General features: G+C 41.2%; 10 protein-coding genes across 27 annotated transcripts; 4 read left to right on the top strand and 6 right to left on the bottom strand.

The window, feature by feature from the left end:
• Positions 1-2406: 2406 nt before the first annotated feature.
• LOC147798131 (histamine H2 receptor-like) lies at positions 2407-8173 on the top strand. The gene has a single exon (XM_087141230.1). The coding sequence runs from the start codon at positions 2409-2411 to the stop codon at positions 3345-3347; it is 939 nt and encodes a 312-aa protein (XP_086997356.1). The 5' UTR covers positions 2407-2408; the 3' UTR covers positions 3348-8173.
• A 1067-nt stretch (positions 8174-9240) lies between these two features.
• On the bottom strand, positions 9241-40388 carry LOC110981995 (uncharacterized). 4 transcript variants are annotated; one of them, XM_087141227.1, is made up of 19 exons: positions 40283-40388; positions 39715-39934; positions 36680-36760; positions 31897-31978; positions 31171-31368; positions 30429-30569; positions 29509-29641; positions 28587-28678; positions 23720-23870; positions 22426-22544; positions 21510-21614; positions 20703-20983; positions 19828-20028; positions 18282-18555; positions 15903-16183; positions 15084-15343; positions 13172-13432; positions 12587-12730; positions 9241-11914 (listed from the first exon to the last, which is right to left on the bottom strand). In XM_087141227.1, exons 2-19 carry the CDS (start codon positions 39915-39917, stop codon positions 11775-11777), a joined length of 3147 nt encoding a protein of 1048 aa, XP_086997353.1. In that variant the 5' UTR covers positions 39918-39934; positions 40283-40388; the 3' UTR covers positions 9241-11774. The 4 variants fall into 4 exon arrangements, with proteins under 4 accessions (XP_086997353.1, XP_086997354.1, XP_086997352.1 ...); XM_087141228.1 differs by having other exon boundaries at positions 19828-20025; positions 39715-40384; XM_087141226.1 differs by having other exon boundaries at positions 39715-40383.
• A 4817-nt stretch (positions 40389-45205) lies between these two features.
• Positions 45206-51400, top strand: LOC110982015 (histamine N-methyltransferase-like). 3 transcript variants are annotated; one of them, XM_087141432.1, is made up of 5 exons: positions 45206-45768; positions 47897-48216; positions 48916-49088; positions 49483-49633; positions 50398-51400. In XM_087141432.1, the coding sequence occupies exons 1-5, from the start codon at positions 45650-45652 to the stop codon at positions 50775-50777; spliced, it is 1143 nt and encodes a 380-aa protein (XP_086997558.1). In that variant the 5' UTR covers positions 45206-45649; the 3' UTR covers positions 50778-51400. The 3 variants fall into 3 exon arrangements, with proteins under 3 accessions (XP_086997558.1, XP_022095823.2, XP_022095822.2); XM_022240131.2 differs by having other exon boundaries at positions 47837-48216; XM_022240130.2 differs by having other exon boundaries at positions 45210-45281; positions 47837-48216.
• On the bottom strand, positions 51162-61473 carry LOC110982016 (coiled-coil domain-containing protein 74A-like). The gene is made up of 9 exons (XM_022240132.2): positions 61314-61473; positions 58483-59056; positions 57314-57361; positions 56710-56772; positions 56245-56374; positions 55054-55246; positions 54569-54678; positions 54132-54179; positions 51162-53053 (listed from the first exon to the last, which is right to left on the bottom strand). Exons 2-9 carry the CDS (start codon positions 58814-58816, stop codon positions 52915-52917), a joined length of 1065 nt encoding a protein of 354 aa, XP_022095824.1. The 5' UTR covers positions 58817-59056; positions 61314-61473; the 3' UTR covers positions 51162-52914.
• A 3314-nt stretch (positions 61474-64787) lies between these two features.
• On the top strand, positions 64788-70783 carry pxmp2 (peroxisomal membrane protein 2). The gene is made up of 5 exons (XM_022240107.2): positions 64788-65021; positions 67064-67165; positions 68695-68857; positions 69106-69225; positions 69583-70783. The coding sequence occupies exons 1-5, from the start codon at positions 64918-64920 to the stop codon at positions 69652-69654; spliced, it is 561 nt and encodes a 186-aa protein (XP_022095799.2). The 5' UTR covers positions 64788-64917; the 3' UTR covers positions 69655-70783.
• Positions 70784-70872: 89 nt separating this feature from the next.
• LOC110981997 (uncharacterized) lies at positions 70873-135999 on the bottom strand. 9 transcript variants are annotated; one of them, XM_022240105.2, is made up of 16 exons: positions 135919-135999; positions 130891-131016; positions 128277-128634; positions 120930-121031; positions 103027-103188; positions 94200-94274; positions 92202-92231; positions 90496-90561; positions 83154-83180; positions 81633-81680; positions 81038-81145; positions 79876-80058; positions 79316-79384; positions 78326-78505; positions 77142-77297; positions 73115-73255 (listed from the first exon to the last, which is right to left on the bottom strand). In XM_022240105.2, exons 3-15 carry the CDS (start codon positions 128513-128515, stop codon positions 77180-77182), a joined length of 1407 nt encoding a protein of 468 aa, XP_022095797.1. In that variant the 5' UTR covers positions 128516-128634; positions 130891-131016; positions 135919-135999; the 3' UTR covers positions 73115-73255; positions 77142-77179. The 9 variants fall into 9 exon arrangements, with proteins under 9 accessions (XP_022095791.1, XP_022095793.1, XP_022095794.1 ...); XM_022240099.2 differs by lacking the exon at positions 77142-77297 and having other exon boundaries at positions 70873-73255; XM_022240101.2 differs by lacking the exon at positions 77142-77297 and having other exon boundaries at positions 70873-73255; positions 135845-135981.
• A 2759-nt stretch (positions 136000-138758) lies between these two features.
• Positions 138759-144258, top strand: LOC110982029 (uncharacterized protein CXorf65 homolog). Its single transcript, XM_022240162.2, has 5 exons — positions 138759-139369; positions 141443-141532; positions 141786-141902; positions 142387-142464; positions 143548-144258. The coding sequence occupies exons 1-5, from the start codon at positions 139342-139344 to the stop codon at positions 143673-143675; spliced, it is 441 nt and encodes a 146-aa protein (XP_022095854.1). The 5' UTR covers positions 138759-139341; the 3' UTR covers positions 143676-144258.
• A 441-nt stretch (positions 144259-144699) lies between these two features.
• On the bottom strand, positions 144700-172916 carry LOC110982012 (mitochondrial sodium/calcium exchanger protein-like). 3 transcript variants are annotated; one of them, XM_087141146.1, is made up of 17 exons: positions 172440-172916; positions 170232-170384; positions 169315-169367; positions 162507-162564; positions 161322-161433; positions 159699-159866; positions 159190-159306; positions 157007-157120; positions 155249-155410; positions 153987-154171; positions 153646-153778; positions 152946-153067; positions 152350-152427; positions 151566-151641; positions 150832-150912; positions 150264-150328; positions 144700-148819 (listed from the first exon to the last, which is right to left on the bottom strand). In XM_087141146.1, the coding sequence occupies exons 1-17, from the start codon at positions 172635-172637 to the stop codon at positions 148634-148636; spliced, it is 2061 nt and encodes a 686-aa protein (XP_086997272.1). In that variant the 5' UTR covers positions 172638-172916; the 3' UTR covers positions 144700-148633. The 3 variants fall into 3 exon arrangements, with proteins under 3 accessions (XP_086997272.1, XP_022095818.2, XP_022095819.2); XM_022240126.2 differs by having other exon boundaries at positions 157007-157129; positions 172440-172915; XM_022240127.2 differs by having other exon boundaries at positions 157007-157093; positions 172440-172915.
• Positions 172917-175523: 2607 nt separating this feature from the next.
• Positions 175524-193131, bottom strand: LOC110982024 (uncharacterized). 3 transcript variants are annotated; one of them, XM_022240147.2, is made up of 17 exons: positions 192492-193131; positions 191663-191785; positions 190574-190684; positions 188207-188332; positions 187696-187815; positions 186519-186650; positions 185153-185272; positions 184435-184551; positions 183848-183961; positions 183314-183445; positions 182688-182795; positions 182329-182439; positions 180978-181094; positions 180143-180259; positions 179457-179612; positions 178367-178466; positions 175524-177973 (listed from the first exon to the last, which is right to left on the bottom strand). In XM_022240147.2, exons 1-17 carry the CDS (start codon positions 192607-192609, stop codon positions 177583-177585), a joined length of 2313 nt encoding a protein of 770 aa, XP_022095839.2. In that variant the 5' UTR covers positions 192610-193131; the 3' UTR covers positions 175524-177582. The 3 variants fall into 3 exon arrangements, with proteins under 3 accessions (XP_022095839.2, XP_022095841.2, XP_022095843.2); XM_022240149.2 differs by lacking the exon at positions 185153-185272; XM_022240151.2 differs by lacking the exons at positions 190574-190684; positions 191663-191785; positions 192492-193131 and adding an exon at positions 189169-190516.
• Positions 193132-194987: 1856 nt separating this feature from the next.
• On the bottom strand, positions 194988-232466 carry LOC110982022 (uncharacterized). Its single transcript, XM_087140783.1, has 31 exons — positions 231956-232466; positions 230539-230676; positions 225476-225610; positions 224872-224988; positions 223178-223294; positions 222052-222174; positions 220897-221028; positions 220067-220192; positions 219002-219118; positions 216913-217032; positions 216401-216517; positions 216059-216172; positions 215379-215507; positions 213413-213532; positions 212720-212839; positions 211651-211770; positions 210426-210542; positions 209794-209904; positions 207733-207849; positions 207106-207231; positions 206548-206655; positions 204563-204682; positions 203491-203610; positions 202985-203098; positions 202048-202161; positions 200891-201004; positions 200284-200397; positions 199343-199459; positions 198548-198571; positions 198064-198181; positions 194988-197675 (listed from the first exon to the last, which is right to left on the bottom strand). The coding sequence occupies exons 1-31, from the start codon at positions 232074-232076 to the stop codon at positions 197324-197326; spliced, it is 3852 nt and encodes a 1283-aa protein (XP_086996909.1). The 5' UTR covers positions 232077-232466; the 3' UTR covers positions 194988-197323.
• Positions 232467-233017: the final 551 nt, after the last annotated feature.

Below are 233017 nucleotides of genomic sequence, written 5' to 3'. Positions count from 1 at the left end.
GCGCGTAATTCAAACTAAAGATTGCATAGCGCTGCGCTATATCCGCCCCAAGCTGAAGTGCAACCCGATCGGTGAAAAGACAGACAGGTGGTTACAAGTTGTACGTGTGTGCAAACACCATACATGCCGGAATAAATTAGTTGCGCGTACTCAGCGTGCTCTGCGTCAAACGCACATAACTTGCGCGCCTCATGGCGCGCCTATCCGGTTGGTAAATGACTTCTTCACAAAGGCGGACGCAACATGATTTGCATGCTCCCATTGGACTATCGATGAAGTTGAGCTTTAACTTCCGGTTCCATGGCTCCATGTAAACGGTGATCATTGAATGTAACTTTATGTGCGATGCATGTGTAGTGGGTGTGGCTTAAACTGAAGTAACGTCACACTTACGAACCGGATGCTGTGAATACAAAAAACCACGCCTTCTTTTGTTCCGCTCGGAGCGGATACAATCTTTGATTCAAATAGTCTGGTTCCCTGCCCAAAGATTCCCTGACGACCCTTGATAAAGAATCTTAGGTTAGGCATCACCCACGGATATGAATAGATATGACGCAATTAAGGGTCAGAGGTCACAAGTTGAAAGCCCGGATGTTTTTGATTTCGTTCCCTTACGTGGTGGGTTCCAATTCACCTGAGTGTTCCCTATAGCAATGAGGCGCACTTGAAAAAATCTCAGAAAATTCAAAATCACACGTAAGCATTTTGAAATTCTTTTAGTTGATCAATTCTTGTACAGCAACATTCCTTCCACGCACACACCCATCAACAAGTAAGTTTTTTGTAACTTTGTTGTTACATGTATATGCCAATGCATGATTATTGACGGTTTACGTTGAACAAGCCCACCTACCCGACCGGGAATAACCGTATATCAACGGTACCATCCGAACATGCAGAGTGTAGACGGGACGACTTCGGAATATTTCGGCTATTTCCGGAAAACTGGAGGAATTCCTCCTGTCCTGGTCACGTGACATTGAGTGACACCAGACCCTTGATTCGTCGAGTAGTCAGAATCATCGGGTGTGGTATCCAGACTTTGATTCAAACTGCCAAACCCTCACCGATGAAAAGTGTGCGTGCACAAGATGGAGGGTGCGCATTCACCCAATCATCGAGCGTTTATTCGTGGCAAAAACATCTAAATTGGTTTCAAAATGTTAGGGAGGGAGAAAGGGTGCAATTATTAGTGTGGTGCATCGTTTATTCTCAAAAATTAATGTCGGCACATGAATGTGATGGTGTCGCTTGTAATAACGCCTTACACCTTCCACTGACAATAAGAACATCTGTAGTAAGCCTCCACGTACAAAGAATTGACTCCATTTATTCAGTTTGACGGATATGTAAGGTTTGGAGGAAGTGTTGACGCGCATATGAAAAGGCACCTTACAACAAACGTTTGCAATAACTGCACGTCGTTGGTCTGTGTACGTTTCGTTCACTTGCTTTCCGGGTTCAAAATGGAAACGAAAATTGAAAAACAAGTTTTCGGGGTTTTTTTTTCAATTTGAAAAAGAAAGCCTAAAATAAAGAAGGCGTATAAAAAATACTTCTGCATTTGAAAACGAGAAACTAGGGTTGAAAAAAAATCACTTCTCATTTTTTTTAAACAGTAAGCGAAAAACGAATGTAATTTCTGCGACTTCCATTTTAATCCGAATTTCGAAACGTTGTTCGAAGTAGTGGGGTCCCTTACTGTATCTATGGTTGTCACCCAGTGCTAACACAGGGCACTGGAAAGGGCCTATCATGACTATATTTGTCGAGCTGTCCTTGAACAACAACAGGGGTCAAACCTTTCCATGTGTGCAGACACGTGCGCACTTGTAAATAAATGCGTTAATTACAACCATGGATATCAGAAAAATAAACGTGGTGGGTAAAACGTACTCTTAATTGAAAGCCCATTGCAAGCGTAGACCGGTTACAAGCACACCTTCAGTTTGCAGAATGTCTGGTTCAACCTTGATCTATCTGTCATGCCCATATGCAGGTGATTAGTTAATATTTCCATTCAATTACGACAGATTTACCACCATTTTCTGATGTGATTAGGCTGTCTCCACTCATTATTAAAAACTGTCATCCATTGTACCCCTTAGCGACCGCAAATTGAGGGTAAGGCGTTGCCATGGAGGCGGTGATGCTGTGCGTGCTTTCAGGTAAATGGTTTGACAATGCCTGGATAGTGCCGGAAATTCGATGAGGGCGGGCTTCCTGAGATATTTTACGGCTTCATGGAACATCAGAACTATAACAACTAAGAACACAAGCGATCATATTTGTACAGAGAGAGGACATCGGTCGTTATCAGTTAGAGAAATAATCAATGGACGTTGGTCGGATCTGTGGTGTCTCAGCTTCGTCCTTCACGTTTGGCCAAAGAAAGTCTGCATGCAATGGATGTGAACGCGTCCAATATCCATTACAAGGATCCGTCAGTGGAGCTCCGAGACACTGTCATCATATTCGGAATCGCTTTACAATCTGTAACTATTCTGCTCATTATCGTGCTTAACGTTCTGAGCCTTCTCGTTCTTCGCTGCACCAGAGGCATTCAAGACACTACCAAAATCTTTCTGATGTCTCTTACCGCATCAGATTTGTGTAATGGAATGTTCAGTGCAACTCCTAACCTACTTACTCGCATTTACAAACGATGGGTACTTGGAAATCTTTTGTGTGTTTTGTGGAAAGTTGTGGCGCCAATGCTGTATTCGACGAGCATTTTGTCCCTTCTTCTTCTAACCACAGATCGTTTTCTTGCTATCGCCTACTCACTTCGCTACCCAAATCTAATGACGCCACTAAGATCAAAGATCATCACTACTGTATTGTGGACACTTTTGTTTGTCATCTTCCTAATTTTGTTTGGACTGCTGTTTCCAGCCACGATTTCCAGCGATGGTACTTGTGAATACGGAGCTCCAGCAGTGTATCGATATGGAACCATTTGTTCCATCACAATTCCTCTGGGAACTATTCTAATTCTATACATTTACATTCTGAAAGTGGCGAGACGGCAGGCTCGACGCATAGCAGCGCTAAATCACATTGGCAACCCTCCCGGCAGAAATGACGCCCCACGGATGAGTACAAAATCTGCCACGACAGTACTTATCATAACTGGAGCTTTATGTCTAAGCTGGACCCCTCAGCTCATTATCCATTTGCTGAAATCGAGAAATATTTCCATCTCAAGTGGCCTGGATATGATTGCTTACTCGATATTCATCAGTAACTGTTGGCTAAATGGTATCATTTACTACTGGAGAAACAGGGAGTTTCGTCAAGCATTTCGGAGCTTAGTATACCGAAGTAGAGATATACATTCTTAGTCACCTGCACTTAATTAATCAACAACATTTTCAAATTGTCAGCGTGGAATTCCATTGGACAACTGTGCAGATGTGGCCATCATTGCAGCCGAGTAGACAAGGTGACCAAAACTATGTGCAACAACCCGTCATCCGGAATAACCGAGTTGTCGCAGTCTTCAAAATGCACCACAATATTCCTAAACCATCAGAAATATTCAGAATGCAGTGCAAGGTCATATCCTCTTGATATCGAAACACTAAAGTGGAACATATGGCATCCGTCAGAACAGCACACTGAGTGATATAACCTCACTTTAAAAGTTTTTTAATGGGATTCTATTTCAAAACACAGAACAAAAACTTGTATGCAGACATTATGTTCGATGTCCTCCACATTAATGGTGTATTCGCATGCCAACCGAGTTAGGCTCGTTTTTCATATGATTTTCACTCCCAATGTTTGATTTGAATTGCTGAACTAAAAGAAAAGAGTTCCGTATATGGAGAACACTTGATGCCCTGTGCATAATTGCTAAGCACATATGGCGATCAACTTTGTATAGAGATAAGACGTCGACAATTTCATTTGGAAAAATAATCAATAGAAGTCAGTCAGACCTGTGGTGTCGCAGCTTTGTCCTTCATACATGTTTTGGCCAATGCAAGTCTGAATGTAATGGATGTAAACAAGTCCAACAGAGGGATTTCACATTACCGCCGTCTGCGCATATCCTCATCGAAACCGAGGCTCTCTAGGTTGAACTTAGTCGCGCTTGCCCGCATAGTCGACACAGTCCATGCAGTATCTGGTTCGTAAGTGTGACGCCGCTTCAGTTTAAACCACGCCCACTGCACAAGCCACGCCCATTACACATGCGGACACACAACCATCGCAGGTACCGGTACGTTAGATCGCGGTAAATTACCGTTATTTTTTTCTTTTGATTCACTTGTTGAGTCATCCTGAAAGACTTTTCCAAAACGTTTGCAGCCTGAACAGTCCGAATTTAATATACCTTTATGTATTTGGTGTCTTGACTCCTTACTTTCAATCGTCTGATTGTATTAGGAATTGAAGCTGACACATAAAGCCTCGTTTTCAAACGCGGAAGTGCGCAGGTTGATGCTAAAAGCGTCGTAATGGGATCCCTCTATATCCATTACAAGGATCCATCAGTGAAGCTCCGAGACACTGTCATCATATTCGGAATCGCTTTACAACCTGTAACTATTCTGCTCATTATCGTGCTTAACGTCTTGAGCCTTCTAGTTCTTCGCTGCACCAGAGGCATTCAAGACACTACCAAAATCTTTCTGATGTCTCTTACCACATCAGATTTGTGTAATAGAATGTTCAGTGCAACTCCTAACCTACTTACTCGCATTTATAAACGATGGGTACTTGGAAATCTTTTGTGTGTTTTGTGGAAAATTGTGGCGCCAACGCTGTATTCGACGAGCATTTTGTCCCTTCTTCTTCTAACCACAGATCGTTTTCTTGCTATCGCCTACTCACTTCGCTACCCAAATCTAATGACGCCACTAAGATCAAAGATCATCACTACTGTATTGTGGACACTTTTGTTTGTCATCTTCCTAATTTTGTTTGGACTGCTATTTCCAGCCACGATTTCCAGCGATGGTACTTGTGAATACGGAGCTCTAGCAGTGTATCGATATGGAACCATTTGTTCCATCACAATTCCTCTGGGAACTATTTTGATTCTATACGTTTACATTCTGAAAGTGGCGAGACGGCAGGCTCGACGCATTACAGCGCTAAATCACATTGGCAACCCCCCCCCGGCAGAAATGACGCCCCACGGATGAGTACAAAACCTGCCACGACAGTACTTATCATAACTGGAGTTTTATGTCTAAGCTGGCTCCTCAGCTCATTATCCATTTGCTGAAATCGAGACACATTTCCATCTCAAGTGGTCTGGATATGATTGCTTACTCGATATTCATCAGTAACTGTTGGCTCAATGGTATCATTTATTACTGGAGAAACAGGGAGTTTCTTCAAGCATTTCGGAGCTTAGTATACCGAAGTAGAGGTGTACATTCTTAGTCACCTGCAGTTAATTAATCAACAGCATTTTTCAAATTGTCAGCGTTGAATTCCATTGGACAACTGTGCGGATGTGGCCATCATTGCAGCCGAGTAGACAAGGTGACCAGAACTAAGTGCAATAACCCGTCATCCGGGATAACCGAATTGTTGCAGTCTTCAAAATGCACCACAATTTTCCAAAACCATCAGAAATATTCAGAATGCGGTGCAAGGTCCTATCCTCTTGATATCGAGATACTGAAGTAGAACATATGGCATCCGTCAGAACAGCACACTGAGTGATATAACCTCATTTTAAAGTGTTTTATAGGATTCTATTTCAAAATAAAGAACAATTAGTGTATGCAGTAATTGTGTTAGATGTCCACACAGCACAGTGCATATTACCAGTGTATTCACATGCAAACGGTTATATGCTCCTTTTTCATAACTTTCACTCCCTAATCTTGATCTAAATTGCTGACCTAAAAGAAAAGAGCTCTGTTATGGACAACTCTTGATGCCCTGTGCATAAACCTACGAGACGTGTCTCAAAAAACTTAAGTGTATTTTAAGTAAGCCCTTCAGAATTTTCTTACCTAAATTGTACTTTTTAGGATATGTTATCACTCTCTGACGGCTGTTGCAACATTTTAATGGGAAATTAGTGTTGTCCGTATATGGAACTCTTTCCCAAGTTTATTTAACCTCATTTTATTCCATTTACTTTATGGTTTGTATTTAGTTTATTTTATTTCATCATAATTTATTTTATATAATTTGCAATATTTTATTTTATTTATGTTACCTTATTTATTTGACTTCATTTTAGCGATTATTTGCCCATTTCTACTTACGCCAGTAAAATTCTCCTAAGGAAATGTTGGATTAATCGTTACACAAAGTTGACTTTGTACATGTACATGTACATGCGCATGTTTTTACTGACTCACCCAACCAAAAGAGAACGTCGCCATGTTCTTGAACTCAGAATTTCGCCGCACTTCTACTTGAACTACATCAACATCAGAAGTCACTTTCGCCTAACCTATCAGAGTCACAACAAATTAGTTTCATAAGGTAGACTTACTCAGTGGGCTGTCGAGACGACGTGGACGTGAGAAATATACATTTTAGCCCCACCATTCGCCTGCGAATTTATGAATGCCCGTTACACCACGAGTTCCTTAGCAGGCAGACAGGTTCCCGTCCCTCAATTTGTCCAACTGACTTGAAAGAATTCGGGAAACACGGCATTGGCAGCTTCGAACTGACGCTTCTTTGGGCGTTGAGTATTACGTAACCCTGGCACAGATCGCAGCTACCTTCAGCTTGGCTGTAGGCAAATCAAATAAAAAGTCTGGAATGGCAACGTTTTTGTACGGTATCAAATGAAACCACCGGCGGCCATTACAAAAAGGTGATCGCTGTCTCACGACTTGTGTTGTCACGAATGATTTGTTTGGCAATTGCGAGTAAGCCTTCGTATTGCTTTTGTTTTTGGCACGGTAAGATGGCCGCCGGTGACTTCAAGAACTCATGTTAACTTAATAAAAAGGACACTGCGAGACGCACGGACGTATGTAAAAAAAGAAATCTGGACTTGCAACGCCTTTGTATGAAATAGAAGCCAACCAGCGGCCATTTTACCGACGCCAGGGAGAACAAAGGCGAGCCGCCGGGCAAGCTTTGTATTCGGCTCGGTTAAATGGCTGCAAGTGGATTCAGTGATCTGTACAAGCTGATTAAGGGCATTGCGCAGAGTGCAGATTTTTTTTAAATATGTGTCAGTGGCGAGACGTCGTGCTTGGCTGCAGTTTCTTTATTGGCGCAAAGAGCGACTGTAGCCCAAGACATGGTTTTGGACACGGCCTTACTCAAACAGCCTTCTGCAGAGCGATTTGCAGAGCATCATACATAATATTAACCGTCTTTTCCTTATTCAAAAGTCAGGGAGTGATACTTGTTATTTGCCTTATTATTACGTTATCGGTGCGGAAGACGGTTTTGTTTTTGTTTTCTCTGCCAGATCTTTTTCCCCCTGCTACGTAATTTGCCTCAATTCAATCAGCCCCGCTCAACCGAACGAAATTACCTTTTTCCCTGTTACGGGGAGGGAGTATAAATGGCCAGAGTGGGAAGTCTTTCCCGACGGTGCGTGCATGGTGAAGACGAAACTCACACACCGAAACTCGAGGCTTTCCTCCTGAGATTCTTGCGCACCAATTAGTAATTTCCGCAAACGAATGAGTGATTCGTTCAAACAAACTAAGTATAAATCGTGGGAACAAACAGTAATTTGATAGATGAAAAAGACATGAATTAAATTTTCCACCATACATGTATCTCTCCAAGGCCTTCGTACAAACTCATTCGATGTTGATACACTCTCTCAAAAATGTTCAGATTTCTTAAACTCCTCTCTGATGTACAAGAACAAGACTTAATTAATTAATTACTCCTTGCATTTGAAATAACTAGATTGTGTTTTTTACTACAGGAAATACGATGGAGTTCTCTTTCTTAATTTTCTTGTTTAGTTCCTGCAGTAACAACTGTATAATAAAATATGATTGTTTTTATAGTATGACATAAGCCCGCTGCTCTAGACTTACTGGTTCACGTCCTAGATAGAGTGCTTTTTCATAATTATCATTAAAATTAGCCTTTGTTGTTAACGGAGCAAAGCACAGAAACAATCAAACATGAAGGAAAGCATTGGCTATCCCAAGTGGTGTTGCAATTATTTTGTTTCGATAAAAACTTCCAAACCTCTATGTCTCAGTTAACCATATTTTCAACTTTCATTTCACTATTTCAAAAGGTATTTTACGTCCTTGTTGCTAATTAGTATTTTCATATTCGGCGTGGCTAAACTGTGATGTCATCCCAAGAAGAAAGCCTAAATGTCGCGGGTGACTCTGCACAAGAAGAGTCCTGCATTTTTGTACTTTTTGCCCGAATAAATTTTCTCTTCTTTGCCGATTTATTGTTGTTTATGTGCTGAGCTATCCGCCCTACATGTAAGTTGAAGCGCCTTCTTAACGGCGAAAGAAAGACGCTGGTGAGAAGTTTTCCAATCGGGCACCTGCAAGCGTTCAGCGCACACGCGAAGACCAAACAGTCCAGCGTAAATTTGTACTAATTTGTACTGAGCGTGTCACGCGCCAAACGCGCATAAATTTGCACGCCTACGCGATGAGTTCGACCAAAGGACCGTCATTTGTCATTTAAAAACGCGTCCTCTTTTGTTCCCCTCAGAGCGGATAAGCACTAATCCTTTTCTCAAAACCTTTTCAGTTAGTAAATTCCGAAAGTGAATTTCAGTTGTAACAGAAAAACTATGTCTTCCCTGGAATGACATCATAGCAACAGCAGTCTCAGTTTTCCAAGAAAGCGTGAATAATTTTGTGTCGGGAAAAGTGCATTTTTCAGTGCATTTAACCAAATACGAGTGTAAAAGATTTTTGTACCATGAGGAGTATATAATAAGAAAATTCGTTGCGGCTACATTACGTCACATTACTGAGCTACGTCTGCACAATGTCTCGACATTTGTGACTCCACCAGCAGGGTTTATATACCAGTAGAACTTTAGAAGTCAAAAGCATGGAACTAAATCACAGTAACCACCGAGTTTCACTTTACCAGTGTCTCTATGCGCGGTACAAATAACGCTTGAGAAAAGACTAGCGCATGACTCCAGCCACAATGTGAAAGGCACTGAGGTATGGCCGACGTGATCGCCATGACCGAGGGTGAAGTAAAGAATTTAAATTCCGTTCATTACTGGTGGAATGGACTATGAGAACGAGACAGCAGACTGAAAAAAGAACAAAAACAACACTCAAATAATGAAATACAAAACACACCTTGTCACATTTATTGGCTCGCTTTTTAATAAGTGTTCCTTACCAGCACATATGAAACATGGCTTTTCTGTGTTTCAAAATCCCAGCTTTGTTGTTCCAGCTTCCTTGGGTTTTAGTCCAATGGCATGAAACTCATTTGAGTTGAGATTCTACCACTAGTTTGACATGATACCCCCCCCCCACTACTGACAAATGAAACTGAGTTAACCTGAAGGAACCAGGCTTTTTTCTGGACCATCTCACAGCAGGGGAGAAGGGGTCGGGATATGACCCCCCCCCACAGATATCCACTCTCCAATGCTAATATCTTTGCGAAACCTTGCATGCTTGTAAAGATTCTCTTTGTGACTACATCTGTGAAATTTGGTTGTGTTGTCGCCCCTGTGTGCGCAGTGAGGACGTCAGCATCCGATCATGGTTATTTGCAAGAACTATAAATCCCACGATTACAAGGCATTACTTGAAAAACTCTGCAGAAAAATGCATCGCGACGAGAACGTGTCGAGGGGGGAGCTTCCGTCCCTAGCTTTTTTTTTTGGAGTTACTGTGACTCAAAGCTAGTATTAACAGTGAACATTTGAAGGTGAATGTGAAGCATGGGGTGAAGTCAACATTTGAAACAAAGCCGAGATTTTGATGTAAACAAACCAAAAATTCACCTCTTCCCCAAGGTAGGCACATTCAGTTTGGTCTTTTGCTTTAGGTAGGGGAACGTCACAGACTTGGTATAATCAAACAGAAAAGGAAGATAGTAAACCTTGGCAAAGTTTACAACTTCTGCCATTGGCAAAGGTGCAAAAGAAAAGCGAAATAAACATTTCAAAAGTATTTATTACACTGTACAGTTTGAAATCTATTCACAAACATTTAAACATAAAATGGTATTATGGCGTATGTACATATATACACATGGGCAGAGCAAGAATCCAGGTATACACCCTAAATACATCATTTCAAGATGCACGTGTCTCATACATATTCAGCAGCAACGCACCACCACTGGACAGTCCCGGTGCACTACCATCAACATTCACTCGTGCCAGTCATTTGAGTGGTCACAGATGAGATCTGGTGCAGACAAGGGTAGATCTAGGACCACATTTTTATGAGGAGGAAAGAGCCTGGCTTCCATTACCCCCCCAACCCCGAATCCATCAATGAGTATAAAGTGCAGATACCTTCAACTTTAGCAGCATCGAGGGCCTGTTTTCCAAGCAAGGTTGCATCTCTGGATTTACCTGCCTCTCTGACTTCAGCCAGCTCTCATAATTCAGGACAAAGGATTTTCATCTTTGGCTTTACATCAAACAGTTTAGTGAAATGTCAACTCCAGCCATATTGAGCCATAGTTTTATGAACCGAGTAGAAGTACAGAGCTCTCGAGATGGAGAAAAAAACAGAGATTTGAGAGAGTCCTGCAATTTTTCAGTTCCACTGGTCATCAGTGCCCAGCACAAGCTTTTAAGAGCAGTGCTTACAAGTAATGACGGAAATTTCAGCACAGAATGTAATATCACTTATCACACTGTATACTGCTTGGGCACCAACATGCTATGGCAAGTATGTTTGAAAATCAATTGTTTTTTAAAAAAGCCTTTCCATATCCTTCAACGATTGTTTGAACATGCTCCTAACTCAGGCTTTCAATTTCCATACCACAGGGTTCACAAACTAGCATTTCGCTCCTCACACGCTTTTAGAATTCCGGATCCATTAAAGTTTAGATATTTGGACAATCGGGTCCTACAGAACAAAAGTTCCATGCTACACACATGGCTCACTGAGTATCCTTTGTACTTAATGCTAATAAATATCTGAACACAATCTGACAGCGGTTGGGCAGAGTGTAGAAATATGTATTGCACGACAAACAATTTAACGGCTGAAACGGCACTGAATGCATACATTTGTATGTGAAGGACTATCTCAGTTTACTTCTTAATTTCTTTTGCTTATTAACAGCAACAAAGGCAGGAATCCTGGTTCCATCCCAAATCCAAGTGAGGAGATGGGTTTGGAGAAGTCCTAAATTCTGCAGGTGGACAGGATCCACACTGCTTGTATCATTAGTACTTCTTACATGTATGGGTCACCCTGAGAGGCAGTTTAGGTGTGAGGGTAATACAAACAGTGCTACTGCCCTTTGAACAATGCTATTGGCTATGCACCTGTATTTCAGAAATGTCAAAGGATTTCATCACCTTGCACTGTTTGTAATGAATCTATATGCAACCAGTGGTGGGGACTGCTTGCATGATAGTACGCGGAAGGCTACGTGATGAACGGCATTTTAGAGCAGTCGAACCTAATGTATGTTGGCACCATCTGCAGTCTGGCGTGATCATTCCTGTGTGCTGACCACACACAGCAACAACAGGACAGGCTGCCAACTGCTTCAGATCTTGCCCATACTTGGGCAGACGTTGGTTGCGCCCACTTGTTGTATGAAATGCCAAGCACACTTTGGACGGGATCGCGGTTTGGGCCTGATACCCTCGGCATCCATCCCAGCAGATGTTACCTCTTCTTCCCCTTGGTTGCCTTGGGGGCCTGTGTGGTGTTACCCTTGGCCTTGTTGACGTATTTCATGTACTGGATCTCCCCGTCCAAGTCTAGCAGCTCTTGCCTCAGCTTCTCGTTAATTTCCAGAAGGGATTCTGGTCAAAAAAACAGATGAGGAATAAATGCCAAGGAAATGAAACGAGATGCATTATACAGCATGAATCCCCCCCTTATTGAGATACTTTAATCAAAAAGATCTAATCAACCACAACATCACGATTATCTCACAGTGTTAAAAATGGTGTTAAAGTGAGATGGCAAAAGCATTCGTTTCACAGGGGACGATTCTGAAGACATGATGAGGTATGACGAAAAACAGAAAAAGGGAAAGTCAAGAGATGACAGTGCGAGTGTGTGGACACAGGTGAGTGCAAGGCAGATAGCTACGGGGGGGGTGTTGTGAGTCATGTAATGAGTTTATCTCATCGATGGATGTGGTCATTTTAAGGAGAAATGCTAGATAGAGCTGCGTGTGATGACCACACAAAAGAGCACAGGGGCGATGCCCATATGAACTAATTACAGCATGCATGGTGTGAACAATTCATGACCAATTTTCATCGTGATGCACACAAAGCTGCTTAAAAAAGCACCAGACACAATGCCTGCAGGCACTAGCTTGAACACAGTGTAAAAGATTCATAACCAAGTTTCCCTGGAATGTGCACAAAGCTCTCAGCATCACTGCATAGGTGCTGGGCACATGCTACAAGGCAGCCATCACATTTTAAGTCTCTTTCTTTTAAACCATAAGGGGGTGGGCCTACCTGGGTCAGGGGGTGGCTTGGAAAGGTCCCCGGACGTAGCGGCTAAGAGGTCGCTGGTGCCCTTGGGCTTGTACTTGACCGGGGGTGGCGTGACAGCAGGGGTATGGGGAAGGGTGTCCAGATTCTGCTCAGTGCTGGCAGGCTCTGTAATCATCGGTGAATGAGGAGGGGAGGTTGGAAGGGTGAGGTCAGTATTGTTAAAGCGTAGGGTGGCAAACTTGGGCTCAATGGGAGTGCATATTGCTTTTTCAAACGTAAGAAATAGCATGAGTTCAACACACCAAACAGACACTACCTCATGCTGTTCATGTTGTTCTGATTTCATTGTGTTTTACTACCCTTTTGGTTCAAGTCATTTGCATTAACGGCAAACAAAAAGAGAAATCTGAAAATCCCAAACAGCATGATGATAATCCCGACAGCATCTACCAGAAGCCATTTTGAAAAAGGGAGTTAATTTAAAAAGAAGGAAACAAAGCAGTAACTGACAGTGCCATGGACTGTCAATTTTCAGGCGCAGGGCTTTGGGAATTGGACCAGATCATGCGGTTAGCTACAAGAACTGGGAGATAGACCTATCCTGACCTGCATTGTCCCTTCGCTGCATCTTGGGCGAGGGCTTGCTCCCATCCTTCCCCTGCAGCAAGGCGGCATTCTTCTTGCTCCGGTTGCTGTAGCCAACAGCGGGGGCCTGGGAGGAGGTGGCCGTGCCCTGAGGCTTGCTGGGCGGTTTCCTTGGGTGGTTCTTGGGCCTGTTATTGGCTGTCCGCTCCTGCATGGCGTGGACGTTGACATTGTGGCTGCTGTCCCAACGGGGGCTGTCGGGATCCTTCTTTGGTATTCGATCTGACCAGCATCAACAATGAACAGAATCAATTCCCCCCTTTTAAAATAGAATAGAAACAGTTACGGTCTTGCACACCTAGCCCTTACAAATGATTTACCACAAAAAGCCAACTCAATGAAATCCAAACTCAATAGGTGTGTTCAAAAATAAGACAATCTCAATATGTATAATATTAAGATATTCATTAGGATGATTTGGTAAGACCGTGGCACACAGTCTCGGTGGCCATTGCATGATAGTAGTATTCTACATGATGGCAGCTCATCCATGCACAATGGTTTTGTCGTGTTTTCGTCTCTTTGTAGTGTGGAACAGAGCATTTTCCTTCATAAGTTTGTTATCGTTAATCATTCTTATTTATTTTTTGCCTTGGTAGCGTGTGTTTGTTATTTTAAGGCAAAACTTTTTATTATTTTTGGCACAAACATCTAACCTTGTGATAATGAGAATAAGTTTGGAATGATCATGTGACATATATTCTTTTGACAAATGTTTTAGAACCTAGCAAGAAAGTACAAACGATGGTAGGAGCCCAGGTGAATTAAGATAATTTTCAAGTAGGCATGCCTGGTTTTGTATATGAATACATGTACATAGAATAATCACACATGTTGAGTTAAAACCCCAAGAAACTATTCAGATTGAAGTTTTTCAAAATGAAATGAAAACCGAAGTGTACTTAAGCTAGTTATTTTTCATTGATGCACATCAAAACAATTTTGTGCCATGGAGCTTCTCAAACAAGAATAAGCACATAAAATACAATTGTGCAGTAATGAAATGTGGATCAGATATCCCATTGTTTTATAAGACATTTGCCCCTAGCCTTAGCAAAGCCCCCTCCCAAAAAAGTAGAGAAAAGGGTAGAGGTCAGTGTAAAACTGATAATTTTGCTTTTTACAATGACTGAATAACGTGGAATGGAATAATGGGAGCTTAAAACAAAGCTGTTATATTTAACGTAATAAATGTTAACCCCTTCACACTGGGGTTCTTTAGACCACGACTGCTGAGTTGCGGTATGCCCAGTATGCAAAGCCCTGTCCAGCAGCAGGCCCACATTGAAACCGCAGGTGCACTAATCCTCCCGCAGAGCCGCGGCATTTGCTGTCTCCCTGCTCGAAGGGGTTAAACAGCAACCTCGGGTGTAAAATAATATCCAGTCAAACCCCTCCCATCCGGCACGTCGGGCAGAAACCCCTATCCTTTAATTTCATCCTAGCTAGAACACTGATGGGGTGTAAGTTGTGACCTTGGGCAAGTCAATTTGCCCCCATATTCCTCTCCAGGAGTATTCACAGGTACCTGTGAGGGTGGAAAGGTTACTGTGCTTGCTCAGCCAGGTAGTGCCTGAAAAGGCTGCACCAATCTGTTTACTCTCAAGGGAGCTAAGGCTGCATCCGAATCTCTTGTCTAGAGCTAGGTCTAGGTCTTCGCTCCATTGGAAATTTGCGGAGACAATAGACCTAGCCGTAGCTCTGGAAGCCCGTTTCGGACACAGCCTAAGACAGCTTTTAGCAGTGTTTCTAGGCATGGGATAATGATAATGTATGGCACCCTGAGCACCGATTCTAGTGGATATGTGCATGCTATGAACGACTTCACTATTACAACTGATAAAAGGGGCGAGGGAAATGCAAAGTAACTTACCTCTGTTTGCTTCCTTTGAGGTTGAGGGTATGGAGGGGATGTAGATGTCCACCTTGTGCTGGAGCTTGCCCTGAGCTGACTCACCAGTTGCGGGTGCATCCCTGCTGTTCCTGGTGGCCTGGGGGTCCACTCTCGGGTTTGGCAAGCCCCTGGGGGAGGCTTCCTCTGGCAAGGAGTGCATGGAGTTGAGGGAGGACTGGCTGTGGTAGGTCTTGTGGGGCGGGAAGCTGAGGCTGGTGTCTGGGGCACTCCCAGGATCACTGTTGAACAGGCCAATGAAATACAGATCATTTGTGTTAAAGCCGATGGCAAAGAAAGATTAAGCCGCTAATCACAATGCACTATTTCTGTGTACATGTACCATTGCAGTGTTTGTAACCCAAAGAATGGGTAATAACCGTGCTACAAACTGACTAACTAAATAGTTCATAACTTTTGGTGATTATTGAATCAGAATAATGTTATTAACAAATAAATCAAAGTCTGGTCACAAGAGCGCACAGAATGAGCTGGGCAAGGGAAAGGTAGACTTTTGAGATGCACGGTGGTGGCAAACATGCCACTCCTTTTCTATTGTTTGCTTCCTCTTGAGCATGTGCACACAAGGTCAAACGTAACAAATTCTACAGAAAAGGATCTGTATGTTTGCCACTACCAAGACGCACTTTGCTTGAGCAGGCTGTCACTTGACACAAGATAACTTGATAGCAATTTTGAACGATGCCAATGTCAAGCTGCAAAGAGAAATGCGCCGGCTCTGCTTAAGATATTGCAGAAAAATGAGAAGAATCGGAGTTTAATGCTTCAAGGTGAACTCACTTTTGCCGGACAGATCCCCTTTGAGTGGGCGGGTAGCTGTGCTGCGCTTTGTGCGACCTGTGACCACCGGTGTCAAACCCACTACCATCGGCCGCATTCAGACTCCCGGGAAAGCTTGTGTGCATCGGCGGTGGCTGATGGACAGGGGCGGGCTGGGACCGATACTGGTGGGGCGGAGAGGGCTGCTGGTGCTGACCGGGGCTGCCGTAGGGGTGAGGCTTTGAGTCCCGGTAGCCGTTGGGGACTCCCCTCTTACTGTCAACTGGGGGGAGTTGGCCAGCCTGTGGGGAGAGGGGGAGATTGCTTTGGACTTAGATTAGTCCATTTCATGCTGATGAAATGTCACCATTGGCAATGTGCCAGCATCATCCACATCAGTATGATTTTGCTGTCCTATATGTATCCAGTTCATAAGTGACTTTGTCACAAAGGCAGACGGGCCATGATTTGCAGGCTCCCGTTGGACGATCGCTGAAGTTGCGCGTAAACGGCAATCAGTGCATGACTCTACGTGCAGTGTACGTGTGCAGCGAGCGTGGTTTAAATTGAAGTGACATCACACTTACGAACCGGATTGGCCATGAGTAAAAGCATCCCTTCATCAGTTGAACAGAGCCAGATTGGTTGTGATTCTTCATTTTGCTGGTAGCAACGCGACCATAACACATGCATTTCATTATCATTCATAAACCAGCAAAGTGCAGTTCCAACAAAAGAGTCTCCAGGGTTCTGCCCAGGATGGTTTTAGTGCCGGCAGGACTATCTAAGCGGAGCGCCACCATCGGTTGGCGCAGAGCGTACTCGAAAATTTTTGGAATCTAAAAGCCCCCGGATGGCCGGAAACAGCACTTTCTGGGTGTTTTCAGCTGTGTATACACAGCCTAGAATTAGGGATCTCTGTCTGAAATTTCTGAAATTTAATAAAAAAATTGAAAATTTGTAATTTTGGTCAACTAGGATGAGGTGATAATTTAGACGGGCAATTGAATTAGAAAAAAAAGAGTAGAAATAAATATTGATTTTATTCTGTAAATCCCTTAAATATTGAATTAATTTCTATCTCTATGATGCCCATAATTTTTCATTGCTTTTCAAATCATTTTTCATTTTTTTTGTGTGTTGAAAATAAGGCAAAACATGCAAAATTTTGGCGGAATATTTTCCTTATTTTCTTTGTACGAAAGTTGGTACAGTATGCATATGGGATAACGACATTCATAAATGTGTGCAGGGATTTTCTGAACAGTCATTTTAAAGTCTACATGAACATAATGTAGATTGGCCATTTGCTTTTCTGACACATCTGGCCATGTGTCACGTGCATACTGAGCGCGTGTATCTTGCCATATGGAACTCGTTTACGGAAAAGGCAAAATCATGCTGTTACTTTTGAATAAAAAAATTGCGGAGTTAATATTTTCACTGTGGGATAAACAACAATTAACGAATGTGGTGCGATCGTTGGTTTAAAAAACGATTGCAGTGATCGTTTTATGCAACATCGAGCAGAAAATACATGCGCCGAATGTTGCTAACCGTGGTCGATGCGGCGAAAAACAGTCACGGTCGATTGTCAGTTTTGCAAGTACATGTAAAATTGTTTTTCTGCCAGATTTTTAAGTGTTTAAATGAAGTGTGAATTGGGCCATTTGCAATTTTGTCTTTCTGAAAGTTAAGCCAAATTTTCTTTTCAAGTTGTGGAACTGGGTAAAATGCGGAACTGGACAAACAACGCTGTACATCATTGAGAGGGAGTTTTCCGATCTTCGCGCACTGAGAGCGTTGCATATGCAAGCCTATGTGTGGCCTTCCAACCAATGGAAAGATTCGTTACGCACCATGTACACGTGCATTGCGCGTAACAAAGCCTCCTATTGGTTCATGTTAATATTTGGTCCGGATATGTTGCATATGCACGTACGTGGGTGCGCAGACGATATGCATGGCAGTGCAAAGTGAAATTTACGAAGAAATTTTACGGTTTCTTCACGATCTTCATATCTTCCCTCGACTAAGATGCTATTTTATTTGGGTTCTTATCGGGAATACGTGCCGGTCGGAAAAGTTGATTTGGCAGATTGTGGCGGTCGGCAATTCTGCGTGCCGGTCGGGCCCGACCGGCGCCGACCGGTAGCGGCAGATCCCTGAGTCTCCATTGCCAAAAAAGTATGCCCTCCGTTCTTTGATAGATACGCTGCGGCATCAGCTGCAATATCACACTTCAAGCTCCAGTTTGCATGTTAGAAAAAAGCTTCTCCCATTTTCATATATCAAGCATTGTGGTTGCCACTGATAAGAGCAAGCGAGAGCAAGAAGTTCTGGCCCAGGTGCTAAATAGGACAGATTCTAAAATGGAAAACACACAGACTCATCTCTTACCTGGTCCTGCCTGCTGGAGTGGTCCAATCCCATTTTGCGCCTGTCTATCCCACCGCTGCCACCACTGCCACCGTCGGTGACCCTGCTACCCTGCTGCCAGTCCGGGGACTGCAGCAAGGAGCTACCCTGTGAGCCGGCATGCTGTCCCTGTGAAGATGGGGTGCTGCCAGAGGAGTGCTGGGACAGGCTCCGCTTGTGCTGCTGCCCAGAGAAAGGAGAGGAGGAGATGCCGGAGACTGTCCGGCTCATGGAGATTGGGGATGCAGCAAAGACTCTGGAATAAAGAAAATAATATTGACACATCTTAGTTTACAGAACTGTTGATAAAATTAATCATTATAAATGAGCTCTCAGTGTATTATGCAAAGATTTTCCCCTTTAAACCTGGGCATCTAAACTGTTCATGCAATAAAACATACAGTATATACAATGAACTCTAATCAATAATTACAATTAAAGGGGGTCTACGACTAACTTCTTCAAGCATTTATATTCATTACATCTTAATCCCATGTTTTTGTTATCAAAATGTTCAGAATATTCAGTGTATCACAGTAATGACAAATATACTGACAGTATAGCAAGGTGTCAGCAGACATTACGAAAACAGACGGTTTTCCTGAATGAGTAAAAGTTCCTTGTTGGACAGTTTACTCAAGCATGACCCTATTAATCCCGTACCTGGAATATCCAGAATTTGCAGTTCCTACCTTCAGGTCTCATACTCGGGATATCTGAGGTAATGTGTTGACTCACGAGGTACCTGGTCTAAAATTTGCGGCTTGATGTTTGGGTATGCCATATATGCAGCAATATGGGAATTTTTCAGTGAGAAATTAGTTTCACGCCAGCCCACAACTACATGTAGCCTGGATCAAAGTTGTTACCACGTCAAGCACAAGTCAAATCACACATCACATCATACGTACTGCCAAAGGGGATGATTGACAAGGAGAAAATGCTTATGTTGCAGTTTATTTCAATGGCTTGTGACTTGACTTGAGACTGATGCATGCATTGACCTTTGCAACACTGGTCAAGGGCCCAATGTCATAGAGCCACAAAGTAAAACTCTACGTACTAAGCCAACATAAGATGAAAACCCCTCACAAAAGAATATATAGCACACAACTTCTGGGCTAGTTACCAGCTTCTGAGCAAATATAGCTCTGTTTAAATTACTTAAATGCGACTTGAAATTAAACCTAATTCTATGGGAAGTGGCGGCAGCCACAACCATATACACATGTGTAATTTCAAGCTGTAGCCAAGTAATTCAGCGGCGGCCTATTTTCTTTGCTTAGCAAATTCCAGTGCTTAGCAGCTCTGTGAAATGCCCCTTGATTACAGCTCTTGCCTCAAAACGCTTGTGCCCTTCCTTCATTTTGTATTGAAGACACAGAACACTAAGGCTGTGTCCGAAACGGGCTTCCAGAGCTACGGCTAGGTCTATTGCCTACGCTTCTCCACGCATTTCTAATGGAGTGAAGACCTAGACCTAGGTCTAGACAGGAGATTCGGATGCAGCCTAAGAATATCCGCCAACCTTTCCAGCTGATCCAGCTTGGTCAGCAGCTTGTCGTTCTCTTTGGACAGGTGCTCGTGCTCCGTCATGGCCCTCTGCCTGACGTTGTGCAGGTCAGAGTTCTCCGATCGCAGCTTCTCGTTCTCCACCATGTACTCCTGCAGCATCTCATACAGGCTGCTGTCTGCAGCAGACTTGGGCGTGAACGCAGACAGCATGCTGCTGTACGAATATGGACAGTAGGGCAAACAGCAAATTGAAAAATGCAGTTGTCTCAAAGACAAAAGTATACAGAAAAAAGTCTGCTGTGTGGTACATCGCTTAATTGTTTCTTCTGTAAAAAGCAACCTTTATGGCATGCTTGCCTGAAAACTTTCATCGGACACATTGCACAGGCTGCACACCCCACAGGCATGCTCTGCAAGCTTCAATTTGAGGAATGTTTGAGTGACACTCCCTCATAAGCGTTCTTAGAAAATACTGAGATGATATGCTATCTGTTCAGCCACAGAAGGCATTTGTGTCTGGTTCTGACAAGCTCTGCAGCATGGAAATCAAGCTGAATCAGTGGTCCACGTCTGGCCACTTCAGTAAAATTTCAACCAATTCAAACTGGTTGGAATTGATTTCCATCAACATCCCTCGTCAACTTTGAGCAGCAATCCAGAGAAATTAGCTTTGAAATAAAGACCCTGACATGTGTGACTTAGAGTATCCCCTGTGAAGAAAAGCACTGAAGCAAAAATTCCAATTCCATCACCTTTTACAGAATACTAACTGCCACAGAGCTAACTGTATCAACTCTGGTCGGTACATCATAGCTGTTATACAGAACTGTACATCATGCAACACCAGGATTTCACATGCCCGCAAACGGCAGGACCCATCCAACATACCTGTTGGTCTCCCGCCTCTTCAAATTCCTCTTGTCCTCCGTCTTCAGGGAGGTGTCCGACGTTCCTTTGCTCCGGTCGAAGTCACCAGGGATTGGAGTCCTGTCACCGGACGACAAGTCCTCAGAGAAGCTGGAGATGGACAGGCTCTCTTCAGTGTCGTTCCGCCTCACACTCGGTTTGACTGATTTGGGGAACTCCAGGCGCTGCCTGAGGTACAGGTTCTCGTTGCGCAGGAGTTTGACCTCTCGTTTGAGGCTCAGGATAAGCCTCTCTCTTGGATCCTGTCATACAAGAAGTTAACTTGTCAATTTAACATCTTTTTGGTGTATATTGGGCACAATTTTCAACAGCAAGGGATTTTGCATTCCTTTTAAACCTTCGACCTTTACCTTCCCTGATTTTTCAAAATTAACGAAGTTTGCCAAATTTGGGAACAAGTAGGAAGGCAGAACCCGGTCACTATATACACAGGTTGCTTTCTAGAGGACTTGAAGTTCATTGAGAATAGCAATGCACGGCAAGTATCAGTCAATTTCTACACAGTGGTGGATTCTGGAAGAGTTTCAGAAGATTTCTTGCAAATATGCCTGGGCAGTCAGAGTTATGACGCAACTACTTCAAACCTGTCTCAGTAGGCATCAATCACGTTCGGTGAAAGTAACATCTCGGCATTTATGCTCCATTTATTCCTTAATTTTATGGTCAACTTGATTTATTGACTTTTTTTCTTCAAGGAAAATAATTAGCTGATACTTTTTTCATCATGATGGTTTATCTATGGGACTCTAGCCTTAAGCTTTTACTTACCATTCTGACAACGGGCTTGTTTTTAATTCTTTTGGCACGGTTGGCGTAGCGCAGAGTGCTTAACGATTCTGATAAGCAGTAGGAGGAAGGTGTGATGCATGCAATCTGTAGTGAGGCAAACAAACACAAATGCATTCATCAGCATTTTTGCATAAGCACACTTGTATTTGAAATTGACATCCAGCAGGTCCATGGTTTATCTCTCACTTGGAAGTGAACAATTTGAATACAAAGCTAGCGAACACCATCAAAACTTTTTGCTTTGTATTTTTCTTTTCTGCGTATTCAATTTGTTCGCAACAAATATTCATTTGATTCGGAGATGATTTCTTCATTTTAATCCATGTTTTCTGGCACATCAACTGACAATGACTTAGGAATGTTACATACTACAATTCATAAAATTATGATAACCGATGTTAACATGAATGCAACTGTAGCTACATGCACAAGTACTCCATGGAAACTAGCTCCGGTATGTGCAGGGGACCGACTGCTCACTAGCTCCAGTATGTGCAGGGGACCGACTGCTCACTAGCTCCAGTATGTGCAGGGGACCGACTGCTCACTAGCTCCAGTATGTGCAGGGGACCGACTGCTCACTAGCTCCAGTATGTGCAGGGGACCGACTGCTCACTAAAGCTTCTTTTACTTGTGGAAACCGAACCAATTTTTTTTGGAAAAGCCATTTAGAAAGATAATGATGTGCACTTAACCCTCATCAATTACAGGTGCCTCCAAAACTACACAAATTGTAATACTCACAATCCCAGGAAAATTTGAGGCATGGGATCTAATGAAGGCAGGTCAGTCTGAGTATTGCAGGTATATGACTGAAAATGTTGACGGCTTACCCATAGGCAGGCCTGTAACAGAATATATGCAATAAAAGCTGGATGTAGTGCCTACTACCTACCATAAGCGTGACACCACTACCCCCTAAGCTGTCAGCAAGCAACTTGGTGAGTTTGCTGTCCCTGTATGGTATATGCCCCGACCTCTTCCTGTTATCGCTCAGTGACGATATACAGTTTCCTGAAAACAAGAAGAGAAAAGGTTTTCTGGCATTTGTAGGTCAAACTGCAGACAGCACTGTTTCATCACTTACATCAGCTCTAAGGAAAAGCCTGCACTGTGGAGGGTGTGGAGTTTTTATTACTACTTTTCATTTGAATGTGCACAAAACTGAACAAAAGTCGCCTCCAATGTAGCTGACAAAGGGCATAAGGCAGCGGATGTGTTAAAATGTCTCTACTTTATTGCATACTTTATGTACATGTATCTCTCTGTCACCACTGGGAGGAACAAGGGCACAGCACATTTTTTTCTGACTATGGGGGTTTGGTATTTTATACTATATCTACTGGTGTGTCTGTTTCGGGGTCCGAGTAATTTGCAACACCCGCCCACTGTACATGTATGTTGCATGCTCACGGGAATTTCCCCACGTGAGAAATCTTCACTGCTAATTTGCATGTGACCAGGCTGGATTGTGATGACCTTCACTCAATACCACCGTGTATGTGTACAGTACACGTGCCATTAAACTTGATGACATTGGTACAATAGTAGCTTGTCTTCAGGCCAAGACAGAGCATAGATTAGTACTCTTTCTTGCCACTTTTGAGTGCTAGTGCCTGATTTATTCATGGACTCACATGTGTTAAAATGCCTCTACTTTATTGCATATACATGTACATGTAGCGGTATCTCTCTGTCACCTCTGGGAGGAACAAATGCACAGCAATTGTTTTTCCTACTAGTGCTCTAGTTAGTATGACCTTCTCTTCTTTAATTGAAAAACACATTCATGGAAAGATGATTTTTTAAAACAAAGTTGAGAATACAACTAGCAGACTGAACTTTACAAATGAGACATAAGACGAACAAGCCCTCTTTAAGAAGTGCATCTATTTTTGAACACCCCTTTTCTTCAGTGGGTGAGTCTATAGAAGTTTAGGCCAATAGTAGATCATGTCTTATTTCAGCTGAGGAGCAATGGAAGTACTTGCAGATTGATTAGCTTGCAATGTTAATCATGTATAATCTGGCAGTTCCCTACCTGTATTGCATGTCCAAGTTATTCTTTATAACTGGGGATCTGGAGCAAAACTTTACCTGAAGACATGAGCCCGAGGCATTGGTCGCTTTCGTGAATGAATCTGTCACTGGACATGTTAAAGAAAAAAAGACCAGAGTGAGTTACTCACCGAGTGTCAACAGGCTCTTGTTGATGTTGGTAGTCTCGGTGAGTAGCTCGCCTGAATTCCCTAGTTCTTTGACCTTCTCACTGCCAGCCAGATCCACAAAGCTCAGCCGGCCATGCTTGGTGATGTACAGACTTTCCTCCTCTGGATCCGGCTGAAAAAATCACAACACAGTGATCAAATCAAGTATTACAACCAGAAGGAGTGAACTCTGGCCAAGACCGAGTGGAACAAGGGTGAGATTGGGGGCTGGAGAGAAATCCACTAAACACCCAGAAGAGAGGTTGTAACAATGACAACCATAAAATACTGTGACTTTTCAGGCTTGTAATGGCTCTTGCCATTGTTAGGCTTGTTTTGTACAAGACGTGAAAATTAGCAACCTGAATGGACATTACGTACGAAAATTTGCATTTGTGAGTTAAGAATATGGAAGTCTGGAAAAATCCTCAAAAGCCCTTCCAGTGGTCCCCTACCACTTTCTCCAATGTGAGACAACAGTTGCAAAATATCCCCAGTGTATTTGCTCTTTGATGAATCCCTCAACGTGTGTAAACATTCGTGCATTATCCTGACAATGACCCCTTGTTGGACCCTGCTGCACTTTCAGCCGTAAGTCTGGACTTAACCTGTACACAATGTAATAAAAGTATGCTGCAGGTACCAGTATACTTGGTCTGTCCGGAGAGTCAGTCTTAAAAAGGTCTGCTTACAACATAATTAGTACAAATTTACATGAACATGCATACCTGTGCTCTGAGGATAAAATGGTGAAGTACCGTGAACATATAAATGTATGGCATGAAACTTAAAAAAAGTATTACATTGTCTGACTACAACACTACAAAGGTTTGGACCTGGAGGTGCATTATTTGTATTTCATAATTCTCATAATATTCCCAACAAGTATGCCTGCTGTGCAGGCCACCCACAGATTCAAACATCTCCAGTGTAATACACGTAATTCTAGCCTCTATACTCCATTGTGACCAGGCTTTACAAATGCTGGAAGCTTTGGCACACCACTAGCTGTCTGCAACTTATATTTGTCTGCATCAATCAGGCCTTGCCGTCAGTCAGGTAAACCATGGAGGAATAAGCAATAACAGACCTATAGTGCCAGTGTGATACATGACAGCTCCAAATTGCCTCAGGCTACACTTCAGTCACTCTACAGCAAAAGTTTGGTTCCTCAAAATTCCCTTAAGCTGTTTGCTTCTACTAATTAACAATTTGCCTAGACAGTGGTGTAAGCACATTGTGTGCTTGATAACTCAGTTTGACAAGTTCTTTAGACTTGGTGACCCACATGTAATTGGACAAATGGAGTTCCTTTCAGACCTGTTTGCACATACCTGTATTATACATTGTATGTCCTGTCATAACAATTTCAGCCAGTACGCTGTGTGCATTCACTAACGTGTACTGAACGTATTTGAGCTGGGGACATTGGAGTAAAAAATGCAATACAAATACACAATTGAAGAATGAGTTGCAAGCCAACAACGTAATGTGATAGCATTACAATGCAATCCCCTCAGAGAATGGCTTCAGTTGCCGCATTGTGTACACGTATGTTTGGCAAACAGAAGTAGGCTGAGCATGGGTTGAGAGACTGACTATACATGTACGTACATCAAATACAGATTTCCTGTTTGAGAATGCCAGAAATTACATGTACTGGGAAGCTCTCATGCATGTAATAGGGCACAGACATTCTTATATGTGGTTAGTGGGGGCTCACACCTGCTGTGATAGCTACATGTAATAATTGCTGTGTGGCTTCATTATAAGCAAAGTGCCATATTGCAGAGCAGCCTGAAAGGACTGAACAATGTGAAGAGTATGAACAACGTTATGGATTATCAGTGACCGGGATTAGAAGCCATAATTTGTGAGGGTACCTGACTTGCTTTCAGGTGATAGTACCTATATGGATTCCTCTTCGGCCAACAGGTTATTGTGACTTGCCAACATGTGCACATGCTCAGGTTTAAGGATGCGCATGCAAGTGTGGAGCCATTGAAGTGTATGTATGTATGTAACCCCATACACTGCCAGTTTATACAGATGAAATACATCTTGAGCACAAATTCCTAAAGATATCAGATGTAATATAACTAATCCTGATCCCCCATTATTAAATCAAAATGTACATGTGTATATTGTACAATTGTACAATCATATCAGACACTGTCAGTTTCCCGGTACCCAGCATACGCCAGCATATATTCCACAGTTGCACAATGCACATATACATGAATGTGTATGCTTCCTCCATATACAGATTTTTTTTTCAAAGGGTACACGTGCGAAAAGAAACGCAGACATTTACACAGCTGGCAGTGCAACCATAAATGAACACAATTCCGTGAATATCCAACAAATTGAGTATATCGATCACCACTCACTGTCCGGGTTACATATCCTCAAGTCCTCAAGTCCATCACCACCAGCTCGCAGAAAAAAATACCAGAACCTAAATCGTTACATCTACACACGTATTACTGCAACGTTGCTCTCTTCTTTGTTGCAATGTCAATGGGAAGAGAACCCAACAACATTCCACAGAAATAAACAAACAGCCGTTTGATGTCAAGTCCAAGTACACATGTACACTGTTTCCAAGCCCAAGTGTCAAGCACGGTTCTCTCGGCTGTGTACTTTGTGCAGGCAAACACTGGGCCGTGGTTGAGTGCGCTGTACGTGCACGACTGTGGAAAGAAGTCACCCTCAACTTTGTTTGGCTCAAGCAAACTGGAGGAGGAGATCTCTAAATTGACTTGCGCAGGCATTTGCAAGTACGGGCCAATTAACAAGGGAATACACAGTAAATATGTGCTTGACCAGTCCTAAATATTCGGGTGTGACCAGCTAAGGATAATGGACATGACTATGTCAGCTTCCATTGTCCTATGGCATTCTTAGTATATGTTTAAGACTGATCAAGCTTACAGCATAAAGATTCCCATTCATATTTGTCAGAAGTCGAAACGAGTTAAAGTTACAAATTTCTATTAATTATTTTGTTCACCAGTACGGTCAATTCACAATACTGAGCCTCCAAGAGTTTGCAACCCGTTGACCACTCACAGTGTGCAAAATCTGTCAATCCTTTCCAGCTTTCCAAATGTGCATTTGGTCGCCAGACTTTGCGCACTGTGATTGGTCAACACGCTGCAAATTCTCGGAAACACACTATTGTGAAATGCCCGTATTTCACTTCAATTTTTTCAAAGACCCCTCTAACTACCATGTAATGGTATTTGCCTCTGCAAGCAGGTATTCTATCAGTCATTTATGACCAGCTACATCATGGGCTCCTGACCAACAGAAATGACTGAACTGTCTTAGGTACCAGTATTTATGAATGATGAATAAAATTTCAAGCACATCCAGTTTAAAAACTTTGGTAACTGTGCGGTGACTACATGAGACTGAAGACCAGACATTGTAATAATTGATCAATCTTTAGGAAAAAAGAAATAAATCATTCCAAAAACAGCACCTTTGAAGCCTTACGATTCAGTGAATTTGGAAAAGGAAAAAGCGTGAAAAATAAAACACAAATTCAAACATGTTCATAGGGTGTGTGTATTTTTTCAATCAATCATATTTGCAACGAGAAATATTACTGGGATCTGGATTGGACGGCAAAACTCCCATATGCATCAACACAGAACCTTTCCAAAAAGTCAGATAACATGTACCGAACATGCACAATGGAAGAGTGAGATTCACTGCATACTTCAGGATTTTAAAGGGCCTGTATTATACATGTATATCTTGATAGCAGAAATGACAGTATTATCTAGGTACATGTATATGTACATGTCCATGTACAGGGACAGGACATGTACCAGTAGGTAAGGCAGGAAAATAAGCTTACCAGTTACATGAACATGTACTTTGAGACTTTTTGTTTGTCTTGCTTCCTCCACTAATATTGTTTTCAGGCTGATTTAACTTAGACAGTTCAAGGAAAGTGTGACGGTGGTAACTTAGCCATAAAAATATTATTCACACTTTTTTGGCTTTATCATTTTTATGTGACAGCTCAAGATAAGACATTTCCAAGAGTTGACCTCCAAGTAAACATAAATCACAAGTAAATGCTGAACACACATATTCACCTGTTCAATGTCTAAATCCAACAGAGGAACTTAAAGATAAAAAGTTCATTGTTGAAATCAAAATTGTGGAACCCACCCATCATATATAATTTTGTAGATTCAATTCAGTGGGCTAAACAGCTTGATCTTTTTTCATGACTTTTAACAGACACCATAAATACTCGCTGACAGCAGTCCCAGATAACCACAGCAATACGAAGTGTGTCCCCACTTGGTCCAGGCCAACCAAAGTTCTCCCGCTATGCCTCTTGACGTTGACAATGACAAAGTCTGTCCAAACAATGCCAGGTGTACTGTTGCCATGCTACAACAATGTTATCAGTGCACTTACATGAAAGACACGATAGGCTGGAAGATAACACGGCTGTACCCTCAGCGTTAATTGTATCATTTAAGTGCATTTGGCAACACTTTAAGCCCGGTAATGTGAGTTTTGTGCAGTCAATTTTACAGTGCAACTTAGCAAAGTTTGAATACCAACAATGAACATCTGTGATTCCTTTTCAACTATTTTAATTGTCCCTGTTCACATTTCCTCTTTTTCGTTCAATTATCTCGAGACCAATCTCACTGTTTTGTTTATCAAGGTTGGGAATGCATACCATTTGAGAGTGGAAAAAGCTAATACGCTCCAATTCATACAGTGTATAACCCAAATTACCACACACAATTCTGAACCACATACATGTAGCTAATTTGCAACTGTCATGGAAGTATTTAGACATCATTATACTTACCATCTCACTATCAATCTGCAAAGATACGATCGTGTGGCTTCTACTGGAATATTCATTGATGTTATTTGTTGCTATTTGTCTCTGCCCCATCCCTGAAAAACCAATCAAGGAAGCAGCTAATACACACATCCTTGAAACTCCTCGGCAAACATGGAACTTAGGAACCCAAAATGAAAAAGGCTCAATACATTTAACTTGTTACATTTGTAACTCATATCAAATTTGTAGTATTTCATTTTGAACAGTGTTTACTAAAAATGAATATCTTCCAAAGTTTCCTTCGACAGATAAAAAATTACATCTGATGCTTCAAGGTTTTTCCATTCGAGAAATAGTTCAACAAGTGATTCTGCTGAATAGAGGCAGAGTTCCGATAGGGGGAATGATTTACAAAAACAGCGTGCAACTATGACTGTTTTCTTGTGGTATTATTAACAAATTGAAAAACAAGTGTACAATACACATAACACTGACAATAGAGTGAAGAAAATGTTTTTGAACTCTGACCCCATGGGCAATCAACGGACTGAGGAACAACTGTAAGTTACAAACAAGGGGGCAATGATGGACAAAATAAAGTGCACAAAATAAAGTGCAAAAAGATAAAATGTTGTTAGTTTTGAGATAAATATAGAGTTAAGGATGTTTTAAGAGGGATACTGTTCCTCAGACAATTCAAGAATCTAGAATCATGGTGCCAAATGAAAACAACTAAAACAAAGACTGTGTGGTTAACTGAAGGGCTGTTTAACATGCTGGATGTTGACTATGAGGCTTAAAAATTGCCTCTTGAAGGCAAAAGTTTAAAGCTGGGCAAAACCAATGCTGCCATTTCTTCCGACAATGCTTCGATCTTTTTGAAGCAGCTAAAATTATTTCTTTGACCACAGAAAGAAAACTATTTCTTTCATTGTGCACGTACCTTCTTCCAAAACACCCAACAGATCATCCAGGGTCTCACAATCCACAACAAATAGGTTCTCCACATAGAAACCTTTATCTTTGGACCACCGGACGGGCAAGGATTCCCTCCCTGGATTCAGCAAATCTTTCACCTGAAGAAAAAACATCTTTAAAGTTTGTTAATCTTAAAAGAAGTGGGGTTTTTGGACCAACTCGCAGCCGGATTCTGTCTGTTCCCCCGTCCCCTTCAGCTGCCAATTTCTCACTCAAACTTAGTATGCACGTAAGTTTCAATTCAACGAGGAGGGTTTCGATGTAATGGTCGTTTGAAGTTCATGGCTTCACGTGAGATTGACAAGCTGACCTGTCTCAGAAAAATGGGTCCTACGCCGGAACGGCATGTCCCACTTCCACAAAACAGACAACAAAATTACTTCCAAATGTTACGGGAAAAAAAGCAAGGCTCGCACATGAACAAAATGCACTGTGACGATATTGGAGAAACTATTGAGGAGGGGGGCCCCAGCTCTTTAAAGATCAAGACAATGACCCTTTAAAAAACCCTGTACTTCAACTTCCAAACTGTCCACTGCATTATGGAGCTGCTTGAAACCTGCCTGGATGTGTCAGTAAAAGCTAAAGATCAGGAAGACCTTTTCCATTGACCAGAGGGTTTCGGGTATTCCAGAGGAAGTTCAACAGCGAGAAATGCAACCTGCAAGACTCCTGAATGGTTATCACTTCATGAGCACTTATGTACATACTCTAAACCATGTTTATAAAGGTGAGTCATGTCTGAGTTCTGAGGTTTTCCAAGTGAAAATGTAATACGCCATTGCCAAATCCAGGACACCACAGCTACACGGGAATGGCAAGATGACAGAATGTTGGGGCCAAGAGGGGAGAGTTATCCCAAATACAGGGCCATCAATCTCCCACCTGCTCATTGTATATTTCCAAATAGGAGGCGCTGAGGGTGAAGGTGATGTTGGGGCCTGACCTCTGACCCAGGACATCAAAGAGATGAATGAAGGAGCGCTGGATCAGACCGTATTTGTCCTGTGGAGGCATAAGTGAGTCCTGTGGAGAACCACGAGAAAACTGGAAATGAGATATGGACAGATGCACCTTCCAGAAAATGTACAAAATATGACTACATGTATATGTACATTCAAAGGCAAAAACAAGCCTTGCCCCGACAAAATTACTGCTTATATCTCTGGTTCAATTGTAAGAGGTCCTCCACATGTATGACTTCTTCCTAGGTGACAACCTTACATTGTACAATACAGGGAAATGCTTTACGGATGGGGAAAATCATAATTTCATGTACTGCATATTAATCCTACGTGAAAACAAATAGTTTACAAATAATGATTGTTTACGACAGCAATGGTGAAAATATTTTCATGAGCTTTACAGGGATCCAACATTGCACCTGCAATGAAATAAAATTGTTCTTTTAATTTGACATACTTAGAGCATTCATTACAAATACACAAATCCAGAAATTTCAAGTGACCATGGAACAGAACATTCTAGTCACCCTGGAGTAAACCAGCCGGGCCCTGGAGCAAATACATGTATTTCAATGACATGTGATCAATGAACTACATGCACCAATCAGACCACTGAACTTCATTCAGGTTTTTACAACAGTCGCTGCTAGTTTAGCAGTCACCTGACTGATGGGCCCAGTTATCGTGTACGTCTTGCCCGATCCAGTCTGCCCATAGGCAAACGTGGTGCAGGAGTAGCCGTCCACAGCCATCTCTATCATCTGCTTGATGCCACATTTCTCCAGCACCTCTCGCTGGCTGGTGCGGCTGTTAAAGACGGAGTTGAATGTGAAGGTTTTACTCTTCTCTGTGCTGCCCAGCTGCAGTAGAAAGAAATCCAGCCAGGATTGTTGGATGTACAGAAATCGTTTTGACTATACGGTAATTTCCTTTCCAATGCCACATACACACAGTAGACCTCTGCTCCCCACGATCATTTTCATGCACTAGATCAGAGGGCACTTAGTAAATGCAGTGCTGAGTCAGAGATTTTAGCTTAATGTTCCCAACCTTTCTCTGTGGTACATGTAAATTCAAGATAAAACCTTGGGATATTCTACATGTAGGGAGTTGCGTAAAGTTTGTACAAGACTGAACAGGTTCAGGTTGTTTTGAAAGCTTGTATGTGCACATCACAGTGAAGTAAAAATAATTTCAAAACAGCAGTTAAGCAAAATATTTTGGGTGGCAGAGCATAAAAGCAGTCGGGAATAGCCCCCTCCTCTTTTTTTTCTTTGGAGATTCTTATGACTAAAAAAAATCAACAACAACAAAAATCCCCATTTAACCCCCTAGACCCAACCCAAAGGGATACATTACTGCATGTAACGTCAGTCCACTTGACTCACTGTGATTGAGGATGAATTGTGCTGGATTTTGACGCAGTCCTTGTCCCCTCGTTTTATCTCTGCCTCACTGAGTGGTCGCACCCTGGAATTTATGGGTGTGAAAAAATGTACACAGACAAATCATGGGTACTACATCATCACATAGCTACAGTAAGCTGAACTACTACAGTACCAAGTATGCACGTCTTGGTGTGGTATGTGGTTTAGACATGCATCTAAAGGAAACAACTTGATCTAAAGGGAAAATATCAGACCAAGTTTGAAGGGCAATATGGGGGGGGATTACATGCAGAAGTGTTATTAAGTTAACAAGTAGTCATAAATGCCTGGGACAGTTTTTCTATTCCTATTTGTCGAAACACATCATTTGATAATGCCCGCTGAGAAGTGATAATGCCTACTGCGTAAATCATGTGCTGCCACATGGATCCGAGACAGTTTAATCGGGGGGGGGACTTCCCAGTTTCCACACCACACTTGAGGAGAAGCAAATCTCATGAATATGCAGGACATCCTCAATGGTGCCCTGGATACCGCACAACTGGAAACGTACTAGTGGTAATCCAGACTCCAGACAGGTTGAAAGACTCAGTAGGCTTTCTTATGAAAGTCATCAATAAAGCTGAACAACACCAGCTCACTGCTTTGTCCCTCAAGCTGCCTTTTAAAAGGACTCAAAGGTTGATAAGGCTTCCCGATGTACTACACAGAGCATAAAGCCCCTCACAAGAGTCCTGCACAACAACTGCAAAACAAACTTTGCCTCAGGTTTCTCATCAAGCAGTGGCAAGCACTGATTTTCCATTACTCATCGTACTGCATGAACTCATGAAGGCTATGGTTTAAGCTGCAATTTCACCCCTATCAACACACGTACATTTGTCCCAAGCTACAATATTTATTTGTTTGAAGTTAAATGTAGTCAGAACTTTTATTTTCCTTTTTCAGAGGAGGTTTGGAACACATTCTCTTGACAAAAACAGAAACACACTTATTGTCCAAGTCTTTTGTAGCTGTTATGTAAAACTACAACTATTCATTTGTGACTATTTTTTCTCTTATATTCAGGACGAAATTCTGTAATGTGATTTGGGTAATTTCAGAAATCAGGGGCCCAAAACTGTAACATTTTTGTGTCTCTGTTACATCTGACCTTTGGTATTTGACATGGAAATATCACCGGAATTGATTTCAAACTATTACTATTTGTTTGACAGGTAATTTATATTAATTTTTCACTCTTGGAAATTATAAAATGTGTTATGAACTTACAAAATCATTTGTCAGGTGTGAGACGGACACACACAAAAATGGACCCCTAATTTCTGGAATTACCCATTTGGATTTAAGAAGTACCAGTGCTTCATTGTCAATCAACACGTGTTGCACAAGGTGAATGCTAGGATCATTGAGCTCAGCTACGCAAACATGGATTAATGGAACATCACACAAATTAACAGTAAATATTGCAACATTCATGTAGGCCTACATGTACATGTATGGTTAAGAATCATAGACTGGTACCGGTATACGTGCACAAGTTTGCATAATTTCAAATGCGAATGGAACATATGGAGAGAAAGCTGTGACCAAGTACCAAAACAACAGATGCTCCATTCTGCAATTCCAGGCAATTTCACTTTTTTCAACTGCTGGTTAGAAATGCTGTCCGTGTACCGTAACTTTTCACCGAAACTGTAACTGTTCAGGCTGTCCCAGACAATTGGCTGGGCTGAGCTGCACTGTTTACAAACAGAAGACACAAAACAATCTTTCCTTTTCTTTATCAGATGTACTGGTATATACATGTAGCAACTGGGAAGTTTCTGTGAACATGTCATTGTGCACAGCTTATCTTTCACAATGTACATGTACAGATAATCCTTCATCAAATATATTTATCTTGCAGGAAAACTACACCTTCAGAGCTTGACTTCGCATTATCAGGTGAAGCAATGCTGTATTTACTGATGCACTTTTGCTAAGTGTTCTGGTCAATATTACTTATTGACCAAAGACTACAGCAAACTGCATTCACTTACTAGCTGAACAAACAAATGAATCCTAAAGAAGCTAGACGTACATGTATGCTTCACGGAAGTCTCGTCTCTCTTTTTACACGAATTCTCAATGTACACAAATGTGAAAGCTAACTGGAAATTTGGACCAAATATGAAATTTTGGGGGTGCCCTTTCTTCTGTTTTGGGGTTTTTTTTCAGGAGGCCAAAGAAGTTGGGGAATTCCCTTGGCAACCTTTATGGAATTTCTGAGGGGTGAGGCTAAATTGTAGGGCTTTTACCATACTAAGTAGGGGAATAATTTCCACCACAATAAAAAAATTGTCCTTTTTTTTGGGGGGGGGAAACATGGTCCACTGTGAATGCCAATGGGGAGAGTGGAGTTTGTTTCATGGCATTGCCCAGACCTTTAGACCAGGGACATGCATCTGTTCATGGTCAACAGTCCTGAAAACAGCACTGTGTTTAATCTCATCAACCAGTCCAAATTTGTTTGCTTTCTATTAATCATGCAGGCATCTATATTCAAATGAAGAGCGAATTTATGTACATGTGCACATACACTGAAAGGTTTACAATTGTACTGTATGCATTTTTAATGACATTGAGCTGAACTTGTCAGGAAAAAATTAAGATTTTTTTAAACGCTCTGTAGATCAAACGGTTTGAAATGACCACTGAAGGCTGAGCATTAAGCTAATCTACAAGATACATGTACACTACCATACTCAAATATGTACAAGCTTGCACACCAAACAGTTCATGGTAACAAGTACATGTACATGTAGCTAAATTGAAGATTTAATTTGGAGTTGCTTTCTTTATGTATTAATGTTTATTTCCAACATCCCTTTTCTCTTTGCGCACATTTTTCCCACATGATATTTGGAGTTTTCACAAGTGTAAATAGAAAAGAAAGTGACACAAATAAAGTCCATTAGTGATTCAATAAATAACACAGGACTATAAACAGAGTGGGCTTATGATGCTTTAGCCACTGCGGCCACCTGTTCCCCATCAAGCAGCATCACTGACCACCATCCTCCTATTGTCCGTCAGCCTATAAATATCCCCTCCGTTTCCCCTCCAATCCCACCTCCAAAGTCCCTCACAAAGAACCACAGTGGGCCATGCCCATTTGTCATTTGATTCTTCTCATTTCCGAATCACCTGTGGGCATATTATGCTTCCTCTTTCAGGACTGGTCCATGCGGCTCTCATATGCTTAACACTCTCTCTCGGTAAAGGGGATTGTGGTTAATTCACACTGCATCAAACGTTGTCACTTTTAATGCAGATTTGAAAGAGTGATGTAATGGATTCTTGATAAAAGAGTCCATCCATGAAGGTGGTAATGTACAGCATCTCTTGCTGACTTTTCAAACTCACAGGAAGCTACAGCCTTTACACTTACATGTACATGTACCCCTCTTTGCTAAAATCCCCCCACCACCCATTATACTGACACTTCACTTCAGTAACATATCAAAATGTCTGTGACCAAGGATAGCTTCATCCACCTGAACTCTTTTCATATATTCATTTTTAGGGTGAAATTTGATGGATAATCCCAATTTGATGGATAAAATACATCTCAAATTACAACAATGACCCGATATAGGCCTACATGTACAATCGTCACACACAGCACATTCACTACAAATGAATTCACAAAATCAAGGCAGTTCACACTTACATGTACAATAATGTAATTAACAGAATCCAAACTTACATGAAAGTTTACAATGCGACTTGTGACAAATTCTGGCTTGTGACCTCAGCAGTACAAAATTTCATTGAGAAAAAATAACACCAAATTGCTTCTATCATGTTCAATCTGTGCTTCAACTTCACACTGCTGGTCACAGAAAGTTGACACAAGTTAATTTAAGTGCAAAGATCACTGTCCGAATTTTCCTACAATTGTTGCTAGTCTTCTACATTGTGCATGTACATAAACCACCCAATACATTATTTCCCCTGTCACTGTTGGCATAAAAACCAGCCCGACCTCCTTTGATCCCAGAGGGGTAAACCTCTGCCCCAGGGCAATGAAAAGGTCCTGCTGACATAACCTCACACATGTCACATGTCAATGGGGACTATGTTGTCTGGTTGTGTACCAACACTTCATTCACTAGAGCAACAAGCCATCTAACCTGAAACAATTTCCATAGTTTCATTGGCCATGCACCAGTGCCTTTGACTTAACATGTCAAATGCTTATTAATACTCAACCTGCTGCAAAAGTAATGACAGATGCCCTGGTCAGTAAATGGGTAAATTTTCCCACTCAACCTTGCAATGAAATTGGAAGGAAAGCATACATGTAAACAATCAGCATGATGGAGTGCACCTCAGAGTGACCCTTGAAATGGATTTCGGCCAACACTGGGGATCCGAAAGGTCTCTTTGAAACAAACTCAAGTCTGGTGTCTGATTTATTTCCACAAAAAATATAATGTTTAGAGTTACTGTACTGTACAACAATTTCCATGCTAATTTTCAGTAAACACTGACCTACACTTGCTCAAACGCAGCATACCAGAACAATGTCTGGCATTTTACTCTCTGAAAGAATTAAATTTAAACTCACAGGTTTTCACTCACTTCTTGCCATCTTTTGAGCCCTAATGGATTATTTCAGAGTAAAGTGTCACTATAAATAGAGGTTTGTCCCACAGTGAGCTCAATAAATCTAAGAGGGGAGGAGTTGATTACAATGTGATATTTCATGGACAGTCTGTCAGGATCTGGAACTCACCTTGCAACAACATTCACTTGCTCCAAGCCTCCGTCTTCAAGGTCCCAGTCATCAGCCAAGGAATCCGGGGCTGAGTTCAGTCTATAAATAAAACGATCATTAATAACACAACTTATGGCAGAGTTGAATACCAATGCAAGACCTACATGTATATCTAATTACTATGGGTGCAATACAAACTGAAAATACATGTACTTGGACAGGGTCACTGTAAACAAGTACAACAGAGCACTCAAGAATGCTCACAAAATGTCCATGGTCATAGAGTAACTCTCTGGAAAGAATATTTGGCTCACAGAGTTGTGCCTACTGAGAAACTGACAGAATTTATACAAATTGTCCTGCTTATTACTATAAAAATCACACTTTCAAAAAGGGCAAAACTCAAATTCCTCTAAATTATGTATTTGTACGCTATGAACTTGTGTTTACATTGATTTATTATGGAAGTTTCCATGATACACAAAAAATACAATTTCAGTTTTGTACAAAATGAATTTCAGTGTAGAATTTTTTGATTCACTCCTAGTTTATTGTTTACCTGTACATTACCGCAGTGCTCACAGTCACACAAGCCTCACAAGGTCATATGGTACAGCCCAAGACCATGTGTAAAACAGAAGCCCCGCTTTGTTGCTATGCAAACAACGCTTCCTTAGAAACTGGGAGCTATTGAAGTGGACAACCATATTTGCACTGAAATCAAATCTTATCGCTGGAGGCAAGCGACCCCTAAATTGGGAAATCAGGTGAAAAGAGCCCATTTTGGCATGAAATCTACCCTGCATGCACCAACAAGTCTTACACAGCCACGGAGGCTTAGGTGACTAGTACAGTATCTGTAGCAAAGAGATTGGATTAGATCATGGAGGTAGGCATGATTAGATGTACGGTATGATTTCTGTAAACTTCTTTTCAATGCCTTTTGCTTGAATCACTCTTTTGTCTTCAACCACGGCCTCCCAACTCAAGTGCAGAAATTCATTTTCCACCTCTGCACAACAGACTTCTGAGCACACTTTCACAGGTGATAAAATGTGGAAACCAAACCCAGCAATTCAATATCAGTGCTATTCTGAATAGGTCAAGCAGGCCTTGAAATCTGTGATCAGTAACCATGGTTAGCAGGCCATGGGCAAGGTAGCTATCTACAAAAGGAATTCCACAGCAGGACAAAGTGGGGGTAAACTGTAATTCAATCCTTTCAATGAGATCAAAACTTTTGACTTATTGCAAGAATTCAAATACTACATGTACGTACATGTACATGCTTTTAAAACTCGAGAAGCTGTCAGTGTGTGTAAAAGTGGAGTAAAACATTCTGTAGCATGTACATGTAAGTTTATAATCCATAATTACTGCTAAGTTCAATTTTTTTTTAATGGTAGGACAGCACTTAACCAGAAAGGTTTCATGTGCAATAAACTTGTTGCATTACCTTGCACAGTAGTGCACATTTTAAACAAATCACATGTGTACACTGGGAGTATTGGTCTGCTAGCATTTGAATCGTTGGAATTGTGGCATTTTTACAAATAGAACAGCATTTTCATTTCATTAAATTTTGATTTTTATTAACTTTGAGCAATCCCCAAAAGCAACATTGTAAGTAACGTGACCCAACCCTTAGTCAGACAGAGCCAGAATGCATGAATTGACATGAACAGATTTGCAAATGTCAGTATCAAGAGCCAATCAAAAAATACATTGATATACACTACTGCTATCTCACGAGACTCTGTAACTAGCAACAACAATGTGCTTGTATTAGGTCTGTGCTTGTATGATGTCATTTTGAAAACGTTATAACATTTTAATAATTGTTCAAAGCAAATTGAAACAGTTATCATGTGGCGGATGGCATTGATGTTCCAGCGTCACAAGGTCACTGGATTAGTTTTTGGTTGTGACCATGCATTTCCCTTATCTATTCCCTAACCAAAATGTCAAGTCTTACATGTATACATGTACATGTACTTTGTACTCTTCAAGGAAATGAAATTTCCACTTCGGAAAGGGCTCCACGTCAAACCAGCATGGTTTTTGAATTTCACAAATGCCAACAAAGTCAACAGGGTCAGTGACAGTAATATTGCTGTTCCTCCCGGGTAGAAGAAGCCCCTTTTCTCACAAAAAAACCCAAATAGAAAGTGCCCTTTTGAGGCCTGTTGGTGTGTACATGTATGACGCTCAAATATAATGGAGGATACTCAGTGCTTTCTTATTTTTATATTTCGGGGAATTTTTCTTTCCAAAGGAAGTAAAGTCTGTGAACAAATTGCAAACAACTAATGCCTGGTTTGCATGGTTTGGTACAGAGAGCATTTCAAAACTAGGGGCCAACACTGCATACAGATCCTCTGCCCACCATGTCTGGCAAACTTAATCAATGATGTGTAAATGTGCCCCCAAGGCCAATCAAAATCAAATTGTTCATTAGAACAAATTCCATATTTTGGTTTAAATGCCGGTGTGTTAAAAAACATAGACCCGAGAACATGTACCAGGGTAAAACACAAAAGTAGCCGAAGTCTGAGATTCAAGCATAGGCCTATATTTGTCTACTTTTTTCAATGCAGTGCTAAAGACAATTTTTTCTTGTCAACTGCTCAGGATTGAAGTCAAAGTTTGTAAACATTTATCATACCAGTATCATGTCAATGGAGATTGAAAGCTGGGGCCCAGCCACAGACTAAGTCCCAAAATTAAAGATCAACTATGGAAGCTGTATTCCTTCTCAAAGATGCATCAAATTTGATTTGTTAAAAATCTAGCAGACTCTACTCCCATACATGATAAAAGATCTCCATCAAATAGGCCCTACAATCAAAAAGCTCAAAGCTTATATTAGGCCCCGGCAGAGGTTTCAGTGAGTGGTAGGCCTAAGTAAATAACCTGTCTGCTAAACAGGTACATGTACTGATGTAGGCGTAGGCCTAAAACATTTTGTCAGTCCCTAATAAAGGTACCAAAGTACCGGTGAAATAAAATCTTGTCATGATGCCACAGGGGACTATGAATTTAAATGTACCTACCGGCTTGAATCATATGAAAGTCCAGAGTGTGAGTTGTATCTTTTCTTTACGAATGCGTCCCGACGGTCGCTTGACACCGAAGTTGCCGAACTGGAACCCCCCGGCGTGTCGGCAAGGAACCCGGTGCCATCCTTGATGGACGACGGCGAGTCCGAGTCGTAATTAGGCCTAGGCCGGAGCCTATGCCGGTTGCTAACGTTCATATTTCACGGGTCATTCCCTCAAAAAAAAACACAAAAAAACATTATTCCAAAGGAGTTCTTGCAACGCAGCAAAATTGTAAGTCAGCGGCATGGTTTCAAACGTTGAGCATTAAGGTGAGCAACAGCAGTGTAAATACGAACTTCAAACTTGGTCGATTGTCAATTTGGCTTCAAAATGGCCGGTCCCGTTGCTAACCAAGGTTTGCCACGGTTGGCATCATTTCCCACAATGACCCCCAGTGAACAAAATCGATTTCCCCACACTGCGCCAACGACGACAAAAAATCCATAGTAATCCGACATTGGCTTATCCAGATAGTGTACTCAAGACTGATAGATTGGTAAAGCCGGTTTGTTCAACATACTCCCGCAGAAGTGAAGTTGTTATGAAGAATTTGTGAACACTGTCAGCGTACGTACGTGACGCGTCCACTAGTCCAGACTGAAGAAACAATTCATCAATTATAGCCTGAACGTAGCCCTGACGTGTTGCGTGCACATATCATAGAAGTGGAATATCTTTTACTATATGCCAGACTATAAATACCAACTCAAAGAATTTTGGGGTGGGACGCCACGGGCCTAAATTTCAAGGTCACTTGCAAAGTTTATTGGCCAAGAGTTTTATGACATTCAAGCCAGCACTACAAAGAAATGTTAGGTTGACATATATTAATTATAATGAAAATTAGTTGTTTCTTACTTGAGCATCGGCAGCGTATACACGGGCGTCGACAGACTTGGGGGGGGGGGGTGCCGCATGAAATTTGGCGACGGACTGTCGCGCAGTCTGATCCCCTAGCCCGTCGACACTCCGTTCTTGTTTTTTTATTGAGCCAACAGACCATGATTTTGCTGACAAAACTAACCAAAGGGGGGGGGGGCGTGACACCCCCGGCGCCCCCGCCCCCAGCGACACCCGTTCGTGGTTACAGGAGAGAAACTTTTCAAGAGGAGGGGGTTGCGACACTGACTTCCGCAGCTAAAAGTTTCTCAGAGTTACAAACATTGAAGAAATGGAATCGTTGCACGTGTACTTGGACGTCGGAAAATACACACAATGAATGTAGTCATGCGAACACCGTACGAATGAATAAACTGAATGCATGAAGTAATGATGCTGACAGCTAAATGCCTCAACTCAACTTCAAGTTTACAAAAGGTTTTGTGAAAAATCGGCGCAGGGGTTCGTGAAGAACTGTAACACTGACACAAGTACCGTGGGAAATTTACACCTTACTATTCGTAATCTCCAAACTTTTAGTCTCAACTTAACGGAAGAAAAGTGCATTATTTATGTACAATCCGGCACCCTCACAATAAAGCCTTAATATAGGTACAGACCAATAAATAAATTGCCATAGACAGCAGTGATAAATATCTCCACTTCAAAATATTAGGAAAAATACTCAGAGTTTCACAGGTATTCAAGACACATAAGAAATTAAAGCTCACTTTCTCATCTGTCATTTTCCTTTCATTTTTTCAGCGGCTTAACCGATAACTTTTGAAGATATTTCTCTTAAGAGAAAATCACCCCTCAAAACAGTCATGAGGCCCATCTCATTTTGGAAATTTATGCCTACACTTCATTGCAAAATGAAGGTATTCGGAGGGACCATTTGGTCCAATACTTTCAGAAATACAAGCTGATAGTCCTGCCCCTGCATTTCATCCACCTTTTTAACCACCCAGTCCACGTGCCATGAAAGGCTCTAATAGCAGAGAATTTCATAGCCTACAAATCATGATTTGGTCCGCGCAGGCAATCTTGGACCTATTTACTGGCCTGCAACCCTAACATTATTTTCCAAAGGGTGGGGAGTGCTGAAGTTTTTATTCATTAGGCAGATTCTTTTCACAGTTTTATGGGGGCGCTCATACTATGATGAAGCGGATGAAGCCACATGTAACTTGAGAAAAAAGCAGGCAATATTTGGTTTTCTTCAATGTTGCGGCTATATGTCGTGAACATGATCCTTATATGAGTAAACTTGACACATTGTCGATTGTTTTATGTTTCAGCCTTGGTCTGTGTAGCCTTTTTACCCGTAGAGAGACGTAAAATGTTTTACTCCAAAGTTAGTGGTTTAAAAAAAAGCACCTTATCAAGTTGTAGTAAATGAGAAATTTCTTAAGGTACGCACTTTTAAAACAGAGTTTGCACTAGGGGGCTTGTCTATTTTAACTCAAATATATTTGCTCCAAATGCTCCAAATGTTTATTAGTCTGTAAGTCTCTATCTCCTAAGACAAAAAACAGAAAGAACTTCATGCATGCATTCAAAAGTAATTGTTTGTTTAACAAAATGTTTGAAATGTAGAAATTATGCCGAAAGAGGTATTACAAAAAATTCTGCCCTTGATCTGGATTTTTATTGTTTTATGCATTTCAGACTATGAGGTATAAACAAACAATCTGAATGCACTTTTGTGGATAGACCTATGTACATTTCCTCGACTCTCTGCCTTCAGTCACTCATATAACTGTCACAAAAGTCGTCCTAAAAAAGCCGCGGGGAAGAGAATCCGCCCCTCACCATTTTTCTGATATCGCCGTAGTGCATTTTTTTCAGGAGTTGAGTCTTAATGAGTTTTGAAGTAACTCTTTGCAGTCATTTTGACACCAATTTTGTAAAAATCAAACGAACAGTTCTTGCGTAGCGTGCATTTATCCTAGACCGGTGAACCAAAGATTTGGTTTGGTACTTAATGCACGCGGGCTGGCTCCCATGCATGTAGCCTTGAACTTCAAAACTTCAAATGACGAAAACAACAAAAGAATAACTTCTGATTGAGCTCAAACATTATTTGTAATAACAAGGAGTATCTTTACATTCCCATCATGTTTCAAAAAAATCGAGCTCGGCACAGCCGAGTTCTTGGAGGGGGACAATCCCCCAATGGCAAAAATAACGCGGTTCTTTTAGGATTAAAAGGAAACAAGCAATGAACATTCAGTTCAACTTGTTTCCATGCATATCATTATGTGTCACAATAGTACACGTATACAAACATGATTGAAATACTTTTAATAAGGGCGTTTCACAATAGTGCGCCTCCAAGAGTATGTAACGCGTTGACCAATCACAGTGCGCGAAACCTGTCGACCCAATGCGCGTTTGGAAAGGGTCGACAGATTTCGCGCGCTGTGATTGGTCAACGCGTTGCAAACTCTTGGAGGCGCACTATTGTGAATCGCCCGTATTGGAAGTGAAAAGAAAGCGGCAGAGCCCCTAGTGTTTCCATTTTTAGAAATACTTCCACCAACATCATGATGCACAAGCCCACTATTTTGATGTCACGCACGGCATTCCTTGTCAGAAGAGCATGATTAGTAAATTACCAATCCTTCAAAATCACTCAAGTACCGACAGTGTTTTGAAAATATTGGCCACTAAGCAAACAAGCTTTTCAACCATAACCAACGACCGTGCGCCATGACAAGCTAACGCACGCGTGGCACAATGTTATGAGCCTCGAGATGGACGAAGAGAGGGCGCAATTTTCTGAGCAATGGAGGCTCCTTTGGTCGTAAAAGGAGATCAGTGGTCGGAACTGAACTTTGGTGCTTACAAACGACTATGAAATACATGCAAACGGTCACATCAATAGGCCTACCAACAAAAAGAACACTCCCGACCAATGTGGTTCTTTTCAACCGTACCGCTGAGGGGTGCAAGTTCTGCTCATGGCGAATAAAAACACGTTTATGAATCGTGCAAAGATTACAGAAACGGCTGATAAGTTTACCCTTTAAGTTGGGTGTTCGTCTTTCGAACGCAAACGACAAACGAAATAGGGGTGACTGTTCAGTCAAAAAGGTCACATCTTACCCAACCACTTTGCACAACAAAATTATGCGCACCAACAGAATATGCATAATAATGGCTCCAACAGCTTATAGGCCCACATAAATATTTAACAACCCAAACCCTATAAAAACTTTGGAATAGCCTTTGGTTTAAGAATGCAAGTAAATTTATTAAGTAAATGACTGGCCCATAACTTCTTCCCGACATCGCCTAACAACCAGAATACAACAATCGATGCGCTGCACTTTTCATCTGACTTTCAATCCAAACCATCAGTGATGCAGAACCGTGCAGTGATGCGTATACAGGTGCTATCAGCCGCGTCGATGCAGAGTATAGACCGCTGGGGCTGTAACTTGCGGAAAGTGTTTGTACAGAGCAATCACACCCCTCACCCTTTATGGTTCAATATGTGTCATAAACAAAAGGTTACAAAAATGGAAACAGATCCATTTGAAAAGTGAATCCAAAGAGTGAAAATTCACTCCATTTGAGTAAAAATTCAATCCCTCAGATTGGTATTAAGGACCAGACGAGTTGGAGTGAAATTTTTTCACTCCAGAAGATTGAAATTTCACTCGAGCTTCCCCTGGAAGGGGCTATTTTCAGCCTTCTTCAGTCTAAATTCAGAGTGATTTTTCACTCTAAAACGTCTTGTCCAAAATTTCAATCTTCCCAATTTAGAGAGTATATACACACACACATGAATTCATCTGAAGGCGCGTAGTCAGGGATTTACCTTTATCTGCCAAAATAAAGATGCTAGTATTTACAGTCGACTGTCATTTCAGGAATACTTTGGTAACATTTCCAATGCTTTTGTCGCTTATTTATGCCATCCTGATTTTTCTTTATGATATGCTTTCACCATCACGATTTTACAATCCATGTTGCCGTCGAGTCCCGGTTTGGCCTCCATCAGTGTTTTGTTTTTGTTTGTTTTTTTTAAATCCCAATCACTGTTGCAGTCTGATACTTCCACTTTGATTGCAAGCTGAATGCAGTGGTGTTCGGCCCGTTTACCGGGTTTGTTCCAGGGAGGGGGAAACCGGAGTTCGAAATTACAATAAGGCTTTTCATTCGTAAATTTATAAACCCACTTAAAAAGGTGGTAATGTATACCGTTTTTTAGAAGTGCCATAGTGCTTTGGGGGAATGGCAACATGTTTTGGGGGAGTTTTCCTCATCGTTGGACATGCCACCGACTGAACGTTAAGACAGTGTTATCCGCGCAAACTAGGTAGAATTTTGTGCACCTGCAGGCATGTGAGTGATATCCGTCAGTCATGCCACTGAGCGCTGAGCGTAACCGAAAAGTATTAAACAATCAAATTAATGTCATTTTGTTACGCAATCTTCTTGCATGATCGCAACCAAAGTGACGTCACAATAAAAAAGGGGGTCAGATTCGTACGCGCTGTTGTTGCTACTCAGGGCAAGTTCGATCAAGGACCATAGTTAACCATTGTTTGACTAAACTCTCATCGAACGTGCGTTAGTCGGCGACGGTTGGACTAGTCTAGTCAACTATTCGCGACCAGCCTACCGAGGTTGGTCGAGTCGTTGGTTGCCATAACCATTTTTAATAGTACAATGAAGAGAGGACCAGTTATAAGACAAATGCCGGGAAAAGAGTATGCTACTAGTAAACGACCATTTTTATTGTAGTTTTGGCTGTTTTGCCCTTCCTGTGGCCACCTTTTTTCGCATTCAGTCTAACGACCTGACGATTGGCCATTATGGTCTTTTGCAATTCAACTTCACTGCACATGCGCTGGGTACGTCACGAACTAACCACTAGTTAATTAACTAGTGGGCCTTGATCGAACTTGGCCCTTAGATGTAGCATAAACACATGCACGTAACTTAAACTTCTGCCGATGCTAAGTCACAAAAGCTTCACTTTGATAGTGCCAAAATGCGTGGGACTGTACCAATTAGTTTGTACCTGTTCGTTTTTGCGTCTTGTACTCAACATGACAAGAACACGTGTGCGGTCGCATATGGATATCTTCAGGATGATTGTATCGTTCGAGGGTAAGGAACTATGAAGTGAATCAAAGATTTATAATGCATGGATACACGACCATGACGACACAAACTGCATCCGACCCATGAAAGAAACAGCCAAGAACTATTCAAAAGCCTGTACCACATCGTTTGCAAAATGGGTATCGAATAAGTCCCGCCGTAACACCAGTGGAATAACACCAGAAGTCTTTTTAAAAACAATTTTATCAACAACTGGTGTCTAACTTAAAGTTCAAGGAATGCTGGAGCAATTTGGGTTTGTGGATGTTTGTGGACCTGTATATAGATTTATATCTCAGGAAAACAATCGATTTGTCAATTTCTTTGGCAATGAGTGAATTTCAATATGCGACCATCCTTGCATACGCCACTTTCCAAATGATCGTGCATTCTTTAAAAATAGAAATTATGTATTGAATAAAAGAAATCAAAATAGTCAGTGCAGTCAGAAATATGAATGGCCAAATTTAGAACTTTTTTCAAAAATCCTTAATAGGTGGGAAAAGGCATCTCCTTTTGCTATTTCATTTAGTTTCATTAAATGTTCACCGAATGACAACTGCAAATTTCATAAACACCCTTTTTATTAAATAGTCTCGAAAACAGCTATTTTCAACAAGACCTTTACCCGCAGCCATTCGTCAAAATCAGTGAAAATACGGCCAAGGTTGGTGGTCTTGTCATCCCAAATCCGTGCATCGCAAAGAGGGCCTGCGACTCATGGCCATTACATGCCACTTGTGCAATTTCGCAATATCTCTAGCCCCAAGAAGGGCGGATCCAGAAACAATTTCTTGGGGAGGCAAAGTTGTTTGGGGAAGCAAAACTTTTTTCATGTAACCATTTAGAGCCTTTTTGAGGATGAGGCTACAATTTGGGGCTTTTCATGCGCTTTTTGAAGAAAACAAACTCGATGAGGCTATTCGCCTTTCTCGAATTATTTTTCCCAAAAAATGCGGGGCTCCGAAGTCGCTCCCGTTAGCACCTGGATCTGCCCATGGCCCACCATTGTGGATTAGCGGCATACCGTTACCTTTTGAGGAAAGACACCCCCGTACTAATGACCGACACTTCGTGCTTGCTTTCCAATGATGCCCGCTGCACTGGACCACCCCCCGCCCGGTGACTCAATAGGGGAGCGTCCATGTAAACAAACTGTGACGCCATCATCGTGTAGGGTTATTAGATTTGTTATGGGCTCATGTTGATTGTTTCATAAAGTGTTGTCAGCGTCTAAGTCAAAAGTAAGTTATAACCATCAAAGTTGACTTCAAATTGCACATTACATCCCTATTTACATCGGACCCGACACATGGTCAGAGAAACAAATCTCGCGTAGGGTCGCCGAAATGTTACTATATTAGCCTAATTATACCCCATTGTAAATTAAGTATCAAGAGAACAAAAATAAGATGTTCCGGCACACTAAGCCCACTGATTAGGGTGTCCTTCGGGCGATGAAAAGATTTGAAGACTTGAATGCGTTTGTAACAATGGACACTAGGGTGCTATTAAAGTCTTCCTTTTGCCATCTCCCCTTCAATTTGGGCAGACTGTGTCCCTTGTTAAACAGATTATAAACACAGTAGAAGAGCCCTTGGACAATTCTGGACGAATGCTTGGAACAGTGATTTGAATAAGTAAATGTAGCGGAGGGTCCTAGCAAAGAAGCACCCCGCCTGACAAAAAGTCTTTGATTCGCATCTGCCCTTTTTTCCTCAGAAAAAAAAATAAACAAAACATTACACCAGCCAGTTACGCAGTTTCGTCAGTTAAGGTAGCAGGAGGCACATGTCCTGTCTGTATATTTTAGTCGGACAGAATTGAATTAATCAAATCTGATAATGTCCAGCGGGACCATGAAGTTAAATATCAAAATCTGTGACGAATCACAGGCGATGAAAACATTACCGGCACAAATACCGGGTAAGGTTAGGGTGCGCTCGGTAAGTTTGGCCGTGCTGAAGTCGGCGGGGGCGGTGGTGCGTCCCCGTTCGTTTTCATCGATCGTTTTTCCCCACAAAAAGCTATTTCCGCAGACCACAGATCTGCTCATTAATTCAACGATCCCCAGCTATGCTAACAGTGTAGGTGAAGGAATAGCTTCTTCACTGGGAGTCTGTTCGCGCGACAGGCGACCTCCGGAAGACGGAACGAACACAGGGCCGGACGTCGGCGACGTCACCGACGGAGAGGAGCAGCAGTACCCATGGCTGTACGACGACGCGACCCGCTACATGGAATGCTTAGACGAGTTCCAGCGTTTCTCCGACGAGTGGGAAGGGGTGGAGGGCTGGATTAAGGAGCATCTCGTCGGGCTGATCGAGGCCCAGGACCAGCGGGCCTTCCATGATGCAGCTCTTGTGACGCCGGCAACGACAGACTGTGTCCTACCAGGTCCGCTGCAGGAGGACTATCAGGTTTACAGGATGCTTGGAGTTGGTAGTGGATCAGGTGAGCAATACAAACTTTACAACAAAGTTTTTCCTGTTCTCAGATGTGTTGCAGAGAAGGCGATATAAGTCTTTTGTTATTGAAAACTATCACTATAGGCCCACCTGCAAATCATGAATAATTGATATTCATGTCATTTTTTTACGCTGATTTACAGCGTGCCCTGCTCTCATACTGTCTTGCAAACGTTTATGGCAACAAATCTGTTAAAAAATGGACCGAAAATTTCCTCAAAATGCATCGATTCCTTAAAAGGGGTAGAATATCCAGGGGACATATCTAGTTTCACCCTGGGTATACGCTACTGATGCCGAGAAATCCTATGCTTTTCATGGTTTCATTATTAGACGCCACTAGAAAAAAAGCAGGCTCCACTGACCTGAACTTCAGCAGTATCAGGCATCGATGTCACTAAAATTACATGCCAAGTTGCAAATCGAACTTTGTCATGCACGGTTGAAATCTCCGCTTGAAAGGAATGAAACCAACCATCTTCCGAAGTTTTGAATCGATCGGAGTTAAAATACGAGATTTTTCAGTTAAGTGTTGGTCTTATCCCCCTGCAATGTACGACTTCGTTCCGTCTTCGTTTTTCGGTTCAAACAGTACTGGTTTGGGTTTAATTTCTTCTCATTTTTCTAATTGTTATAATTTCCAGATTCCATTGACTGAATTTCTGTAGCGATGATTGCTTTATAGGTGAAGTAGATCTAGCCATTCTCCGTGCGCTGTTGCCCCATCATCTACGCGTCTCTACCACGGTGATCGAGCCGGACCCGTCTCAAATCTGCCTGTACCGCGAGCTCATGGCAGACAGCGAGTTCAGCGGAGCGACCTTCGAGTTTCACCAGCAAACCTCTTCGGAGTTCATGGTGAGATTTCGGTCGATGCGGGAGAAAGTTTAACAAATTATGCAACTGAAAAATGATCAGTGTAGGCCTAATTACTAAACTGCACGACAAACGTTAAAAATGATCAGGAACTTCGAATAGGAAGGTACAGACTTACATTATTACGTATTTATAAACAGAATAGCGACCTGTTCCATAATTCTATAATCACCTGATAAAATCCAAATCGACAGAACACGGAAATATATAAAGAGCACTATTTGTTCCAAATGATTTAAGCCCCAATTCGATTGTAGATTTTGTTTGTTTAGTTTTTTATTTGGTTTATGTTTTGGTGAAATAAAATGATGAATTCTGAATTCATGAGGGGTACAGGCTTCTCTAACACTGATCCCACCGTTTGTTCTGGTCTCAGATGGAAAACTCTGGAAACAATAAGACCTTTGACTTGATCCACATGGTACATGTCCTGTACCACATTGAAAAGCGGGACTTGGAGGAAACCCTCTCGCATTACTATAAAAGTCTGAGTCCAGGAGGAATGATGATCATCGCTTATGAATCAGGTAACTTCACTTCCCAATTTCACAATGTTGCTTCTATCGTCCCTGATAATTAATGATCGGACGCTCGGACTGGATGCCAAGCAATGCGGGTGATTCACAACAGTGCGTCTCCGAGAATTTGCAACGCGTTGGCCAATCATAACGCGCGAAATCCATCGACCCTTCCCGTTTCCAAACGATCATTGGGCGACAGATTTCGCGCATTGTGATTGGCCAACGCGTTGCAAACTCTCGGAGGCGCACTATTGTGAAACGCCCGTGTTAAGTTACCATTCTTTAAAGCAGTAATCTCTTTGCCATGAATTACTACTAGTAGGCCTGGTTAAACATTCAAACCTTCAAGTGTTCTTTCGGGGTGCCTATGTTGCTGCTTCGGCAAACCCCACAACCAAGTCCTCTTCATTTCCCACATACTCAAAATAAATATGGACAATAAACTAAAATGAAACCCTTCATAAGAAATTTTCAGTACACAGCCTTACAGGTGGACAAGTTTCACGCATTTTGCTGTTCTTGTGTACACAATCCGAATGTATACTTTAATACGGTAGTTACCGAAAATTCACTGCAAACGCGGCGAACACCGGGACTCGAACACTTGACGCAACTGCCCACGAAATTTGAGATTTTCTTTCGACTGCGTAAGTATAACAGAGAAGTGGGTTGGCAACTGTCTGCATGCCCTGTGCATTACACAACCTGCTGCAGTTTGCCACATTGCATCAAGTGAGACGGTAGTTTTATGTTGATCTTTCAAATCACAGATAAAAGCAGTCTTGCAAGGATTCGCAAAGTGCTCCAGCCGTTCAAACGGGGAACGCCCCCGTACATGTCCATCGGCGACATCGAGAAGGCCCTGTTGAAGGTGACACCCACCTTCCAGCGAACTAACATCCCGGGGACACTGGAAGTCACCGCCTGCCTGACGGGAGACTCCTCCGCCAGCGGGGAACGCCTTTGGGACTTCATCACCCGCGTGGTGAACTTCCGTGCTAACGCGCCGAAGGAATCAGTGCGACGGGCCGCCGAGATGCTACGTGAGTTCTCATGGCAGCTAGACGGCAGCGATAGATTTCTTACCAACTGTGACACGGCTGTTCTGGTGGTTGCAAAACGAGACGTTCCGCCAACAGAATGTCAGTGAAAAGGTTTCACATCTAAACGACTTACGCTGGCGTAAAATAGCCAATAATTTCTGATGGGTCACACAGTCCGACAATACGATTACGTAAATTACGAGGCCTCCGCGCCTTCTGCAAATTACTTCGTTAGCGTTTAGTGGCCAGGCGATAAAAGAGAGAAGACCCTATTACTGTGCAAGTTTTTTATCAGAACAATCTTGAAAAAACTTTAAAATAATACCAAATTCACACAACAGTGAACATATAATGTTGTAGAAATGTAAGCAGTTAATTTTGGTGGTCTCCGTTAATAATAGCCGATTTCGCCCGTCTAACTTAAAACCTCTTTTTTTCCAAACAGAATTAAAGACCATCCAGAGACTCTTGCACACGACAAACTAAAGCACTTGTGTTTATAAGTACACCATCGACGATCAAATAATTTATTCAATTTTCTGGATTTATACCTACTAAACTGTAAGTACACATTCTATTAAATCTGTCTCATATAATGTACAATGTCACGTACACAATCTGTTTCCCACTATTCACAACATGTACAAAATAATGAAAAAGAAAAAAAGTTCACGACAGGATGTAACACTTTTGGCACACCAAACAATAAAGCAACTTTAAAATTTGTTCACTCGGTGTTGACTCCTTCAAAAATCTATGATACTCGGCTTGTTTACGAAGGACAAATGGTGAAGCAAGCCAAAAGCTCTGAGCCCGGCATGCAAGCCGTTGGGTATCCTCAAACAATCTTATTTCTACGTCATCGAGGAGGATGTATGCAGACGGTCTACAAGCCGAACACTTAAGAGGGTCATTTAGGCAGGCTCTTGTGCTAAGCCTGATGAGAGAGTCCTTAAAATATATCTTGTTAAGGCCGGAACATTTTCCACAAAAATGGAGTCAATTCAATGAGTGCAGCACCAATTCTAAAGTTACGGGAACGACACTTTCCGACATCTTGATTCACAGAAAGGAAAGCAAAAGCCGTATATGAAGCCTGTGACTAGACCTAGGTCTTTACCTGTTGCAAACAGTACACAAGGACATGCAAGCAACAGATGCAGTCATGCCTCAGGAAGCCCATTTCAGACGCAGCTACCCCACTCTGAGATAAAGGCCTGACCAACTCAAAATGGGTTGAATATGTCACAGGGCATCTCATAATTGATTACCAAGAACATGTCACCAGTAACACAGGGTTATTCCAACAAGAACAATCCACGGAAGCCAGACGCTCACTTAACAATGCTTGTAGTACAAGTATATCAAGGCAATCTTCTACGCCTGGAGTAAAGGGCGAGGACAGGATGAGAACGGGGTACGTTATATTGCCACAATTAGGAACAAGCAGTGTTCCCAACAGGACTGGGTCTTTTCCCCAAGACCTGGAATGAAATCAAGCACCATTTCACGCTTGCACATGTACTTGCTTGTGTCACTGCATTAAATATAAGGAACAGCACTGCAGGTAGAAAACAAAAGGGACAATGCCTCTCTGGACAAGAGTCTTGCCAAAAGAGCCAGTTCAATCACACTTTATGAATAGATGAGGAAATACACAAACAGTCTGCAGACTGCTTGATTTAAAGGCAGTAGCTGAACATTACAGCAGCCATTTTAATCACTGGGGAAGGCTATTACACAGAGATTATGGGCAGAACTAAAAGCACTGGTCAATTTACGTTACTTCAACTGAGATCTCTTAGATTTGCCCAGGCCTCCATGAGAGACAGAAAAAAGAAACGCAGAGGGTAAAATTGGACATCAGGTGTTTCGACACTGTTAGCGTTTAGTTTTTAATTTATCAAAATCAGTCGTCAGTGTAAGTCCTATCACCGACATTTGTAAGGAAACAGGTACAAATAGGCATGCAACGGTGAGGTATCAAATTTATCAGGAAATTCCATTGTGCACTGGCTTGTACGTGTAAATTGGGAAATCAGCTGACCCGGGATAAGGCACATGCCTGAGAGAATGGTCCGAAAGAGTCTTCATCTGACCGTCATTTTGTCCTCATGAGTACTGATGCAGAGATAGTTGGCTTCGTTAATAAACACTGTGATTGAACTGGCTCTCTTCCACACAAAATTTACCATAAGAATGCACATGATATTCAGGAGGTTAACAACGAACAATTCCACTACGTCATAGGATGACCTCTTTACGTTGCTGCCGTGCCCGCTTCACCGCCTCCACCCTCTTCTGCCGCTCAGCCACCTTGTTGCCCATGGTCTGGGTTAGGGGAGGGAGGGAGAAGCTTGTCTGGCTGAATGCTGCCTCTGGTCTGTAGTGCAAAAAATAGGAAATACAACAAAGCATGATCAGGTTTGAGGGTGGATCGTCATTAACTCTCCGGGGTTGGAAACTGACAAACTATAGTTTCCAAAGAATACTTCTTTTACGTCTCATATGCAATTATTCTTCAGTTTAGCATCATTGACCACAGACAAGAGACAACTAACGTTTTGTCTTCCGCCAGCAAGAATTTGGCTCTCGATGATGAATCGGTATGAGGTATCTAAAGTTACGTGAAAAGGATCAATAGAAGTGAATTCATGAGGACAAGCAACTTCTGAAGTCATGCTAGTAGTTTTTTTTATCCCTCACCCTACGGACATACCAGGGGCAGTTTGGCATGGTTAGCCATTCAAGATTCACCCCCTTGATGGCCCCTCCATTAACTAGAATAATTTCAAATTTACAGTACTGGAAGTGGCAAGGAACAGTTTCCACAGGCAGTTTTGGAAGCCTCCTGCTTTTAAATGCTTACTGACTGGAGTGACCTAACATGTCGAATCTTGAAAGACAGAGGGGCTTGCATTTTGATCTCTGCCTGCTATCGTAAAGTCTCTCTCGAAAGTCAAAACAGCAAAGGAATGCTAGGGGAGGCAGTTTGACAGACCAAAGGATTAGGGAAGGGGGAAGGGCAACAAGTGAAAAGGAGGAATGTGGGGTGGAGGAATAAAGGAGGGGGAAAGAAGGGGGACTTGAAAGAACAAACACAATGGAGGGTCGTTGATCTCAAGAAGAGCAGATAATATGTAATCCGCCTCGAGCAGAGGCACCACCTCATTGGTTGAGGGAGCCATGTTGGTAGGGAGTTCAAGTGCTAATTTTGTCGGTAGCGATTCAACCCTAATGCATGCATTTCATATATACGGTCATTTGTGAACCAGTGAAGTGCAGATTCTACAAAAGGAGCCAGCATTGCTCGGAATACTGCACCCTCTCTTGGTCCAGCTATTAAGAGAAACTGCGAACACTGGACACAGTATATAACATGTTCGGAAAACATTTGACCCAGCTAATGCACAGAAACATGCCTTTGCAGTGAGCACATCACATGGGCTTAACAGACTTACATCTTTTTGCTTTGATTCTTGAGAGATATTCTGGGCAGTTTGCTGTCCCTGAAAAACAAGCCAAATTCAAGAACAAAAATTACAACCTTAGATTGGTAGTGACAGAGCAGAGAGCTGAAGGGGAGTGCTTCTTCACAAAGCTAACATCTCCCTGGGGAGGGGCACAAAGGGTGCAACCTTGTTAGCGCTCACACCATTATGAAGTGTATATGAGTAATTTTGCTAATCTGTAGCATATTCCCATTGGTGCAGGGTGAAGAGTGCCAATGGCAGTGCATCAAAAACTAGCCTCCCTGCTTTTCAACTGTTAGTGTGTACCTATGCACAAAGTGATTCAAATCAGCCAGCAAATCAGACAGCTTGTAAGTGCAGTCAGCCATATTTCTAGCTCAACTGAATGACCATAACAACCGACCTAAACAAAGCTTGATAATTACCCAGCACTGGGGTCCTCGTCGGCCACATAGGCCTTAGCAAGTAGGTAGGCATCGGGTGTCCACTTGTGGGAGTACAAGACATCTTTCAGATCTGACTTCAGTTGGGACAGCTGTTGACAAACGTACAATGATGAATTTTGTTGAGACTTGGAAGGAACTAACACATACGTGCACATTCTCTGCTTCTGCAAGTTTAAGCCCGATCAGGTAACGTGTTAAGTAATGCCAGGTACAAGTATGTTGAAATGCTGTCCGTAAATTAACATTTTATTCCTATGCAAAACATTTTTAGAGTTTAATGATTCCTGTATTTAAAATCTGACACTTTGTTAAATGGTACACCTTAAAATCATAAAAATGGCATCTTAACGTGAGCTACATGTAGATATCACTCTGGGAAATGCTGGTGCTAAACAAAACTCCATGATGAACTCATGGAGGTTCCTCGCTTGTTCAGGCTTAGGGAAATGTAGAGTGCCATATACCTCTCGGGACTGCCTGTCGCCGTGCTCCTGCAGGTGCCGAATGATGACCCCACACTCCTCCAATGTCGGGGCCCTTGGCTGGGGGTCGCCGGGGCCCTGGACCTTCAAGGGGTCCATGCTGACCGGCACGGGTGGGCTGGGGCGGTTCTGCTCGGCGGGACTTGTTTGCTGGGCTGCTTCTTGACTGGGTGGCCTGCCAAATATAGAGGGAAGAAGGCCATTAGTTTTGTGCAAACAGTAAACAACTTCCAGATCCCCCTAAATTACCTCGCGATACAGGATTTTTCAGGATTTAGGATGATAGAGACCAGTTGTAATTATATCTAGAATAAATTTTGAGGTCCAGTTAGAGGTAGTAACACTGTGCCTTGCCAGTTTGTTGCAGGATGGGGGCATCTGATGCCCTGTTGATCTAAATTCTAAAATTTCTCCACTGTATACTTTGAAATTGGTTAAGGAATTATGCAAAAAATGTTTGCCATCTCAGACGACCTGCTAACTGATGTAAAATTCAGTTAGCAGGTAATTTAACCTTCATATTTTGGGCAAAGTTCCCTTGATAATAACTGCTTCCTGAAAAGGAAACAAACAGTCATTTTCTGTGTTCTGCTTTTATCGATTAATTTGTAATGAAACTTGAGATTTTTAAAAACATAATACACATAATTATATGTAAAGGAACAGGCCAAAAACGATTTTTATTTATTCCATTAACGGAGCACTGTGTTAGTTGTACTCCGTAACCTCAATTAAATTTCAGAGGGTTCAGGGGAAAAAGGCAAGAGAAATTCCCAAGCCAAAAATCTTCCAAAAAAATTCAAGTATTCCTGCAACTCTTTCAGATGGCAGCAATTTAAAAACGCACTTACAGTATACAGACGGTACATGTGCTTATCACTAACCAAAAAATATCATAAAATCCTGCCATCTGGCTGACAATCCTGACATTAATTTAGGCCACGTCCAAATCACTTAGCAGTGGCTTGAAATGATAAATGACTCTTTGGGAACTGGCTCCAGGCACAACCATAGACTTTTATGTAATTCCAAGCCGAGTAGTTCGGACATGATCTCAGTTAAAAAAGCCGCATCTCAAAAGAGAACCTCACAAATATAAAATGAATGCTAGGATCGAGGGCCTATCGAGTGAAACTTGGCACCAACATTTGAAGGAAATTCTTCCTTACTTACCTTTTCTCCACTGCATCTTTGAGTAACCTTTGGAGGTAAGAGTTCCGACCCCTGGCATCTTGGACAGCCACTGTGAGTTCCTTTACTTTGTCCTCCATGTACAGCATCTTAAGCTGGTCAATTTTTTGAGCTGGAGAAAAAGAAAATGCAAAGAAATGTTCACAATAACACTTGGGGGGTGGACAATATTTGCGCAAGTCCATGATCTTGTGCGTCGTCGTTTCTTCAATTGTGCAAATTCATTGACAAAGATTAGCATACATGTATTAAAATAACCAACAGACAATTTAGTACCGTGCTGCCGTTCTCCTATATGATAGATCTTATGAGCTTTTATTAAAGATTCCAACTCATCTGGGAGCGGTGGACCCATTTTTGAGGGGTAGGATACTATCCCTGCTTGGCACAGACATCAGTTGATATTTTGTTCTGATGCCTTTCTAATTCTGGAACATTATATATTACCCTGTAACTGGCTATTTCCAAGCACAAGTTCTCCTTCAGACTTGATTGATGAACTTGACGATTCTGTGAGAAAAAAATATATTTACATGTTAACTTTTCGAGGACAAGTTTCTGAAAGCAAGTAAATTCCAAGAGGTCAGTTTTCATCATGATCATCCACAGTTGTCATGCAGGCTGAAAGTTTCAAATGACATTTTACCGGATATCTCGCATTAACCAAAGCAACCCTCAAAGTGTTTGGGATGGGACCACTACAGAATGCAACAACCAGTTTCAACAGCCCAAGCGCCTGGGGAAACCAGCCATAACAATGTGAAACAATGGCACAAGCTGTTTAATGTGACTATACGTGCAACTCCCATTACTGTCTCAGATTTGGCAGTTAATACAATTGCTGTGACTCGAACAGTCAAGAACAAGGTTTCATAGTTTGTAAATCTTTGGCATTTCATGCAAAGAGCAAGGTATTTGGCGAATCAACTGAAAAATAAAAATGAAACAATTTGATAAAGAGGATGCACATATGGATAAAAATCCACGTGAAATACGTCAGATTTTCAATTAAACTTTGGCTTACATTTGTCAGGCCAGAATCTAAGCTTACCTTTCTTTGGGCTCGAAGTCCTTGCCATGATAACTTTAAATTGCAGTTCTAGATAAAGATAAATAAGAGGACTAAGCCATAAAGTTGTAATGTTAAATGTTATATGCATGGAAACTTGATCAAACAGTATCAACTCCACAAATGATCTCACTGCAAGAGGATGTCTTTTAATGGGGAAATTACGGCTGAGATTAGTCAGATCTAGAGAACAGTTACTTCGTTTAAAAAAAGGGAATGTTATTTGTGGTGTCAGTTTACAATTTTTCCATGCAAGTACATGTATCTTTATCAAGTACAAGGCACACCTTTGCTAAGCCTATGCACTGTTCACTTATAGTTCACTCATGAAGACAAAATGTCTGAGTTCTTATAATTCAATGGTTCAACTATCCATGTATATAGCAGTCATTTGAAAACCACAGAGGGTAAATTGCTATTCTCGACGGTAAATGACTAAAATGTAATATCTAGACCAAAGGTCAAGTAACCCATCAATTCGATAGGAACAGATGGCTGTATCACAACCTACCCGGTAGGTGACCATATGTCACACATAAAAGGATTTGTTGTTCTCATGGCAAATGCTTAATGACATTTATGGGTAGCAAGTGAGAAAATTTTGAAAACAACATAAATTTTTGTATCATTTTCAGGGGGTTACATGTTCAATAGTAATTCTTAATTTCATTATACAATTTAGGTACTGTATGTGTATAGTTCCATTAAAATCCACATGTAATTTCTTCTTGTAATAATGTCCAATAAATAAATGTATGTGCGTACATGTATCTCTTCGGATGATATCCATGTACCTGTGCAAATTTTTGAAACAACACATAAAACCCAAAGAAGAGTATTTTCTGGCTGGTTAATTTTGTGAAAAAACTGATTTTAGAAAGTGTTTGGTTTTGCATTGTATGTCAGTGTTGTCTTTAGATTTTTGAGGTGGGGGAAAAACAGTAATGTCCTGTTCTACAAGGTCAATAAAAAATAATCAGAATTAATGTTGATGTCAGTGACAGATACGAGAAAGATGGAGATGACGGTATGTGTTGTTGATTATGGAGTTCACAATGACACTGACAAAATAGAACTGGTGAAGATCAAAAAGCTGGCACTAACATTGATTGATCACTGAAATTGTCTGAAAACAACATTAAATACCGTACCTTTATTTTCCCTCTTCAACTCATCGATCTCCTGGTGGAGACTGACCAGCACCTCGTGATGCTGCCTCTTCAGAAACTCCATGCTGCGCTCCATGTGGTGCAGCCTCTGGGCAGGGTCCACCGCATCTGACCCGCTGGTGTCCAGGATCTCACTGTCGGTGTGGAGCACAAGGGAGGAAGAGGCGGCAGCACTGGAGTTGGTTGGGGGCAGGACGGGGATCTGGTCTTTGAGGAAGGGGCGCGGGTAGCGGGCCTTGTCCAGGGACTGCACTCGCTGCCACTGGGGCAGGTTGGCTAAGGGCGGGAGTGTCATGGACATGACTGGCGACGCCATGTGCAAAGTGTGTCACTGTGCTTCAGATAACTTCTGTTCTTCTGTAACTTCTTTTGGGCAGATTGGGTGATTATTTTTCTCCCCCCACTCAAGTATTTCCTTACGTTTCAAGACGAGAGGTTAATGGCGCTCAACAAGACTGTCAGGTTGGAATGTGGTGTCTCAAGAAATTACCAGTTGAATCGAGTGTCATCTCTCCATGGCTTGCAGTGCAATAAGCGAGGACAGCCAAGTTACAATCTGAAAAAAATTAAAATTAAAAATAGAGAATTAATTCTTGCCAGAATGAGGATGTAGGCTGTACAGCACATCAAGTGTGAGAAAGATTGTGCATCTCTATAGGGCTGAGTCAATTCAAATAATTCACTACATGTATTTGAATATTCAACCTTCATTTTAATCAAATATCCAATGATTCGGTCATACCGACCAGCAGATTGTTGAACAAACCATACAGGTACAGAATTCATTGCAATAATGCACACAATTGTATCTCCAGCCACAATTTAACAAGATTTGACAGACGAACAATACTTCTTGCCCCGTTGAAAATTTCTGTCCTTTTTAAAGTTTTTAATAAATAATTTACTTTTTGAATCACTGCAAGATGTATTATACTGTCACTTTTTGTTTGAATCTACTTTAAATCTACTCCACAGTGTGATTTTTCTCATTAAACCCTAACCCTATATAATACTACAAATTACTACTTGCAGTAAAATGTAGTAATCAGTGCTACCGCTTGTAAGAGGACGTGACCTTATTGTTCTCTGAAGCCATAAGATACAACAGATGAGATAATGTACCATACAGTGCTGTGGCACTATGAATGCATGGCTCTATTGTTCTCTGTACGAGTAACAATGGAAGTAGCCTAGCCAGAAGTAGTAATTTGTAGCACTAGTTCCTTCAGGCTCAGGCTATTACTTAGTATTTTGTAGTACTGAGTACTGTAAGCCAAACAATATGCTTCGCAGTTAGGGTTAAAAACAAAAGAAAAGTCTCCCTTCCTTTTCATGACCTCTGCACTTGAATATTCAAATTCCGAAACTAATATTCAAATATTCAGTAATAGATATAATATCCGGATATTCTGCACGGCCCTACATCTTTATGTCTTCCCGTTGAATCGATTCGTCTGGACAGCCCAGTCATCTTAAAAATCAAGTCATCTCAACCAACAAGTCTAGTCTAGGGTGCAGCTGGTCAACAGATGGGCTGTCTGACATCTATCAATCACTTTGTGCATTTTTTGAGGTATCCAAATTTCACAACAACCATGAAAACAGAGATCTGCATATGCAAACTTCAGGTCACAAAAAGTTGGTACATTTTCATAACAATATTGGCCTAGTTTACATGTACTCTGAGTAACTACAGTGGGTAGTCGGTAAGTCTGCATGAATCTGGACGTGGTAAGGCATCGGCGACCATGTTCAGCTTTTTAAAACGGGGATTCGTAGAGTCCCAGTTACTCAGACTGTATGGGCTTTCAGATGAGGATTACTGTCCTTTAGTATCTTTTGGGAACTGATCCTTTTTCATTGCCAAAAATAACCAGAACTTCAGTTTCTTTCAAGCCTTTGCACTCCACAAATTGATTTTTGAAAAACAGTTGCCACGGTTGCAATGTCCAGAATAAAAAAACAAAGTAAAGTGCAAGGGTGATTTTGGACTGATCAACACTCACTTACTAGGCCTAGCTGCCTTAGGTACACAAGTAATCAGAAGTTTAAATAAAATGAGATTTGATCGAAGCTTTTCATGGTGGAGACTGCAAGTAAACAAGATAAGTTTGCGGTATCACCATGGATATATCTCTTTTCTGAGTATGAGGTTGTGAAAATAACCGGTGGTACATGACGTACTCAACTTTAAAAATCCACATAGGCCTACAGGCATCACTAATTTTTCCTTACACTGACAGAAGCTTACTGACAATAATAAAATGTCGTCAAATCTGGCAGTGAAAATATGGAAGCATTTAGGCCTAACCATGGCGGTATAAAACAGCCCAAAACATGCTAACGTTACTACTAGGTTTGTGCACATACATGTACATTACATGTAGGCCTACACGTACAGAGACAGCCACAGGGTACGGTATTTCCAGAACACTGGAGTAGAAATGTAGGCATACAGTATACTGTGCATGGCCACAGGCATGACACTTGACAGGGTGATCAAGTGATGTCTGGATATGGATATGGAACTCTTTCCTTTATTTTTTTGGGGGGGGCCTCCATTCAATTTTGATTATTCTGAGAAGACAGAAATTTGTCGTGAACTGATAAACACAGTCACGCTGATGAAATGAAATAGGCCTCAAATAAGAGTCAGGATGAGAATCAATCGTCGTGTCGATGCTCAACGTCTCGCTCGCGAAAAGACTTCAAAAAGTAGGCCTTGCCTTGGCCTAACTACACTGAACTAGTTATGCCCACATCATACACTTACATAACTTACTACAAAATAAAATCATTCCTTCAAAACCTACCGATATACCGTGAAGTTTAGCTCACCACCTCAGCAGAAACAGATAAAACAACGTTGCTCAATTACATTTGCCAAATCTGGCGAAGTCGAGAAGACGAAAACTATGCGAGATCAACATGACGATCATTATGCGATGCATTTTTTATGCAAATAAGTCCAGGTTGCCAGGTGACGTTTGACCCAAATAGCCTTAGCCTAAAATTGTACTTCAAGAAATACCCCATTTGCGATTTACAACTTACAGAGTACCATTATCAATTATTAAACATATTTTATTTATGAATGCTTTACAAAACAAAAACTCTAATTTATGGAAATTTCAAATAAAGATTGTATTTTATCAAACTACAAAGTGGTTAATAAAATGAGTGAAAAAGGCAGCAGAGGTAAGCCGTGCCGCGCTCTGCACTCGCCTGCTGCCACTGCCGCGGCTGCGGCTTGACTGCATTATCAGAAAACAATGCAAAATCAGAACGAAATAGCGCCGCCTGTTGACTCTCGTGAAGAGGTTGGCCTCCGTTTTTTTAACTGGAAATTTAAGATTCTTTCGAGGAAGATACCCCCAAAACAGCAGTAAAACTAAGCACTCTTTTCAGAATGTAGCCGCCCGCCTCTATCCAAAATAGGCTTGCAATTTGGGGCTTTTTTGAAAGAAGTACCCCCATACCCCGCTGGAAACTATCAAACCCAAATTCGGGATTTATAGAAATATTTCTATGATGCCTCCTGATTATGGCATGTCTTATTGTAAAAACCGTGTGGGGTCACAAAATATTAATGAGCTCGTGCGCAGAACTACAACTAATTGGTGGAATGCACCCATATACAGGTAGGTAGCCCAAACTTCGCATGTTATGTTACGGGGCTCTAGAAGTGCCATCCGACCTGTTGATATCCTGACATATTGTACTCGGGATGACGACGCGATACAGGCAAGATTTTGACAACATGAGATATTTATCACAGGATGATGGCATCCTAAAAGTTGGATGAAAACATCCTGGGATATGTTATCGCGGAATGAGGACATCTTGAGATAATTTATCAGGAATGAGGACATCGTAAAAACGCGGGATGGAAGAAACTGGAGCTTAGACCTCTGTAGCTTACCATTTTACAATGTGACAATTACAAGTAGTGTGCGGTAGACATCACACTTGCTGGAAGGCGTCATCACGTAATAAATAAGCTCATGATGTCGTCATCCCGTGATAAAGTATCTCAGGATGTCAGCATAATGCATCTTGCCTTCATTATGTCCTCATTCCGAGAAATATATATAAGGTTCTCATCAAGTCAGATGGCACTTCCAGATGTCCGTATTACATGGATGAAACATATGAGCTAAAAACAAACGTAGTTTTTGCGGTGATAAATCTTGACTTTTTTTCACATAAAAAGTTTTTATGTGCCGGTGGTCAATTATAAACGAGAACAATAGCTTCCTTCCTCTGAAAAGTCTCACGTATATCACAATAAAGCTTAATATTTTACTATCTTCTAAGTTCTGAGGAATTTTGGTGCTAATCCGATAATTTGTGTGCCCCATCATGACGCGCGCACGAAGGGGGAGGGGGTTGGTCGGTGCCGTTGCGTACACCATACCATGGAGGAAGGATAAGACCTTCCTTCCTCCATGACCATACGTACAGAGGGGGTTTCAAGCCAGTGCGTACCGTACGCAAACCGTTTGCCTTGAATCTTCAGCATATCAATACCGACACTTTCTCATGCAACTATAATACCAGAATCAGCTTTTGCACATCGAAAAACCACTCACCGTCACCCACGTCCACCGCACCATTTATCCTCCCCTACAAACACTACCTACACCGCAACATTACTCATGACACAAAAAAGACCGGCAGCGTCTTTTGGGATGCGTACGCAGACGGGGGGGGGGTGAAGCTACTGCGTACGCCATGTGTACAAAGGGGGGAGGGGGTCTGAAAAGTCGGCATTTCGCGCGGGCGTATTTTATGGAAGGCCCGGCACTTTTGATCACCGACGGTTACATAAGCAGCCAAGTGGGCCCACTGCGACCCCCGGCGGGTATATCCTCCACCCATGGAGGGAGCTCCACTTCGTCCAACTTGAAGCCCTGGCGAAGTTATAGGTGTATGCATGGGCGGATCCACCAATGTTTCGGGGGGGGTACGATATACAATACTTTAGAGGGCAATATACAGTGGATTTCTTTATTTAACTTTGTACAGCCTTGTGAGGCTACATTACGAGCTTTTTACATTGGAGAAAAAGGACAGGAAACTATCGCAATTCGCTTTTAATTACAGTGTATGTTTTGACTGACCCATGGCTCCACTCCCCGAGGAAACCCACCGACTCCATTTGGAATTTCCCACCAATATTTAAAAATGGGGGGGGGGGGGGGGGCCGAGGACCAAGGCAATTTTAGGAATACATTGTATCGTATTTCCTTCCAAAGGCATGTAAAAGACCCCCAAACTTTACAGATTACATAAAGAAATCCCCCTCCCAAAAAATGGCCACCCTAAAAATCATTGCGGACTGAACTTTTGCTGATGAGCATCATGTGCGCCTAGCGCGCGCCATTCATCTAAAAACATGGACAGGGGTCATCAGCTGTGGGACGGTGACGGGCCGATACGTAACCTTTGTTTAATATCCATTCATCCGGTTTTTTTTTTAGTGGGGGGGCACTGATCGAGAATTTGAGGGGGGGGCCGTGCCCCCCCCCCTGGCTACGCCCCTGGTCTGCTTTTGGTCCCGCCGTAGTAGCACCGCTGAACATGATTTTTCAATACTTCGCATTTAATAGTTTAATCAGATTAGTGTTTTCGGCGGGACCGTCGGGATAAGTAAGACGGGCCAAACTTTTCCGCAGAATAGGTGTCGGTTACTCTTATACTGCAAAAGAATCTGTGCTTCTAGTTTCTTTGTTTCTCTTTTTGTAATGAGAAAAAATTCTCACAGTGAACCTAAATGCCCTTTTCTAGCAAAATTAGCGTCACGTCGCCCATTTGCCCCTTCACCTACAACCATTTTGATTATATTTACCACTTCAATCACAACCCTTTTGCCACTTAGCCACTTCACAATATACCCCATCTGCAACTCCGCCCATTTGCCACTTCGGGGGGGGGCCGGCCACAGACATACATGTATGTCTGATCATGCATGCACTCAGAGTTCATAATGAGATGTGGATTGTTTCACTGATCAAAAAACAAGTTGTGCGGATTGTAAAACCAAAAGATACTGAGATTTGTTAGATACTTTACGAATAAATAATTAAGAATCAACTTGCGCTCTACATGGGCATGGACTAGTTTATGGGAAATTGGGCGAAGTGGTAACTGGGTGGGGTGGCAAGTGGGCCAATTGGATGTGGGCGAAGTGGTAAATGGGCAAAGCGACTGACATCGCAAAAGCAAACAAGGATACCAGACTATTCTACAATCTCCCATCCAACACCGTTGAAGTCAAGGAACAAGGCAGTTGCACTTTAACTTATTTTTAGCCTGCGATTATGCCCATTCACAGAGAAATATCCGGTCACCTAGTTTATTATTCCATGATATAGGCATTAGGCTAGTACATGTACGTGCTTGCACAAGTTGAAAATGTCTGTTCGTTTCTCAAAAGAAGATGCGACACATAAGCGGCTACTTGCAGAGTATCTGCGGTTATTGCGAACCTATCCAATTATCACAAAATCTCTTACAAGGTAAGCATGGTAAGGAACTACATGTACTTCCTGTGATCATGTTCTGTTTTGCCACCGTCATGACCTACATTTAGCCCAGGTTAGACGCCAGTCTTCAACAAAATTATGCAGTGGTATTAATTTACTGTCGATGATCGATCGTCATTTCAGTGTTTTTCTTTTTGCAGCTATCTTTCCAGGGAGAATTCGGGAGAAAGTCAACCAGAGCATAAAGCTTTACTCTACAGACTAGGTCTAAATCATTGCAATGCTAGGCCTAAATACAAAAATGAAGCGGTTGAAATTGTCTAGAAAATGGATAAATGATTGCTGTTCATTCACAATCAATGTTGGGTGTCCAACATGTCCAATACGAGCACTGGTGACGACTAGGACTTTGATCAACTTGCATCAAATATTGAGGGAACTATCAGAAATATAGAGCCTGAAAAAGTACTGCGCAACCTATATTTTGAGATTCCCGTTGTTGACGATGGGTGCAGACTCGGTGGCACCAGTTGTATTTTGTGACCTTTTGCAGAAATACTCATAGAAAAAGACGTTTTGTCATAATATCCAGATGAATAACTCATAAATATTAATACAAATAATGATTTATTTCAAAGACCAAAGTCACGCCTCACTGTAACTTCAAATTAAATTGAAAAAAATTAAAATCTAGAAAGAGAAAGTGAACGGAAGTCAAGCTATTGCAAATAAAAGTTTTTTTCCCCTCAAACTGCATCACTGAACCAAAGTAATTAATGCAAAAAATAATTCCTCATTCAAGAGACATTAACTAGCAGATTTTTCAGAAGTAGGGCATTACCGATATCCCATAAAATGATGTTTGCAACGTACGTGCGTGAATAATGGTGAAGTCGGGTTTACTACAGCTGGCCCAACTCGTTGGTTCCACTGACATCTGATGTTCTTCATAACATTAGTCCACGTAGGATTTTAGTCAGACTTTCCACTACTGAAAATGAAGCCATGAAAAAATAAATTCTTCTGGTCAAAGTACAAAGTGCATGAATTATGGATAACTGATGTGTAGACTTCCTAATAACTGCAGCTTGGACTGTCAAAAAACACTGAAATTATGTTACTTCCTGTCACAACTGATGACTGTGGGCCAGTGAGGAAAAGGTTGCTTTTTTAATGCCAGGTCTTTTTTTTTTAATCTCATCGATTATCTTGATTTTATTGGGATGGCTTAATATAGAAACTCCTCCCCTTCCAAAAAAGGACCAAATTTGCAAGAAAGGTATTGAAGTTACATTAACAATGTTTTGCAACAAAACTAGAAGTAACAGTTCCATAAATGGACACTAGGGAGGCCTTCTAGTTTTCCCATGCAGGAGATTATCAGCCATCAGAAAGTGATAACACATCCGAAAAAGTCAAATTTAGCAGTGACAGTATTGAGAAAACACATAGAATCATTCAGACCAGTCTCATAGGGTTTGTGCACAGGGTATCAAGTGATGCCTTGATATGGCACTCTTTTCTGAAAACTTCACCCACTCTTGGTCGCCATGAGATCACGTTTGCTTGAGTTTAACATGCCACTATATTTTAATGGGGCAAAAAACCCCAACAATGCAAGCTGCTGTATGTTGTATGTGTGCAGAAATTCCAAAGGAACATCCTGGCTGTTTCCACCGTAAGAATGTTAGAATAGTGATAGTGAAGCTTTTGTTTCCCCCACCCCTCCACCAACAGCATCAAACCTGAATCCTTTTTTCTCTTCTGTTGGCAACTAAACCAGGCTATTTGAATTTACTAACAATCACTGTCGAATGTGTAGCACTTCAAAGTAGAATGTGTAGCACTTCAGTGTAGAATGTTTAGCACTTCAGTGTAGAATGTGTAGCACTTCAGTGTAGAATGTATAGCACTTCAGTGTAGAATATATAGTACTTCAGTGTAGAATGTGTAGCACTTCAGTGTAGAATGCATGGAATGTTAAGCTTGCTTTATTTGTAATTGTAATCAAAGGCCTTCTTCAAATAGTGAATTGGCTTCGGCGTAAATCAATTTCAGTTCTTTGTGAATTCCAGTGGAGCTATTTCGTCAATCAGCAACATCGTTGCGCAGAAGCTGACAGGAGGTTGGAAGAGGCCCATAGATTGGAGAAACATTGGAGCCTTTGCTGCCACTGGGTGAGAGAACAAGATTGACCCCCCACACGTGCCTGTACAAGCAGCCGAGGGGCTGGGCTGGTCGAGATGCTGTGGGAATTTATTGTCACTTAATTGCTTCCAGAAAAACAAGGATTATCCAAAGTCATCTCTTAATTGCTTCTCAAACCTTTCATCCCAAATAAAAGTATTCTTTGTGATGGTGAGGGTATGAAATGGCAAGTACACAGAGGAAAGAGATAAAAATACCACCTAGCTTTTCAAGATGGATAGTACGTACATGTACATATAGCTACAGTAAGTAACCTGCATGAAAGGTTAAGCCATTGAAGCGCACACTAAGCTGTGCTTCCTTGCTTCTTCCTTCATCAGCATTGTCACCCGAAAGGGTTTTGAACCCATAAATACTCAGAGCTTCCCTAGCCCCCTTCCTGTAAGTGCTAGTCACTTGCCTGAAAAAAGTGGCGTAAATGGCAAAGCAACTTTCTTTGTAGGGCCGAATCAATTTCAATAAGTCACTATTTGAATATTCGACTTTCAATTTGATTAAATATCTCAATATTTAGTCATACTGACCGGCAGATTGTTGATAAACAAACCATATATAAAATCAGTTGCAATAACACGCACAATTTTACATCATAAGCACTGTAATAGCTTCTTAAAAAGAGGAGTATCTACAGCCACGATTTAGCAAAATTTAAGAGATACTTCTTGCTTTGTTGAAAATTTCTATTCCTTTTAAATTTTTTAATGAATAATCGACTTTTTGAATTGTAAGATTTCTGTCGCTTTTCATTTAAATCTGCTTGAAGCAAGTCTCCATAGTGCAACTTCTCTCATTTAAAATGAAAGAAAATTCTGCCTTCCTTTTCGTGAATTTTGCATTTAAATATTTAAATTTGGAAACAAATATTCGATAATTGATCGAATATTCAGATATATTTACAGGATATTCACAACCTTATTTCTTTGCTCATTTGGCAGCAACTCCCCGTACTGAACAATCATGCATGTTTAGAGCTACATGTATACAACTCTACATTAAATAAATTCCCACGACAGTCAACATTCTGTCAAGGTTCCAGTAGTTCACTGAGGGGGGTCAGCATTTGTCTTTTTTTTTTCAGTGTTATCTCTCTGCCAAGGTTCATAGCCCTTGATATTATTGACATAGTAGATGAACACAGTAGATAAATGTGTTGTGTTTAGCGAGTCCTATAATATCAAGCTTGTGAAACTTTGGAATAACAAAAACTGTGTACCTTTAAGACCTGTTCTCAAAGAATTAGATCTTCCTGTGGCTACTTTTTGTGAATGCATTCTTTCAGTTCCATAATTGTGCTCAGCTACTCAAGCTAAGACATTAAAATTGATATGAAGCAACAGGTGCAACCTTTCTTGGTGAAGTCTTCTGTCACAGTTTTACCCAGGCATAATAATGATGGTACACATTACTTTGAATTGTAACTTTTGGAGTTGAGAAACTAAAAAAAAAAAAATACTTGCTATCACAAAAAGCATGACTGTCCATTGGTTCTTTGTTGCAGCATATTTTACACTGGTCCCGTCATGCACAACTTCTATCGATGGCTGGAGGCTATTGTACCAGGCAAAGACAAAACCTCTCAAATCTTAAAGGTCATCTTTGACAGACTGTTCATCGCTCCTCCTTTCCTGCTGGGATATCTCTACCTCATCAGGAGGTTTGAGGTGATTTTAGATTCAGATGCATTTTCAGGCCTACATGTACTTACGTAAATTTGTGGTTCTTGAAACACTCCCTTTTTAACTGAATAGTTTGATAGTTCCAAGCGTTGTTCTCTTCATGAAATAAGTTAATAAGTTTTAAGTTCTTAATACATGTACATGTAAGTTCTCAATAAGTTATACATGCAAGTTCTCCACAGAGCCTTATAAAAATCTTTGCTAGTCATTTGGTGTCATCCATTCACTCCCAGGGCAAAACTCACAAGGTGGCCGTGGAGTTCCTCAAGCAGGCCTACTGGACAGTTCTCAAGCTGAACTGGAAAGTCTGGACCATCATCCAGTACATCAACATCAACTTTGTCCCACTTCAGGTCTGTGATCGAGATTACACATAGCCTGATAGCATGTAATGTGGGGGTAAACTTTCAACTCGTGTGTTCACCTTTTGGCACTGTGGGAAGCTGCTTAAAACAAGTTCATGTATTAGCAGTGATTCCTGGTAAAAAAAAACATGCACTTTATATGTGTGTACTGTATACAAGTCCTCAAACTATACCGAGTCTGGCACTGTCGTCAAGCCAAGTTTTGATCTCGGAGTCAAAAACCCCAAGTCGTGCAAAGAAATGGAGTCCAGAGAAAAACCTAACATTCTGAGGGGCAACAAGTAACAGTGTTTGGATGCACTTCTCGATAATTACTCCGCGTGCTCTTTTTCCCTTCGTATTCAGTACCGAGTGATCTTTGCCAGTGCTGTTGCCTTCATCTGGACACTCTACATAGCTGTAATAAGCGGGAGGTAAATTGACCCCCACAGAGAAATCATTCAGCTGCATCAGGGAAAGGCCATCGTTTTGAGTTGTCCGAGGCATTCCTGTGAGACAGTATGAAGCATTTATCAAGCGATTTCTACATGTGCCTGTATCAGAAACTTTGCAATTTGCCAATGAGAACGATTGTTTGCCATAATTCCGAGTGTGATTTGGGCCGATCGTGAAGAAAACTGAAGAGTTGTTAGCAGTGACTATTGGGATTGCAGTTAGTGCCATCACATTGCATATTGGGGATACATTACTATAACAATGTCATAAACCTACTGGTGATTATTTTTAAAAAGCAGATAGGGCTTTACGTGGGCACCGGAGCTAGCAAATTACAGTTTCTGCTGTGTCTTCACCTAAATTTTGCTCCCAAAGTGGATCAGTTGAATGTACTGACTTGCTTGACCTCCCCGATATACATTTGACGTTTCTTTACATGACAAAACTTTTGTATGATCTTCTACCCTATTTACCATTTTATCATTTTATTGGTTTTGGAGCACCACTGCCTTCTATTGTACCAAAAATACGAGATTTCTATTTTCAGTCAGCCTACATTCCATGTCTATATGTGCGAGTACTACAAACAATTCACTTTTTGAATCAATTACCCTTCTCAAGTTTGAAAACCGTTTGACCCGTCCGAACTGCAATGATTCAAATTTAAATATTTGCCACCAAACCTGTTGCTCTCGAGATTTAGAAACTTAGTAAAAAGGTGAAAACTCGCATGAATTTTCTACCTTTTTAGTTTTTGTTTTATTAGAGGAACTCCCTGTGGGCTTGGCAACAAAAGTTCATTTTGTAAAGGTGAATCCTTGATTTCATGCATTCTTAAATGATGCTTACTCGTTAATACCATTAATAATTCTAGAAAACAGATTTGTGAGTTCACCTATTCACTTCCAGAATAACGAGGTGGCATTTTTCAAGATTTGTATTCTCTATATGCTTTTGATTTCCACATATTGTATCAAAAAACATCCAGTGTTTTCTATGAAAATGTAATAGAAAATGTATTTTTTGGTAAACGTAAACGAAGTGTATATTGCTGAATCGCAACAAATATATTCAATCAGTATGACGAAGCACTTTTCCCTAGATTTTCAAAGAGTTGTGCATTGACTGTTTAATTTGATGAAGTGGCGCTGAATGAAAAGTTGATTCAGCTTTTATTTTTAAGATTAGAATGACGAAAAATTGTGTTATTTCAATTCTGATTTAATTATGCAAGTCATTTGTGATTATTACAATGGGTAGACACTACAAAGATAAAAGAACATCCACAAGCATAAAAAAAGACAAGAAATACATGGTGATGTTTACAGTAAAATGTAAAGAAACTTTAAAAATGACAAATTGGTAGAACGGATAAAAGCAAATCAAGTCTGCTTTAGAGAAATTGACTTGGCATATTTCCTTTTGGCTATTTCGAAATCTGATACAAATGTTTGAGCTACAAAACCCTGAAAGTTTTTCAAATCCCCAAATTTGAAACTGATTTTTCACACACCCTATGGGGGTTAGGGCTAAAAAGTGATACAAGCTGATGGCGAAATGAATTCGTATGCTAAGAAGGGGGGTTCGCAAGACCACAAAAATTACAATTTATTTCCTAAGTATCCTGAATTAGGCTTTGGAAAACACTTCTGTCCCGAAACTAGCCCCACTTCCAATAAAATCCATCCTCCCACCTGGGGGGGGGTTTCAAATGAGGGGTGTAAAAAGCAGGTAGTGACTAACTCTTGATAACCAGAGCAAGAATCCCTTATTAAATTTCTATTGGGCTAAAATTCTGAGGAAAAGGAACCCACCATTCATACTGTTAACAATATGTCCATGTTTGGGTCAAAGGAGAATAAGGAATAGAACTCTACAAGCTAGTCGACTACGTTATGCCTCTTATTTACAATCTCGTATTGCTTTAATACACTGTAGCAACCATACACCCCTACGGCAGCGACCGACAGGGCATCGGCATTGAAAAACTGTCATCTCTTCATAATCATCTCAATCATCCAGCTGACAAAAACAAGCTCAGCCTGATAAAAACCATCCATTCAAAACGCTGTACAAGATTTGATTTTTCATTTTTAGAATTACACAGACTTGCAGAAATATTTCTTGAGCTGCCTAAAAGAACTCAAATTCTTTCCTCAAAAAAAACTTCCTTTTGGAAAAAGGAAAGAAATTTTGGACAATCAACGTTGCTAGTTTATTCAAAAGAAATGCTGGATATTTCCTGTTCACGTTACACATAATAAACTTCACAGAAGTTTCTCTTTTTAAAAGGAAAAAATGGTCACCAAATTTATTTACACTAAAATGCTCTCCAGAAAAGTGTTACTAAACAAACCATCATTTCAATGCAACACACCGCATACTGTATAGCACATTTCCATAACCAAGTTTAGAAGTTACAATTTCAAATTATTCCGACGCTTTTCCATCAATTACTATTATTGGATTTTGGCATTTCTGATGCTTCCTGTATGACAAAGGCAGACAGCGCACCCAACTCAACACAAGAACGACCCCGGTCATTTTTAGTCACTTCTGAGAGCAGCTGCAAGTTGGAAACTTTCATTTTTAAACAGACAGGCCCCTCTTCGTACCCCCTGCTGAATCAAATAAGCATGTCACTGCTCACACAGCAAAGTGTAGAAAGGAATGTATCAGTAATTGGTCAACAATAACGTGCGCACACTCTAAATAAATAATAAAAGATGACAGCTATGCTATTCTGCTGCATGTTTGACATGAATACATCCTGACGTTTCATTTCAGGCTTTCTCTATTTTTTGCACAGGTCCCGGTCTGTGGTGGCATCTTTCTGAGTTCAAAGTTTAAACAGAAATAACAAAAGAAACTCTCACACTCACTCAAAACCAACAGCTTAAAATGCACAAAGGAACCACATTCCATGCTGGCAAATTCAGAACTCAGAAAGACACCAGGGTATCAAAACAATGCCACATTTGAAGTTTGCACGCTCAATTTTCACAAGAAACAAAACTTGTACCTTGGCAAGAATAAAAAGACTATCTCATCTTGTACAAGTCAAGAATTCATCCTAAACATTTAATTCCAAAGTATGTCATCCCATTCTGAGAAATGTGGGCCCAATTTCTTTAATTTCAATTCAACATGGCCTTTTCAACCATCTCATAACTACTTGTTTTCTTCAGAAAATTGAGCATGAAAATAACATTACCAGCCCAAGGAAACATTAACTCATCCCTCTGAATATTCAAACGACGCTCAAAGTTCTCCAAATGCTAACTGGCTATCTCCATTCAAACATACGTCAGAGATGAGTTTTTTCCAAGTTTTTTCTGTCTGGTAATGAAAGCTAAGACAAAAAAACACACCAAAGGCCGGCTGTCACCGCTCGTAGCTGCTACGACTGTAGTAGCTCCGGCTGCGACTGCCAGACCGCGACCGGGACCCTGTGGGGCTGCGGGAGGGGGTCCGTGAGGGGGACCGGCTGTAGGAGTGGCTGTCATAGGAGAAGTATGAGCTCTCGCTGGTGGAGGGGCTGGGGGCTGCTGGTCGATGGTATGGAATGGGCAGCTTGCGGGCGCTGGTAGAAAAAGAGAACAGATCGAAAACAATTGTAAGAATCTACAGACATATTTCATTTAGTGGTAATCATAGCCAATGAATCACAGCAAATGCATACTTTGTGTAGCGAACCAGTTTTTTTAAAATTTGAGTATGTCCTCGGGGGGAAAAAAAATTTATTTATGCATGCCAGGGGTGGAGCAAAACAAATCACAATGCCGAGTTGCTTTCCTTTATTCCTTTCTTGAGTGTCAAGTTCCAAGAAAATAACTTCATTGTAATATATTTAGTTTCTCTCTTATACAAATTAACACCCTCTGTATCTGAACTCCCCTTCACATGCGATTAATCAAAGTTGGGAACAGCAAGAAAGCATCCTGGCCTTGGATTAGACAGCTGCTTCACAGGAAATACTGGCTTGGCCAAATTTACTGTGTGTGAAGTTCTTTAACTGCTCAGCAGAAATGAGTTAGAAAACCAGTCAATGAGCAAAGAAAACACCAAATCCTGTTGGCTGGTGCCCACCATCTACTGAACATTTTCTGCTAACTACCGCTTTTGCCAATTTTTTTTTCTCTTTAAAACTGAACCCTGGGTTCCACACACAATTTGATTATATAGGATTATTAGGACGAGCAAAAAGGGTGAGTTAAATGCTGCCATGAGGGTTGAAGCTGTGTCTTGAGTTAACGAGTTCTAACACAGTGCAAGGGTCAAGAGAGCTGATGATCTGTGAGTGACTTGGCAGTAGCTATTGATGAAATCTTGATTTATACGTAGAACGAGATGGCTAACAAGTTAGTCAAAGCATGTGTGTTGAGAAGCAAAACGTTAATTAAGGCTGTAACGAAAATGAAACTTGGCAGTTAGTATATGGTGTTAATAATGAAGAGCTCATGTTGGGGCGGCTTATGCCAAGCTGCTTCTCAGAAACTCAGTGCTGAGTTGAGTATGAAAAAAAGCTCACTTGGTGAGAAGAATCATTAACATGAACAGTAGTGGAACAGTGCAATAACAAACACATCCAATGGAGTAATCTTTTCTTCTCTTCTCTGACAATGTCACAATATCTAAAAGCATGTCATGGGTCAGACCACTGAATTATCTCTGAATTTCTCCTCCCTTCTGAATGTAGTTTGTTACTGCAGCGGCCCGCTGCAATTTTCAAAGGTTTTGCATTGTAACACAGCAAAACGGGGTTAAACAAACAAGTGAAGACGAGTAATGGTTACAAATTCTTCAAGAATGGCAAGTGACCTGCAGGGAAACAAAGGTGGTTACTGAGTTAATGCATGATAGAGACAGCAACGAGATGCACGTCAGCTGATAGACAGCACCCAGCAGGTTGTTTTCTGGTCAGCAACCGTATCAAAAGTTGTTATTTCACAGCACACTTGGGAAGTGAACCTTGGGTGTTGGAGTTAAACCTACTAGCTACATGTACGTGCACTTCTCTTTTTGAAGTAAAAGGAGCTGTTGCTTCTACACTCAAAACTCCTTTCATGAATTGTGCTTCGATGCAAATGGTTAGTGCAATTTTTTCACAAATTTCTCCACAGAAACTATCCTAATTTCTACTTTCAATGCTATTCTGTAAAATGTTCAACTAACATAAAATTGTATTTGAGCAAATCAGATCCACATTAATGTTAGAATATGTTCTCTCTAATTCAAACTTGAAGGTTAATTGATCAAAATAAATGCATGTCCTTAACTCTTCAACAAAACATCTTAAAACAGGTAGTACTGTTAGTGTGGGTGACAAGGTGCAGTGCATGCATAGTAAGGTGTGAAAACACGATCAGAATTTATGGCCCTAAACAATGACACATCTGTCTCCGATACTCATACAAGAACATGCAATATGTAGGAATGGAAGAAAAGATGACACAGACAGAGACATTCTGGTATGAAACCTGCACTGGTCACCCTAATCATGATGAAGACTTGCAGGAATGCGGAAGACAGAGAACTCCATGCACGGGGAAAAGAGGGAGCCCTGGTTTACTGAGCACCAGAGCTGTATACAGAGAGAGTAGCATCGACTTCGGACCCAAAATGGCTGTTCATTATGTGCGCAGTACAGCATGGAGTTACTGTGTGCTGATTGTCCACATGCACCGACGCACATTCCACCAATTTGACACACTCACGTCGTAACTCTCTCTGTAAACAGCTCTGCCGAGCGATGGCCTTCCTCAGGGCGACACAACATTTGTATGTGCTCATTCACCCAGCATCCATAGCATGCACGAGTGTCTTTTGAACAGGAGCCCCGACTGCTCTACACCAATGACAGGCTGTACCGGAATCATTTGACGGCAGCCTGAAATTATGCCTAGGTCTGTAAATAGTGGCTGCAGCCAATTCCCATAGAGTCATGGGTAATTTCAAGCCGCGCGCAGTAATTTGGACACAGCTACACTCAGTATCTCTCCAGCCTCTTAATGGCGTCAGTTTGTCATTAATTTTATGCTGACAGCAAAATTGCAGCATAGATTTAAACACGACTGAATCTCATTTCAGATTGTAATAAAAGTTCATTACTATTCAAGATTCTCCTAATAGAGAAGGCAAAAGTAGTAGTACTTAAGCGTGGTAATGCTTGGTGAAGGGCTGCCTCTGAGACCCAAAGAAGATTTAGAGAAAGCAAAAGTCGCAGTAATTAAGCATGGGCTGCTTTTGAGACCCACAGCACGCTGCCCTGTGCTGCAGTGCACACACCATCAAAACGGTAGCACTGACCTACAGAAGAAATTTGGAGGCAACACAGATGCCATGGCAGTAACCTTACACCAACCACATCAATCCTATCTAGCTTTACATGTCACAAGACATGGGTGCCCTCTTGCCTCCCCCCCCCAAAAAAAAAAGTTTAGATGCTACTTTTATTTTAAAAATTGCACTGAAAAGACTTCCACTTCCTAGTTCTTTGCAAAATAAAATTTTGTATGTTAGCTCTGAAATATTAATGCAGAATTATCCTTGCCAAATTTGACCCACAGACTTCATCATGAGTAAAATCAATGTCTACATGTACTTACATACAAATTCCAGGAAGTGGGCATGCAATGGCTGAATGACTACAAGAAGATGCAATGCATGCAGTTATGTATACAAGCAGCTAAATTAATTCTTGACTCATGAATATGAATGATTGACAGCCCAGCACCAGATATGTTAATGCATGCTGAACATGATGTAAACAAGGAAACTATTATGTCATGCATGAATGCATACAGTTTATATGAAGGGATCACACATAACTCATGAATATGCACATGCAGTAACCACACCCAGAATGAAACTTCTTGCCTATGTTGCACAGAACCCGTTTTCCATTAAAATAACCTGCATGCTCTTGAAACTGGGACTTCCTTCCCCGAAGTTTGTAGCTTTTGGCTCAAGGTTTAGTTCCAGCTTCAACTTTAACATTAACTTGACCATTCAGGTTAAATATGCACAATGAACTGAAAATAATCAGCAACGGTACTAAATGGTAATGCATACAGGAATGTTGGAAGAGACAGAGCGGGCGTGACAGCACTGCAGGGATTCTGTTTCTCCCAGTTTGGGGACGTATTGTACACACATGCATACCAGTAACTCTGCCACAACACTGGTTTCGATTCTGAGCTTCTTTCAACACTGGAGAGTGAAATAATACGTGTAGATCTCTACCAACATTCGTGTCCACTGTATGGCAATGAACTGTAAATCAATGGTTGTTAGTTGCGCTGAATTACATGTATTAATGGCAATGATCTTCCAGGCTCAAGCGTCAAAACGTGGAAGTACAGCATTGTAAAAGTCGGCAAGATTCTTGCAAGATGCTTAGGAATGGAGGCAATCAAACTTTGTATTAAGCCGGCAAATCCAAGATGGTGGATTCAGCCCATACACACATCTTTTTGGGCTGTTGGCATCCTCCAATGGTTTGCGTTTATCGACGGTAGCGATCCCGCCCTCTGGATCGGGATCGGCTGCGGCTGTAGCTCCGGTCTCTCCTCCTGTCGCTGCTGTCGTAGTAATAACGGTCGTCCCTGTCCCTAACTGGAGACCTTTCATGTGCAAAATATCAAAGCGTGAAGAGAGAGAGAGAGAGAGACGCAAAACAAAGGGCACAAATGACAAGACAATGAAACCATGCAACGCCATCACCACTGACAGAAATAAATGCCGAACAAATGGCAAATGCACTGACCATGGAACTACATGTACAGCACCATTCCACAATAAATCTTTGATCACATTTTTTCACAGCGTACACAATTTTCACTGGCAACAGATAAAATGCACAGAGATACTGTACTCGCCATGCGCACTGTCCCACGGAACAAATGTACCGGTACACAATATTAGAACTCACGCCCAAAGGTGTACGAAGTAATGATAAACACAGACCCTAGGGGTGATTTCTATCTGGATAAACGCACTCCAAGTCACACAATGTGCTTTCACTTCTCCTGGTGCAGTCTAGTGTGCATACTCAGTGTGATTGTTACACAAATAAATCCACTCGTGACAAACCTGCGGAGTTGTTTATCAGGGCTACGGTGGTCTTGACAATTGTTTTGGTTTAGGCAGTGGCCAGTACAGGAAATTATACTACCCAGCTTGAGTAAACATTCTCATACAAAGCAAAGGTTCATATTTTGTCAGAAAACGTTGGAATCGTATCATTTAAAAAAAAAATAAAACTGCAATGCTTAAAACGGGTCCTTCTTTTTGTCTTTTTTCAATGTGAAAAAAAATGCATCTGCACGTAATTAGCTCACTCCATAATTGCCATGATAGACTCAAGACAGCTGCTGGATGCAAGCTATATTACCCCAATCAAACATGTACAGCTAGAAAAATTAATGGCTCTTGTTGGCATGTTGCCAAGTTTGAAATGTACCCGTCTGTTATTTATACACTCTGATCTGGTTCAGGAGTGCAAATGTGCACCCTGTGGTGTGACACTGCAGAAGGGGAACCTAAAACAGGCTGCCAAGAGTCTTCAAGTCAAAGAACTCGCGATCAAATCATTTTACATTCTGCTCAAAGAAGGGCCACGTGAACCTCTGACCCATGATCTCACCCATACCTGGTTATCCTCCGGCGATCCAGAAAGCTCGGGGAGTTCCGTCGCTTGCGGATGGGCGAGAAGTCCTTCCTCTTTTCGCCATCAGCAGGATTCTTGGAGACGCGACTCGGCGATGGGGAGCGTCTCGAGTAGCTCGGGGAGCGCGACCGGCGTCGGGAAATCGGAGTCCGAGATCTCGTTCTGAAATATTCAAAAAAACCCACAAAGAGCATGTTTGAGAGCCTGACTACTACATGTAAGTATCAATAGTCTTAACTCCTGTTCTTTAGGTGCAGACTTTAAGTCGGCAGGATATGCCAATACCCTCCACACAAAAGGCGCTGAGGAAGTCGGTACCTTTTCAGCAAAGATTCCCAGTGGAGTGAATCGCAAGGTACCATTTGCATTTCAGAGGATAACCTTGGCGCATCTTGCGGTGTGTGAGAGCCACACTGTTGAAGCATTTCAGCAGTAAAGCGTGGGACATTCACTCCGGGTGATTCACTGATTTGGAAGATGCTACATGGTGAGAGTTATACAAGTCTTCGGTAAGACAAATGTTGCTGTCTTACACTTTCTGATGACTCACAGTCCAACTGATTTGCTGCCAAAGTGTCAAACAATTACAAGAGAAAACCCAGCATTTTTTTGCATAAGTACACACATACTGTCTTTATGTCTGCCATGTAACTCAATCCTTTTCATATCAGGATAGAGAGATTGCACTGAAAGTTTTTTCAGTGGTTCTTTGCCATGTTAAAGGAGCCATTACCGAGTACCAGCTGCAAGGCCTCTATGCAACCCTACAGCTGAAGACATTTATACAATTTTGACACTGGCATGTGCTTCTAAAACTCAGCTTTCATATCATTCTAAATTCTTAGTTTCCATTCAGACATGAACACAAATACGTTTCACAATTTGTTTCTGAACCAACTCTACTGAGGTAACAATTTGCAGCTACATGAATTCACAATCACATGACTCTTTAATTCTCTTAGGACTACTCACCTGCTACGACTCCTTGAGCGTCTACGAGGGGTCGGGCTGCGAGACCGACCTCTACGAGCCGGCGACCTGCTGTATGATGAAAAAAAAATGACAAAGTCAGGCTCCCTTCTCACATGAGCGACTAGGAAGAGAGGAACTCCCCTCTCCTTCTAAGTAAACTACCCAGGTTCAAATCCACCCTGATACCTTTCATACTAAAACTACATGCCAATTTCACAATGCTGATTTTGTGCTTGTTTTGGTCTGTGTATTTCTTCAGAATCATTTCTCTGCAGGTTTGACTGAATTTCTGAGCAAACTGTTGCCGGGTTTAGCTGGTAAACAGTTTGCTACGCTTGTGCTTTGACTCGTGCACGGATCTGCATGTGCGTGTTCGGTAAACAGCAAAAAAGAGTGGCTGGCACATGACGGTCACCGGATTTGTGTGAATTCGGCTCTCCATCATGAATATGAATGAGGCATGGTAATATCCCTTGCTTTGTTTAGAGAAATCCCTGGCTCCATTCCAACCATGTCTGTTTCGTGTCACATCTTTAAATGTATTGACATGCATTTGATACCTGATGTCCCTCCGCCGTTGGGATCGGTCTGAATCCCGCTCCCGCGGTGATTTCCTGGGAGTCGGGGATCGTGACCTCCGCCTGTGGCTGCCATTGCGGGTGGGGCTGTCCGAGGACCGGCGGGACCTCTTGCGGGAGTTGGACCGGGACCTGCGGGACCGACGTGGCGAGGGGCTGCGGGAGCTTCGGGAACAGAACAGCAAAACAATCAACCACAATGGATACGTAAGTGCATGAGCAGGTGTGGGTGTTATTTGGCACACTTAGAGGACCCATGGATGGGCACTCTCTTGAAACTTGAGTACCTCCCACGTCAAGAGAAGCATCTTATGGCATTAAGAATGTGTAGACAATTTAAAATTGAATGTGCACAAAAATTCTTGCAGTCGATGCTCACTTGAGCCCTGATACCCTTAGAAAAATGGTGCTGAAATGGCCTCAGTCTGAGTCAATGCACTCATATGATACTAATAAGACTTTAGCAAACTACAGCGTGCTATGATTTGGTGTAGAGTGACAGTGTAAGAGTTCACCTTTGCATTTTGTGCAAGCCTTGTTAACTGAATCTGGCACCAAGTCTTCCAACAGCTGTTACGGCACCAACAGTGGAAAGGGACCTTGGGTACAACTAAACTCTTGAATACACCATAATTGCAGTGGAATGTCCGGAGGGGGGGTGCAAGTTTCCCCTGGAGACATGTTGGAACTTCTTCTTTCTCAGAATTCAAAGCCCCGGCATTTTAGAAACAGCACAATCACCTTTCTATCGGGGAGGATTCTTTTGAGGAAGAAACAATTTGGACAAATATTTTAAGAAAAATTTCCAATCCCCTTCCCCGATTGAAGACCTGGACATGCCACTGGGCAGCCGTACTAGATGCCCCAGACGAATGGAACATATTCATGCGTCGTTTGTCTTGAATTGAAAGTGAGAAAAACTGTTTATCTTGGGAACCAGAGAGTAGAAACGAAAGCGACAAAATAAAGTTCAAACAAATTCATGCCAGTTTTCATGTTTTTAAGCCATACAAAGCGAAAGTGAGGTTTGGAACCCCAAATAGTCCGACACAGCTCATTTGACAGATTGCACTGAAACTGATAGATTCAGGGAGCATGACAAAAAATGGTTTCCCATGGATAAGGTTTATTGATCAGACTTTACCTCCCGCTGTCGGAGTCAGAGTAGTAGCTGCTGTCAGAGCTGTAGTCAGACAGCGAATCGCTGTAATGGCGGTGACGATGGCTCTTCTTGTCCCCATGATCAGAGGACCTGACAGAAAAAACACCAAGTTGAGAGGCCTCCGGTTATGAACCATGGCACTGATAGCTACAAACTGCAAAGGACTGAACAGTACTTGTTGCTGGGAACTGACTGCTTAAAAGAGGCTGACAGACTTGATTAACATTTTTACTGACAAATATATTTTGAAAAACCATCTCTTCAAAATACTGGTTCCTGAGCATAGAGGACCTCTTTGGAGGGCTGATTTACACAAAAATGATTTACAGATAACAAAATGGCTGACATTTCATGTCATGCACCTTGCGTTTTTGCTGCTGTTCAATTCAATCAGGATTTCTAGCAGGAAATAAGACCTTGTTCCCTGAATCTGATCTACTGCTACTGGTCCTGCATGTACTCCAGTTGCTGATACGTGTAAAGATTCACAACTCTTTTAAGAGTCTCTGTGACCAAGTTATCAATGTAAATTCAATGCTGGTGCATTTTTGTCACCAAGTAAATGAGTTTTACTCACTTTCTGCTTCGGTGCTTCTTATGTTTACGTTTGGAACGACTACTGGACCTGCCGCGATTAAAGAAGAAAATTGGAAATTTTTCTCAACGTACAGGTACCAAAAATGCTGTTATCGCAATATACATGATGATTTGAAAAGGGTTACTGAGATCAAAGCAGAGAAAAAGACCAAGACATCCAAACACAAAAAGAGATAATGTACTGGGGTAATTGACATGGATTAGGTGTACTACATGTGGACACATCCCTGACTGCTTAAGCTGCCTCTAGCTGATACCAAGAGGTCTGTTCTGTTGAGACACCAAGCATAAAGTCCTGGTTGAGAAAGACACCTGCTTATAAACCAGTCGTTTACAATTTTAAACATGCAGCATCATTCTCATCAAGATTCAAGTTTAGTCGTTTTACCACTTTCTGAGTGACCATTGTCCAATTCCTGGCTGAATGGAAATTACCCCAGCCGGTTATCGCCCAGAAGACATGAACCATGTCAACATGCATTCTACACTAGCTAAAAGCAGAGAAAGAAGAACTGACACCCAAATGTTACACTGGCATGGATAAACTAGATTCAGCTCAGCTGCCAGGGATGATACTGTGTAAATTGGACTGCCCTTGAAAACAAGAAGTTTTGTGTACGATACACACAAATACATGTACAGATGCAAAGTGGTTATGTGATTGAAAGTGCAACAGCTAACAAGCAGAGTACGAGGAAACTGATCAGAAGTTCTCCTTAAACACAGTGACCTTTTGTCACTTTCATGCACGATACAAAACGCAAACAGTTTCACAGCACAACAGAGCGTTCTGTGTTTCATCCGATTCACCGGTACAAAAATTGGGCATGAATAAATGCCTGTGCATGAGTGAACGTAACAGTGTGGTACAGCTTACCCAAAGGAGTGAATAACTCAAGAATGATTTCAGGTGCCGATCACAAGATGCGCATTGAATGGCAGAAAACGTGAGGCAAAATAATGAGCAGGAAATGGAACGGCTAACAACACTGCAGAATGACACCATCTGCGTAGGAATATGATGTACATGTGTATCTGTATGTTTGATTGGGGGGCAGGGTGATTTCAGGTACATGCAAAAAAATCTATTTTCACCAGAACTTGGCAAGACAGCTGCTGTAAATACGCATCCCTTTACATGTATTTGTATGTACACTACAAATGAACACAAAGGGTGCATACAGTTGTTTAGAAAGAGGGTTGGGTACATAAGAAAGTTGTTGAAACAGCGCGAGCGAGTGAAAAGAGGGAAAGATGCACTGCAAATTCAGACACGTGTTGGTGTACAAATCCATGCTATTTAATCAGGAAACTGCTCTGCATAAAACACTCATGCGTGAAGACTGCCAATCACAGCTTGGACCTGTTTTGCTGATTCTGTTTCGGACAGCACCGCATGCAACGCTATAAATGTGCAAAGGGTTGGAAAAAATGACATCAAATGCTCGACACAAATCACACACTTGTGAAACTCGGACACGTCCGTATCAACTCTAAATACCTGTGTTTTTTACTCTTTTTTCCTGATCTGAAGGCAGCATGGTTAACGTGACAGGGAAAGATGGGGAAAAAGACAACTGTTAATGATGAGGAATCAAAGCTGCACCTGAGTTTGAAGACCAACAAGAGCTCTCGGGCTGTTTTTACAAGTGAACTTGGATCAAGCAGCTCAGCCTACCCTGGCTTAGTGGGTGTTTGAACCGGCTTAGCGGCAGTTCAACCCATGTAAGGACAAGATGACAGAGGGGAGGGGGAGGGTCAGTGAAGGTTGAAACACGTCTCAGTTTGGATGACAAAGTTAATAACACAAAAACACTGAGTGACAAGCATAAGACATATCACTATTAGAAGTGCAGTGAGATGGAAAAAAAAATTAGCAAGATAAAAAAAGAAACCTACTGTCTCATACACTTTCTTTTTTACCTACCACAAGTTTAGTTTTCAGTCCAACACCACATTATCAAACCCATTTAATGAGGCAATGATGTGGGCAATAGGGAAAGGGTGTCAGGGTAAATGCACAGAAACTAAAATGGACAGGTCAAAACTTAAGAAGCAAAACCTTTTTTTCTAATTGAAAAACAGACAAAAGTCGAAGGCCATTGTGAGGAAATGTCTGAGCACAAACTGTTTCAACCAAAAAGATAACAGCACAGGTATGGAATGCTGAGGCCAGCTGACAAACCAGGTACATATACAATGCTTCTGCCATTTCACCATACTGGTAGTCAATTTTTCAATTCAGTTGCTGAAATTCCACACGTCATTCTGCAAGGTCAAAACTGCAGAGAGGCCACACTGCTGTCTTAAAATGGTACACCAAGTACAAAAGGTGTTCACAACCTTCAGAAACTGCCTTGGGAAGCACGCGTGGTGAAAAACTTGTACATGACACACTGCCCAACATGCACAAAAACAAAATATGATACTCCAGATTCGGTTGTAAAAAGATTTCGATATTCACAGAAACACTCCGGAGGGGAATTCCCGTTTTTAGCTGCTCGGCCTTTGGAAAAATCTTGACGTAATATGGAGTCAGTTTCACAGCTTCATTACGAACTTGCAACGCACAGAAAAGGTTTGCTTGGGCAAAAATTCTGGAAGAAATTTCTCCATTCTGCACGAAAAATTCCCCAGCTTATCAGAGAAAATGTGCCAGGTTGCAGAAGAGTGGTTCTCATTTGATTTTTCCACAAAGCAAGACTTAATGAGAATAAAGCTAGCGGGAAGCCAACGAGTGCTAAAATCACTGCACGGAGAAAAATGACTGAAGCATCTTGTACATGGTTTGCCTTGGCACAATACCAAGTTGGTCATGACAGAACAGCACAGTGATGCAAGCCAAGACAAGACAAGAAAAAAACGGCAACAATGAAAAATGACTGCTGAGCATAACAAACACGTTATCAAAGAATCAGTGATGCATTTGAAAAAAAAAAAAGTGCAAGGTGAAAGTATAGTGTCAGTGGTTATATTACCTTGGGTCTACTAGCCTGCGCAGGCTGTTTTTAGTACGCTCCGGTATAGATGAAGATAGAGCGACAAAATAACAAACATGCACACGTGATGAGGGTGGGTGGTTTTGGTTTCGATTCCAATTGTCAAAAAATGCCAACCAAGAACAAAAAAAATCAGTAAATAAAAATGAACAAAATCAAAGAAGGAAGAAGTCTGTGTTTGTGATTTCAACTTGACAACAGAAAATACCGACAGCTCAGAATTTGCGAGGATGAATACCATTGTGGTGCAAGGTTGTCAAGGTTTTACTGTTCGTGAAGTCAGACTTTGACTTGACCAAGTCAGTCAGGTTTTATGATTAACTGATAAAGGAGTCGGAATTAGACATGTCCAAGTCAGGCAGGGTGTAACTTGACTATTCCTACAGTGTATCTCTGCTCCAGTCAAGAAAACTAAACCAAGCGTGCTAAGCACTAAATAAAACTGTGCGGCTATGACCGAGTATCAAAGACTATTACACACTTATGCAATTTATTCACAAAATATATATTGGCTATAATTATTTGTACATGACAAGAGTTTTAGGGGGGTAAAAAGTCTTCCTTTCTTGAGATGCATTCACTGTCCCAGACCAGTGTACTAGCATGAAATCTTTTCTAGTCTTTATTTACAACACAGTTTATTTTAACATTAACATGTGGTCAAATCAGGATTTTCGTACATACTTGTGAGGAAGAGGAGGCTTTTAGGGAACGAGGGAATTAAATTATGAGAACTTCAAGTACGTGTAGCTGTACAAGTGCACAAACCAACACCCGACAAGGCTCGACATAAAGAGCGACTAGTTTAAATTCACCACAGGGTTTTTATGATGCACAGAAAGGTTGAGCGGTACCCACTGTGTCTAATGAAGCACTCCGATGACTTTTTACTCAGAGAGACTTGCAGGTCAGATTTTGACCCTTCAAGTGCTCATTTGCCCATAGTGTCACTGGTCCTGTCCAAGGCAAGGTGCGCAACTGGCCATTTTAGATGTTTTTAAAATGTCCTTCGGTCCCCCCCCCCCTTTTCTACAAGCCCAAAACCTTTAGATGCAAATGTTTTGGGGTTGGATCATCAGGATTCATCATTAAAGTGAGCACTTGCATGTACATGTACGTACACTAGAAAATCAGACGTTCCTTTGATCATTCCTACTCCATATTTCATAAGTATAATAACATACACAAAAAACAAGAGAAATCAAACAAAAAAGGTACACTCTACGTAAATTATAGCTTCATTCCTGCTCTTTGACAAAACCAAATATACATGTAAGATGGTCTACCAAAAAATCAACATTTCAAAAAGCTGTCTGGAGTTATGGAATTTGTTCTGTTGAAAGTTTAATTACATGTATGTTTAAGCCAGATAATTGACAAAGGTTTGTTACATGTATTAATTTGATACTCCACTTATATTTTACTTCTAAAAAGCCAAGTACTAGTGAACATGTGAAGAGAGAATACAATATAAAAAGTACATGCATATATTTTCCCCCAACCACAAGTTTACACTAGTAAATGTATATGTAAATGATTTATATGCAAACAACAATTATGCAGTACATGTAAATGCGCGCTTGATTGCTTGCTTTAACACAAAGTAAATTTAAACCTTTACGCCATACCAAATTACAGTGTCTGTGTTGCTGTGTATTGGAGGTGATTTCTGAACTGCACGAAATGCTTGTATCAACAGATATGATGGAGCACCCTGTTAATATTTCACCTAACCAAAGTTTAACTTTGCACGTTATTTGATCTACTGAATGTTGCACTGTTTCCATGGAAACTACAAATCCGTGCCATCATCCACACACAGTGTAATAATAACGCACATAAAGACATACATGTAAAGTGCACAGTCCATCTGTACTGATGGTCAAGGCGCAATGTAAGTTTGGCTTGGGCACATGTTCTGGTCCTTGTAAAATGACCTGTTAAAAATTTATGATCACAATGAGTGCAAGCAAATCAAGTCAACGGCAACGGCTAATTAAGGACCATTTTAATTCGTCTAAAACCTGTTACAGCAAACAATAGATTTTTCCACAAGAAACAGCTGACGAAGTCACAGTAGAATTTCCGTGCCATGGCACATGTGACTCTCCAGCGTAACGTCCGAAGTATATGAAATTCTGTCAAAGGTTCACGGCCAGCAATAAGTTCATACTAGTTAACCATTCTGAATGTAAACATACATGTTCAATCCTTGTTCTCTTTAATATTGAGAGCTGGCGATAAAGCAAGGCTGACTTGCCCAGTCTGAAACATGAAAAGTTGTTAAGCATTTCACAAAGGAATAAGGGGAATTTAAATTTCTGATCAGCTGTGTACTTTTGCCCACATTCATCAATATGCAAGACACCCAAATCATTAAGTCAACAAGCAAATCAGTGGCTTATGCTCTCTACAAATCAAGCAGTCTGTTAACTTGGGCCGTCATTATTACTGGACCAATCAGAGAACAGGACTGGTTCATGAATAGGAAATACATAGTCCTCAGTGCCAAATAACTTGACACAATCTCACAATTAATCAAACGTAGCTTTTGAGATGTTACTCTAGGACAAAAATGATAAAGTACATATTAAATAAACAGGCCTGCTTGAGACATTTTTTTCTTTCTTGTACATAACAAAGTAAGGCAGAAATCTTTACCTTGAGTGTTCCACATATAAATGCCAAAGTTTATGGACTATGGGTTGCATAAGTGAGCACAGGAATAAAAACAACGAAAAAAAGAAGACGAATATTTGAGGGTTATTCCAGGCTTGTTATTTGTAACGTACAACTAACACACAGGTGAATGGTTAAGTTGATTGTAAGAAATGTATGCAAAGTGTATGCAAATGTAGGCAAAGCGGGCCAGAGACACACGCCCCCTGCACACACACACAATGCAAAAATCCCCTCCCCAGATAAAGCTGCATGCGGCTGACCAGAAACAAAGAGTGAAACAATATGAGTCAACTGAACTGTAACGGCAGAGCATGCAAGACCGTGAGTCATCTCATGCAGAACACATATTTACAGGTGAGAACCAAAAACGAAGTGTGCAAGTTCAAAAGTTCTCAACAAACCAAACCTTCACAAACAGAAAACAGAAAGAAGCCATCATTTTATATATATATACATATACACTGAATTTTTTCTCTCTCCACCGAACTTGTTAGATCCTGTTCATATCATGATTAATGTAATGCACACATATATACATCACACCTGTCACCACTCTGAAAAATGTCAGTGAATTTTCGTAAAGACTAAGTGAAAAGGTATGACATACATTTGGGAGTTTGGGCATTGAAGGTATGTACAAAATGAAAAAGGAAGAAAAGAAAATATCAGTATATGGTCTCTTTGAGCACAACGAGAGTAAACACACCAGTCTGTTTCTTTCTACGCAAAACATCAATGCAGTTAATTATACAGTCATCTTTCCACAAATCTGTATCTATAAACGTATCAATTTTTACCAATTCGTTTCAAATAGATTTTTCAAATACACCTGTACACATGGCCTTCCCGTACAAACATGTGCACAACACCAATGTACATGTTCATTGGTTAACCTTTCTTCTCAGTCTTATGGTACCGGTACCTCAATCTCAAAACTTGATTATTCCCTCCCCCCGAAAAAAAATGAAAGAAAAGCAATACAAAACTTACAACATGGCATCTGCAACGAAATATGGTATCGTTTCAATTTTGTGTATGTGAATTACAGTGTATTTGTGTGGCAGAAAATAAATTACCAGCCGCAATGTCACACAGTACATGTTTCTTTTGGGACGTGGTTTTCAGCAATTTTCACATATGCCAGGAACTTCCTCAGCAAATGTTTTGTGGCTTTTGTTTTTTGGTAATAGGGGTTCTTAGTCTTTCTCTGATAAGTTCCCCTAATCTTCCAAAGTCAACCACCTGTCAACATAAAGCACATTCTGTTTTTTGCACAGACGTTAAGCCTTGCAATGAAGCTCAGGCCGTGTAACTTTGCCCATATGGACCAAATCTATCAGAGTCAGCTGCACGTGTAAGTGCTGCCAGAGGGTGGATTACAGACAGTTAGTTCTGGTACATGCGGCACAGTTCAAATATTTCAAAAAGTGCATGCCAAAAAACGAATCGACAAAAGAAAAATACAAAGCACAGGGGTGTTCTCCGTGAGATGCTCTGACAAATTTACTTCTTACAGCTTTCAGGGAAAACAGGTGCCAGCACTGTGTCCATGAAAGCCTGTCTTTCAAACAGTAACGGGTAATTTCAGAAATTAGGGGTCCATTTTTTGTTGTGTCCCTGGCACATCCCATCTGACATACAGTGTATGTATAATGCAAATTACCTACAAAAACAAATACTGTAGAAATAGTTTGAAATCAATTCTGGTGATATTTCCATGTCATATAACAAAGGTCAGATGTAACAGGGACACAAAACTGTTAGTTTTGGACCCCTAATTTCTGGAATTACCCGAATGTAATGAACAACCACAGCCGTATATGCACATGTTCAGTGCTGTAGGATTACGTAGGAAAAGCTGACATTTATACGTGTACAAGCACAAACTAGTACATCACATCTAGCCAAAGTGAAGATCTACAGAGATTTCCCCCCACATTTTTTCCTATCTTCCCCGACATGTTCCTTATTTCCTAACTTGAACTATTTCCAGAGTTACATGAACCTCATGTTTAAAAAATCCAGAACATATTCCATGTGCATATGCATAAACTGGCAGTTACAAAGGAGGGACATGCTACATGTAGCTAAACTGTCTAAAGAGTTTTGGGTCATTGTTTTATTTATTTTGTTTTTCAAGTCATACACTAGAGGTGAATAAGCTAAACAAATGGCAAAATATCACAGCTGAAAGGTCATCCCAAATAAAGTGGCTTCTGGTAAGGACTACAGTTCACAGGCATTTTGTTCAGCGTCAGTGCTAAGCAGCTTGGACTTGCAAGCAAGTCGAGATAGAGTAGTTTCTTCAAATTCCGACAGCGACCAAATAAACAGAGGGAGAGATGTGCAGAGGACACCACACAAGGGTAACATGCACACTTATGGACAACTGGAAAAAACACACAAATGCAGTGCAACATTACAGTCGAATGAACGTCCATTCTGGTGCCATTTCATCCAGCTACAAATATCTTCAAATTTCTTTAGAAAACCTCCTCAAGTATCAAATTATTCAGTTTTAGGGAAATATCTGGAATTTCACTGAGACAATAACCAATAGCATTGTACTGTCCTTCCCAGTTTCTGTAATGAATCAACTATCAACAAACTAATTGAAATTTGTCCTATCAGAATGGATGTGCTTTTGAAACTTTTGAATCTGTTTGGGCACAAACAGATGCCACTTAGTCCATTATTCTTACTTGTCACTCGTGTGATTGCTGATTGGGTTATCAATGGATTGATCAACTAACCATTGTCAAGTATGGAACACACCACTCATGCAAGCAAGCCCCTTATCCCCCAAAACCAACCCAAAAAGACAACCCAGTTTAACAACTGGACAAACCACTGTGGGTCTTGATTCATTCCTTCCCTCTTAGATTACCATTTGTAAAAAAAAAAGGAGAAATCCCTACATGTCAAGGAAGAGAAAGAAGCAGACAGTGAGGTCAAAAAGATACATACAGTGTACATGTACATCATTTTAAAGCGCATGCAGCAAACCTCACCAGATGGACATTATTCAATGACACCGTTAAGTCAAATATCCAACTCAACGTTACAACATAATACGGCCAAAAAAAAAACAGTCTAACACTGGATGTTGCTAGGGGTGGCTCCCCCCTGGCAGGAGTGATATGTTGAACTAGGTTAAATCACCTGTCTCTCTTTCTCTTGTGTGACTTCTTCTTCTTCTCCTTGCGCACAGGGGAGGTGCTCTCTGATCTGTTGGCGGGTAAGGGGCAAAGCGAGACTTAACAAAAGTGCTTTAAAAAAAAAAAGGGATAGGTCACTTCAAAATCAGAAACCCGGGCCCCACTGTATTAAATCTTAGACAGCCATACATCTTCACGATCCCACTGCCACATACATGCAGGTCTTTCATGTACGTTGAGTACTACAATCATGTCGCGAAGCAAACAATTTGGCTCGCATACCTCATCAACGTCTTCAATAACATATCATCTGATGAGGCAAAAATGAACCCAAACGGCAATTAACACTGCCAGCCCGACTTTGTTCAACCTGTTAGGCGATTTTATGGGCAGGCCAAATGCAATCTGCATTTTCAAAACCCCTAAACCTGTCAACTTGGCCATGTTTGTAATCCATCTTTGCACCTCGTCTCTAATGTCCATGATACCCGGTATTTAATTTAGATCCAGCATTTTTTTTTCCATTTCAATTTTGGTTTTGCTTCAACAACTCTTACAGCACTGCTGCCATGAACTACCGTACATGTGGTGCATGCATGCTAGCCTGCAAAATGAAAAGCCTAAATTTCAAATCAAGAATCTGCTATGTGAGTGAATGGTGTTATTCAGCGACAACTGCACTCAACCCTGACCACTTCTCTGATTAATTTGCCAGGAGGTCACAAATTTCTTCATGTTCTTGTGGCCAATTTAGGGGCTCTGGGTTTTGACTACTGGAGCTGCAGCTGTTAATTTTACTAGCAAAACACAGTGTGGACTTCACAAATGCGGGAACAAGTGCATATTCTACAAACCTACATGTACATGTGTCATATACTGACATGATATGGTCACTTAATAGGCATGCAAATATTTCTCTGATGCGGAATCAAATTTACGGTTGAGTTCCTGTACATGTACATAAATGACCACAAGTCTCATTCAAACTGAGCTCTAATGCATGTGCTGGAAAATGAACTAGGGCATCTATAATGCGGTATGTTTAATGAAATCAACTTCAGCTGCAGTATGCAGGCTACTGGTTTGAAAATGGAAAGCTGGTGTAATAGCCCGCACAGTGGATGTGCAAGGTGCTGGAGTAAAATCTCCTGTGACGATGTGTATTTGGTCTTTGAAAAAATGGCACATTGCTTTTCTGCGTGATCAGCTTTCTCCTTCCAAAGGCTAAAACTTTTGCACGTAATGCTTTCAGAATTTCAGCAAAATGGTACACATCACATTTTTTGCACAGTTCAAAGGAAAAAAGAAACTCTCCACTGCCAACAGGAAAAAAATATTGTTTCTGGCCACAAGACCCAAGATGAGTGGACAGAGAGTCTTCTAGTCGTTCTATTTCATCTTTACAACTGTCAGCCCCACCCCCAATTCCTGATGTCTCCTCCAACTTAGACATTTTTCATGGCCCCTTTGACATTTAAGCATGATCTCTTTAACATATGAGGAATGGGAAGAATGATTCCATTTGGAGAGAATGTTGACTTTTCATCACTTACAAAACAGCCTCCGGTAACTGACCTGATATAAGAGATATTTCCCCAACCTTAACCCTGTGAGCGACTCAACATCAGACATGCACGCAACACACTACTCGGCTTTCTTCCGTGATTTCTTTTGAAACGGATGGTGTTGTTTTACACGAGCATACGTTACCTGTCAAATTCTCCATTTTTCCGTTTTTTGCTGGCAAAGTGCAAACAAGTAACAAACCAAGAGAGTTAATTTTAAATGGTGTGCTGGGTGCTGAAGTAAAAAAAGTAACAAGAAATAACCACAGGTGCAAAAGCTACAAGTAAATATTAAAATACCACTCCAAGTTACGACGAAATCAAAATTAAGGGCCAGAGGGAGAAATCAGTCAGGAAACTGGACCACAAAGGGGAAAGAAATAACATGCACTGGTAGGTCTTCGACTCTTTCCAATGTAGCGCCCATTTGACCCAATGAACATTTCTCCCATATAAAGCAGGTCCCCTTTGTTGGGAGCACCCTGAGAGTAAAATTCTGTTTGAGAAAGGTCTTTGGGTTGTTTTATTTTTCCGTGGCTGCAGCTATTTTTAAAACAAAAAAGGGCACCGCCGCAGACATCCTTGATCAAGGTCCAACTGCAGAGCATGTACAAGTTCTGCAGTCCAGTCTCCCGCGTGAGCAATCATACAATCCCTCACTCACGGACAGCAAGCACAGGCACTTCTCGAGCGTACAATGAAAGAGGGGGAAAAAAATCAATTAATTTATCATCTCAATTTGATCACAGGTAGCTAATGGCCAGTGCCTGCTGCAGGAGGGGGGATGGCCTTAATGACTAACGATTCTTTGCCTGTGATTAACGAGCTGTGCGCGATGATTAAGTGAACCTTAATGGGACCCCCTCAAAATGGAAGAAAAATGGGTTTTGCAGAAGGACACAAACAAAAAATAGGAGGAAAGAAATGAACAGGGAAAAAAACTGAATTGAAGAAAACTCAAGATATAGAAACCTTGCAGAGTGAAAATTCATTTACTGCATGTGTGCCAGTACATGTGCCTGCACATTCAAGACACATTCACACTCAATTTCATTGGAAAAGAAAACACAAAAAGGAGGTGGGAAATGTGAGAAAGTTTGGTCCAATTTTTCTAAAAGTTCAGCCTTTGTATTTTAGGGACTGCTGTTCATTAATTAGAGAGGTAAGAGAGGCTTCTCTGGGCTGAAAGACTCAACTTGTAAGCTTTTCTCCCCCAAGGAGATGGTGAATAATCCAGGTTTTAGGAAGAATATGGAAACGTTTCAGTGAGAGGGTGTTTCTCGTTAATATTGCCAGGCCAAAGTTCCTCTTCTTTTCCCACACAAAAACACATCTGAGTTATTTAATAACTTAAGTAGTAGACAAATGCGCGGACAAGTAATGAAATTGAAGTGTCCTTGCAACAGACTCCCATTAGGGTTTGTTTGGGAGCAAGGATTTTCATGTCCTTTATTTCTTGTCATACTCCAACTTGGCAGACCTTGGAACATGAACACTAACGTGGTGCTGAAGGAGACAGTTCACTTCATCACACGCACGCATTTAAATTTTACACTTCCAAAGCAGAGCGTGCAAAGGACACCCAGACCATGACCTTGCCTGCCGAGCACAAATTACTGAACTTGAATGAGATGCTCTCGGGCTTTTCAGGTTCCCACTAGTTTCGATTCAAGGCTCAAATTTCATTTGATTCAAAACCAGTACTGTTTGGAAGATAGGGAACTGCTTGTGTGAACTCTAACTACCCAAGTTTTCAAAGAACATGTATTTGGATAAAGCCTGGACAATACAGCCCGGCCACTGATGTATTTCACAGGGGACTGGATGACCTCAATCCGAATCAAACAGCTGTTCCATGTATATACTGCAAGGACTTGAAACCTGGGAGATTTTTAAAGGAATCTTTCCGGAGCAAAATGGAAGCGGTTTCGGGTTAACGCGGGCTAATGTGAGTTGACAGTGGCTTGAAATCTTTCACGAAATCATCTCGAGGTGTTACTGTCAGTTGTCAGGATTTCATCTGTCTGTACATGATGTTATAATTTTAACTGAATTTGGACTGAATTTTGATCTTCATAAGTTAAGTTGAATTTTTGGTTTGGACTTTTGGACATTACCATGCAGTAGTTGTACATGTACCTACCGGCTGCGATGACGGCCAGACCGTTTCTTCTTGTGCTTGGTGGGCGGTGGAGACTCACTTGGCTCACGCAAAATTCTATGGTTTGAAAAAAACAGAGTTGAAACACCATTAACCACTTCACGCCGGGCCCATTTATTCATGTTTATTCTGCTGGGACGAGTGATTTTTCATTTTTTCTGTTTTCAAAATTCTTTCAAACTCATATCTTTTTTCCCCGAGAGCCTAAACCCCATCAAGTGACCGTCTGGTGGCTACTTTAATGTGACAGACAACATCTATTGCTTTGTAAAAGAGCCCAGATTGTGCAGAGTAATGTAAGTTTTTTGTTGTTCCCAAAATTGGCACAGTGCGCTGCTGGGTCTTTTCAATAGGGGCCACATTAGCGTGCAGCGGTATTGTATCACTCATCACCGGAGCGCTGGAGTGCTTTTATCCCTAGTGGTAATCCGCTTGTGCTGAATGCCACAAACAGTGATATAATCTTTCAAAACAATGATGGATTTCCTCCACTATTGACAACTGAAAAATTGTTGGCAATTCCCAGCAGCTCGGTATTTTGTTTCAAGTACGGTCTTTTGTTACAAGGCCCAGCTCTTTTGTCCGATTTCGGGCAGCCCGGCATTGCATATAAAGAAAACGTACCCGAAGCCGGGCTCCCCGGCGCAAAGTGGTTTAGGAAGCTAGTGATATGAATTGCTCAAAAGGTCTCCAGTTTAGTATCGCCGTCTTGGGCTCTGATCATGGGCAAGAATATCAGTTTCTTCTCAGCACGGAAGTCTTTGCAAGGACTCCGCTTGAGTCGTCTAGAATTTTCAGCTAATGTGCAGGAATCCAGTGTGATATCGGTCATACTTAAAAACTCCCAAGAAGCATGAAGACCTACTGTAACTGGGCACTATCTTCCTCAATCCTTGAATTTTTTGACAAGGGAAAATATGAATTAAACTATGAACAGAAAATACTCCTAGAAACGTGGTTTCCAGATTTCATAACTGCACTCAGTCAATATCTGTTTGGACAAGGCCGACGCCTGACTGCAAGTACTGCAGGGGAGAAAAGTAACAACTGCGAATTGGATTAATTCAATTTCAAGTCCCAGTTGCCCAGGCAACTAATAGGCTGGTTTCAAGAGCCTACAGTGCCTGCTTGCTCCGAGCTTTTTCTACTCGCGTGATTGTTTTCAAAAGCTGGAGGAACAAGTCTCTGATTGGAAAGCTCTTAGGGAACAAGTACCTGAGAAAATTAGTCTGCGTTACACATGCTTTTCATATTTTTTTCTTTTTGTGTGTGTGTGCTTCTTTCACTTTGCAAAAAAGAGCTTTTCAAACGCATGCATACATGTAGCTGTATTGATACGATATGTACACATGTGTACTGTGTAAATGTACAGTACCTTTGCACATGCAACCTGCTGTACTGTGTCACATTTATACTTAGTCAAATGAACACGTAATGGCTACATTTCAAAATCGGCAGGTTTTCACTTCATCCCAAATGAACATGCATGAGTACAGTACCAAGGGCTGAATAATATTCCTTATTAGGCCCGCCCCCCCAACAACGTACATGTAGCATGCCTCCCGTTTACCGACATACCCTATTTTGAAGGCATGACACCAAAGTTTTTTTAGGGGGAGGCAATTTCGGAAAATGGAAAATTGGAAATAAAGAAAAAATGTGTCTATTTTTATATGAATGTTATTTTCGCACACCAAGCTCTACAAGGACCCAAATACCTTGTGTTGTTCATGTTAATATAACATTTTAAACAAATGCCACAGACCTCTCTTACCGTTGTTACTTTTAACTAGTTAACACTTACTTACACTTTAATACATCGTACCTGCCTACTATGATGTACATGTACATGTTCCCGACAATACCTGTATTTTCAGTTGCTATGTAATGGCCAAGCAGAACTATTGGGGAGCTTAATGTCTTGGTATGTGCATAGATTTGTAAGCAACTTATTTTTCATACTGGTACATGTACATGTATGCATACATGTACATGTACATGTTCAAGTACCCTACATGTACATGTGCTTATTCTTGATGGATTTATATTGGTATGTGTATGCATGATAGGTTAGTCACATTTTTTTTTGCTGTCAGATTCATGAAATTCACATTGTGTACACACGAAAAACCAGGCAGGTATACTCAACAGTACGGTGAGATTGATGGAGCACTTAATCTTCCCCGACCAAACCAGCTTTGATTTTGTCCTGATTGAAAAAAACAAGTCCATGCAGAATTGAGTGCGGCGAGGAGCTCATACCTCACAGCTGAAGGATTAGGCCAGGGTGGCAACGAGCTTGTCAGCGTGGCATCGTGGGTCCAGGGTCTGGCACGCACAGGTACAGTAGGATAACTGATGACACCCATGGATCATCAGCAGTGGATAGCATGACCTGCTTGCACTTTCATGTTTTCCATGTGCAGCTACCAGTACACGTACACTGCTCTAATATATGGAACCACTCAACATCATACATGAACACATACGCTATACATTGGGGTTCCTACACCTAAAGGACAATTCAATTCCATGACTTTTCAATGACTTTTCCATGACCAAATTATGAAAATCTATGACCCAATAATGCAATTTCTTGGACTATTCAGACTTTTAAAGTTGCGAATAAAATCACGCATTTTATACACTTATTCCTGATTTTCCAGGCCTGGAAAATAGCAACAAATTTCCATGACTTTCAGTACTTCGGCTGGCCAAGCAAGAGGGACCATTTCTTTTGTCGGGAAATTCAGGACCGCGTTCCAGGGACACAGATTTGTCCCTAAAGCAAAGTTCTCCCCAAAATAGCCATCATTCAAAACGTGTGTAGTCCCCACAACATAAATGTACATGTACTGGTGTTAGCACCAGACCAGTATGCAAATTCTACATGTACAATTAATACTGCAGCGGGCTGGTAAAATGTACTCTTTGACTTACCCGGTGGGCTAGTAATGAATACCTCCATGTTTGAATAAAGAATAGAGATGAATCCAAAAAAAAGATTTGAAATTGATGAATATGTATGTGTTGTTTATTATTAATTGTAAGAGTAATTGTAATTGTAAGAGATTAATTGAATCCTCTACTTTTTTAAGTTTTAAAATTGACAGCAGGTCTGCACAGTAACGAAGTTGAAAAATGCTAGTCCAAGTTAGTTTTGCTAGAAAAGGTCAAGTGGGCAAGTGAAAATTCCTGCAGGGAAGTACAGGTACATGTAAAATGAGAGATTAAAATGGACACCCAGTGGGTCAGCGTATGTGTTTCAATTTACCAGAGGTCAAAACACAAAGGAACCAAAGGAAGTCTCCATGTCCTCGGTGGTAGGTGTCTTGTCCTCAGAGGTACATGTACATGTACCGGTACATGTAAGTACCTGTGGTTAGTCTGTAGGAGAGTGTAATATTGCACGAATGCATTGACCATTCCTTTCTCCAGTAGACACAGAGCCCTCTCCTTGGTACATGTATAGACATTGTATATGTAATACAGTAATACACAACAATACCCAGTATCACCTCCACATGACGTCACTGCAATGTACATGTAGCGAAGCGCTCTCTTTCGTTCACGCGCGGACAGACTACATACATGAGTGATTTGCATTCCACTCTCATCACATGGGAATGCCATACCCTTCTGATGATGAATATTTTCAATTACAACTTTGTCATGGCAATCGGCTTTCGTCGAAGACGGCCTGTGGATCCCACAAATCAAGTGCCGCATGCCTTACAAGTCAATACTGAGAAGCCAGCATGTAAAAACAGCAGGTGGGCTCCCAAAGAGGTGTATCGCAAACACTGTCGCCCCTGGGGATTCCCTGTGTAATCAAGTCGGGCAGGATGGTACATCAAAGTCACAAGGTCAATTGGATAATCTCTGACGTGCACAAAGGTGCGCAATTAAGCCAATGCCTCCGACCACTTTAACTTTTGTCGTTTTTTTTTGTTCTTCTTCTTAAAGCCCAGGGATGATTGAGGATTAGATCGTTTGCCAGGCTTTCAAGGACAGTCATTTGTCACCTCGTGCCAAAACAATCTAGGCACTTTTTTTCCCTCAAACAGAGAATGATTTATTATGACCTTCAGACTGCTGTAAAATAAATGAGCTGTCCACATGAATATGCATGTTGTGTACATGCATATTCATGTGATGCACAAGTATGCATGGAATTTTTGGAACTTATCTATTTTCCAAAGTTTGAATTTACAAATACATGTACACACTGTAACTGTTATCGATAATGAAGGATGTACTGTCAAAGATAAAGCTTTGGTCATCCCTCTTCACTGCCAAGAACATTCTCGACGGAGCTTCTTTTTCTTTAAAGTCACATTCTCGTTTTCACTCAGAACAACACAACGCAAAGCACACCCAAATTACATGTACATCACATTTGATGTACATGTATTACACATCATCTTACTGTTATAAAGTTGGGCACAAAACAAATCCAGCAAGCAAATCCAGGCATTTACCTAAGAGGACGCAATTGAACTAAGGCCCGGCCATTGAAGACAGGTAAAACCTTTTGGTTCCTTTGCACATGTATACACATGTACTAGAAGCTGTACATGTACATGTATGTACACATATACATGTATATGGGTAATTCCAGAAATTAGGGGTCCATTTTTTTTTTGGTGTCCCTGTCACATCTGACATATGATTTTGTAAGTTCAGAACACATTTTCTAATTTCCAAAAGTGATGAATGCCAAACAAATACTGTAGTAATAGTTTGAAATCAATTCCAGTGATATTTGTCAAATAGCCAAAGTTATGTGTAACAGAGACACATAAATGTCAAACCTTTGCACCCCTAATTTCTGGAAGTACCCATGAACACAGATTTTTATGTACAGTACATTTACAATGAACCATCCCTTAAAAAGTGCATTTTGCCAGTGCGGATCAAGAAGATTCATGTCACAGGTACACGTATATGAATGAATGTACCGGTACGGTACGTGGACCAGTCCATACAGGTATGCTACGGTTCACGTGTATTCCAGTACATGTATACAGTACACAGACGTGTAATTTACATGAACATGTCAATTTAAACTTCACATCTTCCTAATCCAGACTGATTCACTGTTAAAACTAATTTCCCATCTTACCATGCAAAATGTACAAAACGAGGGGCTTGTGTTTTATGACGGTCTACACAGGGACGTCAATGGATGTGCCAAGCTGACAAATACATACTCCTGTTGAGACTGAAGATTGAAAATCACACTAACCAAACAAGCAAGGGACGCGGGCTCGTGTTATGACAGTCAAGTCAATGACTATCGCTATCGTCAGTCAGTACGGGCTCAGCCCCGGCCGCTTGCCCAATTAGGTTTAGCGGGGGGACAGCCTCGGGGGGAATTGCAACCACTTGTCTTTGCCTCGCGCACAGTTAGAGCGTCCGTGTCTGGCTTTTTGCCTCGGCAACGTTCACGTCTGTTGGTCGCGGCAGTTTCATAGGATTAGCCGGCCGCTATGAAACTTGTTCAATTTGGGAGGAGGGAGGGAGTTAGCATGGGTTTATGATTAAAATCTTCAGGAGCTTTAACCCCAAAGAGTACTGATCAATTATTCTAAGGGGCATGGTTAACTGGGAGGAAATTTTGTTTCCTGGTGAAGCCTACGTATATGTAGTTTCCATATCAACATACATGTATCTATGCAGACAACGTTGCCGAATACCACCTGATGTTGCGCAGTCACACATCAAAATGTTTCATCGTGACTGCCACAGATGTGCATGTACCTGGTCAACACAGTTGGATCAGTTTGGTTTGTCAACAGTTTGCGTGGAGTTGTCAGAGTATACGATCCACATATACACACACGCATGCTGGCATATTTAACACTTACTTTTACTTGGGTATTGCGTATTGCCACCATTTCCATGAGGTGTATACAGGTTTTTGGTCACCAGAGAAGTTTCTCTATTTTCATACGGTAAACATACTAATTTGTGACAACTGTATGCAGTAAAACTTTAAAATGATTCTTTGAGAGGTAAACCTTTGCATGAACAACACAGTGGGTTATTACATGTTGCTCAAATCAATTAGTAAGGACGCACATCCTTTCATGAAAGTGAAAATCCATGTTTTGCTATGGGTCCATTGACATCCTCCTGCTCAATGTACATGCTTTCCATAGGGATGGGGCACGCATGTTTACACACGTACAGCTGTGAACATACCAATAAGTTTTGTTCATGTATGAACGGCAGTCAGGTTTGTGTCACTTCATGACAATGCAACATGCATGCACAGTTCAATATTCAGATTTCTGCCCATGGCAACATAAATGTAATTTTGACAAATGATGTTTGCTTGTGGAGCATGTCAAAACGGCCAAGTACGATCTTTCGAAACAAAAAAGGGAAACCAATCAAAAACACTAGTCCAACTTTAAAGTGGGGACGGCATTCCTTCAGTCCAATCCTATCTCTCTTCCGAAGACAACTTGACATTTTCAATAAATTTACAGGATCAGGCTAACACGATCCAAACGCTTGCCTCCACATTCTTCTAATAAATTTGTCAACCAAATGAAAGCAATCAAGCTCTATGGGCTGGACGGCTGGGACAGCTGCGTAAGTTTTTACCGGGCCATTTGCCCACACTCAAGAGGGAGCAATAATGGCTCATTAAGGGGCCTAATCAGGAAAGGAAATAATGAATCAATTTTGTTAGGAGTGCTGAAAGCCAATAACCACAGTGTAAATTTATTGCAACAGTTAGGCAATGCACTGGCAGGGGCCACAGTGATAGAAAAGAAGTGCACTCATACATTATTCAATTCATTTCCCAGTGTTACTGTACTCTTCCATAATGAAGACCCTAGGTACATGTACGCACCCATACATGTACATGTATGTATGTGCCTCTCATGTACATGTACATCACTTGCCACCCCAAAATCTTCCACAAGTTGCTTGTGGATTCTTACACAGAGTACATGCAGGATGTATGACAATTAAAGATGGAGAAGTTTACATCTCGTTTTTTTTTTTTTGGAGAGGGTTAGCTACTTATTAAGGGATCAACTATCTTTTTAATGGAAAGAAATGGGATATTTTTAAGGGAGAGAAGGGAAACGCTGTCTCAATTGACATGATTAAAACCCTCCTATCCAAAGACACATTCTTGACACAGTTGTCCTATCAGTCAAAACAAGTCCATATTTCCCATATGTGTCTGTGTACTGGGTGAAATCACGTGGAAGGAATTTTTGACTGTTTTTGACACAACAAAAGGAGGGTTAAGCTGCTGCCCAATTAACTCATGCAACAACACTCACATTTTCACAGGTGTCATGTACACGTAAATGTTGCACAATGAATAGTAGGGTGGTGTACGTGCATGTATGAGCACAAAATTATCTGAGAAAAATACTACAGTATGCACAAATGTTAACAACCAACGTACATGTACATGTTGACTGAAGATCAGCCAACACTTGAAGCTCTCCCCAGGGCACCAAGGCACTTCTCCTGAAATGCAAGACCTGTCCCAGACTACAATTTCTTGCCACATGCAACATCCAACTTCCCCTGCACGTGCCACTCTGCGACACATCAGGGGGTGCCAAAACACGCAGGACAAAGAAAAACATCGGTGCAGTGCTTTGGAGTTCAAATTGCGACTCGACGCCAAGATCCCTGGGATTCTCAGGTATCTACCTGAATGTATGCATTTTCAGCACGTGATCGGGATTTAATAGCATCAACAGTTGAATGTCGGGGAGCATAGTACATGTACAATAAGCAGCTTGTGAGCTGAGAGCTGGATGAGAACACATGCACACCTTACAGGAATCGAGCGAGTGTCTGAGTATGTTAATCTTGGGGTAGCCTGATACGCACATGAATGTACGTGTATGTGCGGTACAGCCAACTTCTACCGCAAGTCTCCCTTGGGATCAATGCTTGTGTTTAAAGAGGAGGACATTTCCGATCCCGACCAGAGGACAAAACTTTTGAGTTCTGACACCTCTCTGACAAGATGTGATTCAAAATAACAAGAGGCAAGGCAACCACTGCACAAGTACTGTACTGGTGACGTGCTTCTCCACAAACCTACGTCTGACATAACCCAATCACATGTACTTAAGTTCAAGCAGCAGCATTCACATAAACGTCCCTTTTACTAGTCTTTAGGTATCAAGATTCCTGTCATACGCATGTGCGCACAGTGTACACGTGTGCTGTATGTTTGATGCAGGCTAACGTGTACCGGTGCTGAACATGTCCCAGCTGGCATGAAGTTGGGGAATTTTATCCTGAATAACCTTGGCTAATAAAAATGTAAATTGCCTTATAAATCGTGCCTGTATCATATGCACTTGCATCGGGGGGGGGGAATATTGTTCTAAGTCTTCGCAGGCAATTGCTATAAAACAAAAAAAACATTTGATATTACTCTGGAAATGACCCACAGGAATGAATCGCTTATAATCTGCAGAGCAATTTGATGTACGGACGCCTGTATCTTGCATGACGTTGCTGGACTGTTAGTGATACCATCCTCTTGCCAACATGACAGCAGTGCCATGCCGAGACAGATGACAATCCCCGCCGCGGCAATGCTTTGATGTGTGTCTCCGTGTCCAATTACACGGGGGGATTGCCCGCGACAGGAACTCTGCATCATCTATATGGTAACTCAGCTACCTATTCACTTCCCTCTTCGAAACGCCCGGGGACAAATTCAGGACAAAAGCCTGGCCAAAGATCAGCTTAAAAGTTCTCACCGGCCGGGACACGGATTGCTTGTGTTTTTTTTTCAAGGGTTACTTACTCGTATTTCTTGGCCTGCATGGCGCGAGCTTCCGCCTCCCTGGCCTTCCGCTCCGAGTCAAAGGAGCTGCCGTCCACGTAGCTGTCTCCGATTCCAAATGCCTCCCTCAGCTTGGCATTCTGTTTCTCCTTAGCCTGGGCAAACTGGTGCGTCTCAGTCAGCCTGCAGTCATTGGGGAAAAAAAAGGGAAGCAGTTGAAGACAATGGTCTAAAAAGTCACAAGGTCTTTGAGCTTTATCTGCTCCCTGAGTAGAGTCTTCATGCTGGGATGAAGGTGCGAGTTAACCTTGTGAAACAATACATGAGGCAAGCTGCTAAAAGCTTGCACGTGTAACCTGTTTGAGAAGAACTGCCAAGTCTGCAGCTGTTCCTTCCTGAAAAGTGGGCTGAAGATGGAGGATGCCTAAATGTATTTACCTGAAACACCAGAATACATTGATTTTCCAAAATAACTCCACCTTGGGTGTAAAATTTTCTCTTCTTTCTATTCTCTTCTGTGCTAGACATACATACATGTACACATACACAGGGTTTTATAATTAGACCATGCATCATTGCATCAAACCGGTAAAATGTACATGTTGGAGTAGTATTCATATTACGGCGTCCACCATTGACCATCCGTATGAGGTATCCCATAATGACAAGTTGCGCACTTTTTCTGTCTTTTAACGCTGCGGCCTAGAGAGCATGAGCAGCTTTGATAGATCACACAATGTCCGTTATGAGCCAGTGTACACGTGTTGTACCGGTACATGTACATACCAGTTCATGAATGAGTTGAGTTGATGGCAAATACACGTATGATGAAGTGCAATGAAAAAAGTAATTGGTGATGTCATGAAATTTGGTTGGCTGTTGTACATGTACAGATCAACCCATTTATTGCATGCCTATCTGTGTAACAACGGCACATGTAAAAATTAATACACCTGTAGTATAGCCCTCCATCACCAATATCAGACTACTCCATTATACAATCTTCATGTGTACACAGTAACCGAGCTCTGATGGATAGTCTTCCAGCCAAGTCACAAACATACAACCCATCTGGGAAAAATACACCACATTTCATCTGAAGTCAATATCCGCTGGCTTTCTAGCAGCTCATCTCCAAGGATTCATGTTGACAAATCAGAGACCTAAACAGGCATGCATTACTTAGCAAATACATGCATGCAAGAATCAAACCTGACAACCCCTGAGATATTCTGACGGCATTATGTTAACTGTAGATTATATTAACTGGCAGCAGCGAGTGAATGACCTACTCTCAAAATCAGCACACTTCAGAAAAAAAAGTCTCTTAGGTATTCATCACGATGCTCTCTCTTACGGGCTCAAATCCCTTTTAGCATCTGAAAGTGGATGTCTTACAATACTTCTAGAAACACTTCTACGATGGGTACTTGTACGTGTACACACAGAGATAAGTTGAATATCCGGCAAAGCGTGGGATGAAGCACTTGCCGAAAGAAAATGCAACATCTGAGAAGAGAGATCAGTCGAAATACAGTGCACTATCCGCACTGGCATTGCACATGACACCAACGTGCACGACACCTCAGAGCCCTTCTGTACATGTACATGTCGCTGGAACAAACTGTTTCTCATGCCTTTTCCTCCTCCCCCCACACAAACTGGGGAGAAACTCACAGCTCTGAAGAGGAAAACTGAAGAAAGAACGTCACATCGATTCGTCTCATGGACCAAGTTCAGACAGCTGCTGCAGACAAGGTCGCTGAGTGGCTTGCGTAAACCCCTGCCATTGAGCAGTGAGCAACCGATCCAATAAAGGGTCAATTATGGGGGCTAATTGGCCCAAAATACACGGCCTCGGGGAAGATTATTGCCGTCTAAGTACTCTTAGCCTTCAAAATTTGTACAGTGAAGATTGATTTTGTTCTTCTATACATGTACATACGGTACTGGGAGTATTCAGCAAACTGTCAAATGAACATTGATTTTTTTTTCATGGTATGGTGGACATGTACATGTATACAAATTGTTTTTCACTCAAGTGCTACAGTAGCAGAAAAATATCCTTACATGTGACTACCGGTACTTGCACATGTTCATGTACTTCCTTCATAATACATGTACATTGTACCAGTACGTCTACTTGTATCAAAAAACTTTACCTGAGCTAAAGCACAGCACAATTACAAAAGAATTTGTGCTCCGGCAATATTTGTGGACTGGTACCGGTACAATGTACACGTACCTGTATGTAGAGTACCGGTACATGTGCATGTACTGTGTGTTACCATACACATGTACATGGTACCAGTTCTCAGTTCACATGACCACATCCCACAAAGTGTACCATCCCACAACAAAATGTCCATGGTCATGACGGTGCTGTCATGTCACTTCCATTGTACCTGAAACTGTTGCGACAGCCTATCAAACAATAAATATGCCTCATAATTCGTGAAACAAACGGCATGTGACATTCAATCGAACAATTGCCCGTGCACACATTTCTACTGAACGGATCATTTTACTGTTTTCCCTTACAATATACCGGTACATTACAGGTTTCTTGGCACTGATGGGGCAATTTCAAGCTCAGCACTTCTGCAAGTGTGTAGTTACGCTTTGTGGTTTCAAGTATCACAAAATAAACCACACGACAGTATACACAAACCTGTATAAAGCAGAAAAATGAAAACTATTTTTCAACCATAAAGTAATGAAAATTGTCTGTAAAAGTTACCAATGTACTGCAGTGGATTGCTCATTCTGTAAACAAGAGCAGATGTACATGTACACTGTGCCCACAGGTGTTGCTCATCATCTCAAAAAGAAAACACCGCCGCACGCCTACCGCTACCGAAGCACAACTCTGGCCAACCAGAGATGGCCACCCACTACTCATCGTATGTACATGAAAAACTTCCACCCTTTCGACCGTGCCGTTAATTGGATTGCAGAGCTCAGGCCAGGACCACGAAACGCTAGTCGTTCTTAATACCGGCAACACGCCCGACTTAAGTGCATGTTAACATGTGTGCTGGCCGGCTTAGGGATTCGCTGCAGATTTCGGGCACTAACTCACGGGGGGGGGGAGGGAACAGTGCAAAGAGGATGAGGCCGGATACATGACTGTAAGCCAATGATCATTTCAGCGGCAGACTGAAGAGTACCTGCTGACAGCAAAGACTTCTTAGGTCAGGTTATGAACGGAGCTCTTGAGTCATATAATCAGCCAAAGCTTCTCTCCTTCTCTTGAACTGTTAGTTAACAAGAACAAACTCAACACAGGGCACAGTTCTGAAGGCACGATACTGCACAAGAAGATCCTCATGGCAGGTGAATACTGCAAGCTCCCCCCCGAAGTGTCACCGTTTGCGGATTTAAGTTTCATTACCAAAATTGTCCGGGCACAGATCCCTGGTGAGAAGTGATGCTCAATGGATATTGCACAAGCACATCAATCTTTAATCGCAAAATGGACTTCACAAGTATGTGCATACTTCAGGGCCCAATCACTCGGCAGAGTAAAGGCTACCGTACATTCCTGGGGAGAAAAAAGTAGCAGGGCTGTCTTACTTAAAGTGGTATTCACACGCACATGTGCGTGTATTTATATCTAGTAAGCCAGCACTGAGAAATTAACCACTGATTTTGAAATTTGGCATGCCTGATTTTCACGCTATGGTGCACATCGCTGGCTTGTGTGTATCAGAGCTGACTGGCACAAATTCACAGGTCAAGTATGGTTCCTACATGTAGACCAAAAGATCCTCACTGTTTTGAGGTACTTTTACATATTACCATACATGTAGGTCTGGTAGATGCCATGGGTCACCTGACTAAAACAGAAGGAACAGCTGTTACTGAAAATTTCTCATTTTGAAAACCTACATGTATTTCATTGAGTTTTGGGTACTGTCATCAACAACTACAGAAAACAGACATGTACGTGTACATGTAGGCCTATAAATTGCTTCCCTATGCAAACTTCCCGATATGCATCACAATGTGAAACAGTTCATTTTTTTTTTTAGTACGGCATTTTCTTTGCACAATGATGTCCACTTATGGCCCTCAGTACAATGCATCCAAACCTAGAAAGGACATCCTACATGTACTCTTACCATGTAGACATGACGTTATATGTTACTGTACGTGTAACAGGAGGTGACATGTACATGTACCTGCTGTACATACCTGTACATGTAATCTAATATTGATATGGCAAGGAATCAGCTGTAACAAATCTAGGTCAGTATCATCACGATACATGTAATACTGCCCTGCACCTTGAGGAGAATGTGCAACCTGCTGCCTTCCATTAGGGCCAACTGCTTTTGGTTTCAATGCGGCTGACGGAGGAACGTTCTGAAACCTAGCAACAAGAGCAAATAAAGAGCACTTCACATTTCACTTTCCCACGTCCCGAACAATTTTTAAACTCCCCCCCCCCGTGGTTGTTCTTTCTTTAACAATGGATATTTCTCATCTTCTTGGGCAGGCGTTGTTTCTTTAATAATGGTTATTCCTCTGCTCATGCTGGCAGGCTCCTAATCCTGCCCACAAACTGACAACGGGCTGGCATGCCGAGGACCTTATGGAACGACGAAAGATGAAACACAGGCAACGCGAAGGAACAACCGCTAGGGGGAAGGGGGGGCTAAAAGGCAGGTGGTATTAGCATCATTTAATCAAGTCAGAGAGACGGCGGAGCACTAACCAGCACCAGGGGGCCTCCCTGGTGTGCTAACAGCTCTACTCTACCTTGGTATTGTATTAAAGTCTGACTGCATGCCAACTTTATAGGTACTGCAGATGGATGCTGGCATATCACTTTCAACAGTCTCCTTTTGTACTGTTAAGAGTGCATTGAGCGCATGGTGGAATATTCTTCGTCTTCCTGTTGTGCTCACAGATTATGTACCCCAATAAGTTTGAGATGTACATGTATTTGTAGATCTCCAAAACAAACAACATACACGCACTATGTATGTGCACTATACATGTAGAGTGTACATGTGCACATGTTGTTTGTACTGCAGAGCGTACTTTTATCTTCAGATTCTGTGTATCACCATGGTATCACCCTAAAAAGCATTCAAGCTCAGAAGCACAAATGTTAATGTAAGTTTCTTGCTTTTTAACTCAGAAACACCCATTTTCTCTGTTCATTCATTTTATTACATGCTCATGAAGGAGGAAAGCACAATAAGTGCACTGTAAGCAAGAATGATGCTTGGAAACTTTGGTATTTTGCTAGGAGTTTTCAGATAATCAAGGGCCACTAAGCTGGAAAAAACTGTGGGAACTTTCCAGAACTTCTCAAAACAAGCAGCGAATCTTGCCAAACACAATGTATACCAGTATTGTAAGGAATAAAATCTAACATCGGGAGGTTTACAACGAGTCTTCCTGGGGGGATTGCACAGCCCGTAACTATAGATGCAACTTAAAATCTGACTTCGAATGACTTAGACAGACGCAAGACTACAACAACCTCCAGACATGCCAGATGATTCTGCCACTTGTCTTGTCATTATCCGCCACAGTCTCCGGTTACAACACATCATTACCAGCCGGGCCACAGCCCAATAATAACTGTTGTGGCAACCATGTCAACAGCGATGATTGAACAGACGGTCAGACGGGAAATCAACAAAGGTTTTAACCGAAAATCTCCCGGGTAACGAGACCAAAATTGGACGGGGGTATTATGAAATAAGCCGGGCTCGATGCTACATGGAGATGGGTTTCTCCTTCCCAGGGGAACGTCAAGCAGCAGCACTGGCAGATCATGAGACAGAGAGCACAAGGACATTAGGTAAAAGGATTTTCGACCTGTGTTGACTCACACTAAAGTTGTGCCTGCAGTGGTTGTAAGCTGAGTTCAACATGGTCAATGTGAGAAGAGACGCACAGCTTATTTGAGCAGGTTAACCCAATTGCTTCCAGTATCATGTTAAGGTAATTGTAACTGCTTTCTTACATCCGGGTTACCATGCACATGTAAATACTGTTTCCTTGCCAAAGTACACGTGTTTGGGTGTAAATTGATCAAAGGAAGACTCCGGGCTCCTGGTTACTTGTAATATTTAAACCAACAAAACATTTTACACAGTAGTACTTGTGTTTCACTCCAATATGACTGGTAAAATCGAGGAAAAAATTCTTCGGTTTTAATCACTGAATCATTTTCCTTCTACAAAATCCTTATGCCCATGGTATTCAGTTAGTCTCAAATGCAACACCGCCGTGCATTTATCTGACAATATGCATATCGACCGCATACCGACAATCAATAATTGCCCTAACATTCTGCACACCACAGAGAAAAAAAAGTATTAATAATTCCTGGGCTGTGAGGAATTCCGTTCCAGCCCGCCTTGCCTTCCTGGATGCATGCTCTGCCATAGATCAACCATTCCCACAGTGATGAGAGAATATTGCTATGTGGTTTGTTTATGGCCGGGGCTAATATTGATTCAGTCTTTCGTTCCTCTGTCTCTCTGTCTCTTTCTGGGACGGCGGGCGTGAATTCCTGACATCTCTGCTGCTGAGTCTTGAGGTACGAGGCCCTTTGGGGGTGTGCAGCCGAGCGTGACTTCTCACAAATGATGTTTCCTCTTGACCTAGGGGAGTTGAGGTTAGGGTTTAGTGGCATCTCTTGACGGCATTTGAAGCAAGATATGGGACGGACATTGGTCATTGTTTGATCGGAATCTCAGGATTTCTTTACAGACTTCTAGGGGGAATGTGTTGGGTAACAATAGACTACAGCGTGTACAGCGATTGGACAGGTAAGGGCGGTATCCCTCCGTCCCATATCTTGCCTGGTATACTTGACGGGCACTGAGTGGCTAATGAGATCTATTTTGGAGGGAACAGCAAATTTATTTGTAATTAAGCTCAACCTATATGTACATGCACTTGCACATGTACTTGTACCAGTAGATCTTGGCACTCCTTTGAGTCGTTCAAAGGATGGAACCACATGTACATCTAGCGCATGTTTATGTACATGTACGTGGTACCGGGGTACATGTACCATGTGGGCACTTGTACATGTATATTGGGTCTGTAATTTCTATAAAATTTATTGTATGTCAGTAACCAAGCTGTTTACAGGAAAATGCACGTACAAAACTTTTACATGTACATGTAAGTGTGCCTTTTGCCGTGCTAACTGTTTATGGTGTCCATGAAATATATGGAGGCTCCGTAAGCATAAAACTCCTGTGCTCAGCAGCGCCATGAAATTGGGCCCACAACTCCAAGAGGCAGCTTCATACACAGCACTCAACTCTGTGTTCCCCATGCACTATTTACTACGTGTACTGTACCAAGTCAAAATTTACTCTAGAAGCAGATGACCTCCGAAAAGTCAAGTTGACAAGCAATATATATTTATTGAGTGAACATGGCCTTATGCGTTACCCAGCGCCAGAATTAATTAAATGAGGTTTACAGGTCACACATGGGGGGGACAATAAACGGAGAGAAACAATTAATCATTTACAAGATCTCACTGTACGGAGCTGAGAGAAAATGTCAGAGGAGCAAATCCATAAATTCCTGTTTGATTTGTGAAATGTTGGCGATAACAGCGGGAGCTCCAGTTACTCAAGACAGCGTGATTGGTTAATGATTTAGGGTGCATCTAAGGAGCAGACACCACGCAAACCAGCAGTAAACTGTGCCACAATTGATTCCTGGCTGTGAGGGTGGCTCAGGGCGGGGAAAACAATGTTTTTTTTTTCGAATGTACTGTTAATGTATACTTACTGGATTACATGTAAATGTAACGGTATGTAAGCCATGACTGGTCACATTTGTGAAGCTGCACAACGTATAAAATCCATTACAAGTGTGTATACAATTCAAGACTCAAGCACATTAACTGGAAACTTCTACTAGAAACCTTTCTTCTGAGTGTCGCAACAGCATCGCTAGAATCATCAATCACAGCCAATATCATAGGTAAAAGCTGCCTCTTTTCTCTGTTTCATTTACTGCAGATTGAGTGGTAGACCAGTATCGGTCCCTGTCCAAGGAAGCAACTTTCTGGACTCTACCAACACGTATGGAAGTGGGATATTTCAACTTCAAATGTTCAACCTTATCAACACTTTCAAGAGCAAAATTAGATCTTGATTTCTGTACAAGCAGACAGTATGTACATGTACACTATACATGTACTAGTACATGTAGCTTGTCCAAGAGTCATCTAAAACTGGGTTTCTTTTGACTCCAACTGAAAGATCAATAATATCCTCTGGCCTGATGCCAAAAACTTTTTTTTTGAGTGCAGGCCTGTCCAAACTGACAGTGATGTGCGAAACGAAAATTGAAAATGCTGAAGTCCTTCTGCCTATCTACTGGCCGCTACAAATCCTTATCACATTTCAATCGCCGTGATGGCTTCCATTGGTTCTCGACTAACCCTGCCACATTCTTTTCTTCATTTTGTTCACAAATCTCTGAAGTGGTGCTCAGGGGACATACACGTCCACTGTACACGTCTAACCCATAAGACTGACTGTCAATCTTTTAATTTAGACTGCGTGAAGATCAGGCATGCGATGCATAAAAAATAAAAGCCGCCTGCATCACAGATCAATTAGTATTGAGTGGAAACAAGCAATGAGTTGTGATTAAATCAAAATTACATGTACATCCGAGGCAAGTGGCTGGGGAGGAAGGGTGGAGACAGTTATTGACAGAGAAAACAAGGGGTTCTCACCCTGGACGGCTGCAATTAAATTGAAATATCAAATGCACATACATGTACATGTAGCACATCCTACACGCACATGTATATTGTCATTTTTTTCCCAGCAATATGAATGGGGTCTAGTCCTTTCATTTTTTGTTTGTCTAGATGGTGTTCTCATTTGAATAAAAAAAAATTTTTTTAAATTTCAAAACATCAAATGCACTTTTTTTTTTTTAATTTCAAAACATCAAATGCACATTTTTTTTTAAATTTCAAAACATCAAATGCACATTTTTTTTTAAATTTCAAAACATCAAATGCACATTTTGATGACGAGAACTTGGGCAATCTCAAAGGGACAGTTTCTGGAAAAAGTCAAATGACAATTTTTTTCGGCAGTAAAATATCTCAAATAAAAAAAGTATACACAAAATAAAAAGTGTACGTGGACCTGCAGGTACACGTACATGTACATGTACATACATGTATGTAAGTACATGTCGTGCACATACATGTGCGGTGCCAAGTACCGTAAGACAAATACGTGTACATGTACCATGTAGAAAAGCATCCTGTTTCTGGAACCTGACCATGGGTGACTGTCGTGCATGTACATGGGGTACATGTACCTGGAACCAGTGATGTATGCACATAACTAAAACACACTGGCATGTACCGGAACACTACCGGTAGCTCTTAAAACAATAAAAAATACAACTTTCTGTTTAAAAATTTGAATTTCAAAATTGCTTCACAGAGACTCTGAGGCCCGTACATGTACATGCAATTCACCAAAATGACCTAATTTTCTTTCTCTGTAAGGCATCAAATTTTGAACTGTCATCCCACATACAGGGTGAGGGCACTATCATCTCCCTTGGAAATATGCAAATGGTCGTTCCCAGGCACTCTCCTGTACGTGTAATGATATGTTAATTATTCATCAAATCATATTCAAGATCATTAGAATGAAATGCATCGCCACGCACCACGTGCTGGATCATCATCTCACCGAGTTCTTTTGCTTTCTTTTTTTTTATTCCATTTTTCACAGTTCTGATTTGGCCCAATTACTGCCTGCCGTCGGAAACATCCCGCAGGCTAAGGCCTCGCCGGCCGAGAAGTGAATAATGAATTAAATATTTAAGGTTTGCTTCACGAGGCATCAGAGCATGCAGTCACACATGCCTCCTCCAGTTCAGCGAGACACTGCTGCGGCAGGGTTCAGTCAAACTGCCAGTTTCAGCATCAGCCCGCAGTGCACTGATGCACTTCAGTGATGCCAAGGGTCTCTGAATGTGAAACTTTACATTGCCGTACTGTATACATACGTGTAGACGTACCGGTGCATACATGTACAAACAACACAAACTACATGTACATAGAAGGTACCAGTGAATTCAAGATGGGTCACTGCTGAATGCACTTCTTTGCTGAATAAAACGTGATCAGTATACATGTACATGTACAGTACATGTAGGTGATTAGTTCATGGAACACTACCATCTCCAACCAACAAAGTGCTACAAATCACACTTTGCAGATATTGTGATAAATTCCATAAAGTGCACCACTTCACATAACTCATACACTGGCAGCTGTGACAATTTCACCTGGTTCCATTCTGATATCAACAAGGAAACATTAATTATCGATTCATCTGTCTCATTATTTTGTACAAATAAGCATACTTTCCCATTTGTACAACTCAGAATACTTTATAAAAACTACCTTTTGCAATGACGTCAAGAGGTTTTATTCATGAGCCGGCAATATTGAAATTGAAAGTGACGTTAACTCTTAATTTTTATAAAGTTGAAAGAAGAAATGAAATTAATAAAATAAACTTTCATGACAAATTAGTTGCTGTATACTCTAATTTCAAGTTTGTGATGAAAACAAAAAATGGACCCAGTGTTTAAAGCCAGATTTAGAAAAACACTGAAAGGGAGGCTTCTAATCAACAGTTTGTAACTTATAAAACGAATTCAGGGAATAACTTCCTCGCAAAAAACTCCCAAGCAGCTACAAAAATTAGCTTGGTTAATAAAAACTTGCTAAAAATCATCAAAACACAATGCAAGGCAATGAGCCCAACTAGAGGTTATGATACTGATCATGATGCGGTGGTTGCTATGGTTACTGTGGTCCTCAAGAGAGAAATTCTCAGCTGACCAACCCCAAAAACTTGTTAAACAGTGTACTTATCTGTGCACTTAAAGTTTGAACACCATACATGGCATGCCATACACGGACATGTACATTCTCCCAGACCAACGCTGGAGTGAATAAATAGAGGAACAAAAACTGCACAGGGCTCACACCGGCAATGCGACTCCCATAAACAGGAAGCCTCTGTGTGTGTGTGCAAAGCGGAAGAATGAGAACCCACTAACTGTAAATTACGGACCCAAAACACCCCACAACTGTCCCGAGAACTTCTCATTAACGTTTGATTTTGCGCAGATGACTTCCTTGTGATCAGCACTGCCAATGATTCCGGCAAGCCCCCCACTCCAGATTAAAAACCAATATATACATGTACATCCCTCCTCTATCCCTGGCTGGCTGTTAGGAGCCGTCATCTTGAGAGACAAGATGGCCAGAGCAAGGTGTCAAATGCAACGGTCATTAGACAACCAGATTTACGAACTCATCTGCCACCTTTTTTTTTTTAATTTGGCAGGTGGGATGATGAGAAACACTGATTTCAATTTTGGAACAGTGCAGCAGTTGTGTAAAAACTCTTGGCATTTATGGCATATTCAGTGTTGAGTGTCTCGGAAAAAAAGGCATCTGCATCCTTCAGCTTGGGGTAAATGTCAATTTAATGGGCTGGCTTAATTAAAGATTCTTCAAAACTGGACCAAAATTTATTTGTACAAGCACCAAGCACAAATAAGCAACAGTATATTACATGTGTATTGCAGTGTTTTACATGTACAAACCTGCTCTAGTACCTGTGCACTGTAGCTTGTTACTGCAACCACAGAAAAGCCCATTGGAAAATTGCCAAGGTGTTAGGGTCCCGCCTATGTTTTTTGTGGCTCATAATCCAGGAAAAGGGCCGTTTTCAATAGAGAAAATCAAGGTCCGTGCATTCAGTGTCACTTCAGTGTCAAGTTGTACCATACTACAGCCTATTTGCTGTGCAGTTGGTGAATAAAAAGACAAGCACAAATTGTTGCACCCAGAGTTCACGGTCTCGGGAGTGGTAATGCAAAGTTACGCCAATGACAGATGGAGTGTCATTTCCCTCATTCACTTAAAGTATGTACCTGGACTACAGCTTCATGTACACTGTATGGTACAAGTTTCCAGTATGCAAAACTTGCCATCTCAGCTTCAGGGTACGTGTTCGATGTACGTGCTCGATGGTACTAAACACGTAGACAACCACTCGGAATTTGTTTCAATCACGGCGAGCGGTTGTCAGCGTGCCACCGACAGAAAGGTTGGCTCCTTGCTCGCCTCCCTCCCATCATCCCATCTCCCACTCCGCTGCTGAGTGCACACATGTACCATGACAAGACCAAAGAGTGCTTCACATGTATGTCATCACTCGTTCCTTTTTCAAACAAAAAAAAGTGCAATTCCAAAATCAAGTGCCAGACAGCTACACCCACTCGACACCCGAGCTGTAAACACGGCAGTATCGTATTCAGAGGCCGATGATCGAGCCTTGAATACCCTTGTCTATCAGGGGGTATATGGCAATATACACATACATGTACATGTAGTCCGGACCCTCCAGAGTTGGATTATTTATGTGGTGTTAATTGATACACGAGAAGTAGCAGCCTGCCCTCTGTGTAGCTTCTTGACCAGTCCACATTTGGCCTACTGAATTTTCAGTTGAAATTCTAGTGGATGAGTATCTCTGGAAATGGAAAACTTGTAAGACTTGGTATGAATGCCGGAAACAGCCTCTTCTTTGAAGTTCTAGTAGCTACATGTGAACTTAGCACACTTTGTTTGGCACTGTCAATATCGTATTTTGACTGATACCTATACATCGTTTTTTTTCATATCGATATTATCGATGTATCCAATTTTATTCATTTTAATTTTCAAGGTATTATAACAGGCGTGAATTGCTGGTAAATTGTTCTAAGGGTACACCCCCTACACTGTAACGGTCTGACCCCATTCACGTTGGCGACATGTTCTTGCATCTGTATTGCTCACGTTGCCTACGTGGGATGGGATACACACTACCGTGCATAGCGATATCATCAGCACGAGGTGGTAGTCTACGTACATGTACGTGTACATGTACGTACGTTTGGTTGGCAAATAATTCTCTGTTTTGGAGGATAAATTTTGTGATATTTTTGAGACAAAGTGTACGCGAATTATTGAGTGCGAGACTGAGATACATGTAGGTGACTGAATTTATTCTTCAAATGTCGCTGTATAAGCCGTCCGGATTACATGTATAAGCTACAGGGGCATTTTTCACTCAGAACCAACGTAAGTCGTGGCTTATTGAAAATTACGGTAATGTGACCATGCACTTTCGTATTTTTTAATCAAGTTTGTTCCTCGGTAGCGATATTTTCGATATATTTTTCAATATCAATGTTTTCAAAGTTTGACATTTCCGATATTTTTGATAATTCTCCAAAATCTGATATTTTTTATATAACCAAATAACTCACATCGGCGATATCGATATCAAACCCACATTGATAATATCGATATATCAATGTATCGTTACATCGATGGTGCTTATACTTTGTTCATTCTATGAATTGAAAGTCCATGCATCTTGATATGTGTATGCACAATGTAGTACCATATGAAGAACACTGCTGGCATTAAACAATCATGCACAAATACATAACATGTAAGTAAATGTATATAGAAGTGGGTCTACCGGTAACGGTCGTGTATGTGTACCATAGCTACATGTTCTAGTAACCACCGGTAGTTGCCTTAATTTATTGAGTGTCAAGTTTATGCAAAAGGGTTTCATGCAAAGTTATAGAGGAAATTTACTGTCGACAGATGCACTGTAGGTGTACACAAGCTCATACACCCTGACATGTCCAAGGGAGACCACCTCCCACGTTTCCACTTCAGTGCTCTCGTCGGGATTCTGGCTGCAAACCTTGCCAATTCTCCCGCCAATCCTGACACTGACGCAAATGTACATGTGCACATGTACAGTGTACATGTGCCGTACCAGTACATATTCTGTGTGTACACGGCAGAAGACCATACTGTAAAAATGTGTTGGTACTGGCATACCGGTAAGATACACAGCACAGGTGAAAGTTATGTGAACTGCGTACATATTTTCCAGTGCATAGGTTCCTTTTTTGAACCTTTGTTACAAGTGACTTTCAAATAAGCCAGCATGGCGACACTTATACAGGTACATGTACAGCGCTCAAATTTCACTGCAGCCACTGCGGACGGTGCCCTTACAATTGGCCATGGTGCCCTGAAAATGTCCCCTTTGTTTGCTCCATTCTTCCTGGCAGTGGTGCCCCCTGAAAAAATACCTATTTTCCTGTAAATTTTCGTATTCACATGAGTGTATTTCGTGTTGCAGTATACCAGCACATGGTCGTCTTCAGGCCACATGGGTGCACATATAGCCAGGCCAGCCGAGCTGGCAGACCTGACGTGCCACGTTGCAGCACCGTACCGCATGATGAGGCTTGCCTGCACTGCAATTGGCTTCGATTTACAATACATGTACGTAAAATGTACGTGTATTTTGTTCTGCAGCCAAACATTCATGGGTGATTATTTGCCGCAGGTGCCTAGCACATACGGCTGGGTGCATTGGGCCAGCCACCCTCGCCCGGCATAATGTGCAGTAACCCAGCTGACACATGCATAGACAAGCTTAGGTTGTGTCTTAAACAGGCCTCCATAGCTACAGCTACGGCTGGGTCTTTTGTCCCACAAGAAGTGGTTTTGGATCGCACCCAGCAGACTCAACTACATGTACATGTACACACGTGTAAATGATTATTCCGTGAAGAAATAGGTTGGTCAACTTTACAGCGCGGGGGATGTTTTTCCAATTTCTAAACTCGTTTTGCAGAAAATATTACACCTCAGGGTCTTTGTTTCGTGGAAATTTTGGCCTCATTGCCCCTGTTACTGGCTGCTAGGGCTGCATTAAGTTGAATATTTTACATGCAATATAAATGCACAAGTAAAATATATTTACATTCAATTGCATCAACATTACCAGCAGGAGGATTAAAGATCAGTGGAGCAAGACCAACTGCAGTTATCAGACTCAAACCAGCACATCTACATACACGTACACATGAACCACATAATGTGTCTGTATTTATACAGTCACATTCTAATACGGTACTCTCTCACTTTTGCAAGTACCATGTACACTGTATCACTGCATTTGTAGCAAAAAATATTGAACAACTTACCATACAATGTGTGCTGTATACATGAATGGTAACTCAATGCAGGCGAAGAGTAAAGAAATTTTATACAACCTGTTTTTCAATGTGGGCATTTCCTCTGTCTTGGGTGCAATTACAAAAAAATTAATTAAAAATTAATTCATGATTTTTTATTTTTTTTAAAACCCTGGTACGCCATGGGACGCCTTCCTCTATTTAATCTCAGCAGGGAGACACTCCATGAACCCATGAAGTAACAACCAAACTAAGAGTACATGTAGGGGGCCGACCGGTACACGTCACCAACATGCTGCTCATTTAAAACGAGTCACTTGATCACTGTGTGATCATGGTATGACTGTGGAACATACATGTATGTCTACTGGTAAAAACAGAGCTGGGTGGAACTCTTTATGTCTCATTCACTCTGTACATGTAGAGCTACTACAGTACAGTACATGTACTTGTAGGACCCAGCTCCATGGTATATAGAGTGGGCTACCGTCTCTCCACTCGTCAACCTTCGCCACAGACATCTACCGGTACAGCGGGATCTTGCATATTTTGATCAGTCTCTAATTAGTCAGCCCATGCTGATTTATCTGCCAGCACTTGACGCGCTAATTTTGAGGTGAGCAAATACCGTACGTGACTTTCACAGCAAGGGGGGAAGCGGTTACCTGAATTCGTAGAGACGCTGTCAATTATTTTTACATGTGCGCGGCATCATGTGCCAGACGCACGGCAAGAACTTTCAGAAATCAAAAGTACAAGTAGTATACATGTACCTTCACTACTGTACGTGCATGAGACACCTACCGGTACAAGACTCCCCACGTTACAATACCATTTAAATGTATACAAATGTTTATGTACATTGTACTGTACATTGTAACTGTACAATGTAGTTCTGTACTATGGGGAAATCCAGAAATAAGGGGTCCAAAATTGTGACATCTTACCTTTGTTATTTGCCATGGAAATATCACCAGAATTGTTTTCAAACTATTACTATTTGCTCAGCAGGTAATTTGCACTAATTTATCACTCTCGGAAATTAGTAAAGGTGTACTTACAAAAATCATACATGTACGTCAGATGAAACAGAGACACGAAAAAATGGACCCCTAATTTCTGAAATTATCTCTATATGAGATACTGCATGTATGCTAGAGAAGTTCCCATAATAGCAAAGGCAAACTAAACCAGGAAGGCCAATTCAAGTAGTCAGTACAATTTGTGGGCTTCACAGCGTGGGCCCTTTAAGAGGATCACGAATGACTGAAGGGCTAAATTACATTTGGTTGGCTAACATTTGGCTCTTTACGGCTGTCGAGGGATGTCCAGGTACATACACGTACGTGTAGTGCCATCAATATTTTCAAAAGGCAAAATGTCCTTGCCTCTACTACACGACCATGTTCCACAAAATGGAATTTTTTTCAGTTCATTCCATCCATCAGTTTGACACACACTTCACCAACTTGGATTTCCACGTCTGCTTAAGATTTCACTAGTTCTGGCTGAATTTCTGCAATTCGACTCCGAGCGCCCACGTCCGCAGGGCCGCCGGCTACGGGCAAAATCAATTATCACGCGAGCAGTGAACTTCTGACAGAATTGAGAAAAAATTGGCCGGCTCAGCTCACCGAGAATAAATTCTGGAATCTACGAGGGGAGATTCTGTCTGTGGAAGGTGACTGCTTGGCTGGGCTACCTGCAATTGGCTTGAGCAGATAAAATAGGGATTGGATGGGTAGCTCAACATTTCCATCTACATGTACATATCTTTAGAAAACTACCAGAAACCATGAGTGCCAAAAAAGTGGGCTATTCTAAGCCCAGATTCACTGCTGTCATCTGCTCATCCAGCATCAAGTACATGCATACCACAGGCCTACACATGTACAAAGAGCCAATGTCCCTCTATCCACTGATGGAAGTTTGATGTCCATATTCATTTTAGTTAGGAAAATTTATGCGAAAGAGGCAGAAGTTCTTATTTTACTGCTCGCTATTTTTGTGCAATTTTCCATTTGTCTACACATTACAGGTCGTGTTCCCATACAAAGATGGCTGCATATATCACATCATAACGGACACGTACATGTACATGTAAATCACAGTTGTACATGTACATATACTGTCCAGGCCATCACACAACCGTTCACAAGCCCATTTACAATGCAAATAACAGAGTGAACAATGCAATGCTTTTTGTGGCCGTTCATTTTAATTGCTTGTCACTTGAATTCAGACAGCAGGTCTTTGGATGGTTTTCATGGGTCTTGATTACAACACTGGTCTGAACCTTCATTCGGAAATGTCATGATGCAGTGTGCAGTGACTTTGTAAGCACTCTTCCCCAAAGCAAAAACAGCACAAATTGCATTAAACGCAGGTCACCAATCTTCTCATTAGAGGGCTGTGGTTGAACTTTCCAATTCCATCAGACTGACTTTGTAATTTCACCTTTTGGTGCAGGTTATTAGGGTTGGTATTCAAAGGCTCGCAAAATGAAAGTTTTATAACCCCAACAATTTCTCGAAATTCCCAAATCCAAGACGATGAAATAAAGGGCGTGCCCTTTCCCCAACATAAAAACTAGAGTTGGAATAAAGTCCCAGCGGCAACCACCACATGCATTTCACATTGTGGCATTCTACTGCACCCGTATACTGGAAGATCTAGAACATCCCTTAAATACCTTATTTATCCCTTAAATATTTCCTCTCAAACTCAAACGCAGCACTGAAATGAGCAAGCATTTCTTTGTACTTCCATTAAAAATAGGATTCCCGTCATTTGAAAGCATTACTCACTGTGACTTTGTAAGTGGTTCGTCATCGTCTTTGACTCCTTCTTTACTCATCAGCATCTTGCGGAAAGCTGCCACTTTGCGCGTGATCTCTTCTTCCGAATACCTACGAATATACAGTACCAAAAGAAATATTTCCCACATGAAATATCTTCTATACCATTGACACCCTACAATGATGACCTATGTGTAGATGTACATGTACATGTAGAAAAAGAATTTTTCCCATCTTTCTTTGGCACACATTCGAATGCAGAGGTCCAGCTGCAACACTGTACGACAGTGTAGCTTTCTTGTTTCACTTTACTACAGACAAAATGATACACGGGGAACAAAGGCCATTTTCCAATCCGAGGTACACGTACACATACATATAATTACTAGTGCTTTTGAAAACTGCCTGTACTTTGTCAGAGAGGGAGCATGATATTGAATGACATATATGAGAACAATATGAAACCGAAATACTTCTTCTCTCTGGTCTAAATGTACATACTATGTACAGGTACATGTACAGGGAAATTAACCTTTCTTCATGGTAGCCAGCAGGACCAGTACTTCAGAAATTTCACTGATCCAAAGTTTGGTGGTCCTACCAGAACCGCACACACAGCCGCTTGAGCAATCCTTGTTAGGGTGCAGGCCGCGATGTATTTTTTTAGTTTGCCTGATCAGGCAGGCCGTGCAATAAATCTGCTTGCCCCAATAGGATCAAACATTTGCCCAAGATTTCTCAGAATCTACGATTCTTATGGTTATTTACATGTACATGTAACTTAGACCTACTGCAATACACACAGTCTTTTATTAGGCCCCAAAACAGTTGTGCTATGCCTCTCAAAAATAGGGTCAGTAGGTCGGAAATTTTTTTGTTTGGGGGGACAACTTTTTTTGTGCTGATTGAATGGCATTAATGGTGACGAAAGCTTCCACAATTATCTCAAAAAGTGATTTACACCTGTCTTTATGTAAAAATCACTCCATTCAGCAATTCATGGGAAAATTATCAGGCGATAGTGATGGCAAATTGGCCAACAATGTCCGTGTATCGCGTGGTAATTATAAGCGTGCGTGATGCATCCAGACCAGCGGGCAGAACAACCTCAAATAAAACTCATGAACGCAAAAATACATAAATAAAAGACCAAGTTCCGTGAATTAAGTTGCACAAAACCTCTTGCAACATCAATGTCTCTTCGACCTGCAGCCTCAGGGGTGCACGGCCGATGTAGTGGACATGTACAGCACATTCAGTACATGTACAGTACAGACTGGTTCTAGTTACATTTCTATCATGCATTCTTTTGTATGGGTGCAGCGCGGCGGGAACCAGAGCAGCTTCGTTTAATGCACTGAGCTTTGCGCAGGTGTTTTCACCACTGCGAAACGTGAATGGAAAGCTGTGAAAATAACAGCTTTTTTTTTTTATTGCAAATGTAAGTGGCAAGACAAATAAAAACAAGCATTTTAAAGTGTGAAAAGGTTATTGGAAGATGTTTGTGAAGACAGAAAAGACATCAGATTTCAAATGGCCCACCAGATTTATTAGATCAGCTGGTCTGTCGACTTTTCTACTGGTCTCGGGCCAGGGGACCACCGTTAATTTTGACCCCTGATGTAGCAAAAGATGACTGTGGGTAGGCCTTCCCTACATGTGCCAGTATGTTAAGGGATCCCCTTTTGTTAGGAAAGTCAGAATTGCATCGTGGGAACAAAAGTTATCCTTATAACATTTTTGGTCCCCGTAACATCTATATTTCAATGTGTACTGTACCCAACATGATCCGGTAACAAGTCTGCATGTGCAGTACATACACATTATGTACATATGTGACCCGGCACATCAAAATCAGGAGCAAGTCTCAAAGTGACGTTTTTGAGACATGTACATGGTCAGAGAGAGAAAGCTTTCATGTACACATCTCAAAAAGTCGCTTAGAAAGTTACTCCTGATTTCGATGCGCTGGGTCACATACACGTACATGTGTAATATACATGTACATGTATAATGTCTGGATGTGAAAGCATCGCCTACAGGTAGCTTCAGTCAGTTGTTGGACATGAAAGCAGTACGTGTACAGAATATCAGTACAAGGTGATTGTGATTAAATACAGCAACATGTACTGTGCGTAAACAGCGTACTAGTAACTGAGCCGGGAGAGCTAATTAGTACGTGTACGGGTACCAAGTACATGTTATACACATGACCGATGAATTGTGCCGTCCATTATGGACCACACACGTCTAGTTGCCAGGTAACATCACTGTGTGACTAGGTAACCTTTCCTCTTTGCCGCAAATGTCTCAATTCATTCGAGCGCATCTTGGCTGATCTCCCCTTGGCACGACACGGCATCATTAGAGCCGTGTACAATTATAGCCTCGGTGATGATCGCCGGCAATGTTCACACCCGAGTGGGCAAATCCCGGGACCCATCATGCGACGGTGACTGCGGGCATGGTGCTGTTATCTCTCGGGCACTGTCACTCATTGACGCATCAGTTGCTTCTACTCATTAGCTTTGATGGCAGGGATACAGTGTGATTGGGTCTGAAGATGTACATGTACATGTACATGTGTAATTCCAGGAATTAGGTGTCCAAAAGTGTGACATTTTGGTTTCCCTGTTACATTTGGCCTTTGTTATTTGAATCGATTTCAAACGACATGTACATGTATTACTTAAAAATTATTATTAAAAATTAGAAAATGTATTCTGAACTTAAAAAATCACATTAAAAAAAAAGGGACCCCTTATTTCTGGAATTACCCACACGTATCCTAAAATACGGACACCATCATGTCCATGAGAAGAACATTAGCTTGTCAGATCCGACTGTATCAAATCTTGCTAAACTTTCCTCTGTTGCTTGTACAAGCACTTAGGGGTTTTCAATCCTCCATTACCAGTCATCAGTACATTTAAACTTTACCCTCTACTCGTAGCTTTTTCAAATATCAAATCCTATGCCTTGTGCCATAAAACTCTCCCAAATTATCCACAATCTTTCTTTCACTTTATAGGAAACAGATAGCATATTCTTTGGGTGGTTTAACTTTCAAGAGCCATTGAGCGCCACGAAGAAAAGTATGGTTGGGCTCAACCTTTGTCAGTGCTTTAAAAAAAAAATCTACAAATACGTGTACATGTACATTATACGGTACATGTACATTCATTGAGTCATTCTGTAAATTTGGCATGTTTGGGGTCCATTTTTTTTCCTGTCCCTGTTCAACTGTTAGGTCTGGCATTTGATTTTCAATATTTAGCACTCATTAATTTCCAAGACTGAATAAGTACTGCAAATTGCCTGTCAAGCAAATAAAAATAGTTTGAAATCAATTTCAGTGATACCCCGGTACATCCCTTGTCAAATTCGTCAGATGGTATACACGTCAGAGGTAACAACATGAACAAGGATGGAAAAATGTCATACTTTGGACCCTAAATTTATAGAATGACCCCTGTACATTCAACAATTATACATAGGTTGATGTTAAGGGATGTAGGTAGGCTACACTGCTGCAATCAATCCTACAAAATGTCCTGGAACCTTATGCTACTGTACACCTTGTTGAAGTTCATTGAAGAATAAAGGTTCACACAGTGTTGCTTTGTTCCGATGGCAATTTTAAATTTCATCAACTGGCTACAGAACTAAAACAATCGCAAGTTAATTTACAAATGATCTTCCTCGGCTAGTTTTAAACTCAGAGATCAAATCCAATGATTTTCTCAACATGCACCGCACTTCAAAGACTTTCTAGAATCTGATGGGTGTCAACGCTGACATTTCGGAAATGTCCATAATTGGCATCGAAATAACAAAAAGCCTCTTCCTTCCCAACACGTAGTACATGTCAAGCTGCACACACTTTTTTGTACATGTCTGCTGATGCATGTACCGTAAGTACTGTGCTGTGTGGACATGAACAAATGAAAAACTCCCCTTTGGGCAGGATTTGTGCACACTCTTATTAATTTAAGTAGTACATGTACCTACCAGCACGTCTGCACAACACGAGACCATTAAGTGAGCCGACAGCAGAGTAAAAGGAAGGGGAAAAAGGAAAACAAATGTCAGCATCAGCCTTTTCTTTCCAAGTACATGTGATATATCGGCACTGGAGAGGATGACTTTACATGTATATTACATGAATATGACACTTATCAAAGGGCGTGAATGTACGAAATTAGACCAAACAAGGAAAACTGGAGGAATGATCGATTAAAATTCAACAGGAAAACAAAAAAAATCATTCCCAATATTGAATAAATCCTATCAAGTACCAGTAGCTAATGCTCAGCAGGTGCAGGCACAAAAATAAATACACATGTTAACACGTTAATAAAAATCCAAACCTTTCCGATTTTATCGCATCAAAGGGGAAAAATGGGAGGCAAATGTATCTCAAATGAAATTCTGCTTTACATATATGTACCCAGTACATGTACTGGTACATGTACCATTATATGTCCATGTACAACGTACACGTTTGTCAACAGAAACTATCCCAGAGTTCAACAACCGTGCTTTAGACCAAGTTTAGTGAGACCTACACGGGCAACTTAATAGGAAATCAACACGTTAAGGATTTTCAGTGAATTCCTCAAGTGCAGGCTTGCATGCTACGGCGACCCTTGACTAAAAGTGATATTTGGTCATTACTGCTGAGGGGAAAAGAAAAAAAAAAAAAACGGAGAAGGGCTTGAGGTAGTGTTAATTACACACTCCATTTGATCTTCCATGGTATCGAGTGGCGCGTGCAGCTAAATCGCCCACAGCCACGAATAGGAAACATCTCGGCGCCAGCATTATTGTCGAACGGATTAAAGAAAAAATTGCTGGATTTTGCTGCCGAAAGAGAAGCAAGAGAAACTAGTTGCGATTGCAGGGAACCGGGGGTGCATGAACTAGTTCTTCAGTTATTAGAGGACCTGTCCACACAGTTATGCCCAAAGAATGTTGTCTCCAGCCTGAACGTAATTTCTTTTGCATGTTCCCTTAAGTTTTGCTGAGATCTGGAGCTGGTGTGAGGAATAAGATTTTTATTTAAGGGTGGTGGATCTCATAATCCGGCTCAGTTTGCTAGCGCTTATGGGTGTGTATACTAAATTTGTAGGAATGGAAGTTTTCAAAAATGCATGAAGTCTATTGACTGACACTTCCAACCCGTAAAGTTCACTTGAACATTTCTGGTCAGCGCATTCTTAAAGGCATAAGATCTAACCTTAGGTACATGTACACTGTACATGTATTTATACAAGTATGCCATCAGAGAAAGTATTCAGTAACGTTACGGTGATTTGAGAGACATTTATTTGACAGTCCTGCTCTCAAAAGAAGTCCGTTGATCTCTTTCATCAAGCCCTGCATAACATGTGCTGCCCGCATACGAATGGTCTCCAATTGTAGAACGTATGCACTTGTATGCTATCTTGTAACTATCCTGTGAAATTTTTACTGGGATCCACCTTGGAAGTCTTTTGTTAGTTGTTACATGTACATGTACGGCGATGTAGGTACATGTACTTACCACACTCTTACACGTACTGGTACATATATACAAGTACTTGGCCATGTGTAATATGCAATAGGATTTCAATGCATTAGCTCAGTTAAAAGTGCCTTGGATAACAAATCACGGTTCCCCAGATCCCTGGTAATAATTTCTAGTGTACAGATCTAATTCCTGCGGACATGATAAAAGGACTCCCCAAGTGATATTTCAACTGACACAGCAATCTTGTAATCAATAATCTGATGCTGTGTTAATTAACAGGACATTGATTGCGATGTGCACTTGGTAGGAGGACTCGGGGAAGTACACGGTCCATTAAGCCCTTGGGCTGTACAGGGAGGGCGTTCAACTCTACCACGTCTGTTCAAGAAAGAAGGGAAAACCTGAATGTACATGTACAACGACCAATTTTGAGGTGAAGGTCTCTTTCTCGTCTTTAACTTACCCTACGCGTAGCCGGGATGCCCACAGCGAATGTCTACACCTCTGTTTTTCATTCAAAATGCGATTTCTCTTGCATGTCAGGAAGAATGAAATTATCCCCCCTTTCAACTATGTAATTCTGATCGACTATACTGGACCTACATGTACTCAGAGGAAGGAGTGTGCCGCAAGAAACAAGGTTTGAACTGAAAAGTTCTAGATCTACCGGGTACGGGTACCTGAATGGGCAGCTGGGCAGGAACTTCACGGAGGGATCGGAGGCCTTTGCCTTGATGCCCTTAGTCTTTGCCTCAATGCCCATTGAAATGTCCTCCTAGACAAGTTGATAACAAGTGCCCTTTGCAAGTGAGAAATTGCCTACATGTGCATGTAGCCCTTTCAAGAACAAAGTTCCTGCCCTGTATGGGTACGGTAATATCTCTTGTTGAGGTCTTCACTGCATACCACATTAACTTTGATGAAAGATGTTGACAAACAAGGTAGACCAAAATCTGATCAAAAAAGACTCTTTCTACACGTACTGGTACAATTTGCCGAGAACTTTTGCAAATCTAACCATTATAAATGTTGAGCAGAAAACCCACAGCACATTCTTGTATGGCATTTTGGACAGCAAGGGTGGTTGAACTCTCCCTGTGTGTTACTCAAGCTTAACCTTCCAAAGGGTGTGTGGCACGCAGGACCAATTTACAACTGAATTTGCACAAAAAAGCCATGAATGCCAAGGACATACTCTTAAAGTAGCCAGCAGACAAATCTTGCCCTTCGTCTCACCAGATGCACACTTTCCAAGCTGTCCACATTTGTAGTACCAAAGGCAAAGAATAACTCAACAATCTACAGTATTTGGAATAAGAGTCAACCTAATCAGAAGTAAAAATATTGTATGTACTACTGCACAGGTACGTCAGAGTACAATGTAGTCAATGATAAGTCTACAGCAACATCCACTCTTGACAGAGTGGTAGTATGATTGATGACACATCTGTGAGATGAACCTTGCTTGAAGGCCAAGGAAACCTATTAAATATTTCAAACCTTTGCCTAGCATTCGTAATTTCAAATCGGGTACGGAGTACTACATATCCTCAAGCATGTCACGTTTCATTTTAATAAACTGAAAGAAACTGGTGGAAGAATGGCCATTTTTAGTACAGCTCCAACCACACTGCAATAATACAAAGTCACTGGAAAGCTAAGGGCACAAGACAATGAGAACAAGAAAAACATTTAAAGAAAGTAAAACTAAGCAGGGAATTCATTTTAATGACAATTTCAGTTTCTGCTGGTCAAAATTTAGTTGTACGTGCCTGTACTCAACCGTCTGGTATCTTGGACAAACTTGCCTTAAAACATTTGAGCAGAAAGAAAATCGAACCTACCCCTGCTCTTCCATAATCTCCTTCATCTCCACGCACTTGAGCTCCACCTGCCGCTTGCGCTCGTGAGCCAGGATCTCCTGGTTGGGCCGGCGCAGCAGCAGCGCCTCCTGCTTCTCCACCTCCTCCGCCGACTTGTAGTCCAACTTCTGGGACTGGTTGCGCACCAGGGCAAAGTTGCGCTGAACGAAGCCATTGGTGCCGCTGCCCCGGGCCGTGGCCAGGCCCACGCCGTTGTACATTGTGGCCGGGTCAGTCGACGGGTCGACCACTACAGCTGGTCAGTGACAGGACTGGCTCGAGGGTGCAGATGCAATCTTCGGAAGCAAGCAGTCACTTGTAATGTCAGCTGCTATGAGATCTGAAGAGGGAAGAAATAAACAAATCTTTTAATCAAACAAATGCAATTTTGCTAGAAGGCTTTCACAATCCTCTCAAATCCTCCAAAATGCAAAGAACACTTCCTTTATACCAGAACGTTAACTTCCAAAGTGACATCAAGCGTTTCTCAACAAATGGTGGCTCTCCTGAACCCTTTCAACCTTGCACAAAGTGGATGTTAACCCTAACCCCGCAAGGGTTGCTGGCCTTTACTACTGTTTAATTCTGTGTGGTTGGGGAAGGTTAGGGTTAAAGAATCCTGGAAGCTTGAGAGTATATATACCGTACCATGTACTGGTAAATGTTCACACACCGAAATTTCACATAAGTTGACAACCATTACTAAAAGTTCAGGGAACAATTCACCTTCCAATAGTCAACATGTGGACAATGGCTTGAGCTGGGTGATTTAAAAATTACACAAGTACACAATATAACTTTATAGTTCATACACTTAATGTATGTACATTTCATCTACAACCATTTATTGCCAGTTTCATATGCTTCCTCCCATAAAACCAACGTGCAAAGAATGCCATCCTAACTTTCACAACAGTATAAAGAATTTGTCTTGAAACCATCCAGTTTGATTTGTACACAAATGTGCTCAGGGCAAGTGAAAATACAGAGACAATGATTTACATACACTGCATGCATGCACAGTTTATGCAGAATACAAGACACATTACACTGTTACATGTAAAATACGAACATGCAGTGTACATGTACATGTATGTAACGGGTACAGGCCCCTCTGTAAGCCAACATAAAGCAATGATGGTTTCTGTTTTTTTTTTTCATCCTCAAACTATCTGAACAGTGCTACTATGGAGTACATGTACAGGTGTACCTGTACCATTGGAGGTGAAATCTGGGGCAAATGAGATATTGGAAATAAAGAAGGACCTGGGAATAAAGAAACAAGTCTACTGTACCGGTGCTTTGAATGTGGTGCAAAAAGGCTTGACAAACTCATTTCGGGAACCAAGCAGTACCCTCTGAAGTGTTCATTTCATTTGAAAGAAATGCCCTCCAAACTCTCTTACTGTTATTTTTTACCCAGTACATGTACACCGGTGGCTGCCCACGGAGTCAGTAGAAAAAAGTCCCCCCCCCAAAAAAAAATACAGGTCTACGGTACATACATGCACATCCAACAAAGCAGAATTTATCATTGTGCCCCACAAAAGAAGGTACCAGTACTGTACATTAATGTCTGTGAACTTCAGCACACATTCATCAATCACTTGTAACATGTATGCATGTACATGTACATTGTGTGTACCGGTATATACAGACATCAGTAGACAGTGCAAATGTACAATGTATGTTTTGAAGAAAAATGCTCAATTTATGAAGTTGCTCCTTCTGCCAGATGGTTCCTTTTTATCACCCTTAGACAAAGCAGGTACTTCTGAATGAGTATGCAGACAATCATGCACAGGTAGACCACTGTGCAAACAGAGCATATTTATAACCGAGTAAGATCGGTCCTTTGCATAATGCATTTTAATGACTCCATTCATTCTGTATTTCTCCAGATGGCTGCATTTTTTTACAGAGCAGTTTGACTGACAGCGCAGCTCCAAAACCCTACAGTGGTTGAGGTTTCTATCACGGCACATGCAAATTGGAAATTAAGCCACAAGAGACATTAAAAAAATGTGTCGATATGCGTACGTGGGTATAACCAATATACTGTATACATGTACATGTCCACGGTACTGACGTTTTGAATTTATAAAAACATGGAAGTTATTTGTTTCAAAGAAAATATGGCAAGTGCAATTTACATGTACAGCTTATCGATGAATACATGTACCTACAGTACATGTACATGTAGCCTTGAAAGTTAAATACACATGAAAACGGAGCTCTCCTACATTCTGGAAAAATGACAAACTGGTGGGCACATTCACTGTTTACATCTCAAATTTAGAACCAGAACAAATCAAATTGCTACACAACAGTGTCCAGAAGAGACACAACAAAAATGCAAGTTACATGTACACTGTACAATACTCTACAAAGATGGGCATAATCAACCATTATCAATTAACTGAATACAAAAATATGACCAACACACATACAGGTACACCCACACACACACTGCAAACAGTGTCTGTACGATATTCCTCTACAATTTGTACAAATGGTACGTACAAAGCACATAGTGCACTTTATCCACATTTTTGTAGTAAACAAACACATACATGTACACGTACATGTACTATACCTTGTAAAAATTGTCTCCACTTGTCAACAGTTAACAGAAAAGGAGACACAGTCAGTCCACTTGTGGTACGTGTACCGTATCTGGTAGCATTCACTGCACAGCATCACAACACAGCCCAAACACGCACTGCAGAAACAAGCATGAATAATTATCAACGTGTAGATGATGCTAAAGAATTATGAGGATTGCCGGCCAAGGCAGGACAGCTCTGAGCTCTCTGACAGCAATAAAGCACAAGGTTACAATTTGCATTTCACAACATGCAGGTGGTGTGACCTGTTCGTTCCAGTACATGGCACGTAAGCATTACAGTCAGCAACTGTGTGTAGGAAACCAACCGGCACGCAAAAACTAAATACATGTACATGTATTTCATACACCTGAGATGCAAATCAATACTGGTTCACTGAGCAATACCAATTAATTACAATGGAGGAGCCTGGCTACCAGTGCCAGTAATTAATCAATACTGGTTCCCTGACTGACACAACAAGATTATCTGTGATGCTGCAGTTTTGAGCCTGCACCCTGCAGTGATCAATACTCCCTGATAACACTTGCACATTTTGTTCATGCACTGTACAATTTGCTGCCAGTGTTCAGGGACAGAAAGGGACCATCCAAGGACAAATCAATAATGCACATGTACATGCTGGCACATGTAGTGCTTGGGAGGAGTTAATGAATTTTACAAGTGCTAGATAGGCTGGGGCTACCGTTGAACAGAGCAGACACAAAAAAACATATCACGTGCATGTTCTGTACATGGAAGAAAAACTGTTAAAAGGACCACAAGAATTCGAGCTCACTTCTAACTTGATATCAATACAAATCGGGTGCGTTCGAGCGAGGCACTCGCGTTGACACGAGTATACTCGAGCGCTCAAATGGCTGGAGTATGACCTGGGGGTCAGCAAGAGTATACTCTCACTAGAGGGGGAGTATACTCCTGCACCCGAGTGTAATGCAAACGCATCCTACACTGTACACGTGTTAACAGGAGTAACCATGCGAACGCACCCCTTCGGTATGTACGCTGCAATTCGTGCACAGGTGTGCTCAGTGGAGATACTAGTTACGTTACTAGTAACATGCATGCAGATCAAATTTTCAGCCAAAATAGGCCCACTATTCCCTCTGACAAACAGCGAGTGCCCCCAATTCGTGAATTCCAAGTGCACTGTAAGGGCTGAAGCAATATACAATTTCTGCTGCATGGTGGCAGCAAACATTACAGCATTTCAAATTCAGGCACATCTATAATACATGTGTATGTATTTTGAAATGAAAGAAACCTCAATCAAGGTCTGTTGAAAACCTGCTGCAAATACTCCAAACACGCGCACGCAAAATCACACTCGCAGTGCAATTCGTGCACACTTTCCCGAACAATGCCCAAAACATCACGTGAACTGAAACTTCCACCTTATCAAATTGATCCAAATGCAGCTTCAACAACTGGGCAAGTACCGAGTCATGTCAGGCAAATGCCAGATAGTGCAAGAAGTTTACAAAGTTAATTGATTTCTTTGTTGCAGCAAGTTCTGTGTTCTGTTCCGTTTGTCAGCACTGAAGTGTGAAAATTAATTCTGATTAAAAGCACTCAAGCTGGCGCCAAAGCTCTCACAAAAGTGGACTGAGCACACCAGCTGTCACAGTGGGGTACGCACAAGTACATGTACGCCATCTGCAGTAACACATTTCTGCTGGCTGCATGTACATTTTCAACTACAAATAACTGGAAATGTACTGTACATCATACAATGGTCAATACGCAAGTCAACGGGAGGGATGTGTGGAATCAATAGGTACATTTACTTGGATTTCAATCTCATTACCTTAACACAAAATCCAATTGTTTACTTTGTTAATGGCACTTATCATGTAATTAGCACAATCAAGATGTTGCTCTCTGTGGTGTGATGCAGCTTTGGCTTTGTTGTCCAAATTTTATGACAAAAATTTTTTCATAAATTTTGCTGCGAAATATCTAACATGGTGGTAACTAACTGCATGTACATGCGTACAATTTAAGCAAGATGCTGTATGTTCACTTCCTATGAAAAAATGAAAATGTTTGAATGAAACACTTTTTAAAGCAAGCTGGAAGTTGCTTTTCATCATCAGTACCTTTATACAATCTCACTTCACTACTGACACTAGCCAGAAAGCATTTTGACAAACACCGAGACAGACAAGGATCACCAGTTTGTGAGGACGCTGCAAATTTAAGTATGGATAATACCCTTTTCAACATTCAACCTTCATCATGGGATTGGATGACAAACAAGTGAACCATTTTAGGCAAAACACTAAATCTTTTTCAACTGACCAAAATTCAAGTTACATGTATTTTCTTTTTACATAGTGTTGCATTGAGCATTTAGAATTTGGAGGATATTTTAGTAAATTAAATTTCAAAGCTTATTTTGAGAATCCCTTCCACTGAACATCTTTTTCTTCTGTGGACTACATGTATGACTGTGAATATCAATAATTCACCAATCAGAATCATATTTGAAGCACATTCCACCCACACTGACCAATCACATTCACTTTTTTCAGACTAGTGACTGGTTCACTGAGAGGGATTCTTTTCTTCTTAACTTTAAAAATGTACTTAAGATAAAATCTGGAGACACAGATTTGTTTGGTTCACTGACGTCACTTTCCCAAAGGGTCAACACTTCTGTAATCAATGGCTTGTTGGCCATAGAATCCAATGATGCAATTTGTCAGAAAGATTTGTAACCACCTGAAGATTTTATCTACCTTTACATATATATGTATGTACAGTACAGGTACACATATGTACAATGTAACTCCATGGACCGACATAAAAGGACTTTTTTACATATTTACATATAGATCTATGACTCCTCGGTAACACTTCATCTTTTCCAGGGGATGAAGTAGATTCTGTTTCTGAACAATCCAAATGAGGGCGCCCTCCAACTTGTATACCAGTGCATCAGTGTAAAACAGAGCTTGCTTTGAATACTATGTTTCCTTTTCAAGATGTTCAGGTTAAAATGTTTTCTTAGGAAATTTTTCTTAGCCTAACCCCCTAGGGCATATGTAAAATCACATTGAAATCGCAGGATTTGGGACTGTTAAGGCTATAAATTTCACTTTGTAAACCACTGGTCACACACCACTTCACGGGGTCTTCTGTCTGTTTCTGCGGGGGTAATTCCAGAAATTGGGGGTACAAAAGTGTGACATTTTCGTGTCCCTGTTACATCTGACCTTTGTTATTTGACACAGAAAGATTACCGGAATTCATCTCAAATTATTACTATTTGTTTAGCAGACAATCTGCATTAGTACATCACTCTTGGAAATTAAAAAATGTGTCCTGAACTTACAAAATCATAAGTGTATGTCAGATGTGACAGGGACACGAAAAAAAAAAGGACACCTAATTTCTGGAATTACCGATGGATAGCTGTCATTGAGATACCGGTAAGTGAACTTACATGTACTTCTACCAAACTTTTTAATGAAAATTGGAACTTTAACCTTCAACCACACTTAAAGTTTTTGTTACTGGTAGGTTTAAGCAATCTTTATTAAATTTCATCCGATAGTGTAACATGACTGTGCAGATCAACAATGATCGATATGTCCAACACAGACCGGTTCACGTACATTATCTGTACAAGGCCTCTTTTCAGGTACTGTACATGCAGTAAACAATGGTGGGGCTCTGACAACTCATCATCTGCCATCTCGACTCAGGACCACTCGACCATTGAGACAACTCGAATAGCTGGACAGTATGTGCCTCAAATGGACTGACAACTCAACCATTGGGGCAAGTCATTAGGTGGGTTCAATTAGGTTACACGAAACAGCCCTGACATTGTGCAAAACAAAGCCAGTTGCTCACAAAATATCCTAGAATCAAATCCTTGTCTGTGCGTACGATATCGGTACATGTACAATGCATGGGCATACACAATCACGTTGCATACATGTACATGTATGAAGACTAATTGTGCCTATTCGCCCCCGTTCATCATAGCGTTAATTAGGGCCAATGGATGATTCAATCACGCTGGTTTCTACCGCTACTCACACAGCTCATATGCACAAACGGCAGGATGCCAGCGACACGTTTCTGACGCGCATTAGGAGGCTGGCTCCATGCGAGCTCACACAGAGTTTATACACAACTGTATGGTTTTGTACCTTAAGTTGGATATCGTAAAAATCTTCTTCTGGATCGTACAGTCATAAATGGACTAAACAAATTGTAAAAATTACGCCTAAATTGTACAAGTTGACATTTCTGCGACTGTGTTTATCACCCGTCAAATGATCGAGAATTAATCACCGTAGGATTAGTAAAGGAATACAGCCATGTTGAAATGACCAAATATAGAGAGCCTGCATGGAGCGCCCTCACAGGACAGGTCTTTGTTCCTGTGTGATATGCCTGAGTATGTCCTCTGTGAGGGCGCTCCATACAGGCCCTCAGTAATGTGCGTGACTATATAATCAACACCTATTTTCAAGTCTGATTGGTTTTCACAGTAATTGGTTAAGGGACCTGGTGACTACATGTGACTGTCTGACGGTCACACATATTACTGAAATACCAAAAGTTCACGGACAAAAACAAACTGAAAATAGCCCGTAGGCAATTTGATGATCAATTACTGGATTGGGTGTGTGAGCAGTACTACAAGAAAAATACGGCTCATAGTACGAAGCATTTTTGCGAAGTCTCCACTCTTGGGATGGGCCGTCGTGGGTCCAAGGATTTGGACATGACGGACAGGTACATGTAGTACTAGTCGTAGTACGGAAGAGTGGTACTGTAGACTGGCCCCAGTCTGGGGCTAGCCGGGGCTGTACGATGCTATATGGGCACGGTTAAAACATGGAGGAAAGATCCATGGTTTAAACATCATATCCACTTTCATCAGTTAATGTTTGGCCTACTTACGTCAAAACCTTGGTTCCAATATGTTGATTAAGCAAGCAGTTGTTTAAAAATACGCAAAAAAGAAAGAAACTTACGTTCTGTCGTTTTCGCGTAGGGTACGAAACACGACAAACGACAATGCAATGATGTGTGCGCATGCTCAGTTCAAAAATGAAACAGCGACAGGTCGTGAAGATAGAGGGCGCTATGCAATTACACCTCCAACGTACAGCTCGGGCAGGCTAGTTGCTAACATTCGCCGACAGTAAAATTTTGAATTTTTAATAAAGCAATATGTTATTTTTAGTTTTCTTAGCAGCGATGGACTTTAGGAATCCTTGGATAGGTAATCGTCACTTTTGAAGAAAAGAAATCGACTGCCACCGTCACAAATGACATCTCCAATAAAACAGGAAACGAAAGATTGTTGAATAAACTTTAATATTAAGCGTATCAAAAACGCTTGGAAGATTTGATTTTTTAGTTTTCCAAATTATAAAACTGAACGAAAATAATTAATTGGAGTCATCCAACAAGGTATGAGGAACGGCTTTTTGAGCTAATAAAGAGTGCGAAATGTTAAATACATGTCAGTCCGTAATGTTGGCTGCACAGCCGTGCTTTTTTATTCATATTTTTTCGAAGATTTTTCCTCAAAAAGTGGTTTTACTCGTTACATTTTGTTCCCTCTCTCTGCTGTATTACACGTATTTTGGGATATCACTTACGCGTGAATAGAAACATGCACAGTTGCAAGACACAATTCACTCTTCATTCTTATGTACATGTCTAGATAAGTCGAGGTTGGGGACGTTCAGAGTATCCACAATCGCACTTTTGTTTTTCTTTGAATGATTGGAATCCATCGGTTGGTCCAGTTGGGACCGGGGGCCAACGGAATCATCGTCCCAAATATGTAGGTGTACATGTATTTCTTTTTGAAAACAAAGTAATAAGGTTGCCTTGGGGACTCTTTCACTTCACTCATTCCTAAAAGCGCGAGTAAAACCCTTAAACTTTTAGCTTCACCCCAGAGAAAGGTCAGAAAGTAAAGGTTACATATTTTCAAAGTAGGCCCCAAACAACTCCCCCCCCCAAAAAAAAAGAAAATCGTGTCTGGATCCGCCCTTGTCGGAGACAATAAATCGGGGTACCTTCATGGCATGTGTATGCCCCGCTCCATCACCTGCCTCATCTCAACCAAACTATATCCAACCCATTCCCATAACTTGAATCAACATCCCTGGGATCTGTGTCTGCCTCTGGTAGAAATCCAGCGCAGCAATTGAGATCCAATTATTCCCATTCAGCCGGTTTACGTTTGCTCTTTGCATTTTTTTTATTTTGTTTTTTGTTTGTTGTTGTTGTTTTTTTTGGCAAATGGCTTCCATACCAACTTAACACCGCTGAACGTAAGCTTTTGCAACCTGTTTATTATACCAACAAATAAGTAAGATATATTGAATGGATGAGTTTTTCGGAGGAAAAAATTTCAGCGTTAGTGCCCTATATTGGGATAGTGCAAATACTGAAAACTGAGGTTATATAGAGGGGATCAGTCGGTTTCTTTAAAGAAACCATTAACATCCTCAAATTTGTGGACGAATATGGCTCTGTTTCCCATTATGGTTGTATTTGAGTCTAACACAAATCCTCTCACAAGTCTCTCCACAAGTCCAGTCACGAGTCCCTTCACAAGGCCAGTCACAAGTAACTGAGTGAACAATGACAAAAGAATACTTATGTTACAGCTCATTTGAATAGTTTGTGAAATGGCTTAAGACAAAATAACTTGTGATGGACTTACAGGGACTTGTGATGGACTTACAGGGACTTGTGATGGACTTACAGGGACTTGTGGTGGACTTACAGGGACTTGTGATGGACTTACAGGGACTTGTGGTGGACTTACAGGGACTTGTGATGGACTTACAGGGACTTGTGATGGACTTACAGGGACTTGTGATGGACTTACAGGGACTTGTGATGGACTTACAGGGACTTGTGATGGACTTACAGGGACTTGTGATGGACTTACAGGGACTTGTGATGGACTTACAGGGACTTGTGATGGACTTACAGGGACTTGTGATGGACTTACAGGGACTTGTGATGGACTTACAGGGACTTGTGATGGACTTACAGGACTTGTGATGGACTTACAGGGACTTGTGATGGACTTACAGGGACTTGTGATGGACTTACAGGGACTTGTGATGGACTTATAGGGACTTGTGATGGACTTACAGGGACTTGTGATGGACTTACAGGGACTTGTGATGGACTCTAAAAATACAACACTGCTGTTTCCCGCATCGCGCACAGAGTTAAGTAGACACAACCGAGTTCAGCTGATCGTGCATCACAGACCCTCGCGAAGCATCGGCGCGGCGTGAGCACTCGGCTTAGGAAAGCAATGGTGCTCGACCGTCCTTACTTACCGGTCTTTGTCACAGTTGATGTCAAGTCCAATTCATTCCTCCTCCTCAGTGGACCACCTCCTTCGCATACTAGTCTTGACCTGCAACCAAATCCTGGAAATGTTTTGTTTGCCACTGTCGTTTATGGGTGGCCGAATTTTTTTTTTTTGGGGGGGGGCTGGATTGCTGCCTGTATTATTGGTGTGACTGATGCTCACACACACATTTCCTTTACAATTTCCCAATTGATTACCATGAATAACATATTTTGCAGCCTAACAAATATGGGAAAAAATCGACGATCAGTTTTGTTTTATCAGCATCAGATTTAAGCATATAAGAGGATTACACACGTTGGCGTGTCGTGTACTAGGCCGGCGTGAGTTAAGTGTGGGTTTATAGTACAATTTAGTGACCTTGTACGACAGACAGGGTGACCGCATTTGCTTGACTTCAACTTTGTTGTCAGTTGCCAGGATGGAGTGCTTAGCTTGGGACATAAAAAGGTGACGTTCTGGGTCAAAATACACATTGTTTGCGCGTGGGTGTAATTGCTGGGTAGAAGCACGCGTGCACTCCAAGGGGCCAATGGGTTGTTCACAGTCCCCATGTCAACGACGTAAAAGTCACACAAGCCCTCTCTCTATCTTGATCGGGCGAAATACTGGCCAATGATCGTAAACTGATGTGGAAATCAATGTGCCGAGTGGTGTATGAATTATTGAATGCCACACGGCTTGGCCTCATATAAAAGTAAGCACAATATTGGACCTACGTCTGATGCGCGTCGGGCCGTACGTGTCCGGTCCAAGGCCCCATTATAGTGTATCACAACTGCTACAAATGGACTGGTAGGAAAGGATTATTGTCAATGATTTTTCTGGAGTCACATGATACGTGTTAGAGCTCTGTGCATGTACTGATGTACATGCATGTACGTGTACATCGTGCCAACCCCTTAGTTGTCTAACATTTTGACGGTTGTCGCTGCCAACTTGAAGGTGTGCAGAACATCGACAACTCAATATCGTACTGCTGACTTGCTTTACACGAGGCGGGTTACTCGCAGCTTTGGAACTCCAGCACGGCACCCCGAAGATGACATTCATCACTGTGAAATATGGGGGTAAGTGTTTTTACACTGAAACTGTAAGAGGAGTTTTCACTTGAAGGTGTACCATTCATTTTGCACCCCGAATAGTAAAAACACTTTAAATTCACATTAATTTCAATTCCACTCATGGATGGCAAATTTCTTGCATTGTTATAGGCCTAGTTATCTCTAAAACAATTAGTTTTTCTCTTTTGACAGTCTCACCCTCTTCATTATTGTTTTAGTCCGTTTAAAATGGTAGGGCATCACTGTTGATACCCTAACCCCAAAGGCGTGATATTGATCTTCAGCAACATCGGAATTTTGTACTTAATTCATAGGTGGTATGATCGATCTGCCTTTTATCTTCGTGCAGCCTAAAACTGTTTGTAGGCCCAGGTGTAAAATGTGTCCAGAAAATAAGTTCATGTGCTGAAAAAACGTGTGGGAACAAACTTAAGACAGAACCATCGGCCGGGAACACGTACGTTATCATTACTGGTGACAATAGCCCAAGTTATGGAGGGAGGAGGCAAACCATACGTTAGAAATCTTCGTGTATTTAACGATTGCAGAATTTTGGTGGGATGAATTTTCACAATGATCCCAATTTCTTTACAATCAACTATCATGCTTACAACGCAGCCCCGTTTATTGCCGCTTGAATTTGAACTCATAGTGCCGATTTGTAGGCAAAAGGCTTCTTTTTAAATCGAAACTAAAATAATTAATTGACGGTTTTACGCTCTCACCAGTTTCCAGAGTGCGAAAATTTACTCTATCCCACTAATACTACGGACAAGACAAGTAATTAACGCATCAACTTTCCACTTGAAGGATGTCTATCCAAAAATGCGCAAAACTGAAACTACATTGTATTTAAAACGGTAGAATCTTTGAAGATGCTCTGAATTATCCTGAATGAAGTTTAAACAAAATATTTTGGTCCCCAAAATGTTTGGTCTTAATCGCTTGCGTTGAAAGGTCCTCATTTACTGATCAGCGGGGTTGGTCTTGTCTCTATAAATAAACAAAATCGAAACTGGCGAAGAGCACCTGCCAAAGAGACCTGTCTTCTGCAAACTTATCGAACAAAGCTAAGTTAATGTAATCCGAAAGCAGGCTGTTAACCGGACAATGCCCCCGTGGTTGCGAGGATGTTGGCAGTGCATGTCTCTAAAATGACTCCATCGATTTTTCTGTTGGGGACTCTGGAATGTTGCACCTCTACTTCCAAGCTGTAGGCTCGAGACACATCTCAAACACAACGGGGCGATGTGTCACTGTTTGACACTGAACTATGCCAGAAAAAGTCAGACCCGCCATTTTGATTTTGCATATTTGAGTGAATTTTTTCGAGCGACTTAATGATAACGTGACAGAAGCATTATGGGCGGGCCATCCCGGGAGAAGCAGCCCATCAAAGAACCATTACATTGGGCGCGAGCACATGTATTTTGGTATATTCTCCTCCTCGAACATTCTATAATTTGAAATGTCTCGTTACTTATACCTGCATATGAGGTTTCTCAAATCGGCTGTTCTGTGTGTGGGTCTCATGCACATAATACAGTGGCATTTCAGTCACAAAGACATTTCGACCAGTCCGGTAATTAATATTTCAGAGTTTTTTTGACCTGCACGCAACCATTAAATTCTTGGCCTCCTTTGTCCCATATTCATGAACTGAGAGTCCCTCGTTCGTAGACTGTGTAATATTCATTAACTGAGAGTCCCTGTGAAAGATTTATCACCTGATACAAGTTACCCAACGGTGTCCACCTTTCGAACTGAATAATTCATTATGAAGACCTAGGTTACTTCGGTACCATCGGGAGTTTCCAATACTGTTTCCATTGTTAACTTGTTAAACAAATGTTAGTTTTACGCTTTCGTCTCATTGACCTGCGCGCGCTTCACTCCTTGATGCAAAAGTGCATGACACACTGGATATAAGGTCCGCCTTCCAAATACCCATTTATGAAGACCCTGTTATCTCATAACTATACACATTGCGTTTTAATATTTCCCCCCTTTTGGGGGGCTTTTGTTTTGGGTAAAGACAGAAGCTTTTGTTTGATTTTCTCCCATTCATTTCCTCCTCAGATAACGAACAGAAGCTATTCAATCCTTACTGCTCTAGCTTAATTCTGTTGGAGTGTATTCGCAAAAACTGCAATATAACCGATGCCGATGGTGAGTTTAAAAGAGGGAGAAAAGACTATACCATCTTTCCCGTTCAGTTTCCGAGCGTACTTCCATATTCCAAATCTCGGCCAGCCTGGCGTGTACCATTAAGAACTTCAAGTCTAAATTACACTGTATTACATCCTTCGATAAAATTCCCTGATTAATCTCACTGTTCACTGTAAAACAGAAGCTGAACTTCGGTACATACTCTGCCTTTTTTAATCTTTTCCTTGATCACTTTTTGAAATAATTTTCCCAGCTACATTAGACTTATCAGACGCACTGGGTAGCATCAAGCGTCTACCGGACAACTTGCACTCGTACGCAAATACTTTGCTGGACGGCAGGGAGACTTACTGGGTCATCAAAGTGGAAAGTAAGCAGCACTCTGAATGTTAACCCACGTCAACATGAAGGCCAAGAAATAGATAAAGCGATACACACGGATGACACGACATCACCAACATATAGCAGTCAATGTGCCCAGTCATTTAAAAAAAATCAACTTTAATCAGCGCCACGAAATCAACCATATACCATAATTTTTCACCAAAATTACTCATTACCAAACACTTCATGATCTCAACAAAATTGACATGTTTTTCAGCCGTTGCCCAAACAGTCTGATACAATTACAGCGACGAGCTTTAATAGGTTTGGCAAATAAAATTCAAAGTTTAACTCAGTTAGGTGACACCTAGTTTAATATTCCTAAATCTCATTTTCTCCTTCAGAGCAGAGGCACTGCAAATCTTCCCTCCCCTATCGACGATCCTTGTCCGTTATTGTGAGTTTATCATTGTTCCCAAAATTTTGTTTCCATCTTTAACCTTACCACTTTCTCTTCATACGTCAATCAGAAGGAGCTGGTGAAAACGACCCAACAAAGTATACGCTACTCATAGATGACCCCGAGAAGAACTGTCCAGAGTTATCAAGTAAATTTTATAAATGGTTTTTGTAACATACATTGACTTTTCCACATTGTAATCGAAAAAAAAGAATGTTTCCCCGCTTTGACGCACGTATCACCTGGAAAGGCAAGGACTGTTATGGGAACATTACCCGTGCCGTCGAGAGCAGCTTCCAGAAACTATAGCCCCTGAAGAACATTTCTGTCCCAAGAATGAAATGGTTTACTCTCTTGCATAATATCGCTCTTGCTAGCAGCACGTGAATTAAGTGACAGTGTTTTACACGCATGTACATGCCAGCATCATTTTGGCAAAGCAGGTGTGTTTCTCGATCCGAGGGACACTGTTGTGTTCGATCGGATGAAGGATTCATTTCATCTCTGTGTTAAATAAATAATTATTATTACAAGCCGACAATGATGCACGGACTCCTGGCTGCGAAGCGTGGGGGAGCAGGTGCACAGGACATTGGGCGGCGATTAAACGACAGAAACAAATTATGGTGTCTTCTTGTGTCCCGGGAAACCTTGAAGAAAAATCATTTTGACATTTCCACCATAAATTGTCAGGAACTGTAAAACCTGGGGGGGGGGAAGATTGACTTCATTGCTTGATTATGGGAGGATATATTCCAAGCAGTTGCGAATTCAATTTGGCTTGGAAAAGATGTCCTATGCGGTAGAGACACGGTATACAGCTAACAATATAGTGTATGCCACATGCTACATTATTTTTATTTTGCTCAATTTTGGAAGTCTGGACTTAAAACCCTGTTTATCATGTTTTCAGACTGTATGAATTTACCTTATTCCAAAACGTGTTTTCTCTATGCGAAAACGGAGTTGAGTATTTCTAGCCTAATTAGTAACGGACTTGCACAGAGGGGGAGTTTTTTTCTGAATCGTATAGTCGTTGCAGTGAAGAAACGTCATTTTTTCACAAATTCGAGTCAAATGCACATGTACATGTAATCACCTTCGAACTTGAATAAATCGAAAGGATTGCTCACACAGAATCGCAACCGAATTTGAATCGTTTAGGACTAAACAGAGTAAACCAATCAATTAACAAAACATGTCAACGTTACCTTCATTTCTTTTTGTCTAGGTCGCTTGCAAGATCTATCTCGTCCGACAACGCGAGGCCGGAGGGAGTCTCAGTGGAGCAATCTCAGACGTAAATTGCCCCGCAACAGGGGCTCTGGCCGACCCAAAAGTAACACCAAGAAACGGTAGCGAGCTCGCCATTGGACAGTAAAGAGTGCATCACATTTTGGCGCCACAAATTCCCAGCAGACGATGTTTACGCGAAGTACGAGTAATGCCGCCGTCTTGGGTTGTGTTACTCATCCGGCCTCGCTCACAAAAGTATATCGGTTTTGTACATTTGAACGAATATTCATCATAAATTACTTTATAAATATGTCTTCATGAGCGTCAGGTTTATCTACATATTTCAATATTTAGAGAGAAGTTATAACTCTATAAGTTTATAGAAATATATAAATATGTTGTATTCGGTAGATTAATTTTTTTCAAAAAGGCGGCATCTTTGCGTTTCACTGAACGATCAAAATCTTTTGGCGCCTCGTTACCAAAGTTTTGAGGCTCGAGTTTCGAGGACACATTACATAACACTCTTCAAACGAGATTTTTCTTGATATTTATTTGCTTTTGGAGCCACTGTAATAGTTTTAAATGTTTTCGTGCCGAAAGACATGAAAAATAAACATTACTTAAAGAATCAACTTCGATGAAGGTTATCAACCTGGAAAAGGAGAAAATAAACAGCATGTTATAAAATACTAAAAATCATCAACCGCTGTTTTGCATGTTGTTTTTTGGCCTAATTAAATATGGGGGAAAATGTCACAAAAACTGTCTGCTGTGCGATGCAATTACGTATGAGCATGATACCTTTACGTTGATTGGTTGATTGATTGAAACGTCATTATCTCTCCATTTCCTTTAATTTTCGTTTTGCGAACTGAACATTATAATGATCAATATGTTAATGTCTTGGGGATTAACCTAACATTGTTAACCACGTGCGTGATTGAAATAAACTATGCTGACAATCACTACCAGTTGACAATATTACATCATGCATACGGCTCTGGCTGCTTAAAGAGGTACTGATTTGGCGCCACTACCACAGGGGCAGGGCTACATTTTAGTCTTGGGTTAAAGTTTGGTTGGTCTTTGGCAACATTTGGGTGCTGAACAGGCATGAAAATCCACTCTGTGTAAACCTAAAAACTAATTTCTATCTGCTTTATTGCATATTACAATGACCAAAGAAGAAGACATTGTTTTAAACAATTTTGGAATTCAATGTTACACATCTTGCTAATATGCGAGTTGATATTTTGGGATGCCTCACTTAGCGAATAAATTTACAAAGAAATCATACAGAATGCACGAATTGCACACAATCTTCAATGGTTTTAAATGAAAACAAATTATCAAACAATGGACAATTTGATCAAATAAGTCATATTTAGAAAAAACATATTACAATCACACACACTCATGAGAAAACAATACCGCTCCAAAGAGAATAAACGCTGGTAACAAGTAAACAACTGTGTACTGTCACCGTGCTTGTGCTGTTGGCTGTTGAATAGTACTCCAGTATACCAGGCAAGATATGGGATGGAGGGGTACCCCCCTTACCTGTCCAATCCCTATACGCACTCTAGACTATTGTTACCTAACACACCCCCCCCAAGAAGTCTGTAAAGAATTCGTGAGATTCCGATCAAACAATGACCAACACAAAGGCGGGGGGGGTTTTCTCTCCGTCCCACATCTTGCTTCAAATGTACTCCAATGTTGCATAGTCACATTCATCATTGTCATTACAAATCTCTGAAAGTACACACCACCAGTCCATTTATCAGTCATCCAGTCTTAAATCAAGTCACAAGCTATATGGGTCATTCCATGACGGGTCACAATTTGTGTCGGTGTCCTTGTTGCATGGGTAACTTTTACCATCTGTCGTGACCTGTAGAGTAGGTCGTTTATTCTGTAAAAAAGAACATGCACCTCTGTATTCAGCCTTGCAAAATGTGTAATTTGGAATCCACACGCAGGGAAATAGCTGTTCATTTTTACGGAGCCCACATAACAATGGACACCGTCAGAAATTGTGCCCCAACCTCATGGAATGACCCATATTCCAATGAGTAAAGTATTCCTCTGTCACTGTTCATACTCTAACTTTTGGCTCATCTTGCAAATGGTTATGATTGGACTTGTGAGGAGACTTGTAAAAGGTTCCATGCCTGATCTTTTTTGAACTTGGCTGGCATATAAAGGTATCCACGATACCAGCTGTGAAGGTTTCAATTCAACATGAGGTTTTGTTTTTGTTACTTTGTGATTCATGGGCTCACTTTCGCTGGCCCATGTACATCGAGCTGTCAAGGGAAAATGGTAACATTTTTGCCTTAAATATCTTGGAAAAATGGAAGTATTGCAAGCGTGGTACATGTATGTCCAATTTTCATTAAAAATTAGTGTCAAAATTATTATATGACAAAAAGTCCAGAAAAATTAGCAACCCAATAAAATTTGTTGAGATGATAACAGAGAAAATGTCAAGGTGGGGTAGATTCAATTTCCCCCCCCCGCCCACCCTGGGGATTTTTTCAGGGTTAATCAAACATTATTTCCATATATGGATAGAAATATATAACTGAATACAACAAAGCAGCCTTAGAAAGCTACTTGAAAATATACAGCACTACAGATAATGTCATGTTGCTCCAACATCACGATGCAAGGCACAGTGGAATAATCCATTTGAGAGTTAAATTTGAATAAAATCTGGTACACTGTCTTACCTGATTGCTAATGAACGTAACAATTTGAATCCCTCAGACTAAAGGCACTGTTGCTTTACCTCATGATTTGGGGCAAGCTTTTGCATAGCAACCACCATCTCTGGAATGGACTGGTTCCCTTGTGCCCTGCTCATCCAGTGAGATCAGTGTATTGTTCCAAGACTAAGCAAATCTTGCCCTGAATCACGAGGTATAGCAACAGTGTTTTTAGTCTGGAGAATTGTTACGTTCAGGTGAATTTAAAGAACTCAGTGTAGGCCTGCCAGATTTTATTCAAATTTAACTCACAAATGGCTTATTGATTGATGTATCAAAGGGCAGAGTGATCTGAACTGCATCTGTTTCGGCACGTTATGCAAATTCATTTCTGCTTTGCATGACAATGACATTGGCTGAAATGGCTCCACGTGTAGAACAGCTTATATCTTTGCTGCAGCTGAGGTCGGCTTTCCATTATAAATGGCACACAGTTTGAAAGTTGCACTTGCAACTTAAATCTTGAGAATAATCTGAGTGTCCATAAGTGTTCTGGTGGATTTAGCAGTCCTCAAGGCACACAGTTGCTTTACAAAATGTTAATGAGATGCAAATGCCTACATTTGCATATTCATCTCACATACTTATTATATGAATGTTCAAGTAGGAGAATGATACAACCCAATTAAAAACAAGGTGACCTACCTAAAGCACCTTTCTTAAATCAATAAAGTTTCTCGTGTTCATTAAAAAAAATAAACCTACGCATGAAAGATGAACACAGCTATTGCCTCATTTCTTATTAAAAAGGGACCACACCGATTATATCATGCCTAGACATGATTGGTTCTAATTTGCATTTATGCGATTAAAATATTGTTATTAATGCACAGATTTAAGAATGCTGAAGAGGAAAACAAATACACATCTCAAAAATTTTGCACTTATAAGTTGAGGAGCACATGCTCAAATCTCAGACAAGAATAATGCAGAATATTATAAAAGTTCTTTTCAAACCATTCACAGAAGTTAGAAATGCTGTACAGTTCCATGACAGGAAATGGAAGACAAATCTGGTTGGCATGCTGCAAAGTGTTCCGCACTTTCTCAACATCTACTGCTTCCAGACTATTCATTGTGATTTTAGGAATCTGGGTCCATGCGTATTTTTTTCTACTTTATTTGGTGGCAGTAACGCACGAGACGTCACATGAGGCCCACTGGTTCCTTACGCTACCTAGAGCATAATTTGGTATTCAGTTTAATACAGATATCCTACTTGATATTTGTATTAAGTTGAACAGCCTAGGGAGTATTCTCAACAAGCAATAGGAGCAGACCTTCAGTGTGTCCTGTTCGTATGAGGAACTTTGTTCAACTTTGAACACATCTTGGAGGAGACTACTCTAACTGTAACATAGACAAAAAAGAAACAGTTGACCCCAGCACTTTTCTTGACTAAAAATGTTTCCTTTTAAAAATGGATTTTCAATGAAAGCAAGTTAAGTTCTCTGTTAATAAAATATAGACTGAACTTTAATAAAGACTCTAAAAATTTTTAATTTGAAATTCTTTGGAATGTACAAGTTTGGTTAAGTAACAACTAGTCTATAGTGACAGTTGTTGGAGGTTTAGTCTGTTGATTAAAATGGAATGGTCAATTTATCTTTGATGCTATCAACTCTGTGTTCAACCCACTGAGGGCGGAATACTCTATTATACAATACTTGCATAAATCCCTGTCATCTGGTTGGTGGATCCTTGATCACATGTCATTTAATTATTTGTTCTATTAAACGGTACCTGTTGAACAGAACTTCATTTCACTTGACTGGTTCCTGCCCCCCATTTAATATATTCTCATTCCCAGTAAGAAAAGGAAAAGAATGTAGGGACAGAAACCAGTCCAACATTGCACAATACCACCAGTGGATGGCACTTCGGACACGAATCTGTCTAGCAAAATGACAGCCATTAATAAGCCTACATGAGCGGGGTTATTTGTTCTGTTACAGAAGAAGATTTATGCAGGTATTGTACAAAACCAATTATGAATGTTTTACATTCGTCCAAAGGAAGAATAATTTTATTCGGTGACAGACGAAGTGTTTGATTCCAGTTGGCTTCATGACGTGGAATCAAACATTTCATCTCTCACCTCATGAAAGTATTCTTATTGCACTCATAAACATTCATCACTGACACTGCGTGAGGGGAGAGCTGCGCTGTTCTCCATACGGGGAGCACAGTGGTATGCATTGTGATACGAGATTTGGGGACCACAGGACACGAGGGGTAACCATGTATTCATGTGCCTTCCCCCTTTCCTTTTGTCCCCCCCCCTCCTCCGCCCTTCTGCTTACTCCATCACCATTTGATGACCTCTGTCTCAGTGAGGACGGCAACGACAAGGAAGCCAACGTAGAGAAGAAAGAGGCAGATGCCGTAGGTCCTGGTGGCTCGGAAGTTCGTGACGACGTGGTAGAAGAGGGAAAAGAAGAGACTAACCCCGAGCCCAGCCGCCAGGACAAACTGTAGCTGGCTTGACCTCAACTGCAAGAGTCAATATGAAGAGCACGGACATCAGAAACTTGCAGATGATCAGGGTCCACAACGCTAAATACATGCCCGCTAAATCAATGCAAAATTGGACAAATATAGCACAGCTTAGTGACACTTGGGAGCAGAGTTTCAACTAGTGTTAGCCAATTTGATTTTTTTTTCCATCCTCCTCAACCCCAAACATACCCCTAAAACAGTAGCCAATCTCTAGGGCCCAAGACTGAATATAGCCACCCGCCCCTTTTAACCACTTGTTGCTGGATGACGTGTAAAGTCACAAAATTTTCCTTATTCGTTCCATGGAGGAAGCGGGCATTCATTTAAGAATTCTATTTTCATTTCCATAGTTGACGTATTAACGTGTCGTGCTTGGTTGGGTCAAACTGCAGAAGACAATCTTACATGTGGACGCTGCTGCTCAGTGGACCCACCATCACCCCCCACAATAATCTGGAAATGCCTTTCTTGAGTAATTAGAATTGAATTGGGGAGCCCACACCAAGACCTCCTTTGTTTGGGTAAGCTGATTTGCTAGGGAGCAAAACCACTCTTAAGAAAACCAAAAGAGATAAGGTTACAAAATTCAAACTGGCAACTCCTTTGTATTGAAACAACTGGCAAAAAAACACACATGGCCATGAGTGATGCCTATATATATGTATGCTATGGACCTTTTGTATGTGAAACTGTTGACGTCTGGACACACGCCACAATGTTTACCAGGGCAGTTGAAAAAATGGCTGAATAGAAGAACTCAGGAGGCAAAAGAATTAAAATACTGATGTCCGGGAGTAAAATTAACAGTTGTGCCTCCCTACAAGTTTTATGGGCGCCAGAAAAAAATGGCAAGGTTGAAGAATTTGCCCCCCAAAAAAAATCTGTTAAAAAACCGCCCCCCGCAGCTTTTTTAGGGACGAAAGCCCGACATTAACTGGCTTTAAACAGACCCAAAAATCGGAGGATTTTGTGAATGAAGTGCCCCGAGGTGGAAGCCACAAATCCTAACATCATAGTACCTCTTGTTGTAACTTATCCCTGGGATCACAATATATTATCGAGCCCAAGCGCAGGAATTTCGATATTTTGTTGTTTGTACTTTTGGCAAATTATGGCCCATTTTTCAATCCTTGGCATTAGCTATGACCTTGGCATCATCTCAAGTTCTGCAATCATTTTGAAAATTTAATTACTGGAACTGAACAAAGAAAAAAATGGTAGTACTGACCTCGCATTTGATGGTTTGATATTGCCTTAGCCAAAAATAGAGCCCTGGAGTCCCAGGTTTAGGACATACCTAAAATGTCAAGGCTAGAAAGCCAAGCCAACACCACAGATGAAGTGAAGGCTACCTAAATCTATGCCTATATTAACCTTGCAGTTTGGACGGTTTGATCCACTCAAATGAGAAGCAAGGGTGATACTTATGCCAACTTACATGGAATGTTCCTCCATGAGCAACGCAGGCAACTGTACATGAGATGCCAATGCCGAGAAGCATGTCTGAAAAAGGTTTACTCATTTAGGAAGCTTTTCCAAAAGTGCCCTCAGCTTTCACAATATGCTTCAACCTTCGTGCGCATTAGCGAATTACTCATCTGCAATGATGAACAACCTTTAAGCCTTGCGGTGCTCTGGTCTGATTCCATCTGCTCATTAGCTGATCTGCATAATTCCACAGCATGTGAATTTGGTCTACTCCTGGTAGATAATAATGGTACCATATGATCTCTGGTCATACTTCACCAAGAACTAAGTTCATTGCTGATTTTATGACTGGCTCTTCTGCCCTATTTTGTATCCTCTTGAGAGAATGCATGGAAATGGGGTCAATGTTCAACACACACATATTCCTGCACAAAAACATGGACCAAGAAAATATGAAATTAACTGTGATTCATTAATCCATCATCAGCAAACTAATCTTTCTCTGTTGGGCGAGGGGCACTACAGACAAGCTTTATCAAAACTTTTGAGACAATTTGGAGACTGGTATCAAAGGATACTAAAGAGAGGTCCACCAAAGCATGCAGCGACAGCCATCCTGGGATAGCCCTGTCTGGCTACTGCAATATCCGACACTAAATCTGAGGAGAGAAGCAGAGCAACGTCAGAAAAAAATGTGAATGCACAAATTACTATCGACCCAAACACAGAAGGGATTTTGGATCTTCTCCCAGCTAAGGCACGAGTGGATTCCAATCCTCTCTCCTTTTCGGATCCTGGCAGTCCCAAGAAAGAAGTTTAGAACTTGACTTGCACGTTAAGCATGCTTGATTATATCGGTGAAGCATCAATCCAATGAGAGCATTATTTGTTGATGGTTACATGTATTTCTAATTTGCATTATCACACAAATTGGTCTGCGCATGAGCATGTTCCACTGAACAGTTAATGATACGACGGTCATTTTTTTTTACCTAAATGAACTACCAAAGTTTAAATATTGAACACTTTGTGGGGATAGTGCATGTAGCTTTATGTCCAGTATTTAGGGAAGTGATATCATAAAATGCCCCAAAGAAATCAGAAAACAAATGCAAGGGAGATGATCAAAATATACCGGTGCCTTATGATGCTATCACTGAAAATTTTAATACAGATGGTGGATTTTGAAATTGGCAGAGGAGGTCAGACAAATCTTATTCATTAGGAGTGACAGACACTGAGGCTTGTTCAGGCTGGGGGTACTTCACAGCTTCATAGTGACTGTAAATTCTACACCAGCCATTGTACATACCTCCTATACTGTTTCCCCAGGCCAATAGCGTCAGTCCCAGAATGGCATCACTTAGCTGAAAAACTAAACCGTACATCTGTATCAAAATAAAAACAACTGTTGGGCGCTCGTTCACAAACAAAATACGTGTATAAACCCCAAAATCTTAAGAAGCCTGAGCTCAGAAGAAAATGCAGAAATGCTTAACTTCAAGAATACAAAAACACTCTCATGGATTAGTTCAGAGAATCTCAAGGCACCTCACGAAACAGTAAGACGGGTCTTTCCAGATATTAGGGGTCCATTTTTGTGTGTGTGTCCCTGTCACATCTGACATATGAGGTCAGAACACATTTTTCCAATTTCCAAGAGTGATGAATTAATGCAGATTACCTGCAAAACAAATTGTAATAGTTTGAAATCAATTCCGGTGATATTTCCGTGTCAAATAACAATGGTCAGATGTAACAGGGACACCAAAATGTCACACTTTTGGACCCCTAATTTCTGGATTTACCTACATGTAACTGTCTCGGCCTGACCAGAACTCAAACCAGAGGTCAGTGACGTGACATCAAGGTGCATATTACTGCCCTGACCTGAAGCCCCAAAATGCATCACACACAGAATCACAGTGGTATTCACTAGCAACTAAAAGTCACAAAAACCTATAAGCCAACATTCTCGCAGAAAATCATTGCGCAATCAATTCAGTCAAGCAATTTTTACAGAATGGGGTCAGTTCAAGTGACTACAGGACAATGGTCAAAGTACAAACCCAGAAAGGAAAATTATTTACACCAACCTGTAATAGATTAACAATTTCATTTGCAACCGAATAGATCCACAGCACAGATATGCCAAACCCAAAATATGCAAATAACTGTTGACAGAAAAACAAAACAAAACAAAACAAAAATATCATGCTTAGTTGAACAGGTGAGACCACACAAAAATGACACAATATTTGAGCTGTCCTAAAGAAAAATATGGATACACAAACATGACAAAGGAAGCGGGTGTGAACATATACAGGAGCTTCTCTTTGGATTGGCTCTTTTCAGAGCAAACACTTCTCTACATAAGAGGTGATTTCCATGGTGCACCTGCGTATCTCACTTTGCAGGTATATAGCTTCAATGCGCGAAGCTTCAGAGAAAGTGAAACCTTGCTCTGACTATATCACCAACAATATGTCAATGATGGAAAGAGATTGCACTCTCTTTCACGACACAAACTTGTCATGCATGCACCCAACTGGCAAAGTCCTTGCAAGCGGCGCATTGAAATCATTGTTGTTTTGCTCAAGCTAGCCATTGCGAAAACAGTAGCGGCTCCTTGAACATAACAACAACGGCGCAGTCAGTACTCAATTTCAAAGGCACGAAGCAAAAGACTTACAAAATGGTAAACTGGCGGCTTATCGGACCTGGATGTTAAGAAGACAGCAAATGCTAATAAGAAGCCCACACATAGCATGAGTTGCCATAAGACAAAGTTGCCAGTCACCACTGTAGAAAAATCTGGCACGGGAAAAGTTACCAAGATGAAGTGACAATTCATCATTCAAATGAGCTGGGAGGAGCATGTATAAACAGTGTGAGCTCAAAAAGAAAAGTCATCAGTTGGAATCTGAAATCTGGAAGAATACAGGGAGTATCAATGTGCATATTCATAATTTAAATGAGTTGGGAGGAGCCTCAACACAGTTTAAGGTACTGCTGATACCTGGAATGCAGAAGACATTGTGCAAGAAGAGTACAACAACCAGTATTTATTATTTAAATTAGATGGGAGGAGCATAAATGTTGCAAACATTCCTTCAGCAGGAAACTGACAATCAGATGAGCTTTCTCAAAGGAGCAGTAAAGGAAACACCATTGGGGGATACAAAAGTACCCCCCTTAGAAGGAAGCTTACCAAGCCTAGGTCACAGCAATGAATATGGAAAATGAGCTGTAATTCCTCATTTATATTCATAACCTGGCAAACTAAGAGGAATCACAGACCAGAGTAGGATTTTACCAACCTTTGATTTACTCTAAACTGTGTACACATAAGCTAATCGTAAAGTAAAACGTCTGGAAAAGAGACTACTTACTTTTAGTGACCACCACACAAAAGACTGGCCCAATCAGTAGCTGGAAGCAATTTAAGAGTCTGTTCCAGCAGTGTTTGTCTTCAGTGTGATCCACTAGAGGTACAGTACACTGCAATACCAGCTGGATGGGAGACTAGAGAATGACAGATGTACAACAAGAGGCTGATGCTAGGAATGTTCAAAGTTCTAATAGTTTTATTATTATTATAAGAATTGGCTTTACGGTAGATTTGAAAGAATTCAAAATACTAAATAACCTATTGTATATAATATAAAATATGACTTCTTATATTCCAGAGGCTGTCAAACAATTCAGCTTCTGTACATTTAGGAATTCTCACCTTGAAGATCTCGTAGAATTTGCCAAAGATGGACTTGGCCTTCCAGTTGTCGGTGTCAATGGGGTTGATACCATGCAGGAATTCTTTGGCATCCTCCCAGACACGGGCCATGCGTGTCAATTCCGGTTTCTCGTCCGCCGTGTTTTCGTCAGTGCGGGCGCCCAACAATGGCGTGCTTGGGTCATCTGTACTCACAAAATCACCAATGATTAGGTTAGGTGAAATTTTTTTGTCCATTTCAACAGGTTCAGTTAGATTTTTATGAAAAAAAAACTAGCCTTCCCAATATTGGTAAGAACTGGGCAGCGCGTAAGGGCTGCCCAAACATCCTGCCAGAAATTATGATCCAATGCACTTTGACAACTCTGGGGAAAGCAAAAGAATTGAAGGTTTTGACAGGGCAGATAGAAGGAGGGTTGGCATTCTGCAATGCAAACCATTTATCGGATAAAATGAGCAAATGAAAAAATGAATATTAAAATAAATCTTAGGCCATTTCTGAAACGGGTTTCCAGAGCTACGGCTAGGTCTATTGTCTGCAGGTCTCAGCGTACTTCCAATGGAGTGAAGACCTAGACCTAGCTCTAGACAATAGATTCGGATGCAGCCATGATACCCGAAGCCCCTCTGAAGCTGAAGGTTTACAATCATAAGAGAACAAACATGTGCATGGCCATAGAATTGCACAAACATAAGTGAAGACTGTGAACCTTCAACCAAAAGGAGGGAAAAGGGACCAGATTTCACTACGGTCTAAATTGCATGTGACACCAGAAACGTTTTCAAGATCAGCCAGGCTGGCCTTTATCAACTGTTGAAGGCCAGCCAAGTGATTAAATGGGCTGTCAAGCAATACGAATGGCTAAACGGTCTGATCTGAATGAAACTTAAAAACACACTCAGCATATTCACTCTGTCAGCTGCAACAGGTTTATTTTGCGACCAAATTTTCAGAGTGTGCTAATGAAATTACAATTTTTAAATATTGAAGTAATTTTTACACCTATTGACAAATTGTAATTGAAATTTAAAAATTTTAAATTACAAAGTGGCAACCTAACAAACACTGGTTTAATATCCAATAGACAAACATGTTGGTGCAACATACATGTATTTTGATATGTGCCAATCCATCCTATGCCTTTTGTTTCATGAATTAAAATTCCAGTGTAATCATCCAATAATAATGCCACACATATTGATACGGAAATTCATGTAACAATGTTTTTTCCAAGTCCCCTTTCTCCGGCACCACTGTTTACCTGTATTAGGGAGGAATGGTCTGTTCAGGTCAGGCAGGCCATTTTGACTGCTGGTCGGTGGACCATCTTTACTGTGTGGTAGTCCGTTCACTGATGTTCCGTGCCCAGCAAGCAATGATGCAGCCACTACCTGTTCCGTGTCTCGCAGAGCCTCAGCAATGGCTGAGAAAAAAACAGAACAAACCAAAAAGGTTTAACAAAACCCTAGCAGTCGAATGACTTATCCCACATCAGTGTCATTGCTGAAAGACCAGTCACAAGAGAAATAACAAGGTGAAAATGACAATGGAATGCTTTTATTGCAATCCATTTGATTGGCATGTGACTGACATTTAGAATGGACATTGCGATGGTCTTGTGATGGTCTTATAAAGACCATGGTAATGGTTCATGGTGATGGTTCATGGTAATGCTCAGGTGCAGGCGCACCAGGTGTATGTGCTTGCCGCAGCGCCTGAACCAATGCATTAATGTGCATTGCACAGGCGTATCGCTTGCTGCAATGGCGCCTATGCGATTACAACGTTTTACATGTATTCACGGTGAAGTTCTCCATTTTGTGCCACTATGCGGTACTATACGATCTTTGACTAAAAAGGTGACTTTTTTGTATGATCAAGTGAAGTCAGATTTTTTCAGGACTGGGACAATTATCCTGTACATACCCTCCATACTATAGACCCCAATAATAAGACTACACAATACATACAACTTGTGAAACTAGGGATCTAAATCCTGCCCAGATGTTTCACTACAGGCATAGAATGAACCAGAAACGACCATGCATCCATCGAGGGCAACTGGACCAGACAAGGTCAACAGAACAATCGTGTGAAGTGCTTTACTCCTGTGGATTTCTGGATTCTGAGAGGGATATAAGGACGAAGGGACACAACAGGCACATGTATCATGTAGAGGGGCTGTCTCCCCAATCCACAGGACCCTTCCTCAGGGACATGCCACAGTCCCACAACTTTCTTCCTGCCCCCTCCCACAGAGGGGTGTTCATAAAAACCATACGTGTACCCGAGTACCTTTTGTGAGTTAAATTTGAGTAAAATCTGGTACACAAATTCAAGTGAACATAACAACTGGAATTCTCCATACTGAAGACACTGTTGCTATACATGTACCTTGTGATTTGGGGCAAGATAAGAGACGCCTTGCACCAGTACAGTTTTCAGTGGATAAAACGGCACAAAGGGACCAGTCCATTCCAGACATGGTGGTCATTATGCAAAAGCTTGCCCCAGATCATGAGGTATAGCAACAGTGTCTTTAGTCTGGGGAATTCAAATTATGCAATTTAAGATAACTCAGAGTACTAGATATTATTCAAATTCATCTTGCAATAGGCTTATTATTGACGTTAGGAAGAGCTTCCAGATTATGGGGTTGGTGAGTGCCTCCAACAGACTTTACATAATTACATTTTTATTTTTCAGCCCAAGAAAGAGAAAGTTTTTGAGAGTATTTTTGTTTGATTGTTTAAATGAAAACCTGATGTTCAAACAGTTTTTTACTTGTTTGCTCAAATGCTGTTGATGACTAGTTTGGGAAGACAGCAGTGGTAATGTGAAAGAACCTTTTCATGTGTGCATACTTCCTGTTTTAATTTAGGAGTCGGCTTTCTTTTATGGATACTTGGGTACACCCATGTTTTACAGGGTACCCGTTTCTCATCCTACCCCTCAATGGACACCACTACTCCGAATCTATCAAAATTAAAATTGCAATTATATTATACCCAGTGTTTACCGTGTGGAACAGGTACATTTCCACCTGGGCTGTAGGTTTCACTGACGTATCGCAGCATAGGTCCGTAACTGCGCCTGTCTGTATCAACTGCACCAGGGACAAAACTTTCACTGTCTGAGAAATCTGCAAACATGAGGTCACATAAGGCAACAAACGAATTAAAAAACTGTTTGCAGAGGAAACATGTTATTACACAGATAAAACATTGTAAAAAGTTTATTGATTCCCCCCAAAATACCGAACCATGAATATGTCAGCCTTATATGTACCTTCCTTAGAAGATTAATTTCCACACTGCTCAAAGAAAGTTGCTAAGTCTGAACTGATATGAATGAATATTGTAGACCTGAACTTCCAAGACTTTTTGCAGACGTGATATCATGGTGACCTCTGGGGTAAGCCAATTTGGGGAATTTCTAAATCAGCTCAGGAGTGAGAACACGGTCAGTATAACAACCGCTTGATGTAGATGATGGCATGAGAATGATCTGGGTATTCTCCAGATTTGAGAAGCAAATTTACAGGCTCGCACTTCAGACGAATGTGAAAGCGGAGTGAATTTGATGCTGCAAAATGTTGCGGCAAACTTTGCTTGAGTTGAAATATGCTCAGCAATTTCAAATTTGATTGGACGTTTACAAAACTGCATTAGTGTTTGCTATCGCATACAAATTGACCTTGATGCGGATCATGGTATTGGGACTAATAAGGAGCCTGTGATGTGAGTGTTACGTGGAAATACAATGTGTGCAAAGTTTCACTCTAAATGTATGGAAACTATTTTCATGTAACATCCCTAATTAGTTAATCTTATTGGAAAGATCAACTTTATTCCAAAGTTACAATTCACCCAATTTTTTCCTGACAAATGAGGGTACTGTTGCTTTAATGTCATTCCGGGAAGACACTGCTTAAGTTACTCAAAATTGGCTTGTCTAAAATATGTGAGAGAAACTTTGCTCACTAGCCTACTGTTGTGCACTGAAAAAATGATGGCTGATGAAAAAAAGTTATCAGAACAGCAAGTATTCAAAGTTTCTTGGAAACTAGAGTGGAAATGACTGTCACAGTAAGGTTACCGCTTGAAATTTACACCGCCCTTTTTTAACTCAGAAATATGTCAACTACAAATTTCAGATACAAATGAAAAATTACCTGGTGCCCTCAAAAAAAGGAGAATGAAAAGCAAAAATAAGGTTTAAACAAATGAAACACGAAGGTGCATTCCCAGATATTAGACCCAAATTAATGACATGGTTTGGGCCCCTTAACCCCTAGTACGATGTCTCTATTTCAAGACAATCTGGTCTGAGAGGAGCATGGTCACACTTACATGTACATGTACAAGATGTATGTATGAAAATGCAGTGCTTCAAAAAGGTGTAACATAATCAAGAAAACAAAGACAAGTACATGTACATGTGTCATGGGAGCGGGCTTTGACAAGTTACATGTAAATGTATGGTGTGGAGCATGACGTAAACGTGTAGAAATGCCTGAAATGTTTTTCAGTATTTTCATGGACAAAAAAGATGTACTACACGACTTGTTCACGATGCCTTTGAATACCGGTAGCTTGTGGGGTGTGAACACAACAAATTTCATTAATTTCTTCATATTTCTTAGTCATGAATCGGCATTAGGGTTGAGTCGATTTGAATCATTTCAGTTTTGAATAAATGACCTTCTGTTTGATTGAATATTCAGGCATTTGGTGACAGCCAATTCCAATGTGCCCAGGATTTTTAACGGAACTTACCAATGTTAACGGGGCAAATACCAAAACAGCTGCCAAAATCAGCAATTGTGGACAGGAAAACATATACAAATTGCAGTTAGTGTTACAGCATTTTTAACGCAAAAAGTGATTGATAGGACATATTTTTGGGGCACTTTTTCAACTTGCTGACTCACACAATAACACAGGGTTGATCAGTGAGTAGCACATGTAGTTGTTTGGCCCAATTGTTGGGCCTGTCCAAGGAATGCCAATGAAGCCAGTAAACAATTTGAAATAAAATTTTAGAATATAAATTGAACACCACCAAAAAATGAATTTCTCCAAATTTTTGTTTGGGTGCATGCTTCCTCAGAAATATTGGAAACCACAAAACAATTATTCCAATATTTGATGTTTGATAAAATATTCAAATGTTTGACATAGTTTGCACTAATGCCATCACCTTCGGTCGTTCCACTCGTCACAGTGGGTCTCATTCGCACTGGCTTGATCTTTGACTGGTACAACCTCCGGCCAATCAGAACAAAGAAAACGTAGCCGACATAAAGAAGTATAAATCCTGATGAAAAAAAAGAACGACTGGTTGTCAATTAAAACTGAAGGACTTCAATTATGAGGCATTTCTTGCCCCAAAACGTCAGCTCCGTAAAACTCATGAATATCCTGGACAGCGTCCAAAAGTTTGCCCCCATAATGAATTCGTCCTCATGCTAACTATCATTTCAGACATGTGTTGGCCCCACTTGTACGTTGCTCGTAAGCACGAACATGCATCGAAATAACTGCGACATGAATGGAAATGCAAAAATGATTTAATTGACACTGTGCCTGCAGCAATTCAGATAATATTTGCCCAGCAATGGTACATGTAAATATCATATGCACATGTCGAATTACAAGTATAGAATTTGGCAGTAAGTTCAGCGCACTGAAAACATCTCTTGACCTCACCCACGGCCTCTGCCGTCCATATTTTCCCGGTGTACAGAATATAAAACGTCCAGAAAGCGGCGCCAACGTAGAAAATGGTATCCCGCAAAAAAGGTCTCTTGGCCAGCTCAAAAGGCTGGGCAATGGAAACAGACCCGGCAACCACAGTGGTCACAAAAACACCGGCTCCTGTAATTAAATAAAGTATTAAAAGATGCTTGAAGATGTACAGAGCAAGAGCTTAAGAGTTCATTATTATTATTTGTTAGCCCGCTCTTACCTGTAATGTTGCCAGGGTGCTACATGTGCAGGTACATGGGACTCAGAACCCCGAAAACTCGTCTTAGAGCTTTTTTTTTTTTTTTTTGGTGTATTTTTTTCAAGGATCTTATTCCACTTTGCATTATCATACAATGAAGAAGCTTCAAGCTCTTGGTTTTTATGTGCAACAAAGTGTGGAATCATGATAAAAACGTTCATTCAATGGGTGAGAAATTATGGGTACCTAACTTCCTGTTGAATTACACTGCGAAAAAATAAAAGTGTTTTTTTTTTCACTTAATAACTACAATTCCTTTTATTGGGATGGTTTTAATAGTGAAGTCAAAGCCTTCTAGTTTGATGGTTTTATGTGACACAATGTGCACACATGTACAGGCACATGTGTTGAAAATAATGAAGGGAGATTAAGAGAACAAGGTACATATATGGCCTTTTATGCACAACACTTTGTGTACGCTTTGCATTAACCCTAACCCCCTAGGGACCATTGAAATCCTGCATAACCTTGTTGGGTTTAGCTGGTTAGGGTTAAGTGGAAGTAAATCATAAACATGTTCATGTACCAATATGTGAGCTCTTTTGCAGATTACCAGGTTTAGATACATGCATGAAATACCGGTACATGCAAATCAAATTTTGCTTAACTCTCCTGCTTTTCAGAAAATGGTGACAGAATACTTTCAACAGGTGCATTTACATGTAGGTAGCTTTCGCCTGCTGACTCAAATTCAACTTTGTCCCCAAAGTGTCACTTGCTAATGACACCCAACACACTGGGCCCTCCCGGTCAGGCCTGCACTGCTGTTCAAAGCTATTGGAATTACAGGAAGTGTACATTATGTGAAACATGGGACAGCAGATGAATCAACAAACAGTTGTGTACATAGACCTTGACTTGTGGGATGTGAGTGCCTGCAATTGGCCTACCAGTATTATGGCCCACACTCATCACAAATGTAAACACTGTACCACATGTATACAGCTGTATATGACATGCTAGTTTGGATACTCATGTTAGCAAACAACACTTTTTACATCTATCTTATAAATAGTATGCATTGATCTTAGCTATAAAACATGACCTACAGATACGCATGTGATTGGAAGTAATTGTAAGAATCAAGTATTTTAGTTAGAACGTAGAACATCTGTGAAAAACGGTGGTTGGTGATATTCATCAGAGTTGTTTAATAATCTTTGCATGATTAATAAGGAGGAAATGAAGTAACAAAAACTCAAACCAATCAATTCATTCCTCAATGGCTGAATCCAATTTCAAAATTGGTAGACAGTGGTTTTATTCAAATAATTCTGAGGGAGAAGTGAGAAATGGCAAAAGTTGGAGGAGAAATGAGGACCTACCGAACAAAGCTCCGATGGCCAAGCCAGCATTACCATCCTTGGCATTGGTGATGGCCGCTATGGCACTGAAAATGTCTGGTGCTCCATTGCCAAACGCAAGAAATGTTACACCGTGAGACAAACAGGTTAAAGAGACAATTTTGATCACAGACAACAGGTTATCAACAAAACTGTAATAATCAGATTTGTGCCACTTAATAATAACTGCTTTTGCTCAGGCAAGAACCAATTGCCACTCTATTGACTAATATAACAATGAAAAAACCAACAAATTACTTGATTGCTCAATTAATCAGTAATTAAATTATCAAGAACTAAATCTGTTACCCAACCAATGAAGTAAATGTAGATCTGTGATAAATTATACAATCAATAGTAAACCTAATACAAATATAAGCAAACAAACCAAACCGGGTACTGGTGCATTGTAAATTTCCAGAAGTGATATTAAAGTCTGTCCTAAAATGGTCAATTCACAGTACAGCACACCACCAAGATGTTGCTAGGGTCCTTTTCCACAATGCATTGTTGGAAACAGTCGATAAATTCTATAGACCACTCTCATTTTGCCTACAATTTGTGTGCGTGACCAAAGTTTGCAGAAAAATGGCCCTTTGGTTGTTTTTTTATTTTACCTCAAATTCGTTCAAACAGTACATGTATATTTGTCCCATTAATTTTAAAGTGGGTTATATTTTCATTAAAAATTACTTCGCAGTACATGTACATGTATGATTATCTGGTATTTTGGCAGCTGCATGGGATTTTGGACACTTTGTGAATTATTCTTTTGTTTTTTTGACAGGCAGCCATAGTTTTAGCAGCCAAATGTAGGAAAAACACGACAATGACGTAAAAAAAGAGCAGCGCCCTACTTCCTGGCTCACTTATGTGGAAAACTTCAATTACATGTATTGCTTGTCAAGGAAAATATTCTTAAGAAAATATCCAGTGGCAGTTGTAATTAATCCGTTCTTCTTTCCATTGCACTGAATGTCCAAATCTATTAAGAATTTCCCCACGTTGTCTCCTCGATATGCAATTAAATGCAAAACATGGCAAGGCCTTTAAGAATGGCCTCTCTGTTGCAACCTCTTGGTGGCGCAATGTATTGTGAATTGCCCATATTACAAAAAGTAATAGTTACAACTTGTACACTAAAAGTTGAATGGCCAAAAAGGATATTGCTACACTCTGGTTGAGCTTAAGTGACTTGGAGATGGCTGTCAGAGATGGGCAGAAACTGCAGGGAAACAATAACCACAAATAATGCACATAACTATTTTTGAAATTGGGGGGAAAAAGGAAAATGACAATGTATGGTGCTTTGGGTACAACGAAGGGCTCCATCCGACATTACCGGCTGTGCCTTAACAGTTACACTCTGCATTCGGGACTATAGAAAATGGCTGTGCACCAATAGCCACTACCCACTGGCTTCTAATGAGGCATGTGTTCACGTTAGCCTCTAGCAGGATTTTTGAACTGGTTTAAGACTTCTGAGTTACATGTACATTCTGGTTACTGCTCTGTCCTCCCCACTTGGAAACCTTGGAAGAAATTTTATGCAAGTTCAAATGAGCGATTCCAAAGAAGTGGCTTAGTGATTACAGTAACTTTAATTCTGAACTTATAGTTCACACACATCAAATTCCTTAATAAAGTTACATTCAAGTTACTCTGTGAATCTTACCAATGGGGAAGTTTAGGAACAATTAAATTTCACAGAGAGAGGAAGTACCCTGTTTCACTAAGTTTGGAATACACGCACATTTAAATAGGATATGTCTCTCTGATGGAAAATGAGTTTGCTCTTTAGAGAATAGGGATATCCAACACAAAATTCCCAAATTCAATTAATCATGTACATGTACCAGTCCATACAGAAACACTAACACTGAGGGAAATTGAAATCAATCGTTTCCACTTCCCTGTGACATTCTTTTTTTAGTATTTCCCGTCAGGATTTTCTGGTACTTTCCCCAAGTGATGCGGATTCTTCCTTCTGTGAAAATCAAAACTTGCAATCTCTAGCTGTGCTCCGTGGGCTGATGAGGTCATTTGTTGGCTCCCCAATCACATTATAGTTTAGAGTATCTTCACTGGAAAGCACTTTTCAACAATTTTGCACAGAATTTGCACTAAGTTCATGAAAAAGCTTTTTTTTCCAAACCAAAACTCCAGGTTATATTTCTTTCGTGTTCCCTTTCCTCAGTTCCTGGCTCATGACCAAATATAGAACTCACAAGCAGTTTTGCTTCACAAGAGGATATATACCTCAGACAAAGATTCAAAACAAGGAAATGTAAACAAACATCTTCTTTAATCCATTAAAAAGTTTAGTAACAGCAACTACATGTACGCTGTACAGCTTGACTGATCAGGTAAGGTACATGTACCATACACAGTTCTGGGAGAGCCTTATTAATGCATATCTGTTCGTCATCAAACCTGTGACAGTTCTAACTGTGTAATGCAGTGAGCAAACATTTAAAATAGCCACAAAACACAAGCTTTGCATGCAGTGCAACATTATTTGATGGCACAGGAAATTTTTGGAGTGGGATGTCCCACTTTTTTCCTAATTTTGTCCAAAAAGTTAGTTCCGCTTCCTATAACATGGCATCTGGAGACCGGGTAGCTACATGTAGGCAGGATTTTTTTTCCTTTTCTAAGCCAATTTAGTCTGCAGCTAAGTGTAAACTGGTTAAAAAAATAAAACAGCAAGTTACGTGCATAAATACATACTGTAAATATGTTAGTCCACTGAACCTTGTTGCACCACTTCTAAACAACAGACACTGTGTTCTTTCATTTCTAATTTCACACTTTCCGAAAATGTTCCTCGTAGAAATCTGTCTCACCAACAGCCCTGAAAATAGGGTAACAAGTCAACAGGAAGCACGTGACATGATTGGTGGACCTTGCCAAGTTGAAATATCGGTATGAGGAACAGTTTCACATCAGCAATGCGTATGAAAAACTTTATTCAAAACTGTTCTGTGGGCTTGAAGTCTGTAGTACAGAATTATTCAAAAACATGTACACGTACATGTAACTAGGCTTTGAGTTTCCCTTATAAAATTTACAATTAACGTTCCATTTCTGAAATTGAAAGAAACTACATGTAACTGGGGACCCAGTGTGGAGGTAAACAAACAGCTCACTGACTGTCCTAAATGGATTTGTACACATGTACTATCGTGTCCATGTAAAGAAATTTCAGTGGAAAAAATTCAGACGACCGCAAAACCAATCCCTTCCAAGCAGAATAAAAGAGGGCACTTTTTTTGGTACTCACAGCATAGACGCACCATGAGCAGGATGAGGCGTGGAAGTATGCGCGTTTGAGTATGCGTAACTGATTTACTCCAGCTTGTATGGTCTCTGTGTACACGCAGGGCGCATGCAAGAACCCACTTGTAACCACCTGTCATTCTTTTCGCCGATTGGGGTTGCACTTCAGCTCATTCAAGGTTAAAGTAGACTGCTTTCTGTGCATGATCATGCACATTTACATGTACATGAGGATTTAGTTTTTGGAATATTTACCACTGCATGATTTTGGCATCCAAAGTTCCTGTTTATTATCGCTTTCATGCTTGTTATGCTTGTATTTAGCCAATGGCATACATGTGTATGAATGTGGGATCTGAGAAATTTTTTGGCATCCTTCGCCTTGACCCTCAAAGTGCAGGGTTATTTTAGACCATTTGGCAGTCGATAGAGGTTGGATTCTGCCCCTCAAGAACTCTGCTGTCACACGCCAGACTTGAAATTTAGCATGAATGCAAAAACTCTAATTCTTAGTAAAAATACATGTATGGAGATTTATTTCAATATAACACAGCCTCTTGATGTCATCGTTATTTGAAGTTAATGATCATGTTGGCTTGTGTGCATTGAGCACTTGGGTAATGGCAAAAGGACAGAATCTTGGCTAACCCTGAGGACTTGGAAACTTGACCATGGAACGGGAACAGCATGTCAGGGATTCATTAAACTAGTGTCAAATTGACAAGATGATAGTTGAAAAGTACGTAAGGCTCATACAAACAAAAAGGAACTGCAACGATATTGGAGAAAAAGTTGAAGGGGGTCAGATTCTCCAATCAATTTTGTCAGTGGCAGTACTCGCCTGAATATCATTCATACATTTTGTACACGGCACTACACACTACATGTATGCAGCACCCCGGAACTTGACATCAGTGACATTGATAAATGACACTGAAAACCCTCCCCCCAAAGAATCATGGTAACACTCTTGGAAAGGCATACCTCTGGCTAATTTGTCTGGCAATGCATGATGCAACCCTATATTTACAGTACCCTACTGTGGCATTCACAAATGAACACAATAATGCTGTCAAATTTGTTCAAGTGGCTCTTGAGTTGACTCACATGACTCACGTGCAAGGCTAGCCCTGTCATCTGACTCATTTGACTGAGATTACAGGTAAAGCTAAACTTTGCAAAAAGTTCAACAGCTGGAATATTCTTTTTTTCAGGGATACGGGAAGCCCTATAGCTTACTAACCGATACATGTACAGTATATGCATTCCAATTGTAATTCTTCATTTGCTCAAATTCTGCACGCTCATGAGAGCTCCTGAGTGTGACCATATGGATATAATACATTAGGTTACATAATGACCTCAGTTAAAGCCAGTTCACCATGAGGACAACCAGACTGTGTCCAAGTGTTGATTAATAGATTCAATGAAGGGACTGGAAAAAGACTTTCATGCCGATGGGATTTCATTTAAAGAATCTGAGATGTACATGTATGTAAATATACATGTAAGGTACAGGTACATGTACATGTAGATGACCAGGTGCAGGGTCCAATAGACCGACTGTGAAACTTAAGCCACATGACTTCCACGTACAGTGGGTATCAGACATCAAAAAACATGGTGTCCCGCACAGCAGAGTGTGTTGTAAGTATTGTTTGCCAAAAACAAAGCTGGTTTTCAGGATAGCACTTGGCACATCAGTGGCATGAGTACCGAACTGACTGTTGCTTTTTGGGGGGAGGAAGGTAACGACACTTAGGACACTTTACTATGGGAAGATGCCATGTCTGCTGAAATTTGATAGCCACTGTAGGTCACGTGACATAGCAGACCTGCGCAATCGGTCTACTTCAGGGTGCTGCTAAGCAGTGTAGTACATGTAGCTATGCCAGTCGGTGCTGGTCAGGGATCTCCACCATAACATTCTGCCATCCGGTACTAAGCTTGATGAAACAGCCCACCGACCGGCACAAAAATCCTTAAAAATGCTGGAAAAAACACTAGTCACAATGAAAATTTCATGTTTTTATCTGGAAGAATTGAACAGGGACTTCACGCTAAAGTGGGGTCAGGGCTGACTGGATGGTGGACATGTACATACATGTAATCGTGATCACATCAAGTGGGCGAGTGACTATTTTTCGTGGAGGGTGGTGTGCTTCCCCCTCCCTTAGCCATGCCACTGCTCCCACACCCCCTTCAACTTATATAAGAACAAAAGCTTCTCTGAGATCCTTTTTAAACAATCATCTCCAACTTTTGGTGAGAGTTGTAGGTTCGCAAGGTGGACATGAACAAATTATGGAAGGTGCTGTATGCCGTTGCACCACAGAGGCTGATACAGCCTTTCTGAGTTGTGTGGTTCTGAGAAGAACTACCGGTAGATATGTTTTTACTGTTCCCAACAAAGTGCTCTGTTTTCCTGATAACAGACTGTAACACCACTTGAAAGGTCGAGTACAAACAACCAGTCTTTCTCAGAACCACATGATTCACAAAAGAGATTCACTTCCACGGTATTTACTGAAAACCTCCTATTGCCTGTTTGACATTTGTTTAACTCCAACTTTCACACTTCTGAGCCCATTTCTCAGACACAACTCACAATAAAGAAGTACCATATGAGAATGAATCATTTTCTGCAGAACTTTGCCATCACATGCACGTATCAAGTTATTCAGACCCCTGCCTTTGTGGCCATCACCTTTAACATTAGGAGCTTTGTTATTTAAATCCATGCATATAGCACTTTCAAACTTATATAAAGCATCAATCTCCTTGGGCTTTGTACATGTACCGAGTACCATGCACTTGTTTGGTCAAACTCAGGAATATAAAAGATGAGCCCTTTCACAAGGTCATGTGATCATTTACAGGTCTAGTACAAACAACCAGTCTTTCTCAGAACCACACGATTCACAAAAGAGATTCACTTCCACGGTATTTACTGAAAACCTCCCATTATCTGTTTGACATTTGTTTAACTCACTTCTGAGCCCATTTCTTAGACACAACTCACAATAAAGAAGTACCATATGAGAATGAATCATTTTCTGCAGAACTTTGCCATCACATGCACGTATCAAGTTATTCAGACCCCTGCCTTTGAGGCCATCACCTTTAACATTAGGAGCTTTGTTATTTAAATCCACGCATATAGCACTTTCAAACTTATACAAAGCATCAATCTCCTTGAGCGTTGTACATGTACGGAGTACCATGCACTTGTTTGGTCAAACTCAGGAATATAAAAGATGAGCCCTTTCACAAGGTCATGTGATCATTTACAGGTCTAGTCAGCCCTCATCATAATACCATAGACCTACGATGGGTTTGTAGCTCTATGATAATACCTAAAGGAATCAAACATCCTGACCAAGGTCAGTCATATACTGTACTACATGTACTGGAGGTACATACCACACAGCATGTGCATGTACATGTACATTCAGAGTACCGGTATGGTATATGTACCAGTGCATAACATGCATACAACACATGTCCATGTACCAGGGCACTGTATACATGTATCGGGACTGCAGTTTCACAATTCCAAGCACAGAATGATTTTTTCAAATCTGCTACCTGTACATGTATGAAGGTGGTTTTTGGATTTGGCAAGATAAGGAAAAACATCCCCTGCCCTCTAAGATTATTTCAGATTGTTTCTGTTACATGTACATGAAGGTAAATGGAGTTGTTTGATTTGGCAAGATAAGGAATGTATGTACATTGTAGCACCAGCATTGTGTCATCTACAACAACCCCCATCCATCCATCTTGAAGACAGGCAAGACTTCAGGTCAAGTAGTTTTGCTGGCTCAAAAATTGTAATTTCTCCCAAGCTCCCCATTTTACAAAATCTTTAATAATGGCTAGAGAAGGTTTTATATCAAAACATAGACAAATATGGTACCACATATATCAGTTTGAGAAAAAAAAATATGTGACTTTCACTTTGAAAACTTAGTTGATATGTAATGGGCAGTTTTAAAGTCATCAATTGGAGTGGGCAGACAGTCTGTTACATGTACTGTCTTGCGTGCATACTCCCTTGGAATACCGGTATGAGGCACTTTGCTATTCAATTTGCAGATGCCCAATAGGAGGCTATTCGGGAACAGCTATGTGTACGCGTGTGCGTGATAGCCTGTCCCATCAGCAAAGCATACACTGACTCACATGTACATGAACGCTTTGTTCCCGAAAGACCTTGGCTTTTGGAAATACCAAACAGGCTCATTTGAAGTGTGAATCCAGGAGTTTCCTAAACAGTGATGGATTCCCTCTTCAGGGAATTCCCTCCAAATTTATGACCCACGTGTAAGAATTTAGGGTTACATACATGTACAGCTCAGAGCTGTGTCATAGAAAGTTGCAGCATGAGTATCACCGTTGTTGGAAACAAACTGGCAGGTGTATGCTAGTATTTTTGGTATACAACAACTGCACGTTCTACTGTACACATAATTAACAGCCATTTGGTTTTCAAAATCTGAAGCTGGTGTTGATCTCTACAGCTCTGGCACAGCTAATTCACATCATATGGCACTTTTGGCTACGACAGTAACTTGACTTTAAGTAAAGGTCCGAGTAACACAGCTCCATGAATATGACTCTACATGCAGAGGATATTATTGCAAGTGTACTGGGACCTCTAAATTACGAGGGCCGACTGCCAAGGGATACTCACAAATCTTCCGCGGTGACTCCCAGGGCGACAAACAGGAAAATCAGCCAGATAAACTGAGGGCAGGAAGTGAAAAGGCTACTATGACTTGTGTGTGGTTACAGTGCATTCCAAACCATAGCTCACATCCAGGGCCAAGTAGCATGGCTCTGGGTAGCCCTTACCACAATTGAAGAATTTTTCTGTCTTTTGAAGCAGTTTATGCTGCACAAACAACAACAGCATTTCACAGGCCAGCAAAGAATTATGACCATTGCACATGCATACATTTTGTACACATGCCATGAGGATTAGGTGCTTTGGGTGGTTAATGTGAGATATATCCGTCCGAGGACTGTAAGCACAGAGAGGTGTGATAGTAACAGTTTCACTGCAGTTTGCCAAATCAACAGAACTTGGGCCCAGGCAGTAGCAGCTGTGTCCCTGAACAATACTCCTATCGTTTTCTTCAACAGATCCGGTACCTACACATATCATGGGGCTATCTCATATGATAGTGGAGTTCTGAAAGTACATGTAGCACATTTTTTCAAAGTTAATCAGGTATCATGTATGGACTACAATCACACCAAATCATTCACTAGTCTCTAAAGATTGATGCGCGCTTGCCTGAGACACACAAGGCCCCCTGTGATCCATGCATTTTAACCGGTCTCATAAAACAACTCAGGAAACTTATTGTGGAGGCGAGCATGTATGTAAGTGGTTTGTCCATTTTCCACAAATGATGGCCAGATGCATGATGCCACCATTTGAAGTGCATTCAACCATTTTCATATAGATGTACTTTGTTGAACTTGTGCAATACACTCAAAGCAGTTTTTTAAAAGAATGTTAAACTACAAAGAAGGGTAGAGGTTACAATTTTCCATGAATGAAAAAAAAAAGCGATTTGACCCAATCACAGATATCATAATTACCAAAAGGATGAGAGTGAGAGGTATCAGCCGCACTGGGAAGACACAGTATGCCACCTCCAAGTAGTTGATGAATCCATCATCAATCCTGCAGTCATTGGTAGCTCTGATGAAAGAACACTGCTCCGACGCATTCAGTGAGTGGTAATCTATGCACTGCAAATAACGAACACACAAACCACCAATTCTGAAAGTTTTCCCACTGATGAGCATGTCCAGTTACTGGTAATGAACAATTTCAGGTTACTTGAAGTGCCCCAACAAAGTCAAGAAGGGACACGTACACTGACTAAATTTACAAAATTAAATTGAAAAGAGAAACATTCCAAACACATTTGTTGCCTTTTTGATCCAAGCCAGATTGCTACTACATGTAAGTTTTCTTCTGAATCGCTTAAGACGGTGTCAACTTTCCTTCACAATGTTTGGCTAAGCAGCCACATTTTCGCTTTGGACTATGAGCCAGGATACTTTGCCAGCTGATTAAGCAAGTGGGTTATTTGGCTAGGCCCGAGTAAGCGCGAGATGTCATATGAGTGCCAAATTGAACCCAGTCAAACTTGCACAAATAAGTACAGAGGAAGTAATCAAACGTGCTTAAAAAACTGTCTTCCTTCCTCCAGTATTGGGCACTAAATTCAAAATTATTTTTGACTACCCTCACCTACAGTAATTGTGGTGTACACCACATCCTCTGGTGCAGTTCTGATACATGTACCTCTCTGGTGTATACCAGAAATACACCAGTGGTGTGTCTCTGGTGCCAATTTAAAGTTTTGGAATAAGAACACAAGAAGTACACCATGCTACACTACACCAGAAATAAAGCAGTGGTGCATCTCTGGTGCTAATTTAAATGTTTGGAAATTGGAACGCATCACAAGTACACCAGAGTGTGCTTTAATCCAGGCAAGGGTACACCAGAACTATACCACTGCAGAGGCTGGTGTACATATGTGCATGTACATGTACCTCTGGTGTACACCAGAAGCCTACACCAGAACTACACCAGAACTACACCAAAAGTACACCATTGCAGGGTGGAGAGTGATCTCACATGATGTAAACAATGAAGAGCAATCCCAAAACTGAATCTAGAAAAATTAAATGTTCATTTTATTGTTAAATTATTCATGAGTTATTTTTCAATTGAAACAGTTCCACTGAAAACCTTGAAAAGTTCTTTTTTTAATTTTTCCTACATGTACATGTACATGTATGTAGTTACAGTCATCACTTGGCACCCTGTGAACAAACTGTATGCAACTGGTCTGAAATATTCTAAGCATTTTCTAAGCAATGTTTCATACTAAGACTCTATGAATTGCCTCTTTTAATATTTGGACATAGTCGGCGATAGCAGAGACCTAAAATCTTCCATAGGCATTGTGTATCATTAACCGATTCCACTCAAAATACATGTACATTGGAGCTCAAACCAAAATCAAAATTCCCAAACTTCAACCCCCCCCCAAAAAAAACAGTCCTGAAACTGTCTAATGCCCCCATTGCAACACTCCCTGAACAGTAAGTAGAGCCTTATAGTTCAGGGAGAACAACTGAAGATTCCAGTGATGGTGAATGGTTCACTAATAAAATGTACATATCAAAAGAAATGAGCAGCATGTTCACATGTGTCTGGATTTCAATCAGTGATCCTTGTGCTGGTTCACTGGTTCACACCATCCATTAGGTGATCACCGATCATGATCCTGATCCGTGTGAAACAAAGAGCGTGTTTGTCTCTCACAGATCTGGATAGCAATCAAAGATCCCAGGGCTAGTTTCCGCTATCCATTAGGCGGGTTCTGGTGCCAGTGAACCAATGACAGATCATTGATCACGATTTGGATTCGCGTGAAACAAACAGGCTCATCCATGGTCTAAAGTCCTAGTTGCTTGAACTACACGATGTAGGCCTCAATGTCACGTTTACACATGTATAGAGGACATTTCTTTCTTCCTCTGGATAGGCTAGAGTAAAACCTTTTGTGTATTCATTGTAATTAAATTTTAGTCTATTCTGATTGCTGATACAGGCCTATACCACTACAGGAAAAAAATCGTAATGTCTAAAACATGGAATTCTTCTCTAGGACCTTCTTCTCGTCAATCAGAGGTCCTGAATTAAGTTACAGGTGGGCTTCACTTTTCCTATTCATGGGGCAAGAAGAGAACATTCACTATTTTTATTTAGGGCATATAATTTACCTTTTGCAATCCCAGATGAGTAAAAGTGGTGTTCTGAGCAACTGAATATTGCTCAAAGTTTACGTTGATAGACCCTTGACTCTGTTTGTCCGCGAAGCCGCCATCCACAACAAGCGAACTGCTGACGGGTGACACGCCGAGCAAAGGACACAGCACACCGGCGAACACACCGAGGAATCCCACGGTCACGGAAAGCATAGCGATAGCACGACTGCCTGGCCAACAGTCCGCCCGGTGGTAGGGCCTATTGAACTATTCACTAACTTCGTTTCCACACACATACGAATAGTCATTGACGCTACAACTATTTTTGACACTTTTCCGTAGAATTTTTTGCATTTATTTATGAAGATCCTTGCTCCAGTACGTCCAGTCTAAAACTAACCAGACTGATCAGCGGCACCGTTAATGTGGTTAAACTCAATCAGCTGGCCTATGTAAACTACTACATCATAATATGCAGGTGGTGATCCTTCATGAAGAATCAAAAAGTGCGCCCCTGGCACTTGCTCATTTAATCACGCGTAAGATCGTCAAGGGACATGTCTACTCTGAGCGCGATTTGATTTGCTACAAAGCCAATAAAGCAGTAAATTGCTTCTGGCCTACTAGTTAATATCATTCACGACTCAAGCACGTGAATCCTACGATGACACCCTAATCATACACAATGAAGCGACGGCAAATTGATTTAATAACTTTTTTAATTTATACATACATGTATAACCAACTCCCAGATTTTTTTCGTGGCTATTATTGACTAGTATTATGGGAGGTATTTTCGCTTTTTGTGGTAAATATAAAATAAATCCATGCGGCCCTAAAAAAGAAAGATGGTGGGAACGCTAAACAAGCTTGCTTTTCCTTTTTTACATCAAGTTGGCCCTTCAACCCCAACATGGCGGGGCCAATAACGTGGCACACTGATCATTTTTGCCTCTATATCTAGTGCCCTTCCTCAGCTTTAAAAAGTTCACCAAAATCCCATTCTGATTTAAAAATATCAATTTTATAATGTTTTCAGCCTCTGTAAAGTTCAAAGGAAATTTTATTTTTGACGATTTTCCGATTTTGTTCCAGAGTGGAAAATGAACTCTTCATCAGCCCCAAAACACAAACTGATTTGTTAAAAATTGTGGTTAGGTGAGGAGGTAGTGATAATTGGCTTGTATCAGATTGTGACACTGCACCCCTCCGAGTCCGTTGGTACCGAAGTAAACCGTCCCCCAAGAAAGTTGGTCTTCGTCGAGATGATGGCTAATCTGATTGGTAGAAACTTAATGACGTAACCCGGACAGACCTGACTTGAAATAAACTTAGCCTGGACAGACATGACTTATATGCAGTGTACAACAATTAATAAGCGGCTCGTTTATTCATCAACACTCAACCAATATACCAGCAGAGGGCGCTATTGACGGGAGACTGTGATTATATGTGACCGGACTTCGCCCAGAGCAGCAAAAAATGGCAGAATTGAAACACGACAAAAAGCAAAAGGCGACGGACGACGGCAGATACGGAATTCCATAATTAACTGTGGGCATCCAGTGCCGAATCAGGGACTTAAGCGATTATACGGGGCTTATTGTCAGGGCTGCACTACACGCAACTCAGGTCACGAGGTAGCAATCCGCCGTTACACATCGACCGCAATCTCCTATCAGGAACTATACCGCACCACCAATTAGCCCCTCAACCTACTGAGCCCTTCAACGACACACGCACCACTCGGACTTAGGCATAGTCACGCTAGACTAGGTGACTTTAACCCTTCACAGGATTCTCGACCCTTACCTCAGGATCAGCCCTTGATCAGGACCAAAGATCGTACGGAAATTGTTGTAAATGATAAGCGCCATTTGAGCAAGCGATACGCCTGCGCAATTCACATTACTGCATAGGCCTGCGCGCCGCGGCAGGCACGTGCACCTGGCCTGGTGAGCCTGCGCCGTAGCATTACCGTAAACTGCGCAGGCGTATCTTGTGGGCAGAGTTATCCATCTTACGCCTTCGGCGCTATACGATCTTTCATCATCAAAACGTCGGACTAATCTTGCCGCGCATGCGCGCGCATTTTATAGTCTTCGCGCCGCTGTGACCACGCCCGCGCTCACGTGACTAAGCAGTGACTTCTGCCCTATCGCACAACGCTCAAGGCGGAGCCTATGCGCCGCGCTCGCTTAACACACAGCTAGCTATGCGCGCCTATATAACGTCTGCCTCTGTTTACGTTACTGGGCAGAGCGCCATCTATAATTTCGTACCGGCCACAGACATAAATAAATGTCTGTTTTCGTACTGCGCCTAGTGACTAGCGCGCCCTGTCGCGTCACAGACTTAATCAACTTTCTTATAATATTAAAGTGGGATTTTTTGAGATTTTGTCAGGTGCGCCAAATACCCGTTTTCAGCACGCGGTCCTTTTTCAAATTTTGGAGACTGACACTGAAATTTTTCACAGAGGTTCAACAGCCTGTATTAATGTTGTGGTACTAATACTTATGTAACCAAATGAAATTTTGAGTTTTTCTCAAGAGGTTTCAAGTTGGGATTTCGAAATTTCATTTGGCCTACACAGAAATGACATCCGACCTAGGGATATTGGATCAACACACTCGTCCGCGACATCATCAATGGCACGTGTTGAAAACAGCAGTGAAGCAATGACTCGCTGAGCATTTCCATGATCCACCAAGATTCACTCGATCGCTTCAAAACGCTCGTGTAGTGTCCAAAGATCGTATAGCGCCGCGTATCGCGTAGCGGCGGCGCAAGATGGGGAACTTCACCATGAATGCGCGTAAAACGTTGTTGTCACATGGACGCTATTGTGGTTGGACCACGCCTGCGCACTGCCTGTTAATGCGCAGGCGCCGCGACAGGCACGCACACACATTAACGTTCACACTCGAATGGCGCCCAAGGTGATAACACCTTTACGGCCGAATTACTCATCTTTGGTAGTGACTTATGCATGAAAGTGCATTAAGTTGTACATGAAATTTTCAGAGTAATGCGCCCGCTAGTATCTTTAGCTTTACAGAGTAAGCATGAATTCACACCAGAGGGAATTTTGAAAACTACACTGTTCGTACTACATATATTATTTTCTTGAAAAATGACAACCGTACAACTGCTTATTCAACTGACGAGTGTTGTCGTCCTAAGGATCGAGATAACGCTTATGGCCTAGTCATATAATGTAATCATATTCTGAACAAGCCTTTAGAGGAAAAGTTTGTTCATAAATATTCCAACATATGTACTCCATATACTGTACCAAAATACATAAATGATTATATAAAAACCTTTTAAGACTGTAAAGCAATACATTTATCCATTTTTTATGTCACAGAATACTAATAACAATATACAGGGGGATACACTCTCCCCTCCCCCAGAAAAAAGGGGGATAAAAAGGGAGAAATGAAAAAAAGGGGGAAATAAGCAGATGAAAAAAAAATCACCAATTCGCTTACAAATACCTCAGAATTGACCAGCCTTTGTTTTGGTTTATAAGTTTCTCCTGAGGATTGCTTTTGACACATCCCCTGGGAAAAAAGGGTTCCCCCATGAAAATTGCCGGGCGATATATATATAGTGAGTGATTTTGTGAAAAACAGCTTGAAATTACAATATGCTTTCATCGACTAGATTTGACAAACTTACGAATATGGATGTTTTCAAGTTTCAATAAAATCCATCGGTACAAAACAAGGCCAGTGCACACAAGATTAAAATAACAATTAAAAACCTATATTCGATTTCAATTACTCCTGAGACAACCCTAGTCACTCAAGAAACTCTACAAGACTATATTATAAAATATAAAAAAATTCATCTTAACATATGAATCTTTCTGCTTTACAAATCTTAATTCAAAGAGTATTCCCCATAATTAGAAGGATCTTCTACCTAAAAATCAGAGAGAATGCAGGATTATTGCACAACATACGGAAATACTACAGTTGAACCTCGTTAATAAGAGGTCCTTCGGGCTTGGCAAATTACCTTGTAACAACAGGAACCTAGTATTATCAGGAATGAAAACAATGCCAAATAAAGGATTGTGACCTAAAATTTTCCATGTTTTAACCAGAATCTTGTATAAGCAGAGCTCTTATTAACAAGGTTCAACTGTATTAAGTCTTAAAATGAGGAAGTTGCCAACAAATATAACTAAAAGACGGACATTAATGGTATTTGATTTTTGAATCACCCACGATTATCATAAAAGAACATTTAGGATTTGGGTGTCCACACTGATAACTTTTTCCTGAACCAAGATTTTAGTTTTGTCAAAGTACAATAGTAAATCTCAACTGTGTTAAAATTTACATATTAGACATAAACAATAACCTCGAGATAAATATTAAAAAAAGATTGCTGAACACCTTTTCCTATGATGTAATCAATCTTTTGTCAGACACAATGTCAACTTTATGGCTGTGACATTTGTGAGTTGTTACAACCTTTGGCTCAAAAGCAATGCAAGTTGAAACATGGAAAAATGCAATGTTGGACAACTTTACTTCAAGATCTTGAAACAAAATTTCTAACCAAACATTAATTTTGCTTGATCACATGATGCTGGAGCCGTGCAAGTGATATGTTCAGAAATGATTTTTTTTCCTGGTAACCTACACTACTGCATGCATAAACCCACTGCACGCTCATCGGGCCTCATCTGAAAAGACAGCAGCAGCGCCGCACTGGGCCAGTTTTGGGAACAAAAGAAAATTACGTAACACCGCACAATCTGGGCTCTCTTTACAAGGTGGCAGGTCTGGCTGAAATACTCAGGCGTCAATAGGTGTTGTCTGTCAGATTAGAGTAGCCACCACACAGTCATTTGTGTGGATGTAAACGTCCAGCAAAATGAAGTTATGAAATTTTGAAGAATTTTGAAAACAGAAAATCTTGAAAATCCCCCAGGAATTCGTCATACAACTTCCAATGAAACCGGCAGCAAGTGGTTAAAATGGTTTGTCAGTTTGTCACACTGGGCTTAATTACTTTTTTGGGGGGGGGAGGAGGGTGGCAGGAGAAAAAAAAATCAGGTGAAACTGGAGAGAGAAATAAAGCTGCAATTTGGAAAGAAACCACTGCACTATCTGTGGAAAGGGAAACAAGTTTGAAACTACTCAGTCAGGTCCATGTAGGCCTGGTCACCTTTCGAGCTATTCTTGTTGACATCATGGGAATTAGGTTCCACGTACATCTGGGACTCGGCGTCCAGTTCCTCGTAAACGTTGTTCGCATACGCATACTCCTCCTCAGGCGTCCGCAAGGACATAGCAGGTTTCGTCTGCGATGTGGATAGGGGTTGCATGGGCATCTGGTACCCCGAGGAGGTCGGGCTGGTGGGACGAGGGGGCACCTGCACGCCAGGGGCAGAGATAGGGTCCATGTACTCATAGGGTGGGGGCGGTACGCTGCTCTTGTCCCCGTACTTGGGTGGCTTGAGCTCAGAGGAGTACCGGGGATTGCTGACCGTGGCTGCTGGTCCAGCACTGAGTTGTGGAGGAGGGCTGCATGACAATTGAAGAAAACACAACTTACACAAATAGTCAGCAACATATTGATCTATTGCAACTGTAGATATAAAATGACACTGTACAAAGAAAGGAAGATTTCACTTGTGAGAGATACTCTAGGGATAAGTCTGGCTCCTTGACTTTCAAGAACTTGTGGTAATCATTCCAAGAGTATGCATAAATCTGTGCACACATGAAGAGTTTGCTCTCCAAAGGAAGTTGTTGTAAGCTAAAATATGCTATCTCTTGCTCCTGCACGGAGCAGACAGTTTATTTACATGTAAGTTTAGGCTCACACTGAGATTTTGGTATTCATCTCTATTCAACAACTCAACAAGTACGAAACCAGAATACTGATAACTGAGGACTTGTCCTAGGTTTGCATACCTGTGGTTTTTTCTAACCATGCAACAGCAAACAGCCACCACAATGGCAACGATGATCAGGACCACCACCAATCCACCCGCTGCTGCACCGATAGCCACACCTACAAAGAGGGGGAAAACAACAGGCACTCCACGTGACCTATGAACCCCACTGAACCAACCCCTGATTGGAGAACTCCTTTGCCTCAGTGACATATAATTACTCAAGACCTTATCTGAGACCTTGTTTAGATTCTTACAAAACCTAACACCAGAACTGAGTCAAGCCCAATAGGAATGAGTACACACTCTTGATACTTTGCCTCTGGACATTTAAACAAAAGGTTTTCTTATGAAAAGGTTGGATTTGCAAATCAACCTAGTGAGGAAATAGTGATTTCAAAACATTGGGAAGGCCTTTTTGGAAGCATCTGATGAAGAGGGCCTTGTTGGTTGTGTTCCATCATAAAATTAGTTTCCTGGAGTTGGATGTTTACTCACAAATAAATGCAATCTTATTCTCTAGCCGTGTACTAAGAATTGATAGCCTAATTACTTGGCTTATTATATCTCAAAGAAAATGACATGATTGATAGAAAAATGAAGAAGTCCAGAGGTCAAGGACAAGTCTCAACTTGAATACTGCCATCTACCATCACATGGACTATCAGACTAAGTCTCCCCTAGATAGAGCATATCTCTAACTCCTGATTGGTATTTTTTCTCCTTTTTTTTGTCTCACAAATGCCATGATTCTTGTCTTTTAATAAATTACTCCATAAATTTGTCGAGGCCTTTCCAATTTTTTTTTTCATGATGTGAACAGACGGTGCAAAGTGAACACAACAAAGTGATTACTGAGCTTCCAGCAACATCTTTGAGTACAATTTTCCTTTTTAGCAGAACTGCTATCCGTACAGGATCAAATCATTAACCATGAACAAAGTTTCCAATAAAATCATGCATTAAAGTTCTAACACTAGACGCTGAGAAGTTCATAAGCGGACAAAATGGCACATGTGTCAAAAAATGTTAAAGCGGCAAGACTGTTGTTGGGTACTGAGACACAGACATGGGATCTTTTTGGAAGTCTTCTGCTCTATTACTCTCACCTGTGGCCAATCCCGTCGACCCCTCTGAGCTGAGCTCGCAGGAAGGGCCCGTCCACCCGTCAAAGCAGCTGCAGGCATAAGTGTTAGCACTGTCTGAAGTTACAGCGCTGCAAGTGCCGCGGTTTCCGCAAGGCGAACTGCTGCACGGATTAAGTGCTTGTATTTTCGAAAGAGACAGCCCACAAACAAGAAAAATAACCTTTCACTTTGCATTCATTTCCAACCTTACTTTCTATACACTAGGGTTTGGGTTTAAAATAAACAAATGGATGAATGAACTAATTCATTAAACAAAAACTTTTCTTGTTTTGCCTTTGCCTAACACTGCTATCAAAGTTTTTTCAGGTGCACTAGGACTTTGCGCTGGGAAAAAGCACACAAGGCCAGTAATGTATAGATAGCCTACATGATGCCATGTGTTAGTCAATTCCATCACTTGTTAATTCCGTGTTAATAAAAGGCTTTGCCAAAATGACTTGGCTGTGCAGCCTCCAGCAGTAACATGTATATAGTGTGCCTAATTAGATGGCTGCTTCAGATGCTAACTCGCAGTTTCCAAAGTTGTACATGTCATTTCTTGCATAGGTCATAAACCATTCCAGCAAAATGTGGCATGGGCTGAGGATACCAAAATAACCATGGAATACTATTAATTATTAAGTGATTTCTTTTATTTTTAGTATCACCTGATTGGCAAAACTGTCCGGTGAACTGATCTGCGCACACACAAAAGGCAGTAGCCCCATCGTCGGATGCGACACATGTGCCGCCATTTTGGCATGATACCGCAGCACAAGCCATGACTGGATGAAAGAAAGAAGGGTAGATACAGTAATGAGCCACTTTGGTGTTTCATCACAAGGGCAAGGTCATTTGTGTCAAAGCGCCAGACGTATATGCCAATTTGGACAGGTTCTGTGCGGATCATCGGCGAACCGCCTCGCTGAGTGTGTAGAGAAGCATGCTCTAGATTGATCTACGTTACGATCACAGTAGAGGTCAGAAATTGGATGGGTTTTTTTTGTTGTCGGCTGAATTCTTTCCCGCAAGTTTACTGGCTGATGTGTCGGAGCATCTTGATTTTCATTTTACTGCAGACTAAAACACCGAAGGGTGGAATGCAACACTTACATGCGTGCAATTCAAACTGTTAATTCAATGTTTTAAATGCCAATTCAACAATTTCAAGGGAAAAAACTGAATTAAACACTTCAATTGTTGAATTAACTCTTGTATTAAAATGCTGGATTAAAAATTTTGAATGCTGCAATCAACTTTTTCAAAGTACAGTAACTCACCACACACAAAAGCACTGGATTCAACAAGTCCATTTTTACCATAAATGTATAACACTGAATTCAAGACTAGTGTTTTATCTGAATATAGATCCTGCTTTTATTTTCCTGCAGGTGCCTCATCAATCACAGCATCCACGACTATCTAGAGCTGTTCACAGCATGGCTCCAATTTGGTCTGATGTCTAAGTTGTTGTTCTCTTTTGTCTGAACTTAATCTTCATACCTGTTTCACAATACTCTCCTGTGTAGCCTTGTCTACATATGCAACTTGCAACACCGTCGCCCCGAGACAGAACACAGAGGCCATCGTTAACACAGCCGGACTCCCCACAGGTCAATTCTGCAGGGAGATATGTTGAAACAGTCAATGCATCTGGTCAATTAATGCACATGGTCAATGCATCTGGTCAATTAATGCACATGGTCAATGCATCTTGCCTGAAATATATACAAGACTACAACGTTAACCTCGTCCCAAACATCATTTTTGTTTCAACTTCAGATTCCTGCGGTTACAGAAATGTTGAGAAGCCTTTCATATCAAAACCAATTGGAAATATACTCTTACCTCTGCCGTCATCACATAGAATTTGTTATTTCTAAGGCAGAAAATGGACTTGTGGACTGATCTAGGCTTATGGTTTACTGATTTAGCTCAGTTGTTCAAAAACAAAAACCAAAAGGTCACTTATGTATTTGTGAAACTCGACAACTCAAGGTTTTCATCAAGAGTCCATCTCAAGTCATCCGCTCTCAATTCAAGACAAAAGTTGCTCAAACTATGGTAAAGCCATTCCTCTGTCAGCGACCACTCCTGACAGTAACCGGTCACTTCTGAAATGTACTCCTAATGAACTCATGTTAAGCCCAGCCCCCCCAAAGTGCTCTGACCAATCACGGCTGCTATTTATGCTGGACACAGATAAAAAGTCTGACGTTTCGGACATACAGGCCTGGACCATGCAAAAAAGGCATGGGGTGGGAATTTACTGCAGGGCCCGTCCACTGACTTGTGACTGGACTCAGCTACAACACTGTCTCCAAAAATAACATCGATTGGCTGAGGACTCTTTGGAGCTTGAAGTATCAGTACACAAATGTTCATCTCAGTACAACACAAACCATCCATCACTGCTTTTAATTATACAAAACCCGAACAAACGTTCTTTGTGTACAAGTCACTATTTAAGTTTCTAGGCCCAGAATGATCATAACGCAAAGTTTTCACTTATCAAATCGGTTAATGCTTCAACAAATCTTGAGTGCTTTGCAGTTGCTCTTATCGTATCAATAACACCTACAAGTTAAAAAAGTTCATCAGTTAAAAGGATCCCTGTTTCTTTGGGTTAATCGGCTGCTAGTAATTGAGAGCTGCACTATGGCGCTGGACTGTACACAGCGTTAGCTTCCACGTTTATTTGACCTAAAGTAGCTCAATCACCATTCTATTTGCATGGCTTCTGTGATATGCACACGTGCCATGCACTGTCCGACTATTCCAAGTCATGTGATCTTCAATTCACTAATCAGATGACAGGCATTTATTCAGATATGAAAATGCATTAGCCACCAACCTTCCTCGCAAAATACGCCAGTGTATCCTGAGGTGCACGAGCAGAAGCTGAAGTCCCCAATGTTGAGGCAGCTCCCACCATTTTCACATGGGGATATTGTGCAAGGCAGTCCTGAAAGAGATGCAACGTTTTAATTCTTTTTTTCTTTTCATGTACACAACTTCAAGCCACATGATACAGTTCTCGGGAAAAATTGGGCTGTGTTCAAGCAAGTGGCTTATCTTTATAAATAGGAAGGGCATGATAGGCTTCCGAACAGCGTATCTAGACCAAAATACACCACTCTGGTGTTCCGCTGTCAGTGGAAATGAGGTCTGTTTTATTTTCCTCAGCTGAGAAAAATTGCAACAACTACTCACGAGTTTCGCAGTATGTGCCCGTGTAACCATCGAGGCAGGTACAGCCACCATTGGCGGAAGTGTCGCACGTTCCTCCGTAAAGACACGGCACAAACAAGCAGGTGGAAACTGAATCAAATCCAAAACAATTACCAGTCATAAGAAACGGTTTTCAAGATTGATTGAGTGACTCAGAAACGTCGACGTTGACAAATCTCTTGCAGCAGAACATGTCTTGGAAAGGCAGCACGGTTTTGTGGAAGAGGCAGCCGTTTTCAGATCATTGAAGGAGCATGGTTTGCAGCAATTGTGTTGACTGCGGGCTGAAACCCTGTCTGAAACAATTGGACGTGGCTGGGAGTATAAAACCATGTGCGTCTATGGGAAACCGCTGTAGCCACCAACCAAATTGTCTTCCAATGTGCACACGTAATACCCAGCCACAGCCACTACTTTCAGATGTGGCTCACTCTGAGATTCATGAATACGTAGGACAGTTAAGCCACATCCATGCACCAAAGAGGCATTAAAGGGACAGCTAGGTACAATCTGTGCAAGGCATGGGACTATCACACCAGTGACTTCTAATGATAGCCTCTACATAGTCTATATATTCAGCCAACATCCTGGAACATCATCATGCCCACCTCTTTCTTCACAGAAATTGTCGGTCCACCCGAGTGGACATACGCAGGTGTACGGAGTGCTCGCGGTCGGCGTCGGGTAGCAAGTTCCACCGTTTGAACACTGATTGTCATCACAGGCATTGGTGGAGGTATCTTAAATGTTAGTCATCGAGAGATCACAGAAATGATATGTTATTGTTTTTATAAATCAACTCACAAGAGATGAGCCTATTTGATTTCCAACTTGAGACATAAATCAGAAGGAGAACTGAACTTTTTACTGTGTAATTTTCACAGAAAACATATCTATGCACTGAATTTTCACAGGTATTGAGGTACTAAACGTTACATGTGGGTAAACAATATCGAAATTTTATTTCATTGGTTTAAAAACATCAAAATCTACAGCATCACCATAATGACTTTGTGAAAAGGTCAATTCTAACTAGAATGGGTATCTTGGCACAGGTATATTTACATTACAAAGATGCTCTACCAACAGCAAAATTTGACCTAAGTCTCCATTGATTTTTGAATTTCTAATATTTGGCTCACATATTTCACAGAACTGGCCAGAGAACTGTAGCGGGCACAGGCAAAATGTAGAGCCAGACGAGACGTCTGTCAAGCATGTCCCTCCGTTCAGGCACAAACTGCTGCAACTCAGATCTGCCAAAAAACAGAAATTGTTATCAAAATATGGGCCCATAAAACCAACATGACAGGGTAGGCTTTAACCCTTCAAGAGCTAGGGGTCGGAATCCGCCCCCTTTGACTTTTTTCCACATTGCCAAACTGCAATTTTTCACCTATTGAGCCCTGTGGATTATCTTTTCTGAAAGTAATTTCTTGAGATCATTTTGACACCAACTTTTGTAAAAGTTGGAAATACCATTCTCGCACTGCGCCCGGTTTTCAAAGACAATCCAAAGAAATTTTTTTTCATTCCTAAGCTTTTCTTGATACTTCACTGGCAGGGAGAAATCGCTGCTTTTCCTCAGAAAAGTAAAGATAAAACAGAAGGTTACACTCCCTACATGAGCTAGGCCCAGATATAAGTATTGTTCATCTAAAACTATCGTGCTTGGTGGCAGTAAGAGCTTCTTCCTGATGGTAGAGATTAAGATTTCTAAGTTTTGTACCGATTTCGCAGAACTGGCCGGAGAACATATCGGGGCAATGACAATACAGTGAGTTTACTGAGTGGTCCCACTGACATGTCCCTCCATTCAAGCAGATGTTGCTGATGCACAGGTCACCTGAAAAAAAAAAACAGGGCCACAACAGTAGCAAACAGCTTCGGGGAACAAACCACAGTGAACTACAGGTGTGCATACATGTGAGGTGTATAGACACAGTAAAGTCTTCACACAGACAGACAAAACTAAACTGTGGTCACGGATGTGAATGTGAAAAACTTTGAGACACGGTTTCATGCTAGAATTAGAAAATTAACCAGCAACTTGTACTCAGAGAAGTTTTATTCAGGCATTTTGTGAACAGTATTTCCAATTTTTACAACGGAAAGGGCACTGTGAGTTGACATGTCAGTAAGTAAGCCTTTTCCTCCAAGGGCTTTCACAGTCCAGCACGAATCGGTTGCGCAGGTTTCTGCTGGATGAAGACAAACCGAGTCTGGTCTGGTCTCTACATATGAACAGGACCCGGAATGGCTTCTGATTGTTGTGTCCAGTATACGTAATAGACACCTGTTGCAGAATTTGGAAAGGATTTTGGATAAAAGACAGAGGGCTTTGGGTTACAAGAATTGGTTCCTCAAAAGTCAAGGTACTATCAATAATGAGCTGCACTACATGCATGCCCTTCCCAGCAGACAAACAAAAGGCCACAATGTCCTACCGATTTCACAAAACTGGCCAGTGAACGAAGGCGGACAGACACAGTGGATGGAGCCTGGCAACGAGCTACTTTCTAAACATGTCCCTCCATGACGGCACAGATTGTAGCTGCAACTGTAAGCTGGTGAGAAACAGATCCCAAACCAAGCAAAAATCATCAGCAAGGGTCTTTTTTTTGTAAGAGGGAAGGGAACAGATATCCAGAGTATCATATTCAGACCAGGAATCTTAAACCCAATGGCTGCATTTACGTGTGCTTTTCTGGCTGCTGGCGAGTGAAGGAAAATGTTGCATTACTTTATAAGGATAGCAATGTGTTAACAGTCAACTATGACCTTTCTAACATCTTCAAATAACCACATGATGCAAGAGAATATTCCTAGTCTTATCAAGAGTATACTCTTGCTTATCTGTTGGTCGTACTCCTTGCCATTTGTACATTGGGGCGTACAACTCTTGACAGCCCATATAAGTACTGCCCTAGCTAGCCCGGACAGTCCTGAATCCTCCAATTTCAATGTTTTCAGCCCTGAATCCTCCAATTTCAATGTTTTTATATGCATCCAAGGGGGTAAGGCTTAAAGAGCAAGGGGTGAGGCACCTGCAAACTTGAGAACAAGCTTGCCAAATGTTTAAGCTAGTCTACCGGATTACCAACGGGCAAAGCTTGAGGACATGCCAGCTTGGGCAAACGGGCAAGATTTGTAAAGGTATCACCAGACATTGATTGGTTCAACCAACCAATGTTTTTCAGTGGATACTTGGTGGATTAGTTGATTCCACAATCAAAATTGAAGCATCTCGTGTTGCCAGACCTCATAAATGGCAATTCACACCCTAGACTTCCTGTAGGACATTGGTCAGACTGGTCGAACTAGTCCAGCCATCACTAACTCAAAGAGAATTCAGTTCATATAATACTTCTTCCTGTGACGACATACTTCTTGGGTACACTCAATCTGTGCCATTATACGATGACTGCAGCATTGGTCAGCAAATCTGTCCATTCTTCTGACACTAGTGGACAGCCCCTTCTCTCTAATTCTGGGTTGTGCAGCACCATTTCAAACAGGGCACGTGGAGTCAGACACTTCCAACAGGATTGACCAAAAGCACAGCACAACCACCAGAGCATGCATCATCAACCGATCATGCTCGACACACTCGAGTCCATAATTCTCATGAGTTAACCTTTTTCTTTTTCCAGAATTTCTCCCAACTTTCTTGCAATAAACTCCATGAATAGCACTTCAGGTTTCAAATTGTAAAAAAGTAGAAATTTCCCAGCAGTTTTTGTGAATATTTTCGGTGAACCACATATAAGAAAGCTTGTGACGGACAGATCAGATTTGCGTTAGCTGGCTCACCTCTCTCCTGACAGTTGTGGCCAGTCCATTGGGATGGGCATATGCATTCGTAGGCGGTGTCCAGCCATGGCGCCGTGTAGCAACTTCCACCATTCATGCATGGGTTGCTGGCACAGGTGTCTGTAGTGGAATCTTTCCCGTTATGAATGAGAATGAGCCATTTATATATATATTTTCAATTAATACATATGCAGTGTGCAACGCATAGATCACCTACGAAATCCAACACTCACACTTGCTATGATTTTTAGATTTTTTGCAGAAATTTATCTCCCTACAATCAAATGTTCAAAAATGTTTTGATACCAAGAATATAAAAACCCAGTTTGCATGACTATGGAGAGTTAGGAGAGGATTTGTAATATAGAGGCAACCAAGTTAAATTCCCCATTTAGAATGATTTTAAAAACCCTATAAAAAGGAGCACAGGGCAGTTGTGACAACTTGAGATTAGAAGCCATTTTGCATCTAAAGACCAAATGCTTTAACACCTAACCATCAAGCAACCATTTTCTAATCAAGCAGTGTAACCTCGTAACAATCAAAACCAAAAATGGTAAGGAGCACTACGTCATAAGACAATCTACTGTCACAACTCTGTCTATATCTGGCTCTGTCCTGTGGAAAAACCCTACATTCTTGGGATTCAACAAGGTTCCACACAATATCCGTGTCCTTTGGGATAAACTCTTGACCCCTTGAAAGCACAGCAAAACGCTTGCAGTTTGCTCCACTGGAATGCTGCTGAAGTGTTCTAGAGGGTGCTACTCAGGAGAAACATACACCCCACTGTTTGAAAAAGCCAATGCATGGTGCATTCAGTATCACTCAAAAAAAGAAAAATTCTAAAAAAGCCATAAATATGCCATTCTAAATACAAATTACAGATGTACATCAATATCAGCATGAACAGTAACCTCTACTAGATATACGATCATATGGTGTCACACACCCCCCTTTTCAAATGTTCATGATCGGGCAGCGGGGCAGGTCACCCCCCCCCAATTTTCGGCACAAAACTACACCACTGCCTACCCCGTTTTCAGATGCCATGTATCTGGATGCAGACTTACACCATATTTGTTTTATGGCCTAAGTGACTCACTAAACATTAAAATGAATACAGGCATTGAAAGTTCCATCCTCTCCCAACCATGAAAGTCAGAGATGTCCATACCGAATTCACAAAACTGGCCAGTGAACGGAAGTGGGCAGACACAATGAATCGAGCCTGGTGACGAGGTACTTTCCAGGCAAGTCCCTCCATTGTCACATACATCGCTACTGCAACTAACACCTGAAGAAAATAAAAATCCGTACTCAATGGAACTCATAAGAAAGTTTGTTTGTGATTTTTTGTTGGGGCGGTACATGAAGAAAGCCACGAACCAACTGGGGCAAGACACATGGGCATCACAAGGGGGAAGCATTCCCTACCAAACACTTCCCCCCCCCCTTCTCTGGAAAAAAAATGCATAAAACCGAAATAAAAGAATGCGCGAGAAATGAACGAAAACTAGGATGAAAAATCAACAGTTAACTTGAAAATACCTTAGAACTGTTGAGCCCCTGGCATCATTAATGGTTCATCAGTTTGGTGCTAATGAGTACTTTGTGTCCCCCCCCCAAAAAATCCTGGTAACGCCCACCGCTGGATGTCAAGTATTCGCATCAATGCTTGGTCTTACTTTCTTCATCACAGTGGTCTCCTATCCACGATGGGGGACAGACGCACACGTAGGGTGTACCTATCAACCATGGTGTCGCATAGCAAATGCCACCATTCTCACAAGGGTTGTCTCCACAGATATCATCTTGATAATCGGCAGAAAGGAAGGAAACAGCAATTTAATGACTTCTCACCCAAGCCCAATTAGGCCTACAATTGCTGTGTAAATATCTCAATTTCCAAGCGAGCATGGCTAGCCAGTACCAGGCAACTGTAACATTACATTCATAACAATACCTGCATCAGCTAATCAGTGGAGAGTTGACCACATATCATTGAATTATTTTTTCTATTCCACATTACCTGTTCAATAGAATTTCACTTTTGATCAGTGGTTCATGCCCCATTCCCAGTTTGGTAGTAAAAATTAGGAATTTAGAACATTTCAACTGTCACCACGTTAAAGTGCTTATCATAGCACTCATAAACATTCATTATTTTCGGTTTCATTAGGGCCAGTTTCATAGAGCTGCCAAAACTTTGTCAAATAAACAAAGATTACCAGCTCAAACTCTATTATCTGATTGTCATGCTAACCAAAAAACAGCCACGCTTAAATACAAATGTGACGAGACAGAGGGCGCTAGTCACAAGGCGCGGTGCAAAGTTATGGCCCATCCCCACTTCGCCCCATCTCCACATCGCCTCATCTACCCAAAATTGGCATGGACCTTAATACCGGGCACTTCAAATTTTCAAATGGGGATAAGTGGGGATGGAGCGATGTGGTTAGTGGCGACATAAATGGTATCATGGAGGTAGAATATGATTCTACCTCCATGGTATTAATTAAACCGTGTGACTGATATAAGCCCATGACTAAATGCAAGAACCAACATTCAGGCAAACAATACAAATTTAATTGCTTCGGACATGCTTACAAACTACAGCATAGGCCCTGGGCTATTTCATTTTGCCTACCTTTGTATAGCGTGAAGAATGTGTATCTGACCATAGAGCAAGGGTCTAACGTCGCCTGTAGATACAACAATGCGAACTTCATTTCTAAATCAGCTGTAAATGCTGGTAGGTCATGATCTTTCCTTACGGATACGCGCTTCCCAACCTTTGCCGAACTATGATTGGGTGTTGTGTTGCGCGCAACCACTTTTTGTGACTAATAGGGAGTGCACTTCCCTGACACGATTCGTCCATCGAAGTCACTGCTTGGTCACGTGAGCGCGTGCGCGGGCGTGGTCACAGCAGCGCGAAGGCTATAAAACGTGCGCGCAGGCTAGGTCTAGTCGTCCTGATCATGGGCTGATCCTGAGGTAAAAGTCGAGAATCCTGTGCAAGGGTTAAAGTCACCTATCCTAGTGTGACTGTGCCTATGTCCGAGTGGTGTGTGTGTTGTTGAGGGTCTCGGTAGGTTGAGGGGCTAATAGAGGGATTTCACATCAGCGCATGAGCATTTCACATCGAAGCGGAGGCTCTCTGTGTTGAACTTTGTCGCACGCGCCGGCGGAGTCCACATAGTACATGGAGTATCCGGTTCGTAAGTGTGACGCCACTTCAGTTTAAACCACGCCCACTGCATAAGATACACGACCTTCGCTGGTACGTTAGTTCGCGGTCAATTGTCGTCATTTTTTCTTTTGATTTTACGAGTCGAGTCATCCTGAAAGACTCTTCCATAAAAATTTGCAGCCTGAAAAGTCTGAATTTAACATACCTTTATGTATTTTGTGTCTTGACTCCTTACTTGATTGTATTAAGAATTGAAGCTGACACTACAGCCTCGTTTTCAAACGCGGAAGTGCGCAGATCGACACTAAAAGCGTCGTTTTGGGATCCATCTATTGGTGGTGCGGTAAGGTTCCTCATAGGAGCTTGCGGTCGACGCAAGGGCAGATTGCTATCTCGTGACGTGAGTTGTGTGCAGCGCAGCTGACAAAGCCTACATTTAAAATTGGCATCTCATAAAATAAGTCCTCAAGAGCCAATGTTCTCATGGGTGTTGGTCAACTCGACATTCTCCCACGCGACCCGCATGGAAAATGTCCAGTCGTTCATTGTCGAGGTCGTCCAAAGGCGGATCTTGAATTTGTGTCTCGGCATAGGCATTTAAAAACCAAGTCTTTTGAACTGATAATTATTGATTAAATGCAGTTGCTTTTACCAAGTATGTTTCGGAGCCGCTACACGTGGGCTCCAGTGAACAAAGATAGGATGACACAAACTAAAAACGCTTGTATGTTAGGCCTGTAGAATTTTAATGTAGCAGCCGCGCCGCTTTAGCGCCGTTGGTAAATTACTGAACGAATTGTCTAATTGTGGCTCAAGTAGGTCTGAGCCCGGCCACCTCATCATGATGACGATATCCTACCGTGTTCACAGAAATCACCGTAGAACAAGCTGGGGCAAACACAGAAAGTCTCGTTGGCTAAGGCGACGCACGTCCCGCCATTGTGGCATGGATTCACATCACAAAGATCACCTACAGAGCACAGAAAATAAATGCGTCTGGCGGCTGTTAGCTTTCAGCCCAATGAGCCTATCGGGAAAATTATCAAAGACCTGCTTGTTTTAAACAGGCTGTTGGGCTGATAAAAATCGACAAACTAGAGAGAACAGAATAATGCCGGACAGCCGGTGAGTTTTGTTTTTACATAGGCACCCTAAGGGGTTAGGGTTAACCCTATATACCCCTAGGGTGTATGTCAAATAATATTGAAATCGGAGGATTTGGAACGGTTAGGGTTATGGACACCGTTTACTCCATAATTGCCTCGTTACCTGACTAAGTTTGTTTGTTTAATTAAAAGCCCTTTTATAACAGTACACGTGTTTTCATTTTAGGGGCGATACAGATAGATAATCAATTTTCTGAGTACTTTTGAAATAAACGCCACGGTGAGAATTGTTGTCGGAGTCCTTATTTAATTTGTCCGATTTTGTCGACTGGTAGGTCAGACAAATTTCATTGTATATCTGTGCGTGATATCATGGTCTTTCACCACATGATCCCAACTGAAAGCATCAGCACCGACAGAGTCGTTTTTCACTTTCAATTTCACCAATGGATTCGCATTCGCGTCAAGGAAGTATCACTATAGATTTTTTTACAAAATGAAACTGGAAATACTTGTTTATCCACCGAGAATGATGGTAAGCGTGTAAGTATTGCGTTCTTAGCATTTATCATTCCACCCGTTTAATTCAGCCATATATACTAAATGCGACAAAAAAAAAACAAGATTTCCCAATTTCTTGAGGCCGAATTACAGTAACACACACACGCCTATCTGATTTGTACTGCACCTTCAACTAAATATTCATTGGTGGCATTTTAAAATTGCTAAGCATTGAACCGATTGATCCTCGGGGACTAAAGTGGTGCCATATTAAAATAATTGCGGAAAACCCATGACACAGCAGAATTAGCAGGTTAAAAGGAACGGTTATTAATTCGTACTTTCACAAAATGACTCGTCGTAGCCTTCGTTACAGTCGTCTTGACCATCGCAGACCCAGGATAGTGGTATACATGAACCCTCGGGACATTCAACAACCTCGATGTAGTCCAGATAGCAATGATCTGTTTATGGTAAATAATACAAGTGACTGGATAAGCCTGCACTTTCATTGATGATAATGCCACACAAAAATGTACGATCGACTGATTTTGGAAAGACTGTTCTATTGCATAGTCTCAGCAAAAATGAAAAGAAAAAAATAAGACATAAAAAACCCACGGTTAAAAAAAATGGTCTCTTTCAGATACAGTATCTTTTAAAACTAATCTTCCATCCAATATCGATCATGTTTTGATAAATCAATTTTAGCCTGATATTGTGAGAGTTTCAATTCGAATATGAACGGAGTGTTTTGTTTGGTAGATGTGTTTGGGCTTTTGAGCGCGGGAATTTTCAAAAGTTTCCGTGGCGCCTATAAAAATTCAAGTTAGTCCAAGAAAGGATTATCATCACTTAATTATTTAGGATTAATTATTAATTAATCTAAATTAGGAATTACTTATGTAGAAAAGTAACATCATTCATATCAGCTTCAATATAGTGTGCAGGGATTAGACACTCTGTCTTCTTATGACAATTTATTGTTAAACCAAACAGTGCACAGAAACAAGTCGACAGCCTTTGCGAGATGTTTAGTGTAGGTGTTTTTATCGGAAATCGAATATGACGCCTAAACATCTAAGGAGTTGTATTTGCTGACAGATGACACGGACGCCATAAACTTGTATCGCAGTTCCACCCCCCCCCCAAAAATGCGAACAACTTTACCTCCAGAGCCGTGTTCATCTTCCGCGGCGTCACTACCAGAGCCTCCAAATGCTATACATCCGCGAATCCACGCCCCATATCCGCACACAGCAAACACCAGTAGAATCTTTAAGAACATGTCGGACCGGCGTACTGAATGCTGCTGTCCAGTGCCACCTTAGCCGAATTATGTAAAGATAAAGCCGTTTCCACACTTCTTAAGACGAGGGGCCTTCGAATAATAAGCCTTAGCTCTACTGTCAAAACACTTCGAGGGTTTTAACTATGAAGCTTCCTTCTAGTGACCTGAAAGTGAAAGATGGTTTTTCATCATCATCGATGTATTCATGCTCAGTCGGCGAACGTCCTATCCACGTTTGGGCGTTCACGCGTTTTCTTGACCATCGGTGCAGTAAAGTATGATGATTTAACTGTCTGAACCATCGATGCGATTGTTACGTCGACCAGTCGAACTGAACTTCTGGCAGAGAACTCAGAGCGAAAAGGTGTTATCAGTCTTAAAGAAATCGACTGACTAACATAGCCCCGCGTTTTACGATTGCTTTCCCTCGGGTATACTGAAAGTTTGCATGTAACAGTGCGCATTTGCTGATAGCATAGCGTGGCAAGCACTTCAATACTCTTATGGACAAACCGCTCATCCGTGGTAGACTGTTTTCACTACAGCTAGGAGGTAAAACTTTTGTTGAGCTTTACGGTTATGTAACAGTTAAGCCTAAGAAGGGACAAACCATTTGTGGTGAAATTTTGGTTATACAACGGTGGTTCAAGCAAACGGGGACACCGGCTTATGAGTCCGCTGCCGAATCCCGAAAAGTGTACAATAACGATATTTTCTATACAGGTCTGACCTACACAGTACGAACAAAACTGGCGACCTCTGAACAAAAGTTTGAGCTTTTTCGGGTTATCTTCGGGACGAGTGGCAAAGAGGTACCGTGAACGTCGCAAGTGGAATACTGAATGCAAACAAAAGTTGACTGGGATTGTTAAAAGTGAAAAAAGCGTAAACAGAAACGTAGTGAAGCATTAATATTCCGCATAACGGTCATATTTGATGGTGTACGATTCGTGTTTTTTGCCTTTGGTATGGCGTACGATTTCAATTTTTTTTCTGAACGAACTTCAAAAACAAAACCACCAAATTTAGAGTGGTGATCCCAATCTTCGCATTGAATAATACGTGTACAATATTCTCAACAAAGTCAGGTAATCAGGTGCGTAAAAAATAACCTTGCGCAAATCATCCTGCCCTCCCCTACACGGCAAAGACTCAGTTGGCAAACTATTTTAATCTTTTCCCAGAACAATATTGGTAACTACTTGCCGCCAGATTAGGTTACTTGTAAAGATCTACACAATATTCCTTGTTTGTTCCACCAGAGGACGTGTACACTCATTGAAGAATCCTTTCTCCTGTTCGCAGTTGACCTTCTTTGTTTGAGTAGGCCTAAACCAATTTGCTAGAAAGCGAAAAAACAAACCACGCATGAACACGGGTGACGCCTATATACGCTATGGACCTTTGGTATGTGAACCGGTTGACGTCTTTACACGCGCTACAATTTTTACCAGGACAGTTAAAAAGCAACTACACTGATGCCTTAACTCAAGCGTTGAGCCTCCCTACACATTTTACGGGCGCCAGAAATAAATTGCAAGGTTGAAAAATTTGCGGAAAAAAACACCTTGGGAGCTTTTTCGGGGAAGAATACCTGACATTAACCGGCTATAGCGAAACACCCTCCACTTTCGTGAAACGAATCGCATTCCATCGTTTTTTCTTAGTTTCAGCCGTTTGAGTAGAGAACGACGACAGTCTGGACCATCAGAGGCAACAGTCAACAAAGACCTCAAAAACGTGTTTTCAGGCTAGAAAGTTTGACTTTTCTCCTTGGGTATGGTTGAATAATAAGCATTTATGTTTCAAATGAGTGGCATAACTACGGGGGAGGGAGCACAGGGTTCCCCCTGTGCCCCCCCCCGGAAATATAGCCTCCCCATGACTTTTAACCCTATGTAGTTGCGCCACTGTTTTATATCCACAACCGTGCCTTCACGTTTCTGGCACAAACATCTCTGCGTGTCAAGTGTTCTTATGTCGGCTGATCGTCCAGCTGAGCGTCCCTAAGGGGCAAATGCGCTTTCTGTGCGAGGAAACATGTAAAAGAAAAACTGAACAAGAAGAAATGGAAAGGAAATCGTAAAAATACCCTGGATTCGCCCCCTTTACTACCGTTGATGGTTTGCTATTGTCGAGGGTTTACGGCATCTCTTATTCCCCATAGTCTAAAGAAGTTATTGGCTGGACTAATTGGCATTGGAGTTTTGTCTTTTTGTTTATGGGCAACCCTTTTGTTTTTATTTATGACTTTCACCAACAAAGAAAGTTTTCAAGATTTCGGCCTAATTATAGTTCCACTGCCGAAGTACTAACTTAAGGTCCCCGGAGGAGCCTGACTCTGTAATGAAGCTTCACTCATTTACCTCTAGGAATCTTGCACCTTACTTTTTTATTTGGTAGGCCTAATAAATCCTTTTTTTACATAAAAATGCCACGTTATAAAATAGTGATTGCGAATATAAACCTGCCACATAAAAGCCAGCAAAGTTAACTAACTCTGAACAAATGTCTAATTTGACTATGTGCAGTCAAAAAAAGAAATCATTCTTACAAGAAATATCACATTTTCAAAGAGTTTAGAAACAACCAAAACTCGAAACATTTCCATTCGAAGCCATAAGAGAATGCCACTCTCAACAGTTGCTCCACACGAGTCGATACACTTCAAATAACATACTGACGCAGAAGATTACAAGGTTTGATCATGTGAACATGCATGTATGGTCAAACGCACAATTAGCATAATCATAATCTAATTTATCACAAATCAAATGATGGTATTAAGGATAACTTATTTTCCAGTCCTGGCAGTATGGTGACAGAAGACGAATATCCTGCATCTGACGACAATGACTGACCAATTTCGGATGACTGTCCGGGTAGGGAGACACTGTGAAGAAACCACGGCAATTTTACTGCAGTGGCTACAGCGTCCACATCGATGCACGTGGTACAGTCCGTAAAACATTTTGAACTTTTCACTTTGCCATATGAAGACGAGATATTTTCGGCACTTCTAGTACCAACACATGTAAACGACTGGGCACACAATTGCAACAAAGGTAAACATACCGAGCAGTCGTTGGTGACTTTTTTTCTACATCAGGCAAATAGTGGAACGACAAGTCCATTGGCACTGCAACAATGCGATACACATTCACCAAGGGAGTTCATCATGACAAAATGTGACTATCTGGCTGAATTGGCTAGTTTAATGTTTGACTATTCCCCTTCGCCCAATGTAAATTTTTTAAACTCAGTTCACACTTCAAAGTAAACAATTCTGTCAGCAGTTGCCGTTAATGAGAGTTATGACCGTTAATGACAGTTGTGGAATTTGCGTTGATCACGTGTAACCACTAACACTTTCTATACAACTTCAAAAGCTTATAATTCTCCAGCCTGGCTTAGGAGTGATCGGCCCAAAAAATACACCTCGACCGATTCATTGCCGCAAAGAAACTACGTGGAGATAGGAGACCGGACCAGCAGCCTCAAACCTCGCATTTACAACCTAACAGATAATTTTTGTCGATAAACACTGGAGTGCCTAGCAGTTAATTACTGTAAATTTCAGCCGTATGATCGTTTGGATAAAAATGACATGGCACATTAATTTTAATGCTCTCTTTATTTCAGAACGTTGGTAATTTTGGCGGTGTCTTCTTTATTATACAGTTTGTTAGCAATACGCATCAACACCGCGGTGTGAACACACAGGGTGTTAGGTTTTTTTCAACGAGTTCTTTTGCTGTATCATGTATACTGCCCACGGTTGGCCAACCCCCAGTTGACAAAAAGTACTGCAGAGACATAGGAATAATTCCATGAAAGCAAAAAGCGACTAGAAAGGTACATACACGCTACCAACATAGTACAAAAACATGCTTCTTACATATACCTCTAAAGCAAATAACTGGCACTTCACTCCATAAAAACTCTTCATTTCAAAATATATGTATATAATAAACTGCAAGTCTCTGAGTATATACTTATACTGATGTAAAACCTGCATTAAGTGCAAAACAAGAAAAATAAAAAACACCTTAAGCAATCCTACATCCCTACTGTTGTGCACTGACATTAAAATTTCGGCCACATTGAAAGCAAGAATTAACTTTTGGGGGCCTACTCATAATTATACTTTTTTGTCAAATAATTAATCAGTTTACAGTTTTCACTTACCAAATGACGGGTATATTTCTATCTATATGTATTTTATAAGATACTCTCTAGATTTAGCCATCGTGACACCCTAATAATATTTTGGAGTATTTTTATTGCATGCATTTTATTGTGCAACTTGCAGTGCACAAGTTTTTGAAGTATGACATCTTTGTAATTTATTTTGTCTGTATTATTTTCCTATTAATTTTAATCAGATGTTAATTTAAAGAACAAAATATGACCTAATGTATCAATATCAATACTCTGATATATCTAGCTAGCAACCTAGTACTTTTATAACCGTTTCTGGCTCAATCTCATCTCCTTTTGTAAAATTTGCACTAGTGAAATTTTTTTTTTGATTGTAGCTTGAGAATTTTTCAGCCTACGCTGCTGCATCCGTGCAAGGAAACCTCCATTTTTAATGGCAATTTTTGATTAGCCGAACAGAAGGATGCCGCTGAATAACTCCAGCCGGCCTAACCTCTTGGGGTTTGACATGTGGGATATACCAAGCCTGTCCTTTTCGATCATGGTGTGCTTACTGCTTCAAGGAGACATAAGGATTTTCACTCAGGTCGGCTGAGGTCGGCCGACTGCTGTAGGCAGGGGGCTGGTCGGGGTTGTAGCCCGGGTTGGTGTAGCCCAAGTCTGCGTCTGTCCTCGGCATCTGCTTGGGTAGCTCGTAGGGGTTCTCCACAGAGACTGGCCGCTCTTTCTCCAGTATGGGCCCCCCGATGGCGCCCCCTGTTGGCAACCCAGTAACCCTGCCATCGTTAGCGTTGTAAGCTGGGCCGCTGGCCTGGGTGTTGTGAACTGAGAAACGGGTGCTGTAGATGGGGCCTGGGGCTGGGACAGTCGCACCTGTTTGGGGCTCACCTGTTGTGCGGGGTCTATAGTGAAAGACATAAGGTGATCATTAGTGGGGCATGAGAGCGTTTACCTGTTGTGCATGAAGCCAGCCAGAGTATCGGCATTTAGAAATTCATGTGAGCGTTCATAGAACCAGACAACATTTGATGGGTGAATTTTGAAAAAAAGGGTACTCTAAATGCAAAACGCACAGGAAAACGCACAGCACACACACAGTGCATTTATCCGCTGTTTCAGTAAAACATAGCCAAAGCACTACACGCAGGCTGCAGGTCTGTGATGAGCAGTGGGATTCACTCCACACAGCGTCCGTAGTGTCCGTAGACACTCCAGTATTTGACCAAATTCCCCCCCCCAAAAAAAATTCCCGGGACAAAAATTAGGCAATATTAGATCTGACTGGGGTACCTTCTCTTCTGAACTGTGCGGTAGATGAGGAAGAGCAAGATGACAATGATCACTATGGCAACAATACCAGCCACTGCCCCGCCCACAATCAGGCCTGTGGATGTATGATCGCCTCCTCCTTTGTGTAAACAAAAGTAACGAGAGAATGACGGTTCATGTTGTTTAACTTTCTGATTATGATGAGGAAAGATTATGAAAGTGCCTGCCTACTGGAACTCATCAGGGCTTCGAAGACAGAAACTCTGCACAGTCTTTGTCCTCATATAGGGAAATTTATTGCTTATTTGAAAATAAGCGAGTTGTAATTTCTCCCTTTTAAAACTATTTGGCGGTTGTGAACTGCAAAATTTCAGAGTAAGTTACTTTAAATTAAAATCCCACTTTTGGAACAATTGACAAAACATACATCAGGTTTAAATAAGGAACAATTTTCATCTGCATTTTGGGTGATAATTTCAATAAATGCACTTGTTGAAGGACTTACTTGCATCGGGACCGACACTCTTATCTGAAAAAGAAGAGAAATAAATATATAAAAAGTGAAAATGTTTCAAACACATAAACCCTGAAAGCTGAATTTGGTCAAAGCAGGGTCAAAAGGGTGAAGCAACAATTGGCATTGCCTTGAACTCAGGGTTAGTATTGAGGCTCTATTGCAATCAAGTATGTTGCTCAAGGACATAAGCCCAGCAAAGGAGCACTGCGGCACAAACTCAAATATGAGGCTTGGGACTTGAACCAGAGTAACTTGAGGCCAGCATGAATCCACATTCTTCAATTCCACATGTGTTGTGATCGAGCAAAATGAGAAGACTTTGGCAATTTCATTCCTCGGATCAATCTTGAAAGAACAATTTGGGACATTACATCTGCGCACTTTTTGACCTCCATAACTTTTGAAGCAAAGGTTGTTTTATCACGGCTGTTAAAATGAAGTTGGCACTGGGGAGCAAACCAAAGTCAATGGCCTGGCTTTGCCATGGGAAAAGATAACGTGGTAAAAAGTGAAATTTAGCTGAGAAAGTTCATTTTCTCAGCTAAAATGTTGTAATATAGAGTTGTTGCAATAAAGTATATTGTTGCAACATTTTTCATGCTGACATAAAGTCGATTGATACCTGGCCAAAGGACCCAATTTAGCCAACTACCTGTGTTTGCACAAAAATTTGTCTGGCAAAAAAAGTCCCACATGCCTTTCTGCCAAACACACATCAATTTGATTAATCATGGCTTGCTCATCAGCAATTCATTTAACACCAGCCTGTAGCTAATGACTGACCTCCAATGCTACAGTAGTCTCCAGTCCAGCCTTTATCGCAACTACAGACGGCTTTTCCAGAAGCGTCGTCTTTGCAGGTCCCGTGGATGCACGGATTCGTTGCATCGCAGCCAGAGGCTAAAGACAAAATGGTGCACAACTATTAGTCCGCTGAAGCCCAAAAAGACTGCCACCATTTTTGCGTTTAGCTGCTTGAGGATGCTTGAGTGGCTTGCCTGGCATGTAACTTTGATGAGTGACATGTTGACATCGACTTTGGTGATTAAAAGAACTTTCGATGGATTCTCCATCTTTTCTCACACATCATTGATGATCACACATTTCAGCAACGCCAATTTTCACTATATCAACTGATATTCATCTTTGCTTGCATTTATTTTTTTCATTTATAATCTACACTGAAAGTCATCGGGTGTATTACTAGAGGAAAAACTATGTGCTTGGCCAAACAGGTATTTATTCCATTCATAAATACCATTTCATTTGGAGGGACAAAAGAAATCAACATACGATAGATTTCCAAGGATTTTGTTCGAGAATTTTACTTTTATTTTCCCAAACACCCCTGTCCGTTCGATGGTACATTCCTTGTGCAAGTCGTCCAGAAGAATCTCCTTATGTGGACTTGGTGTGCGCGTGGCAAGTTCCGACCACTGCGCGCACACAGACTCTTGACCAATCAGAATGGATTAAACTGTCTTGTATCAAGGTCCCGGCACATCTTTTACGCAGCGGGCATCATCAAATTGCAGCGGGCATTCTCAAATGTAACTTACGCAGCCACGTGATGTGTTGCAACCAAAAGGAATAGAAAAATTGTCCCAGCTATTTCTGAATAGCCACTTTTGAAATTCAAACTGTGTATTCTCCATGTTGCTGTCACACTTGTAAAACATCATCACCCTTCAGAATTTGTCAGCTGTTAGTGCTGTAACACTCACCAATCTCACATCTTGTTCCAGTGTAACCTGATCGGCATTCGCAAAATGCTCGACCGTAGCCTGAGTTAATACATGTTGCACCATTTGAACATCGCTTGTTGGCACAGACAGTGTCTGGTGGACGGGCAAGTGAAGATACAGGAATAAGAAAGTCATTTAGACACTGCGGGGGGGGGAACATTTACTTCAAGTCAACTCTGTCAAAATCAGTCTCAACGGAGGACTCACAGGACTAACACGGAGACAGAATTCCTTTTTTACTCTTTAAGTTAACAAAGGGTGCAGGATCTGGCAGGGTTGTGGGCATTTTCACGAACTTTGAAGGCACCTAGAGCAGGCTGTGATTCATGATGTCTGCTGGTTTTGAGCAAAGGACAATAGAGCCCACTAGAATGCATCTTTGCTCGAAGGGTTACGGTTTTATTCAGGATTCCAACAGAGCCCATACTAATTGCCAGCCTTTAATTCCATCAGTGCCCGTCTTGCCCTGGCCCTCAAAACAGCGACTGTGTGTACAGCCTGTACGTGTAAAATAGTGCGCCCAGATATATAACTACTCGGGGAAGGATTGAGGAGAACTTTCAAGTGCTATAATGACACCACTTACCTATTTCACATCGTTGACCGCTGAAATAGGGGGGACATGTGCAACTCGCTCGCCCAGATCCCAAGTTTGTGCAGGTTCCTCCATTCAAACATCTGCCGTCAACACAAACAGTATCTGTGGAAGGGGGAAACAATAAGATTCTCAGGGGGGGGGGTACTGCCCTGCTAGCAGTTTGCAAAATAGGGTATAGTTTCCAATCAAATGATTCATGCATTGGGATTTTTCAGTAAAACACTTGGGGAAGTCCTGATGTAAGGCCATTTGCATTAACTCTCCGGCCAGGTATGAATATCTTTAATGAGACTGTGGTTTGGCAGAAGTCCCTAATCAAACAAGCAATCCCCCATGATCCTTTGCAGTAAACATATTTTGTCACCCTTACATGTTGTTACACGTATGTTAGTTGTTTGGTTTTTTATTGGAGTTGTTCTGGACAATCAGTATTTGGTGATGTTCTGTGTCACTGTACATGAAACCTATCACTTTATTCATGATTATTCATGTCCTTGGTTGAAGTCGCATCTCACATCATGTGTTCCGATATTGTTCTGCGGTAACCACTCTTGTTTTGCATTTAGATGTGTTGAGTTCTCTTTTTAGTTCGCCAAAATTCTTGACACATTCTGCAGTTTTAGAGATTATCTTAGCTAAATACCCCTCAGTGTTTTGCCTCTTTTTAACCTGTTGAAATTCTTGTTGCTGAGGCATGAACGCCATCATTGTTGTCATAAGGTGTACTTTCACTTTTGAGCATTGTTGCTTTTTTTCCATGTGTAACTGCACTAGCATTAATGCTTTAATGGTCAGGGTTGTTAGGGTTTTAAAGCTTTGGTGGTTTGCCGTCCAGTTTGCTCTTTTGGTGTCCGGTTTGAATTTTATCGTTTAACTTTACATTATATATATAAACCCAGGATAATCAAAAGGAGAAGAAATCCCAAGTGGCATTCTACAGAAGTTACAAACAACGAACCCCCGCAGCAGGGAAATTTTCGGCAAGAATGGTCAAGGTTAGTCGCCACAACACCCTGAACAGTCACCCACCCACCTCATCAACTTGTGTGCCCGGCATTCCATTCAGCGCAGCACACATGCTCGCAGAAAGCGGAATTAAGACTCGGCATTAGGAACAATTTCATTACTCATGTGTGTACATGTACCTGTCTCGCAGGATTGTCCAGAGTAGCCTTGTGGGCATACACATGTTCCTCGGTTGGCGCCTCGCTGGACACAAGTTCCACCGTGGCGGCACACGGTGATATCGCAAATATTATCTGGTGAAGTACAAGACGAAAAGAAAAAAAAAATTCAACTAAAACAGTCGGTCTATCTTGTGAAAACTTAATGGGCACAGGAGAGGCAGAGAAATCCTTAAAATTTCTCAAGTACTAACTAGAACAGTCGGTCTATCTTGTGAAAACATAATGGGCACAGGAGAGGCAGAGAAACCCTTAAAATTTCTCAAGTGCTAAAGTTGAGGCAAGAAGATTCAAGATGGACTTGCTGGAAAAGGCAGTTGCTGGTACTTTGAAAAAAAGCACACAGATTATCTAGTGAAATGGCCAAATAGGAACAATCACTGTCGACTGTGCCTTCCTCAACAGAACAGCTTTTTGGGGGCAAACTTCAATGTTTCAATAATTAGGTGCCTCTAGCTTTTTCACTGGCAATTTTCCAAACAAAAAATCATAACAGCATCTATATGCAACTGTTTGGCTATTAGGGAAAAAATGGATACTTTATGAGAATGCAAATTCCCTGGTAATTCTCCAGAAACGGGACAATCCTTCCACAAATATGAAGAGTACACTTCCGACAGCAGCTTAAATACATCATGTGCACGATATTTGTGTACAAGGCACCAACACAAGAACCAGTGCGTGCCACGTGTGCGTGAATTCGATTTGTTCAAAATGTCATGGCACTTGGGTACTCTACAGCCACAAGGGTGAAGATTATTTTCCAACGCTAAACAATTATAGGCCAGTTGAATCCAGAAATAACAAAGCACGCTTTTGGGATTGAAAAGACCACAAAACTGAATTGAGAGAGGATCTGTTTTTGAGGTGGTGGTGGGGGGAGGGGGGGTTATTGTACCTGTCTCACAGCTGTGACCCGTGTAACCCCAGACGCAGTTACAGGCTGGGGTCCCACGCACACTGATGTAGCAGGTTCCACCGTTCAAACAAGTCACACCGACACAGTCCTCGTCTGATGGCCACAAAAAAAAGAAGAAAGTTCGCAAATGAAAGCTCAGAAAGCAATGCCCAGTAGAAGTGTACCACTGGGCCCTAGCTCAACATCGGGCATGCCCCCGTGAAAGTTTAAATAACTGTACTAACAATAACTGCATGCTGGATTGAATTGGAACTTCACAGATGTAGTCATAAGGAGTGCTTTTATACCAAGTCGGTCAAACTGCATTTACCAAGTTTCAAAAACCCATGGCTGATCCAAGCTGTAGGAGGGAAGCAGGTCATTTCAGTGTAATGGCTGATTAAAACTGTCAGCTTTATAGCAATGATCACTGCCACCTGCCTTCGTTGCATACCAACATGCAGGCTTTGGGTGGAATTTCAGACCGATCTCAATGTAGTACTCACATGTCTCACAATGAACTCCACCCCAGGGCCTGCGGCAACTGCAGGTGAAATCGAGGTCCGAGTAAAAACTAAGTAAACAGGTACCACCATTTTGGCAGGGGTTTGAGGCACACGGGTGATCTGTAAGTGAGAACAAAACAACAGAAAAGTAAGAAACACAAAAGCATGCCCCAAAATTGAACTTGAATGACAAAAATTGGCGAAATGATTCCCTACGGGCTCCAAGCAACACTACACCCCAGTCAGTGACGAGAAAACCTAAGCCTTGCATGAAGGGTCTATTTAATGTCATCTTTTAATGTCCATTTTAAATGCACTATTGAGTCTGAGTCACTTGGATTTTTGTTTGCTGGTCCAGGTCACCCAGCTTTGGCACTGAAGGGATTAATGGTCCTGCATGGTTGAAATGCACTGTTGTATTAGCAGTGCGCATATGTGCCATGCATTGGGAGGAGTATGGTAAGTCATCATGCAGTATGATCTTCAATTCAGGATCTTTCTCCTGATAACGAGCAGATCAGGATCTTTTTCCTGATGACGAGCAGATCAGGATCTTTCTCCTGATGACGAGCAGATCAGGATCTTTTTCCTGATGACGAGCAGATCAGGATCTTTCTCCTGATGATGAGCAGATCAGGATCTTTCTCCTGATGATGAGCAGATCAGGATCTTTCTCCTGATGACGAGCAGAGCATACTGCTCGAAACGTCGAGTACCATAGGTTCTTTTCAGAACCACAAATACTCACCAAAGAGATACGTCCATGGTTCTACCGCAAACCTACTTTCTATTATACCTTTTCACCATGCAAACCTTCAAGACTTCTCATCTTCAATTCAGTTTTCGGATGACAGGTCTTAGGTGTTGTACAGAGAAAAGTAAGTACGAGGCAAGTGTGCTTCACCCCAATAGACACGAGTTGCTGCATCTGCACTTGTTTTGACAGCAAAACTCAAAATGAGGCTGCTGGTTAATAGTCCTTTTGTTTTGTGCAAAACAAAAACAGCAGTGTCATGTGACACATGTCACATCAGGTACTGAGCCAATCAGGAGAGACTTAACAAGTACTCACCATCCTCACATGTTGGGCCGGCATAGTCGCCAATGCAGGAACAGGTAAACGAACTGGGGTTGATAAAGTCAGGTATGCAGGAACCGCCATTCTTGCAAGGGGAAGACGAACAGGGGCTCTCTGAAAGCAAGATATGAAAGATTTGCAGTTGGAGACATGGGATTTCTGACGTTTGCAAGCGCGCACTACAGGGCGCACGGTTGTCACATGGTTGTCAGTATAACAGATAAACGGTTCCTGGAACAGTCACAGCAGCGGAATACCTGTGCCATTGTTGAACATTGATTGTCGCCCCTTGATAAGTGCACTCCTGGTATACTTACCGTGGGTCTTAAAGTTGAAGTTAAATTTCTCTCTTCCTCGAGTTAAATGACTTATAAGTTCATTGTTTCTCACCTTAACTTATAAGTCTTTATGTACAACTTACATCTCTTACGTACAAGTTGAGATTTAGAAGTTGTAGGTACGAAATCAAAATTGTGCGAATGAGATTCAAGTTGTAAGTGGTGCCACTGAGTTAGATGAAGGGGGAAGAGCCTTTTGTTTACGATGTCCCCAAATACAACTGTGTCGTTCAGACCAGGGGTCAATTTGATAGAGCTGCTTAAGCACAAAATTTGCTTCAGCAGGAAAAAACTTTACTTAATAAACAAAGATTACCAGCTAAAACTCTATCTGATGGTCATGCTAACCAAAAAGTAGCTAAATACGATTCCAAAATATACATCACATGGAATTTGGGCTAGTTACCTGATTTACCAAGTAAGGTTTTTTCATGCTTAAGCAAATTTTGTGCTTACTGCAAGCAGTGTTTGCTACATACATGTGGAGCTGATGGAACGCCGCCCGAGATTTAGGAGACGGAGCATGCAGGCAGAGCCACATAAGATACAAGCTAATAATGCAAAACCTACAGAGGGTTTTCATGGCTACCATGCATCTTGCGGGGCAGTGGTTTTGTTCCACAGGGCATGCCCAAAGGAGGTTTCCCTGTGGAACGCTAGAACTCTATCCTGCAAGATGGGTACCAAGCAAAGACTCTATGTGGCCTTGCTTTTAAGGTTGGTAATGTAATGTATGCCATACCATGAGCAGCCCCTGATGATGAATTAGTGATGTGAGGGAGAGTCAGCACATTTTCTGTGTTTCTTTTATATACAGCCCTTTTTTAACAATAGCTCCAAAAGTCAACTTATTTTGATAAAATCACTCACTTTGTTTTCAATTTTAATTTCTTTTATTAGCCAGAAGAAAAAAAATGTATTCAAAATATTTACTAAGATCTATATCCCTCATAATCAAGGCTTCAAAACGTTTCTGTGTATTGATTATTTATGTGAAGTGACTCTAGCAGTAATCAGACTGAATAATTCTACTTATTTCTGAGCTATGATCATATTCAGAAAACAGAAGCATTTATAAGAAACTGATCTCTGCATTCTGCAAAACTTATTTTACATGCTGTGACTATTTTGTGAGTCGACATCTTGTGCGCAAATGTTACAAAAAATGTCAGTTCAAAACTGCATGGAGATCCATTCACGGCATCAGACTTTTATGCAGTCTGTTTCGTATCAATCCACTATTTTAGAGGTCAAAGTGAAAGCCACCGGAAATTCAATTTCATGATGCCAGTGTTGCCATATCACAAGACCATTCACAAGACGAGTCACAAGTAACAGGGTGAGCAATGACAAAGGAATGCTTTTGTTACAGTTCATTTGAATAGCATGTGACTTGAATTCAGACTGGAGGTCTTGTATTGATCTTGTGTTGGTCTTGTGAAGGTCTTATGTGGTTTCCATTACAACACTGGTCTATGCTGTGACAGAAAATTTGTCATAACTGTTGAATAACTCGTGTTTGAATGAAATAGCCCTCATGCTGGTGTCATGCTCTTCAAGATCAACAGAAATAAAAACTAGTTACTAGAAAAACTCCAAATTCAGTGGTTTTGGTAAGCTGTGGGCATCCCTCATACTCACCAGTCTCACACTGTAATCCAGTCCATGCTTCAGGGCACAGGCAGATAGGAATAAAGAAATCATAGCACGTTCCTCCGTTCTGGCAGAAATCTGCGATACAGCTATCCTCTGTTCATGAATGAATAAACAAACAGGCATTTCCTCTTTGTCCTTCTATGTTTTCATGCCGACTGGCTGGAACTCCATTCGGTAGGTCAAATATTGGAATCAATCTTAAGGCTTGTGGAGTGAGCGGTGAACTGCCCCCTTGCTGGGGTTTTGGATTATAAGGATCCCATTCCAAACAGAGGAAGCGTCTGGGTTTTGCCAGAACCTGGGTCAGAACTGTCTTGATTCTAATCAGAAAGAATCTGACTGAAACAAGCTAGAGATGTTGCCTGCTGCTTTTACTCCTATTTTTATTGCTTTTACACGACAAGAATTTCATATCTGCTCTTTGACTTACAAGACTAATAAATCAGAATTTGAAATGCTGGTGGAACTTTTTAAAACAAAAATACATAAAAATATGACAAAATGTACGCTCAGAAATTGAAACTGAAAAAAAAAAAAACTGACCAATCGGTGTCTCACAATACTGGCCAGTGGTGCCAGGGGGACATGCACAGTACGCATCGCCATAGAGGTCAGTTAGACAGAAGCCACCGTTCGTGCAGTTGTAGGTACGGCACGGACTACCCATCTCTGTTGAAAGAAAAAGTTGGGCTTTCAAAACATTGACGGTAGCTATGAGTTCCGGATGTAAAATGAATTCCTGCCAGCTGGGTCTTGCACTTCGTTGCTCCTGTTATGCTTGATGTTGTTTAGCGGGTTATGGATCTCCGGCTCTGCTGACAATGCAAAGCTCAGTGTTTGAGTTACGAGCAGTAGTTTTGTTGTGGAGTCCATTTTTTGACAGATTCGAACCATGACTCAAATTTCTGGACTCAGTAACGGACTCCAGACCTGTGGGACGTGGACATAGTGATGGACTCAACTTCATCACTGGTTCCACCAATACCAACCTACGTGAAATTAATAATTCCTGCCAAACAGCGATCCCATAGCTCACAGGAAACAACAAGCAATGAGGGTAATGTAGCTTGCTCGGGGACACAAGCATCAGAATCTGTATGAAGCCAAACTTTCAACCCAATTTGTAACTGCAAGCGTTACCCCGTCTGCGAACACAGCCGTTCTAGATACCTGTCTCACAGCGTGGGCCGGTCCAGGGATCAAGACAGGAGCAGTATGCCTCACTGAAGGTATAGTAGCAGGAGCCTCCATTCTGACAGGTGACATTTGCACATTGGTCGATGTACTCTGAAGGGGCAAGGAGATGGTAATTGCAAAATGAGTTCATCATGGTTCATGCCAAAAAGAAAGGAGGCCACTTCATGATCTTTTTTGTTTTGAAATTAAAACAATAGGTTTCAAGGTAAATCCCCTCCCTGTACCTCTATTGTACAAACTGTTGCCCTTTTCTCTGGAGTACATTCATTCATTCATGGTTTATTTATTAGTATTAAGGCTAAATTGCAGCTTAATCAACAATCATTATAATGTGACATAACAAAAATTAAACATTAAAACATGTTTTCATTGAGAATTGAAATGTTTCGAATTAAAAAAAAAACATCTTTAAGATAATGCTCAACATCTTACGAATACTGCAATCTCATTAATATTTGTGATGCATGGGGTACATGGGCAACAAGACTTAATAAATCATAGCAACTTGGATTACAAAATTATCAATACAAAATCATTTGAGGAATTCAGACATAAAGCTGTTGACCCACTCCAGTTCATATGCAATGTTTATTTGAAGCCATTAAAAGTCATTGCTCAACTGTCTAACAATGTAAGGTAAAGCAGTGTTTGGGTAATGCTTAGTCCTACGTTTAATTTCAATCAGGCTCAAGTTGGTGGTAGCCAATCGGGAAACCGTTAACTGTCTTAACAACTGGCCTGCAAATGTCCTACACAAGTGTTCACAACGGTCACTCAGAGATGGGACTTTACAAATGTTCAACGTTTGGTCATATGTTTCATAATATTGTTTGCCAAGTATTGTGCAAAGGGTTCGTTTTTGGACGCTTTTCTGTCTGGGCAACTTGTTTTTGTGTTAATGATGAGTGCCAAACACAACAGTAATATTCTAGAGTGGGTCTCATGTAGGACACAAACACAGCTACAAGGTCATGACGCTGGCATTCCAAACCAGTTCAACTATCCTATTAATGTACAGCTTCCTGCAGGTAGAGGTGATGTCATTTACATGGTCAGCTAGTCAGTCCACTGGAGATCATTCCTGATGATGACCCCCAGGGATTGAGGCTGCAATTAATTTACTCAGACACAATTTTTGTGTAACCTTGTTGTCTTCCTCAATGTATGAAAACTCTTTTAGGTAACTATTTGGTTAAATGGATTAGTGCGCTTTTTTACACTGAAACTTATGCTCTACCAGACAACTTAGGGCGCCATTGCCGTGAAGTTATCTGGGGAAGACAGAGTTCAGTGTAAAGGAGTTTTTTTTTTCAAACTGGGGACCCAGGGTTTGCTTTCGGAGAAAGGGACTGATGCTTGCTTATTGCTGTGCACATAAACTACAGTAAATCACCAAGGAAGAGAAAATTTAGTAGAGCAACATGTACTAAAACGCAGGACATTTTATGTGTACAAATAATCCAATGTAACGTAATTGAGGCTTTCTTCCTGTGATAACATCACAGGTTTGCTCATGAATACGGAAATATCATTAGCACACAAATCTATGGAAACCGAACTTGGAAATCAGATTAACTGAGACAGAAAGGTGAATGTTGAGCATCTGTATCGTGAACCATCTGAGTGCAGCTATGTGGTTTGTTGCATTAACCCTAACCCCCCGCGGTGTATGCAAAATCATATTGAAATCGGAGATTTTGGGACTACTAGGGCTATTCGTATCCACTGTTCAGCTCACACTGTACTGGGGGACAATGCCTTTTTCGTGTAAAATCAGTCCTTTGTCTCACAAGACTTAATAAAACTTGCAAAACAACAAGAAAACTGCAAACATCACTTAGAATCACTTGCCCAGGTATTACATAGCTGTTTTATGGCTTCTGACTAGCACCCCCCCGGAACTAAGATAATTGACAAATGGGAAGAGCCACCAATGTAGAGCTGGACAGTTCATTTGGTAGAGCACTGGGCTCATCCGGAGGTCGCAGGTTCAATCCTGCTCCAGTCAATTTCTTTGTTCATCTTTATAAATACCTGTTTCACAGCGAGCACCGGTCCAGCCTTCGTAACACACACAGGAAGGGTAATAGTAGCCAATACAGTAGCCGCGATCATTGCAAGAGTAGTTTTGGCATGGGTCAAAGTCTTCATGAAACAAGAAAACAAAACAAAAAGTCTGTGACAAAATACTTGGGAAGAAAAACAAGGAAGTTTGATCATGACGTCACACTGTCCAGGGGAGATAGACCAGAGCACCATGTAAGTTAGTCCTTATTACTAAACAACTGAATAAGTCCCAGTCAACTGATTGGTAGGTCATTAAACACATGTGTTGAATTATTCAGCAAATTAAATAAGGGTTGCTTAATATGCATCATTTAATATAATCTGCATATGCACAGGTCCACAATCACGGATCGTCCCGCAACAAACTTTCAAGCATCATGCCAACAAAGGTGAAACGTTCTGCTTGTAATACAAAAGAAAAAGATATTGTGAAACCACAGGGGAAAAAAAACCAAACACAAAGGAACACCTGTCTCTCTTTGCATGTATTTGGCACGGTGGTATAATGTCTCTGGGAGGTAATCTTTGATGGCTAGTTGATGGAGGCCTTTATAATTTCTCTTCATTGGCCGGTATCTAATGTAAGAATCACAGCTCACCAGTCTCACAATGTTCCCCTGTGTAACCGTAGTAACAATCACAGTGAGGCTGGCCAAGGTATTCATAACAGTATCCATTTGAACATTCATAACTGTCACACACGTTGGGTTGGATGGCTGCAGATTTGGCAAGAAAGAAAGGCAAAAACAAAAAAATTAGGTTTCAACACAGGCTTTACGTTTGAACAGATCAAAGAAACATAAAATCTCTGCAATTGGTATCCATTTTACAAGGTACCCTGAATATGTGTGATGCATTGGTTACCGGGCAAAGCTGCCCGGTGGCTGACAAATGGTACCTGGTAATCAAACTCAGTCATGGCCAGCAATTTAGCTGTCTATTTGAACAAGCTTTGAGAAAAATCTGGTTAACATCCAGCAGTTGTGCATACTTATTTTCCCACCGAAACTAGTGGTCCTTATTTGCAATTTAAAATTAGTTACAAATAACGGTCTAAAAGTGCAAGCGATTTTCACTTTATAGGTTCAAAGGCTGGCTGCAATCAGTTTGTTTTCATACAACCCTGCGTCTCAGCTCACCTTATTCCCAAGTTTGGTTTCACAATTTCAAAGGTATTTTAATGCCTTTTGGGGTTTTAGGCTGAGTATTTCCATATTTATGAGCAAAATTCTCAGGAAGAAAGCCTCAAAGTTACAGTGGTTTCTACACAAACAGTCCTGCTGTGCATAATTTTCTCTTCTTTGCTGATTCTGTATTGTTTATATGCATATTAAACAATAAGCAGGCATCAATTCCTTTCTCAGAAATGTTTTCAGTAAGTATGTTCTGGGTTCACACTTCGAAAAGAAACACCTTTGCACTGAACTGTGTCTTCCCTGCACAGGATGACACCACAGCAACACCCTCAGTTGTCTGGGAAAGCAGTGATAACATCAACTGTTTAAAGGAGTACACTTTTCAATGCATTTTAATATCCACATTGGCAAGTAAGAAAGTTTGCATGCATTACTGAAGAAGGATACAACTTTGAAGATAATCTGTGTCTTGACTAAATTTGTAATCTCCGTCCCAATGTCACATACAATTATACATGTTTATAAAACTTTTATTTTAAATAAATCCTTTTTTAAGGTTACAGTCCTAACATTTATAAATTTAAAGCGATTAAAGCCAGTAGGTTTTTTGAAAAAAATATAACAAATTCAGCAAGCATTGTCTTGGCCATATTCAGCAGCATTTTATCAATGGACGACATCAACTCACGTGTTTCACACCGAAGTCCTGTCCAATCCCCGTAGCAAGTACAGTAGGGGACTCCGTAACTATCAAAACATGATCCCCCATTGTAGCATGTATACGTGTCGCAGGGGTTCACATTGCTACCTGTTAGATGGATATCGGATATCAAAGGTATGAAATGCACTTCCAGTAAAGCATACATGTACATTAAGATCACATCTTGACGACTAAAGATCACTGTTTTATGGGTCATTCCATGAGGTTAGGGCACAGTTTGTGACAGTGTCCTTGTTACATGGGTAACTTTTACCGTCTGTCATGACCTGTAGAGTAGGTCATTTACTCTGTAAAATTAACACACACCTCTAGTTTTCAGCCTTGCAAGATAACAATGTCAATTTGGAATCCACATGCAGAGAAATAGCTGTTCATTTTTACGGAACCCATGTAACAATTGACACCGTCACAAAATGTGCCCCAACCTCACGGAATGACCCTTATAGCAATTACTTTAAACTTAATTAACCCATTTACATGGATCTGCAGGAAGAAAAAACAAACAGTTCTCCATCTCCACCTTGTGTGAAAATGTGAAAGTTTAAGCTGGGTAGTATTTTCCACCACTGCATTCAGTAACAGCTTGTCTGTGAAAATGGCTACTGATAAAATTGTCAAGTATTTGAAAGAATTTGGAGCAGCGTAGTCTCATCAGTGTTAAATTCTACTAAATGTAGATATGAGAAGACTAAACAAACGAGCTTCACAGATGCCTACAACAGAAGACAGGTTTCTTTGTGGGTCATGAAACATGTGAACAATATGAAAAGAGCAATAATGGTAGAAACTTGATTCAGGAAAATAACTACCAATGAATAATACAGCCGATTCCTACTAATGCGCCGTCGAGAGTTTACAATGCATTGGCCATCGTACGCAATGCGTTTGAATGGGTTGGCACGTCCGGACATGTCAACTGGAAATGGGCGTTAAACGCATTTCGCACACTGTGATTGGTCGACGCGATGCAAGCTCTTGGTGGCCCACTATTGTGAAATGCCTGTATTGGAGGCAATGTGTCGTCATGGCAACTTACTCGTTTCGCAGTGTGTTCCTGTCCACCCAGGTGGACATACACAGAAATACGAGTGGGAATGGAAAGAGTAGCACGTCCCGCCATTCTGGCAAGTGCCAGACTGGCATGCCCCAGAGTTATCTGCAATTTAATCCCAGACAATGACAAAACGTCAACTGCCCTTCACATACCAGTTTCAGTCAATCACATACCAGTTTTAGTCACAAATTCCGATACATATATTACATTGTACATGTGTGAAGATATGAAACAGGCTTTATATTTAATTGCCAAGTATTGCTGAAACCGTCCTAATTTGTAACTTGCTTCAAGCAGTGGTTTGTTTAAAACAGCGAGAAGACGTGATAAAGCACCATAATGCTCGTAAATAACTCTAAGAAGGTGGACAATTTGTCAGACACTACCACAGTGCAATCTTTCATCATGCCTAGCTATCAGGGCCTTTTCCATTGACGTCTTGCGGTCACTTTGACACCACTTTCATGAAAATTGGACATGTTCTTGGTCATAAGTGTTCACTTCTCCCACTAAACGTGTGCTCAGTGCAATACCTGGCTTACTGGAGAGTGTATTCAACTGACCATAAAACAATAAAAACTAATTATGAATGGGCATATGTGCATGCCGATTTCGAAAAGACTGGTCATGGGTCAGCTGAGATGGGGGGGGGGAAATGAAAGGAAATCTGCTTACCTTCCGTCTCACAATAGTCTCCACTGTATCCATACGGGCATTCACACACAGCAGTGCCACTGTCAGACACGCGGCAGGTGCCTGAATTCAGGCAGGGATGTGAACTGCAGGGGGAAATGGCTGCCGAAAAAGGGAAGGGGCCAAAAAATCAAACATTGAAATTTTCTAGTCACTGAAAATCGGAGGATCCTTTCTACAAGTGTCGAGCCCTTTTATTTGAGTATCAATTTTTGAAATTAACAAAGATAGAGTCAACTTTACGAGAGTCAATGTTGCAGTGACAATACAGCAAAAAGTGGAATGGAACGGCAAACTTCGGGCAAATAAAAATGCTCCTTTTTACAATGCAAATCTTAGCAAAAACTTTTTTGAGAATTTTGTTGTGAAGACTTCAAAACCATTTTCCCTTAAAAACACTGGACTAAAAATTACTACAAAAAATTCAAACTGTTTTCAAAATACAGATCTTCTGAAGTCAGAGTTCCGGTAAACATAAAGTTCCATCCTCTCAAAATTGGCCCTAAGTCTAGAGACAGAAACATGTATATGTATTGACAACAACAATGGCCTTATCTGCCTTAAAGCCAGAAACAATTATATATATACTGTGACGTTGCTAAGATTCTCCAGGTAACACATCGTTCAGGGCTTTAACATCGAGTCTGAGCTTATGATCACCATTCCGGGCTTTGAACTCCAGTATTGACCATTCTGCGCTAACCTCTTGAAATGCAAACTCTCCAGTTAAGGTATCAACAATGCAAGTGCATGAAACAAAATTATTACACAGGAATGGTGTGTCAAAGAATTGATTCCTGAATTCTTCTGCCTTTCAATATTCTGAAGTAAAACCAAATGCACACTGGTGCCAACAAGTCTGACAAAACACATTTTGCTTTCCAGGCTTTTTATCTAGTGCTGTAGCTATTCTCTAGAATAGAAATCCAGGACATCAAGAAAGAAAATCCTGTTGTGTCCAATATAGTGGACATTGGCACCCTTGCAAAAGTGATCAACCTTGGAATACAACCTTGGAATCCCTCTTCAATGGCACGTGATTGGCCTATGTCTCACAAGAATGGCCTCCCCAGTCATTGTAAGTAGGTATTCCCCCACCCAACTTACATACAGAGCAGTTCAGGCCTCCCCAGTCACTGTAAGTAGGTATTCCCCCACTCAACTTACATACAGAGCAGTTCAGGCCTCCCCAGTCACTGTAAGTAGGTATTCCCCCACTCAACTTACATACAGAGCAGTTCAGGCCTCCCCAGTCACTGCAAGTAGGTATTCCCCCACTCAACTTACATACAGAGCAGTTCAGGCCTCCCCAGTCACTGTAAGTAGGTATTCCCCAACTCAACTTACATACAGAGCAGTTCAGGCCTCCCCAGTCACTGTAAGTAGGTATTCCCCCACTCAACTTACATACAGAGCAGTTCAGGCCTCCCCAGTCACTGTAAGTAGGTATTCCCCCACTCAACTTACATACAGAGCAGTTCAGGCCTCCCCAGTCACTGTAAGTAGGTATTCCCCCACTCAACTTACATACAGAGCAGTTCAGGCCTCCCCAGTCACTGTAAGTAGGTATTCCCCCACTCAACTTACATACAGAGCAGTTCAGGCCTCCCCAGTCACTGTAAGTAGGTATTCCCCCACTCAACTTACATACAGAGCAGTTCAGGCCTCCCCAGTCACTGTAAGTAGGTATTCCCCAACTCAACTTACATACAGGAGCAGTTCAGGCCTCCCCAGTCACTGTAAGTAGGTATTCCCCCACTCAACTTACATACAGAGCAGTTCAGGCCTCCCCAATCACTGTAAGTAGGTATTCCCCAACTCAACTTACATACAGAGCAGTTCAGGCCTCCCCAATCACTGTAAGTAGGTATTCCCCCACTCAACTTACATACAGAGCAGTTCAGGCCTCCCCAATCACTGCAAGTAGGTATTCCCCCACTCAACTTACATACAGAGCAGTTCAGGCCTCCCCAGCCGATGGGACATCGGCAGAAGTAGGTACTCCCAATTCTTTCACAAGTTCCTCCATTCTCGCATGGGTCGGTGATCCAGCTGTCACAAATGTGAGCATCCAATTCTGAGAGGGCAGAGATGTTATACAAACCACACAGAGTCATGAGACAGTATAGTAATAAAGATATGAAACTGTACCAGAGGGCCCAAATGTACAATTGGCCAAAAGAAAAGGAAAAAAGAACAGAAGGTGAATGCAGCTTTGCGAGTAAACTATGAAGATGGAACCTTGTTTCTCATGGGGGCGAAGTTAATGCAACCAAGTTTTTGGGTGGGTTGAGGAACCATGCCTGGCGTACATGTAGGTTGAATCCAGAATCTGAGGTAAGGGAATGCTTTTATACATTGTCAACTATGAGTCTGCGAGAATGAGTCATTCATATGGGACTCAACTTGAAGGCCCCATCGTTCCATAAAAAAAATTCTAGCTCAAGACTTACGTGAGCGATTCTGAGCCAAAATGGGCTAGGAGATGTCAGGCAGCTCAAAAGCAAAACTCAAAAACTGCATTCCAAGACTGGGACTGGCATCAGGGGTGTGCACACTCATATGTTCCTTGCAGTATGTGCTTTTGCAATTACATCCAAGAGCCCGAATTTGGAAAGTTCCACTCACCAGTTTCACAGTTGTGTCCGGTATATTGCAGTGGACAGTAGCAAGAATAGATTCCAAAGAAGGAATCGCATGTTCCACCATTCAGACAAGGCATGCCACTACAGATGGGGTCCACTGAAACATAAGGAAGTAATAAGATATTCTTGTCAGCAAAATGTAATTTGTTTTCAAACTGCACTTTATTTGAAAGAAAAAAACACTCTCAGAAAAGAATATTTCAAAAACCCAGCTGGGAGAAAAAACTCCAGTCGTGTGGCAATGTAAACCGAAAAAAAAATAAACATTTACTGGCCTCACTCTGGTTTTAATCTGCCATTTCCACTATCATTTCCAAGGCCCTACCTTCAGAGCAATTCAGTCCTTGCCAACCACTGGTACAAATGCAGTATGGCTCGCCAAAAAAATCGTCACACGTTCCACCGTTCTGGCAATCCAGCTCATCACAGGACGTCGGAAAGGCTGTCAATTTTTAAGAACACGAAATATATTTTCTTTTGTAGGGAGGTCAATGCTACATTAAGAAAGGAAAGAATTTCTGAGAAAAACCAAGTACAATGGGAAAGGCAAGACAGGTTGCAGGTCAGAGGCTTTGCACTGACGTTTCTTGAGTGATGTGGAACAAAAGATGTTAACGACTATAGACTGGCTGAAGAATGGGGTATTTTTGATGCTTATTTTGCACATGGAAAGGTGAAAAATTCACCACTGTCAATAACAAGTTAGAAAAAGATGCATTTTAAAGCTCCATATAGGAATCACTCAGAAATTTGAATATTTAGAATCTGACACACTAAAATCTGACATACTGAAGGTCAAAAAAGAGAACAAGAAGACTTGTTGCAATTGCAACTTACCTATTTCACACCTTTCACCTCCCCAGCCACTTGAACAGTAACAAAAATAGCTGTAACTGCTGTAACTTAAACAAACGCCACCATTCATGCAAGGGTTGGAATGGCAGGGGTCCGTATACTCTGTGAAACAAATACAAGCAGTGGGTGCATATAATGGACAAAAAATAAAAAGGGATGAGAATGGGTCAGTGTTGTCATGGCAATATGGATTCACAATCAAGGGGCTTCACCGGACAAGTCGTACTCCAATGCGAAGCAATACCAACCAAAAAAAAATTCTACTTGAGTCCAAAATGCCAAAAAAAGGTTCAGGTAGTAAATTGCGCATGGGTTAGACATAAATTTGAGGGTAGACTCCTGGTTACTTTTTGGACATAAAAATGCTCTTTGAATTTCAGTTCATGCAACTGCACATAACTCGTACATCACTTATGCCAGATTGTGTTCCTTGAAGAAGTTGTGACTTGCATCACGAAAGATAATGGAGGAACTTGTGCAGTCAGGTTTAGGTGGTTAAAGTTCCAGTGAACAAAGTAGCAAATGGTCTGGTTTCCTAAGACTGATTGCTCTCATTCGGCAAAAAGAAATACGGTTCTCCGTATAAAATCTCTTCAGATGGTAGTCTTCTTTGCCAAATTTAGAATCAGAAACTGCAACCGCCATTAGTTTTTATCAGTGACAATTTCAACAGGGGCCAATGTAGAAAAATGAAACACCTGCATGTATAGCTATGTGAAAACCTTTTCAATTTTGCACATAGCATGAATGGAACTTGTTTTACACTGTTGATTTAGAAACGTTTTAGTTCTCAAGAAATATTGTAACTAAGTTCACACCCAAGGGTGAAAAAATGTAATCAAGGGAATGTGGGTGTACACGAATAGCTAACAAATCAAAATGCCAACAGCTCCCTGAGCCTCTGATCATGACGTAGTGTACACACTCAATCCTAGTTTGTTGCATGCAGAACACACACACACACATCTGGGAAGCCAGTTGTGGAGAGTCCCCACTGAAGACGGACTGTGTGTTTAAGTTGAACTTGGACACTGTGCACAGCCCAAGTTGCCCCAAAATTCACTGTATTTGATCTTAGAGTGTCGCAAGTTATCAGGATGCAGTGAGATATACATGTGGAGCATGACCGCATTTCACAAACAGCTTTCACCATGGCCAATATCGACGACATTCATTTGGCCGTATTTGATAAACAACTTTCACTGGCCAGTATCGACGGCATTCATTTGGCCGTATTTGATAAACAGCTTTCACCATGGCCAATATCGACGACATTCATTTGGCCGTATTTGATAAACAACTTTCACCATGGCCAATATCGACTACATTCATTTGGCCGTATTTGATAAACAACTTTCACTGGCCAGTATCGACGGCATTCATTTGGCCGTATTTGATAAACAGCTTTCACCATGGCCAATATCGACGGCATTCATTTGGCCGTATTTGACAAACAGCTTTCACCGGCCAGTATCGACGGCATTCATTTGGCCGTATTTGATAAACAGCTTTTACTGGCCAATATCGACGGCATTCATTTGGCTGTATTTGACAAACAGCTTTCACTGGCCAATATCGATGGCATTCATTTGGCTGTATTTGACAAACAGCTTTCACTGGCCAATATCGATGGCATTCATTTGGCTGTATTTGACAAACAGCTTTTACTGGCCAGTATCGATGGCGTTATTTGGCCGTATTTGAGAAATCAGCTGATATATATCTTGCTTTTTTTGGCAGAAATCAGGTTTTGGGCCAAAATTAATACAGTCAACAGATAGTCAGTACGTACAATAGTAAGCAAGATAAACTTCATGCTGGCCACTGCAATGAACATTGAAGTGGCCAATGAATTTGTTGGGCCCCCCATGAACCCCTGGGCCCCCTCTCAATGTTGGGTCGCACTCCAGCTCGAGATGGCACTGACCGGGAGACTAAGGGATCTGGAAAGGGTATGGCTATTGGCACGTTTCCCAAGAAGTTTGTCCAGGATTGTAGGTACCGACCTCCTGCACATTATTTTTGCACTGTGATCTTCAGAGTCTTCCCATGACGTGTTTCTTGTACAAACCTGACTCGCAGTGCTCGCCCTCCCAACCAGGATCGCAAATGCAGAAGGCGAACGTGTGGAAGCTGCTGCAAAGCCCATGCATGCTGCAGTTGAAGTTATCACAGGGATTAACTATGGCTGTCGATGGACAAAGACAAAAAACAAAATTAATTATTAATTAATTTAATAATTTTTTATAAACTGTTTCAAGGTAGGGTCATAGATTGGTTTCTGAGAAGGGAATGCTGACTGTTAGGCAAAATTAACAAGAAAGATGTAATTCAAGTCACCTGTGAAAGTTTCAGTTCCAAATAGTTCTTACTTCTTGAGAAAACAGTAAAAAAAAACTGTCACGGTATTTTCCACATAAACATTGAATCCATTCACGATTGGTGAGATGAAAAAGAACTGTGGTTGTGATCGTAATAGCGCCACCTCGGTCAGTTATTTTTCTTCGTAGCTAATTGCTTTTGTTTTGGGAAGATCTTAGCAGTAACATGTACCTTTTGGTTTTTTTTTTTATTTTATGTGTTTTGGTATGCATGCTTTTAGGTTTGACAACCTTTTCGGGACTTCATTTTCTTGCTTGTATTCTACTATAGTTTGTGAGACCTAGCCTATAAAGAAAGTAAAGAAATGCTACTACTTAAAAATGAAGACAACAGATTGTAGTGAGGTGCAGCTGGGGTGGATTTCGAGGGGGATGGGGAATTACCAGTACCTTGGAATAAGGGTTCATCAGGGGCAGAAAAGGGGGTCCATTAGGGAAAGAAAAAGGGTTCGTCAGGGGCAGTAAAGGGGTCCATTAGGGGAAGAAAAAGGGTTCATCAGGGGAAGTAAAGGGGTCCATCAGGGGCAGAAAAGGGGGTCCATTAGGGAAAGAAAAGGGTTCATCAGGGGTAGTAAAGGGGTCCATCAGGGGCAGAAAAGGGGTTTATCAGGGGCAGAAAAAGGGTTCATCAGGGGCACATTCTGGGCACACGGTAGTCAAAGCAGGATGTTGAGAAGGTGTCATACGGAATGGCGATAGACGGAGAGGGGCATGTAACAAACTGGGAGGGGGGGTGGGATTGATGGTCTACTTACTAACTGGGTCCGAGCAGTCGATGCCCGTCCAGCCAGGCTGACAATTACAGCGGGGGTAGTGGGTGGAGATAGCCACGTAGCAAGTCCCGCCATTGTGGCAAGTGTAATCCCTGCACGGTGAGATTGCTGTCGCACAAAAAACAGAACAACAGACTTTAAGAATTTAACAAGAAAAAAACCCAGAATGGTGAAAAATACTAATGTTTGAAGCCTGTTTCTCTCTCTTTTAGATCATGTGTCAAATTTTGTTTATCGATTCAAACAGAAGCAGGCTATTAGCAGACAAATAAATGTGATAGTTTCCTCTTAAAAGCAATCAAGTTTCTATAAAGGTTTGTCCTACATCCTGTCTCAACTGCTATATAATAAAAAAAACTTCTTCATGTTCAGCAAGACTAATGAAGTAGATTTCAAATGAAAAATCCATAAAACTTTTTGGCTACAAATAACTGAATGCAGGGGTCAGAGGTTGAACAAGGCTAAAAATGATCAATTTTCCCAAAGCACATTTCACCTCCCATATTCTGAATTTCTGTAGGATTTTCTTCAATCCTATGTTACTGTACCATGGGTAAGTATGACAGGCTGCACAAACTGAATGGAAAAATGTTTCCTCTCCTTGAATTTAGCCGTGATTACTTGAATCAGTGAACTGTTTCAAAATAAAACTCAATTTTTTGATCTTTGACATGAAGCTTGGGCCATGTTGTCTCAGCATGGTAACCTTCTTCCACTCCATATCACCCAATAAGGCATTTATGTCCATATTTTCCAGCTAATTATGGGCTCAGGCTGGAACACAGAGGCAAATGTCCCCCGGCGAAACTTACACGTCACGCAGTATTGGCCATACCATCCAAAGGAGCACTGGCAGAAGAAGTCATTGCCCGCTCGGACGCAAGAGGCGCCGTTCTGACACGGATTGGAGGAGGACTCGCAGACGTGCATGCCGGTAGTTACCTCTGCAAGCATCGTCACAACAGAAACACTATGAGGGACATGTGGAAATTAGCACACTGTTCTTCCCTTCTTTCCAGGGCTGTGACCCAACCCAACAAAATATGATAAACATTACATACATTCATAAATACCTCAGACAGTCTCCCTATTCAACAACGTGCAACTTGACCGTGTTTTAACATTTGATACTGCCCGCTGCATAAAACTCGCGTTTGTACCTGGATACAAAAGACAGTTTACTTCATCCCTATTGGTCATGAGTATGCCTGCGACGCAACACTCAGAACACGACATGCACACGCCAAGTCCATTCAATTTGACAACTTTCAAAAGGAATATCCAATAAAATGGTCGGAGTTGTTCAGGAAAATGAAAGTAAAATTTTAGAACAAAATCGTTGTAAATCCATCATATGCTGACTTCTTTTGGCTCTCTATATAAAAAGTTATTTATGAATGGGAATAAATATGTGCTTGGCCGGTCCGGAAAGTGAATTTAAGACCTTGTTTGGGAGAATGAACGCTGAAAATGCCTGAGCTGCAGGTAGTCACTTCCTACTGTCGCGCTGGTCTTAAACGCACGTTTAAGACCGGCCGAGCACATATCTATGCCCTTAGTATCATATCTACTTTGAGTGCAGGCCGTTGATCCAACAAATTTGGCATAATATGACAACTGTTTCGAACTGTCAACATGGTCAGCTGTAAAATGCATCCATTCAATCCAGACAATACAATTCTCAGCCATGTGAAATTTCTAAATAACTTCCTAAGAACACTTCTCAACGTATAGAGCAAATACAAAAATAGAAAAATGCCCAAAAAACTTCTTCACGGGATCTGGGTCATGTTGTGACTAGCCAGCCAGAAATTGTTTGGTATTGAAGGTTTCGACTACTGGGTGGTTATCAGTGTTTGGGGTGAAACCAGGGTTACAAAAGCAATGGCTTCATTTCGATTTTTTCCCACGGACAATACAATTGTACTTTTTCCCCAGGGACAATCCGTTCCGTTCTACTGACTTACCGAACTCGCAGTTGACTCCAACGTAGTCATAGGAGCAGCTGCAGTAAACAAAGTCAAGGCCACTGAAGCACGTTCCTCCATTGCGGCAGGGATTCAAGACACTACAAGGGTCTGTGAGGGTGGCTGAGGGTGGAACGTAAAAAATGTAAGGAAAAGTACAGTCCAGAAATTTCACACAATAAAAAATAAGAATGCAAATACGTATATATTTAGAAAATGTTGCATACTTTTCCCTATCCCCCTTAAAGATCTTGAAAGTTCCAGAGGCCATCTTTTTGAAAGTTGGTGTGTAAGTAAACACATGGCTTTTATCTGAGAATTAGTTTTGATTCCATCCAACAAATATTTCTGTGTTTACATTCATTTATATGACATTTAGTGATAATGGTTGTCTGATTTTAATGAAATTGATAACAAAAGGATGGCATGACATCTTATGATAATAATAATAATAATATTTACCGCTAACAGGTCATTAGGGAGACATCGCCATAAGAACGTGCACAAATTTTTTCCAACTTTACTGTCCCATTATTCAATATTTCCTAATCTGATCTGAACCAAACTTTGTTTGTTTTCATTTTAAGCCCTAAACTATCATCTCTCAAAATATGGACAATAAAATTCGGCCTCCTTCTGGTAGTTTGAATTTCAATGTCTCCCTAGAAGCCAATGTCTCCCTAATGCTGAAAAATTTACCACAAAATGTTTCCCAAATGACCTACATGTATTTGTAAATATACTCAGTTCTTACATATTACGGAAATGTACCTACACACTTATTCTCAATATTCCTGCACATTGGGCTCACATCATCTGAGCATTCCTGAAACCATCCCAGCTCCCCAGTGAGTATACTAGCCTGATGCTGCCATTTTGGTGCAAACAGCTAAACATAACCGTGTCTGCCCTCACAGGTACCCATTTACTCCTGGGTGGAGAGGCGCACGTTTGTATGACAAGCTAAGTGTCAGGTCCGATGAAAGTAAAAGATACCATTCAAGGGAAAAGGTAACCATCCCCTCCAAACACAGAGACCACGCCTACCAAGGTCAGTCTAAAAGCTACAAGTTCTTTCTTTTTTTTCCCCTTTCCGTGAACTTTTTCAACGCGGTTTCTGACTCACTCGATTCGCAGGTTCTGCCCCACCATCCAGATGGACACAGACAGATGGGCTCCCCGTGGTCAGCATTACAGGTCCCCCCGTTCTGGCACTGCACGGTACTGCAAGGATGGTCGTTCTCTGCAAAAGAAAGAAAAAAAAAGTGTGTGGGGAAAACACATGCGCAATCCAGTCAGCAATGGGCTTGAATACTTATTAAACCCACTTACCGCTGGTATCATATTTGGTCGAACGTTTTGCTCTTGATAAAAGGCAAAATGGAATGGGGACAGATTTGCCACAAACACAGATAACCTTGGATCCCTTGATTTAATTTTGATAGTACTTGTGTGGCATTTTTTATCACAAACCACATATTTTTCAACATGCTACTGGTGTGACGTGACGGTATCCGCACATGTACTAAGACTTTGTGTGGGTGTGTGTGAGTGTGTAAACACCTTCAATCGTGGACCTATAACAATAGGGGACAATACGGTCCACGGTTGCCGAAGAGTCCACGGTTGGAAAACGTGTACAAAACATATGGGAGGTCTTCCGAAAAAGTTGAAGTATGAACAAAAGAGGAACAATAGGGAGTCCACTTGTGTGTGTGTATACAAAAGAGGTGGGGTCAGAGTTGAGTTGTGGCATGTACATGTACGTTTAATTCATCCTTCAACTTGGATCATATTAACATGGCCTCTTGCACAAATGCGGCAGGGTTATTGGCACCTCTGGGCATCTTCATGGGAAACCAGTTCCTTCTCCCCAAATTTTTGTAATTTCGTCACCACTTTCACTTCTGAGAGTCAAATTGCCGCTATTAAATAGGTCATTTTAAGCAATGTATAAAATTTACCAGCTTAAGACTTTGCCAGCTAGAGTTTCAAGAAACGAATTTCCTGGTATAGGTGCAGATTTCCACTGACCATCAAAAACATGAGAGGATATGTGGCCAATTTTTATAGCAACAACTCATTCACCATACAGTATATCTTTATGGCTAGATCCCAGGACAGAATTTGTGCTTGGGCCAAACAGGCAAAATTGGCCTTTGGCTCACAGGTAATCTTGGACGTGAAAATAACTAGGTAGTTTATTTGATCTTATGATGGTAGAAATAAGAGGAAAAATATCCTCTACTGGTACTTATGAGCAGCGTTACATTGCCTGTGGAACTGGGTGACACCTTTAAGGGAGTTGGATCCTGAGTGAATGCTACTTGCAGGGGAAAGGTGCTGGTCGGAACGGGAGGCCCTACTGATCAGTATGCCTCTAGATAGATCCCTCGTACACACAAGCCTACATAATTATCATTATAAGCCCATAATGCATATTACACTGTAGCTTGCTGTATTTAATGGTGCACATGCATGTAGGTCAAACGTAGTACATTTGGGCAAGAAGTCCATTCTGAATATTGTAAAACAAGTCAAATGTATGTAAGGTATTCAGATTTCAAACGCGACTTTGTTTTTTCTAACTGAGCATTTGAAGCTAATGAATGTTGACATACACGTAAGCTTGCTCAAAACTGAGAAATAAGAAACAGGCCTTTTATGATCTAGATTAGTGAGAAAATATTTTGTCAATAAACATTCAGTTTCAACCTTTTACAGAGAATTTTTAAATTCAGTGGCATCACAATTAAGAAAATGAATAGAAAACCTTCAGTTTGAACAATAAAAGTCTTATTTTAATACAAGCACGCTTACCACACTCTGTCCCATAGAAATCGTCAGTGCAGACGCAGAACGCTCCAGTGTTGTCATGGTAACAGGTGCCACCATTTTCACAATGTCTACTGGAGCAAGGCGTCTGCCCAGTGGTGACTGGAAGAAATGAATGACACTAAAGCTGCTCAAACTCTTCAGACAAATCAACAGTCATGAGAAACTACCCCTATGAAAACCATTTCATCTCTCTGATCTTCTCATCAACAGCCACGGGATCGACAAGACAAAGCCTGGAGCTATGTTGGCAAATATGACTCACTGGTTCTACAATGGGAACCCTTTAAAACTTAATCATAGTGCAACTTTCTGTTCACTAGCAGTCTAAGAAATGCTGCAGGTGTAAAATCAATGGGGTAAAGGGAATTTCACAATTACATGTACAGTACTTCAGAAATGTTGATATTAGATTCTCAATAGTGGGCCTACTACCAGGTATCTCAACAATGTGTACATCCATTTCACCAAATTTGCCCTACCTAAAAGATATCAATTTCTGATATGCTGCTCTCTCTGCTTACATTCTATTGGGCAGCTGCAGGATTAACAAGGAAAGGCGCAGAACTGTGCGGGTAAAATCACTCACCTGATCCACAGATGGTCCCACTGAATCCGTCTAGGCACTTACAGGACAGCGATGTGCTGTTGCTTCCGGTTAACACTGACAGTTCGCAGTGACCGTTGTTAGCACAGGGATCGCTCAAGCAACCATCAAAGTATTCTGTGAAAGGGAAAAATGCAAGTTTAACTGCCTTGCTGAAGATGTGGATTTCTCAAGGCGTTCAACTTCACATCTTCACGTTTTGTCTCTTTGAAAGAATGACATACATTATGCACAGCATTATTCTCTGGAACACAGGTTGGTCCAATAACCTTTTTGTTCCTTAAAAACTCAATTTACAATTGTTAAACTCGAATTTTTACTGACAGAGTAAGAGAGGGTCTAGTGAGTTTCACAACTACTTCAGAAAAGCTTGAATCTCAAGTTCTCAGTAGACCTGTTTCCTGTGATGTCACAATCGTGCTGGACCGCAATGTGTTGTGATGGTAATGAGTGCATAGCGTTGTGATGGTAATCTACTTATTCAAGATAAACTAGTCAAGCATGCAGCATTCGCACATGGTTGAAGCTATGCAATTGCCGTGGCCAAGACGGTCCGTACATGGTGGTATTGTTTACTTTTAGCGCAATCCAGTCACTTGGGTGAAAAACGTCTGTAGTACCAAGTACTTTTACTGTGGCTACATTGTGTACCCTGGCAATATTTAGGGTGTACCATTCTGAACACGGAATAATAAAACAACATGGCCCATCAGGCCCAACCTAAAAATAGTTTGCAATTTTTAAAATGTGCGGAGTCATGATGCATCAACATTTTGCATCAAAATGTTTATGTACATTTAAATGTATATATAAACAAATACTTAAATTCTAATACTATGACTTGAGGTCATAGTTTTTCTAGCACAAGGGACAGCAAGAGTTCCATATGGACATCACTTATTTCCCTAGCAGTGGTTTGCAGCCATCAAAAAGTGCTAACATCCTACAAGGTCAAATTTAGCAGGAAAAATACCGAAGCATGACTGAGAACTCTAGATAATTTTCAGACCAGTCTGATTCGGGTTGTGTACAGGTCATCCAATGAAACAGTCCCGATATGGAACTCTTTCCAATAGGGTTTTCTTTGACGCGATGCTCCAGGTTGGATCCCAGGTTAGATTTTTTTTCCCACCACAAAAAGCTGCAATGTCATCCCTCAACTAGTTTGAATCAACTCCTAATAGGCTATAAAATGCAGGCCTTTCACTTTGTTGTTAGAAATTGAAGCTCTGGTAGGGAGGAATCGCTTCAGGCCTCGTGTAATTCTGAAACTGCACAAGGACTGAATGACAATGTACAACAATGAAAGCATGGACCCTGGTGACAAGTTAGGGAAATAAATAACATGACAGGTTCCCATCGTGTTGGTAAAATGTACATCCATCAGCACAATAAGCTGTAGGCCTAGCGATAATAGACCTACTGCATGAGTGATTTTGCACAATGGTAGAAAGGCATTGTGGGAAGGACAAAAAGTGCAGTGTTTGCTCCTTTTTTTCTTCCCCCATTGTGCAAATCACCCCTGTGGTATTAGCGATAATTAATGCTTAAGGCATAATTGGCACTGCCTTTCAAAAATGTAACCCGCTCTGCAAAAAGGTGTATTATGTCACATTTTTTGGAATTTGAGTTATAGGCCTATATAATAAATTGCTCACATCCTAAGCTTTCATTTGATATATAATTCTTCCCAGTGGCATTTTGCATATATATTCATCATATAATTTCATCTTATGACAGGTGCATTTTGATATAATGCCCTTTAAACATAACAAACAGAAATATTCAACTTACATGAGAGACTCTCTTGGTTTTCCTCAGCAACAGAGGCTTCTGGTCAAGCAATTGGCCTCAAAATGTTTCCATATGTTTTAACCCTCGGCTGGAATGAGCCATTATGCCTTTTTCATTGCGCAGCTTCCCCTAATAGTACACCTTTTTGCAGAGCGGGTCACAAATGGTGAGAATAGTAGCTCGGGAAATCTCAGTTCCTCTGCGCTCGAAGACAAGCTTTTAACTTTAATTTGATTCACAAACTAGCATGACTAGTTTCCAAGTTATGAGTATATGTATGGCAAGTGCAAGGCAATTTAAGGCATCGTTATAAGTTATACGGGCCTACACACAACCATGACAACAGTGTAAGTGTAGCCCGGCCAGGTTGGACACCAGGCTACATTAGGCTACATCCCTCTCTAGGCCTAATTGTATAACGTACAGTGTGGTGACGGTCAGGGAGACCACCAGCTGGAGGTGTAACTTGGAGCTAGGCGGTTCCTCCATGGTTATGCTATGGTGTAACTTAGACCCGTAAACAGGGCCCAACGAATACTCCTCTGTCGTACACGAAGGAAAACTATTCGTTGAGGAGTATTGGAGGAGTATCCGAATACTCCTCCGTCGTACACGACGACGAAGTATTCGCCGGGCCCCGTTTACGGGTCTACGTGTATGTAGTACTAGTACATGTAGGTGTAACTGTATGTAACATTATGAGAAATGTGCATAACTTAACTTTAAATTAAGAAACGGTCTAACGTTATCCTACTACCCTTTTTAACTTACATTACGGCCACGGTGGTTTAAACTCTGAACACTTCGCTCTAAAGTGTAACCATGCCAAATACATGTACTAGTAATCACTATCATCGCGATTGAGAACATCGTGCAATGGCGCGAATTTTGAAAAACCAACCCAAAGGCCATTCTCGTATTTCCAATATTGTCTATAGGGGGCGTCACAGACACGTGACGTTGACGCATACTCTTTCCCCCTCTGGCAGTGACTAGCTGGAGCTTTTTCCTCCAGGTTTATGCTTTCTTTTTTATGCTATAGTTCAGGGGGGCTACATTATACCGCATACATGATTCTTAAAATTAAAAGTCTGTAAACTTAAATTTAAAAACGAGAAATGACAGAGACAGAAGCGACAATGCTTGTCCGGACGCCAGATTTAACACACGCCTATCTCAGAGTAACTCAATATTATGCAGACTCCATAAAGACTAATGAAAGCCATGTTTGATTCAATATTTCGTTCTTTATTCAGAACATCTTCATCATTCCTATCGATGTTCTGAATAAAGAACGAAATATTGAATCAAACATGGCTTTCATTAGTCTTTATGGAGTCTGCATAATATTGAGTTATCTGAATATTATCAGTGGATCACCTACTGACTATCTCAGTGTTTACTCCTAAAATATAGGTCGCGGAAGTGAGGCAAGAATATTCCTCCTCTCTGATATTGACTTTTACGACACTCATATTTTTTCAGCAAAGGTTGATTCGGCAAGATCATTTCCCGATTCAAAGTCAAAGTAGTCAATAACCCTTTAAATACGCTGTTCCATTACAAGATATTAAAATTCTTGCTGTAGACAAATTTATTCAGTGAGTAGGCTACAAACGTAACCAGAAATTGTCAACTTTCAAATGGTTTCTTTGTGATAATGTACTCGCATGATAGCACACCTTCAGTCTTTTCCCCACTTTGCACTCATGTCCTTTCGGATTTCCAGATTATACTACTAGAAGAAATACGGTATATACGAATACTGCGTTTAAATCTGAATAATATCAATTTATTTTCTATAGGACCTATCTTAAGTTGCAAGCAAGTTTTTCAGCAAAAAGCTTGGAAGGGCTGCTTTGGAAAAGTAGGGGGCCGTTAAATTGCGCTGTTATATATGCACTGATATATTTTGGCCTCAAGGTTCGGTTTTGCAATTACTGAATTTGGCATTGTTACGTCGGCATATACCGTCTCGATTCATTGTGTGTCGTCGGCCCTGAAATGTTCAACCTCGCACTACCCCTACTGTGGCTTAAAATATCACGTTCCGTCTGTACAGGCCTATTATAACCTGCACAGACTGCCAGCGAATAGGTACGTGACGTTATAAACCTTTTTTTTCCCGAATGAGAATTTTATTCAGATCTGAACTGTAGCGAGGGGTGCTCAGTCATGATTTGAATGCCTGAATTCTTTGCATTGTCCTTGAATTTGCACCATTCGGGGAAGGAAGTTACCGGTATTCAATGCCAATTTTACCGGTTACGCACCGCTTAATCGCTCCCCAACTCAGTACAGTCAACTGAAAGATGTTATTTGAAAAGTAGAGAAATATTCCCAAAGTCCGGTAGCGGTATAGATTTTGAGCGTCCAAACGAATCACTTTTTTTTCAATAGTATTTCGACGGAAATGGACTCAAAGCTGCCAAAGCTGTCGCTCCGCACGACAAGGAGGAGACATGCCGGTAACGCCATGCAGCAACTGACATGACCCTCTCTTCCATAGTTGATTTAAGTTAATTCATAGGGCCTCTTTGTTTTCAGCTTCAAGCTTTCCTTTCGTATAAATAGGTCTTAACCCTAACACTCCTCAATCCTTCACCTGTTGGAGGACTGAGGAGTGTTAGGGTTAATACATGTTTTTAATCTAAATTCCAAGCCGTGGTTTTCTGTGCGACCCTTAAATAACTTGAGCCCCCTACTTTTATCCCCAAACCGGGATTAATGAGCTTTATGCATCAACCGAAATACCCGAATTCAACGTTAATTTTGGCGAGGATAATCGACCGATTGCGCAAATCACATGACATATAGTGGGTATCATCCCCATTGCATCGTGGTTTTGAGTGACAAAAATATGCCAAGTTACGTTATAGCACCCATGCAGCACATCAGTAGTCTGTGCACGGTATACCGCCAGCTTTATTTTTGGTATAAATGATATTCATTAAACACTTTGCTTTCGGTGGACTCCATGATGTTTGATGATATTTAATACCCACTAAAGGTCACGTGGCTTAGCGGGCGCAATCGGTCTATAGACTAATCCGATTAGACGCCATAACCGCCGTGGTACCTCACGCACACGCATATTCTTCAGCTTGACGTGGCGCGCGTGCATTAGGCAAATCACGACACCCTGTTTGTCGAAGAGGCATGTAACGCGCGCGTACCACCTTTCCACGAGCATTGCACCACCGCAGTAATGGCTTCTAATTCTGGTTGTCGAATTACACCTCCAAACTCACCGCAACGCTCGCCCACGTAGGGACCAGAGCAGACACAGACGGGGTGTTCGTGTACGCCGTAACAGGTGCCTCCGTGCTCGCAGTAGCCCGGCAGACACACCGAAGATGGAGACGGTAAAGACACGTGGGGCAGCGGAACTTGTAGGGTACAAAAAAAGAAAAGAATATTTGATTAAATCATTCAGAAGCGCTTTTCCGCCTTTTTTTATCCTTTCAAAAATGAAAACGAGAAACGAGTTGTTTTCCTTTTTTCGCTTTTTCGATTTCAAGGAAAAACGAGAAATGACTCGATGTACTTCCTGTTGTATTGAAAAAATATATCGACTTCCGGTTGTTATTTTCATATAAAAAAACAATGAATAAACGTCAGCGCATACGGTCTGTGTGCATTTTGTTCATTCGTCTTAAGTGTTTAGAGCAAAACAAAACAAAAAAGTAAAAAGGAAAAAGTCGTTTATATTTTTAAATTTGGAAAGCGTGGAAAAACAAGTTTTTCATTTTTCCGTTTAAAAAGAAAAAACGAAAAAGGACAAGTTCGTTTCTCATTTTTCATTTCAAGAACAAAAAAACGACATCATGTTGTTTGTCGCTTTTGAATGTGAAAACGAATAATTTTAGTTCCATATTTTCATCTGGTAATGTTAGAAACGTCAAGGGTTATAGCCCGCTTAACTACAAGAATCAAATATGACTGAGATGATTACACAGAATTCTTGGCCAACAAAGTAAAGGAAGGAACAACCCACGAAGAAATTCTCACATTCTAAAAGCAACTTCCATTTCAGGAAGTACAATGTTAGTACTGAATTTGTGGATAAATCGCATATTCACAATTCTGGATCTGTCCCTAATTTTTTTCTCGGGGTTTGTATGGCATACTGATCTCCGCTTTTGTAGAAATTACGCTGACGGTTACAGGAATTAATGGACGTGCGTATGTTGCAACTCAAACGAAAAGGGACTAAGAGTTGACGTCATGCTTTATTCAAGGAGACGGTTATGCCGCGCTTTATGTATTATGGATATAGGAGGGAAACATCTTTTGGGTTGCAATCGAATGGAAATAAACCAGAATAATAATAACTTACATCAATCTACGTGTTCTGTAAATTGAAATTCGGATTAAAGTAAATTTTAATGGAAATTGCTCTCGTGTTTTTCGTTTATTGTTTTTAATGTGCAGAAAGAGAAAGAACTTATTCTTATTTTTCTACTTGTTTTGTCTTCAAATGGAAAAGGGGAGAAACAACTCGTTTTATCCATTTTTTTGTTTAATTTTCAAACTTGAGCAACGAAAAAAAGAATTTTCCGATTTTCGTTTCATAATGAAAATCAAATATGAAAATCTTAAAGGGACCGCTCACGAAACGATCACGACATAAAGTTCACTGGAATTCCTTCACTGTCCTGTACTTACACAAATCTGGAGGGAACGTGTTCTGGCAGTTCACCGGGTGCCACTGCTGACCGAGAAGGACGACAAGCAACACCATGGCTACTCCCAACCCGCGCGGCATTCCATCCGCTGAAAACTTCATGGTCCTCGATATCGCCTCTCTTTCCCCTCACTTTGTGATATTAGGTCTAAGCTTTAAAATTCTCCGGCTTCACGCTGTTTGCTGACAAATTTTAAACGACTGGCAATCACTGTCTGTACTGCAGGCCAACAAGTCTGTCTTTCTGCTTTCTCTACCCACCCAGCAAGAGGCAACTGTCCTTGTTACTGCTGGTGTACGCCGTGTCGTTCACCGAAACTGTACTGTCACGATTCAACCAGTGTCCCCAAAGAAACCCAATAGGTGACGTCAATAGGTACCGGGTACAAGATCGCACTATTATTCTTTCTTTTAAATGAAAATGGGGGCCGAAAATATCACAAAGATTCTCAAGTAACGGCTGGATGCACTGCTCAAGCATTTCATGACCGTGGTGCGGTGGAAAGTGCACGATGGAGCAACTTGTGCGGTTGCGTAGGTTAGGGTGCTCGAATAAACTCGCCACAAGTTGGGGCGTAATGTGAAAAAAATCACACGTTGGAATATTTACTTAGCCTGTACATATCCGACTTTTAATGTCATTGGTAGTTTTGGGATATTTTTATACGTCGCTTTGAAAATTCAGTCTCACCTTTTAAAGATGTTCGACTTCAGACGTTTATGGCTGTTTTCAAATTAGATTAAGTTTCATGTAGGCCTATGCTGGCAGAGAGATGTTTTCATGGTTTGCTGTTTCCTTTACCAGGGGACAGACATCGATCCAATCTCATTCACAGCAATCGACCAGCAACACACAGTTTCTTCCTATGCACCTGCCACAAATGCATTCTGTTCACATGACCTATAGGCCTAGGGGTGCATAGTAAAGGACACAATTTCTCTGATAAAATAAATCACCACATGACGGTTATGTTGATATGACGTATATGATAACTTGCCTCCATATTAGCTCATGCGTTTACCATGATTTTAGAAAAATGCCA

This window comes from Acanthaster planci, linkage group LG09 (assembly GCF_054643075.1).
Source record: "Acanthaster planci isolate LZ-2023a linkage group LG09, COTS_SCS, whole genome shotgun sequence".
In the NCBI taxonomy this organism is placed as follows: Eukaryota; Metazoa; Echinodermata; class Asteroidea; order Valvatida; family Acanthasteridae; genus Acanthaster; species Acanthaster planci.
The sequence above is the reverse complement of the archived record's forward strand: the minus strand, read 5'-3'. Positions and strand labels throughout refer to the sequence as shown.

What these genes read in the sequence shown, in the direction of transcription:
- LOC110981997 (XM_022240099.2), bottom strand. Translation starts at nt 128,515, where the DNA reads ATGTACAACGGCGTGGGCCTGGCCACGGCCCGGGGCAGCGGCACCAAT. An exon ending in GAGATTATGGAAGAGCAGGG is followed by an intron (nt 121,032 to 128,276) that starts GTAGGTTCGATT and finishes GTATATTCGTAG; the next exon opens with GTATTCGGAAGAAGAGATCA. An exon ending in GAACCACTTACAAAGTCACA is followed by an intron (nt 103,189 to 120,929) that starts GTGAGTAATGCT and finishes CAATGACTGCAG; the next exon opens with GCTGACTGAGACGCACCAGT.
- LOC110982016 (XM_022240132.2), bottom strand. Translation starts at nt 58,816, where the DNA reads ATGGCGTCGCCAGTCATGTCCATGACACTCCCGCCCTTAGCCAACCTG. An exon ending in GCGACAGGCAGTCCCGAGAG is followed by an intron (nt 54,679 to 55,053) that starts GTATATGGCACT and finishes GTTTGTCAACAG; the next exon opens with CTGTCCCAACTGAAGTCAGA. An exon ending in GACGAGGACCCCAGTGCTGG is followed by an intron (nt 54,180 to 54,568) that starts GTAATTATCAAG and finishes CTTGTTTTTCAG; the next exon opens with GGACAGCAAACTGCCCAGAA.
- LOC110981995 (XM_087141227.1), bottom strand. Translation starts at nt 39,917, where the DNA reads ATGAACGTTAGCAACCGGCATAGGCTCCGGCCTAGGCCTAATTACGAC. An exon ending in TGGAAATATACAATGAGCAG is followed by an intron (nt 29,642 to 30,428) that starts GTGGGAGATTGA and finishes TTTTTTCTTCAG; the next exon opens with GTGAAAGATTTGCTGAATCC. An exon ending in AGGGGATCTGTCCGGCAAAA is followed by an intron (nt 15,344 to 15,902) that starts GTGAGTTCACCT and finishes CCTGTTCAACAG; the next exon opens with TGATCCTGGGAGTGCCCCAG.
- LOC110982029 (XM_022240162.2), top strand. Translation starts at nt 139,342, where the DNA reads ATGACATTCATCACTGTGAAATATGGGG. An exon ending in CAATATAACCGATGCCGATG is followed by an intron (nt 141,533 to 141,785) that starts GTGAGTTTAAAA and finishes TAATTTTCCCAG; the next exon opens with CTACATTAGACTTATCAGAC. An exon ending in CTGGGTCATCAAAGTGGAAA is followed by an intron (nt 141,903 to 142,386) that starts GTAAGCAGCACT and finishes TACGTCAATCAG; the next exon opens with AAGGAGCTGGTGAAAACGAC.
- LOC110982012 (XM_022240126.2), bottom strand. Translation starts at nt 172,637, where the DNA reads ATGCTTTCCGTGACCGTGGGATTCCTCGGTGTGTTCGCCGGTGTGCTG. An exon ending in CTCATCTGGGATTGCAAAAG is followed by an intron (nt 170,385 to 172,439) that starts GTAAATTATATG and finishes CGTTATTTGCAG; the next exon opens with TGCATAGATTACCACTCACT. An exon ending in CTGGGGAAACAGTATAGGAG is followed by an intron (nt 150,913 to 151,565) that starts GTATGTACAATG and finishes TTCTCTCCTCAG; the next exon opens with ATTTAGTGTCGGATATTGCA.
- LOC110982024 (XM_022240147.2), bottom strand. Translation starts at nt 192,609, where the DNA reads ATGTTCTTAAAGATTCTACTGGTGTTTGCTGTGTGCGGATATGGGGCG. An exon ending in AGATGAACACGGCTCTGGAG is followed by an intron (nt 191,786 to 192,491) that starts GTAAAGTTGTTC and finishes TACCATAAACAG; the next exon opens with ATCATTGCTATCTGGACTAC. An exon ending in TGGCGTATTTTGCGAGGAAG is followed by an intron (nt 181,095 to 182,328) that starts GTTGGTGGCTAA and finishes ATCTCCCTGCAG; the next exon opens with AATTGACCTGTGGGGAGTCC.
- LOC110982015 (XM_022240131.2), top strand. Translation starts at nt 45,650, where the DNA reads ATGCGTGGGACTGTACCAATTAGTTTGTACCTGTTCGTTTTTGCGTCT. An exon ending in GATGATTGTATCGTTCGAGG is followed by an intron (nt 45,769 to 47,836) that starts GTAAGGAACTAT and finishes AACGATCCCCAG; the next exon opens with CTATGCTAACAGTGTAGGTG. An exon ending in TGGAGTTGGTAGTGGATCAG is followed by an intron (nt 48,217 to 48,915) that starts GTGAGCAATACA and finishes ATTGCTTTATAG; the next exon opens with GTGAAGTAGATCTAGCCATT.
- LOC147798131 (XM_087141230.1), top strand. Translation starts at nt 2,409, where the DNA reads ATGGATGTGAACGCGTCCAATATCCATTACAAGGATCCGTCAGTGGAG.
- pxmp2 (XM_022240107.2), top strand. Translation starts at nt 64,918, where the DNA reads ATGTCTGTTCGTTTCTCAAAAGAAGATGCGACACATAAGCGGCTACTT. An exon ending in GGAGCCTTTGCTGCCACTGG is followed by an intron (nt 67,166 to 68,694) that starts GTGAGAGAACAA and finishes TCTTTGTTGCAG; the next exon opens with CATATTTTACACTGGTCCCG. An exon ending in TCAACTTTGTCCCACTTCAG is followed by an intron (nt 69,226 to 69,582) that starts GTCTGTGATCGA and finishes CTTCGTATTCAG; the next exon opens with TACCGAGTGATCTTTGCCAG.
- LOC110982022 (XM_087140783.1), bottom strand. Translation starts at nt 232,076, where the DNA reads ATGAAGTTTTCAGCGGATGGAATGCCGCGCGGGTTGGGAGTAGCCATG. An exon ending in TGGGACCATCTGTGGATCAG is followed by an intron (nt 224,989 to 225,475) that starts GTGAGTGATTTT and finishes CATTTCTTCCAG; the next exon opens with TCACCACTGGGCAGACGCCT. An exon ending in TGGAGTTCATTGTGAGACAT is followed by an intron (nt 203,099 to 203,490) that starts GTGAGTACTACA and finishes TGTGGCCATCAG; the next exon opens with ACGAGGACTGTGTCGGTGTG.